At 40.2% G+C, this 288,358-nt stretch overlaps 2 protein-coding genes and 1 pseudogene across 3 annotated transcripts; 1 reads left to right on the top strand and 2 right to left on the bottom strand.

Annotated features, from left to right (window-relative positions):
• LOC118822553 overlaps nucleotides 1-3,868 on the bottom strand; it is a 16,007-nt pseudogene extending 12,139 nt beyond the window's left edge.
• A 3,449-nt stretch (nucleotides 3,869-7,317) lies between these two features.
• Nucleotides 7,318-43,305, bottom strand: si:dkey-65j6.2 (pleckstrin homology domain-containing family G member 4B). Its single transcript, XM_036592154.1, has 23 exons — nucleotides 43,171-43,305; nucleotides 31,685-31,882; nucleotides 27,055-28,390; nucleotides 26,128-26,298; nucleotides 24,614-24,734; nucleotides 23,569-23,662; nucleotides 23,177-23,263; nucleotides 22,921-23,034; nucleotides 21,996-22,094; nucleotides 21,711-21,862; nucleotides 20,936-21,074; nucleotides 19,845-19,961; nucleotides 19,537-19,728; nucleotides 18,439-19,415; nucleotides 16,714-16,963; nucleotides 16,250-16,333; nucleotides 14,892-15,116; nucleotides 14,205-14,375; nucleotides 13,163-13,340; nucleotides 12,503-12,619; nucleotides 11,097-11,351; nucleotides 10,198-10,388; nucleotides 7,318-7,879 (listed from the first exon to the last, which is right to left on the bottom strand). The coding sequence occupies exons 1-23, from the start codon at nucleotides 43,171-43,173 to the stop codon at nucleotides 7,856-7,858; spliced, it is 5,295 nt and encodes a 1,764-aa protein (XP_036448047.1). The 5' UTR covers nucleotides 43,174-43,305; the 3' UTR covers nucleotides 7,318-7,855.
• A 54,127-nt stretch (nucleotides 43,306-97,432) lies between these two features.
• On the top strand, nucleotides 97,433-279,212 carry dlgap4a (discs, large (Drosophila) homolog-associated protein 4a). Of its 2 annotated transcripts, XM_036590838.1 has the most exons (13): nucleotides 97,433-97,464; nucleotides 227,293-227,669; nucleotides 230,750-231,010; nucleotides 232,424-233,050; nucleotides 234,009-234,253; nucleotides 241,623-241,773; nucleotides 245,466-245,673; nucleotides 261,228-261,631; nucleotides 263,689-263,777; nucleotides 266,515-266,951; nucleotides 269,790-269,881; nucleotides 271,945-272,097; nucleotides 272,251-279,212. In XM_036590838.1, exons 2-13 carry the CDS (start codon nucleotides 227,361-227,363, stop codon nucleotides 272,476-272,478), a joined length of 3,204 nt encoding a protein of 1,067 aa, XP_036446731.1. In that variant the 5' UTR covers nucleotides 97,433-97,464; nucleotides 227,293-227,360; the 3' UTR covers nucleotides 272,479-279,212. The 2 variants fall into 2 exon arrangements, 1 of the variants encoding a protein (XP_036446731.1); XR_005008396.1 differs by lacking the exons at nucleotides 97,433-97,464; nucleotides 227,293-227,669; nucleotides 230,750-231,010; ... (7 more) ...; nucleotides 271,945-272,097; nucleotides 272,251-279,212 and adding an exon at nucleotides 251,894-252,152 and having other exon boundaries at nucleotides 261,228-261,379.
• The last annotated feature ends 9,146 nt before the right edge of the window (nucleotides 279,213-288,358 follow it).

Raw genomic sequence — 288,358 nt, 5'->3', positions numbered from 1 at the left:
GTAGCATATTGACTGTCATGACTGTGTCAAAATGAAGACAAAAGCTTTTGCCAGTTTTCATTTTATCACTAGCATATTCATTGTGGTTATCTCAGTGTAGCATATGAGTAATAAATGAGTTATAAAGAAGTTAAGAAAATGCCCAGATTTTAGAAAAAGTAATTTGCATGAAGGCACTGTGTTTGTGTGTGAATAGTAGGAGAAGTACAGCTAGAGTTTAAGGTGGACTGGTCTGCATAGCTTAACTCCCAGTCTGTAAACAAGTCCCACTCCATCCTTGTTCCCAAGGCCTTTGTAAGAGCAACAGCTCCAAAACATCACAGATCCTCCATTTTTTGCCAAAAAGCTCATCTGGCCATAAAGCCTGATCACAATCAAAGTTCCAGTAGCTTCTAGCAAACTCTAAGTCCTGACATTTGTGGTTGGATGAAAGAAAAATATATCTCATGGCATGCATTTGTAATAGTTTATTGGTATGAAGGTGGAGTCATATTTGCAGTTTTAGAAACCTGGTGACCCCAAAATGCTACCATCTCCTGCAAATCTCCAACTGTGAGTCTTGAAGATGTGTTTTGCTTCTCTAACCGTCCTCCTCACTGTGCAGGCAGATTCGTAACAGCTCTGGTTGTTTTAAACTTCTTAATTATTGCTGTAACAGTGGATGTGGGCATTTTCAGACATGTAGCTTATTGTTAATGAATATCAACACAGTCGATGAATGACTGAGGGAGTTTTGCTTCATATTTAAACAAAACTGAAACAGGAAGCCATGGATGACCTTTCATGGATGGCTTAGGAAAACTTTAAAAATCAAATATGAGTGGGAACATTTCTCAGTTATGTTCAGTTCATAGGAATTCCTAGCAGTACAAATAAGTGTGATGCATAAAAAATATCATAATAAGGGTGTTTGTATTTGTAAGCATTGACCTTTTATACTAATCTTTATAAAGAGTGCCAATAATTATGGCACTCACTGACTGACAAAACAAATCCTGACTACAATATTCTTAAATGCCCAGACTGCCTGAGCACTTACACTCTTTGAATTGTTAGAACATAATATGTTATTAGAGGTGAACCAAATATGATAAAACTAAATAATGTGAATTTTATCTACAATTATCCTGAAAGTCCTAAGCGGCTGAGCTGCTCTAGAGGAGGTTTGTGTCTGCGTATGCACTTTTAGGAATTTGGGAAAAAAGGAGAAATTTCCTTAAACAACTTTTGCAAAACCACTCCATATAAACATACCTGGCCAAAATTCCACGGCATCGATCCGATGTTGTTAGAACTCCCAAAAAAGATAATCCCATCTTGGGACAGTAAGTACTCCCTTCTCTCTTCCTTCTCCTCCATGTACACAGTGTCATCTGTTACAAAGAATCACGGAGCTCAAAAATATGGTACATTTTAGAGATACAAATTATTCTTATGACTATTATATATATATATATATATATATATATATAATATATATATATATGCATATACACTTGTTTGGGTGCAAAAGTTTGGGCACCCCGGTCACATCACATTTGGTTGATTTTGATGTGGAAATAAGTTAAGGCACCTCTACAGAGAACACACTTCTGCACATTTGAATGCACATTTTTAATTCTATTAGCTGCATTTAACATATTGGGAAAAAATAAAAATGTTTTCATGTTAAACTCAGCAAATGAATAGAAATTGTGCACTAAAATATTCAGAAAAATGCCATATTTAAGTTTAGTCCTTATATTCACTAAGAAAATCAAGAAAACATGTCACATGACCGGGACTGTTTGAACTGTATATCACAACAAGACATCATCGTTTCTCTGAAACATCATGTCTCTAATTTCTTTATATTTTACCTGGACACCAGGGGTTGAACAGCAGCACAAATTTACCCAAATCAGTCTTGTGATTCTGTGGAGAGAACATGTGCCTTTGAAACATGCAGTGCTCACACACTCATTCAGCAACACATCACATTTTACTATCATACTAAAGTTCAAACATGTTTTTATACAGATATATTTCAGATATCTTGACCGTACTGAGGATTCAGACAGGACTAGAGTGTATTTCCCATCACAGCATTGGGAGCTGGACAGATGGTCAATGAGACAGCTTTTCCACTCGGAGACACTGAGGCACTCCACCCAGAATCCTGCTTTTCTCCATTCAAATCCATGGAGACTTTGGTTCCAGATGACACACTGGGACGTGGTCCTTTAAAAACACACAGAATGAGCAAAGGATTTAGGAGTTATACAAGATAAAAACAATTAACATAATAAAGTAATAATGAACTCTTTAAAAAAGTAATGGAAATGAGTCATTTATAGTAGGTACTGAATAATATATAGTAGTTATTTAAGAAATTATAGTCATTTTGAATAATGTAGAACAGTTACTGAATAATTTAGAGTAGTTACAGAATAATTTATAATATATACAGAATAATTGACAGAGGATACTGAAAAATTGATAGTAGGTACTGAATAATTTATAGGAAGTACTGAATAATTCACAGTATTTACTGAATAGTTGACAGTAGCTACCCAATCATTTATAAACTCGAATGAATATATAATATATAACAGTATAATTTATAATATATACCAAATAGTTGATAGTGGGTACTGAAAAATGTATAGTAGTTCCTGAATAATTTATAGATGGTAGTAAATCATTTATACTAGCTAGTGAATAATTTATAGCAGTTACTAAATAATCCATAGCATTTCCTGAAAAATTGATAGTAAATACTGTATTTTTATAGCATTGTCTGCATAATTTATAGCAGTTACTAAAATTCATAGTAATTAATTCATAGTAATTACTGAATGATTCATAATAGTTACTGAATAATCATAATACTGAGCAACCCTTAAGGTTATGTGTTAACCCAAATGTTAACCCTGCTATAGAGCTAGGCTCAAAGTTAACTCACACAGTTATCATTATAGGCTATTACAGGCATCTGATATTACAGTGTTGCTGAATAACAGTGAAAACATGTCCTTTGGGTGTCAGACCTGTTTGAGCGGTCAGTTTGGCCTTGCTGAGTGTTTGTAGGAGGTTCCCTTCAAACTTGCAGCTCAGGGTCATCACGAAGGGCTGACCGCGCCTCACGATCAGACGATCCTCACGAAACACATCAGTGTGGTGATCTTCATTATTTCGCTCCCACTGGAGATCAACATCTAATACAGCTGGAAGGGAAGAAAAAGCTATGTAGTCACTTGGAACTTCATATGAAACCTTTAATATTAACACATTAAGAAATGCTAACAGAGCTATATGGTATAATACTATACCATATTATAACACTATATAATATTTTATTATACATATGATAGCATGGTATAATACTACTATAATACCATAGTAATACTAATACTATGTATCTCCATTATTATACTATATGCTGTAATAATGGAGCACAGTTAGCATAGATCTGATAAAATGTATACCCAAAAAGGAAAGTTAATATCCAGAATGAAGTTAAAAGTTCATACACAAAATGCCCAAAAAACAATAAAAACAGATAAATATAGTGCATGATTTTTTCGTTAAATAAATTCTTGTAGTTCCCAAAAGTACTTGAAATGTTGAATAAAAATCTAAAATACCTTTTAGTGTGTAGTTTATATCATTTAAATTAACACTGTATATGTTATTGTTGAATAAAAATAACAATATGTTATTATAACAACTGATTCTAAACAGATATGTTTACAAAGAATGCAACTAGCACAAAATGAATTTGCAAAAAAATGGCAGAGATTACCTCTTTCACCCATATTTGTGTGGCGGAAATGATACTGCTACACGTCCAGTCCGACTAACCAGAGAACATTCATAAATCTTCTTATCCTGCTCCTATATATACTAACATTAGCCACTGTTTGAGATCAAAATGACAAATTTCCTTTTAGTGGTGTTGCAACTCTTAGAGCTGTAAATGGGAACTCGTTTCACTTTCCATTGCACATGAATCCTTATTAAGCAATCGCTCAGCATATTGAGTCATGCAGATATCAGAGTCATTTAAAAAAAAATTTTTAATGTGGAATGAAACATCACAGTGGTGGTGATAGGAACCAGGGGTCACAATGTCTAGAATGCAGATATAGACATTTTATTTACAGTGCAAAATAACTTACATGTGTCTACTGAGGTATTTTTTATATCTGATGTTGATGTAAAATAGTGGCACATCTGAAAAAGTAATTTTTGGGGGAGATTATTTTGCCTTTAAACACCCTACATGTACCTCTCCACCAAGAATGAATTTTAAAATAATTTCAGGCCCAAACCTGAAATAAACAGTGTCTTGGCTTTCTGTGAGGGAGCTTTTAGAGGCATTAGACTATTCAGATCTTGGTTCTTATCACCACCAGTGAGAACAATTCTGACTTCAATATCACCCAAAGTAATTGCTATCTTAAACTTTCGAACTGGCTGTGCCATGTTTAGCAGCAACATCTGCGAGCAAATGCGAATAACTGGTGATTGGTCGTTCACATCACTGTGGAGGAATTTTGGCCCACTCAGCAAGAACTGCCCATGAGCTTCAGGTCAGACAATCTCCTTCAGGATTTTCTGGTAAAGAGCAGAATTTATGTTCCTGTCAATTACAGCAAGTCGCCCAGGTCCTACGCAGCAAACGCATCTGTACAGCATCACACTACCACCATCATGTTTTCCATGTCTTCCTAAAAGTCCTATTTTTGACTCATCAGTCCAAAGAACATTATTCCAAAATGCCTGGGGGGTCATTAAGGTTTTTGGCATTTTTTTGTCCAACGTGAGACGAGCCTCTGGGCCAGCAGGTTTACTAGGTTTTTGCCTAATGGCAGAATTATGAACACTGCCTTTGATTGAAGTGAGGCCTGCAGTTCTTTAGATGTTCGTCTGGGTTCTTCTATGACTTCCTGGATGAGGCAGTTATCAAGCCTGGGTGTGTCTAGTTTAGTAGATCCCAACAATCAATTAAATTTAGTTAATTGATTGACTGAGTAACTATGGGGGCAATTACTTTTTCACAAAGGGCTAGCTGTGAATGAAATGTATTTTTTTGTGTTTACTCAGGTTGTCTTTTATACTATATATTGTTTGAAGACACTGTTAAAAATGAAGTAATCTCAACTTAAGGTAACTGATTACATGGCTTTTTTTATGAACTTCATGAACTTGAGGGCACCAGAGCTCACCCAACTCTAACATCTTGGTTGAGTCATACATCCTCTTTAAGAATTTGTTCTGTTTAATTTCCTGACTAGCTGGAACTCTTTCCATTTTGCAAGCCTATCAGACGTTTTTCCTCTTTGGTGTTTACTTACGGATGGTTGTAGCATTTCTGGGGTTCACATAGTTCTTACAATCTCCTGTCGGGGTGGTGGCTTAGTGAACTGGACCACTTAGGAACACAACACCAAAATATATATATATATTTTATAAAGCAGCTTTATAACATTTAGTGAAACTGTCTAATTATTCATTCCAACATCAGGAGTTTTTGAGTTTGAAACCCTCCAAAGCCACAGCTGTCCATATCTGGAAGCCCAAGAGGAGAAAATGTCTGATGGGGCTATCTGAAAGAGCCCCAGCTTGTGGGGAGACTGAGTAGAAAACACAAGTTCTATTATGTTTACCTAACTAAGATGTAGAACAATAAAAAGAAAGTTGGGAGAACTTTTGATGCAGCTAAGAAGTTTGAGTTGGGTGGAATCTGAAAAAAAAGCTGCATTATCAGTGATAATTTTAAGTTGAGCTGACTTCTCTTTACAGTGAGGGAGTGAATACTTTTTCATGGCTCTGCCTCTGGGTCATAACAGCAAATAACTTAATTCCAGGTGGATAATGCAGGTAACACTGCACTGTTACAACAGGATCTTGTTGTAGTACAGTGTTATTTAACCAAGATAGCAAAGACTCAGTACGTTGGCATAATGTAAGCAAATCACATTGGGTCAATGCTGTTTTGGCCGGCAGGCCTACATTGGCCTGACATTGGTTGGCAACCAGTGTTAGACAGTGGGCTTACACTGGCCTGACATAGGCTGGAGAAAATCCCTCAGTGGGAGTAATACTGTAGCATTTACCACTATGAAAGAGGACATACAACTTACATACAAGTCGCTGTGCTTTGTCAAACGGCTGCAGTCGGCCTCAGCCACGCCATACAGAAAAAAGCAAGGCTTTAGGCAAACAGCTAGCTCTAGCATTAGCTCAGGTCTGCACTCTCTCGCTTTCGAGCTCCGACTGACAGTTTTTTCCTGTTGTACAGGCATAAAAAGAGAACAACTGCAGTAGAAAAAATAAGTAGAATAAACATGTAGAACATTTCTCGAACATGCTAGAATACTATTTATTCAAAGTGGGCAATATGGTAAAAATATATCGCAGTGCTTCAAGAAATTTTCACGATACATGATATTTATTTTGTCAGACATCTGATCAGTTGAAACAGGGAAAAAAGAACCTGTATTGCTAGATTTAAAAAAAATACAATCAAAACTGTGAACACGATTTTGTTTATTATTTTGCACACCAAATCCAGTTAAACAGGACTCATTTTGGTCTATCTATAATGAAATATGCAATTGGTCAGTGGTCTACAAGTACGATAACCAGATGACACAAATTTGTTTATCGTGACAAAATTTATCACAATAACTATGGATTGTCTTATTGCCCAGCCCTACGATTTATAGCAGCTTTACCTGCTTTTGAAAACCAGACAATGGGAAAAACGTAAAATCCATTACATACTTGAGTATATTTGACATTACAGCCTCAAACACAACATCATTTTACTATTATTGCCAAGGTTTTATCTGTTATGTTTGTATTTACTCTAAATTGTCATAAATTGAGCTACTTCCATGCTAACTGGACATGCATTATCCACCTGGAAGTATGGTCATCCTTTATGTTTACGAACACAATGATTTGATGTACATCACTGTTGTCGGAAGAAAACCACGTATCTCCAAAATGGTAACTTTACAGGAGAAGGAAAAAACTACTTGACTGAATGTAAGTCAAGGGAACCAGACTTTTCTCCAAGTCGTTTTGGGTCATTTCTTTTGGTCCATTCATCATGAAATTTACACACAATGTAAAGAGTAACAGGCGTTTTCAAATTATGTCAAAAACTGAAAAAAACTGACAAAAAAATGGAGATATAAGGTTTTCTTCCGACAACAGCCATATGAAGAAAGAAAACCCCTCAATTACACAATAGCCTTTTATTTTTTTAACATTACATTACACTTGGTTAAATAAATAAACAGCACAGTGACCAATTCAATTTCACACATGCATTAAAAAAGTGCTGAACAGGGTATAGAAATTATGATAGCTGTAGAAAAAACTGTACTACATTACGTGTTCAAGAAGTATAGATTAAAAAATATAAAACACTTGCATATACAGGCTGCCCTTTAGAAAATCAATACACAATAACAAAGCTTAAACATTTAAACAAGGCATGTGACACTGTCATCAGGTGACACGTCTTCATTTATTATTTAGAGACTCCAAAAAGATCTGAGACACTTTCACACTCCTGTTCTCACACAAAGTATAATGCTGTGTCAGCGCTGAGGTCCTCAGGGGCCACGCAGTTTTACTATAACTGCACTGGAACTATGATTCATTCAGGCTTTCGCTGTGTCAATGTGAGCTGTAGGTTCTCTGTTAATCAGTCTTATCTCTTCCCCCCATTTGAGTTTAGTTATTTCTCGTGTAGATGACGTCTATTACTCATTCCCTGGAAACGTCATGGTCATGAAATGGACGTTCTGTCACCGTTCACTTTCATGTTGGCTCACAAAGGTTCTTTGGGATCCGTCTACTGGGTGAGCTGTTTGTGGACCTGATAAAAACAAGAAGAAGATCATGTCACTTCTGCTGGCCATATTTCTGACACATGAAACACAATACAATATTAGAATAAATGCAAATAAACATAAATAAACTGTTGGCCATTAAAACTTCAACACCAAGAAAGATATCAAAGTGATATACACTGATCAGGCATAACATTATGACCACCTCCTTGTTTCTGTGCTCATTGTCCATTTTATCAGCTCCACTTACTAAATAGGTGCACTTTGTAGTTCTACAGTTACAGACTGTAGTCCATTGTTTCTCTGCATACTTGGTTAGCCCCCTTTTACCCTGTTCTTCAGTGGTCAGGACCCCCATGGACCCCCACAGAGCAGGTACTATTTGGGTGGTGGATCATTCTCAGTAACACTGATGTGGTGGTGGTGTGTTAGTGTGTGCTGTGCTGGTATGAGTGGATCAGGCACAGAAGTGCTGCTGGAGTTTTTAAACACTGTGTCCACTCACTGTCCACTCTATTAGACACTCCTACCTTGTTGGTCCACCTTGTAGATGTAAAGTCAGAGACGATAGCTCATCTGCTGCTGCACAGTTTGTGTTGGTCATCCTCTAGTCCTTCATCAGTGGTCACAGGACGCTGCCCACAGGACGCCGTTGGTTGGATATTTTTGGTTGGTGGACTATTCTCAGTCCAGCAGTGACACTGAGGTGTTTAAAAACACAGCACCGCTGTGTCTGATCCACTCAGACCAGCACAACACACACGAACACACCACCACCACATCAGTGTTACTGCAGTGCTGAGAATGATCCACCACCCAAATAGTACCTGCTCTGTGAGGGTCCATGGGGGTACTGACCACTGAAGAACAGGGTAAAAGGGGGCTAACAAAGTATGCAGAGCTTGGTGGTTTTCTAGGAACTGTAAGACGTTTCGTGCCACATGTGGTCAAGCATTGTCCTGCTGGAATATGGCACCAATGAACCTCTGTAGATAAGGAACCACCTCAGGCTCCAACACCATTGTGATGTATTGCTGGATGGTCAAGGTACCAGCAATATGATTGACAGATGCGATAGAGCTGCCTTATTAGCCTTTCACTGTGGTGTCTCTATACACAGATTTGTCCATCATGGTCCAGGAAACTGACGCTGGTCTGAAAATACAATACAATGCCAGCAATCCTTCCACTGGCAACATTCTTGGCACCACTGCTGTCGCAGATGCCTGCATTGGTCCAGCTAAAGGAGAACCCTACGCTGGACACTTGTGACATTTTAAACATCTGGTATTACATAAACTGTTTTGGCTGTATTGATCTAAAAAAACAATGATGTGGTGGGTCCACCAGCCCACTGAGGAACACACACATCAACACCACACAAGGGTTAAAGTATCGTCCACTGCACACTGATCTCTCTTTAAGCCTTTTAATGACCTTTAGACACCTCACCTCTCTTTCTCACACTTTATCATTCTTTTATTTCTTCTTTCTTTCATTACCACACCTCCATTATTCATCACTTTTATTTCATCACTTCTCTTTCTTCATCGCTTCTACTTTCCCACTCATGATCTTTATAATTAAAGCAGTTGACATCAACACTGTTTTGAACTTTAAGCTCTCTGAACTTCACTCTACAGATGCCTTCTTTTCCTGTAATTCCTTCCTCTCTTTGACTTCTTTCCTTCATATCTTTATTTTTTCTATAATTCCTTCCTTGCTTTTTTAATCTTTCCTCCATTTCTTTCTCATTCCTTAGAAATATTATTTTATGGTATCCTCATGTTACCCCCAAACCAATGAATGCTTACTGCACAGATAAAACACTTTACATTGTTTTCTTTACATTATTTCCATATAATTTTCTCAGATGCCTAAATATATCATTATAATCAAATAATTACTTTTGTTTATATAATTATATGCCTAAGAAATCAAACATGAGGGCCTTTTAACAACTATAGTATCACTTTTTATTCAACGTTTACATTTCCAACATTAAGCAGACGCTTTTATCTGGAGTGACTTTTAATTTAGTCATATTACAGACGCAGGTGAATGCAGTGTTAAGAGTCTTGACCAAGACTGTAGTGGGTATAGCGCAGTGTTCTTGCTCAGGGAAGGCAACCGAGACACCCCAGTGTTACCCACTACACTATACAAACCACATTAACAAAACTCACTTTAACAAATTTCACAACTTACTGGTGTAAAGTTTAAACAGTAACTAACTGTCCATGATTGATAAAACTATTACACTACATATCATTATTATACTACAAATTAGAGCATCAGATCAAACACCAGCATTATTATGCAGTGAATATGACTGTTTTCTGACCTGTCGGAAGCCGTGAGTAGGGGGCTGTGGGTTGGTCAGTACTGAGGGCTTTTTTCTGGACATTGTAGGCGATCTTTGCTTCAGGTGGCCCGCAGGTGGTGCCTCCTGGGTAACGGCAGTGTTTAAAGATGTGCAGTAAGGTTCTGAGCAGCTACTCACACACACACACTCTCCTGAAGATTCAGGACTGTCTGCAGAGAGAGAGAGAGAGAGAGAGAGAGAGAGAGAGAGAGAGAGAGAGAGAGAGAGAGATGCACATTAAAGGGGAATTCCACTCATTTTTAAAAAATCTGTATAATTCAGTGGTTGAGATGTAAACAAAGTCATTCAGAGTTGTTTGGTGTGAAATGGTTCTTTGTAGAGAAACGTAGTGACTGTGATTTCTTTACAGTAGTGGTGATAGGAACCAGGGGTCACCATGTCTACAACACAAACATAGGTATTTTGTTTACTATCCAAAATCACCAGTGAACCCACACATGTCCTCTGAGTTTTTATATGTAATGTTGATGATGGTAAAATAACAGTAAATCTAAAGTTTTCTTAGAGGACTTTTTTACTTACAACATTCCACCATGAATGGATTTCAAAAATACGTTTTAGGCCAAAACGTCTCAAAACTATCGTAAAACAATATCTCAGGCATCAGACAGTGCATTCATAACCATTTCATGTAATGTCTTTCTGTGAGGAGCTTTTAGAGTCATTAAACTCTTCAGACGTCTGGTTCCCATCATCACCACTGTGAACGATTCTGACTCAGTAAATTTCTCTAGAACAGAGCGTTTCACATCAAATCACACTGAATGAATTCATTTACATCTTAACCATTTTATTAAGTTCAGTGTTATCTTTGTGTATAAAGAAGTTAAATGTTTTAATGAAGACGTTAAACACACCGGTCAGATGGCACTGGCTCTGATGGTCATCTCCACTCAGGGTTTCAGAAGTTAAGTATAATCTGTGGTTGCTGCCATGAACCTGGTTTCCATGGAAACTGCTGGGTGACAAGGAGCCTCGTCCAGAAGAGGAAGACGACTGGCTGCCTGAGGTCGATGCATTGCTGCCAGAGCTGATGGATTCAGGCCTGGGCAGGGCCACGTCTTTTTGATGGCTGGATACCACATTCGGTGTGTTTAGCAATCCTTCGATTTCTGTAAAAGAGGCATTTAGTTAATAGTTGATGACCAGTCAGCATTTTTCATAACCCTTCGATTTCTGTGAGAATGTAAATTGCTTTTTTTTTATACATTCTTTTAAATATTCATAACATAATGTGGGTGTGGCTTAAAGGGGAATTCCATTTTGAAAAAATTGTACATAATTAAATGGTTAAGACATAAATAAATTCATTCAAAGTGGTTTGGTGTCAAATTCTCCATTCTAGAGAAACATACAGAGTCCGAGTTGCTCACAGTGGTGGTGATAGGTACCAGACGTCTCAAAAGTTTTGCGAACTGACTTGTTGCAATGGTGGCATCCTATTGCAGTACCACGTTCAAATTCAGTGAGCTCTTTAGAACAACCAGTTCTTTCACAAATGTTTGTAAAGGCAGACTGCATGGCTACGTGCTTTATTTTAATCACCTGTAGCAACTGGACTGAAAGGAACACCTGAATTCAAAGATTAAGAGGAATGTCCCAATACTTTTGTCCATATAGTGTAAGTAAACTCAGAAGACTTCACTGGTGGTTTTGGATAGTAAATGAAATGGTAATATTTGTGTTGTAGACATCATGACCCCTGGTTCCCAACACCACCACTGTAAAGAAATCTAAGTCAGTAAGTTTCTCAACAATTAACTATTTCACACCAAACCACTTGGAATGACTTTGTTACATTTCAACCATTGAATTATTTTGAAACATTCTGAAACATTTTGGGACATTTTGAAACATTGGTGGAATTCCCCTTTAAATGCTGGAAGTGAGTATATTCACTTACTGCAATGAACTGCAGACTAATCAGGAAGTGATGACATTCAGGAATATGCATATGAGAGGTACTTTAGACAGCCAATCAGCAGTCTAGTTTTTGGAGCAAGCATGCTTATTGGCTCATACACGCTGATAGAACTGACTACTTAGGCACTGAAAGCTGGTTTTGAAAAACAGGGAATTTTTGATACTTGGCATTACTGAAGTAATTCAGTCTGAATCACAAAAGTACTGAATTTAAAAAAAAACTGACCCGAGTTAAGGGAGCGGTCAGCTGACATGTATAGATGGATAAATAAGTACATTTTAAAGGCTTTATCTATGTTTAAAAGTCCTGTTAAAAATGTGGCATGTGGCTGATTGTTACCTCTTCCTGGCAAAAAACAGGTGACGGCTCTGTTGTGAATGGCTCCCTCGCTGGACTGGATGTCCACATAGGCTTTACTGCCCACTCCCATGAACACACGCTCCTGTCTCCGCAACTCTGTACAAAATCAAATGCCAGTCTTACAGACACTGAAACGGAAATTGACTTCCATCCTGTGATGTTTAAGGTAAGGTTTCAAAACCATCTACAGCAAAATTCAGCATTCGATCACAGACTATGACATTAGCAAGAGCACAAGCCCTGTGACGGGGATGTCATTGACTGGGGCGTTAACCCACCAACCAATCTTCATTCTGCTCTAAGGCCACTACTTTTTAAAACAAAAAAGTGAAACTAAACTCTGTGCAGGGTGCTACTGCTTGCTGCTGCACCTGATACTAAAGACTACATCAGTTTGGGTGGCATCACTTTGATCTGGCTGCAATTTAGGGATCTGCTGTATGCTGTGAGATATGAATCAGCAGACAGATCTTCTAAATAAGTAGAGCTTTGTTCATTTGCTGGAAATGTGGCTCTCCTGTTGATGTGTGGCTCCTCTAGGTAGATCTACAGCATCATTTATCACATCATTTTTTGCATTTATCTGCAACAAAAATCGATTTATGTTATTGAAATTTGGTTCCAGACTTTGGAACTCACCTCTGTTCTTCAGGGCTTGTTCCCACAGTATCTGCTCCAGGTCTGCAGTCCAGGCCTGTTTGATGTCCCGCCTCTCAGCCTGAAGGATGTAGGTGTCCTGTGCTCTCCTCCTTCTGAACCAAATCTCAAAGCACAGGCCACTGTCCCCACAGCTGTGGGTCAGGCCTATATCACATGTCTGTGTTTCAAATCAAACAAATGAGCAAACATCAGCAGGGAACCCATTAGGGCTTTTAATATATATATGTATATATATATATATATATATATATATATATATATAAAATCATAATAAATGTTGCATTTAAACTCTGGGTTGCAAACAAAAAGGGCTACATTGATGAAAGGGCCAATGGAAAATCAGGATTTTTTTCTGCTGTATCTAGTTAGATTGAGCCAAGGACTTCAGGAGCTGAACAGAAGGCCTTACTCATTAGATTAGCTACCAGCGTAACTAGGAAGTGTCAGTAAGTGAATATGACTGAACATAAGGTTTCAGTCAGTTGTTAGAAATGGAAAACAGTGGCAGCAGCTCTATGTCAGGAGTCTTTACTGAGACTGTAAAACTGTTACAAGGTAAAATATAGGTCTGTTTCAAGCTTTAAATGAAATCTATTAAATGTCTTTCAGATCTTTGTGTTTAATTCAAATGTCTGTGTTGAATCTAAAGCAGCCAAAAAAGGTTCATGTGCACTAGCAAGAGCATAGTGCTAACATACAACGAGAAATCCCATAGTGGTGCTAGCAGAAATTAGCCTTGTTGTAGTTTTGACTTTTCTGGCCAGAAGTAAAGGCCCAGCTCTAATAGCCATGCCAGATATGTGAGGGAATAAAATGAAGGAAAAATGGATGTGCACATGCGCCCAGAAGATTGTGAAACAAATGACTGCTAATCTGTGGTAGGCAGACATTCATAGGGGATTTATTAATAAAACTTCTCTAATTGTGATCTATTGTGTGTTTTATTATTATTGCACTTTATTTGTGTTTACTCAGTGTGTTTAAATCTAGCTCACAATGTTCAGAAGCTACAGAAACGCACCTTGAAAGACTGTTTGTAGACATATACGTCATCTCCACGGAGGGTTTTCTTCGCCTTGGTGAAGAGAATGAGGTCCTGAAACAGGAACACTCGACGCAAAGCTCTTTTCTTACGGAACATCACACAAAACCCGTCCTGCCGAATTAACTGGCCTTGCTCCTTTAAGTTCACCTGAACAGAGAAAGGAGGAGAATTAACTTATCAGAGTCGGCTCAACATAATACTGCTGACTACTTTGGCTTAAACGGTTGCATAGTGTTGTCTAAAACTGATACCATTGAGTATATGGATGTTACCAATAGAATGCTGAATTCTTTCTAAGCCATTCAATGATTAAACCCATGGGAAAATCTGATATATGGCAATATATACATTGATCAGGCATAACATTAAGACCACCTCCTTGTTTCTATGCTCACTGTCCATTTTATCAGCTCCACTTACTATATAGGTGCACTTTGTAGTTCTACAATTACAGACTGTAGTCCATCTGTTTCTCTGCATACTATGCACCCCCCATAGTTCATAAGGACCTTTTCTGGTTGAAAGGAGTATAGATGTATAGACCACACCCTCTCAGACTAAAACATTCAATCAAGTAGATTAGAAACTGGAATTTCTACTTCCAACTAAAAAACATGAGGAAACGACATGGAATTTCAGAGTATTTGAACGTATCAGACTCACATCACAGTCTCGGATGGCGTCCATGGTGAGCAGGTCGTTGCCATGGCGTAGCTGAAAGCGGATGACCTCTGCAGCGGCCTGTATCTCCTGGCGCTCTGAAACCTGCTGCGGTCCACACTCCCCCAGCATCTCCTGCAGCAGCAGGCTGTACTTACTGATCCTCTGCACAGGCTTCAGCAGATACGAGGACAAATCCATACTGTCCCTCAGCTCCAGCTGCTTACACTGCATGGAGAAGACCAGGAGGGGAGAAGAGCTACTTTATCTGGTCTTATTCTGTACATCTGTGGTCCTAGTGGGATGTTTTGGTCATTGCTTTAGGACAAATAGTGGGTTTTATTAATATTTGAATGAAAATAATAGAGCATGTTAGCATCGAGGAAACACCAAACCACAGAGTGAGTAATTATATACAGTGCATTTCCAACTGATTCACTTAAACTCTTCAATTCGCCTCTCATGAGCGTGTAAACCATGATTTTACTCCACTTCAGTCCGACTTACACACTATAATCATGTAACTGCTAGCGATTAGCGTTCTTATCAGCCAGTCATCACTGTTAAATTATATCTGCCTGATAAATGAATTCATGCCCAAGGGAGAAAGAGATAACAGATTAGTACAGACAGATTAGTACAGATTTCTATGTAGGGTTATTTTAGGTATGTGTGTACAGTCTTATGCAAAAGTTTAGGCACCCTTGGTGAAATGATATATCCTGTTGGTTTTCTAAGTGTAATTAAGTGAACACATCCTTTACAGAGAACACATTTCAGCACATTGTAATGCACTGTTACTGTCTGTTTGCTAAAATTAATGTAGTGGAAAAATAATAAAGCATAAAATGTGGCCTGTGCAAAAGTCACGGCACATTTTATATGTTATGCTGTATTTTTTTATCTGTTCAGCTCAGCAAATAAATAGAAATTGTGCAATAAATTTGCTGAAAAACGGCATTTCTACCTTTGTTCCACACACAAAACATAGGTAATTTGGCTTTTGCATGCAACTGTATGAGTGTGTGTGGGCAGCACGGTGGTGCAGTGGGTAGCTCTGTCGCCTCACAGCAAGAAGGTTCCTCCGGGTGCACCGGTTTTTTCCCACAGTCCAAAAACATGCAGTCAGGCCAACTGGACACTCTAAATTGCCCCTCGGTGTGAGTGTGTGTGCGTGAATGTATATGTCTGTGTGTCCGCTCTGCGATGGACTGGCAACCTGCCCAGGGTGTTTCCTGCCTTCCGCCCAATGACTGCTGGAATAGGCTCCAGCTTCCCCAGCCTCCCCACAAGGCTAAGCGGCTTAAAATAATGTGTATGACTCTGTGTAACGAAGCCATTTCTGGCCAATATGTCCCCACCTTGAAGAACTTGTGCTGCTGGATCAGAGCATCTGATTGGGGCTTGTTCTTGCTGTAAAGAGCATATAGTCCAAAACTCTCTCTCTGCATAGAAAAGAGTGAACCAAGAACAACATAACTTTAGTGTACAAGCATGTTAAAGGTCAAGTTCTCTTCAGCTCTCACTGTGCTTATCAAACCATTACATTAGATTGGTGCCAAATGGACAAAGTTTAAATAATGTATTGCTCTTGCCAAAAAACAGTTAATTACTGACTTTTATATGGATATGGCAAAAAAAAAGCCATAAAAACCTATCCACTTTCAAACGATTAAAATAATTCATTGTGATTAATTGCATTCTTTTGTGTAATCATAGAGGAGACGTGCTGCAATATCATGTTCAGCATTACTGCACAGAACATGCAGCAGGGCTGTAACAGAGATGCTTATTGGCGACGTGGAAGAGGCCGCGAATAACTCACATGTCTGAGGAAGCAGCGGCCCACCCTTAGCGGCTCTGTCCGGCACGCCTCCAGTTCCTGCAGAAAGTACTGGCGATGGAAGTCATACAGTTTCTCCAGGTTCCCAAAGATCCTTCCACGTTGGCCTCTCAGGTCTGGAGGAATGTCTGGCCTGGCCAGCAGGGGGACGTAATGAGTCAGGATGTAACCCAGAGAGCGCACGTAGTCCAGTTCCGTCAACAACAGCTCCTCCATGATACGCTGCAACTTTCTGCCAGAGAGAACCGGAGTTTAGCATGTACTGTTCCACACATACAGGAGAAAATGATTACAGATGGATGGTTATTGACCCCTTACTCAGTTATAAAGTTGTTATAAAGTTCTATAAATTATACAGTCATAACTATGAAGGTAATTTGTTATGCAAGAATTGAAATGTGGGGCCACATAACACTCTCTACTAACATTATAGTCTACAGCTATGTTCGGAATAGCTCCAGAGTTCCTCTTCTTCTTGCTTGTTAAGCTCGCCCAAAGTTTGTTTTTCTGTAGCAGTAGCAAGAGGAACTTTGGCATAGCGGGGCTAACAGTTGATCAGAGGAGACTGGATGCCACTCTTGGCCAGGTTCGATGAGCAATTCCACAAAAATATGCTAAGAAAAAGGTGTTTGTGTATTATCAATGTATAAAACATCAGTTATCAAGTACCGATGTTTTGTCGCTCAGCTGAAGCTATAAAAACAAAGCAAAGCTCTATAAAATCTCTGATGTGCGTGCATGTAAGCGGGTTTGGGTTTCAAATTTAGCAGTACCAACTGGGCTGGATTGGGTCTCAAAGTTTCATGTATGCATCGAGTTTGAGTTCTAACATAAGCAAGAAATCTAAAAAATGACAGGCCCATTAAATGCAAAGTAAATGTGATATGGTTCTACTTTATGTGAAGTCTGCAGTACCTGTTTGACATCAGTGTTAGCTTTTAAGCAGAAAGAAAGACAAAGAAGAAGTGATACAAATCAGCAGGACTAGTAATAAGCTTACATTTAATGCTTACATGCCTTCCTGTGCGGTCATTAAACTACTGAAATATAGCTACAGCAACATTTAGCATTATAAAATTACTACTGTAACACTGTTTTATTTCCAACTTTTATTTATTATTATCATCATTTTAACTATTATTTTCATAACTGTTTTATATGCATAATTTACTGAACCTAAAAAGGTAATTATCTAAACCATTACATCACCTCAAACATCTAGTGTAGAGACACTATATGTTCAAAAGTGTGCAGATGACCTTTCTAGTTTGTGGACTTTAAGTGGGGTGCTGCTTAAGAGCCAGACCTAAGAAGCCAGCGCTGGGACCTGACCTAGCTAAAGCTCTTGTGGCTGAATGCCATCAAATTCTTACAGCAATGTTCCAACATCTAGTCTAAAGCCCAGAAGAATAGAGGCTGGTAGTAAGGCAAATGGGGCCAAACTCCCTATTAGCCCCTTAACATTCCAGGTTTATTTCATACAAAGGCTTACTATTCAGTACCTACAGGGACTTCAATGCAGACTAATGAAACTATTCTTAGGTTATAGACGTGTGTAATAAAACTTTGGGCCAGCTGGCCTTTGAATTTGGAAGTATTGGACCAGCATGAGTCCGTATATTTCTGTACATATAGTGTATATTTGTCCTATCAACTCTATTTAATGTACATGAACTGATATAATTATGTTACAGTGTCATGTCTTACATAGTGTTGCTAGCAGTGCCAGCACCAGTCAAAGCTCCGTCACTGTCCCAGTTCACAGCCTCCTCTGAGTGGAAGATATGCCCATGGAGCCCTGCTTCAATGTACGATTTCTCTGGGTAGAAACTGTCAGGATGGGAGCGCTGATAATCCTGAGTAGCCTGTAGAGCTCTGCAAGAGGGCTGGATCTGGGGGCAGGTGGGCACTGTAGTCTGGGTTCCAGGCAAGGTAGGATCTGGCATCTGAGATTCAGAGGCATGTGCTGGGACCTGGGGTTCACCACCGGTTGATGATAGGGTTTGGGATTTGGGGGAGCTGGAGGCTGAAGCTAAGTCCTCACTAATGTACCTCCTTGAGTTGTGCTGCCAGGGGAACCACCGGCAACCAACTGTGCTTGAGCCTTCAATTGGTTTTTGCCTGCGATCATGGGAAGTGCTTCTGGGTGCGTTTTTGATGTAGTCGGTAGGATCCTGGTCTGCAGCCGGAGCCAGTCTGGACCCTTTGCGACCTTTCCGGGATTGCCTGAAATTGATATTGAAGCAGCTCACCGTGCCGTGGATGCTGTCTCGGTCTCGGCAGAGCTTGACCTCAGAGTGATCTAGTGGGTTCCTGCGCAACTCAACCTGTGGAAGAGGCACTGAAGTTTCGTCAAATGAAACTTCAGCATTGGTTGTTTCTATTCCATCACTATTCCAACCATGTGGTGCAGAGGGATGCTGGGCTTGCTCCAGATCCTGGAGGCACTGCTCCAGTTGCCGGCTGACTTCCTGACACTTTACCCAAGCCATGTTCCACACTTGTATTGCTCTGGAGATCTGCAGAGAGCAGGCCTGGGCTTTTGCTTCCTGAAAACATTCAGGGGAGAACTCACTCATTTTCTCATGGCATCTCTGAAGGATTGTCTGTTTTTCCTGCTGTGTCATGCACTGCAGTCGTTCCTGCTCCAGCTGTTGTGAGCATTCCTCTGCCACTTCAGTTGCCTGTGAATATAAAAATGAAATGTATCACACAAAAACTAACAAATATCAACATAAGGCACAAATGTAATTCCTTCAATTGATGAAAATCCAACAGAGCAAAAGGAAAGGAAGACCAGCTTACCCTCTCACAGAAGTGGCACAGATTTACCATGGCCTCTAGTTCATCACAACACTGTTCTGCTCGAGACAAGAAGTCCGACAAACTGGATTTGAAGGTGGATACCATAGTGTGGAACGCTTCCGTCTCAGGGTAGTTTGGTCCCTGGATGCTTTCTGCTTCAGTTACTAACATCATTGCCTGAAGCTTTTGTTCCTGCAATACAGTGAAACATGAATGCCTCAGGAATGAACCATTCTAGAGTTGTTCCATCTATAATCCAAATGTGCACATGTGCATCCTTCAATATAAAAATTTACATCAGTGCTTACATTAGCTTCAGAGAGGAATGTGGTAAAGCTTTGGAGAGTCTCTTGAAGTCTCCCGCTAGATTCCTCCACAGACTCCAGCAGTCGTCTTTCCCCCTCCATGTCAAACCGTTCCCTTATCTGGAGAGAGCAGATAAATGTTCTAAACCTAGGGTCCACAGTCCTGTTCCTGGAGAAGTAACTTCAGCTTGAGATGTTTTAGAGTTTAGATATGATCCTATCGAACACACTTGATCCAGAAACTCAAAGTCTTCAAAACTGGACAGATTTTTACTAAATGCTCTAAGCTAGGGGTGTTAAATGTACGTCCCGCAGGCCAGGACAACTGTCTCTAAGCCCTACTTTTTCCGACAAGTGAATGAAAAACTCTGGTAAAACTTTTCAGGAGAAACCCTGTGAGATTGCTGATGGTGGTAAGAGACATGAAAACGTGTAACTGCTAACACCCACTTTACCGGTCATCTTTTATTTTGGGGTGGCCAGTAGGCTAGTGGTGGGTGAGATGAGCCAACAACCAAAAGGTTGTCGGTTAATATCCCAAGACTGAGCGGGTATTCCTGATTGCAAGGCATTTAACAGGTAGCACCACCCTGCTGGTGACACTGTGGTGCTCCCAGAATCAGCATAGTTAAGAAGCAAAATGACAAATTTCCCTTGTAGCAATAATATTTCAAAAGCCTGCACTCACAGCTCAGAGTCAAAACTAGCAACAAGCAGCTCTAAGATTAGCCAGACTTCATCTAAGGTTATAGTTTCATATATTATGATAATGATGGTTAAGGGAAAATGACTCTAGTTCTATTGGTGCCTATCAATGTTTGGTGTTATTATTATGTCCAATATGGCAGACACACATTTAGTCTATTCTTATACTTCTAACAAAAGAAAAAACATTGTATATGTTGATACACTTGGCAAAAAGTGACTATATTGTCAATACAAAGAATCAATACTAAATCACTGTTCGTCAACTCAGTCACCAATTCCACTACTGTCTATGTTATATTCAGTATAACAGAATGTGTTGAATATGTTCAATAAAAAATGACAGAATATCTGTTTCAGTCTCCAGATCAGTGGCTCTCACTTTGTACCTTGTTAAACCTTGATTCCATCTCCCTGAGCTGCAGGAGAAAGTTAAGGTGTTGCAATGACATATTGGACCTCCTTGCCAGCACATGGACCTGTTCCTCTACTTGGTTATACAGGTCCTCCACGGTATCCATGACCACACTAGGAGAGAGTGTCACAGGCTTTCTGTTGAATATATTCAGTATCTTTAAAGCCATGTTAAAAAGTGACAGTTACTTATGGGGAATGTTCTGGAATGACCACAAACAGCACAGATGAAGATCACAATGGATGAGTGATTGTGGCTTTTGTTGGTGCATTCTGGACCAAAACAAAGTACAAATCTCAACACTTCAGCACTTTTTATGTTTGGACTATTTTCATTACTTCATAACAACAGCTTTAGATGTTCGTCATTAAAGCCTGATCTCACATTTTTTGTATTTAAATGCTTTTTATTGAGTGTTTTTTTTAAAACAAGAAAACTGCCTGTTTTATCTTTCATGGCCGTCTTTGTGGAGAGGTGTGAACTGTTCTCTCAGCAGGGGGTTGCCACCCTCCCCTTTCACCCCTCATTGTTAGCTATCAGCTCAACACAGATTCATCACATCTCACGCCCAGAGAGACAACAGTGTTCCAGTTAATCTGAGTTAATGATAGAAATAGAAATTATATATTTCGTTCATCTTCTAAGCTGCTTATCCTCTGGGTTGTGGGGGTTTCTGAAGCCTATCCCAGTGGTCATTGGGCAGAATGCTGGCATGTGTTTCATAAATTAACCTAGCATTGTAGCATTACCGGCTCTCCTCGCAGTACGCTGCCTTTACATCACTCTCCCATCTCAACCTGGCCAGCATGGCCCCGCCCTCCCTCTGTAAGGCAACCAAACGGGTGTCTTCCAGCACATCCTTCATCAGAGCTCTCTGATCGTTGATGCACTGCTGAACATCCTGAATGTCAAAAATAAATACACATGAGTTCTGGTCTGGGAGAAGCTTCCCTTTTGGACAAATTGATCTGTCAGTCAAAGTCGGAAAGCAAAACTGACTTCCTTGCCGACAGCGATGGATGTTTTGAACTGACCTGAACACTGTCTATTTTGTGGACCCCCTCCAGCTTCCTTATGGCTTCTAAAAGCAAGTTTGTTGCTTCTTTCAGGTCCAGCACGAATGGATGCAGTTCCTGTAAAATGACGATTAGTAATTAAAGGTTGCATGGCTTCATGATCGCAAATTCCATATTCCCTACTTCACATTCCCAGGAATCATTTCCATGATATGAATAAAATATATTACATCAACACAATTTTGTCTTCTGTCAGTAACAGCGTGGATTTAACCCCTTAAAATCCCAGGCTTATTATATACCAGGGCTCATTATTTAGTTACTACAGGGACTTCAGGGCGACTGGCTGAGCTATTCTTAGGTTATAGAAGAGCATGATAAAACTTTGGGCTGCCAGTGGGCTCTGGCTATTTAAGGAGTTAAATAAAGCTAATTCAGTTCATTACTTATTCACTGTTGAAATCCAATCCAAGCTGAAATCCAATATCAAGCAAGAATTCGAGAAAACAGTTCATGTTTGAAACGACAGGAATTGGTCTCCTCAGTTCCCAAACGCTTACAGAATGTTGTATAAAAAAGAGGTGATGCAATATAGTAGTAAACATGCCCCCGTCCCAACTTTTTGAAGCGTGTTGCTGGCATCAAATTCAAAGTAGGCATACATTTAAAAAAAAAAATTAAAACATTCAAACATTTGATATGTTGTATTTTTACTATTTTCAAATAAATAAAGGATTAATAGGGTTTAAATGATTTGAACATCATTGCATTCCGTTTTTCTTTACATTTTACACAGCGTCACAACTTTATTGGAAACAGGGTTGTGGTTGCAATAAATAAGATTAACACCAGCGCCCATAGAAACAGAAAGGCAGTTTGAAAGTCCATTAGAATTGGAATACGTCTGAGAAAAGAGTACAAGAACTTCCCTGAATGGACATACCTGATGAAGGTCCAACCAGTCTCCGTGACTGTAGGGAAAAGAGCCACCCAGGGCAGAGGTCAGCTGGCTGGATTCCACAAATTTATGAAGAGCTCTGAGAGACAGTACAAGCTCCTGCCAAGACAACAGCTGCATTTATGTGCATATACTTTAAAGCTGACAGCTATGTTAAGTATGCATTTGGTATACTGTATGTTGTTAAACCATCTGGACAACTAATAAAAATGTGACTTCTAGATGAAACAGAAACACAAACCATCCCTCCTGGGTATTTCTCCTGGCTGTGGCTTTTCTCCTTACTCATCAGCAGCAGCACAGAGCAGAGAGCTTGTGGATCCTGCTCCTGTGGTCAGCAAAAATAAGTCAAAACAACACCAGACAACCAGGCTGGGCCTAGTTTTTAATTACACAATCAATGGGGATTCTCCCCTGAATATAATGGAATGATGATTGTGTTGGGAGCTGGACTACAAAAAACAAAAAAAAGTAGATTAAATGAAAGTACTAGACGGGGAACCACTGGTCTAGATCAAGACTTCACCTTTGACTACAAAATTGGCCGCATGACTAACGACTAGTCAAAAAACTAGCTTAGGCCGACTACATGCTGAGGATTCCCTCTTCAGACTGGAACACATGAGCACTCACATGCACCAGACGCAGAGCTTCTGTGAATTTTGAGTGTGGTGGTGTCTTACGGGCATCATACACAACGGTCAGTCCAAGCTCTCGAACCTCCTTCCTGTGTGGAAAGGCATATTGCATTAATTTGTTTAAGACAGATAAGGACAGATAGATACATCAAGGGTACTGAAAGGGAGTTTGTTCACCCCTTTGTTGCAATTCCTCTGGAAAGAGGAAGCCTCAGAGCCTTCAAGGCCTTCAGAGACCACCTACTGATTTCTGAGAGCTAAAAATGCCTGTAATGGCTGTACTTTTTAGTTCATTTTATTCAGTGGAATCATGCTTATATTTAAACTTGACAATTCTCGTTTCCTCATCAAATTTTCATTGGAAACAAAAGGGGAACCGCGACTGGGAAATTGGCCAATCAGGAATCGTTTTTCTTGGTGCTATCTAGGCAGAGAAGGCCTAATGCAGTAGAAATGACAGTGAAATCAACCAATAGGTGGGACCAATTTTGTAAGAAAGAAACTGTAGGCTTTCTGGAAGTTCTAGATATGTCACTGACTGTGAATACAAGCAGCAGCCTAATCAATGTGAAATGCATTTTTGTTTGCCCTTCATACCTGTAAGGTTTCATCTTTGCACTAGCTGTTAGAACATTACTGTAAGGATTTGATTAAGTTCAACCACAACAGCATTAGTGAGTTTGCTAGTATAAGTATGCCAAGGATTGGTTAGGAGTTTGGTATTACTTTGAAGTAAGATTTTATTCAGTTACGGCTGCAATTCGACGGGTGAAAGCGGTAACTTTTGTTGCTCTTCCTCACTTAGGGTGCTGGAAATGACTTGAGTTAAATCGTAATTGCATTTCTTTGCAATTGTAAATATCCTTGCAAAAGCCTGTCTGAAGTGCTAGATGTCAGGAATGTTCTAATGCTTTTATATTTCTTTATGTCAAGCACTTTGAATTGCCGCTGTATATAAAAGGTGCTATACAAATAAACTTGCCTTGCCTTACTTTTGTAGTAAAACAAACACTAAAATGTTTGGCTTGCGCATTCCATACCTGGTGATGGTGTGGAAATAGAGGATCAGCTGAGCAAGCTCCAGGCTAGACGGAGAGAACTTCCAGTACTGATCATCCCCATAAACCTCTACAACTGCCCTGCCCAAACGATCTCTTCCACCTAAGGGGGAGAGCCGTGTCAGAAAGGGAGAATATGGACAGGGGACAGGGGCAATAGAGGAACTGCTTGGAGGGGTGTAGACGTTTTAGAGAGGTAAGGTGCATCAAATAGAAATCTGAACACTGTTAAATACAGTATTGGCATCTGCAAAAGAGAATTCAAGTACCATTAAACATGCATGCACACTACTGAGGGTGCGTTAAGACTTGGCAGGTTTGGTTCAATTAAAACGAACCCAGGTGTGAATGGTCTGTAAATGTGGTTTGTTAGAGTAAGTGAGAATGCTGCCATCCGAACACTGGGGCGTAAAGAATAAGTGGACTAAGACGCCCTAAGCAGAACTGTAGTCAGGTATAGTCAGAGTTCTTATCAAGCAGTTATCAGCAGCAAAGATTAGAGTGCCAGACAGTGCCACGGTCTCACGGCCTGGTGCTCCCATCGAGCAGAGAATCTGTAGCTCAACAGCTGGTACTGACAGTGTAATTAACTGTAATATTTATTAAAATGCAGCAGATTCTGACGCTCATTGATAACAAAAAAATGAAACAAATGACGAGAAATTTTGAGCAAACAACATTTAGTATCAAGCAACAAAAGCTACTGAGTTACCATTTCTATATATTGTTCAGATCTTTTTTCTATTTTTTACTATAGAAATTTACAATGTACTTTTTTTGTTAAATATACTTACATAGGGCTCTCTACAATAATATATTATACAATATATAGTATCAGTATCAGTACTCAGCATTGGCAGATACTTCAGGATCAGGTATTGGTTTCAGAAGCAAAAAAAAAAAAAAAACAATATTGGTGCATCCCTACTTTTAACATTTTATATGATTATCATTACACCTGCGTGAAAGTATACTCTTAAAAATAAACGGTTCAGAAAGGGTTCTTGAAGTGATGCTATAGAAGTACCACTTTTGGCTCCCTAAGGAGCTTTTCAGTAGAAATATCAAAACCATTCAACTGAAAGGTTCTTTGTGGGGCAAAAAAGTGGTTCTTCCATAGCAGTGCTCCAAGAACTTCTTATGTACTCTTTATTTTTAAGACAGATAGCATGAAATGTTTCTACACTGCAGCAAGATCAAACAAGGACTCTAATTCCTACTGTTATACGTCTCAGGATATAGTCATCCATGTTTGTTTGATGCACGTGTGTCAGGCTCCAGTCCTCGTGGGCCAAAACACTGCAGACTTCAGCACACTGCCTCACTAAACACACCTGTTTCAGCTCATCAGCTAATTAGCAAGGCCTTCGTGAACCGAATTCAGAGCGTTAGATGAGGGTAAATACTTACATCCACAGCACTTTGGCCCAGGAGGCCCCCGGTTTGACATGCTTGATCTACTGCAATGTGTAATGCACCTGGTTTGCCCTTCATACCTGTAAGGCAGGCGATTCCTGACTGCAGGAGAGAAGCCTCTGGTTTTGATTTAGATGGTAACGGTGCTTGTGTTCTAGGCTCTTCTACATCTGTCTGTGATGAAGATAAAGGCGTATTTGTCCGAGGCACATTAGCAAGAGGGGAGACTGTTTTAGGGTCCTGAGGGTCATCTTCAGAGAAGCAGTAAAAGGAACAAATATACACACATGCTCATGAACACCAAGAGATATTGAACTTGTATGATATATAGCTTTTTACAATATTATGTATAAAATGTAAGTAGCATTATTTCATACAGTGTATAAAAAATATAACGTGTAATTCCATGCAATATACTATATGCCTAAAAAGTATTTGACACTTTTAGGTATTATATTACTTTAAGACGGGTCAATTTCCCAGACAAGAGTTAAGTCTAGTATTGCACTACGCAACACTCTGGATGGAAATTCAACATTGAAAAGTAAATGTAGCTTAGCAACAGCAAAATCCCAGGCTACGTAACTGACCCACTACATTTAACAAAATCATATTTTTTTTAGACTAACACTTTTAGCACAACATCAAACTGACTCTTTTAGTGGAGAAAGCCTAGAGAATAATTCCAACCTGACTGCACTAAGGATACTGTAAAGCACAGAGATTAATATGTCAAAGTGTGGGACTATTTTTGATTCAAACATCCAGAAATCTGCAAAGAAACTGCTGAAACAACAATCTGAAATACACCATTCACCATTTGAAAGAGTATTTTGTCAAGAAGAAATATAAGTCTTAGAATCGTCTGTTTAAAATGTTCACCATTTTGTTTCTTAATACAATGAATGAATTTCATTACAATTTTAAGTATGGCACAAATGTCCAAATACTATCTGGGCCCACTGTACACAGAGAAAAGGCTGAAATGAACAATATGCTGTTCTCACCTTGCTTTGGTAATCTTCGTCTGTTTAATTTTGGAGAAACAAGTCCAAAAGTAGTGGTCTTTTTCCCATGAACTACATGTAGCCTTGGGATAATTTCTAATTGGCTGTCCCTGCATCCCTCACTGGGCTGTCCTTGGATGACAACATGGCATTTCTCTGATGTTCCCACCACGGTTGGTGTGAAACAGGTGATGGTTCCTCCACGTACGTCTGCTAAGTCCACCAAGATATCCTGAAAATTTTCAAGAACTGTTCTGTCATCTGCAGTAGTGTTGTCACTCACAGTTTGAGACTGAGGATACTGATTAGAATTTTTTTCCTTCTTGGGAAGAGTTTTAGACTCTATTCTTGCTCTTCTTTCAGAGAAGACTGGTTCCTGTAGTCTTTTCTCTATGCTCACAGGACTTTGCTGTGCCTCTTTATAAGACTCCCTGTATTGACACTCCTGGGCCTTGGCCCCCTGTCCGTGCTTCCTCCGCATGCAAGGTGTGCAAGGTTGCTCTGCGAACCTTACAGTGCGCCCACAGGTAGGACGTTCATGAGGTGTTGGGCGGTTGTGAGATGTAGGACAGTCCTGAGGTGTAGGACCAGATGGTGTGGGAGGTGTAACCCTTTTGGACCTTAACAGAGGAGTTCTAGGTTGATCCCAAGTCCTAGAGTAACCTGAGGATTCCTTTCTTTTGGGAACATCCACGGGGTCTACATGATCCCTCCCAAAAGAGTTTTTACTGCGACTGTCCCAAGTGTTGGGAGACACCCAGCCCACTGGCCTCATCTCTGGCCTGGCTTGATCCATTTCATTCTTTTTGGAGCTGTCGATTAAGCATAAGGACACTGCAATACCATCCTTAGCGGGACATATCCTGGTCTCAACTGAATAGGCAGATGGTGCAGGTGTACCCTGCCTGTGAGGCCTAATCATAGACTCCTGCTGATTCGAAGAACCAGAACAAGCCATGTGTTGTGGCTTATCTACAAACTCTGGGTTAGCCACCTGGTCCCAAGGCACTTTGACTATACCCTGCTCAGTGGCCAACAGGCAGCGGCAGAGAGGCTTGCCATGTCTGCCCGCGTTGAGCTCATTTAGCCAGTCCTGGGTAAAGATCGAGGGGTATGAGGTCTCTGGGATAGGGGTCTCCTGCAGTTCACGCCTTTCTTCCTCCAGTAGGCTCTGGGCCACGATGCGGGCTCCCTGTTCCCCAAGTGGTGCCACTTGCAAGTAGAAGTCCCCCGGGGAAAGCAACAAGGGGTTGATGGGAGCGAGATGGATTACAACCCGTTCTTGCAGGCACAAAGGCCAGCCCGCATAGCGGAAGACCACATCAGAGTATGGGGCCTAGACAGAAAAGAAGGTCAATACTCCTTATATAGTGCCAATTGTACCTTAATCCTTAAAAGTCCCAGTTATCGTCAGTAATTTTAGATTTGTAATTTTATGTAAATTTTAGATTGTTTCTCACTCATTGTTCTGAAAACATGTCAAGATATTCTGTTGAAATTGTGAAAACTTTCAGTTCATACCACATTCGTGTTTGTAAGTAGAAGGGAAGATATATTTATAACAATCCAAATTTGAAGCTAATGTTGCTCCCACAGTCCTGTTTGTTGGAAAGAAAAGGATACATCACATTTTTGCCATGTTTTTGTCCTTTTTTTTTCAAAACTTACAGACGAATGACAGAAGTGCAGGCCTGCCAAGACAGAGCTGAATATAAATGTCATTTATTACATAATAAGGTGTTATTAAATGATATAACTATGTAATTACATGTAATTAGTACCACAAACCACGGTAACAATAACTCTAGGTTTCTAAGCGTTAATGGCTACCGATATGGCTTGTACTGACCCCTGACCAACTGAAAAAAGTGGGCTAACTGGAGGTATGTTCCCAGCAAGCTGTCAGAACAGAATGCTTTTGTTTTCCTGCCATTTCTGTGCTCATGGAGGAAAATTTATGCAAAGCTTCAAGATACTGTAAATGTATGGTGTTCAGCTCCCTCTAGTGAACATCTACTGTCAGTACAGGTATAAATATGTAAGCAGGTAAGTAACCAAAGGTCTGCATAAGTTCTCTCTTTACTTTAAAGCAGATGTCTTGTTGAAAGAAACTAAGAAGGACAGAAATATTGTTAGCTGGAGCTATTGAATAGTCAGAGAGGTGCATTTTAGAGTAACTGGCAATCTAAGCTTCAGAAAGACAGCTCATGATGCTAATAGTGTGAAGGAATGCTCTTGATGTCAGACACATGCTTCTGTTCTTGGCTCCAGAAGTCTAGCATTACTCAAATAGCTGAGCAGATAAACATCATGAGGTTGAGTAATTGATCCAGGTGTAGTGACTGCTCTTCTTCTGCTGGGTTTAGGAGAGCATGCTTTAAAAGAAGGCCCTAAAGCTTACATGTATAAATTCATATAAGCTTGCAATATTACAGCAAAGGACATTATAAAGATATAGGATATACAGCAGGCTGACTATAACTTACTGTACAACTGTATTAAATATACTGTATAACAAAATGTAATTAAGATACTGAGTTTTCACAAAAAATGACACTCGTCAGAATTTTTAGAAGTACACTTTTATATTTTATATCATTTGGCAGTGCTACATTAGCAGTTAAAAATGCCCACTGTGTTCAGCAATGTGACATGGACATTTATCAGTCAGAGGCTAAGCCTGAAACACATTATTCAAGTAGACAGATAACCTGCTGGAACAGCTGTCAGCACTATTGAGGATGTAATCATTAGACTTGCCAAATGCCGAAGCAAACAACTTAAAAGTGCTTTCAGGATGGAAAAAAATACTTGAGTAATTGTGCCTCGTTACTACGCTTAAGTATAATTATGGATTATAAGCACTCTACTCAAGTATTATTGAAACTGAATACTTGTACTTTTACTTAATTACATTTCCAATAGAAGTAAACATACTTTTTAATTTTAAAATAGACCTTCAGAGTACTCAATACAAACCTCAAAAAACAGGGGAGTCATTTAAGTTCCAGCACATTTGAATTGTTTAGATTTAAAGTATGGACTATATTGAATGCATGGATATCCAAACTCATCATACTCAGTTATATTGTTTAAAACCTCTTGTATTTTTCGGATGTGAAGTACCTCATGGACTAGCTGAAGTGAAGGTTTAGGTCATGGAACTGACCACAGGGGAAAAAGAGTGACACTGTGTGCCATTGTTAATTTATACAATGGGAGAAAATGGAAATTAGATATTGTTAAAATGGGATAAAATATACTCTGGATGGCCATTAACATACATTGGGGGCTAAGTGTGGCCTATGTGAGGGAGACACTGTCTTAGACTGCCAATTGATTTTCAGTGTAAAGGCTTTATTTGTTCTTACTCATGTCTAGGCTAATCTGCATATGGTTCTAGGAAAGAAAAAACTTTAGGTCCCACTTTACATTGAGTGTCTCTAATAACTGTAGTAACATGTGAACAACATATGCAACAACAATGTAACTACTAATGATTTAGTCACTGTTACAGATGCATTACAGAAGTAAACCATATGTAATTACACAAGTGCATCTTAGTAGTGATAACAGCCCACTCTCTCTCATGTAATTAGACAAGTGTAATAACATAAATGTAATTACATTTGTAATCAGACTGGAACAGCTGTTTTTTCCAGAAGTTCCCAGCAGTAAAAGGAAGTATGTAATAACGTATATTGACATTACTTACACTGTATCTGCCATCTTTCCTAATACTTAGCTAGCATTTATGTTGCTAGTGTTGTGACATTGTAACCAGTTTAATCTTTAAACCACTCTGTAATGTGACAGTACAGCAGATGACCCCTTATCTTTAAATATAATTCTCATTAATAATTACAACACTAATTAAATTTGTTGCATTGCCCCAAAGCAACATCTGTATTACCACTCCATTATTACACAGTACCTACATAACAACTACACAGGAACTGTCCACTTACTTTAAAGTGTAACTTTAACACTGCACTACAGAAAGTTCCTGTGAAGAAGATCCACTTGTGTAATTAAATAAGGCAAAACTGAAGTTGATACACATGTGTAATTACATAGGCTGTCAGTCTGTAATCCATCTGTAACATTGACTAAATCATCAGTAGTTCAGTGTTGTTGCATATGTTATTAATGTGCAACTACACAGTTATTAGAAACACTTAATATAAAGTGGGACCAAACTTCAATTGGTATCGAACCTTTACATTATGTGGAGTGTCTAACACATTGTTATTCATCCTTGCAACTCTCATTTACAACAATCCTTCCACTTGAAAGGGAACCAAAGTGAGAGGTTAAGCGCAGTTTTATACTATATAGTGTTTTATGTTATATGTTTATGTTATACTACATTAAATTCTTATTTTATTTTTATTTTTATTTAAGTATAGTATCAATTTGGAGCCTACCTACCTTGTTCATTTGTTTTTTGTCCTTTTATCCCTAAGCCCACCACAATGCTTCCCCGCCCTCCCTACAAAAAGACTGCTGTCTTATGGCATCACTTTTTTGGCACTTTTATGTTTTAAAATGCTCTGAGCTGCTCCCTTTTCATGTTTACTTCTAAACAATGTATTTGCATGTTTTCTGTCTAATTTGTCTCCTCACTCACGCAAGCTGCTTGCTGCACGCTCTCCAGAAGATGCCTGGCTGGGATCAGAAAGTCTGTCAGGCACAGAAGGGGGTCTCCATGGTAAAGACCCTCGATGACCTGGAAGAGCTGGCTGAGGACAGTTGGTGCTGTGACCTCAAACGGAGGATAGAGAGCAGACAGACAACTCTGTATGGACGAGTCCAGGGAGTCTGGGTTCTATACATAGAAACAAAGTCATACCCAGCAATCAGTTACATTATCTGTGAAAAGTTTGGATCATCTTCTCTTCTTTGGAATTTTTCAGAGTAGGGTTTAATTTTGACTGTTATTTTTAAGTCAAGTTGCAAATCGCTGCTGTCAGAATAAAACCTCGTATCACCATTTTTCAGTTTTCAACATAATTTGAAAGTAACTGTTGCTCTTTACATTGATCTTTAAATTTCATGACGAATGGACCAAAAGAAACGGCCCAAAATGACTTGGAAAGAAGTCTGGTTCCATTGACTTTCATTAAAAGTAAAGTAGGTTTTTTTCTTCTCCTGAAAAGTTATCATTTTGGAGATATGAGGCTTTATACTGAATGTATAGAATGTATATATATTATATATATATATACATATATATATATATATATATATATATATATATATATATATATATATATATACAGGCCATTTGCTGGCTTATTACTTATAACTCAGAAATCAAAGTATGCATTTTAAGTATAATTAAATTTTTTACATTTTTAAACTTTGTTTTTCTGCCATGAATGTCATATGGAATTTTAGGTTTACAAGCAGCACTTAAAGTCACCTAAAACCCCAGACTGCATCTTTCTGATATTTTCCTTTGTACAAGGAAGTTGAGCTTTTCTGTTCATTTCTGGGACGTATTGTGAATTTTAACAAACACTCACAAGCACATCTGCCAAAAACTGAAAACAAATGAATAAAAGAATGCTGGAAAGCAAACTCGAATATGAACAGTTGAGACTCATTGTTGTGGGACAATTCAAGGATAATAATAATTCACAAGAGCACAATGGTTTTGGAGCGTGGAGAGAATCATCTTCTTTTCTTTAACAGATGGAAAGCAAACCACATCTGTAGATAAAGAGCTGATAAGAGGATAACTGCTGAGAGCTTTGAATAGTTGTTGAACATTCATTTTAATATCTTAATGCCTCTTGTCTGAAATTTAAAGAGGTATTCTGGCCTATCTGATTAGCTGTTTTTGCAGAGTTCTGTGGCAGCATTTTACACCTCAGCCTCGTCAGTTTAACAGAATTCATGATTTTATATCTATTTCACCCATAAATGGCCTCTCACTACACTCTTAAAAGTGATGGTTCTTCAAGGGTTCTTTAGTGAAGAAAATGCTTCTATACAGAATCTTGAACACTCAAAGAGCCCTTTGCATGATTAAAGGGTTCTTTACATTCTGAAAGAGTTCTTCAGATTGATGGAAAATGCTGTAGATGGTTCTATATAGAACCTTTTTAAAAGTAACAAAAAAACGTTCTTCTATTATTACGATGTCAAGCCTGTAACAATAGAATAACCATTTTCTTTACTAAAGAACCGTTGAAGAAGCATCATTTTTAAGTGTGTGCAATATCCAGTGCACACCACACAAATACTATAGAAGACCAATTAGCCTGACTGCATGTCTATGGACTGTGGGAGGAAACCCACGCAGACACACGAACAACATGCAAACTCCACACAGAAAGGACCCTGGTTGCCTGGACGGGGAATCGAATCCAGGCCCTTCTTTCTGCCCCTGTCAATATACAGGGTGTCCCACAAAAATTTCGTAGTCTAATAACGTCGAAGAATGGCGTTCGTGCATTTTGTGTGTTAGAATATGCTCGAACACAGTCAAACAAGAGTGTGCAGCGTGCATTTTTGAGAAAATTCAATAAAAATGCACCAACTGGAAAACAGATTTGGACATGGCACATGTCTGTGCAGGGCAAAGGGGTCTGGACGACCACCAGTATCGGAAGATATTACTTTTGTGAAGCTGTGAAATCGGTTGTAAAATCTACATCCGTCTGAATTTCTTGTTCGAATTTTGATAAATAAATCTTGTTTTGTTCAACATAAAGCCTATTTAATTTCATTTGCACAGGACATGTAGTTACTCAGATATTCACATCTCAAATTATACCAATTTTTTTGGGACACCCTGTACTATGAGGCATTATTTTTTACTCTTGAATCAAAAAAGAATCAATGCTGGGTTCTCCAAGACTGGCAGTGGTTTAGTGACACCAAAAACAGTGGCTTCACACCAAAACTGGACTATAAAAAGCTGACAGGTTACTGGTTGGATCTGGTGAGGAGTGTGTTGATGGCCTGCACTCTTAAAAACAAAGATTAATAAGGTAATTGACTTAACGTTGGAAATACGGTTCTAGGTAAAATATTACTTTAGTGAAAAAAAACTTTTTTTTTTCATTGAAAGGTTCAGAAACCTTTTTGGATTCCCTGCCTGTAGATGTTTTGTAGATGCTTACCTTCTGTAATTTGTATTTAAATAAATGTCTATTAAAATCACCATCATTTTTCACTAGACTTAACCCTACACTTAACCCAAAACTTAATCCTAATCCTAACTCTGGTGCTAATCTTAACCCTAATCCAAACAATACAATGCACCTGAAGGTTCTTTAAGGAATCTAAAGTGGTTCTTTTATAGCATCGATCCAAAGAATTCTTTTTGGTTTCATTTGGCACCTTGTGTCACTCTTCCATGAAGATCCCATCAAGAACCTCTCAATTAATGGTTCTTTTAGACAGCCATCTCTGTAAATGAGATGCATGAGTGTGAGGAACCTTTTGACAGTTTAATGAACCTCCATATAATCTAAAGGTTCTAGGAAGAACCCTTAAATTGGTGTATATCATGTCAAGTTCTTTAAACCTTTAAAAGGTTCTTCACACTCATAGTTCTCTTTTCAAAGATGGTTAGGGAACCAAAAGCTCCAAAGAGCCCTTTTTGGTTCCCTTTGGCACGTTTTGCATTAAAGAGTGTACCATCTTAAAAATAAAGGGTTCTTAATGTGATGCCACAGGAGAGCAATTTTTGGTTCCATGAAAAACCTTTCAATGGATGGTTATTTTGAGAACCATTTTTGTAATGAGATACGTGCAAGAACCTATGTGCAAGAACATTATTATGTAACTGTAAAGAACATTTATACAGTTACATAATAATGTGACAACATCACAACATCACTCATATCACCACACTATAGTGTAGTACTAGAAGGCTTTTTTGAGCAAGGTTATTATCCACAGAGAATTCCAGCAGGGTGGCATTTATGCTTTCCGACCCCGCGCCACCCCAAGTGGTCACCCAAGTCTTGTGACAGACCAACTAGTGTTCAGTGGCGCTACTTTGTGTTATAAAAAAGGCCTATCCATCATGGTTGTCCACACCTGGCTGCATCATACGCCTTATTAGGGAAGTGAGCTGTTCTTCAGGCATCTGTAGAACATGCCTGGTCTTCAGTTTCGCTTGTTCAGTCAAGTGGACCGCAAGAGATCTGTGAATCCAGATCAGGTTGAGGTCACAGGCCGAGACCTCAGTGAACTATCTATCAACACACTCACTCCTCTTAAATCAGCAATTCCTTTTGAAAGCAGTCTGGTTCTGTTTCAGTCCAGAGAAAATCAAACGCTTCTTAATGTACTTCTGGACATTCACCTTCACAGTGCACAGTGTGAAAAAGCCTCTGTTTATTATGAGACTAAAAGCTCTTGAAAATACAGTGTCTTAAATGGTTTCTGGTGGGACGTATGTGTTTTCAGAAAACTCTTCAAATGCAATAGAACTCTTACATTATGTGGAGGTTCATTATATTTTAAAGAGGTTTTGCATACATTTGTATGTCTCATTTACAAAAGGACTCTTTAAAGAGCCCACTATTAAAAAAGTTCTCCAGGAAACCAAAAGTGGAACCAGTGTTTATTTTGAAGTATGTACTATGGTCTAAAAGACTGACTCAGAACAACTAGCCCAGTCTGTAAGATTGATTTAGTACTGTGTGGTTTGAAAGAGGCCGCAAAGAGCAAGCGAGTATCCCGGAGGAGTCTGCAGTTTCACATTCCCACTGTTTCCTGACCTCATGGCCCACAAGTTCTTCTTTTAGTGTCAGCTGGATTTAGCTCAGCTGTCCTTTCACATCCACAAGAGACTTGGAGCTTTATGGACGCTCGTAGGATCATTCGTTTAATGCACACACTCTTGTCCGGTCATCCAAATACAGTAGCTTGGTGTATTACATTTTTAGTGGTTTACTCAACCGTTCTACATCTGGAATGGATGCTCAGTCTCAGTCTGTGCTTTTTAGGATCTTGTATGTTTTACATTTGTCCATCAAATAAACTTCACTTAGGCTTTTAAGCTGTCTTTTCCAGCGTTATTTCAAAATCAGAAACAATCAAAAAGTTTAGTTTGTTGACATGGTCACCAAGTTAGTGCACAGTTTTCAAGCCATCATTCAATAAATGTCAAAATATCTAACAAGGGCTAAGCATTAAACAGTGCTGCTAACTAGGAGAGAGCAGCCGGTTAGTATAAGCTTAGCTGGCATGATAGCACTGCTTACTACAGAACATGTTCACTTCTGGCTAACTAAAGCACTAGTTTAGATGGTACTGATTCAAATCTGAGGGACAGAAGTCGAGCAACTGAAGTCAAAGGCACAGAAAGACAAAATTAAATCTGTAGCCTCATCAGCTAGCTTAACATTAGCTTAGGAAACAGGCTACAAACCCAAACAGTGCCTCACAGCACAGTGCAGGTTTGAATCTGACTAACTGGTGCTCTGCTGAAACAAGTGTAGATGATAAAAAGTAATGTCTGAGAGAAAAAGTGGAGCGACTGATGACAGAAAGCTGAAACTGAATCTGTTCTGTGGTGTTTGGGACTGTAGCATTTTGGCTAAGCTATTGATAGCATAGTTAGCAGGTCAATGTGCCACACAGCACAGGTTCCAGCTAAGTGGTGCTAAAATGACACCCAATTAGAGGATATCTGAGAGGATCTGGTGTTGGATTGAAAGCTGAAACTGAATGTATTCTGCGGTGAATGTAGCTCTTAGCTGCTGCTGAGCTGCTATCATCAGTTTTTGCCATGCTATCATGCTTAGCTCTGATTTTCCCCCTCTTTCTGTTAGCGGCACTTATCTGTGAACTCCCACACCACCAGTCAGTGAGCTCTCTAAAATATAAATGGGTGAAAAGTGTTTATTTGCCTATTCAGACGTAAAATTTGACGCACCATAATTCTGAAATACCTCTTCATGTTTAATACTGCAGTATAACTTACATTGTACGGCACAATCCTAATGAAGAGCTTGCTGTTTGGGCCAAGTCTGGTTAGATCTCTGGGATATTAGTTGGAAACATGGCATCAACCTGAAATCTTTGCAGATTAGGTGATTTCAAACTGAGAACTGGTTGAACAACCAGGTATCCATCAACCAAATATGAAGCAATTATTTACACTGCTTTCAAACAATGATTATTGGGCCCAAAATGTACTAACAAAACATTAAGATGGTTGCAACTGTTGCATCTGAGTATCAGGATGCTGTACATTATGCAACTCAAGTGCAATTTTGTTTCATATAAGTTTCAAGCAACTGAAGTTGCATCAAAGTTTCGGCATGTAAAGCCAGCCATACTGTACATGTAGTGACTAATGGAGATTTAGTTCCATTGATAAAAACACAAATAGAGAATGAACCTCTTGAAGTGCACTAAGGTGTTGAATCAGTTGTCCTCATGTCCTGATTTAGGGCTAAATCCTTCCTGCAGCTGTCTCACCAACACAGTGTTTTCCTCTCACCCTCTGAAGGACGTGATGAAATGTTCACAGTTGTCTTCCAGCCACCTTTGACCCTCACACCCATTCATCAGCTCACATGACTAACCGGCACCTACTGGTCTTACTCCTGTGCGAGCGTGAATGTGTTTGGGGGCATGTCAGAAAGAGTCTGTGGCCAAGACAGAAACACTGGCAACATCACATGACAGTGAATTGTGGCTGACGTTTTGAATGGAATTGAAAAAGACAGTTGCCCTTTGAACAGTCCTGCATCCGGTGGTGCTTCATAACGACAAATCTTGAGTCTTATACGAGGCCCTTGTATTGATTTTACATTAAAATCGCAGACTATATGAGTTTCATATAATCATACATATTGGTTTTATAACTGATGCTTAACTTTCTTTAGTGTAGCTATAAAAAATGTCTACTTTAGCATGGAACTTGTTTGTAGCAATGTACACCAATCAGGCATAACATTAAGACCACCTCCTTGTTTCTACGCTCACTGTCCATTTTATCAGCTCCACTTACTATATAGGTGCACTTTGTAGTTCTACAATTACAGACTGTAGTCCATCTGTTTCTCTGCATACTTTCTTAGCCCCCTTTTACCCTGTTCTTCAGTGGTCAGGACCCCCATGGACCCTCACAGAGCAGGTGCTATTTGGGTGGTGGATCATTCTGAGCACTACATTAACACTGACGTGGTGGTGGTGTGTTAGTGTGTGTTGCGCTGGTACAATCAGACACAGCAGTGCTGCTGGAGTGTTTAAACACTGTGTCCACTCACTGTCCACTCTATTAGACACTCCTACCTTGATATTTGACTATCTGTAACAGTTCATGGATGGATATCTGGGTAAACATCGGGAAGGAAAAACAACAACAAAAACAAAAACTTTTGTCAAAAATAATGTAGGGCTTTTTGGAGGCCAGCGTTTGTATGGGATAAAGGACCTATGTAATTTCCCCAAATTGCCCCAAACAGCTCGAACTGAAACATCATCATGATGATTATCGTCATGATTATCTTCTGACTATTAAGGTAAATCTATATTAAGGCCGTTTTTGTTATTTTTTGACCAAAAAGAAGACTCTTTTTGTGGTGATGCTCTAGTGGTTTGTATGTAGTGTCTGCAGAGTAGTGTTCAGCAGCAACTCAGCTTCATGGGAAAGCAGAATTAGTGAGTGCTGATGATACAGTGTAGATTAAGAGCCCACAGTCTCCTCCGAGTTTTCCTTGTCTCTCTCCTATGCATGCACACGCTTCTAAAGAGCCCATATTTTACATTTCTTCAAATATTTTATTTCCTCTCTTAAAATTTGTGTTAGAATTAAACAGACTTTGTTACTGTGCCGTTAAGACTGATATATTTGAATGAGCTCTGTTCCAATTGGCTGCCCTGTATTACATCATATAATCTTAAATCAGACAGAGCTGAAACACTCCTTATTACTTTCGGTGTGAATGGGCGGGGCTAAACTGCTGTAGGCTGAAAAGAGGAATATATGTGAATGTTTTGCTTTTTGTGACATCACAAAAACACAAAATGACAGAACAGGCTGTTTTTGCATCTTAGTTTCATATTTGGACTGAGGAGTGAATGATACATATGTAGCCTATTATTGTGTGGTAACAATGCTTATATACCACATTCTACTCTTCTATTTAAATAAAAGAATATTTTTACTTGACAGTTTTCCATTTAATATGAGCCTTTAGAAGTTGCTTTGCGTGTAAAGACATTTTTGGAATTCCATTTCACTTGGTTACCAAAAGAGGAAATGATTCTGATTCCTGTGTTTATGTCACAGAAATATCTCCAGACCAGAGCACTGTCTGTCTGATAAACAGATGGACATGCTGTCTGTGGAACTATTACATCATCCATCACTGTCACCACTGACAAACCAGTAAGATCTCACTGGACAGACAGATATGCTGTATGCTGCATATCTAAGCATTGAAAAATGGGATTAAATTGATTCCAGTCTCTTGGCTTTGAAGGTGTACCTTAAAAACTGACTCACAAACAGCAGTAACTTCTGAAGCTGAGGCTGTTTCTATGATGGCGTTTTAGGGCCACTGTTAATAAAAATAAAAATAGTAGACTTCAAGAATAAAGTCGTAATATTTAGAGAAAAAAAGTTGTAATATTTCGAGAAAAAAGTAATACAGTATGATCTTTTGAGAATAAAGTCGTACAATTTCGAGAATAAAGTCGTAATATTTCGAGAAAAAATATTCTGTGTTAAAACGAGGGGCGTTGAGGAGCTGGTGGAGTTATACTTTCATATCGCTTTCACCCATAAAGAAATACTCAGTCTCCCTGTCTCTCCTGGTACATCAGCACCAGCCTATTATTAGTATAAGAAATATTATGACTTTATTTTTGAAATATTAGACATTTTTTCTCAAAACGTTACAACATTTTTTCTCAAAATATTACGACTTTTTTCTCGAAATATTATTATTAAATATTATTTTTTTCTTGAAATATTACACCACCATATAAACATATATGGTTATATGTTTATATGTTTCACCATATAAACAAGTGACTTGTGGAATGTGTTTGATTCTGACCACCAGAAACAGACGTTGAAAGCAAGGCCTCGATGATGCTTGTTTCTACATGCTACCAACAAATGCATGAACAGTGTATTAGAAAGTCCTAAATGATCAAAAATACTTATAATTTTATAAGGACTGAGACAGATGTGCACAATACTGGCATTTTGAGATACAAACAAACACACACACACACACACACACACACACACACACACATCATTATATCTTCTAAAGAACCCAGGACCCCTGTAATGGTTCAATGGTTCTTTATAGAACTCATTGTTTCAAAAATGTAGAAAAATCTAGAACCATATACTCATCAAACACATTCTCCATTAATCTGAAAAAAACATTTCACCATGCAAAGAACCATTTTACACACAAATTAGTGTATACAGACCTTATAGTTCTAAATAGAACCATTTCCTTTACTAAGAACCCTAAGAACCACATTTTTTAGTGTGTACTTCCACGGTGGACAGTTACAAGAATCAGTGGAATTCCCCTTTATTAATGAGGCTGATGCCAAAAATAAAAGAGGGAGCTGGAGAAAGAGAGAGAGAGAGAGAGAGAGAGAGAGAGACAGAGAGAGAGAGAGAGAGAGAGAGAGAGAGATGTACAATTAAAAAAAAAAAAGGCTGTCCAGCCCACGCAGACCAAACCACTAGGAATTTCCCCAAACGTCCCGATGGCCTGATCTTTGCTTGCAGAGGTACTATGTAATGACAGTATTCTGCCTCCATTGAGACAAGCTTATGTATCCATATTTTAACTATTTCTGTCATATTGCATTTCAGGTTTACCTGTGAGCACCAGACATAGTGTCGCTGATGCAACAACTATCTACATTTTTGTCGTTTTTATTTATTTATTTATTAATTTTACACAGTTTTACAAATTATGAGCTGGCCTTCACATGCCCTATAAAATTTCATGATGAGAGGACCAAATGGTTCAGAACTACTTGGAAAAAATTTTGTTCCATTAATTTCTATTAAAAGCTAAGAATATTTTCCCTTGTCCTATAAAGCTACCATTTTGAAAATAAAAGGCTTTTTATGACAGCGATGATATGTAGTGATTAATAAACAATGGACTGGAATTACCAATTAACCAAATTATCAAATTTCTCTCACCCTATCTGGCAATAATTGATCAATTAACAAGTCTTCATTAGATCAATCACAAAGCACTGTAGTAACATTGCACAGAGGGCTGGAACCTTGATTATTATTATTATTATTATTTTTGTTAATAGCCAATTTGTCTGTGTGTCAAGATGGATAGATGGACGCTGACTCATCTATGGAAAACCAATTTCACCTACAGGTACAAATAAAGACCTGAACTTGAACCTAAACTGAAGCAGTTCACTCTTTTATTCAGAATAGCTTGACCTGTAGTGGCCAGCTTCACCTGATGTTCTTCTCTTCTCCACATGCCATAAATGATCCTGTCCATTTCTTGCCTGAACATCACTATATATAATGTCATTTTATAGTCATGAAAAGTCCACACCAACACAGTCTCTCTGAAGTGACCAATATGAAACTGGACTTTTTCTGCTGCTCCAAGCAGCTCCCAGGTCCTCAGTAATACAGGCTAAGTTGAGTCTGTCTGACACTGAGTGTGTTTACATGCACTTAATAATTTGATCATTATCGGGTTTCTGCAGTTATCTCATTATTCAAGTCGTCGTGTAAATGCATACTCTGATATCTTAGATCAAATTAAGGCCTAGAAATCCAATAAAGAAATCTAATAGAGAGCTGACTTTCAGTGCATGTATGCCCTTACTCTAATTTCTTTTGGAATGACACTGAAACAACTACATGCTTGACAAACAGAAGAATTAAAATATTTTTCATCTTCGATGTTTGAAAAGCAAAGCCACAGCATGACTTTTGGCTGCTACATCGTGTCTTGTTGTGTGAGATTATTGGCTGGTTGCAAAGCAACTGCCTGACTCGTGTATCTGATTACCCTAATAAGTGCATGTAAGCGTTGGATGAATTACTTCTTCTGCAGTTATTAGATTATTAAGTGCATGTAAGCACACTCATTGATGAGATCAGGGACGTCATTATTGGGCAGTCTTCACTTTGGGCTTACATTATTATTTATCCAGTTTACTTTTGTGTAAAATATTTTCAGCACAACAATCTAGTTGTGCGTGGGCAATGTGGCAAAAATATAACATTAAAAATTCACTATAGTTGATGTTTTCACACGATTTCATGATACACAATACGTGTTATGATATTTCACTTTTTTAAGGTTCGCTAAGTTAGAACTGACATAATGCAACAGTAGAGCCATATTTAAAACTGCTACCAAAACATATGAGTACAAAGCTTTTTCCTCACTACATCTGAATAAAACCTGAACAATTACACTATTCCAGACGAAAGATGCAAACTCTCGACAACAGAGCGAAGCCTTAAACAGGTACGACACTCCAGAGCCTCTTTTAAACCTCTTCATCAAAAAAGTTTCTGGAAGAACTTTTAATATCAGTATGCTCAGAAAAGCTTATCGTGATCTAATTTATCCTGATCACAATAATATATTGTCATATCACCCATCTGAACATCCACTCATGACCTGCCTCACTTCAGACGAGGCACAAAACTGTGTGCTTTGGTAAAGACTACTGACCCACACTAGCAAGAGAACTACACGCTCATTTTGGGGTGACTACAGTACTGAGTCTGTTAGCTGCCTGAGCAAATAACTGCGCAGATTTAATATGAGGCAGTTACTACTTAAAAACTAAAGTAGCCAAATATGATGTAAAAGCTACCACAAAGTAAATGAAACAGACATAACAGGCAACGCAAAAACATTATGCTCTATACTAGCATGTGTTGGTTCTGATTTGAGGCAAATGATAGCAATGAAAAAATAATGCCTTGTTTACATCATTTCCACATATAATAAAAATATATTACAACTGTTGTCAGTTTACGTTAGAAAACTATGTTGTTGTATGTTTAACTAACGCACACATTTCAATCATGCCATGATTCAGTGCAGTACAATATGTAAGCCAGCTGGGCAGAATAAAATGTAGAAAGAACGTTACCATTTTGACCAGAGTGAATTTGCTGTCCAGTCAGTCATGTCTGTTCTGTCCTCAGCGGTCATAGAAAAGTCTGTCTGCCCATCAGTGAACTCTCCTACGTCTAATCTCTCTCATTCTGCTCACAACATGATCTCTCTCTCTCTCACTCTCTCTTGCTCTCTCTCTCTCTCTCTCTCTCTCTCGCTCTTGCTCTCTCTCTCTCGCTCTCTCCAACAGCTATGTTTGTCTTCCCTGACTTTGAGAGAGGCTAACATACACTGTCCAATGATGTGAGAGACAGAATGAGAGAGATTGGGGGAGGGTGGGGGGTGGGGGGGATCTCCCTTAAGAACGCACTCATCCATTATTTCCTTTGTGTCTCTTTAGCGCTAGAGATGAATCCCATGGTGTCACTGTTGGATACTTTTATATGTACCACTTAACTGATCGGAGGTCCAACAATTTCTTAGCTATTTTAAACGTGAACCATTGTGGCGTCTCAGAAAACTTTCTTGCAAACTGCATAAAACAGCCAAACTGTTTTAAACAATGCGTTCCAATGCTAATAAAGTGTGCTGGACACGACTGAGAGAGTATGGAAAAAGAGCCTGACTCTATTGAACTCCACTCAGTGTGAGTTTAAAGGGAAACTGTGGCCAAAATGAAAAATGGAACCATCATTACAGCTGTTGTAAACACCCTACAGTGGTGCCTCAGTAGTCTCTAGAGTGAGGTTTTCTAATTTAAAGACTGGGAAAACCCCCTTCAGATGATGTCTCTTGAAGGTGGGAGGAGCCTTTTTAAAAACTACAAGAGGATCTGAACTGTTTGTTTCTGTTAGGAGGCTGAATATCACATCTATATGTTTTAGCCTCAGTTGCTATGCTAACAGTTAGGAGGCTCGCTAAAGCAATAACAATAGCAACGATGATGAGTTGAGCATGTTCAGCGCACTCAAGTGTTCAAGTTTGAAGCAAAAACTTTTTAAGGCAAAGGAGTTTAAGGCAAAAGGCCTTATCTCAGTTTCAGTGGGTGGACAGCTGACGATGAGCAGAGGAAAATGGGTTTGTTCTGTTAACAAAGGAATAATCTTTGTCATACGGAGGAATACGTCATACGTGTCTGCATTTCACTGCTGACTAACGTTACACTCAATGCAGTTCGTGCTTTAAAGTTGCTGCTACAGCCGCTTTCAGATAAACAGTTCATTTTCTCCCTCAAATTCCCTATTAATCTCCCTGTTAGCGTCCGACAGAGCGAGTGCTCAGCAAGGAGTAGATGTTTGTTCTCTGGAGCCGGTGTTTGCGGAAAACGTCTACAGTGGCGTTACAGACCATGACGACCCGGCGCGACCCCAGTGTGCGTCTGTAGCTTTTTGCCAACAGTTTATTGTTAATGAGCTGTTTCAATATCTCCAGCTAACATGGCTTATCTAGTGTTTTGGTTACGGTTATTTTAACCTAACCATCGATTTATTGCTCTGAAGATGTTAGCTAGCTGACATTATTGACGTTATAGCTATGGTAGGGGTGATTCACAATGGTTATATGACATGTGCATAATGCATGCTTGGTGTTGTAGTTAAAAGAATACTGATGGACAAAAACACCAAAAGGGTGCTAAATCAAATAAACGCAATATAACAAAGAACATACTAAATGCTAGTTTTAGAAAACTGCACTTTACGCAATTTTCCCCTCATCCCAGATCAGCAGTCCATCAGCCAAGCCTACTTTTTTGTCAGCTTCTTTTGTTTTGCACTGGGGCAACAAGGCTAATGTAGCTAACAGGTAAAGGAAGCTACTAGGTTAGCATTGTGCAAATCACATGTTTTATCATCACACCTGCCTCAAACTATGCTAAACCGCTAAATAATCTTAGATAGTCTTGTGTATTTGGTTTCTGACACTATGCTTTACTGTTATCTATAAAAATGCAGAAAAATTCAGGTTTCAAGATGGTTGGTAGTGCCGTATTAGCCAGACGATATGCTTTTGTCCCTTTTTATTAATAATGGTAGTCATACAGAGTCAGAAACCACATAAGTCCATTAGACATTACTTTTGAACTCAATGTGCACAATGCTAGCCTTGTAGCTTCCACTACTTGTTAGCTACATTAGCTCCAGTGAAAAACTAAAGATGATAATTCTGGACAGTAAGCATGTCTTGGCTGGTCGACTACATTTGAGGTGAAGGGAAAATGGTGTAAATTTAAGTTTTTGCCACACTATCAGCTAAACTAGCAGCACACAAGTAGCACACAATAAGCCACTATGAGAATGAGAGAGAGAGACAGAGAGAGAGAGAGAAAGAGAGAGAGAGAGAGAGAGAAGGAGGCCCGCACTTAACCCGAGACGTCCCAAGTCTAATTCCTGAGTGTGCTGAGTGAGAAATTGCTCTCCCCTGTAGACTCATTAGAGCAACAGCAGTCAAAGATAGCAGTGATTAGACCCCTGTCCCGCCGTCCCAGTCTGAGGGGCTTTTTTACTCCTGATCTCAGACGCACAGGGGTGTGTATGAGCCCAGTAGCTTCAGTTTAGACTGTTGAGACCCTTTTCAAAGCCAACGGTCACAAAACCAGCAACTGGGAATAAATAAAGATCAGTGGCAGGAAACCAGCCTGGAGAATCTGAGCCCAGCGTGGTGACTCACTCAGACGGGACAGTGCTCCAGTTCCTGCTTCAGGCCAAGACAGGACACCAAAACAGCTGAGCTGTTTTATAACATGCTTCATAACAGAGCTTCATAGTTTTCAAAAATTGCTGGTGTTGGTTATGACTGTCATACCGTAATGTTTGCAACTACAATAAAGAATAAAGACCGTCTGCTATTCGGACAGATTTGCTGTGAATTTGAAGCAATCATACAGCGTTACTCGGTACCAAGAACATGAAGAATGGACTTGTGTGGTGTGAGAAATACCCGCTGGTATTTCAGGTGTCCTATGTTGGCTGGCTACTCCAGTGTTGGCCGGCTGCTAACTCGCTTGCCATAGCGGTGCTGATGCTAGATTCAATGGCAGCAAAATACTTGGTTTGTCAGTTCTTCTCCTGGTAATGCTCTTTTATAGTTTGGTCTTCACATTAATTGAGATCTCACACTTCTCCTCATTGGTCTTTGGGTGAGTTTCCATTTATGGAAACTAAGCTGCAAAAAACAGGCCATTTTGAAATCAGCCTTTTTGTGATGTCACAAAAACCAGCACACATGCAAATCTCCAACCAATTCAGCCTGCAGCGGTTTAGCCCCGCCCACTCAGGCTGAAGTTATAAAGAGTGTTTCAGCCTACCCTGCTCTTTGAAATGAGGCAGCCAATCAGAACAGAGCTCATATATCAGTCTTAAAGAGCCCATATCCTACATTTTTCTTGAATTTTATTGTTTCCCTATTGTTCACACTTTTAACATTTGTGTGTGTCATAATTCATTTTAACATGGCCATTTTTCAGCCTGGTCATTTTTATCTCTTAGAATTAAACAGGCTGTGTATATATATATGAAAATAAGCTCTGTTCTGATTGGCTGCCATGTTTTATGCCTAACTTAAAGTACTCAGAGCTGGAAAACCTCTGAAAAGCCTAGAACTTCAGCATGAATCAGTGGAGCTGAACTGCTGTAGGCTGAATAGGTGGATCTGTGTAAATGAGATGGACTCAAAAGTAAACAGTATGTTTGAATCTACTTCAAATCCCTTTATTTTAAAAAAGCAAGGGAAATTCAGTTTCCATGATTTGGGCCCTTTAAGGACACAGTAGAAATAACAGCCTGTTTATTTCTCAGGGATTAGAAAATGTTCACATAAAAATGAGCAAATGTTTTTTATGCATAAACTAACACAAATAACCTGAAGGGAAAAAACAACATACAAGAAAGTTGTAGGATTTGGGCCCTTTAGGGGAATAATACGCTGGTTTTGTCAGCAGTGTTATGTTCCTCTAAGCAACACTGACCTTAGCAGTTCAATGAAAGGGGAGGGGAGGGGGGTTCACGGTGACTGATTTTACCGCCCTGAAGCTCCGGCACACACAAATACACACTCACATAGATAAACACGCATAGCTTCAGCTCAAACAATCCCATCAGCCCCTGGGGGACACAGAGGATGGTGGGCTGTGTCTCAGTGACTAGACTAGACTCTGTGATTCACACCCAGAGGTGCTCCAGCTCATCTGTCACTCCATTCCTGCTCTGTCCTTCACCCTGAGAATCCACTGCGTTATATAAACTACAGCTGTGACTATTAGTTGAGTATCTACTGATTATTCTCAGGATTAACCAATTAATCATTCTCCACAAGACAAGAGTGATCAATGGAGTCAACTGGATGATAGACCACCATGCATAACCAAAGATTTCTGCATAATTCAACCAAAGCCAATATTGTAAATGTTGCCAAATGTTGTAAAATTGTGTTTTAATACTGATGGTGTGCAAATAAGTGTTTACCAGTGTTTTATATATATATATGTACACCAATCAGGCATAACATTAAGACCACCTCCATGTTTCTATGCTCATTGTCCATTTTATCAGCTCCACTTACTATATAGGTGCACTTTGTAGTTCTACAGTTACAGACTGTAGTCCATCTGTTTCTCCGCGTACTTTGTTAGCCCCCTTTTACCCTGTTCTTCAGTGGTCAGGACCCCCATGGACCCCCACAGAGCAGGTACTATTTGGGTGGTGGATCATTCTCAGCACTGCAGTAACACTGATGTGGTGGTGGTGTGTTAGTGTGTTGTGCTGGTACGAGTGGATCAGACACAGCAGTGCTGCTGGAGTTTTTAAACACTGTGTCCACTCACTGTCCACTCTATTAGACACTCCTACCTTGTCAGTCCACCTTGTAGATGTAAAGTCAGAGATGATAGCTCATCTGCTGCTGCACAGTTTGTGTTGGTCATCCTCTAGTCCTTCATCAGTGGTCACAGGACGCTGCCCACAGGACGCTGTTGGCTGTATATTATTGGTTGGTGGACTATTCTCAGTCCAGCAGTGACACTGAGGTGTTTGAAAACTCCAGCAGCACTGCTGTGTCTGATCCACTCGTACCAGCACAACACACACGAACACACCACCACCACGTCAGTGTTACTGCAGTGCTGAGAATGATCCACCACCCAAATAGTACCTGCTCTGTGAGGGTCCATAGGGGTCCTGACCACTGAAGAACAGGGTAAAAGGGGGCTAACAAAGTATGCAGAGAAACAGATGGACTACAGTCTGTAACTGTAGAACTACAAAGTGCACCTATATAGTAAGTGGAGCTGATAAAATGGACAATGAGCGTAGAAATTACGCATTATTAAATATTACATTATATTGAGAAATCTTCCTTTAAATTATGCATTATGATCATTCACACTGCCAACTAATCACTGATTCTCAGTGCAGTTTAATTGGATGTAAACATATCATGACTTACTGTGCACTTTGTAAGCCCTTAACATTCACTACCAAACCAGATTGAACATATAAACTCCACTGCATGAACAGACTCCTAATACTGAGCTGAATCTGCTGCCACACCCCAAACAACATTACCCTCTTTCTGTAATTTCAAAACCCCATCATTAACATAGTTCTCTGGGTGGAGGGATATTAATACTGCACACAGTAATGTAATCCAAGTGAGGAATGTGACTGTTATGCATCTGCATCATGCCATGGCTTTGCAATGCACTTGTTAAATATACTCCTCCTAGGCTATTTTGACCGAGGGTGGCCGCACTGTTGCCTGACCACATCGTCGTATGTCACTGCCCACTTGGGCTGTTTCTACTGCTGTGACTTCAAATCCGTCCTGGCAGCCAGACCTTTTTAAAACCTCCTCACCTGTCTGTCTGACTTGCTTTGGTTTGTTTTCATTCATGTTGTTTACAGGCTGCGTCTCTGGGGCTTGCGTGGAGGCTTTATGAGTTAATCTGGCAGCTCATTTTACAACGCAAAACCACAGAGTTGTTGATCTGTCGCCATCGTTTCAGCATTAAAAATCACCGGACTGGTCAATTTAACATTATCCCAATTCACAGTACATTAACAGACAACATTTAGGCTCTCAGCTGCTACAACTGTATTTACCTGTTAGCCACTGCTGTTTTTAGCTGCTACCACTGTATTTACCTGTTAGCTACTGCTGTTTTTAGCTGCCACAACTGTATTTACCTGTTAGCTACTGTTTTTAGCTGCCACAACTGTATTAACCTGTTAGCTACTGCTGTTTTTAGCTGCCACAACTGTATTTACCTGTTAGCCACTGCTGTTTTTAGCTGCTACCACTGTATTTACCTGTTAGCTACTGCTGTTTTTAGCTGCCACAACTGTATTTACCTGTTAGCTACTGCTTTTAGCTGCCACAACTGTATTTACCTGTTAGCTACTGCTGTTTTTAGCTGCCACAACTGTATTTACCTGTTAGCTACTGCTGTTTTTAGCTGCCACAACTGTATTTACCTGTTAGCTACTGTTTTTAGCTGCCACAACTGTATTTACCTGTTAGCTACTGCTGTTTTTAGCTGCCACAACTGTATTTACTTGTTAGCTACTGCTGTTTTTAGCTGCCACAACTGTATTTACCTGTTAGCTACTGCTGTTTTTAGCTGCTACAACTGTATTAACCTGTTAGCTACTGCTGTTTTTTTCCGTTCCACCTTAAATGGTGCAACAGTCACTTTCTGGTGCCTGAAGCTATACCATTTAAGGTGGAACGGGAAAGTTCGAACAAGAAGCTGACAAATAAGAAGCTGATTTCAGGTTCTTGTAAGAAGGTGCTACAATTAATCTATTATGAACATCTACACTGATTAAGGAATGTCATAACTTACCAACATAAACATAAACACATGAACATCACACAAACAATACGCATCACACAAACATGAGTGTGGATCGCTGCGTTTCCTCCGTTATATAATCCTATCCCGCTTTCAGTTTTCTAATATTCTTGAAACAGTGTAATTTTGGACAGCATCTTACACTGCCGCTCTGTAATGGTACTGAATGCAGTCCAGCAAAATGGCGGCGCTGTTGATGTGCCTGACTGGACCCAACACGGCATCTAGATATGCATATCTATGTTTTTAGCTGTTAGCAACTACCCATAAAACAAGAGGATAGCAGGCTTTTTGTTTAGCGATTCCCAGGAGGCAACTGGCATTATTGGGAGTGAGTATTAGACAAAATGCCATGTTTCATCACTTATTTTACACTCACGGTGCAATTTACTTATTTTTGCTAACTTTCTTTTTTCCGTTATCCTTTGTAAATTCGTTTGGTAAATAATTTTAAGAGCAGTATCATAAATTCAACAAAATCTTTTTATATCAATTGGTTGTAGTATTAATCTTAGTTTATTTTCCAAAATAAAAGTCTGAAAACCTTCAGCATCAGATACAACACAACAAACACAAAAGCCTCAATAACTCAATATATCACAATTTTGTTAGTATTTAATGTGTCCATGCTTTACCAAAGCTTCCATTCTTTTCAGGAGCCTTTCTTTCAGTTCATCTGCAGGGATGTTTTTCCACACCTCTAAAGTTCAGTCTTACAAGTTGGTTTAGCATTTTCTGCTTTTCACAATCCAAATAATCCCACATTCAGTGATGTTGAGGTCTGATCTCTGGGGGGGTCAGTTTTTTGTTCTTAAAGAGATGGTGGACATTTTTCTGGAAATGTTTTTCTTGTTTTTTTCCTCTTATTTTCATTTGACTTCCCCCTTCCATAAGTGAGTGGATTATCTTATAAGTAAGAGTTGACAATGATAGATTTAACAGATTTAATATTATACTTAGTGCTGGAGGCTTCTGTGTTTTTTTGTCAAATATATGCTTCCTGCATTTTTTCTGACAGTTTTTTTTATACTTAATTGTTGTTTTGACTGGAAATTAAATAAATGAAAGGGTGGTCTCTGACTTTTGTGCTGTACTCTAATCTACAGATCTGAGACTTGACAGGATAAGAAGTTGCTTGCAAGCTGGAATGGACGGCTATGCGCCTGGCAGATTTCAGTCTAAATTAATGATGTCTCAAAGCAAAACTGCAGTGATGTCTCATTCGGTATCCTTCATGTTTCACTGCATGTCTTTGCCCTACATTAAAAACACTTCTCTTTTCCTCAAGGTACGGAGAATGAGGAAGACAGTACGGCTGGGTATCATGTCATCCACTGTTTTCAACCTAAAACACAACAACTGGTGAACGGAACCAGACGCCTCTAAAAGCTCCCGCACAGAAAGTTATTACATGAAATGGTTATGAATACGCCCTGCTGAAAAAGGGCCATTAGAAACTATTAGGATTAAATGCCTGAGACATTGTTTTATGAGTTTAGAGATAAGAGTTTGGCCTAAAACATAATCATTAAATGTATTCATGGTGGAGAGATACATGCAGGGCGTTGTGGCAAAACAGTACTAACAGTACATATAAACACTCAGAGGACACGTGTAGGTTCCCTGGTGGTTTTGGACAGTAAGTATAATAGCTGTAAGTGTGCTGTAGACATAGTGGGCCCTGATTTCACCACCACTGTAAAGAAATCTGAGTCAGTAAGTTTCTATACGATGAACCATTTCACACCAAAACACTTTGAATGACTCTGAATCCCCTTTGAAGCCTTAATAACAACAGATTAAGATGTTTTGTGAATTGATTTAGACGCAGATTAACTTTCAAGAGAGAATTATGGTGCATTTAAGAATCGAGTATTTTTCCCACCCTGATGTCCACCCCCATGTCCTCCACCAGCCCTCCATCACGCTGAATCATCAGCCTCGTCTGTGTCTTCAGAACGCAGCCTAATGATGAGCACAGTTTGATGATACATCAGTCCTGTCTGTGACTGACCACTGAAGGGGTCAGTGAGCTGCAGCTGAACAAACAGCAACAAATGCACACCTCAAACAGCTGCTCCCTCACGGAGACTCAGAGCAGCTCAACAGGGGACGAACGAGTAATAACAGCTGAAAAGAGAGAGAGAGAGAGAGAGAGAGAGAGAGAAGGAAACAAAAAGAGAGCAGGAGCAAGATGAAGAAAGAGGTAGAGAGAGAGAGAGAGAGAGGCAGACAAAAGAGAGGGAAAAGAGAAAGAAAGAAAGGGAGGAAAAGGAGGAGAGATGGAAAATAGTAAAAGGAAGAAGGAAACAGAAGAGAGGGGCAGATAAACAGAGATCAAGAGAGAAAAAGAGAGCAAGATGACAAAAGAGTGACAGAAGAGAGAAAGAAGTAAGAGAAAGAGGATAAAAAGGAGGAGGGAGAGAGAGCATGATGGAGAGCCAAAAAGACGTAGAGATGGAAGAGAGGAAGAGGAAGAGAAAGAGTAAGAAAGACTGATAGAAGAGGGACAGAGAGAGAGAGTTGGAGAAAGAGCGTAAAAAGGAAGAGAGAGAGGAGAAAAAGCAAGAAAAAGAGAACGAGATTAGAAAGGAAGAGAAAAAGAGACAGAAAGAGAGAAAAAAGGAAAATAGAGGAGAGAGATAACAAGAGAGAGAGTGGAAAAAAGGGAGAGGGGGAGTGCGAGAATGATGGAAAGCCATAGAGTTAAAAAGAAGAGAGAGGAAGAGGAAGAAAGAGAAAGAGTGAGAGAAAAAGACGGAGATAGAGAGGAGAGGAGGACAGAGAAAGAGTAAGACGAAGAAAGAGAGATAGAAAGAGAGAAAAAGAAAGAGAAAAGGAGAGAGAGGAGAGAGTAAGACTGAGAAGAAAGGGAAAAGAGAGAAAAAGGAGGAGGAAAGAAAGAGAGGGAGGAAAAGAGAGGGAGATGAGAAAGAAAGAGAAAGAGAGACAGAGAGATGTGGATCTGAGTGATTTCAGATTTTGTTTCCACATTAATAAAATCTACTGCATCAGCACAGTCACTGTTAAAAGTAAATGAAGCGAAGGACAAGCATGTGAAATCTACACTGAAGGGACTGAAAGGGTTAAGAAACGAGGAGACGTCCCGTCTGTAACTGTTCATGAGGAGCTGGTCAGTCAGTTGATCAGTAGAAGATGAACTGGAGTCTGAGCTCCCTCTGTTGGTACTGATTATCATGATGATGAAGATGATGATGATGAAGTAAATGCACCACAAACACTTGTGTACCACACTGAGACACAGTGGGGAGAGCCTCTTTCACAAAAACTGCAACGTTAAATAGCTCAGATCAATCAGCTCAGTGATAACTTCACAATTTGGACAATAAACATCCTCAGGTCGTTATATGAAACATGAAAATTCTCATAGACACCATCACTGTACTGTCATCACTGTACTGAAGAGGGCTTCAGTACACATGTATCAGTATCTGTACAATAAGGAGTTTTACCCCGGTTTTTCCCCAGATTGTGATCCGTTGGTTGTCAACTATTTTCACATGTAAACAAATCTCACTAAAAAAACTGATCACAAAAAAACAAATATGATAGTTCTCCATAAGGGGGAGCTATTAGCACTCAAGTCGCTTTTGTGAGCGTCACTGAAAATGATCACAAAACATAACATTCCGCAAAATCCCTAAAGGAGTGCTGGCTCAAAAATGCTGTTCTACATGAATCACTGCAAGTTTCTGACTGTCTCAAAGTGGCATTAAAAGTTCCTCAAAAAACATTAGACTTTCATAGCATTCAGTCAAAATTGCTGATACTTGCAGATACAAAATACCAGATTAATCCTCAAAATAATCACTAGATAATTTGATTACTAATGTAACTGACAGTGACAGCCCTGATTGGGACTGGTCCTCCTCAGGCCTCAGGCCTACGACCGCAGCGTACCAGTATCTCATGGTACTGGACTCCCTCTCATGTATGACAGCCAGTCTGCAAAATACCCCCTGGCATTCGGGGGTCCCATGCGGTAGTTTTTTTAAAACTACTCCAGCGTTGGGTGATTGCTAAATCACTCATCATAGCAGCACTGGTGTTGGCTTTAATGGCAACAAAATGTTTGCAGCGCTGCACCTCTAGTTAATTAAGAATACCAGAAGCTCACTGCTTGAGGGTGAAGCAGCTAAACAATGACCTTTCTCTGAATTTGTAGTCAAATTGTTTTTTCTAATAGACAGCATGACCCAGGGGTTGGCAACATGCGGCTCTTTTACTGCCCTGTTTCGGCTCCGCGGCAGAATTAGACTTTCAGGTAAAAATAAAATAATCCTCCTTTTCAGTAAAATAAAGCTCTGCTGATTGTTCAACACTGTTTAAGCAATAAATGGTCTTACATGCTGGAGTTAATGTATACCTGCTAATTCAACCTTTAACCTTGAAGACTGGTGCATAGACTGCTGATCACCATAGCAACACAGACAACAGTCTCGCCTAGCTAGTAGCTAACAAAATGGCAAAGAGAAATATTTAATTTAGCCATTTTTAATAATTTCATGTTATTATATTCAATTATTTAAAATAATAATTATTTAATTATTATTTTAAAAAACAATAATAATATTTAATAATTTAGAGACAAACAGACTTATTTGCGTTTATAATCACTCCAGCTGGTTTCCTGATATGTTTAATCTGCAATGAGAAACTGTCAAACACTAAAAAGTCACGAGACTGAAGCTTCTCCTTCGCCAGTTTCCTGTTCGAATTGTCCCGTTCCACCTTTAGTGGTGCAGCAGTTACATTCTGGGGCCTCTGGCACCATTTAAGGTGGAACGGAAAAATTTGAACGTTACGAATTTTGATTTTGAGACATTCAGGGGGTCCTAGAGGTTAACTAGGGGGTCCTGGACCCTCCAGGATCCCCTCTATTTGGCAACATGATTACAGCTTAAGTATCTCATGTGTTTCTGCCTGTGTGCAAGACGCCAGACTGCGTTTAACATCAGTGCATCTCCAGCTCTCTGAGTCCAACGCACAACAACAAACTGTCGCTTTATCACTGAGAAAAGGCTACAGTGACATTCTTAACTTTGCATGTGGAATTAGTCTTTACAGAGTGTAGCAGTAAAGGGCAATTCCATCAATTTTTCAGAATTTCAGCATAATCAAAAGGCTGAGATGTAAACAAATGCATTCAGAGCAGTTTGACATGCTCAGCTCTAGAGAAACTGACTGAGTCAGAACTGTTTACAGTGGTGGTGATAGGAACCAGACGTCTAAAGATTTTAATGCCTCTAAAAGTTTCCTCAAGATATGACATGGAATGAATCCACTGATGTCTGAGACATTGTTTCCTGACAGTTTTGAGAAGAATTTGGCCTATTTTTTTTTTTCTTTTTATCTTAATGGTGAAGTACATGCAGGATGTAAAAATGGTCCTCACTATTTTACCCTTATCAGCATCACCCATTAAAAGTTTGAAGACAAGTGTAGGTCCACTGGTCATTTTAGATAACAAATAAAATGGTTAGATTTGTGTTGTAGGCATTGGTTCCTATCACTGCAACTGTAACCTGTAAATTTTGTTTATTTCTCAACTGAATTATGCCCAAATTTTGAAAAACCGGTGGGATTCCCCTTTGATCGTCTTGCGGCCCGTACTGAACATGAGCTAATTCTCTGCCGTGGTCCTCTGAGAGAAAGGCTGGGACTGCATGCGTTCAGAAATGAATAAAGGAATATCCTCCCCTCTTTATGATGATGTAAAAGAAGACAGAGGATTATGACTGATGTAAGAGATACAGCACACAGAGCCACTTCACCATAAAGGGAGAAATCACAGCCTCTACAGAGCGCTAATCAATCTCTGTTATTCCCCATGTCCCTCATACGAGCCCCGGTCAATCTCTGTTATACTCTCAGCATCGACTGGTGGTGTGAATGACTGGCTGTTATACACTAATGACTGAGCAGAGGCATAGAATGACACCCACACAGACTGCAGCCACACGTCCCTCTCAGCATTAGTGTATATCATTTAGCTGTAACTGACACAGTTTCAAAGTCTCAAAGTAGAATATACAGTGTGTAGCTTTAATCTGCAGCACGTTCACTGCGTAGCCTTTTTTCACAGTCGCCATAAAGTGCTCTTTCAGCATATTTTGGATGTTGAATTTAATTATCTTATATATATAATAATATATATAAAATCTATAATATATATAAAAATTTGAAAACATTTAATTTCAATGTTAATTATATTTTGAACAAAAATAAATGCGCTTTTTATATTAATAAAAATATGTGAAGAGTCGATTTCCATTCTGAACAGCTGCGTGCAGAGAGGGGTTAAAGGACAATTAAACTCCTTTTTTATTATTATTATTTCTACATAATTCAGTCGTTGAGATGCAAAGTGGTTCAGAGCGGTTTGACGTAAAATGCTCCATTTTAGAGAAATTCAGGTGTCTTTACTTCTTGGTGCTGATGGGAACCAGGGGTCGCAGTGTCTACAACACAAATGTAGTCATTTTATTTTTTACATGTTCATATATTATATGTACATATATAATAATATACATATATTATTATTAGTTATATGGTTTTTATATAAAGCATATAAAATAGTTTCTTTGGGTACTATTTTATCTCATAACTCCCTGCATGTACCTCTCCACCACGAACGAAACAATAATAAAACAATGTCTCAGGCCTTCAGAACTATTATTTTTAATATTAATCTGTAATGTAGCGTTTAGAGGCATTAAACTCTTCAGACGTCGGGTTCCTATCACCCCCACTGTGAACAGTTCTGTGTTTCTCTCGAACAGGTGTGTCAATCTGGGGACCTTCTGGGTCAAAGTGCTGTGAGGATTAACATTTAGCCTCATCTAACGCTCTGAATTCAGTTCATGAAGGCCTTGCTAATTAGCTGATGAGCTGAATCAGGTGTGTTTAATGGGGCTGTGTGCTGAAGTCTGCAGTGTTTTGGCTCGCAAGGACTGGAGCCTGACACATGACTCTGGTCTAGAATGGAGCATTTCCCACAAAACCACTCTGAAAGGCTTTGTTCACATCTTGATGATGTAATTATGCAGAAATAAGTTATGGTGTGGGATTGGAAGTGAATGTGGCTCCTGCTGTCATTGAATAAGGAATGACACAGAGGAACTTGTATTGATTATCATCATTAATAATCTTACAAAACAACAAGACTGGTTGGTCAGCTAGCTAATAGGCTAAAAGATAGCAAACACTAAACAACTCCATCGTTAATATCACAGGCTTGAGTTAAAGTACTTACAGTATGATTCACTGAAAAACGGCAAAATATAAGTCTAAATAATGTCACCTGAATGTCTCACACGCTTCAACTGTCCGTGTTTCAGTCAGAAGCAGCATCAAACCCAGGCTATTTAAATTCCTCCTGCACTATGTAGGGAGCAGGAAGCCGTTTGAGATTCAGCCCCAGCGTGAGAAAAGTGGCGTCGTCAGACTGGCAGAAGACTCGCGGTGGTAATTTGGTGACCAAAAAGTCCTTATAAACTGAAAGTATTTGCATTAAACAGTGCTGTGTTATCACATGTTCATTGTTCATTAAAAAAAGTTTTAAAAATCATGAAATGACCGCAGTTTACAGTGACTGGCGAATGTTCTCTTCATTCAGCGGTCAGTGATTGCTTAGCAACGATACCGCACTCTAAAGGAACTACATTTCTTGAGGGAATATTTGTTTATGTCGGTTATTGTTAATAATAACTTAAATAATTATCTAGAACATTGTGTATTTTAATATATTTTATGTTGGCCGCCTTTTTATAAAAGCAATAAGCCACTCGAGGCTGTGAGTTACTGCGATTTTGAGGTAATTCTGGTTTTGGTTTCTAACTCAGCTGCACTGTTTTTGAGATGGCTATTTTGCACACCCTGTTACTTTATGAGCTTTTGTTTGGAAATGATCTGTATTTTTTCTGAGTCAGTCCCATGACGCAGTATATAACTGGAGCTCTGGGTAATCAAGACAGTTTTAACACATTAAAGAGTGGAAAATCGTACCAAAGCTGAAATACTCAGTGCTCACTTATCCAGCAGCCTGTTTTCTGAATGGTCTGAGTTTGGCTGACGCCTCAGAGCCACCTGTGGCTCTCATGTTCAAGCACAGGCTATTTTTTACCACCATATCCCTCAGGTCACTTCTCTCTGAGGCCACTTTTTACAGCCCCCAGAGACCCTTATTGTCAATAGACCCTACTGTTTGTTTCCTCAGTGTAAAATATTCACGCAGTCAGTTTCCCGGCTGCCTTACATTGTTGAGCTGACTTCAACTCCAATAGCAGGACACATCAGCACAATCCCAGATAACGATACAGAGATGACCATCTTAAAAGCCAGGTGCCAGAACGTAACTTTAAGGTGGAAAGGGAAATTCGGAAAAATAAGTTGGCAAATAAGAAGCTTAAGCCTCGTGATCATGATGGTATCTGAACGACATTACAGCAATCTAATCACAAAAAAATGTCCGAGAAAAAAACACTATTTTTATGATTTCATGTCTATGGAGCCCCCAAGGTGACATTATTTTTTAATAAGGTATGGCCACAAATTAATATACAGAGGCCACAAAATAATTGGGGCCACAAGTTTCTGTATCAAGGTCCTGAATTACTATATTGAGACCACAATTTACTATATTGAGGCCACAAAGTACTACATTGGGTACACATATTACTATATTAAGACCACAATTTACTAGATTGAGGCCACAAATTACCATATGGAGGCCACGAGTTACTACATTGAGGCCATGAGCTATGAGAAATTTAACTTGTGGCCTCAATATATTAATTCAAGGTGTCTGTATGTATTAATTTGTGGCTTCATCTTATTAAAAAGGAATCACCATGTCACCTCTGAGGCTCCATAAACCTAAGACTGGTAAGGTTAATTTTTTCTAGCAGATGCAATAATAAGTTTCCAATATTTAGACTGAAAAAACACTGTAAAAATGTCTCCTTATGAAAATCAGTGGAAAGCAGAGCAGCATGATGTTTGGTGTACATGCTGCCTTTGACCAGTACTGACAAAACAACATGCTGAAGTCCTCCAAACTCCCAATTTCAGTATTATGTTTATGGCCAGCTGAGTTGTTTTTCTGAAGAAATTAGGTAAATGAGTTCAGAACACGTCACAAAACATTGCAGACACAGTTAACGGAGTGTAGAAATCCACTGCCTACCTTAACTGCTCACCCAGTGACCTGCTGACAGTAACCTCCACAGCCAGAGTGAGATCTGAGCGGTCTGTGCTGGAATCGTCGGTTACAGCCATTACTGCGCGATTATACGGGGCTTTACGGTACGAGGCTAAACTCTGATTCGCCGCTGACCGAGAAGTAAACGGGTCTTTCTAATAGCTTTTATCTTCACATTGTTCTCACGCTGGACTTCATTTCTCCACTCAGTGTACTTTGTGTAATTCTGTTAGACACATTAAAGTGAAAAGCCTCTCACTATTAACGCTGTAATTAAAAATGTATACTTACTTTTCTGGGATTAGTTGGGATCAGTGTTCAGAGTCATCAGGTTGAAAATTTTAATGCTCATTTTTACCTGACGTTACGGTACCTGATCAGTCAAATTCAGAAAGAGGCGTTTTTGACGGTTTTATATTTTCTTATGCACTTTTGCCGTAAAAATAGTGGTAATATATTAAACTTCTCAAGTGACGTTTCATATTTGATTCATATTCAGAATTACGTTTCATAATTTAAAATCAATGACAGCAACAGTTCACCCCACAGTTATATATTATATTTTATACCTGCTATTAATATCATATCTGTTCATTCGTCGAACGTGTGTGTTTCACTGGGATTTAGGTGGGAAAATCCTTAATGTTAAAGGCCGGAGCTGTTTATCCGTCTCTGTAACGTAACAAATAAACAATCATACTCAATTAAAATAAACAGATATGAACCTGAAACTGCTGGAATAATCATCTCTCTCTCTCTCTCTCTCTCTCTCTCTCTCTCTCTCTCTCTCTCTCTCTCTCTCTCTCTCTCTCTCTCCCCTTCCTCCCCTCTCTCTCCCACCTCTCTCTCTCTCTCCCTTCCTCCCCCTCTATCTCTCCTTCCTTCCCTTCCTCCCCATTCTCTTTCTCTCTCTCTCCCCTTTTCTCTCTCTCTCCCTTTCTCTCTCTGTATCTCTCCCCTCCTTCTCTCTCTGTGCTGTCTGTCTCTCTCCCTCCTTCCCTCTCTCTACCTCCCTCCTTCCTTCCCTTACTCAGCTCTCTCTCTCTCTCTGTTCTCTCTCTCTCTCTCTCTCTCTCTCTCTCTCTCTCTCCCCTTCCTCCCCTCTCTCTCCCACCTCTCTCTCTCTCTCCCTTCCTCCCCCTCTATCTCTCCTTCCTTCCCTTCCTCCCCATTCTCTATCTCTCTCTCTCCCCTTTTCTCTCTCTCTCCCTTTCTCTCTCTGTATCTCTCCCCTCCTTCTCTCTCTGTGCTGTCTGTCTCTCTCCCTCCTTCCCTCTCGCCTTCCCTCTCTCTACCTCCCTCCTTCCTTCCCTTACTCAGCTCTCTCTCTCTCTCTGTTCTCTCTCTCTCTCTCTCTCTCTCTCTCTCTCTCTCTCTCTCTCTCCTTCCTCCCCTCTCTCTCCCACCTCTCTCTCTCTCTCCCTTCCTCCCCCTCTATCTCTCCTTCCTTCCCTTCCTCCCCATTCTCTATCTCTCTCTCTCCCCTTTTCTCTCTCTCTCCCTTTCTCTCTCTGTATCTCTCCCCTCCTTCTCTCTCTGTGCTGTCTGTCTCTCTCCCTCCTTCCCTCTCTCCTTCCCTCTCTCTACCTCCCTCCTTCCTTCCCTTACTCAGCTCTCTCTCTCTCTCTGTTCTCTCTCTCTCTCTCTCTCTCTCTCTCTCTCTCTCTCTCTCTCTCTCTCTCTCAGTAGCCGTGTGTGGACTCCAGTGTGGGTATTCGAGGGTCAGCAGCAGTGAGTGACTGAATATCATATTTCCCCTCTGTTTGTGTTTAAAGTATTTACAGCTAACAGCCTCTTCCGTCCTCCTCAGTATCCCCCCGTCCCCTCGTCCAGCTCCAGACTTTCTCGTGGGAAGATGCCTATTGGAATATTTGGACTGCACAACACGTTTGCCTGTTGTTTATTGTCACATTGCATATCTATTTATTAGCCATTTACTGTAGACTATTTTTGGGATTCTTTCACCAACTTCCTACTCTGGTATTTAGACTGAACACATTTCGTCCACTCTTTAGCCTCCTTTAAGAGCAGAGTCCATTAGGAAAAAAGACTATTTGATAAGCCATCAGTTCTCTGATGTCTGTGTGTGAGAAAATGACATTTTTCCATGATTTGGAAAATCAAATGAATCTCCTTTGATTTCCTGTTGATGGTTAATGTTTATTTAAACATGTTTTCAGTTGATGTCTGATGTGTTAACAAACAGAATATATCAAGCCCAGATCTGCCGCTTCAGAAAACAGCCGAACAGTCGCCAGACCTCCAGAGATCAACAGACAAACAAACAAATAAATCATTTATTATTAGCATCAAGCCTCACCTCTCACTCGAAGCCTAGATAATCACACTGAACATCTTATTTTGGACATTATAATAATAGTCAGCTCATCTGAGAAGGCAGTTATGTTCAGTGGATGGATACAATCAGAGGAATCAGGAATGAGCCAATACATCAGAAGATTCAAACAGAAAAATCTGTATGGTCACCAGGGGTCTGAATCAACTTGACGGCACTAATAATAACAAGAAGAGCATTTATACTATATAAACAATCTTTCATCTTTGTCCAAAAAACAAACGAGTATCTGGCACTTTCCATGAGTAGAGTTCAGTTTAAGCAGTAAGTAAGTAAGTAAGTAAAGTTTATTTATATAGCACTTTTTACAACAGGTGTTGTCACAAAGCAGGTTTATAGAAAAAAAATTAGCATTACTGAAAGAAATCCGGGTCCAAACCCCCATGAGCGTCGCCAGTGGCGACAGTGGCAAGGAAAAACTCCCTAAGAGCAGGAGGGAGAAACCTTGAGAGGAACCAAGACTCAGAAGGGGAACCCATCCTCCTCTGTTCGACACCAGATAGCAAGCATTGTTAGTATAAGGTATTGTAGTACACAATGTGGAAAACAGGTGGAGCAATGGTTAAATTGATTAGCTTAGTTTATGCAGCAGCATCAGTACTATCTAGTCAAGTGATAGTATTGGGTGCTCACCACATAGTATCTGGTGCTCACTTGATAGTATTGGATGCTCACCTGATAGTATTGGGTGCTCATTTGATAGTATCGGGTACTCACCTGATAGACGCTATATTTTTGAAGGCTGAAAAACTCAACTACTTTGATCCATTAGTTCACAAGAGACTTTCATTCAGAACCAGTGACATAACTGGGGTCTTATGGGCCCCCCAATATGAACATTACTTTCGATGATTAAAAAAATTAAATGTAATTTGCTTGTTTACTCGCTATTGTTACAGCTCAGTGATGCTCTGAAGGCACAGAACTCCACCCACTCACCTCTAACGTTCACATAAATGTTTGTTAGCCCACCTGTTTAAGATTTAGGGCTGTAAGTAATGCAGTATGATGTGAAGCAGGTTTAAAGGATCTGTTTGAAAACGGCTGCCATGGATAAGCTGAATTATGAGTAAGAAGGAGATGAATAGAGGCCAGTTCTGTGTGTGTAGTGTTGATGGAAGCTAACTGGAGAGGTATGTTGTTCAGAGATTTGGATGTTTCCGTGAGTCGTGAGTGAACAGTTGCGTCAGTATCTATATGAGGGGCCCAGTAAAGATTTTAGGGGGCCCGATCATCACCATAAGCTCCAGTGTAATTTCCCCCCGACCCCATTTTTGCAGTACACTAGTCAAAATCACTGATAAAAAATATGAAGAATAGAGTGAAACATGTTGCAATTACATGACAGTTCCAGTAGATGGCGATGTGAGGTCAGTCTTGCTCTTCCTGTCTTGAAAGTGGAAGAGATCAGCAGCCGCCAGCCTAAGGTAGCCACAGGGTGTCTTCTATTCTGGCCCCAAACACGCCTGAGGTAGGTTCTCAAGAGCTGTAGGACACCTTAACTAAAGTGAGCTGAACAGGATTAAAATGTGGGCTGGCTTGGGGTCTCCAGTGGGGGACCACTGGGATTATTGGTTCTATTTCTAGTCTGTCACTATATGCATATTCAAAGGCTTCTTAACTTCTTCTCAGCACTGTAAACATGTGTTTAGAGCAGGAACTGCTAATGCCATAGTATACTCCTATCAACAGGATCATATACGGTTCCCAAAATGTTCTATAACAATATTGGAACACTTTCTGGTGCTAAATAGAGCCTGTTTTGTTTTCATCATGGAGAAGAACCACATCACTATGCAAGCAACTCTTTAAGTGTTCTGATTGTGCTTTAAGTTGTCGTAGTTTAATTCATTTTATCATGCAAAGAGTTCTTTGATAGTTCATGGTTCTATATAGGACCATTTTCTTTACTGAAGAACCCTTGAAGAACCATAATTTTTTAAGTGTGTATAGCCATTTCCTTTATTAAAGAACACTTAAACCTCCTTTATAAATGCATTATTTGGCAAAAAAAATCTAAATTTACACCATTTTCTACTTACCCCAGATGTGGTTGATCAGCCACGACATGCTTGGTTTCCAAATTTAGCTTTTTAAGTTTAACACTGAAGCTACGAGGCTAAGAAAGCACTAGAAGTCAATAGTCACCCAAATATTTTCTGTGAATATATTCCCAAAACATCACTCCACACGCTTAAACTACATCCGGCTCATCATTAAGGTCTTTCAGTCTTGTCCATGTTGTTTAGGACATAGTGTGACTTATCATGAAGTATAAAAATGAACAAAGTAGCAAAGTTTTGTGGATGTGTTTGTGGACAAGATTTGGGTGAGTATTGACTTTTCATTGTTTGTTAGCAACATTATCCTTGCACCACCAGCACTAAACTAAATGAGCTATATTTGGACACTAAGCATGTCTTGGTTGATGGACTGCACCTTCAGTAAGTAGAAGATTGTGCAAATTATATATTTTCAATTAAGTCATTCCTTTAAAGGGTGGTGTTGTGATTTTATTTTGTTATATTGCAATATATTAGGATTGCATTTCACTTTTGAATCAATATTGCAAAGGACAACATCAAGATAAAGCAATAAGCCACGAAATGCCGTGCATTACTGCGATTTTATCACGGGAAGGGTGTTCTTAGGCATGGCACGAAGAGTTGTCCCTGTGATAAAATCGCAGTAACGCAGGGCTTCAAGTGGCTTATAGCTTTTGCAAAATGACAGCCAACATAAAATATGATAAAATACACATTTTTTTGAAAATAATTTTAGTTATTATTAATAATAATTGACAAAAACAAGTATTCCACCAAAATATGTAGTTCCTTTAGAGTACGGTATTGTTACCAAGCAACCATGGACCACTGAGTGAAGAGAATGTTCAATCGCCCATCGCTGCATCTTGCGGTCATTTCATGATTTTTTCAACTTTTTGTCATATAACAATGAACATATGATAACGCAGCACTGTTTAATGCAAACACTTTCACTTTGTAAGTACTTTTTGGTCACCAAATTACCACAGAGTCTTACATAGCACCAATCCAGCGGCTCCCCTCTTCTCATGCTGGGGCTGAATCTCAAATGGCTCCCTGCTCCCTACATAGTGCACTGCAGCCCAATTGTGCAAAATATAGCTAAGAAAGAGTCATTTTACAGTTAATCATACTGTAAGTAATTTAATCCAAGCCTGTGATATTAATGTTGAAGTTGTTTAGCCTGTTAGCTAGCTGACCAGCCTAGTTCTAGTTGAGAACATAAGTCGCCAGCCCCTCAGTTTAAACAAAAAATGGGTTCTTACTTCATCAGTATACTGAGTGGTCCATGTGAGCAGCATGAGAGTCAAAGTTGTGTTGTCATTAAAAGCACAAGGGTTTTTTATCGTGCCGTGCCGCAGTGATAGACAATGCAGTGGTTGTGAGGTGGTCATAGGTGTGTATATGTAATGGATTTTACAATGGCTTTGAATATATAATGATTAACACACAGCATTCTGTGCAGCCCTAGTGTGCAGTTGCCTCACAATACTGACCGGGGATTAGTTTCCTTCAAAGCCCTCCTCATTACGGTTGGATCCGTCCAGATGGTCTGGATCAAGCGCACAGTTTGAAAACTCTGAGACTGATGAGCCAAAATCCATCCATTCAGGAAATTTATACTCTCAATTCTTTAGCGTAGCTAGCAGTTTCACTTCCAAGATGAAGAGACGCTCGCTTCCAGTTTCTAAAGTGGCTGGTGTGTCCACATCTTTTTTGCTGTGGTTGTCTCTTATCACTGAGAGGAGCTACTCAGTGTTCTGTGGTTTATGGGAAACCTCAGCCATTTATCCAGCCAAAGCTCGGTTCGGGGTGGCGAAGCGTTTTGAACAGCCATTAATTCTGCCCTCTAATGGCAGGGCGGCTCAGTTTCAGTGAATGGAAAGCTGAAATATGGAGCTTCTCGGCCAGGACCAGGGGGAAAAGCTCTCAAACATGTGGATCTCGGGATCAATTGTCCAATTTGTGAAAAACATTCTGTGCTAGCTAGGCTAGTCTTGCTAACAGCCATCCATAGTAGGCCAGTAACCACTTCTTCAATATAGACTACATCACTGCCTCAAGGAAATCAAATAACTGTAAGACTTTACAAAGTCAGGCCATCTTCTGTCACTTATGATCCACATAGATTCCTTCTATCTACTTCCATCTCCCCCGTCACACAAAATACATTCATCTGAAAAGAGGAGATGCTCTGCACCAGAGTTAGCTAATGAGCTAACTTCGCCATCTATGCTCCGCATACAACTCTGTTACTGCCCTTTAGTGGCTCCACAGCAGAATTAGATGTGTAGGTAAAATATAAAATAATCCTCCTTTGCAGTAAAATAAAGCTCTGCTGATCGTTTTAACAATAAATGGTTTTAAACACTGGATTTAATGTATATCTGCTAATTCAACCTTTAACCTTGAGGATTAGAGCAGAGACTGCTGGTCACCATAGCAACACAGACAGCAATCTCGCCTAGCTAGTCACTAAGGAAACGGCAAAGAGAAAGATTTAAGATGAACATGGATAATTTTGAGACAAATGGACTTATTTGCATTTATAATCCCTCCAGCTGGTTTCCTGATACGTTTAATCTGCAATGAGAAACTGTCAAACACTAAAAAGTTTAAAAGTTTCCTGTTCAAATTTTCTCGTTTCACCTTAAATGGCGCAGCAGTTACATTCTGGTGCCTCAGGCACCATTTAAGGTGGTGAATGAGAATGAGAATCTGACTACAGCCTGAGAGACATTTTACAAGAAACTAGTCCACTTTTTCAGGAAAAGTTTCTTGCTGGAGATGTGAGAAAAGCATTTATAGCTGATCTAAAGCTTAAAGCAGAGCAAACTGAGTCTGTGTTTAAGTTTATATTATATTTTTTAGCCTATACTCATACATCAGCACATACTGAGACATATTTACAGCCAAAATGTTAAAATTAACATAAAATGTTGTGGCTCCCAAGTTGGATTGATTTTTGTTAAAAGGACAAAATAGCTCTTTTTAACATTTGGGTTGCCGACCTCTGCTCTATACAGTATTCGCCATCCTAATAAAAAAATGAACAAATTCTGATTAAGTTAAAAAGTTTTAAGGTCCACACAAGTTTTCAAATCAGTAGGTGGTCACCAACCCTGCCGTCCTGCAGAGTTTGGTTCTGCCATGCTACTTAACTACTACAGATGTCCTTGATTGGCTGGATCAGATGTATTAGTGTTAGGTAATGAGGAAGCAGCATTTTTGATGCAGGTTGTAACTCTGTAAGAAAGCAGATCTCCAGGAGGAGGGTTGGTGACCACTGTCATATAGGAATACTACACTGCCCCCTGGAGGCAGACCTTGTAGCCATGCACTGATTCTCTGAGTGAAGCTAGACAACATTCTTCAAACTTGAGGGTGCAGTATTATGGATAATCTTAAGCACCAGACGGACATTCGAATACATAATTAGATGATCAAAATGTAAAATATTGTATTTAGAGAGGATTCGACAGTGGTGATACTGTTGTGATTTCCAGGCAAAAGTGTTGATGACTTGTTTATTAAATGATTCAAGTGGCTTCACAACCACCTTATTTGCTTGTGACCAGCAAGACATGAATAATAGAAATGAGAGAAAATCACTGTATTCAAAAATGTTCTAGATGCTTCCGTTGTGAGTGAGTTTCTAATTTATCTAAAATTGGCCATGGTGTATTTTATTGTGTAGTTCATATTTTTTATAATAGTAGGATCCAGAACAATACCAAAATATTTGAACTCCTCCACATTCTTATCTTTAAACTGTTCACCAAAATTTGAGGATAATTTCTCTCTTTTCATTCACTAGTAAAATACCTGATGACTCTTCTCTTCACATTCAGAGTTAAACTGGAATTACTGAGCCATGTTACAACTTTATCCTGTGATAATTTAGCAGCAACTTGCACTGCATCTATCCTATCTAAATCTCCAAACCAGTACATGACGGTAGGTCCTTTATCTATAAACTGAATAACAGGGGTCCCAGTATAGAACCCTGTGGGACTCCAACTCACAGGCTTTAGGTCAGAGGTTCTCAACCTTTTCCACCTCAAGGCCCACTTGTTTGTCTCTAGTAAGCGTGAAGGCCCACACGAAAGCAAAACACCTTTTTTAATGTAGGAACATCATTTTTGGGAATATTTTAGCATAATGTAGACACTCCTGCAATATTCAACATGCATCAGTGAACATAAATATCAGCAGCATGGTAGCAAATTAAGTGGAGTGTTCCTACAAAACTTTCTTTTTGTAGTGTTGCAGGTGGACAGCTGAAACATTGAGCTGAGAATATTTGTTTTTCAGAGTGAAGAGGCAAAAAATTGACAAATCTTTTGTGCTGTATTTTTGCAGGCCTTAATGTTGTTTACAGTTTTGAAAGATTTAATACTTCTTTTTTTATTGTTAAGTCAATTCTTTTTTATGTTTATGGCCAACTGCCAGCACAGGCCCAGTATGGACTACTCATTATTGACCTGAGGACCACCAGAGGGTGTTTCAAGGCTCACTTGTGGTTGAGAAACCCTGCTTTAGGTGATGATAAAGCAGAATTAATCTGCACACACTGATATTGACCAGATAAAAAAGATTTTATCCAGTGTTTTGCATCCATGGAAGGTTTATGTTGGGATAAGCAAGTGTTATCGTTTACTGTGTCAAAGGCCTTAAGCAGATGAAGAAAGACGACCTCAACCACCTTATCTTTGTCCAATTTAGCTTTAATAACAACATGGGATGCACTAGTCCTTCAAAATCAATAAAAAGACAGATATAGAGAAGTAACTGCACTGTTCTCTCATTGTGGAGAATTCCTTAAACCCCAAATTCTTCAAATCCCATCAAGGCTGACTGGAGAACCCAGCAATTTACGGAAATAATCATGTTAAATCATTTAAACTGGCCTAATTTAATTTACTCTTATATTTTGTACTTGCAAGTACAAGTTATACAACTAAATTAAGTTAATAGGGCATTCTTATCTGGGACAAAATATCATGCAAAAATCCTCCCATAAGCCTTTGCTAATCCAGGCAAATGCCTCAGCAGTGAAAGCCAGTGTGGCAAGCAGGCCTTTATTTACTAACCTTATTAAAGTTTCTGACCCACAAATCTCCCAGTCGCTTTCCAGAACAGAGCGAGTGCAGATGAAGTCGGCGGTAATTAACTGTTCGTTTGAAATGAGTCTGAAATCATTTCGCCGTGTTTATTTTTGCTCCTAAGTGTTCCGGCTGGATTTAGCACAATGCAGCGCGCCGGTGCCCAGATTTCTGAAGGCCATCTGCGGGAGAGCGAGTGGCAAGGCCAGATTACAGCACCGATGCTGTTGAGGAGACCACTGTCTGTCACAATTCATACACATTTGAGAGAACTCACACGCAGATGAAAGACAACCCGAGACCCCCGGGACCCTGCTCTAGTAACAGTGGAACAGCATGTGATGTACCTTTCATTGATTTCTCCGAATGTAGATTGAAAAACAGGCATAGACGAACATTCATTGAGTCATTTTCGTCAAATTACAGCACATGATCCAGTTCAGTCAGATAGGGGAGCAGTTAATGTGGCCTTTGTGCTCAGTGGATATCCAAAATGACCAGTGAACCTACACGTGTCCTCTGAGTTTTTATATGTAAATTGTAAAATAGTGGTGTTTTTTGAGGACTATTTTCCCTCATTACGCCCTGCAAGTGCCTAAAAAATAACGTTTTAGGCCAAAACCTGCCAGAAAACTACCATAAAACAGTGGCTCAGTCATCAGGCAGTGTATTCACAATGATTTCATTAATACCTTTCTGTGAGGGAGCTTTCAAAGGCATTAAACTCCTCAGGCTGGTCTGGTTCCCATCACTACCACTGCGAACAATTCAGACTCGGTTTTTCTAGAACAGAGCATCTTGTTTTTTTGGCATTTTATTGCTTTAAAAATTGCAGAAATTTTGAAAAATTGGTGGAATTTCCTTTCCAAAAAGCCCAGAATTATTTTTTAAGTAACTATTTTCAATTAAAATTTAATCCAGTAGTTTTATTGTCACCAGGAATATTATAATATATTTTGGTTGTTTTATATAAATATGCCTGTGTGAATGTGTGATATTACACATTTTGGAAATGACCTACATTTTTCCTTTTGTCCCCACTTCTTTCTTCTTCTAATTTATTATCTGGTGAGAACAACATGCTTTCTTGTGAGGACCAAAAAAAAGTCCCTACGTAACAAATGTTTCATGTTGTTATACAGTCATGAGGACTTGAGGTCCTCACAAAGACCTAAACACACACACACACACACACACACACACACACACACACAAAGAACAGCCATCAGCTTCTCCAAGAAGAACCCGTTCTTTACTGTGATGTAAGAGACTCTCTTGTGCTCTCTCTCTCTCTCTCTCTCTCTCTCTCTCTCTCTCTCTCTCTCTTTCTCTCTCTCTCTTCCTCTCTCTCTCTCTCACTTTCACTCTCATTCTCTCTCATTCTCTCCCCCTCACTCTCTCTCTCTCTCACTCTCTTGCTCTTTCTCTCCATCTCACTCTCTCTCTTGCTCTCCCTCTCTTGCTCTTATTTACTAAGTCTCTCGTCCTCCCTTCAGTCTCTTTGATTCTTTCTCTCCCCCTCTCTATTTCCCTTTCTCTCGCTTTCTTTCTCAGCTCTCTCTCTCTCCCTTTCTTGCCTTTTTCCTGCTCTATCTCTCTCTCATTCTCCCTCTTTTTTGCTGTCTTCGTCTCTCTCTCTCCTCTCTCTCTCTCTCTCTCTCTCTCTCTCTCTCTCTCTCTCTGTCTCTCTCGCTTCCTTCCCCTTCTGTCTCTCAGTCTGCCTGTCTCTTTGCCGCTCTGTCTCTCAATGTGTCCATCCACCTCTCCATCTTTCTCTCTCTCTCTCTCTCTCTCTCTCTCTCTCTCTCCTCCGCTTGCATAATCATCTGTTCACTTTAATTGCTCTCTTTCACTCTGTCTCTCGCTCATTCATCGTCTGTGGCTCAGGCTGAATATGCCGTTTCCCCCTCCGCCCCCTCTTCTCCCTCCATAGTCGTTTGCAGCTCTTCCTATTTTTTATCCTCCAGTGCCTCTGCTCTCTCTCTCTCTCTCTCTCTCTCTCTCTCTCTATCTGTGTCTCCCTATAGCTCTCGTCCCTTTCCTCCATATTTCATTACCCTCACGTTCTCCTATACCGCACAGCGCCAGTCTCGTTTTTTTCATTCCCTCTGTGGTGGAAAGAGATGTTCTGCATGAATATATGAGGATATAAAAGGATAGTTTGACCAAAAAAAAAAAACTTAATTTTTGCACAGCAGCTAAAAGGCTAATGTGGCTAAGAAGTGAAGGAAGCTGATACCTCATCAATTATCATCCTGCAAACTGCATAACTAAACTTCACCAAACTGTCACTCTGACATCGCCTGCTCTCACTGAACTGTGGGTCCATCAGCTTGGACACTAATAAGATGCTTCAGTTCATCTTCTTTAAGTGGAAGGTGATGATTAATACAGGAGGGCTCTGATTAGCTCACAGGGCTCCCAGCTCCAATTTCAGCTGAGAATAGCTGAAGTACTCTCAGGTATCTGCACTCTTACTGTTATGATAGGCTGGCATCATCATAACCTCAGGTTCTGGATACAGAGACACAATTCCAGCAACGTCTTTTCTCGTCTTGAGGAGACAATATTCTACTTTTCCTGCATTTCATTTCAACACTTACAGTGTTAACGTGCTTTTACATTTCACATTTTCCAAAAACTCTCATTCTTTGTCACAGCATTTCCACCCTCCTTTATACTTTAAATTATACTGGTTTTGTACATTGAGGCTGATATATGTAAAGGATCCTTGTTCTGATTGGCTGCCCTCTATTTTGCCTCATGCAAAAAGCAACATGAGCTAAAATGAGTTTACAGCTACTCAGCACTGTTTACTGCTACTGAGTGCTGATTGGTTGGCATTACTGATACTGAGTGCTGATTGGTTGGCATTTCTGATACTGAGTGCTGATTGGTTGGCATCCCTGCTACTGAGTTCTAATAGGTTGGCATTACTGATACTGAGTGCTGATTGGTTGGCATTACTGCTACTGAGTTCTGATTGGTTAGCATTACTGCTAATGAGCGCCGATTGGTTGGCATTACTGCTACCGAGTGCTGATTGATTGGCATTACTACTACTGAGTGCCGATTGTTTGGCATTACTTACTCAGTGTTGATTGGTTGGCATTACTGCTAATGAGTGCTGATTGGTTTGCATTACTGCTACTGAGTGCCAATTGTTTGGCATTACTTACTCAGTTTTGATTGGTTGGCATTACTGCTACCGAGTGCCGATTGGTTTGCATTACTGCTATTGAGCGCCGATTGGTTGGCGTTACTGCTGATGAGTGCCGATTGGTTGGCATTACTGCTACTGAGCACCGATTGGTTGGCATTACTGCTGATGACTGCCGATTGGTTGGCATTACTGCTAATGAGTGCTGATTGGTTGGCATTACTGCTAATGAGTGCTGATTGGTTTGCATTACTGCTACTATGACTGCCAATTGGTTGGCATTACTGCTAATGAGTGCTGATTGGTTGGCATTACTGCTAATGAGTGCTGATTGGTTTGCATTACTGCTACTATGACTGCCGATTGGTTGGCATTACTGCTAATGAGTGGTGATTGGTTAGCATTACTGCTACTGAGTGCTGATTGTTTCGCATTACTGCTACTGAGTGCTGATTGGTTGACATTACTACTACTGAGGGCAGATTGGTTGGCATCACTGCCACTGAGGGCCGATTGGTTAGCATTACTGCTACTTAGTATTGATTGGTTGACATTACTGATACTTCAAAATGTGGTATGGTATGGTATTTCCATAGACAGATATTATGGTCTGGGAGTAAGAGGCAGGCACTGAAACTTCAACGTTGTTTTCATAGTTCATCAAACCTTTTATTGAAAAAGTTGAATCTAGGCCCTTTAAAAAGACGCACTGAGACCATATGGCAAATTAGAGCTGTCTGTTATCCATATAAGATGAATCAGATGTGTCATTCTCTGGATGAAGCGTAATCATTGGAGCCACCCACAACCTGCTTGGCCCAGAAAAAGCAAAACCGTTTCCTGACCGCTTCTCCAGTCACCTAAAATAGACCTGCCGTAACACACCTTGGGATACCGGACTAAACACAGCTGCTTACAGACCACGTGACTGTGATGTCAGGACGCGGGCGAGGCCGTGATTGGCCGGGGCAGAGTGCCTCAGTGTGAGGTGAAGAGGTGCGATAGTGGACGCTGTAAGCACAGCCAGCGTCCCCTGCTTATGTAAAGCCAAAAGGCTTCTGCAAATAGGCTGCTCCCACAGAGAGAGTAATTGGCGTAGCAGCTCCGGGAGCGAGTGCGAGAAAATGTCTCTGCATTTTGCTGCCAGCACTCCGCAGGAAGGACCCACTTCCACGAGCCAGTGGGCCACAGCTTGAGCTTGCTGCGTGGGTCTACCGGCAATTTCCATCTCCACCACTCCTCCGAGATGGCTCAGAGTGATGGGGAGTCAAATGTAGTTTTATGCTGCGCATCAGTTGACTTGGCCTGGTATGTACAGTACTGTGTTAAAGTCAGAGACCACCCTTCAGGTATTTAATTTCAGGTCAAAACTGCCATTAAAGATGAGTTATTCATTCTTCAGAGTCTGGAAAAAAGCTAAAAATATTAGATGATTTATGATTTGTGATATATGACATCACAAAGCACGATTTCTGGCTTAGCCAGCTAATAAAGAGTTTTCTGTCTCACGACAGTGGATCACTTTTTACTGGGCTACATCACCATGGCAACTCATGCTACTTGCTTAGCCTGAGTGGGGGCAGGTTCAGTTCAGGATTTCAGACCAATCAGGGCAGAGTTCCTGACCAATCAGGGCAGAGTTCCTGACCAATCAGGGACTGACGAAGGAGGCCACTTTGTTCTTTATAATGTTTAATGTTAAACAGAGGAAGCAAGTTATACACACTTGAAAATGATGGTCCTTCAAGGGTTCCTTAGTAAAGAAAATGGTTTTATATAGAACCATGAACACTTAAAGAACCCTTTGCGTGATCAAAGCGTTCTTTGCATGATAAAAGCGTTCTTCAGAATGAAGGAGAGTGTGCTGTAGATGGCCTGTATAGAACCTTTATGAACAGGGTTCTATATAGCACCCAAAAGCGTTCTTCTATTGTTCTGAAATCAAGCCTGTAACAATTGAAAGAACGCTTTGGTGCTATATTGAACCCCTTTTCAAAAAGGTTCTGTATAGAACCACATAAAACACATTCTCCATCAATCTCCATCAAAAAGTATTTAATCTGTTAAACTTGAATTTAGTGGCCGTTTTGATCGGAAGTTAAATAAATGGCGGGTGGTCTGACTTTTATGCAGTACTGTGCACTCACCGGCCACTTTATTAGAAACCCCACTCTTGTAGCTCTCTTCATGATGAACCTTTAAGGTAGGTGTTTCTGATAAAATGGCCAAAGAGGGACCAAGGAATGGCCAAAGAAGCTGCTGGTGTTCTCAGAACAATGGACTGGCCACCCCCGAGTCCGGACCTCAACATCACTAGACTGTTTTTTGATGTGATTACCTGGTGAAGCGACAAAGTTGGAAAATGGTCATTTGGTCACTGGGCCACCTAAAAACAGCCTAATCTAATTTGTACATGGCCATTTTCCATCTTCACTTCCTTAGAATTTAAAAGGCTGATTTTGTTACTGTGCTTTTAAGACTAATATATGTAAATGAGCTCCCTTCTGATTGGCTGCTTTGTATTGTGCCTCATTTAAAAAGTAGTGCAGGCTGAACCACTCCTTATAACTTCAAAACAAGTGGGCGGGGCTAATCTTTATCCCTGTGAAATAGGTATTTTATTCATTCTCATACACACATTGAGCAGCGTTTATTTAAAACGAGTGTAAACTAATGAAATCATATTAAAATGTAATAATAAAATAAGGACCAGCCTCATCTTCACTTGATTCACTAAAGGTTTTATTAAACTTGATGACCAATTTGAGAATTGGAACCAAATAATTGACATAAAAACTCTGTTCATAAATTACTATTTCATTGTCACTTAAATATACTCGATACCCAATGTGGCACAAGAATTTTGCATATAGAGAAATAAATGCACCTATATTTTTCTTTCTTCTTTCCTTCTTACATATATCAAATATATTGGCAGGTACTTTGAACGTGAAAAAACATAGTAAACATAGTTTTCTACATTTAGCATTTTGGTGCTAAGGCATCTCATATATTGGTGTGTATTGCATATCTGAATGTGTGTAGTAGGACTACATCGTCACGAGAGGACTGGGTTATTAGCGTGGCGCTGTGACCCGAGCCACGCTGCCGTTTTAAACTCCTCCACAGCTCAGAGAGGCTCCTCTGATTCACGTTTAGAACAGAGCAGTTCAATCATTTATGGCTCTCAACCAAAAACGCTCTCAGTGTTGTTAGAGGGGACAGAGCCCCCGCCAGCAGAGCGCTTTCAACCTGAGTACACCGCACGTCAGGCCTCAAACACAGGACCACGCTGAATTTTTAATGGACGCCACGTTCCTGCGATTGTGGTGAACTCCTGTAACATACTGTGACCACAGAGACCAGACATGTTCCTCATGAATACCTGAACGACTGAACACCCTGGATTCTCCCACCCCTCTCTCTCTTTCTCTTCTATCTCTCTCTTTCTCTGTTTCTCTCTCTCTCTCTCTCTCTCTCTCGCCCTCTTTCTGTTTCTCTCCCTCTCAATTTCTGTTTATCTCCTCTCTCTCTGTGTTTCTCTCTCTCTCTCTTTCTCTCTCTCTCTGAAAACCACCAAATTTCTACCAAATTTTCTACCAAAATTTCTCAATAATTCAGTGGTTGAGATGTAAATAAAGTCATTCAGAGTGTTTGTTTTCAAGATTTATCACTATTTTACCATCTCCAGCATTAAATAAGTAAATAAAATGGCTATATTTGTGTTGTCACAAATATACAAGACATGATGACCCTTGGTTTCTATCACCACCGCTGTAAAGAAATCTGAGACACTTAGGCCCAGTACCATTTCACCCCTCACTCCTACCCCTCCTTACCCTCTGTTTGCGTGTTCACGTCTAGGGGTAGGGTGTCCCGATTTTTGTTGAGATAGAGGGGTGGGGTGAAGCATTAGAGCTACATGGCCCTTTAAACAGAGGTTTGTCAGGGTCACACTCCAAATGGAACGTTATGAGAAAAAAAGAAAAAACAGCAAGATGACAGCACAAACGACTAAAGAAACCCACAAATGTGAGTATTTTCTCTGAATTATGATAACCGTTATATTATCTTAATTTAATCTTATCTTAAATTAATGTTTAATTTTGTTTTAATGTATTATGGTCCATTTCTTCATAACAAGCATATCAGAACTGCTGCACCATTTAAGGTGGAACAGGAAAATTCGAACAAGAAGCTGGCGAATATCTGACTTCAGCTTCATGTCACTAAAAAATTAGGGGTGGGTGATAATCAATAATTGTCTTATACCCCTTCTCTGAAAGCATATGATGCCCTAAATGTAACTAAAGCCCAGCAGTGAGGTTGCTGAACTTTACCCTCCTCTGCTATCACTGCAGACTGGCAGGGTCGCCTATAGAGCAGCACTAGTAGCTGTTAATGAAGCAATGTTCTTTTTTATTTGAGGGTCCCATTTTATAGGGGAAGATTTCAACCACTACCCCTTGTAACTCAGTTCCAAAAGTTAAGGTGACACTTGAAACAAGGGGTAAGTGTAAAAATAAGAAATGGGATTGGGCCCAAGTTTCTTTATAATGAACCATTTCACATCAAACTACACCTCAGCAACAGAATTTTAGAGAAATTTGACAATTAGGTGGAGTTCCCCTTTAATTCACTCCCTAACACAGGTCATCACATATCTCATTTCAGATTGCTCTCTGGATGCTGTAATCATTTCGTTCTGTTCTGTTCTAACCTCCCGACTGACTCATCACCTCCTGTGCTGCGTCCTTGGCTGGAACACACCTGCACTGCACTGTGCACTTCGCTTTTCTCACAGGGAAGAAAAAAATCCATACAGCACTTTTTCTTATTCTTCTTTCTCATATTCTTCTTGATGTTCTTCTGCTTCTTTTTCTTCCTCTGTTTCTGGTTGTGTCAGAGGCAGCGGGTTCGACACAGCGCTGCTGCAGGTGAGACGTTGACGTTCTGCAGGAGCGCGTGAAATGACGCTTTCTGTAGAGACGTGAGTCGTCTCCTCTTTAGTGTCGTCTCTGACAGGAATCTTGTTAAAGTGGGACGGAGCTGAAGTTTAAAAGCTCTCAGACAGACCCTCACATCCCGAAACACATCCAACTGATCAAACACAGCACACTGCAGCACAGCCAGCCCGCAGACTAACACTCCACACCTCCACCCCGACTTAGACACCAGAGAGAGAGAGAGAGATAGAGACAGAGAGAGAGAAGATGAGAGAGAACAGAGAGAGAGAACAGAGAGAGAGAGAGAACAGAGAGAGAGAGGCAGAGAGAGAGAAAATGAGAGAGAACAGAGAGAGAGACAGAGAGAGAGAGAGAGAGAGAGAGAGAGAAAGAGAGAGAGAAAATGAGAGAGAACAGAGACAGAGGCAGAGAGAGAGAGAGAACAGAGAGAGAGAGAATACAAGAGAGAACAGAGAGGGAAAGAGAGAGAGAGAACAGAGCGGGAGAGAGAGAGAGAGAATTCAGATGTACTACTTAGTTTTTCATATTTACCCTCTTGTTTGTTTATTATTATTATTATTATTATTATTATTATATTATTATTATTATTATTATTATTATTGTCTATATTCATTTTATGTTTATAAATATTACCAAATTTATAATTCAAACTTTATAGTTTTGCTTTAATTATTTTTCCTTATCAGCTTATTTTATGCATATATATGTATATTAATGAACTCAATTTAACATGTATTTTATAGCTTTGGCAACACAGGTCTCATATCCTGACAGACCAGTAAAGCATATTTGATTTGATTTGATTTGACAGAGAGAGAGAGAGAGAGAGAGAGAGAGAGAGAGAGACAGAGAGAGTTAGAGCAAGAGAGAATGAGAAACAGAGTGAGAGAAAGTGAGAAGAAAAAAGTAAAGAGAGAGAGAGAGAGAGAGAAGAAAGCAAAAGGGGAGGTATGAGAGAAAGTGGGGGAGAAAGCAAAAGAGAGAATGAAATTTTCTTTTTTGGAATCTCAGAAAACCAAAGCCACAGTTCTGCTTCAGCTCTGTTTGCTTCCCGTGTGTTTCCGTTTTCCTCCTCTTGATGTGGTGCTGTTCTTCCTCTGTGCCCTCTGGCCCAGATTCCACTCTCATGAAAGTTTGATGTTTCACCCAGTCTGACAAGCAAGCAAGACCTTAAAACCCCAATCAGGAATTGCCAAAACAGAGTCACGGCAGGCCCAGGACCGCCATTCTGACAGCCTGACGACAGAGAGCGCAGTGACCAACAGGATAACCTCACCATCACAGCGTCAGCTCAGCTGGAAATCTTCAACTAATGGATGACACAAATTAGCTAGACCGATCTGAAGTTTAATAAAGTGCCAGCAGACGATTCTGTGCTTTTCACTCAAGTGCTGGATTCATTTTCCCTCACAGTACACGAGCTCTTCTCCTCACGGCACGATCTCCACTGGCCTAGACAGGTCTCCCCTGCTCCAACACCCCTGACTGACCTCAGGAGGGGCTTGACAGTTAGCTGATGTGTCTTTGTGATCAAGATTATATTGACAAGTAAGAATGTAGATCACAAGAACAACATTCACAAAGCCCAAGATTCTTCACAATAGTAATAACACCACATTGTATTATTGTGTTGCATTGTGTTGTATCATATAAAACTATGTTGTATTATATCGCATTGCGTTGTATAATATCTACTGCATAGTTTTATACTGAATTGACCGATCTCTAATCCCTCAATCACTGCTAAGCTGTTGGAAAGGACAGTTCCAAGGACAGTTTCCTTCAGAGTTGCAGTCCCACCTGGAAGCAAATAATTTAAACGAGTCTTTTCAATCCGGTTTTCGTCCCTTGCATAGTACAGAGACTGCACTTCTTAGGGTTACTAATGATCTCCAATGTGTAGCTGGTTCAGGAGCTCTCAGCATCCTGATACTCCTCAATCTTAGTTCCGCTTTTGATACCATATCTCATGATCTATTACTCAATTGTATGCGCAGCATTGGCATTACCAGATCCGCCCTTTCCTGGCTTTCCTCTTATGTTAGTGATAGACAGCAATATGCAGCTATTCAGAATAATAAATGGCGTCTGTTACTAAGGGTGTTCCACAGGGCTCGGTTTTAGGTCCACTGCTCTTTACCAATTACATGCTGCCACTTGGCCATTTTTATTGTTACGCAGACGGCACTCAGATCTATGCTAGCGTCATACTGCTCAGACTACACCACCACCTGCTTCATCTGATTGAATGCGTGACATAAAGTCAAGGATGAGTATGAACTTTATTTTATACTTTATTAATTGTTCAATGTGTTCATATTATTTGATTGTAAAGCATCGTTGAGCATAAGAAAGGTGCTATATAACTAGAAGTGATGATGATGATGATGATGATGATAATGCATCATCATATAGTATCAATATCATATTGTGCAGTATTATACTGTATCATATTATACAGTATTGTATCATATTGCAAGGAAACACTACACTGTGGTTCTTCTGGGCAATAGCTCCAAACTGGATGTTGAAATCTGCTAAAACACTTCTTGAATGGTAATTCAGTGGCTATTTTCCTCCTGATATATGAACCCTACCATGCGTGACGGATCTCCCAGCTCCTCCTGCTCGTATGCTGTCGGTTAATTGGCCATGATTTGCTGGGGCCGGATGTCCACTTCAGCTGGTGCACAGGTGAGGGAAGCCTGGACACAAATAGAAACTGCAAACACACAGCTTGTTTCAGCCATTTATCCTGCTGCCAAAGCAGTCTGATGTCGATTCGAGGACACTGCACATGGTTTGCCTGATGCCACTAGATTTCAGCGCCATGATATCAGTTGTTTGGTTCAGAATAGTTAATATAATATAAAGCAGCACAGATACCATATTTACTAGACACTTAACACATTTTGAACTTGAGTATTGCAGAACTAAGTCACATTTCATGCCTACACAGGTCATTTCACTGTCCTAATCATGCATTATGAGAAATCACTGGGGTCTGTGAGTAATGAGAGTGTGTGAAGGCTTGCTTTCTCCCACACACTGATGATGGAGACCCAGCTGGGCTAAATGTGGTGGCTGTGGGCCACAGTATAATGATATCTGCTGCATTTCTTGTTGATAGGATTAACACTTCGATTGCATGTGAGGTCATTTGATTCAGCTGAGTTATATTTTATTCGTAATGTACTTCCTCGGCAGATATTGTCCCAAAGCAGCTTTACGGGGGTGCAGCCCCCTAATTAGTGTACCCAATGGAGACAGTGACAGGAGAACGACTCTAACACTCAAAAAGATACACTTCCTAAAAACATAAGGAAGAACAACGGGCCTCATTCACCATCCACTTACGCAGTTTTGACGAAGATTCTGACATTCACCAATGAATTTAACTAAGTCTAAAATATTGGCCAAATTAGCGGAACCAAGACTCAAAATGAAAAACTCACTAAAAGCACGAAGAACCACTAAAAGGAAAAAGACTCAGAAGGAGAAACTCTATGTTCAGACTGTCAGCCCAAATCTGATTTTTGGCATATCCAGATTGTATCCAGATTGATTTTTGATAGTCTGAACAGCTGAAAACCACATGAAATCCACATTTGAAAGTGGTTTGGAATGCGATTCCAATCAGATTTTTACAGATGCATCTCTGTCTGGATGCTCTGGCCACCCAAATTGGATTTCAGTGACAATAACGATTTCAAATCCAGAGAGACGGAAGTGCTGGGAGTCAAGAAGAGTGCCAAAGATTCATGCTTATGCCAGAGAATTGTGAAGAGTTTGGAGGACAAGATGATGCACCTTCATCTCTCCTGCATCTGCGTTTGAAATCCACCCCACCAGCATAGCTATGTAGTTGCTGATGCCTACATCATTACCACAGTTACCCATGCAGACAGGCTGGTGATGCCCAGACACACAACTCTGATTTGATCACTTGCAAATAAAAGTACGGACAGTCAACTCAAAAGATCTGATTTGAGAAACAACTCCAATTTGCCTGCAGTCTGAACACAACCGAAGAGCATGAAGAAGAACCACTGAGAGGAACCAAGACTCAAAAGGAGAAACTCTCTAAGAACCTGAGGAAGAACCACTGAGAGGAACCAAAACTCAAAAGGAGAAACTCTCTAAGAACATGAGGAAGAACCACTGAGAGGAACCAAGACTCAAAAAGAGAAACTCTCTAAGAACATGAGGAAGAACCACTGAGAGGAACCAAGACTCAAAAGGAAAAACATTCTAAGAAAATGAGGAAGAACCACTGAGAGGAACCAAGACTCAAACGGAAAAACATTCTAAGAACATGAGGAAGAACCACTGAGAGTAACCAAGACTCAAAAGGAGAAACTCTCTAAGAACATGAGGAAGAACCACTGAGAGGAACCAAGACTCAAAGGAGAAACTCTCTAAGAACCTGAGGAAGAACCACTGAGAGGAACCAAAACTCAAAAGGAGAAACTCTCTAAGAACATGAGGAAGAACCACTGAGAGGAACCAAGACTCTAAAGGAGAAACTTTATAAGAACATGAGGAAGATCCACTGAGAGGAACCAAGACTCTAAAGGAGAAACTCCATAAGAACATGAGGAAGAATCACTGAGAGGAACCAAGACTCAAATGGAGAAACTCTCTAAGAACATGAGGAAGAACCACTGAGAGGAACCAAGACTCTAAAGGAGAAACTCTCTAAGAACCTGAGGAAGAACCACTAAGAGGAACCAAGACTCAAAAGGAGAAACTTTATAAGAACATGAGGAAGAACCACTGAGAGGAACCAAGACTCAAAAGGAGAAACTCTCTAAGAACATGAGGAAGAACCACTGAGAGGAACCAAGACTCAAAAGGAGAAACTCTTCCACAGGAAGTCAGTTATGTGTGCTAAATAATGATGTTAAGTTTTTACAGTGAACATTGCAGTTTTGTTTTAGTTTTTGTCATTTTCATTTTCCTCATAAATACGGAGTTTTCCACTGCAAATCATCAACAATAACAACCCCGGTGATGATATCGATGTAATATAACGGTTCTGTCTTCATCGGGCTGAAAGTGTTGTTCAGATAAAGCAGAAACTCCAGAGTGAGCAGATAAGAAGGAATGTTGTAGCCAACAAAGAGAGAAGTCTGTATTGTTGTTTTTTGGTACAGGACTCATGCAGTTCCCCCTTCAGGCTGACACTGCTGTTGTGGTGCCTCTGCCAGTGCTCTGCTGTAGTGTTGAACTGATCCAGGCTTTCAGCACCACGGCCAGCGGCCAGGATCAGTCTCCTCACACGCTGACCTCTCCAAATCCCCTCTGTGGGGCACAGCGAGTGCTCTCATTCTCTCTCTCTCTCTCTCTCTCTCTCTCTCTCTCTCTCTCTCTCTCTCTCTCTCCCTCTTTCTTTCTCTCTCACCTACACCAACACAGCAAGACTTTCCTGTCCAGTTGAGTGGACTGTCTGAGCTGGCCAAGCGTGAATGTGAATCCTCTAAGATGTCTTGCTATTTAGCATATAACATCTGCAGAGCATCCAAAGCTAGATCCTCAGACCCAAATTAACTCCCGACCTGACATCTGTATTCAGTTTGACTGCTAGAGGTAGGGCTTCAGTTCAGGCCATATATCGCTGTTGTCAGAACAAAACCTCAGATCTCCAAAATGAAAGCTTCACAGAAGAAGGAAAAAACATGCTTTACTTTTAATGTAAATCAATGGAACCAGATTTTTTTCCTGGTCATTTTGGGCCGTTTATTTTGGTCCATTCATCATGAAATTTACGCACAATGTAAAGAGTAACAGATACTTTCGAATCATGTCAAAACCGAAAAAACAACAAAAATGGAGATACGAGGTTTTGTTGAAACAGCAGCGATATTTAAAACTGGGTCAAAATTAAGAAGAACCCACCTCTGCCTTTATTTCTGCTAGCACCCTTATGAGATTTGTAACAGTATGTTAGCGCTAAGCTACTTGTTTTAAACACAGACATTTGAAGCTTATAAAATAAATTCTTTTTGCTATGCGATAAAAGACCGCGACCCAGAAGGATAAGCGGTTTAGATGATGTATGTATGTATGTATGTATGCGATAAAAGACTAGTATATACATTTGTATGCAAAGTTTGGGCGCCCCTGGTGAAATGACGTGTTGTTGATTTTGTAAGTGTAAATATTTTAACACATCCTCTACAGTGAGCACACCTGCACATTTAGTACACACTTATTGTTTTTTGGTGCTTTTAACACATTAAAAAAATTAAAATAAAATGTGCCCTGTGCAAAAGTTATAGCACCTTTCCTATTGATTTTACCCCCAGTATGTTAAACTCAGCAAATAAACAGAAACTGTGAAGATCAATGGCATATTTAAGTTTGTTCCCTATAGAGGTCCCACCCATTGTAAATCAAAAAATGATTGGTTGATTCCACCGTCACTTCCTAATTATGTTGTTAATCTAACGTGGAAAACTATTAGAGCTAAAAACCCACCTCACGATTATGCTAACTTTCTGCTAGCATCCCTATGAGATTCTAGAAGTTTGTTAGTGCCAAGCTGAGGGTGATTCACATGAATATATTTAGGCAGTTAAACACGAACATTTGAAGCTTCTAAATGACGTTCCATTTCTATTTGACTTCATTTGATGCTTGTGACAGACATATTACCAAACATTTGACCTTGTAGCAGTTTCACAGTGACTCTTTCAGTAGTGAGCTAATCCTTAAAAGCCCAAACTTATCACATGCTAAGGCTTATTATTCAGTAACTACAGGGACTTCAATGCAAACTGGCTGAGCTATTCTTAGGTTGTAGAAGACAACTTTGGGCCCACCAGCAGGCCCTGGCCTTTTAAGGGGCTAACAACTCACTGATCAGGCTGCCGCTCTTTCATTAAATTGATCCTACCCATTGTACATGATTGGTTGATTCCTCTGTCACTTCATAATTATTGATAGTTAATCAAAAGCATTAGGCCTTCTTTTCAGCTCCTGAAGACCTAACCGACAAGAGAGCTCACTTAGCTATATCTACATAAATACCACAAAGAAAGAATTCCTGAATGGCTAATTTGGCACTCAGTGTTTGAAGATTTTAACCATAGATGTACATACCTAGATGCCGCGTTGGGTCCAGCCAGGCATGTCAATGGGACCGCCATTTTGGGGCGGTCAACATCACTGCTGGACTGCGTTCAGTACCATTACAGAGCAGCAGTTTAAGAAGGATACTGTCCAAAATAACACTATTTCAAGAATATTGCACCAGAAAGCAGGATAGGATTATATAATAGAGGGAACGCAGCGCTTGTTTGATCCAAATTATAGTTTGTGACACAAGCTTTTTTGCACTGCCCTTAAAGGGTTAAGCTTTAGCCCAGACTAAAAATGCTTATTATTGGTCAAGCTGCATTGTTAATGCAGTTCAGTCTTAGACTTAGGCTTAATCCATGCTCAGAAAACCAGCTCTTGGGGCACAATGAATTGACTCTCTGAAAATGAATCCTGAAATGACATTTCAGTCAATGGTTATAAAGGCAATATGAAAAAGTAATAGCAGCCTCATGTTATATTAAACTAATGGATTATCTTCAAAGGAAGGAAATTGCACTGACGAATAGTGGACTGCTTTAAAGGGCCCATGTCATGGAAAACCGGACTTTCCTTGCAAATAAGACGGATATAGTATGTAAACATTATTGACCTTTTTCACTTTCCAGTCCATACAGTCCATATTTGGACAATAAGCTGCAAGAAGAGCCTGTTTTCAATTTTGTGATGGACATTTGCATATCTCTGCCTGTTTAGCTCCACCCAAGCGTTAAAGTCATATAAGGAGTGTTTCAGCCACAATACAGGACAGCCAGTCAGAACAGAGCTAATTTACATATATCAGTCTTAAAGGCACAGTAACAAAAACAGCCTATTTAACCCTTTAAACAGCCAGGGCGCACCGGCAGGCCCAAAGTTCTATTACACACTTCTATAACCTGAGAATAGCTCTGCCAGCACTGAAGTGCCTGTAGTTACTAAATAATACGACTTAGTATGTAATAAGCCTGGGATTTTAAAGGGGTTAAAGGTAAGGGATAGAGAGAGGTTGGAAAATGGTCATGTAGAAACTAATTATGACTGTTTTAAAACCTAAAACCACACAATGGTCTTAAGTGGTCCCTGGGAAAAAAATGAAACCCAAGAAAAATATATAATATGGCCCCTTAAATAATTCAGCTAAAGCTGCCTTGATGAGTTCGGTCTTGTCATTTACCATTTATATGTCAAAGATGGTGTGTCCCTCTCTCTCTCTCTCTCTCTCTCTCTCTCTCTCTCTCTCTCTCTCTCTCTCTGTCTCCCTCTTTCTCTCTGAGCTTCTGTTCAACAGTAATAAAGGCAAATATAAAAAAGTAAAATCAGTCTCATATTATATTAAACTAATGGATCATCTTCAAACAGGAGGGAAATTAAACTGACCACCGCTGACGTACTTTAAAGAACTCATATCATGGAATTCTATATTTTCTTTCTTTTTTTCCCTTTTTTTAATAACGTTTCAAAATGTACAGTTCACTACTCTGCAAAAAAACTGCAGAATTCACTGTTTTTGTGATGTAACAAAAACCAACACACTTACATATATTCGCCTATTCGCCTTCAGGCCAAAGAAAGTTTAGTCCTGCCCCCTAATGCTGAAGTTATTAGGAGTGTTTCAGCCACAACAGGGGGGCAGGGAATCAGAACAGAGGTCAGTCTTAAAGGTACAGTAACAAAATAGGCTGTTTAATTCTGAGGGATAAAGAGAGGTTGGAAAACTGTAATGTAAAAATGAATTATTTTTGGTACATAAATCAACACAAAGATCATACGTGCATTTCAGGGAAAACAAAATAAAAGGTAGGAAAAATGTAGGATATCGGCCCTTTAACTACTTTAACTAAAGTTACCTTATTGAGTTCTCTCTCTCTCTCTCTCTCTCTCTCTCTCTCTCTCTCTCTGTCTCTCTCAGTTTCTGTGCGTTTGCACCATTAATTGTAATAAAGGCAAATATGAAAAAGTAAAATCAGTCTCATATTATATTAAACTAATGGATCATCTTCAAACAGGAGGGAAGCTGAACTGACAAACACTGAAGCACTTCAAAGAGCTCATATCATGGAAAACTTTTTTTTAATAAAAGTTTGCTGTAGTATTTGAACAAGTTTTAAACTGTAATGCTCTCTTCTCAGTCCATACAGTCTATGTATGGAAGCTTGACTGCATTAACAGCCCATTTTGAATTCACAGTTTCTGAGATGTCACAAAAATGAACACACTGACATACATTCACCTTATCAGTCTAAATACGTTTAACCCATTCATTCTGAAGTTATAAAGAGTGTTTCAGCCACTATACAGGACAACCAATCAGAATGGAGTTCAGTCTTAAAGGTACAGAAACAAAAACAGCCTGTTTAATTCTAAGGGGTGAAGATGGCAATGTAAAAATTAATTAAGACTGTTATTGGTGTCAGAAACCATCACAAAAGACATGAGTGGATTTCAGGGAAAACAGTATAAAAGGCGAGAGAAATGTAGGATATAGATCCTTCTTTAAGTACTTTAACTGAAGCTGCCTTGTGATGAGCTCAGGCTTGTCGTTTATCATTCATATGTCAAAGCTGGTCCTCCATCAGTGTCTACGCATTTTCCTCTCGCTCTCCCTGCCTGTCTGAGGGTTTTATTCCAGGTTCTGTCTCTCCATGTCTTCGTCTGTCTCCGTGTCTCTGAGCCTCGTTCGCCTCGCTCTCTGAGACAGGCAGCTCTTTCAAATGCTAATGGCCTGTCCTCTGCATGTCTTCATCTCACTGTCTAACACAACCGCTCTGTCACCGGTGGGGCAGCAGCAGCAGCTTGTGAGTCTGAAAGATAGTGAGAGCGAGTGTGTTGCATGTTTGTGAGTATATATATATATATATATATATATGAGAGAGAGAGAGAGAGAGAGCAACAGTAACAATGAAAGAAACAGTGGCGGTGGGATGATTATGTCCAGTCAGCATAGGCCCAACCACTTTTGTCCAGAGGCAAACCCTCATGGTGATTCCAAACATTTTAATAGTGATGACAAACCTTTTGAATCACAGCTCAAAGTTTTGGAATCATGACTGTGCTTCCGAAACTTTAAGGTGTCATTCCCAAACTTTTGGCCTGTAATATCAAATTTTTTAATAGTGATTCAAAACTTTTGAACCATAGTTTCAAACTTTTGAGTGATGATTCCTTACTTTTAAATAATGATTCCAAACCTTTAACAGTGATTCCAAACTTTTAAGTGGTGATTCCAAATGTTTGACTTGTGATTCCAAACCTTTCGAATCAGAGCTCAAAGTTTGGAATCCCTGTGCAAAATTCTGACAGCCCAAATTCTGAAATTCCCAAACTTTTGACCCATGATATCAAACTTTTTAATAACTTTTGAGTGGTGCTTCTAAATGTTTGAACTGTGATTCCAAACCTTTGGCAATTCCAAACTTTTGGATAGCGATTCCGAACTTTTAAGCTGTGATTCCAAACTTTTGAGCTGTGAATTCAAACCTTTAGTGATTCCAAACTTTTGAGCAGTAGTGTGTGTTTGTGTGTTTGTGGCAAAAGCCTCCATCACCTTATCATATACATATTATCCTTCTCATGCCGTTTAGGCTGTAATCTGTCTCCCTATGACTCTTCCTCCTTCAAAAGCAGGTTTAATAGGCTATCCATGTGACAGATGAGCCTCTAAATGCCTCTCTCTCTCTCTCTCACTCTCTCTCTCTCTCTCTCTCATTCTCCACACTGCACAAAAGCCTCACCCCACTGACCTGGCAGCGTCCCCATCCCCTCTGGCTCTCTGCTGGCCCTCATCACCCACCGCTAATACCACCCCAACATCCGACTGACCTTTTCCTCTCTCGTGGCTAAAAGAAGCAGCCGAACCGTCGTTTATTTCTCTCTCCCTCCTTCCATTCCCGAGCATGCCTTATTTACGAGGCTGCGGGGCATTGGAGGGAGGGGCCGGTGGGGTTGTAATAGACTCAGAAACTGGAGCTGAGAGCAGTGCAGGTGTCTGTAAGGGTTTTCAATCAGAGCCTGGGCCTTGGCTTAGACCCTGACCAATGCGGTTTGTAGAATGTGAAATGAGGAGGGCAAATATGAGGGGGGAAACTGAATGTGCTCTCCAGCAGGTCATTACAGTGACAGATACAGCATTTATGTAATCTGCCTGCATACAGGCATACATATTAGAGCTGTCAAATGATTAAAATAATTAATCACCATTAACGACATTATTTTGTGTAGTTATTTGTGATTAATGGCATTTGTCTTCAATATGACCCTAAAGACGTTTTTCTATTTAAATGTTTTTCAATATTTCCATTGAGTCATTTCTATATAAGTGGAAAAAATAAGCTTCCTCAGAGTGTATTTATGATTTTCAGCACTTAAGTAACTAAAAAAAATTATTCAATATCATTGTGTTAATGCAGAGTGAACCTAAACATGGCATCCAGTGAAACCAAGTGGCTACATGTTCCAACCAATGAGAGTATATATATATATATATATATATATATATATATATATATATATATATATATATACACACATACATACACATATATATATACACAACATACTGTACTTTTTAAGTTAATGGAACCAGATTTTTTTTCCAAGTCATTTTGGGTCATTTCTTTTGGTCCATTCATCATGAAATGTACAAACAATGTAAAGAGTAACAGGTACTTTCATATTATGCTAAAAACTGCGATATACATATATATACATACACCGTTCAGGCATAACATTATGACCACCTCCTTGTTTCTATGCTCATTGTCCATTTTATCAGCTCCACTTACTATATAGGTGCACTTTGTAGTTCTACAGTTACAGACTGTAGTCCATCTGTTTCTCTGAATACTTTGTTAGCCCCCTTTTACCCTGTTCCTCAGTGGTCAGGACCCCATGGACCCTCACAGAGAAGGTACTATTTGGGTGGTGGATCATTCTCAGCACTGCAGTAACACTGATGTGGTGGTGGTGGTGTGTAAGTGTGTGTTGTGCTGGTCTGAGTGGATCAGACACAGCAGTGCTGCTGGAGTTCAGTAAGAGTTAGCATCAGTACCGATACTCTGAATCAGCCAATACTGAAGGATCAGGTATTAATATTGGTATCAGAAGGTAAAATATGGTATCGGTGCATTTCTATATAATTATTATAAGAAATCCCTTGTAGCTCCTCCTTTGCTGGTACACAGTTTGCCACTATCTCTTTATCAGGGCTCAGTTCCTTAATCGGCTACATATTTTTGGGAGGTGGTCCACTTTCAACCTAGCAGTGACACTGATGAGTGTAAAAATTCCAGCAACACTCATACCAGCTTCACCACACATTACCAATCAGTATTACTGCTATGCTGAGAATGATCCACCACCCAAATAATATCTGGACAGCAGCTTTCCTGTGGTCAGTAACTGACCAGTAATGAAAGGAGTGGAGAGCAGTTGTGCAGCAACAGATTCTATACAGTAATAATTACACATATTAATACAGTTACAACAATTATGTGTAATTATTATTGTAGCCCATCTGCTGTCACACAGTTCATTTGTCTTGCTATTCTTATAACTATACGTACTTGTATTAGTAACATTGCAGTATAGTACAGTATAGTAACTGTATACTTATATAATGAATCTGTGAGGTACATGGAGCTAAAAAAAAGTGGCATTCAATATAGACTGTACAACGCATAGCATATGTTGCTGGAGCAATACACCATATCCTTGAGTCTGGCTTCACTTGTGATTATAAGAACACGTGCACATGTTGCTGAGATTCTGGGGATGTGTTTGATGAGGGATTTTAGAGGTCAGAACACTTTAAAGCTGTGTATGCTAAGCAGACGTTTACCTAATCTCATGCAATGCTGCGTCTTATTGCCTTTGACCTGGAAAGCAATAAACCCAGAATGCACATCCTTCAAGGCCTTTCCATAAAGCTTCACTGGGGAGATTTTCATCTTTAATTTAGTTGATCAGATATGCAGGTGGTGGGTTAGGAGAGCTTTATTTTGTAATTTCAGACTTGGGAGCACATTTAGGTTTTGCTCCTTGGGGTAACCTTTTACATCCAATTTTACAAACCTTAATTCCAAAAGAATTGGAACAGTATATGAAAAGTAGAACAGAAAGCAGGTGTTTATACAATCAACTTTGACCTGTATTTAAACGAAAATGTTTTACCTTATTAACTTCATGTATTTTTGTAAGTACACCCTTATTCTGAAATTGACCTCCAAACTCATTCCAGAAAACCTGGACAGGGACAATTTCAGAGTATCAGTGATGTGAAATGTTCAAAAGACATATTAAACAGGTGATGCAATGATGCTTGGGTATGAAAGGAGCATCCAGGAGAGGCCTAGTCCTTTATGTGTCAGCAAATAATCCAACATCTTATGAACAACATTTGCCAATGAGAAATTCCATGGATTTCACCCTCTACTGTGCTTAATATCACCAAAGGATTCTCTCTGAGTTATCTCTGTGTGTAATGGACACGGCCAAAACCACATCTGTATGTCTATGACCTCAGACGCCACTGCATTAAAACTGGAATGTTTATGTGATGGATATCACCACATGGGCTCAGGAATGCTTGGACAAACTATAGTCACTAAACACTACATCCACAAAAGCAAGTTAAACTGTACTATGCACAGCGGACGTCAACAATGTTCAGAAACGCTGCCAACTTCTCAGGGCTCAAACTCATTTCAAATGGAGTGATGCACACTGAGAACAAGTTTTGTGGTCAGAGAGCCACTATGGAAATATCTGATGTTGGGTTTTTCAAACCACATAAGAGAAGGACCTTTCAGATTGTCAGCAGCATAAAGTTCAAAAGCCAGTGTCTGTCTGTCTCCATGTCTTGGGCACCTAGCACATCTGTGAAGGCACCATTAACACTAAAAATTATGCACATTTTGTAATAACCTATCACTTTTGTGCAAAGAAGAAAAATATGGTTGCACAGCTAAAGACTTATAACAGAAGAATGAAATAAAACTTTCAAAACAGGATCAATTAGTGTCTTCAGTTATCAAACAATAGTTGTTTTTAAAAGGAAAAGTGATGTAACACAGTAGTAAACATGCCCCGTCTGAATTTTTTTGGCATGTGTTGTTGGCATCAAATTCCAAATGGGCTTATATTTTTCAATAAACAACTAAATTTCAGTTTCAACATTTGTTGTCTTTCTACTATTTTCAATTAAATATAAGGTTTACATGATTTGTATATCATTGCATTTTGTTTTTATTTACCTTTTGCAGAGCGTCCCAACTTTTTTGGAAATGGGGTTGTACTTTCTCCTTTTCATTCATACATTCATTCAGTTATTCTACAGAAAAACAAAGGCATATCAGCTCATTTAGTGAATCACTTGGCTTGTCCTGATTTGTTCTGTAGAGCTGCTCTCTTCAGTCTGACTGTAATGAAAAGATGGTAAAGCACTGTTAAATATCACATCAGAGCTTTCAGTCTTCACACTGCAGCCGTGTTCAGTGCTCAGGCAGTGAGTAACCTCTCCTGCTATACATACACATCACCACAGTCTGTCACATACACACCTACTGACAACTGTTACTGGACCCCTGTTAGCACGCACAGCTAGTGGCTGCAGCCACAGCATGTGAGACTGGCTTAAAGGAACAGTGAGCATCAAGTGTACACTCACCACAAGAGTGGACAACTAGCCAAGACATGTTTGGTGCTGAAGTGTATTTTTTTAGTGTGGCACTAGAGCTTCAAGGCTAATGTAGCTAAGTAATGGACGTTTATGTAGTTAGCGCTGTGCTAACACCACCACACATTCAACTCAAACCGTGCTGACTTGTTAAGTAATCTCAAATAGATTTTAAAATAGACAGGTAGCTTAAGTAGCTTAGCAAAAAGCAAAAGTAGCTTAGCTAGTAGCAGCCTGACCGTTTTCATTTTCTGTCTTTACTTTTGTCCTTGCCCAGATAGCAAGCATATATCAGTCTGCTGGCTCGATAAGGTCAGTATGCTGCTGCCGACCACCCAAATTATTGTCCTGCGTACGATGTCCAACTAATTTTTAATCTCCTCAATTTTTTTGTGCTCATAGTCTTTCATTTTGGAACATAAAAAAATTGCGAGAGCAAAAGTTAATGACCAGGCCTGTTATAAAATCATTTAGTTGAAAATGTTGGTTATAGCAGCTTTACTGCAGTTGAAATTATTTATTAAAGTAATTTACAAAGTATAACGATAGAAAGAAATAAAGGAAAAATAAGTTAATTGGACTGTGAGTGGAAATTGAGCGCCGCAAAGTGGTATTTTGTCTGCTTAACCACTGGTGGGCTGCCAGGAAAACACTGAGCAGTGAGCCGGTTAGCCGCCAGTTTTGCCATCAGTGAGCCAACAGTGGTCCACTTTTCTCTTACTATCTAGGTGTTCATAGACCAAACAGTGTCAGAAACCACATAACAACTTCACAGCTCCACACCGTTTGAGGCCAGTATGTGATGATTTAGCGCAGGGCTAATTTGTGCCTTTAAACTTCCATTACTTGTTAGCTACATTAGCCTCGCTGCTTCAGCGCAAAACCAAAGAAGTAAACACGTCTTGGCTGATTGACTACATTTGAGGTAAGTGGGGGGGGCACCATATTTCATTAATCTGATAATCAGAAGAAAGCAGATCGCTTCATATTGTGGAGTCTGGAGCTGAGTGGGAGTGTATTTGGTTCATTTGCATGCCCAGAGGACTTTGTGTAGCCTTGTTATCCTGCTGAAAAAAACAGCACAGACCAGCATGCATTTCATACTGGTCTAAGCTGGTTTATGCTGGTCTGGCGCTGGTTTAACTGGTCACCCAGCATGGTCATTCATGGTAGGAGAGACATTTATTGTAAATAAGTTGTTGTTAGCCTAATGATGTGTACGTGTGTTGGGTTGAGCTTTAGTTTGTGTGCGTTTACTGTGTACCGTGAAGGAGTTGTATGGTTGGAAGTGACCTGCATTCGCCTTTAAAGCACAATGTTTCCTGTGTGTTCTTCTTTGCTGGTGCCACGATATGCTAGCTTGCAGGGATGGTCTAAAGCAGAGGTCGGCAACATGCAGCTCTTTTACATTGCTGTTGTGGCTCCACAGCAGAATTTGATTTTTAGGTAAAAATAAAATAATCCTCCTTTGCAGTAAAATAAAGCTCTGCTGATCGTTCAACACAGTTGTAGCAATAAATGGTCTTAAACACTGGAGTTAATGTAGCCTATATCTGCTAATTCACCAACATTTAACCCTGAAGATTGGTGCGCAGACTGCTGGTCACCATAGCAATGCACACAACAATCTCGCCTAGCTAGTCGCTAATGAAGAGGCAAAGAGAGAGATTTAAGACGAACATTGATAATTTGGAGACAAATAGACTTCATAATTACTCCAGCTGGTTTCCTGAGACATTTAATCTGCAGCGAGAAACTGTCAAACACTAAAGGCGCAAAGCTGACGTCAGCTTGTCATTCGTCAGCTTCTAGTTCCAATTTTCCTGTTCCTCCTTAAATGGTGCAGCAGTTACATTTTGGTGCCTCAGGCACATTTAAGGTGGAACAGGGATTGAAGCTGGCGAATGAGAAGCTGAATTCAGCCTCGTAAAAAGTCAAACGTTGAGAGACATTTTACAAGAAACTCGTCCACTTTTGAGGAAAAGTTTCCTGCTGGAGATGCAAGAAAAGCAGCTATTGCTGAGCTAAATCTTAGAGCAAAGTAAGTCTGCGTTTTCATTTGTATTACATTTTTTAGCCTGTACTAGTACATCAGCACATACTGAGACATATTTACAGCCAAGATGGTAAAATGGACATAAAATGTTGTGGCTCCTAAAGTGGTTTGATGTTTGTTGAAAGGACAAAATGGCTCTTCTTAACATTTGAGTTGGTGACCTCTGGTCTAAAGTTAGCCATCTTGCTGTGATTAGCAATTAGCATTGTGGTAATAACTGTGAGCCCTGCATTGATGTATGTGTGTCTCGCCAGCAAGTCTGGAAATGTTTAATTATCTCCAGTTCACATGTGGAGTAGCTGAAACTATCAACCCTTGAACTGTTCTACGAGTGGGTCAGCTGGTCAGCTAGCCACCAAGCACATTGCAGCATGAGAGACTAAGCTGCACGTTTTCCAAGATGCTTCTTGGTTCCACCTCTTCTTTGACAATGTTTCACTATATTAGAACCTGGGTTTTCAGCCCATTCCTCAAAAGCCAGCTAGGCCACATTTTATCTGGTTCCAACTCCTTAGGCCAGGCAGCTAAAAGCTAAGACACACAGGATCTGACTCATTGAGTGGACGGCACTAAACCTTGAGGTTCGGGTTTAGGAGCTCTACACTCTGAACAGTGTGGGTTCCTAAATGGTTTTTGGCTTGGATTTTACTAGAAAGGTTCCTAAAGCTTAAATTAGCATCAATGTTTTTCCATTGTCTGGCGGTTATTTAAACTCGAAAGGCCCTTCGCTCTCAAACATCTACAAAAGACATCCATTCAAAGGTTCTCTAAGGAACCGACAGTGGTCAATCGCACCAAAGAACTGTTTGGCACCAATATTTGTAAGCGGGCATTGTAATAAGATCAGAAACATTCACAGTGGCCGTGGCCGGCCTGGGGAGCCCGGGTGGCGTTAGAGGTCAGGTTAGTGCTGAATGAGACTGACCGAGTGAGGCATATGGAGAACCCGGCTGTTCAGCTTCCTCCCTGCTGGTTACAGCTCTGATCTGTGTCAGAGCCGCGATTGAGGCTTTTGATGTTGACCTAAATATACTGTAGAACTTCTCTCAAATCTAGACTAGCTGATCTACTTCCGAAGTTTGAGGACTGAAAGAGTGATTTATTCGAGGGACACTTTCTTTGTGCTGATTTGTAAAGCAATTAAATGTATTCATTACTATGCAAAAATTATAGACCACCCTTTATTTCTCAAAATTCACAGTCAGGGCAGCCATAAAGTAGAAGTTATTCATTTTTCAGGAGAGATTTCTGAGCAGATTACATATAAAATAATCCACTTGCATAAGGAAGGAGAAAGCCAAAGGAAAAAATGGGACTCCTAACAACCACCTGCAACACCTGATAGACACCAACACTGTCCCCATCAGATAAACAGCACTTAAAGCTCTCATCTTTGAGAGAGAGGAGAAAATCAAGCTGCTTCAGATCTGAAACAATTTGCCTGATGTGAATCAAACGCTGGAGTGAACTGAACATTTGAGACTATGTGAATGAGCGTGTGCGCATGCGTGACTATGCAGGCCTACTGATGCATGTGTGTGTGTGTGTGTGTGTGTGTGAGCAGGCTGTGACCTCAAACATAAAGCGCTGCTGTAACACACTTCAAACACAGCTGCTCAGACTGTGTGTGAGTGTGTGTGCTGTGTGTGTGTGTGTGTGCTGTGAGCGTGTGAGTGGACTCCTAACTAACCTGCTCCACTCCACTCAACCGTCTGAATGAAGCCAGCAACTTCTGATCAATAATTCATGCACTGCACACTGTCCCTTTGTCTTCATCTGCCTCACGAGCAGCCCAAGGTGATTCGTCCTGCACGTTTAATCAGATGGCAGTGACTGAGTGACCCGGCAGAGAAACGGAGACGCTTTCTACACTTCAGACTACAAACATGTTGAAGAGAATTGAGTAAATGACCGGCGGTCTGTGTTCACTGCGCTAAACAACAGCACTGATTTTTTAAGACTGCTGATAGACAAGAACTGAGTTTCTTCATTTAGAGGGAAACTTATCAAAGCATGATTTTTAGGAACCATAAATTCCTAGGAAAGTAAAGAAAGCATGATAAAGCAAAGATATATTTTTAAAATGTTTAATTTTTTCTGTTTTCCTCAAAAATGTATTTAATTATTTTAATTAAAAATTAAGAAACAAACACCCCCTGTGACCCTGGAGGATGGCAACAACACGTTCCAAAAAAGGTAAAGTTGTGTAATGCTAAAAAAACACCTGGTAGTTGATTGGCAACAGGTCAGTAACGTGATTGAGTATAAAAAGAGCATCTCAGAGAGGCTGAGTCTTTCAGAAGTAAAGATGAGGAGGGGTTCACCACTCTGTGAAAGACTGCACAAGCAAATAGTGCAACAATTCAGTAATAACATTTCTCAGAACTTTTGCTTTTCATCATCTACAGTACATAATAACATTAAAAGATTCAGAGAATCTGGAGAAATCTCTGTATACAAAGGACAAGGCCAAAAACCAGTATTTGCTGGCTGTGATCTTTGGGCCCTCAGGCAGCACTGCATTAAAAACAGTCATGATTCTGCAGTGGAAATCACTGCATGGGCTCAGGAACACTTCTGAAAAACACTGTCTGTGAAAACAGTTCATCGCTGCATCCACAAATACAAGTTAAAACTCTAAAACGCAAAGAAGAAACCATATATAAAGAGGATCCAGAAACGCTGCCACCTTCTCTGGGCCTGAGCTCATTTAAAATGAACTGAGGTGAAGTGGAAAAGCGTCCTGTGGTCTGACAGATCAACATTTGAAATTTTTTTGGAAGTCAGGGACACTGTGTCCTCCGAGCTAAAGAACACTCAGCTTGTTATCAGTGCACAGTTCAAAAGCCAGTATTCATGATGGTGTAGGGGGCATATGCTGCCAATCAGACAACGCCTTTTTCAGGAAAGGCCTTGATTATTTCAGCAAGACAATGACAAACCACATTCTGCACATATTACAACAACATGGCTCTGTATTAAAAGAGTCCGGGTGCTAAACTGACCTGCCTGCAGTCCTGACCTGTCAACACTGAAAACATTTGGAGGGTTATGAAATAAAAAATACAACATTCCACTTTAAAAACTACAGCGATTGGTTTCCTCAGTTTCCAAATACTTACAGAGTGTTGTTAAAAGAGGAGGTGATGCACCTCAGCGGTAAACAAGCCCCCATCACAACTTTTTTGGAACGTGTTGTTGAATGAATGAATAAAAAAATAAATACAATTTTCAGGTTTTATTTTGAAAAAGGATAAGAAATTAAAATGAACAGACTAAAAACTTGAATTAATAAATCACAAATTAATTATAATATAAATGTGTTTATTTTATAATTATAAAATAATTTATAATTATAAAAATGTAAATAAAAATAAATAACTATATGAAGTTTATTAATCAGGTCTTATTCTGAAGGGAGGACATACATCGTGTTTTGGCTCGTGCTGATTCCAGAAGGCCAGACACGGGCAGTGAGTGTGGAGGAGTGTGGTGGGCTGCTGTTGTCATTCTCTCCCCTGTGAGTGAGTGTCTCTCTCTCCCTCTCCTCTCTCTCTCTCTCACTCTCTCAGCTCTGTTCTCTTTGGTCACTCTGATCACGGAGCGCGCGCTGTGTGAGTGTGTACTGCAGCAGGATGTTGAAGAGGACGGCGGGCTCGAGCCCGGAGGAGATGTGAATTCATCAGTCGCGCGGCTTGCGGCTCGTTGTTGCCTGGAGGAGCGGCGGTCGGTCGGTCGGTGAAGCCGCGGCTGAGCGTTAGAGGAGGAGGAGGAGGAGGAGAGGAGGAGATGCGCGAGCTCTGCGGAGGAGCCGGTGAGTGCAGCGCTGTGTCTGAGGAGGCTGAACGCTGAGAGACGAACAGACGAGGCTGAAGTTCCTCTTATTCGGCAGCGTCTTGTTCGCGTTTTCAGTTCCACCTTAAACGCAGCAGCTCCTGCCTCAGGCGCCAGAATGGAGTTGCTGCAGCATTTAAGGTGGCACGGAAAATTCCACCTTAAGCGGCCACAGAGCAGTGTGTCGGTGTTTGTGTGGAGCTGTTTGTTCCTGCGTTTCTTACGCTGTTGCTGCTGTTTGAGCCTGAGGGAAGTTAGAGCAGCTCAGAGAGCGAAACCTGCTAGAGCTGAAGGAGACAGTCTATCTATGCTATCTATCTATCTATCTATCTATCTATCTGTCTTTCTGCCTGTCTGTCTGTCTGTCTGTCTATCTATCTATCTATCTATCTATCTATCTATATGTCTATCTGCCTGTCTGTCTGTCTATCTATCTATCTATCTGCCTATCCATCCATCCGCCCATCCATCCATTGATCTGTCTGTCTATGTCTTATTGTCTCTGTATGTATTTACTTATTTAGTTTATTTGTTTATTTACCTGTCCATTCGTTCTTTTGCTAGTTTGTTAGCTGTTTGTTTATTTGATTATCTATATATTTGTTTATTTTTTAATTTATGTGTTAATTGATTTAACCATTAATTGATGTATTTATTTTTTCTTTATTTATTGTCACATTTGTTTATTTGCCAATTTATTAATGTATTCATTTATTTTCCACTAATTTGACTCTCTATCTATCTATCTATCTATCTATCTATCTATCTATCTATCTATCTGTCTGTCTGTCTATCTATCTGTCCGTCTGTCTGTCCATCCGTCCATCCGTCCATCCATTTATCTATCTGTCTGTCTATGTCTTATTGTCTATCTATATATGTATTTACTTTATTTAGTTTATTTGTTTATTTACCTGTCCATTCATTCATTTGCTAGTTTGTTTGTTTATTTGATTATCTCTTGTTGTTTATTTTTTTATTTATTTATATATTTCTTTATTTATTCACTCATTTAGTTATTAGTCTATTTATTTATGATTTATTTAATTACCTATTTATTTCCTAATTCACTTTATCAATTTATTTTTTCATAGTGATTTGATTATTTATTTATTACCACATTTATTTATTCACTAATTTATTAATGTATTCATTCATTTTCCTCTCATTTGAGTCTATCTATCTATATCTCTATCTATCTATCTGTCAATGTCTATTTGTCATTTTATGTATGTATGTCCATCATTCATTAAGTTAGCTCTTTTTTTATCAGCTCGCCTATTCATTCACTCATTCATTCATTCATTCACTCATTCGTATGTCTGTCTGTCTGTCGGTGTGTTTATGTGTTTCTCATGCGCTGAGTGGAAGTTGCTGTGCTGCTGTTGTGGGGCAGAAGCCTGACTCATGCTGCTGTGCTGTATCCTCTGTGTTCTGTTCTGACTCTGAGAGGAATCAGGCGGGTTCAGCTGTGATCTTCAGGACAGGCCGAGCTGCTGTAGTCTTTCCTGAACTGTCAGGATCACTCCATCATTACCTCTTTACAGTGCTGCTGATCTCTGGATAGTTATCATGTGCATCAGTGATGCTGCTGTGTTGTCATGGTATCAACTAGAAGGTTGCATCCTCTGATAAGGGATAGCAGTCATTTAGTGACTGAGGACATTACTGATCTCTTTCTCCCTCTCTCTCTCTCTCTCTCTCTCTCTCTCTTTCTCCCTCCCTCTTACACATGCAACCCACAACCGCTCCTTCTCTGTCTGTACACCCCCTCAATCACTCTGCGAAACAGTAGAATATATTTATATATTTTTGTCTGACGCATTGTGTCCCATCCACACATCTACTTCCCTTTCAAATCTCTCAAACTTTCCTTGCTTGTCTGTTTAAAGGGTCCCTATCCTGCTTTTTCTTGCATATTACTGTATAGTTCCCACTGCGGCCCACTTAGAACGTTTGTGTGCTTTTATCTACCAAAAACAGTCGCAGTTCGTTTCTACATGACTGTTTTCCAGCCTCTGTTTTTCCCTTAGAATTAAACATGCTGCTTTGGTTGCTTTGCCTGCAAGACGAATGTTGATGAACTCTGCTCTGATTAGCCCTATATTGCACCTCATTCAAAAAGCTGAAACACTTCTTAGAACTTCATCTCGAATGGGCGGGGCTAAACTGCTGTAGGCCGTTTAAGGGGAAATATATAAATATGTTTCTTTTCGTGACCTCACAAAAAGAATGAACTCAAAATGGGCCGTTTTTGTAGCTCAGTTTCCAGATATGGACCGTACGGACTAGAGGAGTGAACACTTTGAACGCTAACAGTGTTTATATACCACATCAAACAGTTTTATTTAAAAGGGTTTTTCTATAGCATACAGTTAATTAGCCATCAAACAGAATAAAGATCCATTGGCTGAAGCATCTGCCCATTGACTTCCATTATAAGCCTGTTTGCTTAGTAAAAGAACAAGTTTTCTGTTCTTTTACTAAGCAAATCAAAACACTTAGAAATGACAGTCCTTGGTAATTAACCATATGGTAAAGCTGCAGCAGACAGAGATAAGATAGTAACCCATAGCAGTATCCCTTTAAGCCCATGGTCTGAACCTCAGGAGTCCATGAGCTGTAAGCAAAGCCCAGTCGATGGATTCGAGGCCCCAGGACTGCTGAGTTTAGCGGATACTTACAGGCCTTTTTCCTCGATTGGCCTGCGCTTGGCATGGGGCCAGCTGATCGCCACTGGTTCTCCCCGCAAGTATGCAGATGAGGACGAAACTCTGCAGGGTTTTTCGTATGAGGGACCTGAGCTGTTGTTGTTGCTGGACAGGACCTCCTGCAATTAAAAGCTCATTTTGGCAGTGGGGTAGTGATTGATTTCTGGGCAACGAACCTAGAGGCAGATCAGCGGGACGTGCTGGAGCAGCTTAACGACGGGCCTTATTTACAGCTGCTGATGTGTCAGAATGAGTCAGAATGTATATGTTACGCTCATATTTATGATGGCGATACCGCATTAAATGGATAGTTGGTGACAAATCAAATGTACGCAGTTTTCCCCCTTACAGCAAGTAGTCGGTACATTTTGGAGTTGACCCAGATGCAGATTCCAGCTGACGGGAATCAATAGAGTCAAAAAAACAAGAAATATAGAACGACATCTGGCTAATTATTTCACCAGAACAAGGAAATCTGGAGAGCTAATGCTATCTAAATGAACTTAGCTGACTAGCGGGGCAGGCTAAGTACCTGATTCTCCACTCTCAGCTCCTTCAGGTGATGCGGTTTGATTGTCATCCTTTTTTTGTTACAAATATTACATTTTACTTCGTTTTCCATACATACATACATATATCATCTAAACCGCTTATCCTTCTGGGTTGCGGTGGGGTGCTGGAGCCTATCCCAGCTGTCATTGGGCGGAAGGCAGGATACACTTCCACTTACGCTTCCACACTTACACTTTCCACTTTTTATAAAATAAAATACAGTTGGACTTATAGTAGAAATAGTGAAACAATGCACTTTTCAGACAGGCTTTCTAGACAGGGACAGCTGAATATCTACTAAGCAATGTAAACTGGTGTGGCCAAATTTGTCACTGTCTGAAATCGAGTCCAAAGCTTTTGATATGAATCTCAACTCCATAAGACCTGGAATTGAGGAATTAGTTCTTTTTAGGATTGACTTCCAGCTAATAGTCAATCAGTCAAGACATGTTTGCTTCTTTAGTTGTGTACTGGAGCTGTGAGGCTAATGTAGCTAACAAGTAATGGAAGCACATGTAGACAAATAAGCATTATGGAACTATCTAAATCATCCCATACTAGACTTAAATCATATCGAATTGTTAAGTAGTCTCAAATAGGCCTGCTTATGAGCGCTTAAAGTACAGACTTAAGACAGAATTCAGGATTCAAGACTCTTTTTAGCTATGCTAGGTTGCTTTTGTTGATTTTTGAAGGCTAGCCCTTGGTATAAGCTAAAAAAAGGTGTCACCATTGTTTCAGAGGGTGAAACAACCATCACCCCATCAGAGGTTCATAAGAAGCAGCTTTTTGGATTCAGATTAAGAGATAAAGTTCCAAAGAGTCTAGCTAGGTCAGCATAGCTTTGAAATGAATGGGTAACGGCTCATCACTGCTGCCTTGTGTCTACTTCACTTGTGCACCTTGCACTTGAGCGCTATGCCTGGCTAATAAGGAAAAAAGCTTGATATCTCAGTGGCCTGTTTGGACCTTTGTTTTGGTGTATAAGTCATTTGGTTATTTTTGCCATTTTGAGTTGTTTTTTGGCCTATGCAACAAAATTCAGACATCTTTAAAGAAAAAGTTGGTTCTTTAGTAAAGGGAATGGTTCTGTTTAGAACCATTAGTTCAATTTAGAACTATTTCATGCATAAATGATTCTTTGCATGGTGAAATGGTTCTTCAGATTGCTGAAGAACATGTTCTGTGTAGCACCTTTTTTAAAAAAGTTCTATATAGCACAAAAAGGGTTCTTCTATTGTTATGATGCCAAGCTTGTAACAATAGATGAGCACTTTTTGGTGCTATATAGAACCATATACACCACATTCTCCAGCAATCTGAAGAACCATTTCACCATGCAGAGAACTGGTGACTATAGTCTCTGTGTTGAAGGTGCAATTTGAAGATCCCAGTTTTTAGGTTTTAATGGCAAAAGTTCTCAGTGCTCTGCGGATGTGCTGTCATAGCATGCCTAGACTGAATAAACCCAACAGTCACCAGCTCCTGTGAAGTCTGGATCTGGTACAGTCTCACTGTGGCGTCGTGTGGAGCGAGACTGATTGGTTGTACGCATCATGCGTGAAGGAAGAAGGCAGTAAGTCTTGCCTCGCCACGTCTCTGCAGTTATTCGATTATCTAATGAAAAAAAAATCACTGACTTCATTTTGAAATGTGCTCTCCTTTCCCAAACGGAAGGGCCTGTAGGCTGATTTTTGGTGTGACAGCTTGTCTAGATGATCCTGTTACCTGCAATCAAGAATGATTAGCATCACAAACTGCAGGCTTGCTGTCGAGTTATTAATCGTATGAGATATTTTGTGTAATATGTGTAGTTAAAAACAAAGGTTCCTAAATGATTCTTGGTTTGGAGGTGGAGATCTAAGGAAAACCTTAAAGAGGTACTGTAGCCAAATTGTAAACATGCCTACGCTAACCCTACAGCAGTGCCACAGAGGCCCCAAGAGAAAGATTTTCTGGTTGAAAGATGAAGAAGAAAGCCAATAGCTAACATTACTACTAGGAAGCTGAATATCACGTCCATATTTATTGGCCTCTACATCAGTGGATTTCTTTGTTGCTGTGGGGGGATTACCAAGTGTTGTGTGACACATTTGCGAAAAGAATGCTGGGTATTGTAGTTAGAGAACACTGACTGGTGAAAAACTTAAAATGGATATTGTCACACATGCCTGTAGCTCCAGCTCACACATGAACTCCATGTCCCAGAATCCTGTGGGAGATCACGTGACTGTTGGACTTCCACAATCATCCAATCACAAAAATACTGATGAGTTGCACCTGATCTGTGTGTCATATGACCAGTCTTAGTTTAGTTTAAAGGCCCAGGCTTTAGACTAGATAAGTTGTGAGGTATTGCTTCTCCTAGTAGAGCTGCTGAGTGGTTCCTGTTTGTTGGTTTGCCTTCTTGTGTATCTGGATTTTCTGACTTTGCCTTTTTGGATCTGTTTGCTTTTGTTGTGTTTGTTCTTTGACCTACGCCTGTTCACCTACTACACTCACCTACTATATATCATCACTATAATGGATCCAGTTTGGCACCTTTATTTTTAAGAGTGTACAGATATTACCGTGTGCTTAGATGAGAGCTGGGGCTGTTGTGACAGTTTTAAGTCAATAGGGGGAAAAAAACATCAAAGATGTCTCTGATGTAGGCTGAAGTATCCACTATTGTCAAGGCCCTGGAAAATTGTCTCTGAGCTCATTTTCTTGTTGTTGTTGATGTTCTTCAGCTGGCTATGGCTAACAGGCCTCAGGCTCATGAGTATCTTTGAGATCCTGTTTATACTGGATGAATGGACCTTGTTGTGAACATCTTTAATGGCTGCGGAAGGAGCTGTAGCCTGGGTGACACTTTTCTAAATGCACCGCAGAATCCTCCTGCAAAGGAATGCTGCCCTGGGCTCGTCCACGGTGACTATAATTACACTAAATCTCTCACTGTGTGGTAAACTCGCATGTCCAGGGTGTAGACCACCGTTGCTTGGATATTAAGGCTAATATATCTCAGTTGTAAATGGACACCATACAATACAGCAGCGATAAGTCTCCCTTAGCAACTCTGCAGCGTCAGTGTTCTTTTTACAAGTGGTTGGGATGCAGTTCTTCCTTTGTTAGCCTAGTACGGCACTGTCTGTATGGTCATTTTCCCTCTAAACGTCATCGGATACTCTGAAATCTGAGGTCATTAAGGAGTCAAAATACTCCCTAACTGCTACATACAAAGTAACACTGCTGTGCATTGAATTGACGTCATAAGACTGGCAACTTCACCAAAGTACCCTATGCAAACCTGGAGGCTGTCAGATGTGGTAGTTTAGAGGCTTTGGCTGTTTTAGGCTGCTGTTTGAATAGCTGGTGTTGGTATGTAATAGCACTGAAGTTTAATAGTAGCATGAAAGTAAGTCTGGACTGCCTGAAAGGAGGCATGCAAGTAACTAGCCCTGGCTATCACCACACTATGGCATATTGGCTACTTTTAAACACTGAGATTATTTGATCGATTTTGTCCTACATTCATTCCAAAATACATATATTTTACATTGTGTGTATTGTGATGTTGGCAGCAAATGATGATTAGATGAAATTGAAATAAACCAAGGGGATTTATTTAGGATAAATGGCTGGGCGTGCAGTAAGCTGCCAAACTTTATGTTCAACTGAACTGGGGAAAACAGGCACCCCTGTTAAATCACGGCTATTAACTACTCAACCAATCACCAAACTCTCTGTGTTTTGATGGGAGCCAGTGACAGTTTAAATATCAAGTTGTATTTCATGTGAATGAATAAAATTATATAATTGCACATTTCCTGTCAGTTATAGTATTATTTCTTTATTAAGCCATATATTTAATTAACTATATTTATTTATTTCATTTTGTCTGAAAAAAGCCTCCATGTTAGTCTGCAATTCTGACTGTTTTCCGTTTGTTTTATCAAGAAATGAAAAAAATGTAAAGATGTCAAAAGCATAGCAAAAATTTAAAGGATGGTTTATTTTTTTTCTGCAAACCAAGACTGTACACACAAAAATAACTTTTCATCAGACTCAAATAATAAAAAAAAGCTCCCTGTAATGTGGTACATGCTGGAAATAAGGATGTCCTGATCCAATCCAGTATTTCAGGATCGGAGCTGATCCAGGTATATTTCAATAGATCAATTGTCAGCTATCCACATATCTGACCTATACTGTGTGATTGGACTTTATCGCCTGATACTCAGTATTAAAGTACTCGGATCAGCTCTATTGGCAAAAAACTGGATCTAGACACTCCTAATTGGAATTTTAAAAACCAGCAGAATCTCTCTGCTTTGTTTGAATGAGCTACAAGTGAGATACGAAGTTCTCTCCTTCTCCACTCCCAGCACTCTTAGCCTACAGCATCTGGCCAGGGGAGGTGGACCAGAACCTGAACCTAGGCTGCATTGTATTGTTGGAACGATTGTCATGCTTTCTCTGTGATTAACAGATGTAATAAATGCGGCAGGAACGGTGCAGACAGCCTCTGCAATTGATTATTTATGGCTGGGAAATGGCCCATGAAAGGGGGGTGTAAGCGATGAGGGTCTGCGCTGGCTGGCGCACCCTGGGGAAGGACACTGGAGATTACCAGTCTCCCGTGAAGGAGTGGAGTGGACTCTGGCAGCGCTGGTTGTGGCATATGTTCAGATGGATGATGTACAGAACAACACTCTGCTTTTTGGCAAAGCAACATCTCTATGTGCCGCTATGCTCCTCCTCCCGTCTCCCTTCTACAGCGATGGACATTTATAGAGACTTAACAGTTATCTGTATCTAATATAGCCTAAATATATCAAGTTTCCATATGTAATATTTGAAGGTTTACTACAAGCGACTATATTTTGCTGTTGACGTTTTGGTGTATTAAAATATAAATACTCTCCGGCCTACAGATTTGTTGAGATTTTTGAATATGGCCCTATCATATTCTGATTCTGATTCTGATTTAGTGGTTGAGTTTGACACCTTTGCAGTAGACAGAAAGTGCAGGTAGTACAATGCGCAGCTATAGCCCATAGCATGCATTGCATTGTGGTGATAAAGATCAAGTGCAAGCACATTTTACACTCTACACATATTGGTTTAATGAAATAAAACTAAATCATCACAATACTTGCTTCAGACCATGTCTAGTTGTTAATTAATCTCAAAAAGACTAGATCTAGTCTCAAATAAATGTGGTTTCTAGCACTGTTTGACATAGTTTTGTCCATTTTTATAGATAATAATATGTCAGTTGTGTCAGAAACCTCATAAGCAAATCTATTTGAGAATAATTAGTGGCTCCAAACAGTTTGAGACAAGTGTGACGGGTTAAGCATTTAGTTTACACAATGCTAATTGTGTTCACTTGAGCGAATTGTGCTAAATAAATTTTGGATAACCCTGCGCTCAATGAGAATTTATACTTCTACAAACATGTATGTTGAAGTATTTGCTAAGAATGGACATTTCAATCAAATTTGATACAGTGTGGCACTGTTTTGTTCTTTAGCATGCTTTAGCGTGCTTCCTCTCTCCTAGTTAGCAGCACTAGTTAACATTTATCACTGTTAGATGGATGGTGTGACATTTTAAATGAATGATGTGCACTGTGTTCACTTATTTGGTGACAGTGTAAGTTATGCCTTTTGATTGATTGAACTTTTTGACAGCACAAAAGGGACATAAATGCTTTTATGTAACTTACAAAGTGACAATACCGTATACCAGTGTGGTGTTTGCAGAAGGTCTGCAGGTGTGAAACAAATGGATACTGCCCAACCCTAATCCGATACTTTACTTTTCTGTTGATTCTCTCTCCATAACAGCGCATCAAGACTTTTCTGAAGGGTTGAAACCAGATTGCTGTGTCTAGGTTTCTTTCTCATTTTCTGTATGTTCTGGTTTGGTAAATGTGAAGCTGTCCCCCCCAGCAAACTCATTAACATTACATATACAAGTACGTAGGTTGACATCTATATTTCAGCCTTTGCGAGAGGTGAAGAAGCCGCTCACCGGAGCCTCCGGGGCTGCTCTGAATAGAATTCCTGCTGCTGGCACACCCTTTGACACTTCACAGTTAAGGTGGTGCGTCAGACTGGACTTACATTTGACTCCCTTCTGACCAGAAAGTGCTTTAGTGCTCTGAGGAAAATAGTAGGTGATCTTTATGCTCTGATAAAGAGGAGCAGAGAAAAAAATAGAGCACAAAGACGTGGTTCTTTTGTACAGGAGGCTGGTTCCAGACACAGAGTTGGCAACACCGATTGCCAACTTTGCAGAAAGCTCTTGTGGCTGAGTGATTTGAGGCGGGTGAGCTGGGAGTTGGTCTGGCAGCTTGTTGGTCTGACAATGACGGATCTAGCGTGGCTCCACTTGCATATGGATTTAAATGGATGTTTTTAAAACTTTTTTTTTAAACTTTTCATGTAGACTACCCATAAAAAGCCATTCATAATGGACTGAAAAGCAGCGCAGAACTTAGAGTGCAGGAGTTCACTGTGATTTCCATATTTCAAGTCTATCTAGAGCCCATAATTGTGAGACTGTCTTTAGAGGTGAGTTAACTATGATAGCTGCTGTAGGCCACTGACAGCTATCATAGGTGTTGGTCAATCTGATGGCTGTTAAAATAAAGAAGACTGGGGTCTACTCTTGACTGTACACCTTATTGGCCACTTTATTAGAAACCCCGGCCTGGTAGCTGCACTTTGCTTGTGTACAGTTAGAGACTGTAGCTGTGTCATGTTTGAATGGTCAGTTTCTGAGGTAGGTAGTATTGTGTGGTGGGCTCCTCTCAACCCAGCAGTGCTTAGAATGGAATTGCAATGGTTATGAAAAAATTTCTGCAAAATGAAATGGTTAAGATTCTGAAACTAAGTCATTCAGAGTGGTTTGGTGAGAAATGCTCCATTCTAGAGATTCTTATCTCAGTCAGAGTTGTTCACAGTGGTGGTGATAGGAACCAGACATCTGAAACACATAGACCCAGTCCTATTTCACCCCTCGCCCCTACCACTTAGCCCTTACCCCTCTGTTTTGCGTGTTCATGCCTAGGGGTAGGGTGTCCTGTTGAGATAGAGGTGTAGTGTGAAGTGTTAGGGCTACATGGCCCTCCAAACGGAGGTTTGTCAGAGTCACATTTCAAACGTAGTGTTATGAGAAAAAAAGAAAAACTGCCATGATTGCTGCACGAGTGACCAAAGAAACTCACAAATGTGAGAATTTTCTCAGCTAAAAAAGTACAATAACCTGTATTATCTCAGTTTAATGTCATTTCAGTGTATTATGGTCTTTTTCTTCATAACAAGCATGAAACTTTGCTGGTAGTATACTGATGTCTTGGTAGCTAGCTAGCTAAATTTCCCGTTCCACCTTAAATGGTGTAGCAGTTCCATTCTGGCCCCCTCAGGCATCAGAAGTGCTGCACCATTAAAAGTGGAACGGGAAAATTTGAACAAGAAGCTGTTGAATAGCTGAGTTCAGCTTCATATCACCGAAGAATTAGGGGTGGGTGATAATAAATAATTGTTGTATGCCCCTCTTTGAAGGCATTCCCTAAATTAAAGCCCAGCAGTGAGGTTTCTGAACTTTACCCTCCTCCGCTATCACTGCAGACTGGCAGGGTCACCTACAGAGCAGCGCTAGTAGCCTGTTAATTTTTGAGGGGTGTTCCATTCCATAGGGGAAGATTTTAACCACTATCCCTTGTAACTTAGTTCCAAGGGGCAAGGCTGATGACTGTGACATTGTTTACTATAGTTTAGAGATCCGTTTTTGGCCTATAATGCATTTTTAACATACACACAGGATATTTTAGGGCAAAATAGCCTCCAAATCTTATTTTTTCAAGTTTGCCACTATGTTACCATCATCAACATTATCTGAAACAGCAGCTCCTGAGTGCTTCCCATGAATATTTAATTTAAAGCTCCAGATATGGTAAAAAGATGTGATTGCAGAGACTGAAATACATAGTGGAGCATACTGTTTTCTACCCATTTCCAAAGCCAAAAACACATAAAAAGAATGTCAGCTTGGATTCAACTGTGAACCTCACAAACTGCTGAACACACAAATCTTAACCAAACAGGTTTCATTAATAGCTTCAGTCATTGATAGTTTCATTGAGGTTTGCATGAGATTAGTACAGGTTGCTGTGAGGTTATTATAGTTTTTGTTGCTTTTTATGCCAGTAGTTTACAGCCTACACTGGTGTCAGAGTTGTCCATGAAGACAACCAATTATGCATGTTGTTTATGTTTTCCACTATTATATGATAATGACTTACACTGTGCTTGGCTCTATGTTAATTTTACACTATTACGTCAGGTTTTTCCGGACTTGGTCTTGCAGTTGCTGGCTCAGATTAAGGTGGGTTGAAAAGATTTGCATACCAGCCCAAGAATAATTTGTTAATCTACTGCAAAAGAAGTTTTAAGTATGTTTAAAACAAGATTTATATGCTAGATTTTGCTGATTTTCAATTGTTATTATGCCATCAGTTCAATTTAGTTTTATTTAAATCTAGCCACAGTGCCTTAAACCAAAGAAATATTTACTGATTATTAGATAATGTACAGCACAAGGTCTGTTAAATTTTAAGTAATCCATACTGGCAGATAATTTTTCACCTCTTTTCTCAACTTAGCCTTTTTTTGTGACACTGATTTTTTTTATGCAGTGTACATAAAATCTCAGAGGACATATGTAGGTTCACTGGTCATTTTGGATAGCAAATAAAATGGCTATATTTTTAGACATTTTAGACATGATCTCTGGTTCCCATCACCACCACTGAGTAAGTGCATTTCTCTACACTGCGCCACTTCACATCAAACCACTCTGAATAACTTGGTTTACACATCAAGCAGTGAATTAAGCAGAAAGTTGGAAAAATGGGTAGAATTCCCCTTTAAAAGCCTGCTGGACCTGTGCTGAGAATGGTCCACTACACAAATAATAGCTTGGAAACAGAAGGTGGGTGTGTATACATAGCTAAGGGCTAACTTTATTCAGCAATGCTCTGGACTCAGATTCAATAGGCAAGTGGTTAATGTTGCTATTCCAGTAGTTTAATGATACATACAGTGCTTTTACAGAAACGGCTCAGCGAATCTTTGGCCTTGAGTCACTTGTACTTTCTCTGCGTAATGTAAAAAAGAGCACACAGCTTTAAAATAAACATCAGAAAAGAACAGTGGGATAAATTGAGATTCCTTTTGTCCTTCGCTGATGCTATTATTAAACATAACAAAAGAAACACGACTAAAAATATCCGCATGGGTCAATATAACGACGGGCTACTTGTACCTCGTCCCGAACTCAGTCGGCATAATAATAAACACAAAGGCATATGGTTTTCAAAGCACTTCTGTGCTTCAGTGTGTGTTTTTTGTCCTTAGGTAGGGAGGTATTTTTAAACGCTTTGACCCCAGGAGGGTTATTTCTGACTCTGCCTGTGGTTCTCTCCATCAAGGCGAAAATGCTTCTCCACGCACACAGACAGCGGCGATGATGGAAGATGCTGTAGGCGAGTGAAAGTGAACTCGTCTGCTTACATAAGTGTTTATTTACGCGCTGCCCTCTGTGTGGAAATTACTGTAATTTTGATGCATAAGTCATTGGAAATTGTGGTCTAGCGTTTGAGTCTTAATCACTGCAGGATATTTCAAATCGCAGGACTGCAAGTTCTCCGTCATACGCAGTGACTAAGTTTGAAAGACAGTAGTAAAGTTCATTCATGTTCACGCTTTCTTGCTTCTTTTAGAAGGACCTCAGCCTTTACGTCGTCCCGGCTGATCTCCGTTTGAAGGATTGCTGGGCCTTTTTAGTAACAGGCCTTTTTTTTTTCTTTAAATCACTCGCTTCCGTTTGCTGTCACATCTAATCTCTCTTCCCCTTTTGGCTTTTGAGCTGATGCTGATTGTCCTTTTTGTTCATTAAGTAAGTCGTCGCACTTTGGGGTGACTGGATAATGAGAACGCTTTGTACTGCATAGTAGCTCCAGCTGAGAAAGAGAGACAGAGCATGAGAGAGAGAGAGAGAGAGGGAGACGATTTTGTGTCATTTCCATATGACAGTCCCCCTGACGTTTCTCTAACCATCTCATAATAGTGCCTGAATCCAATCTGAAGCGCAATAAGCCCACTCACTTTCATTATTCCCTCTACTCAGCAAAACCACAGTAAAAGGATTAATGACCTTCTGATTTTAAATGTACTAGTGTGATTTTTTTTGTTTTTTTTTAGTTGTTTTTTATTTTGATGTTTGATTTGTTATTATACCCCATCCACTTTATTAGAAGCATCTACACTCTCAAAACTAAAGGATTATTTGGAGCTCTCCCATAGGAGAACAGATGTTTAAAAAACTCAGTTCTTTGTGGAGCCAAAAGAGTTTCTTCCCTGGCATTACTACAAAGAATCTATTTTCAAGAGAGCACCTTATACTTCCGCTAACTGGCCACATTAATGGAAACGCCTTGTTGGAATTCCAGCCCTTTTTCTCTGTTACAAGAAGATGCAGTCTCGTAAAACAATCCTTATTGCCCACCTACTGGCAAGCCTGGCACACCCTCACACAACACACCGCAACTACTGGAGGCCGGGAAGAGTTCGTTCAGTTTCACAGCCATGTCAAGAAGATGCTGACCAGACTTTCAGGGTCAGACTCTCAAACGGATTCAGTAGAACTGATGCCATAGCAAAAGTAGCCACAGTGGTTTACAGCTGCTCCGGAGAGAAGGGTCTGTCTGCAGACTGCAAGACAGGGGCGGAACGTGTAGTGGTGGAACTGCTCTGGTGCTTGACCAATCAGAACAGAGTGGGTGAGCTGACCAGTCAGAGCACACTGGGCTCATCGGGAGGCGGGGCTTAAAGACACAGGAGCTCTAAGAGAGCGTTTCAGACAGAGGGTGAATAGAGATGTACAGTACAAGAAAAATTATGTGTTTTTGGAACATTGAATCATGTAAATCTATTGTGGTAACCCCAAAAATAAAATTATGAACAGTGAAAATGAGCATAGATCACTTTTAAGGGAAGGCCAAACACACACAGCTGTAATACGGATTGTCCCAGGTGGAAGTGGATAATGGAAAGAGTTGACAGCTTAGTTTTCCTGGACTGGAACGCAGCCCATTGCTGATGGAGTGGATGGCAGAGATTTGTTGCTGGCTTCATTTACAGCATTGCTGCGCTGTATCGGCGGCGTCCTGTTGGCTGGATCACAGCACAGTCCTTGGGCAGCCAGTGCTCTCTGTCCTCATTCATTTACTTAAAGCTACAGTACAGCGGCGAGTTAAATGTGAACAGTGTTGCTACAAGGTTAATGTAGCCAACAAGTAATGGAAGGTTAGGGTCACCAGTTATCAAACTGCCCAAATCATCCCACAGTAGATTGTTAGGTAATCTCTCGCTTAGACATTGTAGTATGGGCAAGGTTCACACTTCAAGCTGGCTGCCAGGGTATGTGATGTATTTTTGACTGATTCTTTTATTGCCACATGAGGTGTTGATCGTAATTGCAATCGTTTTTTAGGTAACAGTGTGTCATACAGTGTCAGAAACCACATAAACAAGGCTGATTGAGATTATTCAGCTTGGCTGGATGCAGCTTGAGGCGAGTGATGATTTAGCCATGCAGTTTGAAAAATGCTAATTGGTGATGCATTAGCTGCTACTACTTGTTAGCTACATTAGCCTCATAGTTCCACTGCAAAACTGAAGAAGAAAACTTCAGACGCCAAATACCTTGAAGTGCTACATTTGTTCCTTTTATTTCTCTTAGCATTTCAGTGGAAAGATTTGGAGGAAATGAAAAGACATAGGAGGACAGGTGAAGCTTCAACTGACCTCTCTATAGGAAAGTAGTTTAGGACGTTTAGCATTGTTCCCCATTTACAGTACTCTGTAAATTCAGAGACCCCCCTTCATTTATTCAGTTTCCAATCAAAATAGCCAATAATAGAATATGAATTTTGCAGCATCAGGAAAAAAGCAGAAAACATATTTAACCAAAAATTACACAGAAGCCTCAACAACTAAATATATTTTTTTCAGTATTTGTTGTTTCCACTCTTTACTTTTATTACAGCTTCCATACTTTTCAGGAGACTCTCTTTCAGTTTCTCCAAGAAATCTGAAGGGACATAATTCCACACCTCCAAAGTTCAGTCTTGGAAGTTGGTTGCATTTTCTGCTTCTGATGATCTAAATAATCCCAAACACATGCAGTGATGTTGAGGGGTGGTCAGTCTGTTGTTCTGAGACCACCAGCAGCTTCTTTGTTTGATTTCATCTTTTGTGTCTATTTCCTTTTCTCAGTAATGTCTTCTTAACAGCTACACATCCTTTCAGACTCACAGCGCTGAGTTGTTCTTCTCTCAGTGGAAGGATGGACAGAAACACCTGTGGATGTTTTCAGATCTGAAGCAGCTTGATTTTCTCCTCTCTCTCAAAAAGATGAAAGCTTTAAGTGCTGTTTATCGGATGGGGACAGTTTTGGTGTCTACCAGGTCTTCCACAGTTGCTAGGAGTCCAGTTTTAGAAACTCATGTTCTTTGTCTTCTTCTTTATCCAAGTGGATTATTTTATATCTAATCTCCTCACTAATATCTCCTGGAAAATGAATTACTTGCATTAGATGGCCTTTCAATAAATGAAGCACGATCTCTGGCTTTTGCACTGTACTGTATGTCGCTTCTTGCTGTGTTTGGCAAGAGCTGATTTGTTCTGTTCCTTTGAAAATCCGTGAAGGAGACGGAGGGTGCTCTTCGATAACGTCCTGCAAAGTGACACTACGGCTGATACGACCCTATCAGGCGCAGACAGAATGCATCCGCTGACACACATCTGCCTCTAAAAGTCTTGCGAGGGGGATGTTTTGGCACCCCAAGGCAATTAATAACTCAGTTTTCCTGGCAAAATTAATTAGGTTCGCTCTATCAGAAGGGAGCACGAGCTCGGCGGCGGCAGATGTTTGCTGCGCTCGGCTACGCAGACTGGAAACCATGTGCGAAACCCATCACCGTCCGTGGTGGTATAGCTAATTGTGTAATTGTACCACACGCAGCTGGAATGATAGATATTTGCAAGGCTTGAGAGGAGACGGGCCAGTCCTGCGGTGCCTTATCACATTAGGAGAACACGCTTTGCAAGGTTTGAATTTTCTGATTTGATAAACATTGAGCTGAGCTTCAAACTACAGCTTGCAAATCGCAATTTTAGAATCAACTCCAATACGGCCTGAGTTTGTTTATTGTGAGAGCTGGGAATGTTCACAGTAAAGGGTTGCGTAGTCTTTTCTGATCTGATGTAACACACCTCTTAATTTTTTAGGAGTCTTTGCCCGCAGTTCTACAACAAAACAGACACAAACAATGATGAAACCAATACGTGCTGCCAAGTAAAAAAAAAGCAGAGCCAGTTGCATCTCAGATTTATTGAATATAAAAGAACAGGGGTAGGCCTTCTTTTCCTTTTTCTCTGGAATTGGGCCATCGTTGAGAAAAGATATCTTCTCTTGGAGGCTGTGCTCTGTCATCATTGATTTCTCTGCCTCACCAATCAGCACTGGCTGGAGGATGATGGTGCCAGCCCATCAGATGCATTATGTATTCAAATACGCCTTATATTTCAATGCTGCACATTTAAATGGGTGCAGTTTTATGTTGGAGATAGATATGCTCTAAAAAGCAGAACGGCATGCAAATGAGGCTTAAGCCCGTGTTCCTAGATTCGGTCAACTGGCCATGCTTCCACACCAAGAGTACGAACGAGAATAAGAAAAAAATATATAAGATTATAAGATTGTTATGCTGAAATTCAGGCCTAGCAAATTTCCAAAGCTGGTGTTAATTTCTTCCAGCCCCTAAAAAGAAACCTACAGTACTGTGCATAAATCAGAGACCAGTCATTTCCAGTAAAACTGGCCAGTAATTACGAGTTATTTATTTGTCATAGTCGGGAAAACAAGCAGAAAACATATGTTTTAAAGAAAATAACACAGAAGTCTTAACAACTAAATTTATTAATTTTTCCCATATGAACAGTGTCTGTTCTTTGCCTTCATTACACCTTTCACTCTTTTTGGGAGACTTGCTTTCAATTTTTCAAAGAAACCTTCAGGGATATTTTTCCACATTCCCAAAGTTCAGTCTAGGAGTGGTTGCACTTTCTGCTTCACAATAAAAAGTCTAGACACGTCTGTAAAACCTTGCTCTACATATTTTAAGTTCTCAATAGAGCTTGATTTTTTCCTGTCTCTCACTGTTTATCTGATGGTGACAGACTTGGTGGTCTTTGAAGTTTTGCTTGGTTGTTGGGAGTCTCTTTTTCTCTATATCTCCTAATAATCTCTAACCAAAGGTGCTCAGTTGGGTTGAGGTCAGGGGTCTATACAAGCCACTGGAGTTCCTCCGCACCAAACTCATCAAATCACTTCCTCAAACTGCTGCTGCAAAGTTGGAAGAATATAATTGTCTAAAATATCTTTGTGTGCTGTAGCATTAACATCACCCTTCACTGGAACTGAGGGGCCTAAACCATGAAAAACAGCCCCAGACCATTATCCCCCCTCCACCAAACTTTGCTGCTGGTACTATGCTTTCCAATAGGTGGCCTCCACCAAACCATAATTCATCCATCAGACTGACAGATGATGAAGTGTGATTCATCACTCCAGAGAACACATTTCCACTGGTTCAGAGTCCGGTGGCGGCGTGCTTTACACCACTCCAGACGACACTTGGCATTGCACATAGTGAACTTAGGCTTGTGTGTAGCTTCTGACGCACAGGTCTTTTGCTAATGTTGCTTTGGAGCTCTTTAGTGAGTGATACAACAGAAGACAGACGATGTTTACATGATTCAGCGCTTGGCAGCCCTGCTCTGTGAGTTTGTGTGGCCGACTGCTTCGTGGCTGAGCTGTTGTTGCTCTTATTTCACAATAATAGCACTTACAGTTGACTGGGGCAGATCTCTTCAGTACGACTCAATATTTGTCTGTGGAGATTTTATACACCTGCTAGCAGAAGGTATGGCAGAAACAATTAGGAGGCATGTCAGCTAAGATGTGTTTGGGTAGTTGTTTGTGTGAATGCTAGTGTCCGTGGGTCCAGCTCTTGTTGGGAGGATGGAGCTGTTACTGGTTGAGTTTAAGATTGTAAGAAAGTAAGAGTTAATGTGACAAAAGTAAATTGTGGACAAATTAAATATGAATAGATTTAATGTTATACTTAATGTTGGAGGCTTTTCTGGTTTCTGACTTTTGGCTCAGTATATTGTAGTATTCTTCCCTCTCTCTATCTTCGAGTGTCTCTCTCTCTGAAGCAGAGATGGCCTGGTTCTTCTATCGGCTGTGAACGTGTTTACTCAGATCCAGCTCTCCCTGCAGTGTGCGTTTTGATAGCGGCGACCAGAAAATAGCGAAATCTAATTTGTCTCACGGACATTCCGTCAGAGATGTTCTGTCATATTCAGGCTCGAAATGAAAAATAAGCTGATGGATATGGAAATAGAGGGATGTATGTTGATGTGGTAGCAGAGAGATGATTTATGCCCTGTTTGTATTAATATAGCTGAGAGAGTTTTATGAGTTGTACCCGTATGTTTCATCTGCTACTTTCATCCCTTTAGACACAGCGGCATGTGGCAATGTGCAGGCAAAGACTATCTGTGGGAATCAGGTTTGAATCCTAGCTGTGCTACATGCCCTCTAATGGAAGTGAGGGGACTCTCACTGTAGAGATATATAGGATGGATGTTTGGTGTTCTTTTTTCAAGCACCCTTAAAAGTACACCCTTGGTTCTTTAGTGAAGCCAATGTTGACAACTCAAGAACCGTCTGAATTCATATATGGTTCTTAGTATGGTTAAATGGTTCCATAATGGCAGGCCTGTTGTATGAGGTGGTGGATCATTCTCAGCACTGCAGTAACACTGACGTGGTGGTGGTGTGTTAGTGTGTGTTGCGCTGGTCTCAGTGGATCAGACACAGCAGTGCTGCTGGAGTTTTTAAGCACCTCAGTGTCGCTGCTGGACTGAGAATAGTCCACCAACCAAACATATACAGCCAACAGCATCCTGTGGGCAGCGTCCTGTGACCACTGATGAAGGACTAGAGGATGACCAACACAAACTGTGCAGCAACAGATGAGCTATCGTCTCTGACTTTACATCTACAAGGTGGACCAACAAGGTAGGAGTGTCTAATAGAGTGGACAGTGAGTGGACACAGTGTTTAAAAACTCCAGCAGCACTGCTGTGTCTGATCCACTCGCACCAAAGCGCAACACACACTAACACACCACCACCACATCAGTGTTACTGAGAATGATCCACCACCCAAATAGTACCTGCACTGTGAGGGTCCATGGCGGTCCTGACCACTGAAGAATGGGGTAAAAGGGGGCTAACAAAGTACGCAGAGAAACAGATGGACTACAGTCTGTAATTGTAGAACTACAAAGTGCACCTATATAGTAAGTGGAGCTGATAAAATGGACAATAAGGGTAGAAACAAGGAGGTGGTCATAATATTATGCCTGATCAGTGTATATGGTGCACCTATTAGATAGGTGGGGCTAGGGGTGGGTGATATGGCAAAAATATTATTCCACGATACACAACATGCAACATGATATTTCATTTTTCTGAGATTTAATAAAGAGGAACAGACAAAATAAAACCTGCAGTGACACAAAAATACTGTAGTAATGAATATAAACCTACAATTACAAATATTTTTATTCAATGTTTTACTAACTCACCTGCACTTAATCCAATTCTGCCTAATTATGTTCACTTTGTAATGAAACATGTAGTGAGTCAGTGTATCGTGATGGATTGACGTCATTTATCAAGACGTCAATAAAATATCATCATATTGCCCACCATTAAGTGGAGTGCATAACGTTGTAGGTGAGTGGAAGTACAAGGCAGGAGTTTCTAAGAAAGACGATGGTGGGCATATATAGTACTGCTACAGTACGTGATGATATAAAGCAATTGAACATAATACAACATTACATCTCATTTAAAATATCTATGTTTGAGTGAACACTGAGTTGTCCTGGTTTTGCCTGATGCATTAAGTCCATACAGGGTTCTTTATACTGAAATATGTATAGCAAATCCAAGACCACACATGAAAGCCCATCTCCATAGACCCTACTTACAGATCCCCTCACAAACTACCTCGTGATTGGACGCTCTGGTGGAGTGTTTCTGCTTCCATACAATTTTTAATGGAGCTGTTGAAAATTTAATTTGAATGCTCTTTATAGATTGCTGCTTTCCAGCATGCACACAGATGGAATTTCTAGTATGAAGGCATGCATGTGTGGAGAAATCTGTTGCTTGCAGCTTGAGTGCATTAAATAATCTATGATTTTGATTATTATTAATTGAACTGTAATAAATATACAAAGAGGGAAATGCTTAAATTACAAAGCGCCACTTTGTAGAAAACAGCATGGCGACTGTTATAAATAGCATATTTATCAGAATGCTACATGTCCGGGAGTATCCAGACAGCCCTTCTAATTAGTGCTGCTTTAGGGATACTAATTGACACATCTGTACATAGAAAATATGTAGAAGCATTGGTTTTCTAGAATGGGATGCTTTGCAGTAGCCACACGTTAGCCTAAGGTCATAATCACTAATGCCAATTGTTGCCAAAGGGGTATGAAGTCCCCAGTGCTGGGCTTTATAGCACTGGAACTGCATTCTCTGGAGCGATGGAGGCCCGTCCAGTACCTTTGTGATGAGTTGGAGTGGCATTTGTGATCCACGACTAATCATCCAGCACTGGCCATTTTATTAGAAACATCTACCCTGTACGTCCATTCATTGGCCACTTTATTGGAAACACCCCCTTGTACTTCCACTCACTGGCCACTTTATTAGAAACACCTCCCTTGTACTTCCACTTACTGTCCATGTTATTAGAAACACCTCCCTTGTTCGTCCACTCACTGGACACTATATTGGAAACATCTCCCTTGTACTTCCATTCACTGACCACTTTACTGGAAACACCTCTTCATACTTCCACTCACTGGTCACGTTATTAGAAACACCTCCCTTGTACTTCCACTCACCGGCCACTTTATTGGAAACACCTCCCTTGTACTTCCACTCACTGGACACTATATTGGAAACATCTCCTTTGTACTTCCACTCACTGGCCACTTTATTGGAAACACCTCCCTTGTATTTCCACTCACTGGCCACTTTATTCGCCACCCTTGTTTTTCGTCACTGGCTACTTTATTAGACATTATAGTTCTGTTATATAGGCGTACAGTTACAGACTGTAGCTCATCTGTTGTTCTCCAAAAATGATCAGTGCCCCTCTACCCTATTCACCACTGCTGCTGACCAGGTATTAGGGGTTTCTAATAAAGTGGCCAGTGACTATACATAGATAGTATCACGGTAACCCAGTATGTATTAGGCTAAAATATTCAAATAAACATTTGCCTGAATATGTAATGGAGAAACTGCAGAGGATGTTGAGTCTTATACTGTTATTATTATTAAATGCAATCAAGTTGATTCCGACTGCTGGCGACCATGCGGATGGATAGTGTTTCTTCAGAATGTCCTGTCTTCTCTTTGGGTCTTCAGGCTTCTGATTGGCTGGTTCATGATTCCTCTGATTGTCTCGATCCATCTTGTAGCTGGTCGTCCTTTTCATCTTTTACCTTCAAGTCTTCCAAGCATAATGGCCTTTTCCAATGAACTGGTTCTTCTGAGAATATATCCAAAATAAGAGCTGCAGTTTGGTTATCTGGGCTTGGAGTGAGAGGTGGGGCTTGATTTAGTCAAGGATCCATTCATTTGTTTTCTTTGCCACCCAAGTTTCTCTCAAAAGTCTTCACCAACACCAAAGTTCAGAGTCATCAATGTTTTTCCTGTCTAGCTTCTTTACTGTACAGCTTTCCCATCCAGAAAGAACCACAGATAAGACCAAAGCCTGGACAGTTCTGATCTTTCCTTGTAGAGACAAATGGTTGCATTTGAAGATCTTTTCAAAGTCCTTCATCCTTGTTCTGCTGAGCGCCAGCCTGTGTCGTATTTCTTTAGTGTTGGAAACTTTGTTGCTAATAATAGATCCAAGCAGGCAAAAGCTGTCCACCATTTCCACATCATCTCCAGCAGTGGTGAAGTTAGCAGTCTTTCCTGTCCTCAAAACCTTAGTCGTCTCCATATTGAATATCCTTATAAGGGCCTTCAGGTCTTCCAGATTTCCTAATATGAGTGTTGGCTCATCCGTCTATCATGGTTATTGATGTTTCTTCCTCCAATCCTGACTCCTCAATCATCCTCCAGTGCTGCATACAGGTTGAACATGTATGGAGATGGTGGGCAGCCATGTCTAACTGCTTTGCAAATGTGAAACCATATCAGCTGCACACAATAAACAAATGTTAAACCTTCATTTTTTAAATTTTTTCATTCATAGCAACAAAATGTATTTTCTCATTGTGATATTTAAATAGCTTTATGGTTAAAATACCCATTTTTAGAAAAATAAAGCCATGGGAGACACATTTTCGGGCACTTTTGTCTTACAGAGCATTAGCCAGGGAGCCTATAGAGCCTATAGCATTATAGCTTATAGCTTATAGCATCCACCCTTTGATTGTGGTGTCTGTGATCCTGGTGCAGAATGCCAGAGGGGGTTTGGACTCATTTCCTGCGTAATTAAAAAGCAGAAAGCTCATTTGCTTCACACACAGCTTTCTCACTTTGCTGGCCGGCGATGGCCGTGATTGCGGCCTGTGAACTGAGCAGGGATTTTCTGTCCCTGACCCGGCGATATAGATTAAGCGAATCTTCTCCAGCTTGGAGCTCACACCCGGGCTCCAAGCGTCACTGTGACTTAGATGAGCTTGAATTTTAATCAACCCCGAGCGATTTAAGGAAAACGCATTGCGCCAGTTAGAGAAACAGGCAGTAGGGATGTAATTGCTTCACTTGGTCATAATCAGAAAAACTCATACTCAATCGTAATAAATCGAGGCCGCTAAAATTGCCTTTTACTGCCAAAAGTAATGCAGCAGTCACAAATTCTCAAACGCCGGATAGCTCAGCTTTATAGCAAGAGAGAACATAATGGAGATGGAGTTAAAATGCCATAGGTTCAAGTACCCTAATGTGCAAGTGCCAGATGCCTTTTGAAAACGATTTGGGTTAAATGTATTCATTGTAATGTATGTACAGTATTGGAAAACCTATTCCTCATATTTCAATTTTTTACTACATTTTAAAGACATAAACTGCCTTTTACATTGTGTGAATGTTTTATAATAAACAAACCAGTAGGACTGGCTGTTTTTTAAGAATGAGAGAGATATGATAATATTTAGTTGCTGGCATAAGAAAACCCTTGTAATTCCATTTGAAAACACTGGCTGCCCTGTACAGTGTATGAACATCTCATGAGAAACAGTTTAAAATGACTTAGAATAGGGCTGTGCAACATGATAATGCATATCGTTATCATGATAAATTATGTCACAATACGATACAATATGCTTTTCTGAACATATTGTGTATATCAGTACTTGTAGCGCACTGACCAGCTGCATGTTTCGTTATAAAGAGGGCAAAATTGGTCCTGTTTAACTGGATTTAGCGCAACACAGAATGCACTAAATAAGTATGTTGAATAAAATTCATTGTATTCACAGTTATTGATAGTATTTTTTTAAATGTAGCACTACTTGCTCTTTTTTTGCTGATCAAATGTCTGAAACATATCGTGACATACTGTGTATTGTTAGAATTTCTTGAAGCATCAAATTATATTTTTGCCGTATTGCCCACCTCTAACCTCGAATGAAATGTTAGTACATTAACAACAGTAGAGACCCCCTCAGCGCAGTCTAGGCCTTCATACAGGTCTGTCAGTTTGAGTTAATTTAATATATCATTTTTGTTAAAAATCATTTAAACTCTGCACGGATTGTACTAATACTCTTACTTCATTATATTTTGGTTGAAATCAAAAGGGTTAAATTCCTGAAAAGACCAACAGAAAATTGTCCAATCAGGATTTTCTTCACTGTGGTATCTAGGTAGATACAGCCAACCGAGCTCTCCCATTGGTTCGGACTTCAGGAGCTGAACTGAAGGCCTTACACATTAGATTAACAACCAATGTAATCGAGAACTGAGAATGGAATGGATGGGACCAATTTTGCGAGAAAAACATCACTCAGACCTTCTGGAGGTTCTAGATACATCACTGACTGTGAATATGAACTGCAGACTAACCAGGTTTCAGTCAGTACGTTCACTGTAAAACTGATCAAGGTTAAATATATGTTAATATGTGTGTTACAGGCCTTTAATAAAACATCTTTGAATGTCATGAATGTCTTTTAGAAGCTTCATATATCAGTGTTTAATCTAGAATGGCCAAAGAATATTCATGTGCTTCGTTAGCGTAGTGCTAAGTAACTGTTCGAATCCCATAGGGGCGCTAGCATAATTTAGCATTCTAGTAAACTGATACAAGGTTAGATAAATGTTAATATGTGTGTTACAGGCCTTTAATAAAACATGGAATATCTCTCAGAAGCTTAATGTATCCATGTTCAATCTAGAATGGCCAAAGAATATTCATGTGATTTGTTAGCTTAGTGCTAACAAAGTACTAGCATCCCATGGGGCGCTAGCAGAATTTAGCATTCCAGTTGAGGTGTTTTTTCTTCGTTTTTGACAGGGTTTTGACACTTATGATGGAAAAACGAAGGCCTAGCTCTTGTAGTCAGAGTTCGCCAGTGTATAACAGTGTGATCTAACTGATCTACGAGTCTACAAATAATATTGACCGATATTGACGACCTGCAGTTTTATCAGTATGACACACCGATGTGTCATATTGGGAGCCCTATATGAGTCAACCCCTGTTTAACTACAGTCCTGTGCAAAGTTTAAGTGCTGTTTATCTGATGGGGACAGTTTTGGTGTCTACCAGGTCTTGCAGGTGGTTGTTAGGAATCCCATTTTCTCTGTATCTTTTAATCGTCATCTTTATCGTGTTAATCATGTTTTTTGGAGTATCTCCTTCCTTATGCAAGTGGATTATCTAATATCTAATCTCTTTAGAAATATCTTCTGAAAGATGTGTACATTATGGCCGTTTTGGCTGAAAATTTAAACCAATATCAGTTCTAGGAGTTTTAGTTCTTCTTATTGATCATTTGCTTCTGCTTAAATGTCAGATCTGTTGTCTTTGGATAGATGAGCGCCGATCCTGATGACCACTGCTATTAACCGAAGGATTGGCTGCTGGTCGAAGTCGATTAGCAGCTGCGTAAATCACATGCTATGATCCCAGTTTCCCCAACAGTGTCTGAGGGGTTTTAAAGCAGGCATGATCTATACAATTAAAATGTTCATAGGACTGTGCGTGTGCGCTTTTGTGGAGTATCGATCAGCGGTGACGCTGCCTCTCTCCTGCAGGAGGAGATTTGATGGCCACTGTATCGACTAGATGTCAAGTGCATCTCTTTCATCCGCGCTCAGGAGAGAACTGGCCCAGTTCAGACTGCTCAGCTCTCCAACAGATCTCTCAGAGGACATCGCACATGAGTCGCTTATAGGAAACCAGCCTTTCTCCAGCAGCATGTTGGAACAGTGACAGAGATTACAAAATTAATTAGTTTTTACAGTTGTTTTTTTTTATTATATGCTGTAAAAGATGGATTTTCGTAGTCAAAGTGCTGAAAGTCAAAGTGATTTTTTTCAGACAAAGCAATTACAGAAAGCAATTATTTAACTTGTATAACCAAGTATAATCATTGACTGTAAAACTTAAAAATATAAACTGTCCAAACAAATCCAATGGTTTGTTGGGCATTCCATCCCAAAACCATGGACATTAATAGGAAGTTGTACTCCCTTAGCCACTATAACAGCCTCCACTCCTCCAGGAATACTTACCACAAGATTTTGGAGTGTGTCTGTGGGAATGTGTGCCCATTCAGTCAGAAGACCATTTGTGAGGTCAGGCACTGATGTTGGACGAGTGGACCTGGCTCACAATTGATGTAGCAGTTCATCCCCAAGGTGTTCAGTGGGGTTGAGGCCATGTAACTGTGCAAGCCATTGGAGTTGCTCCACACCAAACTTGCCAAGCCATGTCTTTGTGGACCTTGTTTTGTGCACAGGGACTCAGTCACACTGGAACAGGAAAGGCTCTTCTCCAAACTGTGACCACAAGGTTGAAATTGTCTAAAATGTCTTTGTGTGCTGTAGCATTAACATTACCCTTCACTGGAACTGTAGGGCCCAAACCCTGAAAAACAGCCCCAGACCATTATCCCTCCTCCCCCAAACTTTACAGTTGGCACAGTGCGGTCAGCCAAGTAATGTTCTCCTGGCATTCGCCAAACCCAGACTCATCCATCAGACTTCCAGATAGACAGGCATGGTTCATCACTCTAGAGAATGCGTTTACTCTGCTTTAGTGTCCAGTGGAGGCGTGCTTTACACTACTCCAGTCGATGCTTGGGCTTGTGTGCAGCTGCTCAGCCATGAAAAACCATTTCATGAAGCTTCTGAACATGCACACACTGTAGCTCCTCTAGCAGCAGATTTAACCCCTTAAAATCCAGGCTTATTACATAGTAAGGCTTATTATTCAGTAATTACAGGGACTTCAATTCCAACTGGTTGAGCTATAGAAGTGTGTAATAAAACTTAAGCAGGCCCTGGCCATGTAAGAGATTCACTAAAGTTAAGATGTCATCACCAAATTAATGGAAAGGATTGCTAGCAGGACGCTCGGTTCCATAGGATTTACTGTATACAAGTTGAGATGTTGATAACTTTTTTGAAAACAAGACTTTTTCTTTTTACTCTGTGCATGTTCCTTTGCATTAACTCTGATGTTATGTAGTGTTTTAGTGGCAATAACACACTTTCACCCAAGATAAATTGTTTTAAGCAGGTTTCATGACCGCTTAAGATCACTGTCCATAATCACTGTAATTGTATTTACAAAAGTACATTATTATTTAACAGTGTTCCTTTGGGAACTTTGACAGACTGTCATATTTTAGTATAGCAGTAGCTATACTGCTTTTCTAACTGACCTTACAGCATGTTGTATCTTCGCAATGTAGTATTTTCCATATGCTTATCAAAATAATGCGGTTTCTGTGCAGAGAGCTCGCTCGAGAAGTCATTTTATCCAAAACTACTTTTTGTTCAGGGACGCTTTTTTGTTCAAAAGTGCTTTTTTTCCTGTCATGATGAAAAAAAATTACATTTGGGTTTTTTTAAAGCCCTTTGAAGCCAGTTAGGCTTTGAGCACAAAAGCCTCCATAGCCAGATCCAAAGTCAAACACCTGGAAGCACAAGTACAACAAGAGAAGCCTTATTCTCCATAAAACATCATTATAGACAGATATAATTACCCAGCATGCAAATGTGCAAATATAAAAAAGCCCGAACGTTTGTTTTTACGCGTACCCAATGGCGATTACCACGAGTGATCAATTGATTGTGCAATTTTGCACGACACTACCAGCACTCAAACCGTGATGAACAGCGGTTATTAAAGGGTGTGTGGCATGTTTTACATGGCAATAAAGGCAGATCAACACATAGAAATGGATTGTTGGCAGCATTTATACCACTCGTATGTAATCGTTGTGGAGCCGATCTACAATAACAATTAAAACATCATTAGAAACTAATCCAGCTGTTTTATTTGAGGACGAACTGTCACTTGTGGATTCAGGAAGTATGTTACATTTTTATATTATTATATGATATAATAATGAAACATTTTTATGTTTATATTATTTTCTTCTACTTCATAAAATCAACAGACAACGCTCAGTAATGACACACTGTTAACCCTGTCAGAATGCTAGAAAAAACAGCATAGACCAGCATGGATGATCACCAGCAAGACCAGCATATGTTGTGTTTTTAATGTTTACTTAAAATCGACCTAATATTAAGCTGTAGATTTTGACAAATGTCATATAAACAGCTACTTTTGTGAAACAAACATTATAGCTTGCTAACATTTAGCTAAGGTAATCCTATTAGTCTTACATCACAATCACAAAGATACAGTGTATAATCTAATAAAACACCTATATTTATTGTTTTTACTGAAGAGTAAGTAGTAAAAAATCTACAAAAGTGGGCCAAAATTCTAGTGTTTTTACTGATGATTTTGGGCTGAGTCCCGATTTAAACCCTATAGAGAATATTTGGTCTCACATTAAACACAAACTGCTTAAACCATCAATGCTGAGTGAAAAAGTACTGACTCCTCTTTCTGTAAAAGGCTGCAAGTTAAGCCACAAAGCTTTAAAAAAAAACATTTAAAGAAGTCAAAGGGAAAAGCTTTCCCATACTAAATTACTTTATCTATTTGTTTAATAATTTGCTGTTAAGACCATTAAAAGCGTGACGTTTTTGCCATTTTGATTGGGGATTGACCCCTTTTTTTGCATGGGAGTGTACATTTCTGTAGGTTTACTTACAAAATCCTGCTAGCTGTGATATGGCAAGGACCTTACAGTCAAAGGCAGAGTTTGCTTTTTTAGTATATGGATGCAAGTTACAGAAACTGGATAAAACCTAGTAACCAAACATGCAGAGTAATAGCTCAATAAAAATCTGAGCTGTCATGAAATAAGAATTCTTGCTGTGGAAAAACAATATATTCTTACTCAGTGTAATGCATGTCATTGCTCTCTGGAAAAAAAAAAAAACTTGTATCTCCAAAACTTTTGAAGAGATGGAAGGCATTTCTGCTGCTTCGTTCATCATGAAAGTTTAACACAATGTAAAGTGTAGCTGACATTTTCAAATTCTGTATATAAAAAACAACTAAAATGAAGACACAAGGGGTTACCTTGCCCTTGCTCCGAGCAAACCTGACTACTTGTCTGAGTTAAACGCAATAATTTATTAAATAAGGCTCATCATGGTCCTTGGTCATGATTTTAAGACACCCTCAGCGTCCTCTGGAGCTTTGCTATAACTTACTGTCCCAGAATTCACAGACCAGCTTTTCAACCTACGCTATCTTTTATAGCACATGTTTGTCATGTGCTGGATGCTGGAAAGTACTGCACTTTCAGATTTGAATGCAGCATCAGAACATCCTGCATAAAAGTAGATAAATATCATAAATATCAATATCAACACCACTGTATCGATACGCTTATCACCATTTTTTTCCATAATCTGTTGCAGTATCAGTATTTCGAACATTGACATTTTTTTTTATGTTTACAGGTGGACTACCTGTAAAAGGACTGCACCTAGCTTCCAAAACAGCTTTCACCCTTGACCAAATGTTCCGAACTCTCGGTGTAAACAGGCTTGGGTCCAGGAAAAACCTCAAGTGTGAAAACCTAATTAAAAACCATGGGCCAAACCAGTGTTGAATTAAATTCAGCTGTGTAGGAGGACGTTTAGCTGTGCAGGAGTTTCCTATGAAGCTATTCCCAACTACCCTCCATTCATTTCCACACCGTCTTGTTTGCCTTTGTGAAGCAGAGCCTTGTGAACTGTTATGTTATCAGTGCGGTCCACGGAGAGCAGCGTTTGACCCCAGCGAGTGTGCTTGTATCATGGTTATTTCATCAGTGAGTGACAACTGAAAGCTTTCTCTGTAGTCCCTGCAGAACCAGAGGCTCTAACTGACAGCCATTTCACTCAACTCCCCTGTCGTGACCTTCACATGAGGCGCAAAAGGTCTTACGAACAGCTTTTTGGACCTGAACCAAATCTGCCATGATGCTGGAAGGCCTACCCACAGACATGACCTTCCGCATGCTGCAGAGCTGAGTCTGATTTATGGTTCATTAACAGAAAGTTGGATGTCAGACTCAGGATCCAACAAAGTCCCAAAGCAAGTTTGATGTTGAAGGTTTTCTGTTAGATTAGCTACACTGTGATCAGGGTAGTAGGAGACGAAGTGTGACCACTTGGACTTGTCAGATCGAGGGATTAGACTGCAGTGGACGACGCTAACCTTTCGTTCTTCGTTCAGTAGAAGATTTGAGGTGATTTGTGTCAGTGTGAAAATGTGAAAATGCCATTCTCTTGCTAAGGAACTGAGTCTAGTGAAGATCAAGTGCAGACTGCCAAACTGCTCCATTTTTGGTTGCCTGCATGATGACCTTTGCATGGGTCATTCAGAGCTTTTATTTAGCATTGAGCACATGATACCAGTTAGTCCTGTAGGACTGAAAGATCGACATGCTTTAACCTAGAGAAGATGGGCTTTCAAAACCATTAGGGCTGTCACGCTATTACATATTACGATTACATCGCAGCTGCTTGTGCGCCGTCGCTTTGAGCGACTTTGGCTCTGTAGCCCTCTTATTCAACTACATCTTGTAAATGGTAAGACTCTCTTGACAGAAGCAACTACTGCTAAAAGCTCCAGCTACTGCCCTGCCGTGAATTTGTTAATCACTAAATTACATCGAGTCCTGTCATTTACAAGCAAAACATACTACTGATGCAACATTTTTAGTACTATCAGTAACATTAGCACTGGAGGACGACTTCAGCAGACAGGAAAACTGTGGATACAACGACAAGTCGCGAAATAACAGAAGCAACAGCAAAGTGTAAAACTCCAATTCCCCTCAAAACAAGACGAAAGGCTACAATCATGGAGGATTCAGAAAAGGCAGTACCAGTTGCTCCCACTGCACAGTGACATAAACTGGAAACTGTGGTCACCTTATTTTAATGCTCATCCAAAATTCACACAGTAAACAAGATGTAATTAAATGAAATGGTAAATAAATAAAGTAAATACATTAATTCTGATGAAGCTTATTTTGTCCACTCATACAGATATAACAAAATGCACTGCTTTTAAATGGAGAGAATCTTTCTATGAGTGTCCAGTTTGAGCAAATTAAGTGCGATCGAACTCACGAAATAAAAGATTAAATGTGCATGTGCAAAAGTTATAGCACATTTTATGTCATGTTTTATTTTTTTCTCATATGTTGTGGAAACTGTGCACTAAAATTTGCATTTATTTGCTCAAGAACAAACACTAATGTTAGAATAAATACAAATTTACATTATTTCAAAAAGTGGTGATTTTATGTATGTGAATAAGTTCACTTAACATTATTAAGGTATTGGGTCACTCAGCACCAAAGGATTTTAGTCTAAAGTAAAATGTGTTTTCAACTCTGATGCAAATAACTAGGGATGCATGATGATATCAGAATCATATCGGTATCAGCTTAAAATTATTACTGGCATTGGAGAGATGATTTCAGTGATATTTCAAATTGATATTTGATATGTTTATTGTACTCTAGACAGCAGAATGTTTTGACACTGGCTTAAAATATCTGCATTTTATTGTTTTTATTTTGTTTGTAACCCTCTATATATAATTATTACAATTCTCTATAATACTAATCCAGTTAGATATCATCTCTTTTTCTATGCTTCATAAGTGTTTATGAAGCTGTGCCAGCATCATAATTGGCACGGTTACCTCCTGTTACCTCCTATATCGATGCATTTCTAATATATGTATTAATTGGGGATGTATTGTATTGTATTGTACCACTGTATATATTAATTAGGCCTCTCTACAGATCTGATCGAATCATTGTTTCTTTCTTTTACATGCCAGTTTCTTCTCATGGTAACTGAAACATCTGTACCAGATCACAGGACACAGATCACCTGATGATATTACCAAGTTAAAGTCTAAAACAATATAAACAAAAAGCCCAGCCAGCCACTTTCAGGCCCAGCTCTTAAGGGTTAAAGTTCACTCGAGCATTTTTCACTCTGTTTCCGGCCGCAGAGGGATTTGAATAGAGAAGGCCGCTTATCCATTATGGACAGCACACACTCAGACACGGTCGTTTGTTTGTGTTTTAATGAGCCGTTCTTCATATCTAACTACCGAAAGCGTCTCCTGAGGGGCCTACCGAAACGTGTTTTACACCGCTGTGTTATTCTCCTCCATAGAGCTGTTTTTTTAATTTAATAGGCATTGAAAACACGGCATTAACCGAGCAGGAGAAACACAGAAACAAAAGAAACTCCAACAACAAAAGGCAGAATGAGATCCAGCCGTGGTCGTGCTAAAAGACGGCCGTGTTTTTTTTTTTTTTAAGGGGTTTTTGTCGTGCTGCAGGGCACTGTGAGTTTCCCTTCTTGCTGTATCTAACTAATCCCTGCGTTTAGAATCCACATCGGTTTAAGCCAACCCTCCTCAAGCCTGCTCGTAACTTCTCGTGGCTTCCTTTTATCATCGCAGAGTACGCCACGATATTTGCATGACAATGTATTCACTTCTTCACCCGGATAATGATAATGGTGTCATTAGTGTATAATAGGGCCCTTTAGTGTGTCCCTTTTTGAATGTAGATTATTCCCTTATATAACCCCATAACCATCCTTATAACTAAGTGGGTTGGAGGGCCGACCCTAACCGGAAGAGCTAATGTTGACTTGGGTTGGTGGCTTTGAACGTCCTTCATGTGACCGCTGCCTTGTTGTCCACTGAGCGAAATACGGATCTCATTTCTCCCTAGCAGTCCTGGAAATAAGCAACGACTACTAAGACACACAATTGTGTTTTGAGTTAGTGGAAGATCCTCTTACTTTTAGGAGTTACGATCGTAAGGCCGTTTCTTGTCATAGGAAATCAGTCGGCACCTACGTTGCCAGTGTTTAGTCTAGATACTGCAATTTACCCCCTTAAATGACCGGTGTCTGCCGGTGGGCCCAAAGTTTTATTACATACGTTTATAACCTAAGAATAGCTCAATCGTTTGCACTGAAGTCCTGTGGTTACTGAATAATAAACCATAGTATTTAATAAGTCTGGGATTTTAAGGGGTTAAGAGTGATTTGAAAGCTCCAGAAGCTTCTTTTCGAGACACTTCATGACGCCAGATTTCTTCACCAAAGTCTTAATACCACTTAACTCAGTTTTGTCCACCCTGATCTTTTTCGGTCATGCTAAATATTACTTTGACTCAAAGCAATACAAATGTGTGGTCGATCAGCAGGTCACTCCTCTTGAGTCGCACCACTGATCAATATGCCATGCAAAGAAAGCAACAGCTATCTCTACATAACGGGACCAGAACCCTAGTTTGTAAATGGTCAAGGTTGAGTGTTTCAAGGTCATCTGATCTCCAATTGGGTTGGACCACTGATCAGGACCTCGGCACAATGGTACTGATGTAGGGCCAGATATGTGACCACATGTCCAGATGATGCTGTTATTAAATAATGAGAGGTAAAAGCTGTTCCCAGATGAGTTCTCTGTTGTGGCCAGAGCACATCAACCCAGTTACCCAGAACCCTCCAGGACAGTGAGAATGGCAAAGAACACTACAACTGTTAGAATGGAGAGGAACATTCTAGGACAGTCTTAGGGGACAACATTCTAGAACAGGGTGAATGGGGGAACATTCGAGAACAAGATGAATAGGGAAAACATTGTAGAACAAGGTGAATGGGAGGACATTCTAGAATAGCTTGAATACGGAGAACATTCTAGAGTGGTGTGAAGAGGGAGAACATTTTAGAACAGTCTAAATGGAGAGAATATTCTAGAACAGTGTGAATGGGGAAAAATATTCTAGCATGATGTGAATTGAAGGGAAGACATACAACTGTGTGAATGGGAGGGAGAACGTTCTAGAACCATGTGAAATGGTGGGAGAACAGCTTAGAACAGTCTAAAAGGGAGAGAAAGGTGAAAGGGACAGAGAACAGCAGAAAACAGGGTGAATGGGGAAAACATTCTAGAATGTAGAGAACAATACAACAGTGTGAATGGAGGAGAAAAGTCTAGAACAGAGCAGATGGGGACAACAGAACAGAACAGTCTAGAACAGTCTGAATTCTAGAGAACCCATCACTCTAGTCACTCAGAGATGAGGGGCCCTGACTGAGCGTCTGGATTTGTTGGTGCTCTCTGGTCAGTGGTCAGTCCTCAGGCACTCCAGGTCACTCCGTATGACACACTGCTGTAGTGAAGAGCTGAGTGATGCTGTTGTTTGTGAAGTGTGAGGCAGTTCAGCACCGCAGAGAGCGACTCTTGTGTCAGAGCTAAAGAGACTCAGTCTCTCTTTAAGACATCAGGATGAGTGCAGATCTTCACCTGAGAGACTGGGTGGAGACAGGAAGACCACACACACACCCGCACACACACTGTCTCACATCGCTCTGAGCGCAGAAGTGGTTCTTTTACTGTAAACACAACACACGAGCCACGAGCCTCTGTACCGCATACAATCAGACGAGAGTGACAGAAGAGGCAGGTAGAGAGAAAATCAGAGAGAAAGAAAAGAGGGGAAGAGAAGGAGAGAGAACGAGAGAGATAGAAAGTGAGAGAGAAAGACAGAGAGAGGGATAAGAAAGATAGAAGGAGAAAGGGGAGTGAAAGACAGATAGGTGGAGAGAGCAGGTAAAGAGAAAGAAAGAGAGAGGGGGGTAGAGGAAGAGGGAGAAAGAGAGAGATGGATGGAGAGAGTGAGGGGAGGGAAAAGGGAAAGAAACTGAGAGAGGGAAAGAGAGGGGGGGAGGGAAAGACAGAAAGTCAGAGAAAGAGAGGGATGGAGAGAGACTGAGTGAGAAAGAAAGTGTGAGAGAGGGAGAAAAGAGGGAAGGAGAGACAGAAAGAGGGAAAATAGAGAAAGAGAGAGAAATAAAGAGGGAGAGAGTTGGGAGAAAGAGAGACAGTGGAAGAGAGTAGGAGGGAAAGAGATAGAAAGAGGGAGAGGCAAAGAGATAGTTGGGGAGAGAATCAGGGAATCAAAGAGAGAAAGAGAGAGAGAGGGAGAAAGAGTGAGGCGAGGGAGGAGGAAAAGAAACAGAGAGGGAAAGAGATAGTGGGGAGAGAGGGGGAGGGAAAAAGAAAGTGAGAGAAAGAGAGATGGATGGAGAGAGAGAAACTGAGTGAGAAAGAAAATGTGAGAGAGGGAGGGAAAAGGAAAGGAGAGACAGAAAATGAGAAAGAGAGAAAGGGGAAAATGGAGATAGAGAAGGAGAGGGATAAAGAGGGAGAGAGAGTCAGGGAAAAGAGAGACAGTGGAAGAGAGAAGGAGGGAAAGAGAAAGAAAGAGTGAGAGGGAAAGAGATAGCTGGAGGAGAGAGTCAGGGAGTCAAAGAGAGAAACTGAGAGAGAGAGAGGAAAAAGATGGTAGGTGAGAAATTGAGAGCGAGAGAAAAAGGATAGAAATGAGAAATGGAGAGAGAGAGAAAAAGAAACAGAGTGAGAATGACAGAGAGAGGGAGGGAGGAAGAGAGGGAAAAAGGGAGAGAGGAACAGGGAAAAGAGAGAAGCTGAAAGAATAACATATAAATGTTGTCGTTAGAAATAAATCTCACACTCTGCAGGTATTTTAACAGAAACTTCACTGTAATTTCTCTTTTGACTGAATGGAATTTTTAGCAACAGTTGCTATGAAAGGCATTTGTGGGTGGAGCTTGAACAGGTCAGTTTAGTCCTTTACCAGTAACAGAGGCCTCTTATTGGGAGAACCGTGTGGAGGATAATCGTATAGGTGTTAATAGGTGGTTCTCCTTTTGTTTTATGTTTTACAGCAACAACATTTTCATGCGGTAGTTTTGAGACGGTTCCTAAGACTTAGGGCTGAACGATTTCGGAAAGATGTCTAATTCCGATTTTTCAAATACTGTGATTGAAATTGTGGCTCTTCTCTACAAATTGAATTGAAATGATAATTATGGTCAAGGATCCAGTTGCACCAGCTGAACGTAAGTTCAATCGTAGCCTAGCTTGAACATAAACTGCCACTATGCTTAGTTTACAAGCTACTAGAATATAACCAGTTGCACCAGGTCACATAGTTTCAATGTAGCTGTAAGTTATAGCTTAATATTTATACATACCCTCTAGTAGGTGTAGGTTCTGCCGCTAAAACGGCTGGTCGATTTGAACGATGGGAAAACTTGCAAGAAAATGAAATATGTCTCGATTTGTTTCTGCGACCGGCTCTGCAGGATAGATCCACCCGCTTTCATCGACTGGGGATAGAAAAGATCACAGACCTCCTGGCCACAGATTTAACACAGACAGGAAAGAAGCCCTGAGTCCTACTTTGTGTTTGGCACCGAGATATAAAACCTGGTGGGCGACTCTGTTCACGTACACAAGTCAACTGTGTGCAGAGCAATAAGAGCAGCTCCATCAGCGCTCAGGTTGTGTGATGCTGACCTTATCATACAATACATATCAGATATTATTTTAAAAATATAACTAACATAGCTAACATTACCTTTCTGTCATTCAGCAGGTTCAAATAGCGATTACGTTAGCCGCAGCTTTGCCCACGTTATGGCCGTTCATTGATAAAGTGCCGTTAAAATATAGTGCATGCGAAACCCAGAACAGAATAAATACACATATAAGAGGCGGACGCTTTGAAAACACCACTGTATTGTAAGACACAGCGAGGCGCCTTAAGTGAAGTGAATGTAGCACTGCTAGTTAAGATATACCCTAAGTGTCTGTGGTGCAACTGAAATTCTATGTGTTGCTAGTTTTAAACTAACTACTCTCAATGCAAGGTTTAGGACGGAGTTTCCACCCCAACTTACAATCAACCTTAAGTTCAGTTGGTGGCTTGAATGCTGCTTTTCCCAACTTTTGCCGTCGACCGCAGGGGTGGAATTAAGCAGATGTTGATTTTTTCCAGAGCCATTGGACGCCTGTTAACACTTAAGCACATTTATACAGTATTCTAAAAATAGAACCTGATCGAAGGTTATCAATATTCTGATGGGAGGATCACAGACAGACGAGGGAAAAGAGCCCCGTGTGGAGGAGCGTTCTGATGCTGAGAGGGCTCCGTGGCCCTGACGCGCTGCGGGAGGACCCTGTAAGGCTGTGGTGAATGACAGGGCTGCTGGAGTCAGCTGGATCAGCCTGCCTGCATTCTGTACAGAGCATCTGTCTGCATACGGCAATCTCCATCTTTATTAGACCATCAGGGATCTAATGAATTCTTCAGAAAATTTCTCAAGGGCCTGCAAAGGTGCCTGCTTAAGTGATTGTTATTGGATATTTTGTACACACACACATACCTCTCTCTCTCTCTCTGTCTCTCTCTCTCTCAGTGCAAATGAGAGGTAAATGGCAGTGTTATTGAAATGCTCAGGTGAAATAGCTGCAGGTTAATTGCTTCTGAATGCTGAGAACAACAGGCTGGCTTTGCAGCAGGTGAATGAAACATCAGTTGCACTTCAGCACCTGGAACTGTCCAGTAGTGAACACACTACTCACAGCACATTTAAATGGGCTTGTTGACTGGCTGGTGTTTTCCTGTTAAGAGATTTATTCTATGAACATGCAGTATAGATCTTAAACGCCTTTACATTATAGTGTATTGTACAGCTACCTGACCTGAAACACTCCCCTTGTACTTCTGCTCACTGTCCACTTTATTACAAACACCCTTCCACACACTGTCCACTTATATTAGAAAGACCTCCTTGTACTTCCACCTACTGGCCACTTTATTGAAAACACCCCCATTGTACTTCCACTCACAGGCCACTTTATTGGAAACACCTCCATTGTACTTCCGCTCACTGTCCACTTTATTGGAAACACCCTTCTGCTCACTGGCCTTTTTATTGAAAACACCTCCTTGTGCTTCCGCTCACTGGCCTCTTAATTGGAAACACTACCCTTGTATTTTTAGTCACTGGCCACTTTATTGGAAACATCCCCCTGTGTATTTCCACTCACTGGTCACTTTAATGGAAACAGCCCCCTGTGTACTTCAACTCACTGTCCACTTTATTGGAAACACCCCCCTGTGTACTTCTAATCACTGGTCATTTTGTTGGAAACACCGCTGAGTACTTCCACTCACTGGCCACTTTCCACTTTATTAGAAACACCTCCTTTGTACAGCTATTAACTGGCCACTTTATTGGAAACATTACCCTTGTATTTTCAGTCACTGGCCACTTTATTATAAACACCCCTCTGTGTACTTCCACTCACTGGCCATTTTATTGGAAACACCTCCCCAGTACAGGTGTACAATTACAGGTTACTAGCCCATCTGTTGCTGCTCAGTGTATTAGCCCTCTTTTTCTCATTTAGCACTGGTCAGTTTCTAACCACAGGGCCAGATATTGTTGCCACTGCTTGGCTGAGAGTGGCCTGGGTCTCAAAAATATCCAACCAAGAGCATCTCTGTGGTCAGAAACTGACCATTAAAAAGGGGCTACAGGATGGATAACACAAACTGTACATCAGCGAGGGCAGAGCTGTGAGAGAGGAGTTTCTAATGAAGCGCCCAGTGCACTGAAAAAGTCAGATTACTTAATTCAAATGTGTTCTTAGAATACAACATACATATATCAACACAGCAGCTGCCAAAAGTAAATTAAATGAAATTCGTTATTGTGTTAAAGACACCTGAATGAAGTAAATTCAGTGCATGACTTTTTCAGATGGAGCTAACAGCCTGTCGTCCTCACTGTAAGTGCAGTATGTACGTGTGGCTGATGCTGTTGGTTCAGGATGGTCCATGATGTGCTCTGCTTCCTCAAACGTCACTCGATGAGCATTCCGGCCGTTTATCTGCACGCTTGTGAGGGATCAGTGATGTTGAAAATTTGCATTGACTGAAGTCTTGATGCTCAATTGTTCAGTTCATCCATCAGCAGTTCACACAGCAGTTGTTTTCTCCACACAAACTCCGTCTGGTTTAATTGTCCGTGACTGTCTCTGCTTACACCGTCTAAAAGTGCTCAAGAAAACTCTTTTGTTTGAAACTTGATCGCTGTCAGTAATTGTGCAGAAAACAGATTGCTGGACTGTTTCTGTTTTTATTGGATTTCTCAGACGCAGAATTAAAGAGTGGGGACAAAATACAATACTGAAACTGAGCTGTGGAATTTTACAGGGCCCGTATCCAACAGTTTTACTGGTTTCATTTTTTCCTGAGGTCCACTTAAGACGCTAGTGTCAGCCGTTCATTTCTACATGACCATTTTTCAGCATCTGTTTAGAATTAAACACTGTTTTTGTTGCTGTCCCTTTAAGACTGGTATATGTAAATGAGCTCTGTTCTGAAAAGCTGTCCTGTGTTGTGCTTCATTAAATCAGTCCAGGCTGAAACACTCCTTATAACTTCAGCATGAATGAGTGGAGCTTAAATGCTGTAGCTGAATTGGGTGATGCATCTAAATGTGTTTGTTTTTATGACATCACAAAAACAGTGAAAACTCAAAACAGGCTGTTTTCACAGCTTCCGTATGCGGTCTGTATGGACTCAGAGTGAACGTTATGTTTTGAAACTTTAACAGTGTTTATAAACTAAAACAAACCTTCAAAAAGTGAGAAAAATTCAGTTCTCCATAAAGTGGAAAAGGGCACTGTAAGATATGACTCGATATTCCTCCCTGCCTCTCCTTTTTCCTCTCTTTCCCCTCTATCTCTCTCGCTCTCCCTTTCCTCTCTCTCCTTTCCTTCTCGGCCCTCTCCACCATTTAGATGTAAAAACTCTTAGTTAGTTCATCTGTATAAATGTCTGAATCTCAGAGATCAAGGACGCCACATCATACAGCGTTCTTCAGTTCAACACAATAAAAATGCTAATCTCGCTAATAATGAATGAAAGTGAATGGCCAGCAATTAGCACTATGCAAATTGTATCATGCTAATTAGCAGCTGCTAGCTGTCATTCAGTGTTTCAGCGTTGTCAAGCATTTTTTGTTGTTGCAGTGTTTCTTAAAATACCCCATCAGCTCCACAGCTAATGTAGCATGTAAATTCATATCACATACTGCTGAACTGTCTGTGGCTTCTGCCATTAATCAAATCAGATCATTTCCACTAAACATAATTCAGAATCTGTTCAGGGTCAAATTCAGGTACACATTCAACGTTTTCATTTGACAACACTGATTATTTACCTCACTCGAGGCTGCGCTGTACTGTTGTGCTATTGTTTTACACCACAGTTTCATTCTTGACGTTTATTATTAGCTTTCGAGACATTAAAATTGATTAACAGTAAAGCAGAGATGGCATGATACCACTTTTTTCTGATACTGTTATAGACTGAAACTGATATCTTCTCCTTAGAAACTGCTGAGCTTCAAACTAAGGGAAGCACTTCACTTCAGATGGTCCTCTGAAAATAGGCTAACATGCTAAAGCTACTCAAATCACCCCACAGGAAAAAGTGCACAGCAACAACATGAGAGTGAGTGATGATTCTGTTACTGAAAAAGGACAGATTCATTCCTTTTTCCCCTCCGATAAGCCATCCAGCATGATATCAGCCTATACATGTTATTGCTTCAGGGCTGTTTATTTACAAAAAAAATAGTTTCAGTAAATTTGTACTTCTTTGTTCACTGTATGCAACTAAAATACAAGCCTGATTAGCTTTCTTGCTAGCAGCCTCTCAGGGTGTAGACATGATCTCTTAATGAGAAAATCTGAGGAGAACCAGGAGAAATTCTGGGCTAAATGAGGTTGATAACGTAGACTTTTTAGGTTGGGAACAAACTGTGAAATTTCTAAGCCAATCAAATGCAGTAAAAATAAACATTACTTCATGCTAGGAAAAACAGTTCCATTAGCTATAGCATTTCACTAGCTAGCTTGTTTGTGTTTTATCGATTGCACTCTGGACGTTAGAAGGGCACGGATTAGAGTGATTTGGGGGTGAGTTTGAGAGTGAGAGTGTCCTTGTTAGCAGTGAACTTTGCTACAATCCAGCACCGAATGTTTAAAGTTTAAAACTGCAAACACACTAGATATGAGCAGTTAGCGTCACCATGCTAAATGGCTGTTACTGAACCTAGCCTGGAAGATTGGTAAGGAAAACATCCTCCATGTTGGTGCAGTTAGGCTAACTTGCTAACCATAAACAGTAAAGACACAAAAGTAAAAAATAGTACATATTGAACAAATAAGTGTAGATGGTGGAGAGACTTGGCAGCTGCAGGTATCCAACAAGCTAACATTGCGGTTAGCTGGCTAGCTTTCCTACCTTAAACAGTAAAAACACAAAAATGAACATAATTATTATGGTTATTATAATTATTATACCGTAATTGGTGGGCTTGTCAGCAGTGGGGGGACATGTCTGCAGCTGTGGTTAAACATGGAGCTAACATCACAGTTAGCAAGCTGGCTAACTCGCCTCCTATAAACAGTAAAACCACTAATAGAACAGATAATAACAGATACTAATACAGTCTGTTTTTTTTTCGCAGTCAGTAACGTATCAAGAATTTCCAGAAGGCTTAGAGTGGAGTTTTTTTCACACAAAGTGAATCCCACCCATTGTACATCAACACAGAATTGGCTGATTCCATCGTCACTTCCTTATTATGTTGTTTCACCACAGAAACACTTTTCTGGAGCTGTGATTGGTCAGTAAAAACCAATTTGACTGGTTTTTGACTGGTTAGAAGGCTCAGTTCCATATTGCAGTCTTCTGCAATATTACTATTGCAAAGGCTCATCTTGATACTAATAAACAAACGATATATTGTGCTGCCCTCCTGTAGAGATAAACAACTCTGTCTTTGGGTCTTGACACACACAGGCCAAAATATCTCTGGCCCGCCTGCACACAAAAAAAGAGTTGATGGGCCAGAGAGATGAGGAGGCTATAGAGAGGTGGTGGGTCATCAGCTCTGAAATGGCAGCCAATTTAGATGTGTGCGGAAATGACCGAAATGGTATCCAATTTAGACTTGCACGGAAATGACTGAAATGCTAGTCAATTTAGCCACAGAAGGCAGAAAAGTCTTGGAGGTTATTCAGGACAAGCTCGCAACAAAGAAGACACACTGACAGCGACTGCCGAAGAAGCCGCGAGTGGAGATGACGGAATGAGTGGTTTTATAAGCTTATTTGATTTGATTGGTGGGGGAGCTTAAGGATTATCTGAAAATGGTCCTCCTGATCTTTCGTCTTAAAACCCCTCTGTCCATGTGATACACTGCCTCTCGGTCCCGACGACACAAAGGCAATAGTGATGAGTGGAAAGAACAGATGTGACTGCATTTCTCTGAGTGACAAACATGGTAAATCTTTAAATATGATGCTTAAAGAGAACATCATGAGTAACTTTTTGTAAGCTGTGTATAAAAGGACAAAGTGCTGTACTTGCTAACACAATTTGCGAACCCTGTATTTTCTACCCTGCTGAAAAAAACAGCACAGACCAGCATGCATTTCATGCTGGTGTAAACTGGACATTGCTGGTTAATGCTAGCCTGGTGATGGTTTAAGCTGGTTACACAGCATTGTCATGCTGGTTGACCAGAATACCAGGATCCAAAACACAACATATCGTTGCTGTCCAAAGAAAAACATGTACCTCCATTTTAGTTTTAACAGTATCATTTTACATTGTGTGAATATTTCATGAGGAATGGACCAATAGAAATGCTTCAATACTTTACTTGAAACAAAACCTCTTTATCTTACATGGAAAGTTAAAAATGCGATCAGCATAACAACTTCAATTGCTGCTGATCAGCATACCAGCAACCAGACAACAGCACAGGCTGGTTTTACTGGTGACTAGCCATGCAGTTCCAGCAGAGTCAGGCTGTGCTTTATTTCCCTGCTAGAAAAACCAGCATAGAACAGCACACTGGTCACCAGCAAAACCTGCATATGCCAGAATCGGCCCAGAACTGTCTGCTATCTGGGTTAGCACAAAGCTAACATTTACCCTGTGGGGTTTCTAATACTATGTTAATAGTAAGCTATATATATATATATATATATATATATATATATATATATATATATATATATAGCTTACTATTAACATAGTATTAGAATATATATATAATATATATATATATATATATATATATATATATATATATATATTGCCCTGTGATGGACCGGCGACCTGTCCAGGGTGTATCCTGCCTTCCGCCCAATGACAGCTGGGATAGGCTCCAGCACCACACCGCAACCCAGGAGGATGAGCGGTTTAGATGATGTGCGTGTATATATATATATATATATATATATATATATATATATATATATATATATATATATAGACCAGCATAAACCAGCACAGAAAAGCTGAGAATTCATTTGCTACATTTTTTTTAAACTGTTTTTTAACTCTGTGCTTTTTTTGCTAACACTGCAATGTACTGCACTGTATTTGATGCATGCTGTAACACTTTGCTGCTTTGGTTACTGTGTATGCTAACCTGTACTTGGTGCACTGTTTGCTAACTCTGCAGCTAACACTGCACTTTCCCTTGTAAATCCACACAAGATTTGCTAACTATAAGCTGTATTTTCTAACCCTGCACTGTAATTGTCTAACTTTACAGTCGCTAACCTGCATTTGCTAACTCTGCACTTTATGTACTAACACTGTTCTGTATTCTCTGCACCTGTACAGGATTTGGTATGCACTATATGTCTGCTATGCAATATGACTGTAGATGCAAACTCTATCATTATTTTTACTGAATTAGCTAACTCGTCAATGAATGCTAACACTGTACTGTATTTGCTAATAATGTATCGCTAACCCTCTACACTCTTAAAAAGGATGGTTCTTCAAAGATTCTTCAGTAGAGTGTTCTAAATAGAAAAGGTTATTTTCATCATGAAATGGTTCCTCAGATTGATGTAGAATGTGCTGTAACTTGACATCGTAACAATAGCAAATCCCTTTTGGGTGCTATATAGACCCCTTTTCTTTACTAAAGAACCCTTAAAGAACCATATTTGTAAAGAGTGTACTGTATGAAACCCTGTAGGTCACTGTATTTGCTAACACTGCAGTGTATATGCTGACCTGTACTCACTAACACTGTACTGCTGTATTTGATAACTCAATGAGTAATTTTATTTGCTAACACTTTTCAATGCTTTTGCTTCTAGGCTTCAATGACCGTCTCAAACGCCCTTCAGTTTATTAAGACATAACCAGCAAAGGGAGGCTTTGTCAAGAATGAGCACCGTCTACCTAGAAGGTCTATGGCTCTCAAAAGGGCAGAGTAGCACACACACAGGTACACACACGCAGACGGCATGATTAGAGAGAAGTGCAGCGAAGGGTGAGGGGGGTGTCAAATAAAATCTTTATGGGGTAAACGGACAGATGGCTTGACAGAGCCATGGGTGGTCAGGTCAGCAGCGTGCAAAGCTCCCCACTCCATGTGCTCAAGATGCCACTTCTGAAACCATCAGCAAACAGCTGCACTGCACACTGGCCTTATTAGGTGTCATAGAGAGAGTGTGTCCTCCACAAGGCCGGGTTCATCCAGGAGCTAATGGCTACTCCGGTCCAGTGATACAGCAAACACACACATTATGTTTGATATGTACGAATTAGGGATTTAACTGGGCCTGAAATTTTGGCTCAAATGCTAACGCAGGCCAAGAACGTTCCCTGCCTGAGCCAGCCAACAGCACCAAGTCCCAAGATTTAAATCTGAGCCCAACAGAATTGCTGTCCAAACGCCACTGTAACCAGACAGAATTCTGTCAGATTTAATCTGAACCTGAACTTAAAATGTGCAGTGTCATCATGCAAACTGCTTACTAGTCCTTGCCGATTTATCTAGAAGATAAATTCTAATCAGTGTACTTTTTTTTAGTAACCCATGATGATCCTAATATTAATGGAGCTGGAGTAAAACATGGCCGACTGAGAGTGAATCTTTTTCTCCGTGTGTTTTACACACACGCCGTGGGCTCTGGCACCTGCCTGGAAAACATGCCAAAGATTCACATCAGCCTGGATAAAGGACTCATACAAAAGATCATGTGCAGACAAGGACGCACTGAAAGACACTGAAAGACACTAAAAACACATTCTTCTCTTCACCACCTGCACTTATTGTTCCGTATACTTGGGATGGATGCGGTTAGTTGAATATACAAATATGTAAACTCTTTCATTTACTTAACAGGGTATTCCAATACAGCACTGTAAAAGTCTTCATTTGGATAATTTCCAGTTTAAATGGCCATTCAGTACATTTTTTCAGATGTTTCTGAGGAGATTAGATATAAGATAATACACTTGCATACAGAATAAAAAAGTCGAAAAGAAAATAGGTGATAAAAACAGGAGTTTACAAAAGTGAAGTTCATAACATTATTAATAGCTACAGAGAAAATGGAGCTCCTAACAACCACCTGGAAGACCTGGTAGACACCAACACTGCCCCCATCAGATAAACAGCACTTAAAGTTTTCATCTTCGAGAGAGAGGAGAAAATCAAGCTGCTTCAGATATGAAAACATCCACAGGTGTTTCTGTCCATCCTTCCACTGTGAGAAGACAACTCAGCGCTATGGGTCTGAAAGGATGTGTAGCTGTCAAGAAGCCTCACTAACAAAAGGAAACAGATAAAAAAGAAGAACATTTGCAGTTAAACACGAAAAACTGGATATCTAAGATTCAGAATAGGAATTTATGGACTTAACAGTGTAAATTTGTCATTGGGATATTATGATTATTTGGATCATGAGAAGCCGAAAATGCAACCAACTTCAAGACTCGCAGTCCAAGTAATCCAAACACATTCAGTGATGTTGAGGTCTGGACTCTGGGGTGGTCAGTTCATTGTTCTGAGAACACCAGCAGCTTCTTTGCTGATTTACAAAAATATTTTTCATTTTTTAAACCTTTTTTTCTAATTTGTTTTCTTGTGACTCTCCTCTTCCTTATGCAAGTGTATTATTTTATATCTAATCTCCTCAGAAATATCTCCAGAATGATTAATAAAGTGTACTTAATGACCATTCTGACTGTAAAGTCTCTGACTTTTAACAAGTACTGAATTTAATACGATGAACAAAAATAGCGTAAAAAAAATAAATCTTCCTAAATTGTTTTTGGCTTCAAAATATGGTTCTATGAAAAAGCTAATTGCCTTAGAACCAAGTATGTATAGGTTCTTTAAACTTTAAAAAGGTTCTTCATGCATCTCATTTACAAATTTTAAGGAACCAAAAAGTGGTTCTTCTATAGCATCACTACAAAACTGAACTGAAATTTCCCTTTTTGGCACGTTTTTTAAGACAGCGGTACAGAGTGATGACTTACTTCTAAAAAACAACTGTTCAACCTTCCATCTGCCGCGACAGTTTGTTGGGTTGCTACAAGCTACAGCGGAATCCTCTAGAATCCATAATGAACAGCGTGTTTTGGTTTCACATGCTATCTTGTGCTCTAACATCAAATGCGGAAAGCAGCACAGATCAGAAGAAAGGAGGAAGAGAGAGAACCGTACACTGAGTTGTTCCTCCTTTTCAGGATCAGATAGAGCAGATAGAGCACTGTACACCTACTGCAGCTCTTCACCTTTTCACATATGCAGCTGTGCCTGCTTTGCATAACAATCCTGCGCATACTTAATAGACCCGACTTCTCCGCTTCCACTTGAGAAAGTCTTCTACTTGAGAAATACTTAAAAAAAAACGTTATTGTGGTCAGTTATAGCACATTTAGTTCTGATTTCGCGGAGTGATTGGCTGAATTAGATGGAGTTTTCCCCCACGATATTGGCACTAGACCTAAAACTGGGGACACATCATGGGTCTTACGAAAACAATATAAATCCTTACTGGTGCTACAGCACCTTTAGAGGGCAGCAGTGAGCAATGTGGATAAATTTCACATGCAAAACTTTGTGTTGTGTTAACTTTGGTGGACTTGTACGTTCATGTACATTCGCATCTTCAAACAACAGCGCTGTTGCGTTGGCTGTGTCAACCTCTGGGCTCTTCATGTAACAGGACCAAACCAAACTGGAGGAAACGTAAATTTTATTAATATTTAAACCTTTTAGCATTTTTTCCCACTGGCTACAACTACACACATGAAAGACAGACTACATTATAGGGTTAGTGTTAGCTTAGTGCTAACATACTATTAGAAACCCTATAGGGTCAGTGTTAGCTTAGTGCTAACATACTATTAGAAACCCTATAGGGTCAGGGTTAGCTTAGTGCTAACATACTATTAGAAACCCTATAGGGTCAGTGTTAGCTCAGTATTAACATACTGTTAAAACCCCTCTGGGTCAGTGTTAGCTTAGTGCTAACATACTATTAGAAACCCTATAGGGTCAGTGTTAGCTCAGTACTAACATACTGTTAAAACGCCCTCTGGGTTAGTGTTAGCTTAGTGCTAACATCCTGTTAAAACCCCTCTGGGTTAGTGTTAGCTTAGTGCTAACATACTATTAGAAACCCTATAGGGTCAGGGTTAGCTTAGTGCTAACATACTGTTAAAACGCCTCTGGGTTAGTGTTAGCTTAGTGCTAACATACTGTTAGAAATCCCTTTGGGTTAGCATTAGGATAGTGCTAGCTTGCTATTAGAAACCAGACTCTTTTAGTGTTAGCTTAGTGCTAACCGGCTTTTAAAAGTACTATAAACTGTAACAGTCCCATATCCCATAGAAGAAGCATTACTTTTTTCAATACCTTGACTAAGTTTTTACAGATATGATTCAAACTGAAGACTCTAATAATCACATTTCACCACCAAATTATTTTTATTAGTATCAGTATCAGTAATATCAGTAACGCAGGCCTGTCTTTAACAATGTCGCATTACTATTTCATAACTGTTCTTGTAAAATATCATGAAGCATGTAGCAAACTCAATATAATAGCAACGCTAGTATTTTTTCCATATAATAAAGCCCTGCTCTACAGTAGGCATCACGGCGCATCGATACAAGTGACTGATATGAAAATGTCAACTCATGAAAGGTTCAGTTCTCTTCGAACTCCTCTCTGCGCTCTCTCTCTCTCTCCAAGCCTTTATCTCCTCCGTCTTTTGGCTCTCTTTTGTTACTGTGCGCTCTTTTCATCCCCCTCTTCTGACCTCAGTCTCCTCTGTCTCCCCCTTTCTTTCTTCTCTTTGTCACTGTGCTCCCTCTCTCTTTCACCCTCTCTCTCTCGCTCCGCTGCTTTGGGTTGTATCTGTCTCCTTTCATCATTTTCTAGGGAAAGGCAGGGTGTGCTCATGTGGCCTGACTCTCTTTTTTCAGTACTGTTGCTCTCTGTTGTTCTGATTCTGTTTCTTTCTGCCTTTGAGGCGGCACCAATACTGATATCCAGCGTCAGCATCAGGCTGATACCAGCAGAAAATGGATCTGATATCGGACAAAAAAAGAATGAATCTGATTTGATTCTGCAACAGATTTCACCTGGAATATTACATGATTGTTAGTGTTGTAACATTCACTGATCAGGCATAACATTATGACCACCTCCTCGTTTCTGTGCTCATTGTCCATTTTATCAGCTCCACTTACTATATAGGTGCACTTTGTAGTTCTACAGTTACAGACTGTAGTCCATCTGTTTCTCTGCATACTTTATTAGCCCCCCTTTACCCTGTTCTTCAATGGCCAGGACCCCCATGGACCCTCACAGAGCAGGTACTATTTGGGTGGTGGATCATTCTCAGCACTGCAGTGACACTGATGTGGTGGTGGTGTGTTAGTGTGTGTTGCGCTGGTCTGAGTGGATAAGACACAGCAGTGCTGCTGGAGTTTTTAAGCACCTCAGTGTCACTGCTGGACTGAGAATAGTCCACCAACCAAAAATATCCAACCAACGGCGTCCTGTGGGCAGCGTCCTGTGACCACTGATGAAGGACTGGAGGATGACCAACACAAACTGTGCAGCAGCAGATGAGCTATCGTCTCTGACTTTACATCTACAAGGTGGACCAACAAGGTAGGAGTGTCTAATAGAGTGGACAGTGAGTGGACACAGTGTTTAAAAACTCCAGCAGCACTGCTGTGTCTGATCCACTCAGACCAGCACAACACGCACTAACACACCACCATCACGTCAGCGTTACTGCAGTGCTGAGAATGATCCACCACCCAAATAGTACCTGCTCAGTGAGGGTCCATGGAGGTCCTGACCACTGAAAATGGGGTAAAAGGGGGCTAACAAAGTATTCAGAGAAACAGATGGACTACAGTCTGTAACTGTAGAACTACAAAGTGCACCTATATAGTAAGTGGAGCTGATAAAATGGACAATGAGCATAGAAACAAGGAGGTGGTCATAATGTTATGCCCGATTGCTGTAATGTATAGCGGACCAAGGTAAGGGTCACATGATAACAGTAGGAAATATGGGGCACAGTGATTGGTTGGTAGGCCTGCCTAGTCTAATCATGTACGTTGTGGCATCATAGACAACTCAACACACTTCCCTACTAGTCTGTGAAAAGGGTTGTGGGCTGCACAGCAGTCAAGGGCTCTTTAGTGACAAAAATGGTTCTATGTGGAACCATGAACACTCAAAGAACCCTTTGCATGATTAAAAGATTCTTTGCATCGCTAAATTGTTCTTCAAATTAATGGATAATGTCCTGTAGATGGTTCTATATAGAATCTTTTTAAAAATGGTTCTATATAGCACCAAAAAGGGTTTTACTATTGTTACAATGTCAAGCCTGTAACAATAGAAGAACCCTTTTTGGTGCCATATAGAACCTTTTCAAAAAGGTTCTGTATAGAACCACATGAAACACATTCTTCATCAATCTGAAGAACACTTTCACGATGCAAAGAGCCTTTTAATCATGTAAAAAGGGTTCTTTGAGTGTTCATGGTTCCATATAGAACCATTTTCTTCACTAAAGAACCTTGAAGAGCCATCTTCTTTAAGTGTGTTGTGCAAAACTATCTCCATAATTTCCCACAGGGCGGAGAACTGCTTCCAGTTTTGCATCCAAAATGGTCAGCAAGCATACAAAACAGTTCAACAGCACAAGGTCCTTGAATTATTGTGTGAATTATGAATGAGATAATCATATTCGCTCAAAATCGTCAGCATAAAATCATTATTAGCATTATGAGCTTGGTAGGTAGTCTGGCTGTGCTATCTGTATCCCTTCACCAGAGCAGTAAAATAGTCCCACAGCATATGTTTGGTTCTATATCAGGTCTTATCATAAAAATGGAAATAGTAGCACAACTTTTGATTAGTATTCTGCCACTGCATTAACCATATATTGACATTGCAGCATTTTCATGGTTGTTTTATGCCCCATTGAGGCCTACGGGAATTCTTTTCTGTGCTGTATCCTCTTATAGTGGCACATATTTCACAAAAAGCACCACGTTTTTAAAACTCTGAAAACTGGAGGAGAAATATGTATCTTAAGGAAAAGCTATTTCTTTAAACTGAGCTAAAGGAACATGGCTGTAATAAAATAGAGATATTGGTGGTAATACTTAGACATTAAGCATTAAACAGTGCAGATAGACATTAAACATTAAAGTGCAATAAACAGTTGTGCCAATGGCTCACTGAAATATGTGTGGAGCTAGTTTCTATCTGGTTTGGTGTCTCTTGTGAACAGAGTGAGTCCTACAGCCATTCACGTACTCAAAATACACGTGACGCCACACGTTTGCCGTCTAATCTGGGATCTAGCTGATCCAGCCAGGTGTGCTGGAAGAAAGTGAGCATGGGTTTCTTATCTGTTCATTTACAATAGGGCTGATCTCAGAGAAGGAGAACAGGAACAGCTGAAGTGAAAGTTCAATAAAGTAGTGGTGAATGATACATTGGTGGAAAATATAATTATTATTATTAGCATAGTGGATAACACATTTGCCCCACACATGTATCAGGTTTAGGCACTACTGTACCAGTAAGAGTCCCTGGGCAAGACTCCTAACTTTACGCTCCCCATCATTCTATTTATAAACCACTCTGTAAAAGAGAATCTGTAAAATCTGAAAATATTTACAGTAACAGTCCTGTCTGATCTAGCTCTGTAATGCATGTAAAATTAATCAGTGATTAATCTTTGAAGTTTTACACCATCTTAAGCCCTATTGGAGCTGGATTAGTTTTACCAGAGGAGGTCCAGTGATGTAATTTGTGTGTGATTTGACGGGCCGCGATAACGGATCTGTGTTAGTACCCCAAATTACCCTGGATTGAAGTAACATTGCGCATGTCTCCATTATCTGGCAGGTGCCACATTTCTGAACAATAACAACACATTCTGCGGATAACTGACATTTAGACTAGCATTAATCTAGTAAAGTGAGTTCATTAATGCTGCCCAACAAGAATTTTCCTTCTCCTTGTCGATCATCACCAAAAGCATTGTGGATTTCAATAGTCTTGTCATTAATTTGAGGATTAATGAATTGGGTCAGATGAAGCTGTGTTTTAGCTGTTAGCCTTGTCCTCAGGTTGCCAAGAAACCCAAAAAAATGGAGGGGCCATTTTCTATTACCCATTTTTGTTATTACATTACTGAGATGTTGATCTGAACATGACTACTGAAGGAGCTCCAAGGTCAGCGAATTATAGAAGGTAATTTACTCTAGAATATTACTTAGCAGAATAAAAACTACAGACATGGCAGATTCATACTGGATTACAACGATGGATCTCGTCAGTGATCACTCATATTACAGCACCTCCCCAGATAAAACTAATGCTGCTCCAACAGGGCTTTACAATACACTTCTGATATGGCTTAGTGTGAAAAAGGGTACCACAGTACTGAGAAGTACAGAAAAAATTCAATATTGTTGTAACGTTACACCAAGAGTCAGGCGCTTGTGGATAAAGTTAGGCAATGCTTTACTTTAAGAAGTGTGCTTCAAAATCCAAAAATGCAATGGTCAAAGCCAGAAAAACGCAATAACAAAACCGAACGGCATCCAGAGAATAGTGAAGACACAGGTACAGGGCAAAACCGGAAGGCGAAAACACAATAAAAACCAAACGACACAGCCAAAAACAGTCGAAAATACAAACAAAAGGGTCGAGATACACGGTAGGCAATCACAGAGAAGAGGCTCAGTAGCAATACTTCACATAGAGTGGTGTGAGCAAACAGTCTGGGGAATGAACAACAGGCAGGATAATCAATATTTACGTGAAGCTGATCTCAGAACCAGTTCATGGTTGGTGGACTGTGTCACATGACCTCCAGGTGGATTCTGGTAGTTGGAGTCCAGAGTCTCTTGTACTGCAGGGCTGGAGTGTGGTGTGACAATTATGACATTTTCCAATTATATTAGTGCTGCTGCTCTATGCTAAAATAATGTCCTTTGTGATTAGACTGATTCGTTATTTGATTGAACTTTATGCAGTACTGTAATTGTGAACCAGACTGAAAATACTTCTCCAGAAAGATTAAGATTAAATATCATTATTTATTTAGTTTTTTTTATGCATTTGTGTTTGTATTTTGAATTTTTGTGTGTGTGTTTTAATGTATTGTTCTTTCAAAACTATCTTCCATATTAGGGGCTCCCAAGTGGCACAGAGGTCTACATCAGGGGTCTTAAAGTCAAATTACCTGTTGGCCACTAGCCAGACAATGTTCTCCAAAAGGAGGGGGGGTTTGATAGAATTGGTGATTCTGCTGAATGCGAACAAAGTGTGAGATCAGTTACTCCTGCATTCTAGGTGGATTTATGTGATAATTCCATTTGTTTCCTAGTTTGCAGTTTAGACATGCTGTGTCTGCTGCTGTGTCATTAATGAACCCATGAAGGTAGATCTAACTATCAGTCTGAATTTGAATAATAGCTAAGTAAGTTATAGCTAAATTACAGCCATACCTGCTGAGTGTGCAGCGTTCATGTTGCTCACAGTTTTCTTACGAATGCAGGGCTCTATTTTGGCTATTAACATCGTAAGCATCAGTTGGTTTTATACAGCTAATTTTTAAGCATCTGGTTGGTGAAGCAAATCTACTTCAGTTGCAAATATTTAGCCACCGAAAAATGAAAAACAAATTGCACGACAGATTTAAAGATAAATTGTAAATATTTAACTGCTGAATGGGGTCTGTGGGCTGGTAGTTTAAGATGCCTGGTAGAAGTATTGGCCTTATTGTCAAGAGATTGCAAGTTTGATCCTTGGTGATGCCACAGCCATCCGTGTCTGGAAATTCAACTCCCCTCACTCTCTTTGGGTGGCTAGGATGGCCTTCCCTCTTGCCCCATCACTCAGCACAATGCTAGTCGATGCGAGTGTCTGTTAGCTGATGTAACAGTACTGGCAATTAATGTTCTCCTCCAAGTGTGTTGAGCTGTCCAGTGATGCTGGACACCACCACCACATCAGCGTCACTGCAGTGCTACTGAGAATGATCCACCACCCAAATAGTACCTGCTCTGTGAGGGTCCATGGGGTCCTGACCACTGAAGAAAAGATGCAGGGTAGTCATAGTTGTGGAAACACAGGCCGCCATTTTGTGTTTTTGTTTGCTTCTTATTGAAGGATCCATTTCACCCTTTTTCATCGTTATTACCTTAGCAGTGGATCAGGGTATTGTGTATGTGAGAGAGAGAGAGGTGAGCGGGGGACAGGATGTGTCAGAGTTGAGAAAAAAGGGGTCGTGTCAGTAATGATGTGGGTTTCACGCTTAGCTCGGAGCCAAAGGCCTGCAGGAAAGCTGCAATGAGTCATTTTTGCTAATTCATGCTCATTTCTACTTTATTTATTTTTATAAAGAGAGCCGTGCTGAAATTCATTACTTTAACTTTCAAACAAAGTATCTTCAGAGGAGCTTTATCAAGCCGAAATTATTCATTCGGGAGGGGAAAAAAAAAGTTTCTCTGAGAACTGACTGATAAGGCAAACTTTGAGGTGAAAATAAAACATGTCCCCTTCGCTTCGGTCTCCTCCAGATTTAATTACGGTGCAATCTAGAAACAGGAGATCAAGGTTTTTAAAGAATCTGAGTATTTCACACAATCAAAGCCGTCATGGCGTCAGAACTGCTGACAGCGGCGGCTTTGGAAGAGGGGCTGCGCTTCTACATCATTTATAGGATCCTGTTTCTGGTGGTTTTTGCTTTATTCTCTGAAGTTGAGAGAAAGTTACCTCAGAGACAGTTGGGACTTAAGGCTGTACAATGCCAAGGCGCTTTATTGAGTTTCAGTTTGGATTAACCAAATATACAGAACAAGCTGTGTTAACCCTTCAGGCTGAAGGCCTGCAATGGAAAAAAGCAATAAAAGCACATATTTGAAGGAGAAGTCCAACGATTTTTCAAAATGTTTGCATAATTCGATCATTGAGATGAACAGAGTCGTTCAGAGTGGTTTAGTGTAAATGCTCTGTTCTAGAGAAACTTACCGAGTCAGAGTTGTTCACAGTGGTTGAGAGAAGAACTGCACATCTGAAGAGTTTAATGCCTCTAAGCGCTCCATCACAGAAAGTTATTACATGAAATGGCTATAAAACACTGCCTGATGCCTGAGATATTGTTTACAGTAGTTTTGAGAAAAGACTTTCACTTATTTTTTTAAAATCCATTCATGGCAGAGGGGTACGCCGACTGTGTTTAAGGCAAAATAGTCCCCAAAGAAAGCTTTGTTTTTCCAGATTCACCACTGTTTCACAGTAAATAAAATAGTAAATAAAATGGCTATATTTGTGTTGTAGACTAGAGGACCCACGGGACCTGCCACAATATCTTGCAGCACGGGACTAATTTTCTGTGTTGTGCGTGGAAGCGGGTGGGAGCAGTTTATTTAATGCAGAAAAACATTTCCGATTTCCTGTGGGAGCGGGATCAAATCTTGCGGGAGCGGGACTGAAAAAAACAGTCTCACGCAAACCTCTATTGTAGACATCATGACCCCTGGTTCCTATCACCACCACTATAAAGAAAACAGAGTCTGTAAGTTTTTCTTCAATGAACCATTTCACACCAAACCACTCTGAATGACTTTAACATCTCGATTATTAAATTATGCGGAAATGTTGAAACAAAGGTGAAATTCCACTTTAATATCAGCTATGATTTGCATACAATCAGCTACTTATTCCAACTTTAGCTTATGTTCGCTGTATTTAGTAAGTAGGTGTCATATTAGCCTAAAATAAAAGCGGGTTAATAAGCAGAAACTTGAAGCTTGGAAGTGACATCAAGAGCAGAAGAACTCTTAAGTGCTGCTCACAAAAATCACGTTGAAGTTATCTTTATTGTACTGTTAGAATATAGTAGCTGTTGTTGATGTGGCTATTATATGAGTTTGTGTTATTCTAATGTATGTCAAAGTTAAATAGCCTTACATACAGTACAAGTAATTCAATTTTCAGGAGACGTTTCTGAGAAGATCAGATTTAAATAATCCACTTGAATAAGGATGGAGAAAGTCGAAATAAGATGACTGGAAAAACAGGAGTTTCCAAAACATGAAAGTTACAGAGAAAATTGGACTCCTAACAACCACCCACAAGACCTGGTAGACCACCAACACTGTCCCCATCGGATAAACAGCATTTATGTTTGTGAGAGAGGAGAAAATCAAGCTGCTACAGATCTGAAAACATCTACAGTTGTTTCTGTCCATCCTTCCATACTGTGAAAAGACGACTCAGCGCTAAGAGTCTAAAAGGAAGAAGACATTCCTGAGAAAAGGAATTAGACTCAAAAGAAGAACATTTGTGAATCAAACAAAGTGATGTTCTGGTGATGTTCTTAGAACAATAGACTGACCACTCCAGACTCCAAAACCCCTCATCATCATTGAACGTTTGAGATCACTTAAGAAGCAGAAAGTGCAACCAACTTCAAGACCGAACTTTGTGGACAAACATCCCTGCAGAAAGTCACCGGAAAAGAATGACCATTTTAGCTAGAAATGAAATAAACGAAGGGTGCTAGTGACTTGCTAACGGTATGTCAGAGGCCCCAAGAAAGAGCTGACTCGGGCCCCAGAGTGCCTCATACAGCCCTGTATACAGATACATTCTGATAATTAGATGTGGTCATGAGTTGTGAAGTCAGGCTTGCTGTAAGTTGTTGCTTTGAGAAAGAAAAGCTATAAATCTAACCCCCAAAGCTAGTGGATACACCCCATCTGAGACCATTCCCAAACCAATCAGTGTTTTGCTCTGGGAGTGATAAGCTGCGGATGCACTCTTTTAAAGTGTTTTGATCAAAAAGAACTCTATACGCCTTTGAAATAGGGAGTTTTGATGTTTTATTAGTTCTGTTGGTACTCAGAGTTTAAATATATTTAAACTATTCGACCTGCTTGTACGAATGTGGGCTTTATGTTAACTCTTCAAAGTCATATGCATCTTAAAATGCCTGCTAAGATTTCCTTTAATTATTTCTCACTCGGAGTTCATTGAAACAAGAGGAGAAATTCTGTTTAATGCACAGATTCTAAACTTTCAATCAACAACACATTTGTATTTCAGGAGAGATTTTATCACACTATCTGTCCAAATGTGTGTGGACACCTCCTCGTCCACAGTTGTACTTTGCTGCAGTAACAACCTCTACTCTGCTGGGAAGGCTAGAACACTAGATGATGGAACATTGTTGTAAGGATTTGATTGCATTCAGCCTCAAGAGAATTAGTGAGGTCATGTACTGATGTTGGAAACTAAACATATTGGATGGAGTTCCATCACTCCAAAGAACACCTTGGCACCCCTTGGCATTGGCCATGGTGACCAAAGGCTCATGCGCAGCTTCTCTAGAGGGTGCCCTTTAAGGAGATTATAGAAGCTGAATTCCCTCATCAGTAGGGGTGTCTGGATACTTTCGGACAGATTTTAACGATTTGAATATCTACATTTCTGCCATGTTTTTGTCACTGACATCGAAAGAAATGGAAAAACTCTGTTGAATGTGTACTAGCATTCAAAAGCTTGAAATCACATTAATAATTTCATTTTTTTTTAATACTAACTTCAGTGGTGCTGTCCCCTCGCAACAAGAAGAGTCTGGGTTCGATTCCCCAGCGCAGGGTTCTTTCTGTGTGGAGTTTGCATGTTCTCCCTGTGTCTGCATGGATTTCCTCCCACAGTCCAAAGACATGCAGCCAGGCAAATTGGAGATGCTAAATTGCCTCTAGGTGTGAGTGTGTGAGTGTATGAATGTATATGTCTGTCTGTCTGCCCTGCGATGGACTGGCGACCTGTCCAGGGTGTTTCCTGCTATCTGTGACCCAGGGGGATAAGTGGCTTAGATGATGAATGCTTGAATGAATGAATGAATGAATGAATATTATCTATCTACAGAAATTTCTGATATGTTGCATACATTCTGATACGTATTTCTGATTCATTCATTCTGGATCTTAAATTTATTATAACTTGATCCCCAATGTTTTACAGATTTCTCTGTCCTTTTAGAATAATTACATTTACGGTATTTGACAGGCGCTCTTATCCAGAGCGACTCACAGTTTGATCTTTTTACACAGGTAGGCGAAGGTAACGTTAGGATTTGGAGTTAGGAGTCTTTCCCAGGGACTCTTATTGGTATAGTGTAGAGTGCTTACCCAGATGGAGATTGAACCCCAGTCTACAGCGTAGCCAGCAGAAGTGTTACCCACTACACTATACCAAGCAAATGTGGATGAAATTTGTTGTGCAACTGTTTAATTATATCTCAAAGATCCTAAGTAGTAAACCAAAGTCAGACTTGAAAAAAAGCAATATTTCAAAAGGGGTGAAAAGCTTATTTTCCAGCTGGAGTCAGACTTCAAACTTTACAGTTTTCAGCTGGTTAGATGGTAACCACAGTGATAAGTGTTGGCTGACTAATGCAAGAAGGACTTTAGCCAGTCATCCAAACGTTCAAGTATGGGCTAAATTATAGTAGGTCAAAGGAAACGTCTGATATTGCTTTTTTTGGCATTCAACAGTATAGTCGTGCTGGAGCCTACAGCTAGAAGCATAAACAGATTAACAAAATAAGTCAACATCCAGCCTCTTTTAATGATATATATATAATTACAGTTATTGTAGTGAAATGTATGAAACCAGTAAGACTGTGACTTTGAATTCCCTCTTCTTTGCCCTCAGCTTGCTGATAAGCAGCAGGTTTATGGGGGTCCAGGTGGAAGCGGCTGGATGTATTGTGTTTGTCCTTTTCAGCGGTGCAGTAATAATTGATCATGGCTCGAGTTAAAGCCCCCGCATTCATAACAGCCTCTCCACTCGCACTGATTAGATTTATGAAGGCAGCTTATACTCAAAGCACTTTATTGAATCTGCTGCTGAATTCATTAGTTCATTCAGGCCTCGGACGATCCTCGGGCAGGAGCGGCCTGAATTATGAAATTATGTCTCTCGCAGAATAAAAGGGAACATTATGATGGTGCTTAATCATCACACATCCGAATGAAATATCAGTGACTCTCAAGGTTTGTGTGGTGATAAAGTAATTCAGAGCAAGAAGTAAAGCAGGATGTGCTGTGCACGCTTGAATGAGTGTTCAAGAGGTTGCTGCGGTAGAAGGCAATGTTGAGCTGTAAAAATCCCCAATACTCCCAGCGTATTGTGAATAATCGCCATCAATGACACAATGGCGTACAATTACATCAAGGCAAAACAAATGAGCTGCGTTTATGTGCTGGGACTGGGACTCCTAACAGTAAACTCTAAACTGCTCCTAAATTTGTTTTCTTAATGCGCTTGTCTGTTTCAATGAGGATAATTAGTTGGATTGGTCCCAGGCCATTTTGGATGAACCTGCACACACTGAAGAGTCTGTGCCGGGACGTCCTGTCCCCAAACGCCACTTGGCTCTGCTCCTCTCTGCTTTGCTATCGCTGTGTTCGTAATGCTCTCCTAATTATTATTCCCTGCCCTGAAAGGTGGGGAGCCCTATATAGAACACTACTACACTTTGCAACTAATCTGCTTTTCTGATCCACACAATGGCATAGAAAACAACTCTGCTTGCTCATGTTTGTCTGACACTCGTCTGTCCTTTGGTCCCTCAGCCTGATATCTCAAACCTTAACACAGCCTTATTAATCTCCAAAATAATCCCATAGTTCTGCACTAATCAAACCTAAACACAGGATTATTCATATCCGCAATAATCCCACAGATCTAAACTAATCAAACCTTAATACAGCCTTATTAATCCCCAAAATAATCTCGTAGTTCTGCACGAAACAAACCCTAACACAGCCTAATTAATCTCCAAAATAATCCCATAGTACTGCACTAACCCCACTTTAACACATCTTTAATAATCTCCAAAATAATCCCACAGTTCTGCACTAATCAAACCTTAATACAGCCTTATTAATCCCCAAAATAATCCCATAAATAGTGCACTAACCAAACCTTAACACAGCCTTATCAATCGCCATAATAATCCCATCAATTCTGCACTAACCAATCCTTAACACAGCTTTATTAATCTCCAAAATAATCCCATACTTTGTGCACTAATCAAACCTTAATACAGCCTTATTAATCCCCAAAATAATCCCGTTGTTCTGCACTAAACAAACCCTAACACAGCCTTATTAATCTCCATAATAATCACATAAATTCTGCACTAACCAAACCTAAATGTAGCCTTATTAATCTCCAAAATAATCCCATAGTTCTGCCCATGTCAGTACTTATTTTACATGCCCTCATCAACTTGGCTTTGCCATTTTCTCTCAGGGAATTACTGTGTTATCTTAAGTTAAGTTTAGAGGGACGAAGGATCAAGTGAACACGTGTTGACTTCAGCAGCAGAACTTGCACAGAAATAATTGCAATCTCTTGCAAAAAAGGGCAAACAAAGCTGGTATTATTATACATTATTCACAAAATTCATGTACATTATGGTCAAACATTTCTAAGAAACACGATTTGCATGGCTAGCTAATTAGCTCACTGAGGCTAACCTAGATTTCAGATCGAACAATCCATTCCTTACTGTCCTCTAATCCCCTTGTGCTGTGAGTGGTCATCTACTGAATCTACTGAAACAGGGCCTCGGTGTCCACTCACTGTGAGGTGAGGAGGCTGCCTCTATCATATGAGCTGGAGAGACAGAGAGAGAGAGAGAGAGAGAGAGAGAGAGAGAGGTTTAGTCAATTGTCCAATATGTTTCAGCAGGTTTCCATACTGAATTCTGTGGAATGTAATCATCAGATTGATGTCAGCATAGGAGAGAGAGAGAGAGAGAGAGAGAGAGAGAGAGAGCTGAGATGTTAGAGAGCCTGCATGGGTGTGTTCACATATGACTTGACTACATGCGATGCAGTGATCTGTCTGTAAATGTACTGCACTAATCGAATGTATAAATGTCAGCTGATAAGGAGGTCAATAATGGACAGAAAGCTTTGTCCAGTTTAAGACCATATAGTGCAGCCACCAGAATGTCATCAGTAGCTTTGCTTCAATGGTGAAAGTCACCATGTTGGTAAAGAGAACTGACAGACAACTAGAGAAGACTAATTTACTATATATGTAGCTTGCTGTAAAATGTTAAATAATAAAACCTGTAAAATTATAAAAATCTAATATTTCATGGTTTCCCAAAGGCATCTGAAGTTCCAGATGTCTCCCCTTTCCTGACAGAAAACACATTTTGTTTTTTTAATATATAAAGCATGTGGACATGGCCTTGGAATCCCCGTCTAGCAGTCTGGAGTTTCTCCAGTAGGGGTGCTATTAGCACACTAACCGCATGAACTCACACCAGCAGGAGCTCATGAACTTGCGCGTTTGCAGTAACAACTTTCAAAACCCGAGATGATAAAGTTTATTACCAAAAGATATTCAGTTACTCAGTATTGTTTATGTGGTTTCAAAGTAAGTTACGTCAGTTAATGTTAAAAAGAATGTATGTTAAAGTCAGTATAGAACGCAGCTGCAGTGGACTGTGTTTGAATTTCTCTGTTGCTCAGGCTGTTTAAACACATCTACACTGACCAGCGCAGGAGAGCAAAGGAAATGCTATTTTCTCTATTTTTACTTACAAACCAAAACACAGCCTTATTAATCTCCAAAATAATCCCATAAAAAAACTCCCATAGTTCTGCACTAAACAAACCTTAACACAGCCTTATTCATCTCCATAATAATCCCATAAATTCTGCACTGACCAAACCTTAACACAGCTTTATTAATCCCCAAAATATTGTTTGAATTTCTCTGTTGCTCAGGCTGTTTAAACATGTCTGCACTGACCAGTGCAGGAGAGCAAAGGAAACAGCATTTCATTCACTATTTCTCATTTTCATTTGTGTTAGATTTGGACACTTCATTGCAGACCTATTTAATATCTTGCTGTTTTGCTCTTTTTCTCTTTGTAAGAGTAAATTAAAATCCTGGTGATGCCACAACCAAAAAAGTTGACTGTCCGTGTGCATGTGCAGCATGACCTCGCCAGCTTCACCTCCTGACCCTGAAGTGCGTAACACCTGTTGTATACAAGTGACCACTTGCAGAAGGAGAGGACAGCAAGAAGCGCAGTTTTCAATAGTTATTTTATAGTCACAGAATATTATGGTTGTGCCCTCCAAGGGATCATGTAACATTCATTACTAATATAGTGATAGAACTGGAGCCCAAATTTAGCTTCTTTGGTTTAGAACTGGTGCGATGAGGCTAATGTTGCTGACAAACACAAGAACTCAATAGTCACCCAAATAGCCCAAATCATTTCTGTAAAAATACATCACCAAAACATCCAGGTCTTCTTTAAGGCTGTGCAGACTTGTAGATGTGGTCATGGTGTGACTTACTGTGAGCTATAAAAATGAATAAAACTGCAGGTAGACACTTTAGACAACAGGGTGTGTAACCAACCCTGGTTCTGTCTGAAATGGCTGCAGTAAGTCATGACAGTAAGGCACACTATGCTCTAAACTACGTTGGCAGGTCTGTGCAAACTTAATTAAGTGCTGGATGTGATTTCAGTGGGTTGAGAGAAGCTTTGGTGATGTATTTTTGCAGAAGCGATTTGGCCTGTTTGGGTGACTATTGAGTTCTAGTGTAAACGTAGCTCCAGTTCTAACTAAAGAGGCAAAATTTGAGATTTGGAAAATTGAGTAAATTGGATTTTTTCACCAAACTACTCCTTTAGTATGGTGTTACGGATTCCCCTGAGCAAAAGTGGCAAAGGCAAGTCATGAAGGGGCAAGTTACAACATTACAATATTGAAACAGGGGGTTTTGTAGATGATTATCACTGTTGTCAGAAGAAAACCTCATATCTCCAAAATGGTAATAGGAAAAAACCTACTTCACTTTTAATGGAAGTCAATGGAACCAGACTTTTTTCCAAGTCATTCTGGGTCATTTCTTTTAGTCCATTCATCATGAAATTTACACACAATGTAAAGGGTAACAGGTCTTTTCAAATTATGCCAAAAACTGAAAAACATCAAAAAATGGAGATACGGGGTTTTCTTCCGACAGCAGCGTTATATTTATATTTAGAACAGGAGAGCTTCAAGGTGTAATTTTGTAAATCTAACTTGTGAAAAATGCAGATATTTACGCAGATTAATGAGACGAGTCTTGATCATTCACAGGTTTATATCGTACATCGTATATTAATGCCATTTCTTTACTTTCTATGGCAAGTCGGCTAATCTGAGGCCTTTACTGCTTAGCGTAACGTATCTGGCGCCGTCTCTGGGGACAAGCTAGTCCTCTTGAGCTTCCCGAGCTAAGACTGGACCCAATGCCAGACTAAAATGAAGTCTGAAGCAAAATGCTCTACTCCAAGTCCGAGTGAATGTGGAGTCTGTGGCACATCAGCCTGCGCTAATGACTGGCACCCAGTCAGAGTAATTAGATACTAACCTTGGGCTGAGAGAGTGAATGACAAGAGAGAACGAGAGGAGAGGGCGAAACAGAGCTAGAGCAAAAGAGAGGAGAGGAGGAGGAAAGAGAGAGAGGGAGAGAGAGCAGAGGAAGGAGGAGGCCTGAGACTATAGCGGCTAATTATGATGAGTCATCCTTCACAATGCTGCCTCTTCTCCTCTGGGCTCTTGCGGAGGACGAGTGTCTGTCAGCTGCCTGACTCAAATATTTACCCTGCTGATGCAACTCTCTCCCACAGCCGCTTCCTCCCAGGCACCTTCCACACTCACATCCTCACGCATTAGCATTAGCGTTCCCCTGTATCTATTGTGTTAGCATCGATAGCTGCATTCAGATAGCAGCTTGTCTGTTGTCACTGCTCGGCAGATATTCTCAGGACAGCTGATATGAGAGAAAAGAACCGGCTCTGGTAGCACAGTGGGTGTTACGTTGGGTGCTGTTTCTTGTATTATGTTGATGTAAAATGGTTTCGGGGGGGGGAAGGCTAGCAATGTGCATTCTTTGTCCTGCACAGAATGCTAACTGTTGTAGCAGTGACAGCCTGAATTTTGATTAAATGGCAGTTCTATTTGTGTGCAAAGCGCATTTTCATTCAGCGCTGCTAACACCTGTAGCTTCGCAAAAACACAAAAGCAAGTGTGTGTCTTTTCAGCAGGCCTACGCTGCATTCAGATACGTGTCTGTTGTCATTGCTTAGGAGGTATTCTTGGCACAACTGAAATAAAAAAAAAAACAGGCTCTGGATGTTATTTTTTTTGTATTATTTTGTGTTTTAGCATTCAGGTTTCAGAAGAAGGTTCAACAATGGAGATTCTTTGCCCGATGCTAGTATTGGCTAAGCTAGCAAATAGAAAACTGCTGCAGAAAACGTAAATAGCTCCGTGGTTGTTATATTATGTGTTCTTGTATTATGTTGACTTCAAATAGTTTTGGGGGGAAAGGCCAGCAAAATTCATTCTTTGTTATGGGCAGAATGCTAACAGTTGCAGAAGTTACTGAATTTTGATTAAATGGCGGTTCTATTTGTGTGCAAATCACATTTTCATCAGCGCTGCTAACACCTGTAGCTTGTGAAAACACAAAAGCACTAGCAGGCCTATACAGCATTCAGATAAAGGTCTTTTAGATTTTCTTGGGACAACTAATATGAAATCACGCTCTGATAGTGCAGCTGGGTGGTGTAGAGTGAATTTTGATTAAGTAACAGTACAATTTATGTAGAAATCTCATTTTCACTCTGCACTGCTAACACCAGTCTCAGATAACAGACAGTTTAGGGCCAATTCTGGCTTTCCTATGTGAGTGTTGGTTGACTACTGGGTAAATGCTAGGCATGTGGGCCAGAATAGGGCCAGATCCCTCGTGTCTACATTCGTGGGGCAATTCTGGCATGAATGTTGTGAACCAACAATATAGTTGGGCCAGATTGGGGCCAGATTTGGGCCATATCCTTTAGTTCTACTCACTTTACAGTGTGTGGGCCAGATCTGGGCCAAGGACCCAGAGGTATATTCGGCCAGAACAAACCAAGGATGTGGCCCACCAGTGGGCCAGACAAATTTTGCTAACTGGTGTAGCACAAAAGCAAGTCTCTTTAGGATTGCACTGCAATCAGATGCAAGAGTGTTGTTGTTACTTTGGAGATATTCTTGGATCAAGTGTTGTGAAAGAAAACAGACTCTGATAGCACAGTTAGGTTTGGGAAGAAGACTTAGCGATATGGATTCTTTGCCGAATGCTAATAGTCATAGCATTGGCTAGGCTAGCAAGTAGAAAAGTGGTAGAGCAAGTTTTGATTAAGTGGCCGTTCTTTTTATGTGGAAATCACATTTTAACTCAGCACTGCTGACGCCTGTAGCTTCACAAAAACACAAATACTGCCTTCAAGTACCGGCATGTTGTCATTACTTGGGAATATTCTTGAGACGACTGATATGAAATAAAAGAAGGCTCTGTTAGCACAGTACATGTTCTATTAGATGTTATTTCAGGTATTATATTGATGTAAAATGGTTTTGGGGTGAAAGTTTAGCGTGTAAATGGACAGAATGCTAACAGTTGTAGCAGTGGTTGGTAGAAAACTTGTTTCCAGTGAAATCTGATTAAGTGGCCGCTCGATTTGTATGTGGAAATCGTACTTTCACTCTGCATTGCTAACACTTGTAGCATTGCAAAAACAGAGCTGCCTCTCTCTTGTAGGCCTTGACGTTGCGCAGTATTTCAGCATGCTACTTTAAAATGCTGTGGTTTTGCTGAATTAATTATTAAAGATGTTCTGGTTGATTTTTTGATGAGGTATTTTGATGTTGTTGTCAAGGAGATTTTTCAATTTAAGTGTTCGGTGCGCTTTGAAAGAATATGCACTTTGAAAAACTGGCAAGAGGACGCAACAAATTACACTTAATTCATGCTTTGTATGGCATTTTACTCTGTCATTTACTCCTCTGTGATGGTCGTTTTCTGCATGTTGATTTTGTATGTTGATGACTGCTGCTTTCATTGGCCATCTCAGTGGAGGGGGCGGAGTAAGGGGTGTGGAGATGGTGCCATAGTGAAAAGCTCAACAATGGCTGTTATTGAGTACAGTCCACACATTTTAAAGTTGTATTCACTGATACAATCAATAAATCGTGATCATACACCAGTCACGCATATCATTACACAGCAATGTTTAGTGTAGAAATCTTTGTAAGTAGCTTTAGTTGACTTCAAGATAATGCTAATTTCTGTTAGCTTCCTGTTAAGATATTATTTTAAATCAGATATCTACCTGAAACTCTGACATGTGAGGCTCGTAACAGACATTAAAGTAACATCATCAGATATTACACTTTGGATGTGTTGTATTTAAAGTCTCTGAATTTTATCGGAGCCTGTTAGCCTGTTAGCTTACTCAACTGAGGACAGAATATGGTCCAGTTGGCCCACAGAAAGACTACTAAAATTAATGAAAAAGAATCTGCTGAATGAGTACACGTACATAGAAATGTAATGTTTGTAAGCTGTGACATTATGTCACTGTTTTGACCAACATACCAGCACCCAAAACACAACATATGCTAGTTTTGCTGATGACCAGCATCCAAAACACTGGAGACCAGCAATGGTCTGTGCTGATTTTTTTCTAGCAGGGAGATACAATGATAAGTAACATTTATGTGAACTGGCAAGGAAAATGTTTTGTTTACTGTGTCTCCTTTAATACACACTGCACTAAGGTAGTAAACTGTCACTGGGGCAGTGCCTCTCTTGTCACTGGGGTGGGACCCTCAAGGGTACATCTCAGTACCTTTAGTCAGGGAACATAATTGTACCATAATCCATTGAAATGATATTTTCTAAGTTGTATTGACTCCACACGCCCCGTCTTGTCTCCAGGCTTTTCATTTTATTGTTCTGTTTTAAAACATTGCGTTATGAAAAAGTACATATGCATACTTTTCCACTGGGAAAAACTTATTTAAGATACACAATTGGACCTTAAAACCATTGTTGTACCTCTGAGTGAACATTTACATTGTATTTACCTTGATAAATGAAAAATGTACCTTCACAGAACCTAACAGTGTGTATATCACGTCTGTCTGATTAAGTCATATTACAAACTATAAATCCATATTTAGCTGTTTTTTTTCTGCCTGAAACCGAACGGATGATATTTTCTAAACAGCACTCATCAGTTAAAGAGAGCCACATGTTCATTAGCACCAAATGAATAGGCACCCAGGTATCCACACAGCAGGAGGTAAAAAGCAGAAACAGGGAGACTGAGCAGAGAGTCATTAAAGAAAGACAAAGCTGAGACAGGGACGCAGTTGCCAGCAGACATTACGGCAGCAGTATCTGACCGAAAGCTGGTGAGACTGGGGCATGGCCAGAACTTACAGAGTCATATCTGCTGCAGTTTTTTCCTCTGGTGGACAATAACTGGTTTCATTCACTCAGTTCAGTGTGCTTAATTTTGTGTTGTTCTGGGTGTTTTCAAATGCAAATACTTTTACTCAAGTATATTTAGAGGAATCTATTCTTTGGATAGCTCCTGAACTGCTTTACTCTTCTTCACATCTCTCATTTTGGACATTCTGCATTATATTTTAGACCAAAAAAGAAAAATCAAGCCTAAAAAATGTGACTTCCTCTGCTGATAGATGCTGGATGTGCATTTCTATTGGGAACTCAGTATTAGAGGAGTTTTTGGTCCTGATACTGTTTTTACTCGAGTTAAATTGGCAGCCAGTTTTGCTTTGAGTCATTATTTTATTGAGGTAACAAGACTTTTACAGGAGTGTTGTTTTTAGTTCATTATGTTCTCTCACTTATGGGGCGTTAGCTGAAGGCCAACTCCTTTCCTCACTACATTCAGAGACAATCGTTGTACATGCTTGCATGGTAGCATCAGTCATGTCAGAGTGTAGCTAGATTAGTCTCGTGGGTTCATAGGTGATCATGTAACAAGAACATCTGGGGAAATTTATGAGAAATTTGGGCAAAATGTGGGTGTGAACGAACACTTATTAGCACAGGAATAAACAAATAGTGTGCTCAGACTATGAGCCTGTCGTTGGCACATGGGCGGAACATAAGTTAGCATGATGGAAAAACTCTGAAGAAAACGAATTAAACATATAGATGTGTATTGAGTTACATGCAGTAAAAATAAACATTACATCTTTACAGGTGAAAATAGTAGTAGTCTATTAATAGTAGTCGCTAGCTTGTTTTTATGTTGTTATTGTAGGTTTTAGAGGGGACATATCCTTGTTAGCGCTGCAGTCTAGCACCAGACATTTGTGCCCAGATGTGTATTCTTGTTACAAGATCACATCTGGCCCCCGAAAACTACAGCTAAAAGAATGTGGACAGACTGGAACTGCAAATTAAAATGAATAAAAGAACATAAATTTGACAGTGTTGGAATTCATGCAATTTATTTTCTTACTTTAGACGTCAAAGTACGTGTCATTCAATAACAACTTTCAAAGACTAAGTAGTCAGTCTTAGCATCTGTGAGCCAATTAGCATGCTCGTTTCTAGATCTAGACTACTGATTGGCTGTCTAAATGACCTCCTTTAGTCTGTAATCCATTGTGTTTGGTAAACATTCCCACTTCCAGCACTTTTTTCACAGTTTTCTAGTTTAAGCCACGCCCACATTCCTATTGTAATTTTAAAGGAGGTGTTGAAAAAAGTATTGTTCAGGAATCATAATATCGGCTTTGGTGTGGATGAATGAACGATACCCTGTCTTAATTAGAGAACCTCTGTCCATGTCTTTATCTACAGAAGCTTCTTCTGTTGGGTAAAGTCTTCAAGGTTTCTTCGCGCCACTATAGCAAAATGTTTCTTGCCATTGTCGTCCTGGGCCGGCTCATTAGGGGTCAGGGCCTGGTCTCTATAAAGCTGCTTTGTGGCAGTGTCTATTGTGAAAAACACTTTACAAAAACTACAAAGGCTGAACCGCAGCAGTAATGGGCAATCATGCCATATGGGAGATTAATGATGTGAATGGAGAGATTTAATACATTTTGGAGGATTTCTTGCTATATTGTGAGACAGTGGTGGAGATGAGCTAAGCTCATCTAAATGGCTGGCACTGGAAGGCAAGCGTTCAGCTTTTGCAATGTTTTAGCTTAAAGGAAATGAGCAAGGCTGGGATGCTTTATTTGTCTGTTCAGGCAGTTTAGAAATGCCCCACTAGGGAAGGGAGAGAGAGAGAGAGAGAGAGAGAGAGATGCATGATAAGGCAGTGCAAAGGCATCTGCGTCCACATTTTCAGCATCATTGAGTCACGCTAACTTAGTTTTTTCATTTTTTATGGCTAGGATTACAGTATCCAAAGGTTTTGCTGCTTAATTTCTAGATATTTTGTTGGTTTATTGGTTTGTAATTGTTTTGCAGTGTTAAAGTGATAGATACATTTGCTTCTCTGCTTTTGCACTGGAGCTACAAGGCTAATGTAACAAGTAATGGAAGCTTATGTACACCAATTAGCATCAAACTAACTGCCTTAAACCACACTGAGTTGTTAAGCAATTGCAATTAGACTTGAGCGTGTGGTTTGTGACACTGTATGACGTCTATAAAAGTGGACAAAACCTTGAATTGTGTCCGTTTTTTTGTCCACATGAGTGGCGTGTGAAAAAAGGTGTTTTTAGATTTTTGAAAAATGTAAAACAAGTCAAAGTTATGACAAGTAAAATGAAGAAATATTCACAATTTCTAGATTACTATTCAAATTTAAGCAAATTTGTGTGGATGTTAAAGCCTTTTGTACAAAAAGTCCAGGCCAGCTTGAGCACACGCTGTCATTAAAGCAAGAGGGGGAAACTTATTATGAACAAATTCTGAAATTCATGCCAATATTGAAATTATTACGCTGATAATATAATTGCAGAATGACAAATTTTGTATTAAATTAGAAAAGAATGCAAAACAGAAGAATTTTCATCAGTGATCTCAGAAACTTTGACTTGTACTAAATACAAAATGTCAATCATATTTCTATAAGAAAACAATTGTGTTCAAAAATAGTGAAATCCTCCTCCGTGTTGGATGAGCGACTAAAGAAAAGGTATCCTCGATATTGATTGTTCACCTGTGGATGACCTATGGCGCTCTTTCGAAGGCGCACAGCTGAAAAATTGATGGTTTGCCAGTTGCAACACGCATTGCGCCAGCTAGAGGAGTGCTTTTCAGTCGCGATGCACACTTGAGAGAGCTTGAAATCACCCCATACTGCAGGAGTTGTTTTCAGAAGCTAGCATGAAAGTGCATGCTAAGTCATCTGGGCCCAGTTAGGTCTAGCTTTGCTCTAATTGCATGTGAAATCTTTCCCCTGTACCACTTTCATGCATGCTGTGGCCCTTAGACACTTCAAGCACATGGCTTAAGTTGAGTCTACAGGCTCTGCGCTTACTCAAGTATGCATAAGCACCAAAATCAAATATGCAGACATTTACATAGTAAATTAAGCAGGCATACTGAGGTTCAGTATGATCTGAGGTGAGAATGAACAGCAAAATACCTAGTCTCTATATTATTACTGCAATATGTCATCAGTAATTTAGTGCCTTTCTTCTGGAATCTGTTCTATATGATTATCTTGTACTTAGACATTCTAAGTAATTGGACTGTGCTGTGTGAATAATGTCTGAACAGAGATGTGCTTAATTTGAAAATTAGTTCTGGTTAATATTAAACAATATAGACTGCATTTTAGACCAGTTTTGTATCCATTGACCTTCCATACAGACACTCTTTGTAGGTACAGCAACTGACTGCGGCTCATCTGCACATATGCTCACATATTGATCACCCCCTGTACCACTATAGGACCAACACTGACCAGAGATTACACACTGCTAGGTTGAGAGTGGTCCACCACGTATAAACGTCCAGCTGAGAGCACCTCTGTGGTCAGAAACAGACTGGACAGAGTATGGCCAACACAATGCTTCAACAGATGGGCTACAGTCTCTAACTATACATCAGCATGGTGGAACTACAAGGTAGGAGTTTTTAATGAAAGGGCCAGTAAAAGCATTTTTCAACTGAACAAAGTAACAGAACCTTTGGCAATTAACTGGAACTGGGCTGTTTCCATTTCCCATTGGCCCAGTACCAAAGTTTTGGTTTAAGATTGGCACCTACAGGACTTAATGATCCCAATGAGCCTCAAAGAATGTTCTCATCTGTCTTTGGTAAGACTTGCAGATGAAGCCAACGACAGCTAACAACAGCTTAGCGACAGCTTAGTGACTTTATCTTGCCCTGGAAGAGTAAAGAATTTGCTAGCCTGCTAAGCTGGTGTGCTGGTCAACCAGCTCAGTTCTATGCTGGTCATTTCTGGTTTATGGTGGTGTAGTCTGGTCTGGTGCTGGTTTAGCTGGTTACCCAGCATGGGCATGCTGGTTGAACAGCATACCAGCATCCAAAACACAACATATGCTGGTTTTGCTGTTGACCAGCCATGCTGGTCTATGCTGGTTATTCTAGCAGGCACACAACCAATAAATGCACCAGAGTGTAAAACGGGGTGGTATGTTGATGAGTCGATCACTATTTTTAGAATTTTTTTGCTAAGCAACCTGTTAGGAAACTAAGAGTAACAATATTAGCATTTATGCTAACATCCAAAGAGTGTTTTTGTTCATATTTTCACTCTTGATAGAGGAAAATATGGTCACACTTTATTTGGATGGTCCCGTATAGATGCTCCACAGATACTTAAATCATTAACAAACCTTCTGGTGATGTTGAGTTGTTCATCAACAGCATTAGGGTTAGGGTTAGTGTTAGGGTTAGGACTAGATATTATTAAATATTCCCCAGCTTTTTGTTCGAATTTTCCCGTTCCACCTTAACTGGTGCAGAAGTTACATTCTGGCGCTTCAGGCGTCAGAACTGCTGGACTATTTAAGGTGGAACGGCAAAGTTACCGAGACATTAGCATGCTATTAGCGATTTTTTATGCTTGTTATGAAGAAAGCGGCCATAATACATTGAAACGACATTAAACTAAGATAATACAGTGGTTATCGTAATTTTTAACAGAGAAAATTCTCATATTTGTGAGTTTCTTTGGTCGCTTTGCGCAGCCATCTTGCTGGTTTTTCTTTTTTCTCATAACTCTCCGTTTGGAGTGTTACTCTGAAAAACCCCCATTTGGAGGGTCATGTAGCCCTAACACTAAACCGTACCCCTCTATCTCAACTGTTTGTGGGACATCCTACCCCTAGATATGAATAAAACAGAGGGGTAAGGGCTAAGTGGTAGGGGTGAGGGGTGAAATGGGATTGGGCCTAAATAAACTCTTTCACACTGAACTTGAAGTTCGGTTGCCTTTAATGGATATTTAGTTGACTGTTGCTTATAGACAGACTGAGCATTTGCAAAGCATCTGCAGTGGACCCTCCAAATAAAGTGTTAGTGAAAATATGAGCTTTGCTTGGTTCTACACATGATTCTGTGTAACAGGCATTTGTGTGAGAGTGAAAACGCGGTTACTTTGTTTCATATCCACCAGTAAGTTAAGCTAAGTATAGCAAGCAACAAATGAGACACTTTAGAACGGCATAAAATGACCACAAGGACAAAAGCTTTTTAATGACGGGTCCAGCTGTCCTTTACGGAGGTGAAAATGAACTACAGAACCGTAAGTTCCGCTGATTCCTGTTTGGGTCAGTCGGTTGGGCGAAGGAGACACACACACACACACTTTAGAGGGGGTGTATGTTTTCTTTGGCAGTAAGCGTGCCTCGTTCAGTTCACAATGCTATTATGTAATGGATAGCAAGGACGGCTCCTGCGAGTGGCTGTCCTCTATGAGCTGTCCTCAGGCTAAATGATTCAGCAGCTCCACACCAGCACCATAATGAGCACTGCTGCTGCTGCAGGACAACAAAACACTGCTCATACATACACGGCAAACAAGCCTGAGTGAGGGAGCGAGATAGGGAGAGAGTGACATAAGGAATTAGTGAGATAGAGCAGTGTGAGGGAGGGAGGGAGTGAGACAATGAGTGAGTGAGATAGTATGTGTGAGTGAGTGAGATAGGAAGGGAGGAAGTGAGATAGAGATCAAGAGTGACTCAAAGTGAGAAGGAGAGTGAGTGAGTGAAATAGGGTATGACTGAATGAGGAGGATGTGAGTTAGTCAGATAGTGAGATAATATGTGAGTGAGCCAGTGAGATAATGAGTTTCAGTGAATGAGCGAGTGAGATAGTGAGTATGAATGAGTGAGAGAGACAGTGAGTGAGATAATGAGTGAAAGACATGAAGAATGAGTGGAATAGTGAATGAGTGAATGAGAAAGTGAATGAGTGGAGTGAGGAGAGTGAGTAAATGATTGACAGTCAATAAATGAGAGTGAGATAGTAAATGAGTAAGTGAGATGTGCGATACAGTGAGTGAGTGAGAGTGAGACAATGAGTTAGCGAGGAGAGTCAGATAGTAAATGAGTGAGTGAGATGAGCGAGACAGTGAGTGAGAATAAGTGAGACGGATTGAATGAGATAATGAGTGAGCGTGAGTGAGACAATAAGTTGGTGAGAAGGAGAGTGAAATAGTAAATGAATGAGAGATGAGTTAGTGAGGAGAATGAGATAGTAAATGAGTGAGATGAGATAGTGAGGAGAGTGAGATAGTGAATGACTGAGTGAGATGAGATAGTGGTGAGAGTGAGATAGTAAATGAATGAGTGAGATGAGTTATGAGGAGAGTGAGATAGTAAATGAATGAGTGAGATGAGTGAGGAGAATGAGATAGTAAATGAATGAGTGAGATGTGGTAGTGAGGAGAGTGAGAGAGTAAATGAATGAGTGAGATGGGTTAGTAAAGAGAGTGAGAGTAAATGAATGAGTGAGATGAGTTAGTGAGGAGTGTGAGAGAGTAAATGAATGAGTGAGATAATGAGTTAGTAAGAAGGAGAGTGAGTGACACAGTGAGTGAGTCAGAGAAAGAGTTAGTGAGATAGAGAGTGAGTGAGGCAGTGATTGAGTGAGTGAGTGTAATAGTGAGATAATACGTTGGTGAGAAGGAGAATGAGTGAGAGTGAATAAGTGAGTAATTTGATAGGTGTGTGTGCTTTGGTCGAGTGTTTGATGAAGTTGATGTGTGACAGTGTGTGTGTGTGTGTGTGTGTGTGTGTATGTAATCTCACATTCAGTTAAATCCTTTGATGTGTGCAAACAGAGTGTAGAAGTGTCTGTGATGGTGTCAGTAGAGGATCAATCAGCCCTCAGCGCTGCAGCGCACGGCTGCGTTTTCCAGAAGCTTCTCTGCATAATGATGATGGTTCTACAGCAGAGAGAAATCAGTGTGAACACACACTTTCTGCTGGGCGACAGTGATTTTACAACTGCAGAGCAGTTCAGCATCAGCGTTCAGGATTTTTCTTGGCAACGTAGAATGAACTTGTACTCATGCGGCCCAACCACCGACATGCATAATACAATATTTAAAAGACACAAAAGGCGCTATCTGAGGTATTTTCATGGGAACCAAGTGGGTCAGCTCTATTTTAAGCATTTTACCATGCGCACGCTTAAGAGAAACTGTTTTGAACCTTTACATAATTAATTACATCATTTGTTATGTAATAAATTACTTTTACGTTCCATTTATATTCTGTAAAAGCAGATTCAAGTTTGCACTTAGATCTTTTCCATTTATTTCGATGTGATAAAATTACGAAAATATGGATAAACTGTGATGTGTTTATGTACCGCAAAAGCATCCGTTCAGGCCTGTCCATTCTTGCTACAATTAATTGCATTTTGCACATTTTCAGTATAATACTTATTAATATTCAGTACCATTTTTTTCAGTACAATATCAGAAGGGAGATCCAGTAGCAGCCAGTTTAAAGCCGAGTTGGGTTTTTGGCCTGTTAAGAGGAACTGATCGCACAAAAAAATAGCCAACAACGGTTCATGCCCAAGCACCAAGGCTGTAAATGTGACCAGATTAACTTGAGCACTTTAATGTTGTTTACAATAAGAGCCAAATGTGGTCATTAAAAAACATTCAATGTTATTCAGTGTTGTGTTAGAGCCAAGCCACTGGTGGAGCGCGTCGACATTTTATAGTTATAAACACAGACATTTGAAACTGTGAATTTGCGCTGTGTATACAATTTTACACTCTTTCAGTAAACAGATTTGAACTTATTACCTTGCTCTGGATGCACCACTGCATTCAGAACAGCATGAGGGTGAGTAAGAGGAGGCGGGAGAGCTGCTTGATGTGGGAACAGTGTGTGTACGGTAGTCTGTGAGAGCAAGCAAGAAGTCTGATGTGGATGGAATTGATACTGTACTGTACGGAATAAATATTGGGGTCATTTCAACATTCCAGAATCGTGATTACATGAGATAATGAGAGCATGAGATAATGAGCGAGTGAGTGAGTGAATGAGAATAAGTTAGTAAGATGGACAGAGTGAGTGAGATAATGAGTAAGACAGTCAGTTAGTGAGATGGTGACTGAGGTAATAAGATATTGAGATATTGAGTGAGACAATGAGTGAGATAATGAGTAAATGAAATAATGAGTTAGTGATATGCTGAGTTAGAGTGAGATAATGATAATGAGATAATGAGTTAATGAGTTGTAAAATAGTGAGATAATGAGTATAGTAATGAATTAGTGAGATGGTGAGTGAGATAATGAGTGAGTGAAATAATTAGTGTGATGGAGAGTGAGACAGTGAGTGAGATAATGGGTAAATGATATAATGAGTTAGTGGTATGGTGAGTTAGACTGAAATAGAAAATGATAATGATAATGAGTTAATGAGATAGAGATTATCACAGTGAAATACTGAGATAATGAGTATAGTAATGAGTTAGTGAGGTGGTGAGTGAGATATTAAAATTGAGCAAGATAGTGTGCTGGAGTGAGACAGTGAGTGAGATAATGAGTGAATGAGATAATGGGTTTGTGAGTTAATGAGTATAATAATGAGTTAGTGAGATGGAGATTGAGATAGTGAGCGAGTGAGTGAGTGAGTGAAAAGGTTGAGTGAGAAAAAGAGTTAATGTGAAGAAGACTGAGATAATGAGATAATGAGTGTGTGAATTAATGTGTGAGACCGAGATAGTGAAATAATAAGTGAGTGAGACAATGAGTGAGCACAATAATACGTTAGTAAGATGAAGAATGAGAGAGTTAGTGAAATAGAGAGTAAGCTAGTGAGCGAGATGATGAGTTAGTGAGTGAGATAGGGAGAGATAGAGTGGGTGAGTGAGTGAATAGGTGAGAGAATGAGTGAGATGATGCGTGAGTGAAATAGGAAGTGAATGAGTGAGATAATGAGTTAGTTAGATAGTAGATTTAGAAATGGATATTTTGCCAAAACTAGAAAAAATACACATTTATTGCATTTTGCAAGCTAACTGGTCATATCTTGTTATTTTCTGTACACAAAACAAGACTACATACAATAATAACTTCATCAAATTCAAATTATCATAACAAATCTCCTCTTCTACTTACAAACGTGGACTGAAAGTTTAGCATTTGCACATTCCAGGCTTTTTAATAAGGAATGAGCAAAAAATTATATCAAAATTACACCACATCTTTGTCATCGACTGAGGCCTGTAGAGGATAAAGCTGCTGGTCAGTGTTCGGATGCTGCCGTGTTTCTCCTGCCCAGGGCCGAGGGGCTACACAGGGGCCTCACAGGGCTGAGGAGTGTGTGAAAGTTGAAGATTCTTCTGCTGATGGAGTGTAAGGGCCTGTAGAGCGGTTTCATCAAATCTTTATGCTGTTTGCTGCTCAAGGCTGTAGACCTTGTTTTTTAAATCCAATGGTCAATATTTTTCAGGCACTGCTATTTTGCTGGACTGTAGTGAGGAGAGTATGTGGCCAGGTTAGCCGGGTCTCGGATTACTGCACAGGCTTTTATTGTGGTGATGGTCAAATGCTCAATGTTACGGTCTTTGCAATTCTCTGTATATGGCCTGGCTGACCAGAGAGGCTGATCTCAATGGCCTACCATTGCATTACCTCAGTTTATTGCTTGAACTACCATTATATGCACTTCTTGCTGACTGGTGTGTGTGTATATATATATATATATATATATATATATATATATATATATATATATAGCATGATGATATGTGTGAGTGCTATTTTTTAGCACCAGGTGTTTCCAGTTTCAGATTTCATAAAAAAATAAATACATTCATTGCTGGAGAAAGAAAACACCTGCTGTCAATACTTATATAAGGATTCTCTAATGGAATGACCAGCTCCCTGGATATCGATTGTTCTGTATTGATCTGTCCATACGTTATTGCAGCATATTACAAAATCCCCTGAAAACAGCACCTCAGGTATAGCCCTGTACTTACAAGCAGTGAACACATCTCATCATGTTCTACTGAAAGTAGTTTTGCTCTGACTGTAATGTTGTTTTTGTTCATAGGCTTCTCAGTGGCAGCAGTTTCTGGATTGGGCCTGTAAAAGATGCTGAGCGCTTAAGGCAAGAAACTGCTTAGCCGTAAAATCTGGTGTTTTTGTCGCAAAGAGAAAAGCTTAGCATGGAACAGGAGTGTATCAGTGTGTCCTGGGGTTCCTGAGCTAGCTTCCTCTTGTCTGTAAACAGAAGAGGGACACATGGTATCAGAAGAATAAGGACACTCCAACATTTAACTGATCTGACACCAGTGCTCTGTCAGAACTCCTATTGCGTGGTAGAAACGTACATAAAGACAAATATATAAAAGAGGTTGTGTGACTATTAATTAGTCAAAAAGTCATTCAAAAATTAGTTAACTAATCAACTAGTCGTCATTACTATATTTTTAAAAAGTGAGTGTTCTATTTTAAAAGTGCTATTCTGTTTTAAGAAGTTATTCCTGAATTTAGTTTGAAACCGTAGGTAGTAAGTTTGCAGTGCATTTGTCAGCTGCTTTTTCACTTTATATGGCAGATTGTTATGGGTATGTTGCACTAAATGATCTGTGATGGGTCGATTTGCGTGTCAGACCAGTGGCTCTTTCCTATCAGAGATGACAATTCTCAAAACATACCTGGTCTGGCTTATAAGCAGTATGCAAAACACCCCGTGATATTTGGGGGGTTGACTGGCTGCTAGCTTACTTAGGTCCAGTGGCAGCAAAATGTTTGGTTTAACAGTTCTTATGTAGATGCTCTGTTCTAGTTTGGTGCTCTTCCTCACTTTTTTTACACATCTCCTCTTTTGTCTTCAGTCTGAGAAGTGAATTCACTCTTTCCACCAATCTCTTACGGCAATACGGCACTATTGTATTACTGTAAGCTTTGTAAGCTTGTAAGGTTTTTCAGAGGTGCCCCAGGCATAGCTAGAGTTGCTAGGCTATGATGCATCAACTGAGTGAACCAGTTTGCTACAGCGCCACCTAGGGCGGGGCGATAAAACGATAATGATAATTATCACGATATAACTTTCCTCAGTCGAAATATAACTAACTGTACCTGTACTGTCCTAAAGTGAACTCACCTCTTTCCTAACATCCTAACCAGCTTTAGCAGCGTTAAATCACGTCTGCTCCTCACAACTGCAGCACGTTTACAGCACTCAAACAGTCATATTTTAGTATTAGTGACAAGCAACAAAAGTAAAAGAAAGAGCACTGATTTAAATGAAAGTAACTGAAATTGTGTGTGAGGCATTGGAGAGCGGGAGAGCGCTATCTTTCCAGGCTAGCTGTTTTTAGCAGCTGGCTAACTTGAAGCAGCGCTCCGTCACTCGCACAGCACGGCACATTGATGATACTGTAGATCAGACAAGACACAAAAGCACTGATTTCAGTTTAAGCGTAGCTAAAAGCAGGACTCTGTCGGGTGTGAGAGAATCACACTGCAGTTAATGCTTTTACACAGCGAGCATCAGATATATTGCAGTTCTTCCATCCCTCAAAACATTATGATAGAATAGAGAAATCCAGTCGTCTGCTAGCTGGTGTTTGAATACTGTGATGTGCTCTGATATGGAGGTGGTAGGACTGATGACAGTAAGGCGGTGGGATCCATCACTGACGAACCGAGCCAGCTAATGTTTGCTGTTCATACTAAGTTGATGTTGTTGAGAAACTGAACAGTTTAGCACTCGTCACCAGACAGCTAAACTAATCTGTTTTCTTTCTTAAATTATGAACATTACAAAATTTGCGTTTGAAACCAGCCAACCAGAAACCTTCTCCCACTCTCACATGACAGATTTGTGAAATGTTCCACTGTTTGTCAAGTTCTGATGATAAATGATGTTTAAAACAGCAACTGACCACTCAGGAGCAGAAATCAGCCTTCAAACGTAAAATAAATAATGATTTTACATTTATCACGATATGTATCGATATCAAATGACATGAATAATGTTATTGTGATAACATTTTTGCCCATATCGACCCCCCCCCCTCCAGCACCACCCTGAGGCAGAGCAGTCCAGCATCTTTATTTAGTTAAGAATACCAAAGACAGAAGCTCACTGATTGTGGGTGAAGCAGCTGAACAGTGAGCTTTCCCTGTATTTGTATTTGAGCGTCTATTTTCCTGAACGGGCAGCACAACGTCATAATAAGTTTATTTTCAAGGACTTTCCAGAATTTTGATTTCGGGACATTCAGGGGGGCCCTAGGAGTTAATTAAGGGGTCCCCGATCCCCTGTATTTCACACTTTGCTTTTGAGCCTGTATTTCAGTGCAGTTCTACGCAGCTTGCAGTGGAACTGGTTTCATCTCAAGAAGTAGTTCCACACTAACAAAGTAATTTGGGGCTTTGAACTGATTTCTCTCCTCCTGCCTGTTCATGGCAGTTTTTATCACCACTGTATTTCAGACACTGTCCTTGACTAGTCGCCTGTTGGCCTACTTTTATTATATATTGGAGGCTGATGTACCATAGAGATGTTCATACACCAATGTTATATGATTATGTTTTTGTTTTGCTCTGAACAATTTTATATGTCGAACATGAAGAAATATGACGGATACCAGGTCAGAATAAGGTTAGCATTGGTATTCCTACAAAAAGCTATGCGAAATAGTGTCCTGGGTTGACATTGCCTGAGCAGGATAGAGCAAAACATCGTGGCTGTTGCAGTATTTCGAGCTACAGTCCTCAGAGGCATCTTTAGGAATTAAACTGTGGACTTTTTAGGTTCTGACAGACCAGTTTGGGTCTTTCTTGCTCTGGTCATTTCCAGAGGGTGGAACTATTTCAAAGAAGCCAGATAGAAGAGGAAGAGGGGTGAAGTCATCCTGTATTGCCTGCACCAAAAGGAATTTGATTTAAAGCAGTGACTTCTGGCCAAGTGCAGTTGGTTCAGTTCAGAATGAAACAGCACAGTAGAAGGACTTGACTTGGCTAATATCTACAGCATTGGTGTAGGTGGTGGCCTGATAGCCATACAGAAGAGTGAAATCATCCTTTACGAATCATCCGTAGTTCCAGGCTGAAGCTCAGCTGCTCATGCACTTTGACATTGTGACTGTTCAAATACAGCCTTTAAATGGCAAATTGGAAAAAAAGATCATCAATTAATCATTATTAACTAGATAAAAATGTAATTGTGATTCATTTGAATCATTTGGCATCCGTGAGTTTGTTTACATGCACTTAATAATCCGATAACTGCAGAAAATTCAGATTTTGTCAGTAATCTGATCAGCACGTTTACATGCACTTGAGTAATCAGATAATGAAAAACTCTGGGTCTACATGAGTCAGACAGTAATCGGATTTCTGTTTTGCAACCAGCCAATAAACTCACAGAAGAAGATGTAAACATAACATAAACTCAAACTTTATGCCACGGCTTTTATTTCAAAACATCGACCCACTTTACCTGAAAATATGAACATACATCATCTAGAAGATGGAGAATATTTAAATCCTTCATTTCGTCAAGCATGTTTTTGGTTTCAGCGTCGCTCCAAAACTGTTTTGCTGTGTCTCGCAGCAACACTGCTCGTTTATTTGCGGTAGTGTCATCTGTTTTCACACATGCGCAGACTGAGAATCCGAAAGAAATCAGAGTAAGAGTTCACATGCACTGAGAAATCTGATTACTGAGCTAAAATCCAGCTCTCTTTTTTGGATTTCTTAATCAGATTTCTAGACCTTACTCTGATCTATCAGAGTATGGTGTTTACATGACCATTTGAATAATCAGATAACTGCAGAAATCAGACTAGGATCAGATTATTGAGTGCATGTAAACTTGCTCAGTGTTTGAAAACAGTGGCACTCAACCTAAATTGAATAGGTCACAAAATTGTGAGCCTCAAAATGTAGGCTAGCTATCATCATTGTTTAGCACTGCTAACATGGTCAGAATGATGGAAGTCATCATTCTTCTATGACTAATGATGAAAAAAAAATACTTGGTCGAAACTAAAATGTGAACACTGGACAGAAAGTGCAGTGCAGACAATGGAAACAGTTTACATAAAATAAACTTACTAAAATGAGCACAGTTTCTAGGCTACAGTATGTGTATGTATGTCAATTATTTATTGACAGTGTGTCAATAAATATCATTGTTTATTTTGTTTTCTGTGCACTTTGGGTCTCTTGGGTCTTTTGAGAATTTTTGGTCATTTCAAAAACTGTGGCTACAGATGGTTGCAAGCTCACTGTTTTATTGTACACCCTCAGAAATAAAGGTACTAAAATGTCACTGGGGCAGTCCCCCCTCCTGTCACAGGGGTGGAACCCTCAAGGGTACATCTCAGTACCTTTAGTCAGGGAACATAATTGTACCATAAACCATTGAAATGATATTTTCTAGGTTGTATTGACTCCACACGCCCCGTCTCGTCTCCAGGCTTTTTATTTTACTGTTCTGTTTTGACATAGTAAGTTATGAAAAGGTACAAATACATACTTTTCGTCTGTACAAACTTATTTAAGGTGCATTATTGGACCTTAAAACCACTGTTGTACCTTTGAGGTACATTTACATTGTTTGTACCTTTATAAACGAAAAATGTGCAAAGAACCTTTTATAACTAACAGTGTATTTTGCTTATCAGGGATGTCAAACATGTAGTGGAGAGGTTCTTGGGTGTTGTATCCCCTCTTAAACCTCAAGATGAACAGTGACGAAACATCAGCTGTCTAATGTTCCTCATAGTATTTATGAAGTAGTTCCACTCTTGATCCGCTACAGCTCTGTTCGCTTGTGTCTACACAAGAGAGTGAAGCTAAGCACTATTTAATCACTAATACTCATATTTATTGCAATTAAAATGCATTGTGAAGTCTTACCTATTGATGCTTCATTGAAGGCCGATAAGCTAAAAGCTAAAAAATTTGTTTTGTTTTGGGATTTTTGTGGCATTTTCCCAATTTTTTGTACATCTGTAATTATGACAAAACCTTATATCTCTGTAGAGGAGGCTTCACAGGGGAAGGAAATACATGTTACTGTATGTTAATTTAACGAAAGTTTATTCTATTTTTTGTATTGGTTGGTCCATTTGTTGGTCACAGAGCAGCTGTCACATTCAAAAGGAGTTACAAGATTTGTACATGATATGGACAGTTAGCATTTTTGAAATTAGCATTTTGGCTAAGTGTAGTGTAGTTATGTGATTAGCCTGCTTCAGCACCAGTGCAGTCACATCCCACACCAGCCTATTCTCTTCATGTAATATTGAGCCTCACTAGAGACCCCAGATTCATAATTCAGACTCCGAGTTTAAGATGTGTCTGCTATGAAATATGGAGGCCGTGTTGTGGTGGTGGGTTTTACCTGACTGAACTGCTAATGCAGACTGGGGTCTTATCCAGAGGCCCAGCCAAAGCATTTTCTGTTCAAATAAAAAATGCAGAAGAAAAGGAAAGGAAAGAAAAGAAAAGAGCTTAGCGGTGCCAGGAATTCAAGTGGGTCAGGACCAGATTAAATAAAAGAAGTAAAGAAGAGTGAAGAAACACAAGCAGTTTTAAGAAATACTAGCTAAGAGTTAGCATCATTGCTTACAGTTGTTTCAGAGTATTTTGTTGTGATATGATTATGAATCAACAAAACATCCATCCATCCATCCATCCATCCATCTATCCATCCATCCAAATGCACTGCTTTTAAATTGAAACAGTCTTTTTTTAGGGTCAAATTTGAGCAAGTAAGACAAAAGCAATTGATAGCATTTAATGACACAATATAATGTAATGAATCATGATTCATTATTTTAATTATGAAGACAAGAACAAAAGGGAAATGATCATGAGTAAAAATCTACTTTAACTTTAGCCATTTTACCATGTCAGTGGTACTTTCTGCTTCACCAATAACTGATGGTGATCCCTAATAGCTTTGTTTACATGACATCATACCAGTATGACTTTTTACACACATATAAAACAAATATCATTTGTTAGTTAATAACACAGTCTAACTGTAGGTGTTTTGACAAAAAAACTGAGTTCAGTTTCTCATTACAGCAACAGAGGAGCCTGGTTACTGCATCTGTCAGTTATACCTACTGGAATAGAATAGAATAGAATAGAATAGAATAGAATAGTACGGAGTAGAACATTTGGATACAGTAGAGTACAGCAGAACAGATTACAGTAGAGTACAATAGAATACAGTAGTATTGGGTACAGTAGAGTACAATAGAATACAGTAGTACTGACTACAGTAGTACTGAGTACAGTAGAGTACAATAGAATACAGTAGTACTGACTACAGTAGTACTGAGTACAGTAGAGTAGAATAGAATACAGTAGTATTGACTACAGTAGTATTGAGTACAGTAGAGTAGAATAGAATACAGTAGTATTGACTACAGTAGTATTTAGTAGAGTAGAGTAGAATAGAATACAGTAGTACTGACTACAGTAGTATTGAGTACAGTAGAGTAGAATAGAATACAGAAGTATTGACTACAGTAGTATTGAGTATAGTACAGTAGTATTGACTACAGTAGTATTGAGTACAGTAGAGTAGAATAGAATACAGTAGTATTGACTACAGTAGAGTACAATAGAATACAGTAGTAGTAGAATAGAATACAGTAGTATTGACTACAGTAGTATTTAGTAGAGTAGAGTAGAATAGAACACAGTACTACTACAGTAGTATTGAGTACAGTACACTAGAACAGAATACAGTAGTACTGAGTAGAGTAGAGTAGAATACAGTATTATTGAATTGAGTAGTATTGAGTACAGTACAGTAGTATTGACTACAGTAGTATTAAGTACGGTAGAGTACAAGACAATACATTAGTATTGACTACAGTAGAGTAGAATAGAATACAGAAGTATTGACTACAGTAGTATTGAGTACAGTAAAGTAAAATAGAATACAGTACTATTGACTACAGTAGAGTACATTAGAATACAGTAGTACAGAGTTGAAACTTTGGGTACAGTAGAGTACCACAGAACATATTACGGTAGTATTGACTACAGTAGAGTAGAACAGAATAGAATTTAGTCGTATATTCTAGAGTGAAATAGAATAGAATAGAATAGAATAGAATAGAATAGAATAGAATAGAATAGAATACAATAGAATAGAATAGAATGCAGTTAGGCCAGTCATAATTGTTACATCATCACGCACTTATTTGAGCGTTGATTGGAGAGGATTTTTACCAGTGTTCTCTAATCAACCTGGAAGCAGTACTTTAGAACACAGAGCGGATCATTTATCTGCATTTTTCACAAAGAACACACATGTATTGCATTTTGCTATAGCTAGTCACATCCTGGAGCACAGCAACATCTGACAGCTGTAGCGGGGGTTCATGAGCTGTTAATTACTGCTGAGCAACTTTGCACATCAAACTCAGCTGTCCCTCACACACAACACAGTAAACGCGTGGATGGCGGAAAAGCTGGCGCACTGCCCGGCCTAATGAATAATTCACTACATGCTAAAGAGCGCTTTTAATCCCGATATTCAGCGCTGCTCTTCTCACTGCGTCACTCACTGCGTGATCAGCACATTTTGCTCAATATGCTGCTTGAGTCCTGTGGGGTGTGTGTATGCATGTGTGTGTGTGTGTGTGTGTGTGTGTGTGTGTGTGTGTGTGTATTATGTTTGCGATCCCCTGTGATTACATTCACAGAACATCATTGTCAACCTTCTCGCATTCCTGCCCACAATTACCGCCCTTGTGTCTGTGTGTGTGTGTGTGTGTGTGTGTGTGTGTGTGTGTGTGTCTTGATTCTCTGGCAGAATTCCAAATGAGGGGTTCGCTGACAGTGTCTCCGCCACCACAAACGTCGCGCTAAGTCTACCTATGCTTTCCATCCACTTCAGCGTGCCTTGTTTCTCAGCTTTTTTCTTTGTATGGCATTGATGTCTGGGGCAGATTAATACCTTGCCTAATTAACCTGCTGTTACATTGTAATTGTCTCTTAATAACTGATCATTATGGTGTTTTGTTAAGTCAGTGCTAACCAGGACATAGAAAACGTGGCATCAGAACTAGTGGTGGAAGGTGGCCGGGTCCCCCCCAGAAAAAGCACTCCAATGGCCAAAAAAAACAGGCATGAGAATCCAGGCCATAAATGTTAAAACGTGGTTAAAACACCCACCTCTGCCACAATAATCATGTATGCTACAAGTTCCTGTTTTACTTAAAGCTCGCTCGTGACAGACATTTGAGCATATATTTTATCTTGTAGCAGTTTCACAGTGACTCTTTCAATAGAGAGCTCTGGAATAGAGCTGCTGCTGCTGCTGTTTCCCATTTATAACAGCCCACTGATTGAGCTGCTGCTTGTATTCACAGTCAGTGACGTATCTAGAACTTCCAGAAGGCCTAGAATTATGTTTTTGCTCATTAAATCGGTCCTATATATCTATTGAATAAAAATGAACTAAGACCCCAGAAATCATTAGGCCTTCTCTGAAGGCCGAGAAGGCCCTGAGGTTCACCTCTGGCATTAACTTGCTCTACTGTTTATTCTGAAGGTAAGAACTGTGTGAATAGCAGTTGAATGTTCAACACTTGAATGCATGAACATCGCAGTCTTCAACCATTTGCTCTAAACATCTAGTCTGAGTGCTGTAAAAGGTAGAACTGTGGTTAATTAGCCTTCACCTGCCGTGATACCTTAAATGGTGCAACACATTAAATGCTATACCATTTAAGGTGGAATGGAAAATTCTGATGATAAGCCAACTTCAGCCTCATCCGTGGTGTGCATTTATTTGTTAAAGTTGCTAATGTTAGCCAGTTAAATGCGAAGTAAGAAACCATGTGCTGTGTTTGAAATTCAGTGCTTTCCTCTGATTATGGCAATTGGGTGGTAATGATTTGGCTATAATGCAGGAAGGTAGTCAGTGATTGTCATCCTTACTATAGTGATGCCTCTGGGAAATAATGCTTGCTAGCTGGTCCCCTCAACCCTTAACTAACCCCTCCAATATGACATTTTTGGCTGTGGCCAAAAAAGTATGAGAAATATCATTAGAGATGGTAATTATTAGTGAAGAGATTCTGTTATCATACAAAATGTCTGGTACAGATAGATCTGTCTTGAGCAGCTGACTGTCCTGTGTAATTAACCTGCAGTTACATTGTAATCATTGCTTATTAACTGATAATTACAGTGTCTTGTTAAGTCATCGCTTGAAAACATGGTTGCAGAACTGATAGTAGTCATAAACTGTAGTGATTAGCATAAGTGATGCTACCTGCTAGCTTTCTGAAAAGGGACAGGATTCTTTTGTTCTATAAAACGTCTGTCACACCTCTGAATTGAGGCTTATGTAAGTCAGTATTGATTTGAGCTGTGAAATGTCTGAGAATGACACTGTCCTCGGTTTGCCAACGCTGACTGGGATTTTGCTGCTGCTCCCCTGTGTCCTCTAAACGGTTAATAGCTTTGCTCGTGTCGTAGCTGGCTGTGCGGAGTCGTTGCTGTGTGTGCGGTGACTCATACAGCAGTGCACTCACGGCTCGCTTTCACTTTCCTCCTGTGATCACGGGCTCCGCTTTCTGTCGAATTCTGTTTTACACCAAGCTGCAGGAGCAGAGCTACCACACATCAACAACAGAGGAGCCTGGTTACTATTTCAGTCAGAAGAAGTGGAATAGATTAGAATAGAACAGGGTAGAATCCTGTAGAATGGAATATAATAGAATAGAATAGAATAGAATAGAATAGAATAGAATAGAGTCTTGTATTATGGAATATAATAGAACACAGTAGTATTGACTACAATACAATATGTGATGCTGGTTTGCTGGTCAACCAGCATACCAGCTAAACCAACACCAATACTAGAATCCTGTATTATTGAATATAATAGAATACAGAAGTATTGACTAGAATAGAATAGAATAGAATTCTGTAGTATGGAATATAATAGAATACAGAAATATTGACTAGAATAGAATAGAATAGAATAGAATAGAATAGAATCCTGTAGTATGGAATATAATAGAATACAGAAATATTGACTAGATTAGAATAGAATAGAATAGAGTAGAACTTAAAAGGATAATGTATGGTAATATAGACTATTGTTTAATAGAACATACTAAAACCAGTAAAATAGAATAGAATAGAATCCTGTAGTGTGGAATATAATAGAATACAGAAATATTGACCAGACTAGACTAGAATAGACTAGAATAGAATAGAATAGAATAGAATCCTGTAGTATGGAATATAACAGAATACAGAAGTATTAGAACAGTGTATAGTAATGTAAACGTGTATAATAGAACATCATAAAACCAGTGAAACAGAATAGAATACAGTAGTATAGACTATAGTAGAATAGAATAGAGTTTAACACAGTGTGATTGACTACAGTAGAGTGTAATAGAATAGTATACAGTCATATCCACCTAATTGCTCCCACAGCCACTGTGTTTCGAGATTAGGGCTGAAATACCCAGTTAGGGAACAAAAGTGTCATTCGTTACTGTTTTAGTGAAGTCAGAGAAACTGTGCTTACTTTTTAAGCTCTTGTTTTGTCTAATTAAGTGTCTCTGAGGTGTCTCTGGGACAGTGTGCCATTTCCAGCTGTCAGTACAGCTGAGTGAAGATGAAATTATGGCAGAGAACAGCAATGCTACGAGCATAAAAACCTCTTCAGCAGACACGTGAATGTGGCTTTTAATGATTCCTTGAAAAAGCCCAGTTGTTAGAGGTGAAATCTGAGCCCATAAAATCAAAGCAGTTGATGAACTGCCAGTTAAACATCAAAGTTCACTCCTAACAGACTCGCTTTACCTGGTTTAGGCTTTAGATTTTCTTTAGAAGTGAATTCTGCCCTCACTAGCCTGTGTTTCCCTGCTAGAAAGACCAGCATTGACCAGAAATGCTGGGTACTGGTATGCTGGTCAGCAGCAATGGAAGTTGATAGGCTGACCGCCGCCAAAATGACCATGACCATGACCATGCTGGTGTGACCAGCTAAACCAGCACAAGGTCAACATAAACCAGCTTAAACCAGCATCTTAACCTTTTAATTATGTAGAAAGTTTGAAAAATCAGTGGAATTCCCTTTTTAAGACATCGCTAGGGAGTCCTCCGAGGGGAAATGTTGAGGCCAAGGGGACAAAGGCTTGTTAAAATCGTCACTGAAACAAATGAACAGTGTCTACCTTTGTGCTTTGCTGGTTAATTACCCAGAATTCAGTCACTAGAGAGACTGAACAGCTGTATCGTGTTACGCCTTTTAAAATCTCTGCTGTGTAAATGCTGGAAAAAAAAACAAAATTTGATTTGTGCTCAGATTGCGATCCAGTGAATATCCGGTGCTGCTTTGTAATTCCGATGCTTTGAAAAGCTCACAGAAGGGCCTTTGGAATACTGATGCACTTTTGTGTGACACTGAATATTAATCTTGCAATGTTTGCATTATTAATGGTACTTAATCCTTCCCTGATCACTTACAGAGCAACTTTGCTCATTATTGTAATTAAAATGACATTTTAATCTTTCAGAGTTTTTTTTTGCTGTCGTGTGAAACATTAGGGGGAAAATTGCTCTTTCATTCCTGAATGATTTTATCATTTACAATGAGTGCAAATGCCACATTTTCTACTTCTCTCTCTGGGAGACTGGATGGGTATGAGGATGAGTAAGTAGGCCAGCTTATGCTCCTCAGAAAAAAATGGTCACTTTTTAATACATCATCTTTGCGGATACACGTCAGAGAATATTGATAATAGAATGTAAGAAAGCTGAAGCCAAGCCAAATTTGTACCAGATGTCATAAAAATTCAGAAATTAGACGGAATGATGTGGATTTCATTGTATTTGTTTCATTTGATTGGCTTAATTGAATAGAGGATAGATTAATAACTAAATTAGCCACTTAACCCATCATAAGCCTCCTAAACTTAGCCACTGAGTGCCTTTATACAGAATTTGTGTGAGCTTCAGATTGTGAAAAATTATGGCCAGACAGCCAGTTTAAGTACTTTGTGTGTGGTAGATTTGCTAGATCTGCCCTAGACAACTGTAAGTGCTGTTGTGAAATGGAAGCATCAAGGAACAGCAACAGTTCAGCTATGAAGTGATAGACCAAGCAAACTCACAGACTAATTATATATGAGTTGACTTCCATTCTGCCAGCAGAATGTCCGCTAGGGGGCCTCCAAAAGTGGCTACTGATGCTCTCTAAATTTGGGCCTTTGACAAAGACTGAATTATAAGCTATAGTTTCTCATTAGTTTCAGTGAGAACAGTAACTATGAAAGAGCAAATTTGTGAGCGGAGCATGGGTAAGTCAGTTTAACACTTAAGTGACCTATAAGGTAGGTGGACCTCATAAAGTGGCCAGTCAGTGAAAGTACAGTGCTGTGACAAAGTAGTTGCCCAGTTAGCTACTAAATCAACTAGTTAATCAAATTCAATTGACTATTGGGTTCAATTTCACCAGACACACCCAGCCATGATTATTGCCAGACCTGTTTAATCTAAACATCACTTAAATAGAACCTCTCTGGCGGTGTGAAGCAGGCTGGAAGGTCTCAAAAAAGCAGCACATGATGCCACGTTTTAAAGAGATTCAAATACAGTTGCGAAACAAAATCATTGAAAATCTACCAGTCTGGAAAGGGTTACAGAATGGTTACAAAGCCATTGCTGAGGTTCTGGGACTCCAGCAAACCATAGTGAGAGCCATTATCCACAAGTGGGGAAAATCTGTAACAGTAGTGAACTTTACCAGGAGTGGCCGGCCTACCAAAATTTCACCAAGAACGCATCAGCGACTCATCCAGGAGGTCGCAAAACAACCCAGACAAACATCTAAAGAACTGCAGGCCTCACTTGCCTCAGTTAAGGTCAATGTACACGATTCCACAATAGGAATAACACTGGGCAGAAACGGCATCCACATCTGAGTTGCAAGGCGCAAACCAAAAAGAACACAAAGGCTCATCTTACGTTTGCCAAAAACATCTAGATGACTCTCAAGACTTTTAGGATAATATTCTATGGACTGATGAGTCAAAGGTGGAACTTTTTGGAAGACATGGGTCCCATTACATTTGACGTAAAGCTAACACCATAAGACATCCTACCAACAGTGAAACATGGTGGTGGTAGTGTGATGGTCTGGGGTTGCTTTGCTTCTGCAGGACCTGGACGACTTGTTATATCTGATGGAACCTTGAGTTCTGCTCTCTATCCGAAAATCCTGAAGAAGAATGTCCGCCTGTCAGTTTGTGACCTAAAGCTCAAGCGCAGTTGGGTAATGCAGCAGGACAATGATCTGAAGCACATAGGTCCACCTCTGTATGGCTAAAAAGAAACAAAATTAAGGTTTTGCAGTGGCCGACTCAAAGTCCTGACTTGAATTCCATCTGAAGACCTTAAACGGTCAGTTCATGCTCGAAAACCCTCCAATGTAGCCAAATTAAATCAATTCTGCAAAGAAGAGTGAGTCAAAATTCCTCCACAGTGACGTAAAAACTCATCGTAAGTTATCGCAATCGTTTGATTGCGGTTGCTACAGCCAAGGGTGGCACAACTAGTTATTAGATTTAGGGGCAATTACTTTTTCACACGGGTGATATAGGTTTTGAATACATCTTTATCTCTAATAAATGGAATGATTATTTAAAAGCTTATGTTGTTTTCATCTTATATTAAAATTAGCTGGATAATCTGAAACATTTAAATGTGACAAATTAGTAAAAATAGAAGAAATCAAGTGAGGAGCAAATACTTTTTCATAGCACTGTACAAGATTTGGGATTCTTATAAAATGGATGTTGAGAGTAAGTGCAGCTTGCACCTACTCATAATCATATTCATTAGCATGAAAACATGATTTGAGAGCAGAAGTGTACAGCCCGGATACTGTCATGTCTGATCCGAGGCCTGTTTGATACTCAGCTCAGCTAGTTCTCAGTGTACTGGTGTCTCATGCAGTCTAATCTGAGCCCTGGCTGATAGACGGCTTGGCTTTTGCCGCGCTGACGTCTGCTCTCAGGGCTGTCTTCATGTTAGCGTTAGCTTCATGACGGGTTCATTCTGCCATTCCCAGAACCACTGAAACTAGAAGCTAGATGAATTTTAAAAAGAGTGTTTTTCTATTGATCAGATTGTAAACTTTTAATTGAAAATGACTTCTTAAGTTGTGAAGTGCACAAGTGTGCATTTTAGCGCATTGCATTTTAGCCTGTGTACGGCTGCAGTACGAATCCTACTCAGCATTCATTCCTCTTTGTCTTTCATATATTATCCCTCTGATATTTCCTCGGCTCTCTCCCTCGGCCTCCGTTGACTCTTCTTCTCTCTTTATTTATCTTTCCGGGAGAGAGGAGCAAGTGTGGAAATGGATCGGCCGCAAGCTGAGATCCGTTCAGTCAGCCAGAGGGACAGGCAATTACTGCCGCTCTGCCTGGCAATGAGAGCGCTGAGCTCCTGTTAGCTCCTCCGCTAAGGTTAACAAGATCCACTGTCCCCCGGAAGCTGAGTGACGGGTGGCTTGATTGGTTTCGGAGTTTCGCTGAACACCTGAGCGAGATCGCCTTTTGGGGTTCAACTTTCTCGCCAATGCAGAGGGACGACATGCCGCAATTGAGTTGCACGATAGTCAAACGGCTACGCCGCTGTTGCAGATGTCTAATCTGAGAAATGTAGCAAAGGGCTGGAAAACAGAACTTGATTTTACATTTATTTGTACAAGGTTTGCATCTATAGGGTAACTAGCGCTAGCAAAGTGCTAACAGGTGGCACTAGATTCATGTGGTTAGCAAAGTGGTTAACCATTGTGATGGTTAACACTTTTTCATAGTAACCATAAAAAACCACTTCTGCCTGTTTTAGAGGTGCCTCCATTTTTGCACTATGCATGTTCTTCTTTAATAACATTAATGGAATATATCGCTGTTGCCAGAACAAAACCTTGTATCTTCACTTTTGTTGTTTTTCAGTTTTTGGCATAATTTGAAAATGCCTGTTGCTCTTTATATTGTATGTAAATTTAATGATGAATGCACCAAAAGAAACGACCCAAAATGACTTGGAAAAAAGTCTGGTTCCATTGACTTACATTAAAAGTAGAGTAGGTTTTTTCCTTCTCCTGTAAAGTTACCATTTTGGAGATACGAGGTTTGCTTCCGACAACAGTGATATATTTGATGGAAATGCCAAAGTTTTAAAACATCAGAATTGAAGTGAATCTTCATCAGTAAGTGAGCAATCAAGTCATCATTTATGAAAGCGTTATTATTGTGTTTAAATTTTTTTGTATTGTGGCAGTTTTAATCAGTTTCTCACCCCCACTGCTCGCTAGCAGCTCAACATGGGGCAACATTTCTCAGACAGACAGCCAAACGTGTTCTAGTAAATCTGATTACAGAGTTACAAGAAAAAAATATTTTATTTAATTATATTAATTACAATTATTTAAGTTTCATCCACTAGAGGGCGAACAGCAAGACATTAATTGAAATGTTACTTATAAAAATGTCAGCCACTGTTTGTCATTTTTTGTTTGAACAACCTTTTCAAGAGAAACAAAGAGGTTTTTGCGGCTTTTGTTTGAATGATGTTGTTAGCAATGCTATGCTAACTACCTTTGTCCCTTATTCTAATCATAACTCATTGTAGCTTTTTAATATGAGGGTAGTTTGGGTAAATGTGTCATTAGCAATCATGAGATTTTGTTGTTGTGAACGCTGCTGTTGTATTTTACTCTAAATATCCCTTCCTGGGATTAAACCTGGTGTTAAATCCACACAAAATGATGGTACTTTTTGATGGAATACCAGTATTTGAATGATGACCCATCTTTACACACCCCCTTCCCACCGTGTCCTGCTGGAAGACGTCCACTGCCACTATTTCAGAACATACTCATACGAATTAGCATAATTCTATATGTATATTAGCAATGTAGATTAGCCACACATAATGAATGAGATAAGGGCGCGTGCCTCGGAGGCACTGAAGGAGTCAGTGTTAGTCAAGGCTCAGGAACTCATGAAGCTTGGGCATAAATATAGATATAAGAAAAGCTTAATAAAAGCACAAAGAGATTGAGATAATGGGGAGGTCGGCTAAGAGTTAGCATGATACAAAAGCAGCTCAAGTGTAATCCAAGCTTAATAGCATGAGGCCTGCTGACTGGCAGGGACCTTTGCAAGTATTTATGGCATAGCTGCTCTGGAGATGAGCGGCCGTTTGTGAAGAGCCATATTCCACCCCTGACCTCGTCGGTGATCCGTCATTAATGAATCCTGGTGCGCTGAGAATTGGCTAATCAACACAACCACTGTTTCGACGCTGTTCTTCCTATCAGAGAATTAGCATGCTTTAAATAAGGTTAAATGTGGTCAGCCAGTGGGGGCTAATATGTAGATGTGGTACAGCATTTATTTGCAAATGCTAAAAGTATGCTGGAGTATTTAGTGCAGGGGTTCTAAATCCCAGTCCCAGGACCTCACTGGGCTACATGATTTAGCGTTGTTTCCTCTGGCTGCCCTGATTCAACTCTTCAGCTGATTACCAAAGTCCAAAAGTGGAGTCAGGTGTGATAAAGAAGGGAAAGAAACACTAAAAGGTGCAGTACAGGTCCACAAGAGGTCATAATGGGAACCACTGATTTGCTAATTTACAGCAAGGGGCTGTTATGGTCTCTGTCTTACAGTCTCTGTCTGATAACCTTTCATAGCTGTTATTTGCAGTTGTGGCGATTCAGTGCAGTGGTGATTTCAATGCAGCCCCTCCCTCTGGTCATGGTTATATAATATATGGACTATTCCATGTTGTAAAAAATCAAAGTAAAAAATGTCCAGAAATAAGTTAAATAATCTTTTAATGTTGTTACAACAATCTCAAATTGAGAAATACTAGACACATCAACTAAATTTAAGATGATTTCACTTGACAAGATGTGTGCAGTGTAGATGGATGCGCCACTTGGGAGCCCAGAGCCTTTACTAATTTAATAATGTGCATCCAGGGGGCGTCATTCCAGTCTTTTGCCTAGAGCTGTAGAATCACTAAATCCACCCCTGAGTTTATCTGACAGATCTCTCCTCTGTCTGATTTGACTGCCTCTGTTTGACCATTTAATTGCATGAAACATATTTAACCCGCCTATACGTCCGAGTCCATGGTCCTAGCCCGGAAAGGATGGCATACCCCTCCAGGTAAGGAGAAAGGACAGGTGGCAGCAGTAATGCGGTCACTGTACCAGACTGTAGTGGTGAAGAGGGAGCTGAGCCATAAGGCAATAAGCCGGTCCATGTACAAAATGTTCTTTTGTGCAATTACATGTTTAAACCAGAGAGGTCTCCAAAATCTAACTCAGTGTAGCTTTAAGGGACCTAACGCACCAGACTCTGTGTCAGTAGGAAGAAGCCAATGTCTGTGACCGCCATACAAACCTCATGCAGTGTTCAAATGACTGGCATTCGTCTGTCAATCTCTTCATCTATATTCCCCTCTGCTTTCTTTGTGTCTGCGGCTCCCTCTCTCGCTCTCCATATGCTGGAAAAGGAATCGATCCCAGCATTGAGTGGGAGAGGAGGTCTCACAGCAAAGGTGAATCGATTGGCGGAGCTATTAATGACACGAGACGGCAGCCTGACAAATTGCCTCTTTGTCTTTGGTTAATGTCTTCTGGCTAAAACACTTCAACTCCGAACAGTGGAGAAATCAATAGACCCAGAAATTCAACACGATCCGCATGTGTCGAGTACACGCAGGGAAGGCTTCGCAGGCCTCTGAGGATCCACTATGGGCAGCGAGCAAGAAATTTCACACAAAGAACATGTGAAAGCACGTGTGTGCACCTAAACAGTGTCACTCCCTTCCCCCATCCTTTCCAGCTTTCTTTTCTCCCTCTTCGTTTCTCACCCTCCAGCCCCCAGCCTGCCTCATTCATCGTTCCGGCACACGGCTTTGGCATAATGTGTTCATGTAGCTGGAAATGGCGCTTGTTTCTTGCCGTGATTAGATTTGCAGAGGAAGAAAAGGAAGCGGAGTATTATGGCACGAGGGCGAGGCCGTGCCTTCCTCCGTTAATCTAAAACCCATTTGCAATGTTGCATTAAATCCTCGCTGTCTGAAGGCCCGTAAATGATGATTAGCAGAAGGAAACCATTATTATACCATTATGAATGATTCCCGGCCTGTTAGAGGCTGTCTACTCGTGGGACGAGTTCAAGCAAAGACCTGCTGGCGTCACATCTGTGAACTTCTAAGATTTTGGATTTATTTCAATCCGTTTAATTGGGGGTTAAAGGGATGCCTGTAAGCAACTGCCCATTGGCTTCTGTTTTAAGTGTATTTTGAATCAGTGGGTTGTAATTCCACTTATTTTTCCAAATGTCGACATAATTCATCGTAAACAAAGTCATTCAGAGTTGTTTGATGGGAAATGGTTCATTGCTGAAAAACTTGTGGCTTCTATTTCTTTACAGTGGTGCTGATAGGAACCAGGACTCGTGATGTATAGAACACAAATATGGCAAATATTTTATTCACTATCCAGAACCTCCAGTGAAGCTACATGAGTTCTTATATGTAATGTTGATAGTAAAATATTGTTAAATCTGAACACGTAGGTTTTATTTGGGGACCTTTTAGCCTTATAACACCCTGCATATACCTCTTAATGACAGTAACCTGCATTAATGTCTTTTAAAAATAGCCAAAATCTGATCTTAAAACTATCAGAAAACAGTGTTCCAGGCATCAGGCACTGTATTCATAACCATTGTATGTAGTATCTTTCTGTGAGAGGCAGTAAACTCTTCAGATGTCTTTACACATGAAACCACTCTGAAATCAGTGGAATTTAAAGTGTTAAGAATTGACACTTAAGAACTAATAAAAGTGTAATGATAAGTAAGGCTAAACTAAATAGTAAATGATTAGGTAGTAAACATGCAACCAAGCATTACCAAACGACCATAAAAACAACCACCAGCGATGTCAGACAGGCCTGAAATGTGCTCAACACATGCAAAACAGTAATAAATATGCACAATGATATTGTAAAAGCTCTGTTTTCAGTTACCTAGAGTGGCATTTTGATTTGGACGGGAAACCAGGGTACAGAATACTGTATTAATGTGGCTGGGGCCACTGAAAAGAGAGGCGTCTCAGACACAGACAAAGCAGAGTCACTAAAAATGGAATTCACTGGAGAATTTTAGTCTAGAACGACCATTTAACCTGTATCTGAAATACCCGACCCTATTGTTCTTAAACTGCTCTGTATTGTAGAGTACACTGAGCTATTGTTCTATTCTTTGCACCACGACACACCTTCCTGAATTCCACTCACTGAGGCTTGAACACACTTATAAGGGCCTTCGTCAGCTGTCAGCAATATATTGTAGCGTTGGCATTGAAGGAGTGGAACACACCGCACATATAAGCAAACGCTCTTTTATTTGAACAGACACTTCAAGTAGCAAGAAATGCCCAGCCCAGCGCTCCCCAACATTCAAGGAGGGTAGACACATTGTAGCCCACCCTCCTTGGTTACTATTACTGTAATTAACTACAAACTAATCCTCCCAGCAACAACAACAGCAGTCACAACAACTGACCCTTTTAACCAGGAGTGTGGCACTCTCTGAGAGCCACTTTGTATGATGACACCCCCTAAGATCCCCACAGCCGTGTGGAGTCCATGGAGGACGCCACAGGATAATACCAAATTCAGTGCCATCCCAAACGGACCCCATCAAGACCGAGTCATGTCATTAAGTTTTAATGCCACTGTTTTCCTGAAAACTGAAACCTGCTTAGACTACGGCTTCACAGTCAGTAATGTATCTTGAACTTCCAGGAGGCCTAAAGTGCCTTTTTGTCTCACAAAATTGGTTCTGCTCATTGTAAGTCAAACCATGATTGATTACACTGTCGTTTCCTAATTATATTAGTGGTTAATCTAATGTGTAAAGCCTTCAGCGCAGCTCCTGAAGTCCTAACCAATGGCGAAGCCCACTTGGCTGTATCTGCTTAGATTTTTATTTTTTTTTGTCAAAACTTTACAATGAAATAAATGTGTTTACTACAGTACTTGTAGAGTTTAATTGCAACAAACAAACACATTTTATTAAATGAACTACAAATTACAGAAGGTTCCCCACTGCTTATATTACTGTTCATGCATTTTCCTAATCAAAATGGTAGTTTTGGTAAAATTTTTTGTCCTTTTTCTCTTTGAGCCAAAAACTAAAAGTGTGATATTTTGCAGTTTTCGAATTTTCAAACTCATAATAAAATATCTCCTCTTCTTCTTACAAACACGGCTGTAGTATGTATTCATAGTTTAGAATATGCATGGTCAGCGGGGCTTCTCTGCTTGTTTCAGTGAGCTACAAGTTAGAAATAAATCACATCAAATTGCAGCTGTGACTTCTAGTAATGCTCATACCGAGTCATTCAAGCCGTTCCAGCAAAATGAATCAAAAGATCTGGGCCCAGTTTCCCAAAAGCATATTCGTATTGTGATCATCTTAACGGGAAGACAGTTTCAGTGTGAGGCTTGCTTAACTCTTGAAGAATCATCTTTGTGCTAAGATGCTTTTGGGAAACCCAGCTCTGATTTGAAGTTTTGAAACCTGAGTTTCGCGTGTAACCTGACATCATATAGACGAAACTTATCAGGAATGTTTGCATATTTTGCGCCATCTGACTACTACTAGAATACATCACTCTTGGACTGGGGCAAGCGGACCCTATAAAACTCTAAACCTCTGCTTCAAACACAGTAGTTCCCGAAAAACTGAGATCTATGAAACGATCTTGCTCGTTTCTACCATCACTAACGCCTTCTAAGAGTTAACTGTCCTTACACTCTTCTTACTTTGTTAGGTTGTATGAATCCCTAAGAGTGTTAGGAGATGCTAGATGCTAATGAGTTGTGTACAGTGCCAGAGCAAATGAAAGCGCCGCTAAGGCCGTGTGAGCTGCTCCACTGGCTAATCTTAGCCTTCACCCTGGAGCTCTTGCTCCAGACACACTCAGATGTGTATGTGTGGTCTCTTCTCTAGTGTTCTTGCCCAGGAGGAAAAAGGCTTCTGTCACTGAAAATCCATGTACGCTGACCGCCTGCCGGCAGCCTAGTGTGAATCAGTTAGCGTGCTAGTGTGCGTCCTGCATTTTTCCATGTACATTGTTGCTATTTTAACAAAAGCTCAAATCTCTAAAATGAAATCTTTACAGGAGAAGGACAAACATTAACCCTGTGAAACTGAAATGTGTTTGTCCCCTTTAACTCATTAATACGTGTCACCAGAATGCCCCGTGTAGAATCCGTGTGCTATCTTGTTTTCTATCTCTGCACAAAAGGAGCTCCATTCTGCCTTAATTGCTGGATGCACTTGTTTTTCACCAAGCGAGTGTGCAGTCTCAGTCTGGCATTTTGAAATGGAGTGAAAAACAGAAATAGCATAATGAGGTTTTGATATGACAGCGACAGAAACCAGTCCCCCAGTAGCGGGGTCTGGCAGCATGGTTCCTAGGAAATTTTTGTGATTTTAACATGAAAGGCTGGTGCGTTCTGAGACTAAAATACAGGGGTAATTTCAGTAGAATTATTAGTTCATTTGGTTGAACATCTACTCAAATACGAGTCATGTCTAAAGATTCTTCGTATATTATTCTATTCATCTTTTCTAAGCATTTTGATTTATTTGCTTAAAATCTGCACAAAATCTCATTTTGAGACCCCACAACTATTACAAATCATGGCCATTCTAAAACCCATCATTTGTTGTCCACTGGTTCCATAGTGCTCGGACCCCAATGATTGCCACTTGTGATGCAAACAGTTGTTTAGCCCTCATTGTGGTTACAGTCCACAGAAATAAATGTGTCAATTTCAGACACAACCTAAAGCTGAAGCTGATTGTTTTGGTCGCTTACAATGACAGTTTACACAAGTTAACATTTTTTGCCCACCGTTCAAAAGCTATTCGAAAGCTAATCCAAATATGCGAAAATGAAACTGTACTGCTCATATAACACAGCTCTCTTTTTACATTTTGGTATTAATATCTTAATTCTGACTGGCCAATAAAAATTAAATACTTTATCTGTGGGTTGGCTGAATAATGATCTTGTTCTGCTCACAGTAGACCACCAAAATAAAAAATATCTGAATGGCATATTCAGCATTCAAAACAGCAGACTTTACCGAAAGGCGAGCATGTGTGATATTTGTGATTTGGAACTGTTACACTATGGCAGACATGATGACCGTCTACATGATATTTTGCCCTGACCATAGACGTTCAAACTCAAAATTTGTCCTGCAACTTCAAAGGTAAACCGCATAAATATTCATTATTATTGTAGGACCAAAACAGTGACCTCTGTCATCAAGCAGTGAACTCATCTGCATAAAAGAACGTTGTGTAGCGAGACACTTATTCCTTGACGCTTGCGGGACAGATGGTGGGAGTTTGTTCTGACCCTCGCACTTTCACGCTGTGCATGTTGAATACTTTATCGACCTCCAAACGAAGGGATGAGACGAGGCTTTTGAAAACTTTCTTGCTGAAACACTGAACAAAAGTGCACGGATGAAAGGTTAGCTAGCTTGCTAGCTGCCTTGTGTTCTCTCTCCCTCTAGCTTGTTCTCTGCGTGACGAGTAGCATCAACCCTGAGAATGAATACTGATGGTTCAACATCATCTCCGCAATTCAGCAGCAAAGAGGAGCGGTCAGCCAGCAATTTTCTACAAAAAAGCATCCATCCTTGAACGTCTGCTCACCTGACAGATTGATTGAACCCTTTATTGCTTTCTATCCCGCTGCACGTGAGTCACTGCTCAGATTACCTTGTGCAGAGGCAGCCCTGCTTTGTTAAGCCTAGCTGTCGTTTCCTCGTTCACGAGCCTTCAGTCTTCACTCACTCTGTTAACTGTGTTTCCAGAGACAGTAAGATGCTGTGACAGAAATCTGGTCTCAGTGCTGAGAGTGTAAACGTGACTATGATGGTTCTTGATACATAAAAGCGGAAGCAGTGGTTTGGCTGGATATCAACTGAGACACGTCTGGTGTTTGAAGCTTCAGTAGTTTTTGACAAAAGTACGTTGAACAGCTAAAAATAGTTGGAGAAGCTATTTTGAAGTCTGAATTTTGTCTTTATTTTTGTTGTAAGAGATCTTTTTTGGGTGTCAGAAGCAAAAGCAAGTATGCTTGAGATTATTTGAAAGGGCGTTTGAGGCCTAAGACTTTATGTGTCATGTTATGTAATATACTCTAATGCAGCATTGCATCCCTCAGCCTCATTAGTTTGTCAGAATTCATGAATATATATAATTTTCTTTTTTTTCTCATTAATGTTCTCTCACTCCTAGGCGTGGGGTGATATCGTAAAAATATTATATCATAATACTTCAAGACATTTTCACAATACATAATATGCATCATGATATTTCGTTTTTCTGAAATGTAATAAGTGGGAATAGACAAAATAGAACTTAGTGCCACATGTGAAAATTACTATAATAATAATAACAATAATAATAAACTACAACTACAATGATTCTTATTCACTGCACTAAATCCACTTAAACTAACCTAATTATGTTCACTTTGCAATGAAAGGTGTAGTTAGTCAGTGTTCTTTAAGGATAGACAATATGCTCAGAAAAGCGTATTGTGATATAGTTTATCACAATAACAATAAAATATTGTCATATTACCCACCCCTACTCACTACCAGTACCCAGCATGTATTACACGAATGCATCATACAACGAAGAGATAATCCATGTGATGTCAACCAATCATGACTGCTAGCCACTGAGCTATAGGCTAATAAAAACAATCAAACTAGAAGTAGCATTCACTCGTACTTCAGTCGACAAACCAAAACAAAAGAAAACAGCCTAAGAGATGGAGACAAACTAAGGGGGGGTAGATCGCCAGCAGCCTTGCTAACTTTAGCTTTTAGCTTGTTGTCCTCTTCATCTGACAAGTCATTTCTTTCATTTGAATAATCAGTTCTCTCTGTTGTACTGATGATTTGAGAGCGGTTACTACAGCTATATGACTGCAGTGAAATACTCAGCTTCCAGTTGCTTAGCTCACGTTACTACAAAAAAAAAAATCAAAACAGCCTCAAATTCACCCCAAAGCAGTTGTAGTTTTTCAAAAGTTCAGATGGATGTCTTTGCCTTTAAGCTGGAAAATCTCACTAAAATACTATGATGGCACTGTCAAATGCGAGTAAGCATGTTTACCATCATGTAACAACGGTTATTTTGAAGGCTTATTATTCAATGTGGCCAAAGTGTCCCTTTAACAGTTCGACACAGTTTTACAGTGTGTGATGTTTTACTAAATCGTGGCCACATATTAGAATCTTGTTCCCACGCCTTACTAAGTCGTATATAATTATCTCATTCCTATGCCTTACTAAGCTATGGCCATGCATTAGGATCTCGTTCCCACACCTTCCTAAGTCGTGGCCACGACTTAATTATCTCATTCCCACGCCTTACTAAGTCTTGGCCATGACTTAATTATCTCGTTCCCGGGTCATTCTACAGAAATGTCCACTTTTCTATCTCTCCCTAGGAGTCACTGGTGTTACTAATCCTCATTGGTGTGACACATAAGAAAGGTAACACCAGAGACAGTAACGCCAGTGACATTTATAATGAAGAATGCATTTTACAAAATGGCTGCTACAGAACATCAAACCACGTCATGGAATGCATGGAATATCCACTAAAATATGTAATTTAATCCATTTGTATTCTATTTTTTACAATTACCTAAGAATAAAGTAGGTCACACCAGTGACTTCAGCTAAAAGCTTCATATGAAATCATGAGCTAAATGAGAAAATATCTGATAACCGAAAGACACAGTGGACTAAGTAAAAGGAAGTCAAGTGATGTCATCAGTGTGATTTTTATTTCAAAATAAGAATTTTTTTGTTACATGGTAACACCAGTGATACGACTCCTGGGGACAACAACTTTCATTGTATATTTTATAATATTTATTCGCCATTTGCTTTCTTTATGTCATTTAATTGATATATTTCATAGTCATGTATAGATTTTTGTAGTTAAAATTGCAGAAAAACTTGTTTTTTCTTCAAAATATGGCACTCAGCCTTTACACATGACTGAGGACGAGCACTTCTGTGGTGCTTGGAATTCTAGATGATTGATTTTAAAAAACAATATTGCTAAGTTGATGCTCAGGAAGGTGTAATTGTTAAAATAACTTATTGTTTCATTTTAAAATACAAATAAATTGTAACCCTAACATGTTTTTTTTTTGTTTTTTACATGTAATATATCTGTCAATGCTAGGGACACAAAAATGGACGTTTCTGTAGAATGACCCTCGCACGCCTTCCTAAGTTGTGGCCATGCATTATTTATATTTAAATTGGGTTGTCATAGGCTGTAGCTTACATTTGCATGTTAGCTACATTAGTCTTATAGCTGCAAAACTAATGAAGCAAACTTCAGAACCAAACAAGTCTTGCCTGGACATTTTCTTCAAGATTCAGTATGTAGACTACAGTTAATGCAGCTGTTCATAATTAAACTGTACATTTTTAGTTTAAGTTGTTGTTGTTTAGCGTGTTTCTGTATTTTTCTATTATATTCACGTTGCTCACTCAAGAGGGCATCATGAAATATTTACTGGTCATGATAATATATTGTGTGACAAGCCACTCATAACATGTTGCCTTCCATATGCAGGCTGCTGTCACATTCTAGACCTTGCCAGTGTTGAAGTGTTTCCCCATGTGTGAGTATGAAGGCGACTAGTTTTCAGTGTTACTATAAATGTTAAATGGTTGCTGCAAAACCTTCTTACAGGGAAGAAGGAACATCCACTGTGCATACAAACTGCACATACTGGTTGAAATTAAACTGATGGACCATGCAGAACGGTCCACTGCGTTTGTTAATTAGCATATTACACCACATACAGTACTGAGCAAAAGTCAGAGACCACACTTGATTTAAATTGGCCATTAAGTACAGGTTCTTTATTTTTCAGCATCAGGAAACATATATTTCAGTGAAAATTACACAGAGGCATCAACAACTAATTACAGTATCAAATTTTTCAGTATTTAGTGTGTCTACTCTCTACTTTTATTACGGTTCTTTTCAGGAGACTTTTATATGTTTTTCTGAGAAATCTGGAGGGATAACCAAAGTTCAGTGATAGAAGTTGGTTGCATTTTCAGCTGCTCACAATCTGATTAATCGTAAACACATTCAGTGATGTTGAGGTCTGGACTCTGGGGTGGTCAGTCCATTGTTTTGAGTTTTATTCTTTTTAATTTGTTTCCTTTTTCTCAGTGAGGCTTCTTGACAGCTACACATCCTTTCAGACACATCCTTCTCTCAGTGGAAGGATGGACAGAAACACCTGTGGATGTTTTCAGATCTGAAGCAGCTTGATTTTCTCCTCTCTCTCAAAGATGAAAGCTTTAAGTGCTGTTTATCTGATGGGGACAGTGTTGGTGTCTACCAGATGTTGCAGGTGGTTGTTAGGAGTCACAGTTTCTCTGTAGCTTTTGATCTAACTCCAGTTTTGAAAAGTCTTTTTTCACTTATTTTCCTTTGACTGCCCCCTTCCTTATGCAAGTGGATTATCTTATGTTTATCCTCTTCACATATATCCCCTGAAAAATGAATAACTTGCACTTAATGGCCGTTTTGACTGGATATTTTATAAAAGACTTTCCAAAAAACGTTTTGTTAACATGTAAAGCTAATTGCAGTAACATATTGGATGTAGAGAGCATATGTTCATATATGTGTGTGTGTGTGTGTATGTATATATATATATACATGCTGAACTTTCACTATCGCTGTGTAGCCAGCACTGTCTGATTCCCCTGTGCAGGCAGCAGGCCATGCCATACTACCACCCATTTAGCCGCAAGCTCTTGATGCGTGGACGCTTTGGGAGTTTGTGTTTTACAGTTTTACTGCAGCTGGAAGAAGCTGTGTGTCAGTCTGGATATGGTCTGTCAGGGCAAGTGAATAGTTCGGCAGACAGATGTATATTGAGGGTGATCCTTGCTCCCTTTGGGACGTGCAGCAGTCTGGCCATGCTAACAGAGCTGAGGGGGCTCTCTGAGGCAAAGTGTACAGTACAGTACAGTACGTGCTAACCACATCAAATTCAAAACAAATCAAGATATTTAAGGACAAATAGCTGTTACAGCTAGCACTGACTTATAGTTATCCAGCTGTAATAAAGTCTGGTACACTACCAAGAAAGGATCGCTAATACAGATTTAGAATGTATCTATATATGTCAAACATAATAATACATACAAAGAGAAAACAAATTAGGTACTAGGTTTCTGGTAACAGAGCTAGCTGTAGTACATTTACATACATTTTTGCTAGCATACCAGCAAAAATGCATTGGCAATGTAGATTTACAGTATGATAATGCTATGTAAAAACTGTACCTGACATCTGCTACTACAGTTAGCACTGACTTGTAATTTACCCTAAACGCTTTCTTGCTAGCATACAAGCAAATATATATTGTTGATATAGATTTAGAATATTGTTATCCAGCAAAATAAACACAAAAAGAAAACCTGATTTCTGCCACCACAACTAGAACTGACTTGCAATTTCTTGCTAGCGTACTAGAACATAACAGCACTACAAATCTATAATATGGTTAGCTGATGCTAATGCCAATGAAAATAAGGTCAAAAAGAACAAAACTGAACAAATTACAAAACATTACAAATTGCAATTGCTTACTTTCATGATGCTTCCCTTTCTTTGTTCCTTCTTACTTTCATTGACAAATAAATTCATATATTCATTTGTTTTTACAGTGGCAAAAAAAGTAGTTTTATGGCTAACACAACAAGGAGATTGATGGCATGTTTGACCTAATTCAGTGGACCTCTGGCCATATGGTGTGTGTATGATGCCTCTGCTTTGTGTAAAGCCTCTCAAAAGCTGTGCTGAAATCCCGAAATCGTCTTTATGCAATCATACAATATGTTGCTCATACATGCTAATCATATTAATGTTGTTAATCGCGTCCAGGCTCCTGCTGTTGGCTGGAAAGCACCAGTGGTGGGTGTGTTGACCCGCTGGAAAGGTCGAGTATCAGCAGTGACTGAAAGTGCAGGTAGAGAAGGATGTTTATGTGATTGAGGGCGCACACACTGACAAACAACAAAAGCTGTTTATAGGATTACAGGAGCTGTTTGGCAGTTAGTGAATATCTGATTATATCTGTGTTTTTGTTGGCTGTGGATCTTCCTGCTGTTGTGAAACTGAATCAGTGTAGCTTGTCTTCTCTGACTGCTGTGTTGTGTATGAAGTATTGTATTCCGACTCGGTGACGTAGCGGAATCTTCGCTAAAGCGCTTACAGGCCGCTGCTTCACGGTCAGGTAAGTGTAGCATAATGAACTGTAAGGAAGGCCCAGGGCTTGCTCTTGACTGCCATGTTTTGGTTTGAGGTATGACTGTGGATCTACATAGCCTCATGCTAAAGGGCCCACCATAGTAGGCTACCGCTCACTGTTAAGACAGCGTGATGCAATGAACTGTTGTGAAATGTGAGTTGGCCTAGGGCTTTCTCCTGGTTTCGTCTGAGAACGAGCGTGGAGCTGTGGGCTGGTATGAGGAGAAAACTGTCAAAAAGTGACACGTTAAGCTTATCTAAATGTTTAAGTGTATATTAGGGCTTCACAATTAGTAGTATTTTAGCACTATTGGAACATTTTCTGTGATAAACGCATCCCAAAGGGCTCTGATAACAGAATGGACCAAATTATTTTACGCATGCATTTTGCAGTCCAGTCAGAGAAACAATAAAGTTGTATAATTTAATCAGAATTTAGCTGCTGTGATAGTACAGTGATAGTGGAGTGATACACCCAGAAAGATCTTATTTATCTCCAGGGATGGGAACTTTTTCCAACTGTCAGTCTTAATGTATCAAATGTTGTAAATCTTCTTCTGTGCCAAGGAGAGAGCCAGGAGACTGAGATGCAGTGATGATGTCACTATTCGAGAGCACACTGTCCATCAGTCTGCAGTAGCCCAGTCTAACAGTCCAAGCATACAGGCTTTTATACTGTGTATTTCCCCTGCAGCTATTAGTACATCTGATAAGAATTATGTCAGGACAGTAAACATTCTGTTGTAAACACATATAAGTAGCTGTTTGTTAAGTCACTAAGGCAGTGAGATGGACTAAACCCCAGTCTACTTTATGTACAGCGAGTGACTTCACCACTCTGCTATATAGCCAAGTACAAAGCACACACACATGCACTTGTCAAAAACTACCTTATCCTAACTCTATCCTAACTAACTGTAGAACTGCATCAGTTCAATTGTGATGGTATCTCTCACGTCCAGTGTTGTGTTTAAAATAATGGCCACTACAACAAACTTGCATCACCATAAGGAATGTTTAAGGTATTACATACAGTATTTTATTGTTTTTGTAGGCCTGTCGTAGAAAAAGCTGCTCAGGGAATTCTAGCTGTTTTTCTAACATCCCTACAGTGCATTAAAATGTGCGTACAATTGCTATTAATATTTTGTTATTTTTTATTCTGCACTTATGAATAATGAATGAGGCTTTTCAGTCAGAGACACATTATTTGAATTATAATTATCCGTTTCTCATATCGCCATCACAATATCCAACAACTTTATCGCACATCACATTTTACGTCTATATCATGCAGCCCTAATACAACGTAAATGTAAGCAAATTCAAAGAAGTATAAACAGATGAGCATTGCATATCGCTGCTGTCGGAACAAAACCTTGTATCTCCATTTTTGTCATTTTTCAGGTTTTTGACATAATTTGAAAATGGCTGTTGCTCTTTACATTGTATGTTAATTTCATAATGAATGGACCAAAACAAATGGAACAGACTTGACTTACGTTAAAAGTAAAATAGGTTTTTCTTTCTCCTGTAAAGTTACCATTTTGGAGATTCAAGGTTTTGTTCTGACAGCAGCGGTATGCTTTTTATACCGAAGCTGCCTAAATGGTTCTAGACTTGGAAAGACATTTCATTGGTGTAGAACCTTTATATTTTGTGGAACTTTAAAAACACACATCTCTGCTTCTTCTGTGGCATCTCTATAGAACAGTGAGGATATTCTGAAAATGTGATTCAGTTGAACGTGTCAATTGGCTTGAATGATGTATCGTAGTGAACCGATTCTGAGGAACAAATCGTTCAGTCAGTCATCACTGTGATGAAGGTTGTGCCTTGTGGCTCAAAGTGATGTCAGTACCGAATCATGAATCTGAAATGTGCCAGTCAGGCAGCAGTGTTGAACCCTGGTAGAAAATGGCAACTTATCTTTTTTTGTTCAATTATACTGAAATGATGTGGCTCATGAATGAGAAGATGCAGGGGAAAAACAGGAGATGAGAGAAAAAGAAAATGAGGATAAATGAGCACTGAGGTTGAACTGCTGGAGCTGCGTGTTGAGGAAGGGAGGTAATGTAGAGGATGTTAATGAGAAAAGCTCTGCTGTAACACAGAGACCGGGTCCATTCCCCTTAACATTTTAGCAGACAGGAAAAAAAAACTGCCAGAGCAGTGCAGGCCATTACACACAGCCAGATTCAACAAGGCCAGCGAGCATGAACGTTATTTTTCCCGGAAAAAACAGCCTCATTAAAGCGTTTAGACTGTTTAAAGCCTGCCAGTGCTTTCTTGTTAGTGGTCCTTTGGGATTTAATTGGAAATCATAATAAAGTACGACAGCAAGGCTTAAATCCATTGGAGTAAATGGATTAAATAGCGCATAATGCAGTAAAAATACAAGCAAAGTATAACCTGAAAACATCAAAATACATCAAAACCTTTTTTTCTTTTTTAATTTCATTTGACACCATCTGCTCTTTCTATTGTGTAAACATTTCCTGAAAAAAATGAGTTATACTATTTATATATGACAATGGCGATTCATGCAATACTGTGCAAAAGTCAGAGATGACTTTTCATTTATTTCATTTACAATCAAAATGGCAATTAAGTATACATTATTTATTTTTTAAGGAGATATTTCAGAGAAGATTAGATATAAGATAATCCACTTGCTTAACGAAAAGGAAAGTCAAGGGAAAAAAACTGAAAAAAAAAAGAAAAGTTTCCTTTAACATCTAGTAGACCACCAAAACTGTCCCCATCAGATAAACAGCACTTAAAGCTCTCATCTTTGAGAGAGAGGAGAAAATCAAGCTGCTTCAGATCTGAAAACATCCACAGGTGTTTCTGTCCATCCTTCCACTGTGAGACGACAACTCAGCGCTATGAGTCTGAAAGGATGTGTAGCTGTTGAAGGACAGAAGAGGAAATAGAAATGAAGAATAACATTTGCAGATTAAGCACAGAAGCTACACTGGATATATCGCTGTTGCCAGAACAAAACCTCGTATCTCCAAAATGATAACTTTACAGGAGAAGGAAAAAACATTCTTCACTTTTAATGTAAGTCAGTGGAACCAGAATCTTTTCCAAGTCATTTTGGGCTGTTTCTTTTGGTGCATTCATCATGAAATTTACACGCAATGTAAAGGGCAACAGGCATTTTCAAATTATGTCAAAAACTGAAAAACAACAAAAATGGAGATGCAAGGTTTTCTTCCAGCAGCGATATATAGCTGCCAAGTACTAGCCTGGGCACTTCAGCAAGTGTAACATGTGACCTCAGATATGACAGTGCTGTATTGCCCATCTGGACGTGCGATAATGGTCATGTGTCATGCTATGTGTGGATTATCATTTGAAACAGTCAGAAACTGAGGGGAGGTGGGTTATTTGGGTGATTCTGAAGAAGATTCACTGCCATTGTTCTCCACAGAACAGATGGAGCTTTGATTTGAAGTGGGGGCTAAGTCTTCTACTCATGCTGCTCTCAGCTCGTCTATTTGTTTATTTGTTTGCCTTGGATTGGATCACTTTCAAACAACAGGCGAAGCAGACATGGCAATGTACCATTGTGTGCAAAAGTCTGAACACCCCTGGTGAAATGACGTTTTGTGTGTTTTCTAAGCAAAAATAAGTGAACACATCCTCTGTGGGCAACAGACATTTATATGACATTTTTCTGCAAATTTTAAGTGCACAATTTCTATTTGTTTGCTGTTTAACAGACTGGAATGGAATGGACTTTTGCACAGGCCTCTTTTTTTTTAATATGTTCAGTTCAGCAAATGAACATTAATTATGCATTAAAATGTGCAGAAGTGTGTTCACTGTAGAGGATGTGTTCACTTATTGACACTTAGAAAATCAACAAAACATAGTTTGACCAGGGGTGCCAAAACTTTTGCATAAGACTAAAATGTCACTGTCATAAGAATTTTTTTTGCCTCAGAAATGGCAACTCTGCGGAGATAATGAAAGACATTCTTAACTTACCATCTGTCGACATACGTTTAAATAAAGAAACTTTTAGTTTTCAACATTTCTTTTGGTCGGTTCATCATGAAGCGTTCCCACAATGCAACGGACAGCTGACATTTTCACATAGTGTAGATAATAAAAGGCTGAAAATACATCATTACAAAGTTACTCACTTCTGATTTATTCTACATTATGAAGCTACATGCCATATTAGATGAGCTGAAGTAGTAGCGGCCTGTGGAGAGATAAACTGTAGAACTGTATTACTTTCAGGTTTCACTTCTGTGGTCATTAGTTCTGTCACACTTCTGCCCACTAATATTCAGTTTCAGCCAGGGGTGGATTCAGTGATTTTGAGGCTCTAGGCAAAAGGCAGGAATGAGGCCCTTTGGATGCATATTTTTAAACTAATTGGGACTCTGAGCTCCTGAATGGTGTAACCATGTACACAGTTTCAAATTGTTGTAAGAATATTCTAAGATTATTTGGCTCATTCTCCATTTGGAGTGCGGATTCAGGTGGATACATTTTTAAATCTATTTCTTTCATCAACTAAACAATGTCCAGTAACATCTTCTGTTATCGTATATGCATGAAGGAGAGCTTAATTCCAAACGTATTTTAATTTATTCTATTGTAAAATGCAACGCTTTAGTTCATTTGTCACTGGTGTTCCTCTTAATGAGGCATTCTTTTGTCACAAATTTATCTTCATTTACATTTAATGTGACTGTATTTACTGAAGCAATTTAATTTGAAAAAACATATTACCAAAGCTTTTTTATACACATGCACTAAAGAAAATACAAAAATACAGATTTTTAAATATATTATAGCAAACCTCCATATATTATTTTGTAAAAAAAATATTAAATTGTTGTATGATAAATATTATTCTAACATTTCAGGTAAGACACTCTTAATACAGTCAGTATTTCATCAAAAATGAAATATTGAAAAAATGAAAGAACACCTTATCATAACAAATCTGTAACACCAGTGACAATGAATATGGTGTAACACCAGTGACTGTGGCACCAGTGACAATCTGGTTAAAATTGACTCATTGGCGGTCTGGTGACCCTGTGCGACTATTTAAAATCAGTAATAAAGATGATATATGGCATTACTTTGACAAAATTTAATTATTATTTGAATTGTTATTTGATTTTCCCTCTCAAGATCCATATATCGTACGAATCACATGACATGTAATCCATTAACCATCTGCAATTGCAAAAAATTGCTATTTTTAAATGTATATATATTTTGCAATAAGCCATTAAACACCAACATGTACAGTATATCTGGTTAATATTTTAATGGGGCCCTTGGCTCATGGGGGCCCTAGTGCAAAGAGCGCCCCTGGTTTCAGCTCATACTGTCCAACCAGGCAAGAACACCAAGAATGTCTCAAATTCCTATTTAATAGCATATAGTTTTAGAGATATCGTTTTTTGGTACAGACGAGTGCTGTTAGAGTAAAAAGTGAGAAAAGTCCAGTACTTATTCGGTTTGTTTTCTCCAACCCAGATCTGGAGGGGTTATTTCTACAGAAGACATCGTTTTGACACACTCAGGCTGTTATATAACTTAACATTACTTTAGTTTAGCATCATCACCTCACCAAAAATATTAAAATAGTCTAATTAAGTAAGCTATTTCACTTTAACAAGCTTATATGACCTGCAAAAGGCTTGCAAGAGGGGTGTTTGTTTGAAGTCAGCTGTGATTTACCTCAGGGCTGTTTTGTTAGCACGATGCTAATGTTTTCTCCTCTGACGGTTCGCGGTCGTCCATGACCTTAACCGAGTGTTGACTGCACCCCGGAGCCATCCGTCTGCCTCTGATAAAAGACGCCAGTTATGACGCCACATTTGCGAAGGAACTTGGGACCGGCGGCTGTTAGCTGAAGAAAAGGGCTAAACTGTGCGCTTGCCTTCATGTACAATGTCTGTCCTGCTAGTCAGGGCTAAGCTGTGTTTCAAAAGTGAGTAAGATGCTCTGAGGCGCCTTCTGATCTTGACTCGAACTAAATAAATGTAAACATGCAACGTGTTTTTTTTTTTTACAGATAGCACTTTAAGCCTTGCAGGCCGCCATACACACCGCACGGGACATGAGAGGCAGAAGCTAACATGCTATTAATGTGCTTCGGTACATTCTGGTTGCAGGGAATGTTCACTTGCTAATGGGAGCAGAATATATTTTCGTCCAGGCTTGCTAATAGAGCAGTCGAGAGACAAAACTGTTTGTGTGTGAGTGAGTGACTGTGTCAGTGAGAGAAAGAACGAGAGTGAAAGAAAGAGAGGGAATAAATTTGCTTCACTTGTAGCAGCTTGTCTTTACCAGTTAGCAGATTCTGCCAGGCTGCTTGCACAGCCTACAAGTCCCCCTATGAAGGAAAAAAAAAAATCCCCCTTTTCACCATTAGATCAAAAGTCTCATCAAAGAAGAGGTGACTAAATTACACATCTACCTCAAATAACTTCATCACCTTGCATCTCCCTTTTGTGCTGAAGGCGGTAGATCGCTCACTAATGCTAATAACGGCCATGGAGATTGACGGACAGCGCAAGGCCAAGGTTTCGTAATGAGCAGCTTTAGGTTCATGAATTTTTCACCGGCATGGGTAACGGAAATGAGAGGCTCAGTAAATGACATTGTTAGCAATAAGGGTGGGAGTTGAGCTAGCAAACGGTGCAATGATGCTAATGGGAAAGAATACTGGGAGGGAAATAGTATTGAAAATGAAGGGTGATGTTTAGCATAGTCTGGTTTTATAATGTCACTGAATAAATGAGGCTTTGCTGTCTTGAAATCGGTGGCTCAACACCCTTTTAATATGAGAACTATGAAATTTAACAATTTTCTTTCCTGCTGAATAAACAGCGCAGGCCAACATGCATTCCCTGCAGGGCTAAGCTGGTTTAGGCCGGTCTGGTGCTGGTTTAGCTGGTCAACCAGCATGGTCGTACTGGTTTGGCCACAAATATGCATGTTTTTCATCTTATCAAGGTCTTAACAAGTCGTGTACTATGTGCGATGATTTAAGAATGCAGTTAGCATGATGCTAATTGGTACCTATAGACCTCCATTCCATACCCCTGCTAAAAAAGACCAGCAAAGAAGCCTTCCATGCTGGCCAAATCTGTCTGTGCTGGTTTATGCTGGTCTAGTGTTGGCCTGGTGCTGGTTTAGCCCGTCACCCAACATGGTCATGCTGGTTGACCAGTATACCAGCATCCAAAACAAAGCAAATGCTGGATTTGCTGGTGACCAACAAAGTGGGTCTCTGACAACCAGTTTGAGATCCACTGAGCTACATTGGCCTCATAGCTGTAGTGCAAATATGTCAAACCACTCTCTTGCCTGACTGACTACATTTGGGCTAATGAGAAAATTGTGTAAATTTGATCCGTTTGACCAAGCGCACATGTGAAGCACAGGAGCGGCAGCGAATTACTGTCTTTTGATTAGTGCATTAAAGCTGGTGACACAGTATGCATTAAAGCAAGCAAGCTACAGGGAAAAGGATTAAAGAGAGTCACTTGCCCAACATGGAATTGTCAACGTACCTTTATTTAAAGAGAGCTGATAAAAAGTCCACTGACCAATGATGTTCACATCACGTCTGCCTGAACACTACAGACCAGGAGAATCATCAAAGGGTTCACTCTGCTTAAATTAGCATTTTTCAACCCTCAGTGTTGTAATTATTAGCCAGGAAGATGTTGCATTCATCAGCGTGTCACTTCAAAGAGCTGCATTTCCATGACAAATCTCGGCCTTGTGCTCTGTGGCAGGTTGAGTGAGCTATTGTAGGCACGTGATGGAGCTGAGGGAACTACACAGTGTACTACAATACTGGCTGTATTGAGTCAGATGAATGACTTTTTATTCACCGCATATTACGCTTATAGGTAGCCGCTTTATGCAGGCCCTCTAGTCTAGTCTATAGGCTACCTATAAACACGATAAACATAAACAGTAAGTGAATAAAAGTCATTTATAGGTAGCCTCTTTCTGCAGGCAGCCCAGCGTCCGGCGGAATGGAATTTGACCCTGATATTTTCATTAATATAATTAAAAGATCTTTCCTGTAACTCTGCTATCAGATTAACTAGCACACTGAGTACATTTACATGCACTTAATAATCTGATAACTGCAGAAAATCAGATTTTGTCAATAACCTGATTTACATCCACTTGGGTAATCAGAAATTGATTGATTGAAATTGAACTATTAATCGGATTTCTGCTTTGCAACCAGCCAATAAACTCACAGAGGAAGATGCAACGTAAACGTAACACAAAACTCAAACTTTATGCCACGGCTTTTTTTTTTTAAAGATCGCACCAATTTACCTGAAAATATGAACATACATCATCTAAAAGACGCACGGCAACACTGGTTGCTTATTTCCAGTACCGCCATCTGTTTTTGCACATGTGCAGTCCGAGTAAGAGTATACATGCACTGAGAAATCTGATTATTGAGCTAAAATCCAGCTCTCTTGATCGGATTTCTTAGTAAGATTTGTAGGCCTTACTCCGATCTAAGACAACAGAGTTGCTTGCTGTTTACATGACCATTTGAATAATCAGATAACTGCAGAAATCCGATTATGAACGGATTATTAAGTGCATGTAAACACACTCGCTGTTCTCTTTGTGTGTGAAATGTTAAGCTGCTAGCGATCAATGAGGGTGAGAGGGGTGAGAACCTCCTGCTGTGAAAACGTTCATACCTCTCCACAAGAAATGTGTTCTTTCAGTGTTACTGAAGAAAAAAAGTCAAAGTTTAACCGAGGGACATCCAAACAGATGAAAATGGCATTTTATGGCTACTGATAAACGTGAAAGTAAAAGCTTCACCAAACATGCTAAGGAGGTTTACAGTGACTAAAATCTAATAGCTACTAATGAGCTGTTAGTAAATGTAAAGATGACCCTGGAATGTCTGGAATATAGTTTTATAATCGAACCTCTGTCTGTTGTATCAGTAACATGCAGTTGATTTATACAGATGATGGTTTCCCTGCTCTTAGAAAAGTATAGAAAATGTCCTGGTCTAAATCACAAGCACCTGCCCATTGGCCGTTTATCTTACTGTGCCTTTAAGATTGGTATATGTAAATGAGTTCTGTTTTAGTTGGCTCACCTCATTCAAAAAAGCACTCTGAGCTGAAACACTCCTTATAACTTCAATGTGAATGGGTGGGGCTAAACTGCTGTAGGCTGAATATGTGGATATATGTAACTGCATTGGTTATTTGTGACATCACAGGAGGAGTAAATTCAAAACGGGCTTAGTTTCTGTCTATGGACTGGGTATGTTTTGAAACTCTAACAATACTTACATATTAACTCCTTTATTTTTGATAAAAGAGAGGGAAATTCCTTGATAGGGGCCCTTCAAGATACAATTCTGCTCATGTTGTGATGATCCAGAGACCAGGATGTTCTCATCAGTCGTTTTGTTGAGGTAAAAGCTGCTAAACTAGCAGCCCAAAAGCTCGTCGGTCATGCCTCATGCACAAAGCTTCAGTATTTCCCTCTCGTTGCAACACTTTCTTACCATAAACAACCATTTCTCGCACTTTAACACGTCCTTTGCAAAACCACACACAACACAACACCTCGAGTCATCGCTCCGCAGGGACGTGTGACATAACTATTTCTCACACACTCTGACGTCTCCCTCCTCGCCTCCCTGCTGCGAACAGGCATGAGAGTGTGTGCGAGCGAGGGTGAACGAGCGGCCGGGCAGGCAGCCTTCTGAACACACAGCCTCTACAGCTCCATAATCACCTCTGAGCCCGCCGGCTAGGATTGAGCTGCACAATCAGTGGAGTCCTGCCACCTCCAGTCTGCACCCCCCTAGAGCCCCCCTCTATTCCAGAACCGGCCTGCTGTCGACAGAGCCGCTGTGGCACCACATCCCTGCATTATCCCTGTGGATTTCATGCCACTGTTTGTGTTCCAGCAAAAAAAAAAACTGGAAAAATAAGGGGAAAACACATTTAAAGGGCCCGTATGCTACATTTCGTCTTGTATTTCATTTTGCCCCTGAAGACCACTTATAACGTTTGTGTGGTTTTATGTACCAAAAGCAGTCATAATTCCTTTTTAACATGACCTTTATCCAACCTCTCTTTACCCCTTAGAACAGGGGTGTCAAACTCAACCAGTAAAAGAACCATATTATAAAATATCATCAAATTTGTGAGCCAGAAAAAAAAGTTTTTATTTCATTTTTAGTTCATGTTGAGCTATAAAAAAATGGCCATTGTTTATTCAAAATATGCAAAACATCAATAGTAAAATATAGACACTGGTAGTAGATCTTGAAATATTACATGGACACTTGAAATATTGAAGGCTCAGTCTTTTGTCTTTTTTTGCTGCAAGTTCATTAAGACTTGGGCTAAATTTCTGAGCTGTTCAGCTGATGTTAAGTGTTTATATTGGTTGAACTGCAGCTGGAATGCATTTGGTGATATGACTGGTGTGGAATTGTGTAGAATTTGGTGATATGACTGGTGTGGAATTGTGTAGAATTGAAGTGTAATCGCTTTTAGACTGTTGAGAGAGTTGAAGCGCACATTACATGATTATATGGTTAAGGGTCATTTGTAGTGGTTTGATTTTAAATGCGCTACTCTGGAGAAACCTGCTGAGTGTTATGATTGTTTTAATAGTGCCAAAAATAAGATTTTCAATCATGTATTTTAATAAAATAAACATAACTAAAGTGCAGGGTGACTCAAAGAAAAAGGGTTTTAGTCTAAAATTACAAGTCAGTCAAACGTCTGAAATGTGTTTCCAACTCTGACTTTGAACCAGTTCAGTAGAACGATATCAATGCACAGACCTGTTTGTCTATTTAAAGGGAAATTCCACAAATTTTTAAAAAAATTCTGTATGATTAAATTGTTTAAAAAATCACAAAAAGAGATGTAAACAAAGTCATTCAGGTGATTTGAGGTGACATGCTATGTTTTAGAGAAACTGAGTCAGAATTGCTCACAGTGGTGGTGATAGGAACCAGACGTTCCCCTCAAGGCTCCCTCACATAAAGTTATTACATGATGCCTGAAACATTGTTTTCTGATCATTTTGAGAAGCTTTTAGCCAAAAACATTTTTTTTGTCATTTATTTATGGCAGAGAGACACATGCAGATTGTTCGAAGAAGAAATTTATCACTATTTTATCATCATCAACATTACATATAAAAATTCAGAAGACATATATAGGTTCACTGGTGGTTTTGGGTAGTAAATAGAATGGCTATATTTGTGACATCATGATCCCTGGTTCCTATCAATAAATAAATCTGAGTTAATAAGTTTCTCTTCAACGAACCATTTCATATCTAACCACTCTGAATGGCTTTGTTTACATCTCAATCACCAAATTATGAAAAATTTTGAAAAATGGTGGAGTTCCCCTTTATAAGAGCATCACTACAATACTTGCAGAGTGTAAATACAAGCATTCAACATCTTTTTCATAATTCATCATCAAGAGTGTGATGCATAATCATTCACAAGCATAAAGAGAGGAGCTGATGCTGATAGTTGTGTGCAAAAGTTCGGCCGCCCGTGGTCAGATGATGCTTTGTTGATTTTCTAAGTGAAAACAAGTGAACGTGTCCTCTACAGAGAACATCTGCACAGTTTTAATGCACAATTACTGTTTATTTGCTGACTTTTACATTGAAAAAAATAAGAAACAAATAATAATAATAATAATAATAATAATTAAATGTGTTCTCTGTAGATGATGTGTTAACTTACTTTCACCAGTTTGACCAGTGGCGCCCAAACATTCACTGTTGTTCCAACACTGAAAATTGAAAGAAAACACTTCTACAAGTAGATTGACTGTAGTATAGTACTGTATTAAGGCTCATCATAACATTTGGTCTACCTTGTGAAACAGACCAGGCCTCAAGAAAACCAGACACTCTTTTTTCTCTGGAGCTGTTTGTTTGGTATCCAGTGATTTATACAGCATTTTATTAAAACATGGCTCAATTGAATCTTCGTGATATGATGCGTCACACAGAGCATCACAATAAACCGCTTTGTCTTCATTGACAAAACAGAAGCCTCCATAAACGTATTTCTGGCTGAGACGGCGAGGCATTATTACCGCTCTGATAAATGAGCGCTTCTCCTGCTCCTGCCATGCTGACCCTGGGCCTGCGCCTGCGAGGCCACCCACAGTTCATGACACTCATAACTCCGGTTAAGTGGCTCAAAGTGGGTCATGGTCGGCGCTGGAAGCTTTGAGGCGCACTCTAGCATGCAGCGCGCAGCAGAGGGAGCGCAGGAAAGAGGACAGCTGGCACTGAGTCTGCTCCAGACTGTGCAGAACTGGTGCAGCTGAACGATAGCCTAATCCTGGAAGCAGCAGGTATTTGATTGCCCACTTTTAGAGGCAGCAGGTATTCATAACAAACCTGCACAGCAGCTTCTTCTCACTAACCAAGTTACCTTCTATGGAGAGAATTCAGTGTAGGATGAGTTGGTCCAGTCAAAATGGGAAAAATACCTGTGAACACGTGAAGGGTTCGACCAATATGAGCATTTTGTGATTGATATCTTTAAGTGGCTGAAAAAATTGGAGAACTGGTGATGTCGGCCAGTTTAGTTTTAGGGTTATAGATAGTTTTCATTAAGTGGTGCTTAAACTCAAACAGCAGAAACATCAGTGAAACGTCAGAAACATCAGTGTTTACTAGTATAAATACTGTAACACTGGGAGTGAAGCTCCCTAGAATTCTGTTCAGTTCTGCGTTCTGCTAATTTTCTCTTATGTTGATGATTTTTCATCCGTTTTCTTCAGTTGTGTTAAAATATTTTATGCTCATGCTAAAAGATTAAGTTTAAGGCTGTCAAATTCTTGTGTTAATAACCCATTAATAATGCATTAATGTGATTAAAATGCTGTTAACCAGAGATTAGGACTCAAGTCAGCAAAACTCAAGACTCAGACTCGCACCTCAGAGACTCGAGACTCGGACTCGCACCTCAAAGACTCGAGACTTGGACTCACACCTCAGATACTTAAGACTCAAACTCGCACCTCAGAGACTTAAGACTCAGACTCGCACCTCAGAGACTCGAGACACAGACTCACACCCCAAAGACTCGAGACTCAGACTCACACCTCAGAGACTTAAGACTCGGACTCGCACCACAGAGACTTAAGACTCAACTCAGACTCTCACCTCAGACACGCAAGACTTGGACTCACACCTTGGAAACTCGAGACTCAAACTCGCACCTCAGAAACTCGAGACTCTGACTCGCACCTCAGAAACTCAGACTCGCACCTCAGAAACTCAAAATTCAGACTTGCGCCTCAGAAACTCGAGACTCTAACTCGCATCTCAGAAACTCGAGACTCTAACTCACACCTCAGAAACTCAAAACTCAGACTCGCACCTCAGAAACTCGAGACTCAGACTCGCAACTCAAAGACTCAAGAATCAGACTCACACCCCAGAGACTCAAGACTCTGACTTGTGCCACAGAAACTTGAGACTTGAACTCACACCTCAGGAACTCGTGACTCAGACTCGCATCTCACAAACTTGAGACTCAGACCCGCACCTAAGAAACTTGAGACTCGGACTTGCACCTCAAAAACTCGAGACATCGCAGAGTCTTGAGACTCAGACTCACACCTCAGAGATTGATTCAGACTCGCACCTCAAAAACTCAAGACATCTCAGAGTCTCGAGACTCAGACTCGGACCTCAGAGACTTGAGATTCAGACTCACACCACAGAAATTCGAGACTCGGACTCGCACCTCAGGGACTCGCACCTCAGAGACTCGAGACTTGGACTCGCACCTTAGAATCTCAAGACTCAGATTCGCGCCACAGAAACTCAAGACTTGGACTCGCACATCAGAAAATCAAGACTCGGACTCACACCTCAGAGATCTGAGACTTGAACTCACACCTCAGGAACTTGAGACTCAGGCTCACACCTAAGAAACTCGAACCTCAGACCCACACCTCAGAAAGTCAAGACTCAGACTCGCACCTCAAAGACTCAAGACTCAGACTTGTGCCACAAAAACTCGAGACTCAAACTCACACCTCAGAAACTTGGTTCTGACTTGCACCACAGAGACTCAAATCTGACTCACATTGAGAGGCTCAAGTCTGACTCAAATCTCAAAGACTCTGACTCACATCTCAGACTCAGCTGTGACTCATATCTCAGACACTTTTCTCTGACTCGCATCTCAGAGACTCAACTCTGTCTCAGACTTACACAAACAGTGTTAAATAATAGAAATATTGTAGCCTAATAGAAATACTGTATGCCAAAAGATTACATTTAAGGCTGTCAAAGTTAACATGTTAATTACACGTTAATAATGCATTAATGTGATAAAAATGCTGTTAACCAGAGATGGAACTCGAGTCACACACACCTCAGAGACTCAGACTCACATAAAATGACTTATGAAACATCTCTACTGTTAACATTTTTGTAGTTTGACCTTCAAACCATTAATACTTCCACCCTGAAGCCCACCTGCTTGTGTGCTGTATGCTGCTGTGACAGACTCGCGACTGTAGCTGCCTCTTTCAGAAACAGCCTATAACTTAAGGTGATGAGTTTTACTCTCTGGACGTCTTTGCCAGAGGCTTCGCTGCAGGACAGCCACGGTGCTCTGATGCCCAGAAGTCTGTTGGCTGGCGGCTGTTGTTTTGTGAAGGGCTGTTTTATAGAGATCAATGTCTTGCTGGAAGGTCACTGCTCTCCCTAGACTGCGCGTCTCGCTTCTGGTGAAGGATGATGTATAGCAGTGAGGCGGCCAAAAGGGAGCAGGGCTTCCTGTAAACTGTCTCAAGTCTGATGGTAGAGGACAGATAGGGAGAAGGACAGGACCGGACAGACAGGAAAACTGCTTTGGGGACTAATTTGCATGTACATCTCAGCCATAAAGAGCCAAAACTATATCTTAAATACTATCATAAAACAATGTTTCGGGCATCAGGCAGCATATTAACGACCATTTCATGTAATAACTCTGTGAAGGAGCTTTTAGAGGAAGATGTCTGGTTCTTATCACCACCACTGTGAACTTGGTGAGTTTCTCTAGAACAGAGCATTTCACATCAGACGTTTCTTTACATCCTCACGACTTAATCATGCAGAAATGCTGAAAAAATCAATAGAATTCCCTTTTAATGCTTCTAAAAGCTGCTTCATAGAAAGTTATTACACAAAATAGCAACAAATATGTCACGTAATGCCTGAGACATCATGTCACGTCAGTTTTTAGATAAGCGTTTGCCCTAAATTATATATATTTTTAAGGTTATTTGTGGTGGACTGGTACATGCAAGGTGTTTCCACTATTTTACCATCATCATCATTCCCTTTAAAAACTCACATGTAGGTTCACTGGTGGTTTTGGATGGTAAATAAAATGGCTATATTTGTGTTTTAGATCATCACCCCTGGTTCCTATCAGCACCACTGTAAAGAAATCAGAGTCTGTAAGTCTCTCTACAATGAACCATTTCACATCAAACCACTCTGAATGGCTTTGTTTACAAATGAAAGACTGTGTCGCACAGAAATTTGGAAAAATTGGTGGAATTTCCCTTTTCACTATATGGTTGATAGTAAGTGTTAATTTCAGTGAACAGGATGCTGTTTGAGGCTTTTAACGACAGATGCAGCTTTGTAGTGTCCCGATCTGAAAAGCTGTCTTTTCAACTGCTCTGCGATGAGGCCTTTTTATTGTATTATGCATGACTCAGATACACAAGAGTTGCATTTCTGACGAATATAAAAGCATCATTGGATTAGAGTGTTTTATTTAAATGGAACAAGTATATTCTGGAAGCACCATCAACAATGCTATTGCTCTGCAGGACAAAAGTGCATCTTTAATGTTAGAAAAAAGGAGTTTTTTTTTTTTGCTGTCCTCTCGCTGAGCTTCGGGGATTAAAGTCTAGGTTTTAACTTCGGGGCTGGTTGCGAGGGGCATATTTTTGCCGAATCAGAGCGGGTAGGATATTCTCTGTGAGAATGGGTTATGAATCAGGCGGCTCCCACTGCAGAGAGGATTATAAGTCGCTGCAGGAGTGCAGAAAAGAGCAAAAGTTTAACGTTTAATGTGACTACGAGGAGCCTAATCAGGGCTGTGAGCATTAGCGCTGAGCGAGCGCGGCAGCGTGGATCATCTCCTACAGGAGACTGAATTGGCCATGAGCCCTTTATTTATTTATTTAGATTATTTATTTATGGACTTACTGACGATGCGTATTATCATTCATCATCCTCTTATAATAATTGCTACTGATCTTGAATCAGCCCTTCGTGCCCCAGCTGCTAATCCTTATTATAATAAGCTAAAGATCCCAACCTATCCAGGATCAGCTTATTGGAGCAAAGTGCTAATCAGGATCTGTTTGAATAGCTGCCCCAGTTTTTGGAATATAATGTCATCATAGCTTTGAAGCTATATATTTAAAAAAGTTAAGGTACGCCAGCATCTCATAGTTACATTAATAGCAAAGTGTTCAGATCATGCATTTCAGCTCGAAAGATGTTCTAGCATCTAATAGTTACATAATGTCAAAGTTATTGTATCATACTGATAGCAAATTTGCCATTTAAATCTATAGCTATGCTAGCATCCAGTAGTTACATAATAACAAAATTATCAGAATATGCTAATTGCAATTATGCACTTTGATTCTATGATATGCTAACGTAATAATTACATAGTGGCAAAATTATCAGATCATGCTAAAAGCAAATTTCTATCACACATTTTAGTAGCTTTGTAACAATAACGCAGAAAGAAGTAAATTCTAGCATCTACTAGTAAATCCACAGGTACTCAATTACTCAGTTAAACATTCAGAGTGCTGGTAAAATGTGACAGTCTTGCTTTTATTTGCTTGTAAGTATGTATAATATATGATACTTTGCTACCACAAAAAACAGAAGTGCCTTAATAATGTGCGTATGGCAGTATTGTGACTGAGAAGGCTGAGATAACCTGTTCTCACGCTGCTTTTTCGTTAACTAGGTCAGATACTCTTGCTAACATTAGTGAGGTCCAGACACAATTCCTCTGACAAACTAGCGTCCACTGAGGAGAAAACACCTCATGTAGAAGACAGCGAGTCCTCAGCAGCACCCAGCATTGCACTGGTTAGCTCTGTTAGCTCATTAGCTCATCTGAAGAGGCAGCCTCTGTTACTCTCCAGTTATACAATGTCTTTACATTTATTCCTCTACATGCTGCTAAATTTTTGTGCTTCTGATTTTATATAATTTTTTTCTCTCCATGCTATTCATCATAATAGCTTGATGCTATTATTTATGCTTCAAAGATTTAATACAAATAAATGCTAAGGTGTGCTAGCATCTACTTACATAATAGCAATATTATAAGGTGGTGCTAATAGCAAATTTGGACTTTTATGTGACGACAGCTGTGCTAAAATGCAAAACCCTGCTAAAGTGTGTTAGCATCCAGTGGTTGGTCAATGCTAGTATAGTTTCTGTTTTTAACTGAGGTTATTAAGCTGGGAGGTGATCTTATCTATCGTTTTGTAACTGCAGTAGGTGCATTTTTAGTGCAATTTACAACAAAACCAAGCACAATTTTTCACTGCTCATCCAGAATTTTGCTAATACAGAGTGCTCTTTCACTCTTTAGTGTACAGCGAACAACGCAGCCGTTCAAATTTGCTTTGTTAAACGCGGCCCTCAGGCGCATCTCGGGGCCCGTAATGACTTCTTAAGTCAGTCGCATGCGTACGGAGCTTTAGGCATCTCCAGGGAGGGATAAGCTCTATATAAAGCCCCACCGCAGATGGTGCGCTTCAGTTCCTCCCTTCATTTGCAGAGCGCCACTGTCATCGGCACAACGTTTTAATGAGCTCCAGTACAGTTAAGACCCCCTTCCACCATGCTGTGGACTTTGAGGCAACTCTCTAGCCCCCCTTAGCGGTCACCTTGGCAACTGCAGGGTACATGTCAGCAGGAGGGATTTCATTGGCTGCAGGCGAAGTGTAGGACCTCCCACACTTGAACGCTTGACAGGCAGATGGCCCAGCCTGTTCGGCCTGGAGGAGCCGGGGGACTCGAACTGGGCGCCAGTTGTGGCACGCCAAAGGCTAAAATACGGAGATCTGGCAACCCATTTCTTGAAGTTGTTTACTTCAGCTGTTTGCTTGTGCATTGCACGTGATATGCAGCTTTACTAGGGATAAGTATGGCAAAGTTTTCTCCCTGAAGACTGAATTTCACTCAGAGTTTGTAATGCATTTTTCTAACGATGTTTTTACAGGGCGTAATCCCCTTACAAAATCATTTGCATGATTGCAAGTCATTACACGCAAGCTGCTTGCAAGTGTCACCAAGGTTAATTTGTGCTCATTATAAACAAAGGTTAAATATATGGATTCGCAGCTCATCAAACCGTTTTTCTGGATTGGCCAGAGCTTTTTAGGAAGTTGATTGAGGATCAGTAAGTTTAAAATCAAAGTAACTCTGCCCGTCTTTCTGCGAGTCTTCTAAAAAATAGAAAATTGGGCAGTAATAAGTAAGATGAGGCTCTTAAAGCAGTAGTTTCTAAAATAGTTGAATAGAGCAGTTGCTAAAAACTCAAAGAGATAAGAATGGAGACACTCTTAAAGAGACACTCCGGCCAAGATGAAAACTGTAACCATTACTATGTCTGTTGTAAACATGCCTCCTTTTCTCCACAGCAGGGCCAGAGTAGCTTCCAGAGCTAGATTTTCCAGATTAAAGACTACAAAACCCCCTTCTGATGATGTATCTTGTAGGTGGAAGGAACACTTTCGAAAACTACCAGCACTTTGGGGTGGATACTTGAGGACAGGCTGTGTGAAATTATTCATTTATTTATTTTAGCTGGCTAAGGCCCAGGGAAGCTAGCCAGAAGCTAACATTACTGCTACTTGCTACTAGCTGAATGTCATGTCTGTATTTATCAGCCTCTACACCAGTGGCTATGCTAGCATTTCTGTTTTGCACTGAGGGTGTTCTTCAGATAATGGGGAAACTCCAGGTCTACATGAATCAGGCAGTAATCGGATTTCTGCTTTGTCACCAGCCAATAAACTCACAGAAGAAGACATAAACGTAAACTTCATGCCGCAGCTTTTTTTTAAAAAAACATTGAGTCACTTTACCTGAAAATATGGACATATATCATCTAGAAGATGAAGAATGTTTAATTCCTTAATTTCGTCAAGCATGTATTTAGTTTCATTGTCGCTCCAAAACTGTTTTGCTGCGTCTCGCAGCAGCGCTGCTCGCTTATTTCCGGTACCACCATCTATTTTCGCACATGTGCAGACTGAGAAATCAGAAAGAAATCAGAGTAAGAGTTCACATGGACTGAAAAATCTGATTACTGAGCTAAAATCCAGCTCTGTTTATCGGATATCTAGACCTTACCTCCGATCTAAGAAATCAGAGTATGCTGTTTACGTTTACATGCTGTTTACATCATTTGAATAATCAGATAACTGCAGAAATCCGATTATGATCAGATTATTAAGTGCATGTAAATGCGCTCATTCATTCAAAACACAAAAAGGATACGAAAGTGTGAATTCTGTCAAACCGATGAGGCTGAGAGATGCAATGATGCCCTATAGCTCTTTTCTAATTGGCTGCCCCTTATTTTGCCTCATTCAAAAAGCAGTGCGTACTGAAACACTCTTTATAACTTCAGTGTAAGTGGTGTAGATACCTGCTGTAGATTTTTTTGCAGCTTAGTTTTTATGTGTAGACTGTATGGAGTCGGGGGTTGAATGGAAAAGGGCTACAAGGCTAATGTAGCTAACAAGTGTGTAGCCTACAATATAGCACTGAGCAGACTTGGCTAAATCATCACATATTTGCCTCAAACTATCAACTTCATCTGACAAATAGACTTGATGTATGTGCGCATGTGAATACTAGTAATGTATAAAATTGGACAAAAGAATGCTACGTGGCTAAAAACATTAGCCATCTTGATGTTTATCTGTACTTTCGCGCATTTTTAGAGATAATATTATATCATAAATTGTCAGAAACAAGATAAACAAGTCTGTTTGACATAACTTAGTAACTTGACATGACTAAAAGCAAATATGTGATGATTTAGCACTGTGCTAATTAGTTAGCTTAACTTCTATTACTTGTTAGCTACATTAGCTTCAGCAAAAAGCTAAAGAAGTAAACTTCAGACGCCAAAGATGTCCTGACTGACTGACTACACATGGGGTGGACTTTTCACCAAACGCTTCATTCAAGTGTTTAAGTTATGTTGAAGTTTCCGTTCATTTCAATGAGACTGAAAATCGCTGCTCTCCCATCTGCGGTATTTTCCTGAGGGGAAGTTGTTGGTGGCTTTAGTGAAGGGCTTGTGTGTGGATGGTAATGATGGGGCTGTGCTGGTGCCGGAGCCAGCAGTGGAAGCCGGGACTCCCTGCCGACTGATCCTGGACCCATTGCTGATGAGTCCTTCATCTAAAATGCATCTTTTGGGGTTCAGAAGTGGCTTATGCAAGTAGAATCTGAAGAGGCAGAAGGACAGAGATATAGAACTGCTAAATGCCCTGCTGAAAAAGGACCATTAGAAACCATTCGGGTTAAATCCCAATGGGAATTGGCCAAATGGTATCCAATAAAAAAACACTAGTTTCCTGTAGAACATCTTTAGATTCCATTAGGAAACATCAGATGCCTTCATGATCAGCCATTAGTCACCTTTTATGCCATTAGGATCCTTTACACTGTGATATCAACCCATTAAACAAGCCAAAACACATTACAAAACCATCAGGAACCAACAGAACAAGATGTATATCCCTTAGAATTAAACAGGCTGTTTTTGTGTTATTGTGCCTTTAAGACTGATATATGTATGAGCTTTGTTCTGATTGGCTGCCCTGTATTGTGACACAATCAAAAAGAGGACTGAAACACTGTTTACAGCATGAGTGGGCGGAGCTAAACCGCTGTAGGCAGACATATGTAAATTTGAAGGTTTTTATGACATTGCAAAAACGGTAAATTCACAGCAGACTGAGGAGTGAATTGTACATGTTGAAACTCTAACAACATCTACATATTACTTAAAATTATTTGATTTAAAAATAAATAATACAAGGAAAATTTGTGTTTCCATGATTTGGCCCCTTTAAGACTTTTTTCCGCGTGTTTCTGTGTCATTCTCAGATGATGAGTCCTAAATGCCAAAGCTTTCATTCATTTGGGTGAAACTGAACATTCAGTTCTGCTCCAGCAGCTCTGTTTATCTGTGACATCTTCATATCTGCAGTGTTTTCTTGCAGGAGAAAGTGTCCAGCGATCGCTTGCATAAAACGTCCTGAGTGGGTTTTGGCCTTTAGCTTAAGCTTAAATGTTTCGCTTTTTAATCTTAAGTGAAAAAAAATCAAAATTGAAATGTAAATTTTTTAGGTTAAAGTTACTTAAAGGGGAATTCCACCAATTTTTCGAAAATATCTACAAAATTAGTTTATTGAGGTGTGAGCAAAGTCATTCAGAGTGTTTTGAAGCGAAATGCTTCGTTCTAGAGAAACTTACCAACTGAGAACTGTTCACAGTGGTGGTGGTAGGAACCAGACGTCTGAAGAGTTTAATTCCTCTTAAAGCTCCTTCACAGAAAGACATTAGAGGAAATGGTAACAGACATGTTGTCTGGTGTCAAATCAGAGGCATTGTTTTTTTAAGGTAAACACTTAAAATGCTAAGGGTCTAGAGCAGGGATTGGCATGTGTTGCGGAGCCACATGCGGGACTTTTACTGCCCTTTTGCAGCTCCACAGCAGAGTTAGATTTTTAGAAAAATTCAAATAATCTTCCTTTTAAGTAGAAATAATGCTCTGCAGTGAAATAAATCTTTGCTGAGTGATCCAACACACAGTTCTAACACAGGTTTAACAGTAAATGGTCTTAAATGCTGGAATTAATGTAGAACTGCTGATTCACCAACCTTTAACGCTGAAGATCGGCTCACCTGGCTAGTTCCTAATGAAAGACAAAGAAGAGAAAGATTTAAGACAAACATCAAGAATTTAGAGACGAATGGACAGACTCAGTTGCATTTTTATGCACTCCAGCTGTTTTTTTGCGGGTTCAATCTGCAACGAGAAACTGTCAAACACCAAAAAGTCGAAGTATCTGCCAGAGATGTGAGAAAATAGCTGAGCTAAAGCTTAAAGCAGAGCAAAGTCTGCGTTTATATTCTATTATATTATATTATATTTTTTAGCCTGTCCTAGGACATTAGCACATACTTGGCCAAGACGATAAAACATTACACCAATAAAATGGACATAAAATGTTGTGGCTCCCAAGTTGGTTTGACTTTTGTTGAAATAGGACAAAATGGCTCTTCTTTACATTTGGGTTGCCCCAAAAAGACACCTGATCTAGAGCCGTTTTGGGGTACAATGTGCGCCTGTTGATACAGAAAGCAGCAAACCCGTTCCCTATTTTCCCCAGTACCCAGTTCCAAGGTGCTGTGGTGGATAAGCTCATCTCCAAATGAGGTCCATCAAGGTCACGGTGACATGGCATCTATCTGGCGGTGTTCCTCCGGCACCCTCAGGCCGGGGGGCTCTGACATGCTGTGAATGGAGCAGCAGCGGCGAGCAGCCGGCGAGCGGGCGGAGCGGTTGATGTCAGCCGCTGAGCGCAGCGTTGGGGGGGGATTGATCTGGAGGTTAGGCAGCTGCTAGCTGAATGTTAACAAGGCTCTCAGCCCTCTCCGACGGTCCTGTGAGTCATCCGGATTGTGGAGCCGTGGCGCTCCAGCCCCATTGAGGCGGCGCGGCTGCAGCCGGGGCGGAGGGGCGGAGAGGTGGGGGTCTAGCTGCCTTTAGCATGCTGATAGAGGCGCTTTGTGAGTGGAGCGGAGGAGCGGAGGGGGCTGAGGGAGAGAATACCGCTGATTTTTGTGAATGGGGCCGCGATCGCAGCTGCGGACGGCTTCAGATGACTCCGTCAGCGTCACGGGCAATTCAGGCTTGGAGATAAATGTCCCTCGCCCATTCAGGGGGAGGTTAATGAATTACGGCTAGCTCAATGGGTAGCAGGAGACGGAGGAATGGAGGCTGTGAAACCTCGCTGGTGCAAGCTGTGAATGACATTCAGAAAGACTGTAGGCTGTGATGCTGCGCGGAGGTTAAAGGCTCTTTGGGGAGGATGTGATGTAAGTAGAAAAAAAGTGTGATGTATAAAAATAAAGGGTGAAACGTCTCTGTCAGTCAAGAGCCTTTGTGTATCTTCAGTGCACTACACCCCTAAAAAAAGGTTCTTCAAGGGTTCCTTAGTGAAAGCAATGGTTTCATTTACAACCATGAGTTCTAGCCCATATAGAACCATTTGCATACTTAAACGGGTCTTCAGACTGATGGAGAACGGGTTGTGTTTGGTTCTATATAGCATTCCGCTATTGTTATAAGCTTTACATCAGAACAATAGAACCATATACATTGCATTCTCCATCAGTCGGAGGAGCCATTTCACCATGCAAAGAAGCGTGGAACGGTTCTACTCATGGTTGTAATAAAACAATTCCCTTTACTCAAGAACCCTTGAAGAACCATCTTTAAGTTACACTCTTAGCAAAAAGGGTTCTGTATAGTACTGAAAAGGGGTTCTTTGACTCGTAACAATAGTTGAAGCTTTTTTTGGTGCTTTGTAGAAACATTTTTAAAAGGGTTCTTTAAAGAACCCTACACAACTGGGCTTTTTTTATCATTGAGAAGAACCATTTGACCGTGCAAAGGCTCACTCAGTGCTCATGGTTTTATATAGAACCATTGTCTTTACTAAAGAACCCTAGGAGAACCATTTTTTAGGAATGTACTGTGCATAGCTACCCTTACACTGAATTTAAGGAAAAATCAAGTCACCAATTGAGGGTTCAGGAATTTTACAGGAATGAGTTGGCAACCCTAGACATTCATGCCATCCAACAAAATTCATAATTTTTGCTTAAAACAGCGCAGGCCCGTCAGCAAGGTTTTAACACATTGAGTGCGTTTACAGGATATTTCTGAGGAGATTAGATTTAAGATAATCCACCTGCATAAGGAAGGAGAAGGTCAAAGAGTGGAGTTCAAAAAAGATACAGACAAAATATGACTCTACCCCAGAGTCCAGACCTCAACATCACTGAATGCCTTTGGCGAGTGAGAAGCAGAGATGTAACCAACTTCTAAGACTGAACTTCGGAGGTGTGGAAACATATCGCTGCAGAAACTGAAAGCAAGTCTCCTGAAAAAAAATGGAAGCTGTGATAAAAAGTTAATATATTTATTTGTTGAGGCTTCTGTTAAACATGTTTTCTGCTTTTTTCTGATACTGAAAAATGACAAACGTAACATAATACCTACTTTAGCCCAGCACTGTATATATCAACAATCTCAATGTGGTACTTTGTCAATATAGCTCAGCCCTACGCCTTTACCACGTGTGTATCTTTTTTAACATATACTGTTCTGTGTCTCTCCACTAGGGGGCGTCCTCCAGGGATGTAGTCTGACTTGAACCAGCATGTTCTAGAGGGGTCCCTCCACAGCAGCAATGAAAAGCCTCGGGGCCAACCGAAGCCTCCATTTGTCCGACTCCTGCGGGCCCACGGCGGGTCCCCAGGAGCCAATTTGTCCCTTGACCCCAGACCCCCATGCCACGTACCTGCTCAGCCCCACCATCAACCATTATGGCACCCTGGACCCCCATATGCACCACTTCACCCCAACCAGCCCCGTTCCGGTCAGCCCTATGGCTCTGCAGCCAGACTGTCTGGTGCCGCTGAACAACCAGCTGACCACAAGCAGCACCTTCCCTCGCTTCCAGTTCCCCACCCAGGCCGAGCAGAGCGAGTATGCACAGGTAGGGATCTCGTAGTTGTTTAAAAATGTATGATTGCTAGCATGAGGTACAGGAATAGTCAAAAAATGTAATTATACAATTCTCTTCTTACCAAACACTCAGAAAAAAATGTATGAAAGTGTCACTGGGGCAGTTCCCCTCTTTCACTGGGGTGGTACATCTCAGTACCTTTAGTCAGGGAACATAATTGTACCGTAATCCATTGAAATTATATGTTCTAAGCTGTATTGACTCCACACCCCGTCTCGTCTCCAGGCTTTTTATTTTATTGTTCTGTTTTAAAACATTAGGTACAAATATGTACTTTTCACCTGGGAAAAACAGATTTAAGGACCTTAAAACCATTGTTTTAAAATGCATCTTTGAGGGTACATTTAAATTGTTTGTACCTTGATGAACAAAAGATGTACCTGTACAGAACCTTTATTTCTAACAGTGTATACTGATATACTGATGCTAATAAGCTCATATTATGTTAGCTACATTAGCCTCGTAGCTCCAGTGCAAAACTAAAGAAGCAAACTTCAGATACCAACTTCAGATTCATGTCTTTGTTGATAGACTACATTTGAGGTAGAAGGTGAAATTAGATTTTTCACCCAATTAATGCTTCAAAAAACATTTTAAAGAGGAATTCCATTGATTTCTCAAACCTTCTGTCATTGAGATGTAAACAAAGCCATTCAGAGTGGTTTGGTGTGGAATGGTTCATTGTAGAGAGACTTACAGACTCAGACTTCTTTACAGTGGTGGTGGAACCAGGAGTCACAGTGTCTACAACACAAATACAGCCATTTTATTTACTATACAAGACCACAACCTACTTGTGTCTTCTGTGTTTTTATATGTAATGTTAATGATGGTAAAATAGTGATAAATCTGAAATAAGTTTTCTATGAGGACTATTTTGCCTTACAACACACTGCATGTGCAACTGCATGCAAAACTTTGAACACAGTGTAAATATGTTAGCGCATCTTCTACAGAGAGCACACTTACATATGGCATTTTTCTATGTGTTTCTACTATTTACTTTAACATACTGAAAAAAAAACACAAAATGTGCCATAACTTTAGCACAGGCCACATTTTATGTCTTATTTTGCTCCCATTATGTTAAATTCAGCAAATACACAGTAATTGTGCCTTAAAATGTGCAGAAGTGTGTTCTCTGTAGAGGATGTGTTCACTTTTTTCACTTTAACAAAACGTGTCATTTGACCAGCAGTGTCCAAACTTTTGCACACAATTGTATTTCACACCCAATGAGAGTATTTTTGAAAATACTTTTGAAAAAAAATTTGGTTTAGGCTAAATCCTTATAGCAGAACTATCGTAAAGCAATGTCTCAGGCTTCATTCAGCGCATTCATAACCATGGCATGTAATAACTTTCTGTGAGGAGCTTTTAGAGGCATTAAACTCAGAAGTCTGGTTCCCATCACCACCACTGTGAACTATTTCTCTAGAACAGAGCATTTCACATCAAACCACTCTGAATGAGTCTGTTTACATCTTTTTATTGATTTCTTTTTTATATAATCATGCAGAATTCCTTATTAAATAGGCAAAAATGTCTGTGTATATAACTATGGATTGTTCACCCAAAAAAAAAAAAAAACACATTTGGGACTTTTAAATGACTTAAACTTTAGACGAAAATCCTTTTTGCTTTGAGTGACTCTATACCTTAATAATGTTTTGAGTGACTTTATATCTTAATTATGTTGATTTTATTTAAATAAATGCTTAAACAGGGCAGCTTGGTGGCGCTGGGTTCAACTCCCCGGCCGGGCAACCAGGATCCTTACTGTGTGGAGTTTGCATGTTGTTCCCTTGTCTGAGTGGGTGTCCTCTGGGTGCTCTGGTTTCTTCCCACAGTCTAAAAACGTGCAGTCAGGCTAACTGGACACTCTAGGTGTGAGAGTGTGTGTGTTTGTGTGATTGTGTATGTGATGGACTGGCGACCTGTCCAGGGTGTTTCCTGCCCTCCGCCCAGTGACCACTGGGATAGACTCCAGCAGACCCGCAGCCCAGAAGGATATGCGGCTTAGATTGTGTGTGTGTAAATGATTGAACATTCCATTTTGTCACTACTGAAACTTTACCAAATGTTTCAGTAGAAGCATACATCATTTAAACCGCTTATCCTTCTGGGTCGCGGTGGGGTGCTGGAGCCTATCCCAGCTGTCATTAGGCGGAAGGCAGGACACACCCTGGACAGGTCGCCAGTCCATCGCAGGGCAGAGAAACAGACATATACATTCACACCTAGGGGCAATTTAGCACATCCAATTGGCCTGACTGCATGTCTTTGGACTGTGGGAGGAAACCGGAGAACCCGGAGGAAACCCACGCAGACACGGGGAGAACAGGCAAACTCCACGCAGAGAATCGAACGCAGGCCCTTCTTGCTGTGAGGCGACAGCGCTACCCACTGAGCCACCGTACCGCCTCAGTAGAAACAACTGTAGCTTATTTTAAGCAGAACTCAAAAATGCTAGTCAGTACATCACTAACAAAACAGCCACACATAAAATCATTATATGGGATCTAACTGCTCACCATGTGTTCATGAGGGACAGGAATACAGTCTCACTTCCTGCTCTAAAATGCAGGGGCGTGGCTAAATAAGGCTCCACCTATGGCCTAAAACTCTTTGTGTTTCGGTAGTGACATGAAAACGGATGTAAAAGGATTATTTTTACAAGTTGGAAGTTAAGGTTAAGTTTTCGGCAAATAAGTTCTGATTATAAACTGGTAAACCAGTCAGCAGTGCTGCGAGACTGCATCTTTATTTTGCTCTCTGTTTGTCAACACAGTGCTAGTCTCCTGAACTTTAAATACAGCAGTAGTTCCTGACCCAATCCTATGGGACCCCACATGTTGTATTCTTTTGCTTCTATCAGTGCACCTGTCCAGGTAATCTGCACTTCATTACCTGGCTCAGGTGGAGCTGGAGCTGGAACAGAATAAAACTGTGAACAGCCTTGTCCCCAAGGACTTGGTCAAGGTTTTCTGAAACAGAGAGTAATGCTGAATACAGCGAGTTTGAATTTGGGCTCATTGCTGTGGTTCCAGCAACAGGGCTGCGTGGCTCAGACGGGCAGTCGAGCGGGCACTCTCACCACCTCCATGTCTATGGGAATGGGCCTTGGCCTGGGCCTCGCAGCGCCCCCTATGATCAGCAGCGGCACGGCAACCATCTCCTCGGCGGCAGCGGCCAAGATGAACCGCCTCCCGGCCAGCCTGCTAGACCAACTGGAGCGGCACCTGCCCCTGCAGCGAGACGGCTTCAGCACGCTGCAGTTCCACCGGCGCAGTCGTGGCACCAAGCACGCTGTAAGAAAACATTACAGAAACATACGGAAAATGTTTGGATTAATATTTTCTCATTTCTCAGTTTAAAAAATGCCCATGGCTAACTATCCACTGTTAGCTAACATTAGCTAGCTAGCTGGCTATAATGTATATTGCATGTAAAGGTTTGGTCACCTCTGGCCTATTGTGTTGATATTTGAAGTGAAAAGAAGTAAACACAACAAGTATTTAAAAAAAAACCTTTTCTGTAAATATTAACACGCAGCAACTTTATATTTGATTAAAAAAAATAATATTTATGGCTTGTGCAGAGGTTTGGACACTCTTCTATGTTAGTATTTAGTAACATCCCATTTGGCAGATATCACAGCTTGTTTATAGCCAGCTAGTGGTGTTTTTTCCATGTTTTAGCAAAGCTCACCCACTCTTCCTTCCAGAACTATTCTAGTTCTATGATATTCTCGGGCCGTCTTGCAAGCACTTCGTGTTAAACATCTACCCACAGATTTTCAGTGATGTCAGGGGACTGTGAGGGCCATTCTTGAAGTAGTTCATGGTGGATTTTGAGGTATGTTTTGAATCATTGTCCTGTTGTAGAATCCAGCCTCTTTTCAGCTTTCGTGGAATCTACTCTCCTATCTACAGTATTTCCTGTGCCACTGGCTGCCACACAACCCCAAAGCATAATAGATCTACCCCCATGCTTAACACTAGGCAAGGTGTTCTTTTCATCAAATGCTGCTTTTTTCTGCCAAATACACTTTTAGTGACAACACAATTTTTACTTCTTTGGTCTACAGCACGTTTCCAGAATACCTCTGGCTTATCTAGAAGGTGTTTTGCATAATTCATATGTTGACTTTTGTGATGAGGTCGCAGGTAAGGTTTCTTCCATGCAGATCATGTTTGTGCAAGCAACGCTGCACAGTAGAACAGTGCACCACCACTCCTGTGTCAGCTAAACCTTCCTGCAGGTTCTTTGCTGTCATATAGGGGTTTTGCTTTGCCTTTCAGGCCAGCATATGAGCAATTATGCTGACCAAAAAATCAGAGTTTTCTTGGTCTTCCAGGTCTTACTTTGACTTCCACAGTGGAAGTGGACAGTGGAAATTGTGAGCTAGAAGTGCTTTGATATTTTTTACTTCTTTTCACTTCAAAAAACAAAAAAGAAAATGTGTAATTTGGCCAGGAATGTCAAAACTTTTGCAACAATGTATGTTTATCTGCAAAAACATTAACATTTTATGAAACGAGTATCACATGCTGACATAGATCATAGACATAGAAGTTAGTTACCATTAAATTAACAGCAAGCTATAAGTGCTAAAAAAAACAGAAAGACAGAAAAAGAATCTTAAAATGTTAAGGCATGTTAATGAAACATGAACAACATATAATAACCACATAAAAAGACTTATATTTTTTATTGTGCAGCGCAGCGAGAGCCCCGGCCGCATCCGCAACCTGGTGCACTCTGTGCAGAAGCTGTTCGCCAAATCCCAGTCCTTGGAGGGGTCGGCCGCCAAGGGCAGTGGCAGTCAGGGTGCAGACGGCACCAAGACAACCCGTCGCAGCAAAAGCAAAGACCGCGCCAAGACGGAGGGAACCAAGCGGCGACCGCGGCCCAACCTCTCAGGCTTCTGGAGCTCAGACGACGCACTGGAGGATGAACCGACGAGCCCGCCAGCGTCCGGTCCGGTGGCCGTGGCCTACCGCAACCCCCTAAGCATGATGACACTGGGCCGGGCCATATCCGACAGCCAGGCACCCCCCAGGCACCACACGCTACAGGGCTACAACACAATTGCCACCCACTCGCTCAAGTCCTCCAAGAGCAGCGGGGATCTGAAGCCCCAGGCTGCCGTCACACTGTCGGTTGGGGCAGTGGTGCCCCCTGCTGCCGGCCAGCCAGCAGACACTGGCCTGGTCAAGAGAGGCTCATGGTCCACACTAACACTCAGCCAGGCTAGACAGGTGTTGCAGAAGGGTACGGCCACCGTGAACCGTACGCTGCTCAAGTCCAAGTCCTACCACCAGGAGCTGACCTCCAACTTTCTACAGGTAACATCTTGTTTATTTATGTGTGTGTGTATTTATATATAAATTTTATTTTAAACACTGTGTCCACTCACTGTCCACTCTGTCAGACAATCCTACTTTGTCAGTCCACCTTGTAGATGTAAAGTCAGAGACAATAGCTCATCTGCTGCTGCACATTTTGTGTTGGTCATCCTCTAGTCCTTCATCAGTGGTCACAGGACGCTGCCCACAGGACACTGTTGGCTGGATATTTTTGGTTGGTGGACTATTCTCAGTCCAGCAGTGACACTGAGGTGTTTAAAAACTCCAGCAGCACTGATGTGTCTGATCCACTCATATCAGCACAACACACACTAACACACCACCACCACGTCAGTGTTACTGCAGTGCTGAGAATGATCCACCACCCAAATAGTACCTGCTCTATGAGGGTCCATGGGGGTCCTGACCACTGAAGAACAGAGTAAAAGGGGGCTAACAAAGTATGCAGAGAAACAGATGGACTACAGTCTGTAACTGTAGAACTACAACGTGCACCTATATAGTAAGTGGAGCTGATAAAATGGACAATGAGCGTAGAAACAAGGAGTTGGTCATAATGTTATGCCTGACCGGTGTATATAACTATTGTGTTGTTAATGGCAGTTAGTAAAACACCCCTGAATTTGAGGGTTAAAACTGTGTGAGGATTTTAAGCCAAATGGGTTTAGAGGGGAGTAATTTTGAAGCTGTGCTGTTTGAATCCAGCATTGGAAAATCGCCTCATATAGTTCCTTCATACCTCTTATAGTTACTTCATACAGAGTTAAATGTTTACCCGCAGAGTTAAACTACATTCAGATGCACTGAAGTCTGTAGGAATTAGTTTAAAATGGCTTATTTTACGGTGAAGCCATAGAGAGCGGTGCAGTGCAGTAAGGAGGAACATTCTGAATGTTCCAGATGTGCAGCGTGTGAGCGGATGCTGGTGTTTTCGCAGGTGCCTCTGGGAGACTGGAGCGGGACGATGGGTCGCGGGGGCGCCGGAGGGCCAGGGGAGATCCCGTGTAGAAGGATGCGCAGCGGGAGCTACGTTAAAGCCATGGGGGACATGGAGGACAGCGAGGAATCGGACAGCCCTCCCTCCCCCAAACCCTCTCCCAAAACAGCTGCCCGTCGCCAAAGCTACCTGAAGGCCACTCAGCAGTCCCTCAGCGAACAGCAACCACCCCCACCACCACGCAAGTGAGTGACACTGCTGTTTCATACGCACACACTGGGCTACACAATTCAGGGTCTGTTAATCGTTATGGTGATATTAGAGTCTTTAAACAACAACAGAGGCAGAGACAGCAGCAGATGACACCACTGTTCTTTCAGTGAGGTCAACTTCAGTCAGTTTTTCTGGTGATATTCATCGGTTTGCACCAGAGACAGCAGTAGTGATAAGCAGTCACAGTAATTCAACTTTGAAATCTCCATGACTCCAAAGACAGTCACTCTGTATTTACACTGGTCCAGCGCAGTGATGGACGTAAATGCCCCCCCCCTTAGTTGGCTGCTTAAGGGAAATCCAATTCAAATGAAGTCTTGCTAAGTCAATATTTATATAATTGATGCTTTGGTTATTTTTAATCATCAAAAACTCAATGTAGTGCACATGATACAGCTAAAACATTGATTAGGTTCCTGTTGGACAGATTTGGATTTGAGGAGCAGCTGCTGATTTTCACTTGCAGTCATTTATCTCTGTGAATTAACATCCTACTCGGATTCTGAATTTTGGAGGTGGAAATAATTGTTGTTTAATATTTGGGTTTTTCATCGCTGTGTGTCCATGTTGCATGGAAGTGTTTGATGAGTGGTAGTGTTGTAGTACCTGAGTCTGGTCTTGAGAGTGTGAATTAACCCCTTAAATGGCCAGGACCCACCAGCAGGCCCAAAGTTTTATTACACACTTATAGAACCTAAGGATAGCTCAGCCAGTTTGCATTGAAGTCCATGAGTTACTGAATAATGAGCCTTAGTGTGTAATAAGCCCAAGATTTTAAGGCGTTCATGGCCTCAGTCTCGGCTCGGTCTCGACATCATTTGGAGGCAGATTTGTCTGAGTTTCTCGATAAGGTGGACTAGCAGTTGTTCTCGAGACCAGCCGAGTGTGATGCCTCAATGTGAGGTAACTAGAAACTTTCCTTTTATTATTATTATGTAATAATCAACAAAACCTTCAGACAGAATAAAACTGTCCTTTCTCTACGTGTTTAAATAAAATTTGTTCACTGCCAATTAAGGATGTAATTGATCGCCTCCATGTTTTCATTTTATAACATAAATGTGGAAAAATGTAGTTTGGTTTGTATTTAGTTTAGGTAGCGATTCTGAATAAGTTTTAGAGAAGAAAGGATAGAGAAGAATCTCACCATCATTTACTTGCAAAAGTTACAATGCAAAGTTGAACTTATATTAATAAATGATACGTTATATTATATTATATAATGTATAATGCATTGTACACAATGTACAATGAACTACAAATTAATTTCCACTTTTTTCTTTCTTTTTAAAAAAAATCTTAACCTGGTCTTTGCTCTGTCCCAACACTCCGAATCATTGAGCTGAAGACACTAATCCTGCAGACACCACTTTAGACCACATCAAATTGGCCAGATTCTTCTGCATAAAGTTCAGTTGAGCTCGACTTTTTTGATGCACTGCATCCTCCAAATTCGGTGCGCCAGTCAAATCATGGTACGCGCAATGAACACAACACTTCCCATAGAAAATGAATAGTAGCCATTGGGATGTGCTGCTGCCCCAGGCCACGTAAACACAGCGTTAGAGTTTCCAGGACTTCAGCATCTGTGCAGAAGTATTTGCAATTACCATAGCCACCCCATACTACTATCAGTGCTCAAACTCCCTGTTAGCTTTACAGTGCTGATATCACAGGAGACACATGCTAATGAGCCCTTTAACCAGTCACAGTGTTTTATATTCATGCGCTGTGAGCTTTCTGACCACAGTTCCAGGCGAGTGTTTCTGTGGGTTGAAGCAAGATATTCATGTAATCCAATCCACTAAAGTTATTATTTTGGTCTGAATAATGGAGGCCAATCTTTGACCATGTCACATTATTGATTCACCAGTGTGGGTTTAATGTATTACTAGGCATATCATAATGCCAGATTGTGGGAAAAAACTCGCAACAACAGTATTTTTTCCACATTTGTACAGGAACTACATATGGGGGCAAAAGGCTGATAAAAGAAAAAGTTCCACTATGTTATTAAATATGTCTGCAAGTGCTGTTTCCTGGAGCTGCATTTGCTCCGAGATTATTTATGAGCACTGCCTCTGCATCTGTTTGGTGCGCTCTGCTGAGTTTCAGTTTGTTAAAAAGTCTGTGAGGTTGACGCTTAATTAGCTGAATAAAATCAGGGAAAAGCAGAAGCACAGCGTTCTTTCTAATACACTAAAAAGCCCTTTATATGATGAAATTACATTATAACCTGTGACTCACCAAGCATTTGGCTAAGACATGCTGTTATTTTAACACTGAAAACAAGCTGTTAGCTGCTAGTTAGACTTACTGCATGCCAACTCTTGGAGCTGCAGTGTTGGCAAGTGCCTCATGGGACCAGCAGAGGGCACCAGCTGGGCATTATGAATATCTTTCCCCTTGGCATGGCTGTGTTTCTTTGAGAATGTCAGGGCAAAACACCAGAAACCTCCACGATTTTTGGCATCTCACTTTAGAATGTAAGTTCTTATAGCTTCTGAGTCACTGACTTGAGTAATTGTTCAAGGGCTGCAATTGAATAAGCTGATAAACAAACCCTTTCTGGGTGCAGGACAGTGGGGTCCTCCAGGACCAGGGGTGGGAACCTGTGGGGTAGTCATTTTGGTTTTGTATTAGGCCTTGAGTTGACCCTTTAAATGGCCAGGCCCCCCGAAGGCCCAAAGGTTTATCACACACTTCTGTATAGAGTAGCTCAGCCAGTTTGCATTGAAGTCCCTGTAGTTGCCAAATAATAAGCCTTAGTATTTTACAAGACTGGGATTTTAAGGGTTAAAGGTTTCATGTAATTTATCCCTTTTTAGTAAACCTGTTAAACCAGCCAGCAGCAGCGAAGAATGATAGTCGATGAGTCTCATATGTTAACAAGTGAAGCATTTCCTTGTTACTTTGTGTCAATAATATTATGAACGTCTACCACACAAGCAACCATGCTCGACTGGAAAAAACGGGCGAAATATGACTGAAGCGAATAAAGCAGCGTGAAGAGACGAGAGCAGAACAATGAGACCAAGCCAAATTGGCGTGAATGGGAATTTATGCAGGAAAGCAGCATATAATAGTACACAGTAAACAAGCCCCTGGTGAAAGGCAGATCAGAAACAGTGAGGTCCACTTGAACCTCTGAAAGCCTGTTTTTCTACTATGTCAGTAACATCAGCTTGACATAGTTTTTACAACGCTTTGTTGAGTTAATTTTACGGTTTTATATTGTTTTGAATCTGAATTGTATGTTCACTTCATGACAACACTATTCTTTCATGTCCGGGGCGTAACTGGAAGGTTTAGAATGGGGTGGCCAGGTGAGATCAGAGATTTTAGTGGGGTGACTGACTGCTAAGGGAAAAAAATAATAAAATAATGTTACTGTATTAAAATGACATGAATTGTTGTTTTTTTCTCTGTACATAACTGAATCTGTCCATCATTTCCATATAAATAATATATTACATCAATACAACTACAGAAAAAAAAACTGTGTTGGTGTAACATATTGCTGTTGTTGGAAAAAAACCTCATATCTCCAGAACGATGACTTTATAGGAGAAGGAAAAAACCTACTTTATTTTTAATGTAAGTCAATGGAACCAGACTTTTTTCCAAGTCATTTTGGGTCATTTCTTTTGCTCCATTCATCTTGAAATTTACACACAATGTAAAGGACAACAGGCGTTTTCAAAGTATGTCAAAAACTGAAAAACGTCAAAAATGGAGATACGAGGTTTTCTTCTGACAAAAACGATATTTTAGTCATTAATAAGGAAATGAATTGTTTGAATCCAGTAAATTAAATGCATCACTTGTTAACTTTAAGAAAAACATTTTAAATAGACAGACCATGTAAGTTTAGGTGGCACTCACTACAGGTTATACGTGAGTCTAATGATTAGAAGACTAGCCAGACCGCAATGTATAAGATAACCTACGACACGTGCTTGTATTCAACTGTAAAAAGTAAATAGTCAGCATGATAAACGATTATAGTGGACTAATTTTAGTAGTTAACGTATCTTACAGTGGAATAGTATGTAGTAATGTGGCTCACAGAGCAGCATTGCTGATGGGACCCAGTTCACATTAATTCACCTGATCATTACTGAGCAAATTATCTTATTACAGCAAGATACGATAACTATTATATGCAGCGTCATCAGACTCCATAACTGATTTGTAACAACCCTGATGGCAGATTTTCACCTCAAACCATAACTGATGTTTAATTAGTTGGTCAGAATGGTGGCCATACTTCATTCCAGAGTGGCACTGGCCACCCATTGGCTATGCCTCTGTTCATGTTCATGTAATTTTTAAGTTATTTACTAAGCAAATATAAAAAATGATTGACACTCAATGGTAGACTTGTTACTTTTTTTTGGTTTCCATGGCTGCAGTGTCAGTGCAGATTTATTTCTGGTTGCCTTCTCAGAAAACATTTCAGGTGATGAGCTTGCCATTCCATTTCAGTACCAAGCTGACAATCTTAAGGGTAAAACAATCTCAGAGTCCTCAACTTGCACGGTAATAAAAGAGGTTTATTTCACTTCATATCAGCAACTACACCAGACTTTAAAGAAAGATGTTACTTTTATGGCCAATTCCAAAGCACAGTACCAGCATAAATCTCTGCAAGTACAGTTCTCCGTGTTCTTCTATAACGTTCCACCTCCCCCTCTATCAATGCCGGCAGACACCACGCCTGCCCGTTTATGCGGGAGCACTTTGGGGTGGTTTGGGCGCCTCTGCAGAATGCCTGCTCCATGCAGCACCTGGGAAGGTCAGTGCCACCCAACCCTGCCCGTCAGACCACCTCTCGTCCACCTGAGCCACAGCAGCCTTCCTGACTCCACCTAACCACCAACCGCTCACCGAGTCCATGGCTCCGTCCTGATTCTCCACAATGCTTATCCGCTTCCTCACCTAACTCCCTCTTTTCTTCAGTGACTCTAAATGGAATGGAACAGGAGAAAATGTGACTAACCCTAGCATGGTATGGTCAGCGCTTAAAGTTGGCTAAAATGTAAAGTATTCATTGAAAAATCCGGTTTGCACAATTTTTCTCCCAATCCTGAATGTTCACCTCAATGTTCACGCTTTTTAGCTAACATGTAGTAACCCCCGGAACTGATAATTCCTACTTGGAAAGTCGGGAAGCTGTCTTCGGCTCCGAGTTAGACATCATATCAATACGGCTGATCACACCATCTACAGTAATAAAGTACCACTTCTCTACTTTTAAATCAGATTTTGGTATTATTTGCTATAGAACGATCAGCATACAGACACGGTAGCTGGATAAATCTATAATTTTCACACATGAAGTTCAGTTCTGAGAAGGTAAATAGATCATGAACGTTAAAGTTCACTCATTTTACTAACGGCTAGCTTTCTGCTAACAATGCTAGCGTTTGTGGTTGTGTAAATTTCTTTGCCGTGTTGTAGCTCAGATGCAGAGAGGTTGAACATGATGTAATTCTGAGCTCCAACTTCCCATGTAATTCCCTGCTAAGTTAAGCGAAGCATTAGCAATGTGCAAACTGCACACTTAAATCATCAGATACTTGACAGAGTATAAAACATTGTTGTGTATGAAAATTAGAAAAAAGTACAGAAAAAATTTAAGCCTTACGATGGTTGCTGCTGCTGCTACTGTCGTTATAGCTTCACAACATATTTTTGTCCATTTTTGTAGATAACGGTATGTCAGACTGTGTCAGCCCAGAGGAAAGAAATATCCTGAATGAGATCTCCTCTTAATCTCATGTACGTCTCCTAAACATGGTTAAGTCCTGCATGAAATCAGAGCGAGATGTAAGCCATTTTCTCCTGTTTCTGAAACGTGGCTCCTGAGAAATAACCCTCCGATTTTCTCACTCCGATCAAAATCTTGTCAAACATGTGGATTTTCTCTTTAGTGTCTCACTCGTCTCACCCCAGTTTAGCTGAATAATAGTTCCATAAGAATAGTTTAAGATCTCATTGTTTTCTTATACATCACAGAACTCTTTCAGCCGTCTATCAGTGCAGAAGGAGAACTCACGCTTTTCTCATTCATCACCAGAACGTCTTACAATCAAATGCTCATGTTAATCTCCTCTTTTCTCCTAAGGGGGGTTTAGGAGAAAGAATTCAAAAATCCTTCATTAATGCAATATTGAGATCTGCTTTATTCCTTTGAGACAATCTCACGAAAGAAAACGGAAACAGTTCACATTGAAACGAAGCAGTTCACATCAAACCACTCTGAATGACATTGTTTACATCTCAACCATTTAATTATGTGGAACTTTTGAAAAACTTTGTGGAGTTCCCCTTTAACTCATCTCGTCTAACCATTACACCCATACGCTCCATGAAGTGAAGTGACGTATTTCCCGAAGCCTTCTTAAACCCTCTCAGACCCAGACAGATCCTGGTCCACTAACCTCCTCACTTCCCCACTGAAACACAGTTATTAACCACATTAACCATTAACAGGGCAGAGGAAACCAGGAGTGATGAGAGTGAACTAAACAGATTTTCATGGTTAGCTCCTCTGTGCTGTGGCTTCTTACCTCTCGCTTCTCACACATGCATGAATGTAAAGGCAAAAAAGCCAAATTTATACAGTTTTTATATTTTTACCCAAATATAGTCATCAGCCAAGACATGTTGCGTGTCCAGAGATTTACTTCTGTAGTTTTGCACAAGGCTAATGTAGCTAAGTCATGGAAGTTTTTAGCCTTCAGGCTTCAGGATGGACAAATTCACAATGGCTTATTACTGTTTTTAGCAAATCAAGATACATTTGTGAATCACATCAGTCTATTTCAGATTACAGAGTTTGAGGCAAGTGATTATTTAGCCATGCAGTTTGTACAATGCTAACCGTTACAAGCTTCTGTTATTTGTTAGCTGCATTAGCCTCGTAGCTCCAGTGCAAAGCAAACTTCAGACACCAAACATTTTCTTGGCTGATTAACTTGGGTTAAATGGAAAATGTGTAAATTTGATCTTTTCTCTAAACTATTCCATTAAGACTCAATCAGGAATTGCTGTCTCTGTCATGATCTGATAGATTTGATTCTGGCCTTCAAACATCAACGTTACAGTTTATTCCACACTCAGTGAACATAGATCTTGATCTAGGGCAGGTATGACCCTTTTGGCAATTCCTGATTTAGGCTTTAGGCTTTAATAAATTCAGTTAAATAATCTGATTCATAGTTGTTCTTGCTAAGCCATGAGAATATCTCTAATATCGCTTCAGGAGCGACCAGAGCTGAACTTCTCGTCCAAGAGTGATCAAAACCTTTTCTCCACTCTTTGCTTGCCTCCCAGCTGCTTGCCGTCTCTGCGGGAGTTCTCGACCAACCGCAGCCTGGACAACCTGGACTGTCTGGTGGGTCAGAGTGACATCCAGCACTGGGGGCCGGAAGGCAGGCTAGCTCATGGCTGCTCCACCCTGGGCCGAAGCTCCGGCATCAGCCAGGTTAGCTTTCTTTCTTTCTCACTCTCTCTTTCTCCCCCTATTCACCCACTATTGGTCTTAGCTTTTGTCTCATGCAGCCTTGTTCACCTTCCAGTCTCTCAAAATTGGTTGAAATGCTCCAGCGAAAATGAATTTATAGGAAAATATGTAAAATCTGCATAGAATAAAGCAATAATTTGGCTACACATTTCCCGAATTACCCAAAATGTAGTCAATCAGCAGAGACTTGTTTGGTGTCAGAAGTTTGCTGCAGCAGTTTTGCCCTGGAGCTACGAGGCTAATGTGGCTAGCAGTTGATGGAATGCTTATGCTGCATTCAATCAAAGCTTGTAACTGAGAATTTCCAATGAGATCCCTGTTCAGAAAATCAGGAAGGTATCCTGAACTTGGAGTTCCACATGACACGTCATATCAACATGATCTGACTTAAATCTCCACTTTTAAATGAGATCCCTTTTGAAAAAATAGCACAGACCAGAATGAAGTCCATGCTGGTCTAATCTGGTCTAATGGTAATTTAACTTGTCTGTCTGCTGGTTAATGCTGGTCTGGTGCTGGTTTAGCTAGTTACCCCAGTATGTTCATGCTGGTTGACCAGTATGTACACATCCAAAACACAACTGTTGGATCAAAACCTCTCCAAAATAGGAACTTTACAGGAGAAAGAAAAAACCTACTTTACTTTTAATGTCAGTCAATGTAACCAGACATTCTTCCACATGATTTAGTCCATTCATCATGAAATTTACACACAATGTAAACAACAACAGGCAGTTACAAATTTTTTCAAAAACTGAAAAATGCCGGACGCAGCGTTACACCTCACCAACTTCATGCAAACAACATTAGGTGGAATCATCATGCACTTTACTAAACTACATCAAATTGTTTTTTTCTCCTGTTTTGAGAACATGGTCAAAACTCTGGCTTCAAGATGTCTGCTACTACTGTGTTAGCTATGAGACATTAGCCTTGTAGTTTCAGTGCAAAACTAAAGGAGGAAACTTCAGACACCAAACTTGTTTTTGTCTGATACATATATATGACATATAGACTCTCCGCTGCACTATTCATTTAACTGAAGGTTACGGTTACATTTAAATGTAAATTGCAACTGAAAATAGACCAAAACCCATCCCTGCCACCCTCCACATCCTTTGCAATCAGTTTGATGACATCATGGCTTCTGGGTTCTTCACAAAAAAGAGCTTAATAAATTATAGCTTGTAAAATTTGATTAGAGAGCCTCTGAAATGTCTCTGGGGTATTTCTGCGTTTATGCGGCCACAAGGACAGCGTGTTCTGGATTAAGCTCGCTGAGGCGTGTGCATATATGTAAGACGTCCTTAAGCTTGAGGAGAACGAAGAGGAGATGGAGTGTTATTCTGTTGGAGATTTTGGGGCACAGAAGTCGCTCTAATCCCCTGATTCTCCCTCTACTAGTGAGCTCATCTTCAGCCTTTCGGAAGTACAGAACATCCTGCGCAGAAAAAAAACACTTAAACGTGATGAGGAAATTTACACTTGTGGCTGCATTCCGAGGATTCAGTTTGAAGGTTTCTTAAGGAGCGAAGAAGCCAGCAGGGATTACTTTTTTGGTATTTAATTCCATGTGAACGAAAATGAAGAATGGTTTATTTTTTACTGTACTTTTGTTTTTCCTCAGTCCTGGTTTAGACTACGTCATTTTTAAAAAAATGTAAATTTTAACCCCATTTTTCGGTTTCTTTATTTGTTATTGTACTGGGCTTTTTTCACTTATGCTGGTCTGGACTACTTCATTTTTCCATTGTACTGTTATTTTTCCCACTTATGCTGGTCTGGACTACATTTTTTCCATTGTACTGTTATTTTTCCCACTTATGCTGGTCTGGACTACTTAATTTTTTCCATTGTACTGTTATTTTTTCCCACTTATGCTGGTCTGGACTACTTCATTTTTCCATTGTACTGTTATTTTTCCCACTTATGCTGGTCTGGACTACTTCATTTTTCCATTGTACTGTTATTTTTTCCCACTTATGCTGGTCTGGACTACTTAATTTTTCCATCGTCCTGTTATTTTTCCCACTTATGCTGGTCTGGACTACTTCACTTTTCATTTTACTTTTTTTTCCCAGTCCTTGTTGGGTGATGTGTTTTTACAATAACTCAGCAAGACAATAACGGAAACGGTGGATCCTTTAACGTCCAAAAACTCAGCCTTTTTCATGATTTTCTGACCTGCCTTGAGCTTTTTTGTCAGAGTGTTGAATTTCGTGAATCTGTTTCTCTCAGTGGTTTTTGGTCGACAGTAACCTTCTGTTTGTTCCCATGTTTACCTTTAATTATCAGGCCCATCCTTTACACACACAGTGAAACAACAGCGCTGCCCCCGTTCTATCGCAGTGTCGTGGGAACTGCTGCCTGCTGGTTGGACAAACAGACGTTTCTCACTCTTCCCACATCAAAAAGCCTGCTGTAGTCGTCCTCCCTGCAGACTCTCGGGCTGTTTGAACAGTTGGATTGCCTTTTTTCTGCAGGTAGAGTCAGGAGGAGGTGAATGTATCCTAAGTTCAGTTAGCATGGTGAAGGGCAGAGATTAGATTTAGCTTTCATCTTCGCCTAATCAGACTTCTGGGTTTAAAGCTACTGTTGGCACATGATGTTGTGAGGAAACGGCTGTATCGCTAAAGGAACGTGGTCAGAATCAGAGCTATAAAGTATTGAGACTTCAAGAAGATCCCGTTTTATTGGATACATAAAAGAGAGACATACAATTTACCTGTGCGCTTGTGCTTAGTGTATATGTTGTATATACATATGTATATGTATATATTGTTATTGTGATATCGCAAAAGGACATGCAAATTCCCACAATTCTAGAAGCATAAATTATTTTATCCAGAAGCAACGAAGGTCAGTCTTTATACGTGTCACATCAAGGATTCACTGGCATCTTTTTATTGGAAATTTTATTGGAATGATATGTAGCATTATAATCACAATAGAGAATTTCATCTATATGGCGAAGCCCTAATGTGTGTCTAAACAAAGGTGGGTGTGAATCTTTCTCACTTTGGATCTGAATTTTTGGACTTTCTTTTGGACCACTGAACTGAGGAATCAGCCATTGTGACCTTGTTATATCCCATCAAGGAGTATGAAACATCAGCTCTGATAAACAAATGCTTTCTTAAGTCGTGTGGATGGGTTAACGGTTCCTAAAGCGGGACACTGGAGATGCACAGGCACAAATCAATGTGTCAATCACTCAATTCGGTTTAATTCAGTTTTGTTTACATAAAGAGTTTCACGGAAGACATTGTCCGAAAGCAGCTTTCCAGAAATCCAGGCCCCTAATGAGCATCGCCAAGGGCAGCAGTGTCAGGAAAAACTCCAGAACCACTGAGAGGAACCAAGACTCAACTTCTCTTTCTTCTCTAGATAGAACCCTTTCTGAAACTAGGAAAACTTGAAAATTTTGTTTCATGACATTTTGTTTCCTCAGATAGATAGATAGATAGATAGATAGAAAGATAGATAGATCACTCAATTCTTAACTCATCCAGCCCCCCCACATCCACACTGCCATGCCCCACCCACCTCTGCAGCACCACTGTAGGCTGCCCCCGTACGGGGCGCCTCTCCGTGCCGTTGGCCGCCGCCCTCAGCCCAGGATGGGCCGTCTTAACCTGCGCGTCTCCTTCCAGGTGGAGCAGGGCTACATAAGCACGACGGCGTATGGTCAACTGGACTCACAGGCCGTGGAGGCTCTGGACCTGCCCACGCCCACCTGCTTCCGCTCACGCAGCCACAGCTACCTGCGGGCCATTCAGGCCGGCTGCTCGCAGGACGATGACACTGCCTCCCTGACCTCAGACGAGCCACCGACGCCACCTGCGACAACCAACACGAACAGTGAGTAACTCCTTCACTTACCATCCACTTCCGCTCACTGTCCACTGTATTAGGTTCACCAACGTCATAAGACAGTATGTTATTTTCCTGATGGGCTCAATCTTGTTCTCGACTGGTAGACAAAGGACCTGTTATGCTTAATTCATATTGTCTAGGCTAAAACTAATCTATTTATTTTATCTAACACTCTTTAAAAGTTTGTAGTAGCCTTTTTCTAGCATTAGCTATATGAAAGCTTTAGACTGCATACATACGACATTTTGGTATCCATGGAAAATAATCACTGATACATGTTGCTGGTTTGTTGTAGGAGGGTTTTGGACAGAGGTTGACCTTTTTTTCATCACGTGACAAACAGAACATCAGCTGGACTAAATAGTGTCCACACCACCTTGTATAGGCTGACGCATGGTTATGTCAGAATAAGTTCTGTCAAGAGCTAAACTTTTTAAAAATGGACCCCAATTATGAGTCTGTTGTCCTTCAATGCACTGAAATCAATGGCTGGAGGTGCATTTTTACATTCTTATTTAAAAATCTTAACTGAATCATTAATTTTCTGATCTAATAATTTCTACCAGATCCCACTGGCGCCATGAGCGTATCATGTACCTGTGGACCACTGTTATAGGCCCAGTACATGTATATATACATATAGTCCACCAAAAATATCAAAAACTGTTAGAACATGGGTGCACAAGCTTTTTATCTTGGGGGCCAAATGTTAGTGCTATGTTTGCGGTGGGCCGGGGGTCAAAACACCAAAAATACACAAATGAAGAAGGCAGGTAGGTTTTAACTTTATTCTACATTTTGTTAAAAAATGCTACAAAAATACAGATTTAAAAGGAAAATAAGAATGTAATAAGTTGTTGTATAAATATATGTTTGCTCTGTCATCGGGTGAACATCAAATGTCCTGACAGGCCACCTCTGGCCCGTGTGATAGAAAGCAGCCCTGAGTTAGAAGATGGCTAGTTTCAGCCTCCGCCCCCAGGCGTCCATGGCCCCTCTGATATTTGTTGTACACTAAGCTGGCCACAGTTATCAGAACTTTGTCATTTACACCCTGTTTGGCTATGATACAAATGGGACACACTTTTGCACGCCGTTATTCACTCTGTGCTCTGTGACAATAGCGAGTCTTTTGGAGCAAGATATGGTCACTCACAGCATCACATCTTCAAATTTTATTCGCGTTTTCTATGAAGCATTAGTAGAAAGTAACTGAGATATTTTCCAGTGTTTTTCCTGACAAATACCACTTTGTTTCATTCGGGTCTGTTTTTGTCGCCTCGTTTTTAAGAATCACCCGCCCCTACGATGGTCTACATTGAACAATGAAACCTACCAGATTCTCAGACATCAGTCCAATAGTCAAAAGTCTGGCTTGTGAGGTTTGCTAACCCAAATTTTGCATCAACAGCTGGTGTACAGTCTCTACAACACCAGCAAGAAAGAGCTACAAAGTAGAGGTTTCTAATAAAGTGGCCAGTGACTGTTATTATACATTATATGGTAAAAAAGGTAGTTGTATGCTGCATAGATAACATTATACATTGAATATGAGTCTAATTTGACTTCAACACTTCAAGCGCTGAAAGAACAGATTTAGCACCGAGCATAAATTCAGCACTACAAGACTTCATTTCATTGTACACAGATACTGTGTAGAGACGCCTGTTGCTAAGCAGATGAAAATGGGCCTATTTTTAATGGCCATGAACACAAGCTAATTCCTGCTGTGTGCTGTCACATGCTTGCTTGAAGAGAATTTAAATAAACAATACAGGCTGCTATAATCCTGTTACATAACAATTGATCATTAACCTCATTAGATGATTAACGCAAATATTTTTACACAATAAGAGGCTGTAACTGCAGATAGAGGTGAGAACAGCCTTTGCTAAGAGACACTGCTATGACAAAATCCTCTGTAGCACATCTGAGTTGGCCTGCTGTGATGCTAACTTGCTACATAGTCTTTTCATTTAACATTTTGAATAACTGGCATTAATAATTGAACATATTAAAAGTGCTATCAGTGCCTTCTTTACTGTTGGTAGTTATCTTGTTACACTCTTAGTAGTTTATCATTAAGCCATTTATGCTAGTCTTACCTTTGTACATTGACCATCCTACTGTTTTATGACCTAAACTACCTCATGACTGCGTATTCAAAAACAAGAACTGACCCAAGTGACAACCAAGGGAACTTACAGTTCTAGTACTAGTTCATTGTCCAGCTGTATTGGAGATGTGTGGAACTGTCTTTTTGACCATTTGATGCCATTTTGAAGCATTCGGTTTGGCTAATTAGCTACCTTGCTTGCTAGTCAGCATAACTTGGGTGAGCTGAAATAATATAGATGCACTTTTCTGCTCTTATACTCACACAAATGTCTACAGTTGCACAGAATCATGCGTAGGATCAAGCAAAGTTGTTGAGTGAAAGTCTGAGCGAAAGCTTACCGTTAGCTTCCTAACTAGCAAACTCTAATAATAATTCTAAGTAATGATTCTACAAATAGGAATCGACACATAAACATACTGTTCGAGTTTACATTCTGTTGCGTTTTTTGGGTTGTGTAATAGTCCTTGGTAACTTTATCTTGACCTGGAGAGGTAAGAATTAGCTGTTGTTGTTGTTGTTGTTGTTGTTAGCTTCAGCTGCAAGTGTTACCAAGTGTTACCTCAAGTACCTTTAGGTCCTGTTGATACCAATATTGAGCAAATACAGGAAAACATAAAACTGGAAGCTTCAGTACTGAATCGATGGCCAGGTTGCCCTGTTGAGGCTCCACAGCAGAATTAAATAAGGGTAAAAATAAAATAATCCTCCTTTGCAGTTAAATAAAGCTCTGCTTATCTTTCTAACGCAGATTTAACAATAAATGGTTTAAACGCTGGAGTTAATATAGCCAAAATCTGCTAATTCACCAACCTCTAAACCCTGAAGGTTGGCGTGCAGACTGCTCGTCAGCATAGCAATGCAGACAATAATCTCGCCTAGCTAGTAACCAACGAAACGGCAAAGTTTGGAGACGAACTGACTTTTTTTACATTTTAATTTTTTTACGATTTACATTTATAATCACTCCATCTGGTTTCCTTATACGTTTAACCTGCAAGAAGAAACTGTCAAACACTAAAAAAGTCACGTAGCTGAAATCAGCTTCTCATTCGCCAGCTTCTTGTTCGAATTCTCCCGCTCCACCTTAAAGGTGCCGCAGTCACATTCTGGCGCCTCAGGCAGAATTTAAGGTGGAATGGTAAAATTCGAACAAGAAGCTAGTGAATGAGAAGCTGATTTCAGCCTCGTAAAAATCTAATGCCGAGAGACATTTTACAAGAAACTATTCTACTTTTGAGGAAAAGTTTCCTGCTGGAGATGCGAGAAAAGCAGCTATGTCTGAGCTAAAGCTTAAAGCAGAGTGAAGTAAGTCTGCATTATCGTTTATATTAGACTTTTAGCCTGTACTAGTACATTAGTACATACTGAGACATATTTACAGCCAAGATGGTAAAATGGACGTAAAATGTTGTGGCTCCCAAGGTGGTTTGATTTTTGTTGAAAGGACAAAATGGCTCTTCTTAACGTTTGGGTTGTCAACCACTGCGTTAGGCCTACGAGGTAGCTCAGTGCCCTTCCCACTCAGTGTAGTATCTTACTGCTGCATGTTACTTTACTTTGCTAATGTTACTACAGAACACGAGTGCCACAGATACGACTAAGTCTGAAGTAACTTAGTGCGGCTAGGCCAACCACAACAGCTGAACTTAGAGAAGACTTCTCTGTTCTCAGTGTTACCTCGATAAGCCAATGTTTACACATCATTCGCTGAGTAGAAAATTATTTACCTCATGTAAAAGACGACGACAACTCTCATCTAACGTTAAACTGTTACCATTAGCTCATGTACTGATTTAACCCACAGTGCTAAAAGACCTGAAGTCAGCTTGCTAAATTCTTTCCATAGGATAACATCTTCCAGCCTATGCACAGTATGTTCAGCCGTACTGCTACACAGGCAAGGGTCATCTTTTATGTAAGTTTAGTCGTGCGTTATCAGTTTCACTCTCTAATCAGCGGATCTGTCCTCACTGGAAAAACCTGTATGCGAGCCTGTTTGGATGTGCATATTAAAGCCATGCTGTTAGCCTCGCTTTTGCTCTCACCAGCGGTTCTGCGCTAGCAGGCCAAGGTACAGATGAGCCTGAAATAACAAGACAGCTGCAGTCGTCTGAAATTCCACATTTTTGACCATCTCTAATGTCTTCTGTCAACTCTCTCCTGGTCAGTGTCTTTCTCTGTCTCGTCCACTTACAGAATACACTCACACAGATACTGACCTACATTCATGTGGACAGTGACGAGCTGAGATGGGACTCTCTTGGAGCTTAAAGGCTAATGTTCTCAAACCAGGCCAAAAGAGCTCCTGGTCTCGGGCTCTCTCGGTCTCTCTCTCTCTCTCTCTCTCTCTCTCTCTCTCAATATCTCTCTCTCTCTCTCTCTCTCACTTGCTCCCTTTCTTTCTCTAACACTTGCCAAAGCTTCAAGCTAGCAGCAAAGTCAGACCTCATCATAGCTGGGTTTAAGGAGAATTAAATAACATCAGGCAGGCAAGTTCACTCTGCTGCTTTTCCACCAGCCGAAGGAGCTCCAAGGTTACAGTGGGCAGTGTAGTTTACTTCAGTATTTGTTGTCTTTATGTTAGGATAACTGAACTATTTACTCCCTTTGCCTTTACAAGTTTTAAGTAATATTTAAAGGCTAAGCCCAGATTCCAACATTTTTGCATAATTCAGTGGTTGAGATGTCAACAGAGTCATGCAGAGTGGATTGTGAAATGGTTTATTGTAGAGAAACTCACAGACTCAGATTTCTTTACAGTGGTGCTGATAGGAACCAGAGGTCACCATGTCTACAACACAAATATAGACATTTTATTTACTATATTAAACCACTAGTGAGCCTACATGTGTCTTCTGAGTATTTATATATAATGTTGATGTTGGTAAAATAGTGGCAAATCTGAAATAAATAGTTTTTCTTTGGGAACGATTTTGCTATAGAACACCATTCATTAAAATAAATTGAAAAAAATACGTTTTAGACCAAACTTTTATCACAAAACTACCATAAAACAGGGTCTCAGATAGATCTGAAAGATTAACCGATTTTACATTAAAATCGCAATTTCGAAAGAGTGCAGTTTTCGCAAGAGCTGCAATTTTTTCATATATAATAGATTATCAACATAGTGGTTTCAAATGGAAAATACAACTAATAACACAAAGCTTGTGAACTGCCTGTAAATGAGCTGGACCAATCAGAAGCAGCAAAACACCCATGTTTTGTATATGTGATGTCACAACTAACTGGTAGTCTGACACACTCTGCGTTCGAGCTTCATTCCAGAAAAACAGATATTCTTTATATTGCAATTCTTCCGAGCAATATTGCGATTTAAATGCAGTAATTTTCTATAAATTAATTTCCAGGCCTGTTTTTTTGGCCAAGAAGAGCTTCTTGGCCAAAAAAACAGGCCTGGAAATTAATTTATAGAAAATTACTGCATTTAAATCGCAATATTGGTCGGAAGAATTGCAATAAAATATTTCACCCAAATCATTCAGCCCTAGTATCAGACATCAGGCAGTGTATTCATAACGTTATCATGTCATAACTTTCTGTGAGGAGCTTTTAGAGGCGTTGAACTCTTTAGACGTCTGGTTCCTATCACCACCACTGTGAACAATTCAGACTCGGTAAGTTTCTCAAGAACGGAGCATTTCGCATCAAACCACTCTGAATGGCTTTGTTTACATCTTAAACAAAAACATTTAATTATGCAGAAATTTTGAAAAATCGGTAGAGTTCCCCTGTACGTTTTTGGCAGCACCACCTGTATTCCAAAAAGCCCCGCCTTCGCGCGCTAGTATTGGCCAGTAGTCCATAACACACAAGCTTTCCACCAATAAGCGGGATTTTAGTAGCCAATCGGAGCGCAGGAGGGCGGGACGTGTCGGAATACAGGCGGAGAACACAAGCCTTAACGCGGGAAAAAACGCCCTCTTGCACTAACTGACGCAATTGACGAAGGATGCAGTATTAGCCAATCGTAGCGCGGCAGTCTATACGCGCCAGCCAGTCATAGTGCAGGGGGCGGGACTTGTAGGGATACGGGTGGGAAAAAAACTAATCGCAAAGCTAACGTTCGTGTCCGTGTCTGGTGAGTGTGTGTGCGCTGAAGCGGATTATGGGATCCTTTTCTCCTAGCGACGTGGAGCAGCGCTGAATGGTGGATACAGCAGCAGCGGGTTTGGGGCCAAATCGGCAGGAATAAAACGGGAATAAAATAATAAGAGGCGAATATATTAGTGTTTTTACAACACGATGGGAGGAGAAACTCGATGGACACCGATCATCATCTTCATCTCAGACAGCGCTAACTGAGAAGAGGAGTCGGTTGATGGTAAATCTGATCTAAAAGTCTTTGCCGTTGTGTGTCGGAGGGAGGGAGAGAGAGAGAGAGCGGGGAGGGAAGACAGCAATAGGACAGAAAAGATGGGTGTAATATCTGGAGAGAGGCGATGCTGCATGTGGCTTCACTCAACGTGGCAGACAGACGGTGTTTTCTGTGTGTTCCGCTAACAAGTTAGCCTAGCTGCCTCGATAACCTCCCAGCCCAGCCGCACTTTGGTGGCTTTTCCTGCTGTAACAGACACCAAACCAGGAGATTAGCTGATTAGTCGGATCAGGTGTCTTTGAGCGCCGAGGAAACCCCCCTAATGGTGCTCCACACGTTTGTGTGGACGAGGCTGAAGTTGGGTTCTTTTTTCCGTTCCACCTTAAATGGCGCGGCAGCTGCGTTGTCGCGACTCCGGCGCCTGAGTGTAACGGACGCACCGTTTAAGGTGGACCCGCTTGAGTTTCGCCTGGTTACCCGTTGTTAGCTGCGGTGCTAACGTGCTAACCACCACAGTTTACCAGTTCGGCCCAGTGTTACTCAGCCCTGCCCCCGTGCTGCCTCTGAACAGCACATTTTTAATGTGTTCCTGCTCAAACTGTACCGTTTAACCTAAACACTGAGCCGACAAGTTACATGTTAACTGAGCGGTTAGCTAACGTCACCAACCGCTCATCCGTTTAGCTTAGCTAGCTCAGCTAACGTTAGCAGCAGCACCTTCTCTCCTCCTGTCAACGCTGCTTATCAAATATGTAGGTTTTACTTGTGAAAAGGTAAAAAGGTGGATTGTGTAACTGCAAGGTTTTCTTGTAAAACCGAGTCACTACTTATTTATTCCTGACAGCAAGTAAAGTAACTGTTAGCTAGTCTGAGGCGCCGCGTCCAGAAAGTGAACTCAGCTGAAGTTCATCACACAATATGAACTTAGCTTCGAGGTGTAAGACAGGCTGAACGTTAGTTGTTTGTGTTTTAGGCTTGGTGTGGAAAGTCAGCACGTTATTATAGTTCTTAACAGTCCACCTGACTAGAAACATGTATTTAGTTATAAATTAACCAGCTCGCTATTTCCTTCAGCAACGGCAGGCTGTGATAACCGTCGTTAAAGGGGAATTCCACCGACTTTTCAACGTTTCTCTATAATTCAGTCATTGTGGTTTGATGTGAAGTGGTTTGTGGTAGAGAAACTTACTGAGCCAGATTTCTTTACAATGGTGGTGGAACCAGGGGTGACAATGTGTACAACACAAATATAGACGTTATATTTACTGTACAAACCACCAGTGAACCTACACGAGTGTTTATATGTAATTTTGATGGTAAAACAGTGGAAAATATGTTTTCTTTGGGGACTGTTTTGCCACACAAGCCCTGCATATACCTCTCCACCATGAATGGATTCAAATAAATGAATAACCATTTCATATATTAACTCTGGGAAGGAGCTTTTAGAGGCAGTGGTGCTGATAGGAACCAGGAGGTTGCAATGTCCACAACACAAATATAGCCATTTTATTTACTGTCCAAAACCACCATGTACATGTAATGATTTCATTAAATAACACTCTCTGAGGTGGCTTTTACAGGCTGACCTCAGGTTCCTGTCGCCACCACAAAGCATTTCCTTATCAAACCTGAATGACCTTGCTCACATCTCAACGATGCATTTAAGCGGAAATATTAAGAGTAGCAGAGTTGATTGGGGGGATCTAGTAAAATGTAAACCTAAAGCAAGATGAACGATGATACATGAGAAGCTGAATGACGTGGCTGCAGCCACAGACTCGCCATCCTCAGTCAAGCTTAAATGGCAATGCAGTGATCTACTCTAGGTCTGTAATGAGAAGTGGATGGAAACTAGTCACATTTGCTCAGTTCCATGTACTTAAGTACACTTTCTGTGTGCTTTTACTTTTCAGAGTGTTTTCAGATTCTAATCCTTTATTCAGGTGGGTTATTTTTGAGTTCTACATTTTCTTTTTGGAGGTTATATTTCATTTTGTAAGGACGGTTCAGCTCCTGGACTGCTTGTGGTCTGTCACACCTGTCGATTTGGAGCTTTAGTCTTTTATTTTATACCAAAAAGTTCCTTAAAAAAGAGAGAAATGGCACGTAGGAAACTGTAGTTGCTGTGCTGAGGGATGCTGAACGTACTGAGAAGTTTCACTGCAGTGCTACAGAAGCTCAGTGCCGGTACTTTTTTACTCAAGTAGTGTTTTGTAGCTACTTGAGTTGTGATTTAGTTTGAAATAACAGGACTTATTTGATGGATTTAGGCTTGGTCTGTACGCCGTCTGTATATTATTCAGATTTATGAAAATCAAGGTTCTGTGTCCTGTTTCTTTTTAGCGATGTGTCGTTTATTTCAGAAAATCTGCCGATAAGTTATCAGTTTTTGCACAAACGGCTCCAGTAGAGTACTCATGTTCATCTCTGTGGTATTTATTATTAGTCTGTGATGAAAATCTGTAGAGATTATTTTACATGTGGTAGATTGGGAGTCCTGATTGTAAACATCTGGCACACTAATTTGACAGATTTTCAGTCAATTTTGGAAATGTGTCTGACTGAAGATTACACGTCTGGGTGAGATGAGAGGATTGTGCTCTGTGCTCGTCTTGCCCCACTTCCATCAGTCCTCATCTCAGCGGCTGTCAGCAGTAAAGACGTCCCCCCCAGGACGTGATCTCTGGGACTTCCCAAATGTGAAGTGTGGATAAACAGGCTGTCGTCCTTGAGCGCCCTGTCAGTAGAGCTGTGAAAAAAAAAAAAATATGATGGTGGTTCTTATTGCCAGATGTTATCGATACACGTGATAGAAGAATTGAGGTTTTTTATTAAACGTCCAGCCACTCTAAACACATTTCTCTGGGTTAAGTCTGTCACTACCCAGCTGCTTCATATCTCCTCAAGAGGGCGCTAATCAAATTGCAACAAGGCCTAAGTGGAAAAAAGTTGGCTAACTTCTGGTGAAAGAAGTAAACTTGTATAAAAGTTGGCAGAATGTGAGGAAAAGCAAGTTACAGAGACGCCGGCATCTTTCACGTTGAAAGTTTGGGCCCAGTTCTGTTTTACAGCTCTGATGGGACGAACAAAACTTGACAAAGTTTACACGACACACAATGAATGCACGTATCAGCTTGGGCCGATCCTGATCTCTGATATGTACCCAACCACCATTACTGATGCAAAAACATTCATAAAAAGACATAGAAATGGAATAAATAGACCATGTATTTCTGTGTATAAATGCATTAAAATGAATAAAATGGACGTAGCCTAGTGGTAGGAAGGGTGAACCAGCAACGGGAAGGTCACGTGATTGAATCCCAGGACTGACTCTATATCTGGTTGTGCCCTTGGCCAAGGCACCTGACCCCCTGTTGCTCTGCTGGCAATGCTGTGCTGCCCCCAGACTAGGCATGGTTAGGCAGAAAAATGGCAAATTTCCATTGTAGGCGCATTAGCGGTGGGCAATATGGCGATATTTATCGTTATTACGATAAATTATATCACGTTACGTCTCAGTATGCTTTTCTGAGCATATCATGGATATCGCCAGTACCTAAAGAACACTCAACAGAGCATAATTAGCCGTGTTCAGCACTTAGTGCAGTGTGTTAAACATTTAATAAAAATTATTGTATTCGTATTTTTTGATAGTATTTCTTTAAAGATGTTGAGCTCGTGGTTCTTGCCTGTTCCAACTTCTCAAACTTGAGAAAAATGAAATATCATGATAAATATGTTTTGCCAAAACGTTTTGAAGAGCTGACAAGTTAAGGCAAAGTCAGACTGCGCAAGCAGAACTGAAGGGTCATTTTAATGAATTGAGCAGTTATTTAACATTGAATAGGAGGACAAGCAGTTATTAAAAAAAACAAAAGGGGGGAAAAAATGGTTGTTTTTGGTTTGACAGCGCGACTCCTCTGGTGGTTGTTAACAAGCTTTTCTTATGAATCATTGGTCATTTGAAAATGTTCTAGAAATACAAACAGAGCCTTTTTCTCTGCGTGCTGTAATCCGTCAAGCACGTTGTTAAACCAGAGTGCCTCCTAAGCTGGGCTGCTACAAACGATTGCTGATTGCTGTAATCGTTTAATCTTTCCAGTATTGGCCAGTTATTAGACTAATTGGCCCGTCTTTCTCATTGTCAGCACCACAGTCATTCAAAATAAGCAGTGTCGCCCCCTACGCTTCCTGTAGAGTATTGCTGTCTGTCAGAATGAATGCATTTGTCATATGAGCATTGTAGTTCATTATAGAGCAGGAGTGGCAAACTCCAGTCCCGGAGGGCAAGAGTCCTGCTCAGTTTGGTCGTTGTCCTACTCAAACACGCAGGTTTCAACTCGGCAGCTGATTGCCAAGTTTAGTGGGTGTGTTAAGAGCAGAAAAATCACCAAACTCTGCTGGACACTGGACCACCAGGACCACATTTCCCCACCTCTGTCATGGATCCAAGGCTGTTCAGTGGAACAGGATTGTCACCTGCTAGGAAAGATGAATCCTCTGCGAATACAAAAAGGATCAGTCGCACTTGTGCAGGAGACCTTAATGTCCAGGTGCTCATGAAGGTTGTACTCAGTTATTCATAGGCAGTAAATTGTGAACTATTCTGTTCATGCGGTGTGTCCAACATCACATTTACCCACTGCACAAGCCATGTGCTCAAACGTAGTCGTGTGAGCTGCGACGCAGGTTAAGTTTTAGTGTTAAAGGTAGTTGTAGTCCATCAGGTAACAAGGGCCTAGTAATGTACAACATGCCCAAGAGTTCAGGCTTTAATTTCGTTTCTAAAGCCAGCAATGATTTAAGATTTTACCTGTTCACTGCTGAAAAAAGTAAGTCCTCCTAAATGCCTCTCTGGATTTGGAAACCTTTGCCAGCTTTAGTCTATATACACTATTAAAATACAAATTCATACGAATTTATACAAATTAAAATTGCATATTAAATAATGGTGAGTGTTACTTTTTATGTAAAACTATTTCCCTGACGCTACTTGAGTACCTTAGTTGTTATTTGAGTGCTACAGTAGTTTTTTTTAGTGCTAAGGAAACATTCTGCATTTGCAGCTTCTATAGTACCAGAGCTACAGGCTCAACAACTGTATATACAGCCCTGAAAGCACTTTCGCTTTTAATAAACAAGGCATTGATTTATTTTTAGTGATTGACGTCACCGTCAACTACAACCCCATGTCCAAAAAAGTTGGGACGCTGTGCAAAATGTAAATTAAAAACAAAATACATTTATGCATTTATCATTTAAACCCTATATTTAATTGAAAATATTACAAAGACAACAAATCAGATGTTGAAACTAAAATTTTATTGTTTTATGAAAAATATTTGCCCATTTTAAATGTAAGCTTCTCAAGGAAACAGTGGTGTGATCCACAGCGCTGGTTTATTTTGGTGCTGTTGAGCGCGGTATTACACTCCAGAGAGATTCCTTTTTCCCCTCAGTGACGTCGCTGTCCTCTCCCTAACTCCACTCTCCTTGGCAGGTCCTGAACTGACCGCGATCTGCGCCGTATCCCTGCTGGACACGGCCGTTTTGGCATGCGGCCTTCTGGGCTCAGCGAGTCACACTAATGCTTGTAATCTGGCGCTGAATCCACCCCTCCCAAGGAGTAACCGCACGTTTTTTTTTTCTTTTCTTTTTTTTTCTCACTGCTGTGGTCCGTCTTGCTGTCTTTCTCCTGTAAGGTTCAGCCCGTCATCACAGCAGGAGTCTCAAGAAACTGTAATTTCTGAAGAAGATATTGCAGTTTTTTCCTTTTGAATACGAACGCAGCCATAGACTTTGTAGTTCTTCTGCTGTATACATGGACTAATGTTCTAAAACATTGAAGTTAATGTTGAAATGCTCTGAGCTCGGTCTGATTTCTTTAGGGAAGCCACGTTTAATTACCACCGAGCCGCCCCGAGACTTGGTGCCGGAGCAAACGAGTTTTTAATTAAAGCCTTTGAATTCCCAGAGACATGAAAGTGGAGGGAATGTGACTTTGAATATGAATTTGTCGTTCATTAAGTTGTCCATTCGGGCCGTGCGAGGCTTTATCGCACGACTGTTTCCTTTTCGACTAAGGAAATCTCAGCCTAACCTGGCCTGCTTGTTTAGTGTTCTGCCAAATATTTTCTCTTACATTAAAAAAGAAAGAAAGACTTTATTAATCTGAAAGGACATTACGGAGATGTAGCCATGTACAATAAATGTGCTTATGAATGCAAAATATATCAGGGTGTTTTTAAAAGTGCAAATTAATATTACAGTCAGACGTGTATCGACTTTTCCAAATGTGATGGGCAATTATGAATGTTATTCATATTTACGCCCTTGTGAAATCATTCATGCTGCATCTTGTCTCTTCTGAAAGGGCCTGTAGGACTCTTCTGTGGCTGCCATCGGCCAGTTAGAATTCAGCAGGTATTTAGCGTTTGCCAAATGTTATGTATCTTAAATATTGTGTCTATAAATGGACCCTTAAGCAGTTCTTTGTAATTTTAGAAGAATTAGCCTTTGGTGGACTCAGTTCTAATAGTGATGCACAATGATATCAGAATCGTATCAGTAGCAGCAGATATTTAAAATCAAATTATCGGCATCGGACTGATCTACACGTTACACCTGCAGGAGCTATTATGACGTCCCATTCTAAATCCATAGGCATTAATATGGTTTTGGTCCCCCCTTTGCAGCTATAACACTCATCCGGGAAGCTTTCTACAAGATTTTGGAAGTGTTTCTGTGGGAATTTTTGGGCATGATGTGACATTCCAGACAGATATGTTTGTTTTTTAGCCTGTTGTCGTGTTTGTAATGTTGGTTTATGACCACATTTTGTTGACTGTCTGATGCTTTTTCTACCAGCTACTTAACTGTAGTGTAGTACAGTGTAGTGGTTTACTCTCTAAACTGATGTCTCGTTTTTTGTGGACCACCAGTGTAAAGTAAGTCTTTTTAAGTGTCGTAATTACACTTTGACAGCGCTGCTGTTCTCGTGCTGTAGCTGCTCTTTACTTTCAGTTTTGAATGCTACGTTTGTGCTAACACTGTTTTGGAACCACAAGGCGTTACATGATAGTTTTGTTTACAAGAGGTCGCAAGTGAAAAATGCGGCGGTAATGTGTTCTGTACATATTTTTGGGAGCGTTACTCGCTGTAAAAAGCAGAAGTAGACTTTAGCGTAATAGCTGCTAGCTTGGTTTTTACATGCCAGGGTTCAGACAGCCTGTATTTAGCTCAAACATGGCGGACAGAATGTTTTCACATTCCAGTGCAAATGAACATCACATTTGGATCTGTGTTAAAGTCTGAAACTGCGCCTCACTGCCACAGGCTCTGGATGATGCCCATTTACATCACCTCTACAGCAGTAGCACAAACAAAGAACCTAAAATTTGGGTCTAGATCAGGGTTAACATGGCCGATATCTGATCTATTAAAATATGCCTAGGTCAACTTTGGGATTTGATCAGTGGCATCACCTTGTCACTGTCGCACCTGGTGTGGAACTTCCCAGATCTTGTTGCTGTTTTGCTTGTTTTTGTTAAATAGCTCATTTTTATTTAATTAGCCGTTCTCTTCACATTAGAGATCTTATATTATTAAATAATTGTACAGTCAACAGCTGTATACAGCCGAATTATATAACAGTTGGGCCCTAATGGGGACAGACAAACAGAAAAATTGTTGACCATTGTGTTGAGGTGTAGGCAAGGCCTCCAGTGCTAATTGACACATACCTTGCATTAGAAGTCTTGTGTTGAATTAAAGGCACCGTCTCTCTACAGCTGGACAATCTTTGTGTTCCTTGAACTGCAGCGTAGGCAGCTATTAGATCGGCTCGCCGGGCTGTTTTATCATAGCTGCATTAGTTACGTTTGTGACCTATTTTGATTGTCTTGCTGTGTTGACAGAAGCTTCGTGTCAAGTGGATTTGTCAAGAACAAACTACAAATCCCACTTGCGGGGCTAATAATCCATTCAAAACCATTATGAGCGGTCTTGGTGCACCGAGGGGAGCGTTCTGCAGATTTCTTAACTGTGTTTTGTGCTGCACTTATTCACTTTCCCATGACGTTCCTCTATGCCAGGCATGCGAGTTATTCAGAGCTCGGAGCGAGTTTAAATGCTTGCTTTTGTTCCCGCATTGGCGTCGGTCCCAGAGCTCGGCCTGCTGTGTCTGTTGTGCAGTGTGTGCGAGAGACAGCGTTTCTCACACTGATGGGGTCACGCCGGAGTCTGGAAGTGTCTGTTCATGAGCTCATTATGATGTACTGCTGAACTGAATGGTGCAGCAGCAGAGCAGATCTCTCTATTGGGTTTTAAAGGAAGAGCCTCACCAATGCTAACGTGGCTAACTGGGAATGGGGGCCAGTAGCTGCCAGTTAGCAAGATGTCAGCATAGTGTATAGATGTCAGCAGTGCAAGTTCACTAAACTATTCTATTCAAACGGCACAGAAGACATAATGATGTTATACTAGTTATATTATATGCTGTATTTCTACACTCAATGTCCATTTTATCAGGTCCACTTACCATATAGGAGCACCTTGTAGTTCTACAATTATAGAATTACATGTAGTGCTGAGAATTATCCACCACCCAAATAGTACCTGCTCTGTGGTGGTCCTGACCATTTGAAGAACAGGGTAAAAGGGGGCTAACAAAGTGTGCAGAGAAACAGATGGACTACAGTCTGTAACTGTAGCACTACAAAGTGCACCTATATAGTAAGTGGAGCTGATAAAATGGACATTAAGTGTAGAGACAAGGAGGTGGTTCAATGTTACGGCTGATCTGTGTGTGTATAGATATTCCAAAATCCCTTTAAGTCCTGTAAAATTTCCATGACTTACACCTGTCGATACAGAATGTTAATCATTTGCAAATATAATTCATTACATACTGTAAATTGTTTTGCAAAATAACAAGAAGCTCCTAACCTTCGACTGGTCCAGACAGTGACTAGTCTGTTTATCTGGATAGCGGTTTTAGCCCTTGTTGTATTATGAGCACAAACAAGTCAGTTCTGGTTCTCACACTTTGTTTCTTTATTCCCCTCTGTTCTCTAGACTTTAAGAAGACTCCGCCCCCGGTTCCTCCACGCTCCGCCTCCAAGCCCCTCATAGCGGTGACGGTTCAGAGCAGCACTGAGTCCGCTCAGGACACGTACCTAGACAGCCAGGACCAGCGCAGCGAGGCCAACAGCCAATCAGGACGCAGCAACTCCTCTGACAGCGTCACCAGCTCCAGGACGGGGAGTCTGGCCAAGGGTGCTAAACGGCCGCCACTGCTGCCCCAGGCTCCGGTTCCGGCCCCCCGGGAGCCTCCCGTGCCCCTGCCCAGTGCAAGGGTCAGCAGCCCCCCTCCTCTGACCCCACTGCCTGTCCCAGAGGCCAAAACTGTAAGCATCACTCTCACACCAGACGAGCCCCAAGCTCTGCCCAAGAGGAAACTCTCCTCCATCGGCATCCAGGTGTGTGCGTGTTATGATGTGTATCTAACACCGTGCAGTCATAGATAGTTGGAATAATGGAGATGTGCTGAAATAATCCTGAATAATCTTATTAATATTCATTAATAATGATTAATCACATTTATCTTACTTGCACAATTTGATCCTTTAATAAAGATTACCATGCAAAAAGCATTTATTATAACTGTGAGCAGACAAAATTAGTTTCACTGCATATGAAATTAAGATGAATGCAGTGTGCGTATATATACACACCCAGTCAGTGGACCCAACTCCTTGTAGCCCCTCTCTCTCTCAGGTTGCTATGTTACATTTTGTTTCGAGGGTAACTGGAGTTTTACGCTTCGCTATCGCTGTTGTTTGTTTGCTGCTCGCTGCTTAGCAACGTTAGCTGACTAAACTATTCTGTTGAACCAGGACAGACGGCAGTTAGCCTGCTAATGTTACACATGCTGTATCAGAGCAACGGTGGCTGCATGTTCCACCCAATGAGTACGTCTAAGACCGTCCACTGCAGGCTACTGAAGACGGCCTCCTGTGCTAACGTTACCGATATTACTGATAACTCTGCATTAGTCATGTGTTTTGCCTGTACATTACACTTCGGTGATAAACAAACTCACAGCATTGCAGTTAGAAATAACTTTGCCATTTAAAGCTGTGGAAGGAGCTTCAAATCATGTAGTCACTACAGTCACGTAGTCATAGCAACAGCAAGCAGCTGGGCTTCAGGGTGGAACTGTGAATGGTTTGAAGGGTAAAAAAAGAAAAATAGAAAATTGGTTTTAACAGCGTTTAAAAGGATTTGTTCATTTTGATGCCACGAGTTGCAACTGTTAAGCCAAATCTGTTATACATACAGATATGTGTGTGTGTGTGTGTGTGTGTGTGTGTGTGTGTGTGTGTGTGTATTTTTTACATGTATTATTCAGATTTATTCTCTGGTAATTTGTTTTATTTATTATTAATTTAAAATTGTTTTTGTTATTAACTTGAAATCACAATTTACCTTGTTTATTTATTATTTATTTTATTTTTTTATGTCCATGCTTGCATTCAGCATGATTCCTCATATATAAGAATCATTTAAAAGGCAGCATTATTATTTCCTGTTATTCTTAACTAAAGGTTAGTGACCTTTCCCTGAGTTTAAGACGTCTTCTGAGTTTTGAGAACATCGCTGTGCACCAGCATGTGGGGGGAAAAAAAGAGTATTAATAATATTCAATGCTTCTAATACACGTACAGCTTCACTCAGATATGAGTCACTGTGCAGAAGAAAAATGCATGGCTTCTCGTTTACTTTGACTTGCAACAAATTGACATCTCACATCTGCATTATGGGTATTTTAGGCTTTTGGAGTTGTAAAATCAAATCTGCACACTGGTTTGATACTAATTGGGCCGAAACAGTCGTATAGAGTCGTTGTGCAGGTTCTCTCCTGACAGCAGTGGCGTGCTGGGTTCTGTATTAAAGCCTGTGAGCTGCCTATAATGAGCTCATACGGTACACAGTCTCAGTCATTAGGTTGGTGCAGGATGGGCTGACAGTGTGCATGTCGTTCTCCAGGGAGGAGACGGTGCATACTTAAAAAGGATGAAGTGTCAGCAAAGTTTTTTGTTTTTGTCACTAGTTTATTAACCCTCTTAGCATCAGATTTGGGAATCTGGCACTTTATATTGACACTCAGGCTGTTTCAGACACTGCTGAAAGTCATGAATCAGGTGTAGGAGTAGCATTTTTCAGCCTCGTCTCTGTCTGCTGCATCTGTAACTTGCAGTCGATTACCACAAATGGATCATTTAAAACAGGAAAGAGCTGAAAACCTGACTCAGAGCACACTTATAGAAGTCAATGAGCAGGTGATTCAGCTTCTGCCCACTGGCTTCTAAGATTCAAATCATCAGGTTTTCTATTCTTTTACTAAGTACAGAGAAACACGTCTGGTCTCCTGAATGCTACAGATACGGCTGAAACGTGGTAGACTACCCCTTTAAACTACAGATTGGTCTAATTATTGTTGACTAATTTCCATTTGCTGGCTGTTCTGTGTCAGGTGGACTGTGTGCAGCCGGTGCTGAGAGAGGAGCAGACCCCCACCACCAGGTTCCAGTCCATAGGCGTGCAGGTGGAGGACGGCAGGCCGTGAGTTCAGTCTTTAACCCCTTTTCCTTTTTGTCATTTAGGCTGACACGCTCATCCCAAGCGATTTGCATAAGCCTACTACAGGGACAGTCCCCCTGGGGCAAATTGGGCTTAAGTGCCTCCCTCCAGGGCTCAACAGCAGCAGCCGTCAGCCGGAAGAAACCCATGATGGCTTGATTCAAAGCCAAGTTCTCCCTCACTGAGTTACCGTTACCCCTCACTCTGTCCTGCTAATGCTCCTTGAAACCTGTTGCTGCTCTGAGCTTTGCTTAGAGATCCCTGCTCAGGGTTTCCACATCAGGTCTTTTGTGTTCTCTTTTACCAAAATGGTCGGTCATACAGAGATCCTAAGAATTGAGAGCTGAGCAGGAATATAAATATGACCGGCAGCATTTCAAGGTTCTCCCAGTTGACATGTTCATTATGTTCTCTTTAAAGAAACACTGCAGCATTTTTCAACCAAATCCTGTTTTATTTTGCTCTGAAAAAGAGCAGCCCTTTGACTCTGGAGATGCATGCCATAGAAACCATTGGTCAGGGTCAGATGTAACACAGTAGCTTCTTTTAGAAGCGTGTTTTGAGTTTCTGTCACAGTTGACTGTACTGCACAGAAGCTTTACAAGCTTTTGCAACATCAACACTTCACGTTACAGTCCTATAAAGCTGTTGCGCAGGTGGAGGAGCTGAGCTTTCTGGTATGCTTTGTGTGTTGGACTTCAAACTGCAGAGCCAGTACACAGTATTTTGTATTGCCTGCCCATTAAACTATGGCAGATACTGACTGGCAATCAGTGGCCATTTTTCCACATATTTTATTCATTGAATGTCTGTGTTCAATAACTGGCGTATCTGTAAAGTTGGGTTTGTGTTGAATTAGAGGTCACAGATTACTTGATGGTATAATATCACCACGTTATATGTACAAACGTATGTCTAGGGCTGTCACATATACTCAGTTAAAAACCATTTAGTTGCTAAAAAATGAATTGATCACAACAAACCTTTTCAAAAAATCGGGTTAGTGGTTAGTTTGCTGTTTTAATGCTAAGCGGGGTATCTACAGGCCATAAGAGTCATGCTTGGCAAATTTCTCCATGAGGGGGAGCTGTTACAACTCAAGTGAGCTTGACTGAAAAAGAGGAAACCCACACCAGCAGGACCTCACTAATGCACGTATGCTTGTAGTTATAAATGTCATGCATATGAGGTGAAATGAAATGGCTGCTCCAACAATATTCACTTAAGATTTCTGGAGGGATTCACTGTAAAACTGCAACATGCAAAGTAAAGAATATCACAGCTGAATGTCTTATATAAGCTTCAAATGTCTGCGTTAAAGTAAAGCAAGCCGAGAGAGCATTAAATGTATTAAAAGTAGTAAGCGGGACGTGAACACCTCTGTTACTTATTGTTCACTTAAGCTGTTTTTATTATATTTAAAAAAATAAATAAACCGGCCGTTTACTTAAGCAATCGTTAAAATAATTGCTAGATTACTCTGTTACACATGTATCTGACAGCGATGGCATTGCCATTGCCCAGGAAGCCATAGACTTAGGTAGTAAAAGGCTTAAACAGCAAATGTACTCTAATGGCTGCCTTTTTATTTGTTTATTTAAGGGTTTTATTTATTTGAGTCCTGTGGTTAAAATGATTCCGAATGAAAAAATGTTGGAACAGTCATTTCTGCTTGCCTTGTTGCTCTGGAGCCTGCCAGATACCTTCTTACCAATATGGCATGTGCAAACATATTTATCATGCACAGCATGCTGGGATAAACAGCAGCTATATCCAAAGCCTGCTCTGTGCCGAATGCACACTGTAATGGTGCGACGATGAGGAGATAATCAAATTCTGTGGGTCACATCATGCACTCCCCTGTTCTCCATATTTGCATCTCTCTCACTGTCTCTCTGTCTCTGATTTGCATGTGTCCTCCTGACACCTTTTCTATCCTCTTCCTCTTTCACTTCCTCTCAGATAGCTTTGTACTTCTGCTGGATGTGTCTGGGTCACTGCTCTTACGTCTCTCTGCTTATCTTTTCTCTCTGTGTCAGCGAGGCTTGATGGCTATCAGGTTCATTATGTACCTCTTTGAACTGCCTGATTGGTGAAGCTGATTTGAATAAAACGATCCAGACTGTTTGAATCTGTCCTCATAAGGCCCAAATAGAGTATAATGAAGGATTTGCCCAGTTCCAGTTACAAAATGCCCCACGCATCATTATATATGACATAGGGATGAACAGTTGTGCATTAAGATGATAAATTTATACAGTTTTAATTCAGTAGTTATTTATGACTGTGACTAATACTGGGACCTAAAAATTAAAATGACTAAGGCTTTAGGGTTTTTGTTTTTTGGATATACAAACAAAGATGCCTGTTTAAAACCTGATGGGTTTAATAGAATTTAGTGGGGGTTTTTTTTGAATATTTTCTAACTGAAATTACCGAATTTTCATTATTGCGATCAAGATTTGAAGATAAATCTGTAAATTATTTTGTACATTTTTTTTTTTAGTGTATATATCGGTCATTATTATTATTATTATCGTCATATATCTTGATATCCAATATCCAACAGCCGTACAGAACATCTAATGTTATGTCCGTGTTTAGTTGGGCAAACTGCAGGACAGACAAAATTCAGGGTTCAAGGCTTCTACTGTTTTCAAACATGCCGTTCACAAACTGTGAATAGTTAAGACCCCCTGTTTGGTTTGTGTGTCCGCAGGCTCAGCCGCTTCAGCAGCATGGCTTCCAGACAGGAGACCGACGCAGAGTCTCAGGACCAGTCGGATGGTAAACAGAACAGCTCCGTCTGCTGCACCACTCAAACGCCAGATTCGCTGGAGAGCGGCGCCGGCGACCGGACACAGAAACCCCTGAAAGCCAGCGCCATCCGCTCCGGCTCGGGGTCCATCCCGGAGAGTTTGGACCCAGCGCTGGACCCGTCCTCCCTGCCCCCTCCTGACCCGTCTCTGCAGAACAGCAGCAGCGCAGGGGCGAGCGGCAGCGTGAACGGAGCCGCAGAGCAGCCCGGGGCAGCGGCGGCGTGCCTCAGAGACGGCCACTGGTTCCTCAAACTTCTGCAAGCGGAAACGGGCCGCATGGACGCCTGGTGCCAGCAGATGGAGCAGGAGAGCAAAGAGAAGCAGCTCTCAGAAGAAGGTGAGCTGAGTTTCCAGCAAATTTATTTTTGCAAGAGATGAAATGAAACTACAGCAGAAAAAATGCGCCTTTTGCTTTCCATCGAATTGACTTGTAGCAAGAAAAACATGGTGATGTCACTTCCTGAAGCATTTCTTCTTGCAGAACTTTTTAGCTTTACTGAATAAAAACGTTTGAGTTTCTACCAAGAATTTCAAGGATATTAAATTCTGTAAATGTTTACTTTGGTTTGGCTTTCCTGAAAGTGGGGCAGTGTTGACCAGTATTGAGGCTTGTGTTTTATTTCTTAGGTCATAGGGTCTTTCCCTGCCAACTAACCCAGGGCCTGTCCAGTAAATCATGCATTTCTGTGGAATAAATTCGAGCAAAATCTTCAAAAAAAATTTCACAGCTGTGCTCCAATTAGATGGTTTTCTAAAATGTTTCTAAATTGCATTTATGTTTAACTGCTTACAGAATGACGTAACTGAGCTACATATTACCTGTATATAAATGTAACACTAAGAAACGTATTCACTTTGTACATTTATTTAGCTCTGATTGTGCAGTATTTCATCTTTTGACATGGAATATTTTGGTCAGTTCTCAATTATTTTTGCAAAATTTAGGTATACAATACAGGCTCCCCTGTATTGTGCTTAGTTCAAAAAAGCAGTCCTGGCTAAAACACTCCTTATAACTCCTTATAATGGTAGGAACTACACTGCTGTAGACTGGATAGGTGGATATATGTAGATATGTTGGGGGTTTTTTGTGACATCACAAAAACATTGAATTCAAAGCTGTTTTTGCTGCTTAGTTTCTGTATATGGACTGGGGAGTGAATGGTCCATTTTAAAACTTTAACCTCAAACCTTAACTGATTTTTATATGAAAAGGGCTTTTTAAACTCTTGGGATTTTGTTAGCACAGTCACTGAGCTGATCAACACAAGGCCCTTCTCCATTACTGCTGCATTTGGTCTAGTAAACTGTGCACATCGTGATGGGTTTCAGCAGAACACCATGGATTACATCCTCGATGCAGATTACTGGTTGAATGGGGATATTTTGTTACTTAGCCAAAGACTGGCTAAGACTGGGTTTGCTTAATCTATGTTGAGAAAACCAGCCCTGAGATGCCTTACAGACACTTGGAAAACATTTTTCTAATTTAAAACGAGATGGATCCCCGTTTTGGACTGAATTAGTACATTCATGGCAGCTCTCCACTGAAAAAATCCCGCACAGAGACTCGTTCTAGTCTGTGTCCAGAACAGCGGCCCTTAACGGTAATTGATAGCTTCGGTGCCAACAGCTTAATTAAGCTCCCTAAAACCCAGCGCAGCCGTAGCCGAACGTCAGCTCAGTTCCTTATTTCCTCTGAACTCCCATCTCTCCGGAACCTTTCTGCCATAAAATATACCCCTTACCTTTCAGCGGAGACTGCTGCGGCCGGTTGGGGACAGAGGTTTAATCACTGTAGGTGCTATTTACAGGGCTGTATGAAAAGCCCTGAATAACAGATGAGATCTGACTCTAATGATCAGACTTATTACATAGCTTTAATTAGACATGACTCTCTGTAGGCTGCTATTTTTGGCCTCTACTGGCCTTTGATTAAAACCCGTCAAGCTCTGGACTGGGACATGGAAAAAATCTCATAAAACGCTATTTATACAGCGCTCAGTGAGGTGGGCTGGAGTTGAGGTCTCCATTACAGTGAGTTATAGTTATAATAACTGATTTAAAAGAAATCTAAAAATATTAGTCTAAGACTAGGGGGCCATATTCTACATTTTCCTTGTTTTATTTTTTTCACTGAGGTTCACTTAACGTTTATGTGCTTTTCTTGTGTCAAAATCAGCCATAACTCATTTTTACATGACCATTTTTTCAACCTCTGTTTAGCCCAATTAAACAGGCGGTTTTTGTTACTGTGCCTGTAGTTCACACACATCTTAAAGGGGAATTCAGCCAATTTCTGTATAATTAAACAGGATGGAAACAGTCGTTCGGCGTGGTTTGACGTGAAGTGCTCTTTACTAGAGAAACTAGAGAGAGTCAGAAGTGTTCACAGTGATGGGAACCAGACGTCTGAAGAGTTTAATGCCTCTAAAACCTCCTGCACAGAAAGTTATCACATGAAATAGTCATGAATACTCAGCCTGATGTCTGAGACGTTGTTTTCCGATAGTTTTGAGAAGGTTTTGTCCTAAAACTTTCTTTTTCAGTACATTCATGGTGGAGGGGAACGTGCAGGACAGCAAAATAGTCCCAAAAGGAACTTTTTTTATAGCTGTTTTATCATCAGTATTACATATAAAATCCCATAAGATTCACTGTTCTCTGGTTCAGGGTTTGTATAATAAATCAATGGCTATATTTGGGTTGTTGCCGTTCTGACCCCTGGTTCCTATCAGCACCACTGAACAACTATTTCACATCAAAACACTCTGAATGACTAACAGTTGAGTTATGCATAAAGTCCTTGTTAAAGATATGTGTCCTTTATTTATTAATGTATTCATTTGGTCTTACAGGCACAGGAACAAGTATAACTGCCCTGTACTGTTTGTCCTTCTCCTTCTCACTTCATCATAAATGGGCAGCTAAACTGCTGTAGGCTGAGTGATATGTAAATGGTTGTAATAGCTCAACCAAATTGTGTAAACACTATATTTTACAGTGTTTACAAAGTGCATGAAAATGTTAGAACAGTACAGGCCCTTTAATGTAGGCTTGAGAAAGCAGACCAGGGTGGTGGCAGCAGGTTTGCAGTGCAGCAGCGTCTCTGCCATAAAAGGGTAACGTTTCAGCTTAAGAGTCTCTCACTGTGTGCATGTGTCTGTGTTTGTAGTCCTGGGGAAGATCCGCAGTGCAGTGGGCAGCGCTCAGCTCCTCATGTCTCAGAAATTCCAGCAGTTCAGAGGCCTGTGTGAGCAGAACCTGGTGAGTTAGAGTTTCCCTTTCAAAGAGTCCCTTTAAAGGAAGGGCTCTATATTCTAATGCTGCTAGTGAATGGAGGCTCGTAGGGATGAGTTCAAACTTTACAAGTATCTGAAAAGTCATTGAAGTTTTAAACACTGAATAGTAAGTTAGACCTTTTGATATGCAAGTTAGCTTGTCTCTAGTGTTACACATTGTCATGTTGAAGAACCCAGAGATGTCGGAACTTTATACTCCACCTGAGGGCAGTGTAGAGCCAGCGTCTTACGTTTTGGTCAGAGTTTCCACTCGTAGATTTAATGGAGTAAAATAAGTTACATATCACTGCTGTCGGAACAAAACCATGTCTCCATTTTTCAGCTTTTGACAACATTTGAAAATGCCTGTCGCCCTTTATATTGTGTGTGAATTTCATGATGAATGGACTAAACGAAACGGCCCAAAATGGCTTGGAAGAAAGTCTGGTTCCATTGACTTACACTAAAAGTAAAGTGGGTTTTTTCCTTCTGTAAAGTTACCATTTTGGAGATGCGAGGTTTTGTTCTGAAACAGCGATATATACAGTAAGTTACACTGTGACCAGACTAATATCATTAGCCAAGGTGAAAACAGACAGTTAGCATCTGTCTGTTTATTGGCTGCCCTTTTCATTGTACATTTCAAGCCACATCACCTTCTGTTATGTATCGCAGCAGTAGTGAGATGCTGAGCGGCAGGTGGCGTCTGGTAGAGCTGGTAGTCTTATGCTTTTTTCAAATATGCAAATTAGAATATCACATGTCCATGACTAAAATGCCCATTCCTAGAAGCTGGTAGTGACCGGTCAGCATTGTTATTTTCATAATGTTAATTAGTGGCTGTTTGCTTTCATTCATTATTGGCAACATTGGCATTTAATGAACCACCCATCCCGCATAAAGCCACGGACTCTCTTCTATATGGTCTATTTCATTCAGCTCTTGCTCGTTTAACCCCTTAAGGCTGCTGAAGTGGCTATTTATGCCATTTTAACCATTCTTTTCCATTAATAATGTGATTTCTGTTGCGTTTGTTTGATGTGTGAAGAACATGATCGAACAAAGCTGAAAATTCTGAGTTTTTTTTAATCGCGTTTGTGTCACAAACTACCATTTTAAACAAGAAAACACAGGAATAGGAATAGAAGTGGGTTCATGTGGCTGAGTTACATTCAGTGTGTTTGGTCTCCGTTTTCTTTTAGACATTCTCTGATCTTCATTAAACAAACATGCATGACTCCATATGGCTGTGTCTTCTTTTATAAAACACCTGCCTGATTTTCACAGCGAAGGAAAGCGATAATAACACAATAATACATAGTTTTTATCTAATATTTGTAGAATTGTGTTCACACAGTACGTTTCTCTATTCTTTACCTAATCTTGTGGTCTCAGTGTGTAATACACGTATGGCTGCTCAAAGGCCTGATGGTTTTGGGGTTTAAATGATCACATTCCCACAAAAGCAAACCATAAAGTCAAGAGGCTTAAGCGCAGAGAGCCGTATGTGAGTATATATGGAGCTTCATGAATGCTGGTGTGGTGCTCATGTTTGAGCTGTGTCGGAGCGCCCTCCAGTGGTTCATGCATGCAGCTGAAATGAACTGTACAGGCTGAAATGCTCTAACAGTGACAGAAAGGTAGTGAGTTGAATCTGCAGCATCTCTGTTGCCTTGACAGTTCTTCTCTGACTGGTTGATTAGCTTCATTAATAGTGTATTGGAAGTTTCTGCTTCATACTTTTGCTACATTTGTTGAAAATGCGGCTTTTCAAAGTAAAATCCCTGTGAGGTTATAGATTGAGTGCTATTCAGATATGATCATGATGTTATGATTGAATTTGACAAAACTAATGCAGTTTAAAAAATTTATGGATGCTCTTAGTTTTCTCATTTTGTCATCAAATATCAGCTAAAAACTTAGAAATACTTGTTTGTCCTATAGCTGGTCTAAGTGTCTAAAGCTTGAAGGCTCTAATGACATCTTTACACTGTGTCTCTAATATGTTCCTGTTTAAATTGAGTCTGTTTTGGTGCTGCTCTGAAACAGGATGTGAATGCTCAGCCGCGCCCCACAGCTCAGGACCTGGCTGGATTCTGGGACCTGCTGCAGCTCTCCATAGAGGACATCAGCATGAAGTTCGACGAGCTCCACCTGCTCAAGTCCAACGACTGGAAACTGCCCGAGAGCAGCACCAAAAAGGTACCGCTGAAACTTTTTAGCTTGGCTGTGATTGAACTCAGCTGGGCCTGGCTAAAGCCAGGTTAGTCCATTGACGTGACCGTTTGCTTAAATTAGTGTCCGAACTATGATTGTAAAGAGCAGTCCTTCACTTTTGGCGCCTGTCGTCCACAGGAGGAAAAGAAGCAGCCGACGGCAACAACGCCGAAGAAAGTGCTGAAGCCCAAACCGGCCGCAGCGAAGGAGAAGAGCAGCGGAGAGTCGGCCGCGGACAAGCAGCGCCAGGAGGCCAGGAAGCGGCTGATGGCCGCCAAGCGCGCAGTGTCCGAGCGGCAGAACTCCGCCACGGAGAGCGCCGACAGCATCGAAATCTACGTCCCTGAGGCCCAGACGCGGCTCTGAGACACACACACCCCTACGTCTGCCTCTGAGTGAAGGAACACAGGCCCACATGGACACGCTGCGACACCCATGTGGCGCCTCCTAGAGGCAGAAAGAAGGAGGTGTTTAAACAGAAAGGAGCACAGCAAAAAATAATTTAGAAAAGGAAGAAAAAGCAGACTGTGACAGAAGCCACAGAAGAACCTCCATGCGACGTTTGTTACTGTCTTTGTTCTTGTTATACTAAGTATTATTATAACAAGCTGTAATTATCTCATGGAATATATCGAAACTTTTTTCTTTTGTCTGTAAATTGTGTTAATATCTCGGACGGGGAGGCGACACATCCCTCGTTGCGTGTGTAAGCGTGTATGAGTGTGTGCATTTTAAAGAATCCGAAACCCTTTAGTCACTCCATGCAATTCAAGCCAGCCCCATCAGCTACACTCGTTTTGAATCGGCCACAGAAGCACGCACTCAGGATTCTGCACGTGTGCACTTGTCATTCTTTCATCGACGCAGTCTTCCTCTTCTTTCCCTATTATTATTATTATTATTATTATTATTAGTATTAGTATTAGTATTAGTATTATTATTATTATTTCCTTTGTCAGCCAGTCAGACCTTTTGGGAGTGTGCTTTAGGGCCAGGCATACAACTCAAAGTTGCATTTCAATGAAACGTAGGAATACCTGAATGTTTTTGAAGGATATTTTCATTGTTTCCTCAGTTTGAGGCTTTAGAGCTCTGTAGATTAGCGATACAGAAACGGTACGTCAGATACTTGAAAACTCCTCTAGGACAGGACTATTACAGTACACAGCAGTGGCTTTCACTCCTGGAAAACTTAAGTTCTCAGTCAAGCTCTTATGCTGCGTTTACATGTTGGGGTCGTTCCATTCCTCGCTGCTTTATGCGACCGACAGCAATGCCATGGTTACCGAGGCATCGGTGAGAATGAATTATTATGAGAGGAGAGCTTCAGTGTCGGTTCTTTATTTATGCTCTTTGCTCTTTAAAGGGCCCATATCCTACATTTCTGACTTTATTTTTCCCTCAATTTCCACTTATGACATTTGTGTGGTTTTATGTAGCAAAACCAGTCATTTTTTTATAACTGACCATTTTTCAGCCTCTTAGAACAGTCAATTCTTTTATAACTGACTAATTTAGAATTAAACAGGCTGTTTTTGTTACTGTATCTTTAAAACTGATATGCAAATTGTTGCTTTTTTCCGCCTTTCTTTGGGCCAAAAACCAGAAGTGCCACTTCAGACAGATGTTTTTGGTGGCATGAAATTTCAGTGCATCCCTGAATGAAAATGTGTTGGTTTTCTTGACATCCCAAAAACAGTAGGTTCAAAACAGGCTCTTTTTTTGTCTTAGTTTTCATATATGGACTGTATGGATTAGAGAGGGACCAGTAACAGTAGTGAAACTCTTACATTCTTCGTCGGACTCTTATTTCAAAAAATTGAGGGGAATATTCAGTTTTCTATGATATGGGCTCTTTAAATTTTTTAGCATACAGTACTGGATGCATCTAGGCTACAACGATCCAACTATTCAAAAAAAAGAAAAAAACAAATCAGCACCAGGTGCGGTCGAACGCAAAAGTTGGGAAAACTGACCTTTTGAGGAAATATTCCGATGACTGCTGCCGATGGAGTTTTTCCGCTGCTGCTCCACCCAAAATAACGAAATATCCGGTTCACCGTTGACCGCTTACCGTCATTGTAAACGCAGCATTAGTTTCTCATGAGAGAAAGTAAAGGCTCATACGTCATTCCTGTTTTATGTATTTATTTTTTTTATGCCATGTTTATTTGTACGCAAGTGATTTGAGTGCTTTGTGCACTTAGAACAGTGGGAGATTCTGTGTTTCAGCTGTGAAACATTAGATTTCATGCACTTCGCTCCATTAATGAGTTGCTCAGCCTTGTTATGCACATATACATGTACAAACATGAAGTCTTTAATTTGACTATCCATTTTTTATGACCGGTAAAACAAAGCAGTGATAATCTATGAAAAACAATCGCTCGGATCAACCATTTCTTTACCTTTTTGTAGTTGTAGTTTTTAACGTTTATGTACTTAGTTGACTTTCTGTCTGTTGTCATCCCATGATTTCATGTGTATTTTGTCGCGCTGATTCTCTGCTCTTGTGCTTCATGAATGTAGGTGTGCGAAACTGTTCTTGCCAGTTGAATTGCATGGGCAGTTTTGGCTGAGCTGGATCAGCTGGGTCCCCACAATGCTGAAACATTCCTACATACAGCGGCCCTTCGAGGTCATCCCAGATTTTCTCATTTTTATATTGGATATTAAAAAAGAACACTTACTTTACCTGATATCCTGTGATTGTGGATTGAAGACAAGCCACTCGTTCTAACACGTTACATTATTTTAGTAGCTTAAGTGAAGTTAATGTTGACTTCAGAAGCAGAACATGTCCAGAAACCATTGAGATCAGACCCCAGTCCCTCCCGAAATTGGTGGACAAATCTGTTTATAAGCCATAGCTATAAACTACTTTAAATTTCATCATATTTCAGAACCAAGGCATTCGATTTGCTGTCTTCATAATGGGAATTAGGTAGCTACTGCATGTTATCCATGACTGCTGATACAATTTCATTACTCCGCTAGCTTGCCGTTTAGCAAGCTAAAGACTACCCAGCTCGCAGAAACAAAACAAAGGCAACACACAACGGTTCAAAAACAAATTTTACAGCCAGGCGAAGCAGGTATTCACGTTTGCATGGCTAGCTTTAAACTACGCTGACGATAACCTAGCTGAGGGCACATGCATTCCAGCTGAATAATCCGCTCCTCGCTGACCCCTCCTCCACTTGTCCTGTGAGTGGCCACTTGTGTAATGTAGTTGTGACACACTTCCAAGTGGTGAGTGGAAGTTTGTGAGGGCGTGTTTAAAAAAAAAAGCAGAGGCCTCTGTTTTGTTCGGTAGCGTAACGCTTGCTGTTGGTCAGTCTTTTACACCAGATGTCTTCACTGTGAGTTCGTTATGGTGGTCCATGAGTTAAGTTATTACTGAATGTCATTTCAAAAGCAACAAGAGGCAAACAGGGGTGCACAGTACATCAGCAGCTGATATGTGGTTCACAAATTAATAAGAAAACGTAATTATTATTGGTGTATCGAACTTGCATCCCATCATTTGGCACCATTTTTGCTCACATCTACACTGATGCAGTCACTGCACTTCGTAAATGAGTAATAGGGATGTTTTAAAATGTTAAAAAGCAAAGTTGTCGGGTATCCATAGCAGCCACACCAAGATTATCACTTCATTTTTTTTCTAAATTTCTGCAAATTTCAATGGTTGAGGTGTAAACAGGTTATTCAGGCAGTTTTGATGTGAAATGGTTTATTTGGGTGCTGTTTTGCTGTACAACACCCTGCATGTACTGATCCTCCATGATGTAAAAAACACATTTTAGCCCAAAAGTTTACATAAAACCTATCATAGAACAATATCTCAAATCAGGCAACACCATTTTATGTAATAACTTTGTGAGGAGCTTTTAGGCTCATTAAACTCTTAAGACGTCTGGTTCCCATCAGCACCACTGTGAACAATTCTGACTCTGTACTTTTCTCTATAACAGAGCGTTTCACACAAAATCAGCCTGAATGACTTTGTTCACATCTTGATCATTCAGTTATTCAATTTTGGAAAAATTTAACACTGTTGGCCCTGAAATTCCATGTCAATGTGGGGGAATTCTTAGTGACCTGCTGAAAAAACACTGCTATTCAATACTGATATCTTGACTTCAGTACTGAACACTGACCGATTCTTTTTCAAAAGTGGGTGTGGCTTAAACCAGAAATGAGGTGCTGGATGTGAGTGTATACAGAAGCACTGATGTTAATAGCAGTTATACGGCTTGAACTTCAGCCAGCCAGTCAGCAGTCTAGATTTTGAAATGTATGTTTATTGGCTCATTGATGCTGATAAGACAGTCTGACTGCTTAGATGTTGAAATTTGGTATCAAATGACATGGGATTTTATTGGGAACTTACAAAAACTGAATTTTGCCCGTATCGGTAAAATTCAAGATGCAAATTTATATATATTATATATGTTAGGACCATTAGAGACTTAGAAAACAGCAGTCAAAGTCCCACCTTTTACAAAGACATCTTCATACTCACACTCATCTTCATACTTCATACATGTCCACTCCTGCCAGAGCTCCTCTAGAACACTTCATAAGGTAGAGGTAGAGCTGGACTGAGAAGAAGACGAGAATGTTTTAATAGGAATGTCGCCGATTTTCAGCTCATTTTGAAAAAGTAGATGCCCAGAAAAGACTAATTTTAGTGATCTTAACAACAAATCCTTACAAAAAATGTAAAGTAATTTTGTAATGATTTAAATGTGAAGTAATTTTCCGTTTGTACTTTAAATTGAAGTTTTGTGTGTAAATTTGCAGACAGCCTTTTACAGAAAGAGCAGTATGGTTCCACTCAGCATTGATGGCTTCAAACAGCTGAAAAACACTGCCGAGCTAGTTTTTGTTTAACGTGAGACCAAATATTCTCCATAGCGTTTAGATCTGGACTCTGACCAACCAAAACCAGCAGTAAAAATCATCAGTGTTTTGGGCTTTGCCCATTTATTTTGCATGGGAATGTATATATAAAAAAAATACTGATAATAAACAAATTTCCTCATGAGTAGGTTATGGGGAAGTCAGGGAAGCCGAAGGTCCACAAGTTGCAACATACATGAAGTTAAAAAATGGAAACATCAAATACAATTTTTTCTCTATTGATCAACCAAAAGTTATCCAATGACGTTTTTTTTCTGCAGGAAATGATCTCGTTACTTAAAGGATTTAATTGCTTGATAAAAACAAGCTGCTGGGCAGCAAAAAAAAAATGAATTTTTAAAATATTCTTTCATTTTGTCGCTTGCAGTTTGCACAGAATGTGGAAACACAGCTAATGAGTTTGCTCCATCTGGCAAAAACCTCTGCAGGAGGAACCAAATGGTCATAAAAATGGACAGTAAACATGATTTAAACTTGAATTATTTAGCAAGACCAACCGTAGAGGAGCCTTGGGAGATTTCATACGGCTTCAGTGGCAAATCCATATAAATAATGTGGAGTCTTCTGTTTGTTCAGCATTACATCACCTGATATTTTGGTTGAAATGTCCATCAAGATCACTGCTAGTTTAGGGCCGCCATGTCTACAATTGAAATTCATTGAAACATTGCCTTTGGTTACGCCTTCTTCATCGAGTCTAGCCAGAGTTTTCTGTAAAATTAGTGTAGTTTGAGTCCATTAAATCAAAAAATTGGGCCTCGTTCACCAGCTGAACACCAAATTCCTACACAATTATCACAAAGACTCACCACTGTTTTCTTATTTGGGATTTGTTTCTTAGGTAAGAATAGAATCTACTGAAGAGCACAAAGCTGCGAACAGTTCTGCGGTTTAAGAACACGTCATGAATCTGATGCAGACTTTTTCTTACATTTCTCAAGAACACATTTAAGTAAAAACTTAGGAAGATACTGGTGAATGAGACCCATTGTTAGGCCTTCCAGTCGTCAGGTGGTCATCAGCAACTGGGAACTTGATCACATGAATAATTTGTGGCTTGCAGAATCATTAAATTGGTATATTGTTTGCTAGCTTGGTTTACTGGATGTATTGGCATGTGCATGCATCACAACTCATAAACTGGAGGAACTTGTGAGAGTTTGCCGCTCTTATTTACAACATTGTCAGCTGTTTAAGTACAATTTTCTTGTAAAATTAGAAATTAAGGACCATCCAAGTGCGCCATTAATCAGAACTCTGGTGCTGTAAGAACAAGACCACCAAACAAGATGGCGGACTGCTTGAGAAGCAGTTTTTAAAGCAGGAAAAAGACTTTTACCTGACTAGCTATGCATTGTTTCTGGCTGTTTCTCTCGCCTGAAGATGAGAAACTGGTAGAATTCAGCATTGTTTGAAACATGTTTGAAATGGTAGTCTATGATTAAAATGGCCTTCAGACCCATATTGGGGCCTCCTACTTGCAACAATGTAAAGATCCATGACCCCCCCCAATCCTTAGAAGTCTGGAGTTACTATTGTTTTGCTATATGTTTGGTTTAAGTTGCATAATTATTCAAATGTACTTCTTTTGTTTCAATGTGAAAAATGACAGTTTGCAAAAAGGTAAAGAACAACCGGAACTTTGTCAAATTTGAATTGTAAAATATCTCCGACACAGTGGAACTGATTATAAACATTTAAAATCTGCACTTTCAGCAGAATTCCTGCACTTTTTCACTGAGCTGTGAGTTATTGCCGGCGATAACTGCGACATCTAAAGGCTAAAACACCTAATTCATCGTCTAGAAAGAGTAATTAGATTCTTAGTTAACGTTACTATCGTACAGGCCAGTGAAAGAAAGTGATGGAGGGCATGTCCATCATTCAGTCACTGAGTTTCACTGTGCTGTGACATAGTTACAAGTGAACTAGCTAGCAAACTTCATCACATGTGGCTCATATTGGAGACAATATGAGCGGCACCCACATTTCAGATTTATCCTACAGTTCTTTTCTCCCCTTTTTGTACTGTAGAGTGAAATAAGCATTAGCTGTAAGGTGTGGTCACTTTACGGATGTGTATAGTTCTGTTGGATTGTAATACGCTGCCCACAGAAAGGACGTGTTTCACTGTCCAGAGAAATATTAAACTTTTTGTTTTTTACGTACAATCTTTTTGTCATCGTCATTCTGACATGTTTTTACTCTTTTGGGTTGTGTGAAGTCATTAACTTCCTTCATTTGCATGAAAGCATTGCTTGATAACAATGCAACACCAATTCATTTCAACATGGAAGACCACATAATGAAGCTGGGCAACTACAAAACACGAGGATTGGGTGAATTTCAGTCAGTTTCGTTCTCGTGTGCTGCAGAAAACCTCCGCTTGGAGCACTTTTGTGAGTATTAAAATTGATGTACCCTCTCAGTTTAACTGGTGGTGATACCAGCCAGCTATCTTACGTTAGCCACCCAGAGTGTGGTGTGATTATCAGCTAATAGGGTGATTTGGTTAGCTAAAACGTGGCAGCCATCTTGAAGCCTGACTTTTATCCACTTTTGTCCATGTTTGGAGAAAAGAGTGTCATAAAGTGTCAGAAAATACATAAGCAAGTCTGTTACAGAGTAAGTACTGCAGTTAGCATGATGCTAATTTGTGTGGTATAAGCCTCCTTTGCTTGTTAGCTACATTAGCCTTGTAGCTCCGGTGCAAAACTAAAGAAACTCAAGTTTGGACACCAAACATGTCTCGACAGGTCGGCTACACTGGAACCTTATTCAGTTTTCAGGTTGAAAGCTTGGACATTACGTTGCCCACTATCAATGTTTATTTTTTGTAGCCTATTTAGTTCTTGCAACATCATTAAGTTGATATAATCAGACTGAAATATAACAGGATTTACTGAGATTTCACCAGTCTCACTCTCATCTCACCAACTTCTACAGGTTTTGCACTGATTGGTTTACAACAAATGTCTGGACTAATCACTGGCCATATTAACAGCTACACTGTTAATGATCCAGCATGTACAGTTCTAGGATGGAACCTTTATATTGTGTGAAGGTTCTATAAACTTCTCCACACTTGCACATTGCATTTACAAGTACAATTCTTTATAGAACCATCCACTGAAAGGATGGAACAAAAATTAGTTCTTCTATAGCTTCACTCCTGAGAACCCTTTTCGGTACCCTTATTTTAAGAGTGTACTGTACTCACTGCCTTGTGCTTAATTCAGTTTTTTTTTTAGCTTGGTCTCTCCAACATGGTCACCGACTTTTACTTCATGTTTTTCTTAATTTATCAGCCTCATGTGATCTTAACAGGGTTTAGATTAGGAACTTTGTTCCACCACTGTCCATTTTGGGCTGGACTGCAGCACAGTTTGGAGAGTTCCCTGCTCAATGGCACTTGCTAAACCTGGTAACTGACTTCTGAGCTGAATTAGGGCTGTTTGAGAACCAAACTGTGCAGGTATCCCCACCCCGGTTCCCCACCCCGATCTATCACATTTTAACAGAGTTTTGAAAACGGTCACAAAAGTCAGCCATTAATCCACGCAAGACATTTCATATCTGCTTCATAGTCACCATCTGAAACCTGGAATTTGAGGAATTGAACCCCAGTGATAAGGAACAAAGCAGGCAGTCGGGGTGTCAGTCTCAAGTACTATTCAGACGGGATTCATTTTGCATGGGGAGGTGGGGCAATGCAATTTTACCACAGGACATCTGCAATGTTTATAACCAATTTGCATGGTCTTGGTATAAATTACAGAGATAGGAGTGGCTACTCAATTTATGTAAGACTGTCAAGCCAAAAAAGGGGTAGAAACCATGTCAAAGCAGTTGATTTAGCTGTTATTTTGTTTCCCCGAAGCGTCTACTTAGCTGTCTTAGGTGAATGGCATTAGCTTGAGAATTTACAGTCGACCTTTTTGTCTGTTATTTTACATGTTCAGAGTCATACACTTGACTCAAGTGACATGAGGCAGGACAATACATATCAGCAAAAAGGATAGAAGCAAATGCTTCCTTGAATGTCATTCATTTTTAAGAAATATCTTTTTCCACAGGATGGAATAGCATTCTTACTGCCATGTCAAAACATCTGTAACAATGTCAGTAAAATTCACTGACATTGTGAATTTGGATGGGACTAAAGTCACTGAGAACCACAGAAAAAAATGAGATTACCCTACCTCCTCAGTAAAGGTAATCCCGTCTGGATAGTTCTTACATCAGGTGTGTTCAGCCTGGTCCTGGAGAACCGATGTCTGGCTGGGTTTGGTGATTTCCCTCTTCTGTTGATTGGCTGGTTTAATGGGGGCAAGAATACACTGTTATTTGCTTCTACCATCTTTTTAAATGTGAAGCACCTCATTGACTTGGCCTGTAAATCACTCACTCACTCACATTAAGCAGGCTGAAGATTCTCCACAAGGGGGCAGTCAAATAGTTTTCGATGCTTCATAAGAGCTGCGCTTCACATCAATGAAAACTGTCCTTGTTTTAATGTGTGTAACTATATTGTTAGGGATTCTTGTCTTGTCACCAAAGCTGTACCAACTTCAGTTACTCCCATTTATCACAGCAAACATGCTTATAGTAACACTGTGGAATCTACGTCAAAATCATGTTAGCATTCATGATCCTGTATCCTTTTCGTTTGTCTTTCTCAGAAACTGGATATGCATGTTTGTGTGCGTGGCATTTAATCATTCTTGACTCTTCTTTTCTTGGCCTGTCTGACATGATGTTCTATATTTTTTACCAAACTTTAGCACAACATTTGAGAACCTTGCATGGTATAGCAATATCTCTAAAACTCTTTCAGTACCTTTGTTCCCTTGGATTATACCTTCGGTCTCGACCTTTTTTTGCGATGGAGCGTCCACCATCAGCTCACCAAAAGTTAATAGGGCTACAGCTTGCATTGACTCAATGATGGAGGAAATGACTCCGAGGCTTTTCAGCACATGTTTGGAGCTGCTTTTTTATAGCTGTTCTAGAGGAACATTCGGACGCTGTCCGCTCCCTCGAACAACAACTGGACACAAGGCAATGACGAACCCTTTGCCTCATGTAACTCATCGACGAAGGTTTCTTTGGACACTGACTCTTTCCAAGCTAGGCTAGTGGGAGTCAGGTTGAAACTTTTGGGACTTTTGGAACTTTAGTTACCTTGGCGATTTTATGGACGGTCCACTGTCTTCCCAACTCCGGACACATATTCATGAAGTCTGCTTTAAGTGTGTCAGAACTCCAGAAATCCAGCAAAATTCCCAGAATACTCCAGCATTTTTCAACTAATTGCTGGATCTGTACACACAGTTGATTACCATGGATGGACATTTCAGTGTGTTTCCCAGGAAAGAACTGAAATCCCATTAACTCAAAGCACAATTATAGTAGAAGCAAATGACCCTCCTGTGAAGAGATGGGTTTAGGGGTGGGTGATATGGCAAAAATATAACATCGCAATATTTTTTCACAATATTCAACATGATATTTTGTTAAGGTTTGATAAATTGGAGCAGAGAGTTATGAATCAGTAGTGCCACATTTAACAAAATGCCATCAAAAACTGCGAACACAGTTATTTTTACTTAGCATTTCCCCCACCACACCTCAATAAATCCAGTTAAACAGGACCAGTTATTAGTGCTGGCCCAAACAGCAGTTTATAGGCTTCAAATACTCATTGGTATTCACAAAATCACCCTTATAAACAATAATATTTACCTTTCATAATTAACCATAATTTAAAGTTTTTGCAGTTCAAAATATGTCCAGAAGGTGGCAACAGCTAAAGAAAACCTGGCATGAATTTATGTTGTATTCAACCAAACCTGCAGTAATTTATTTATTTCATTTTCCATATCGCTGCTGTCAGAATAAAACCTCGTATTTTTTCGTTTTTCAGTTTTTGACGTAATTTGAAAATTCCTGTTCTCCTTCATACTGAGCATAAATTTCATGATGAATGGACCAAAAGAAACGGCCTAAAATTACTTGGAAAAAAGTCTGGTTCTATTGACATACATTAAAAGTAAAGTAGATTTTTTCCTTCTCCTGTAAAGTTATCGTTTTGGAGAGGTTTTCTTCTGACAGCAGTGATATATTAACAATAACTGTTCTTTCTAAAGGCCTGTGCAGATGAAACATGCTGTAGTTTAGGCTCAGATTTTTGTGGCTTTGACGTTTCCGAATGCTAATAATTGATCCGAAATTGATAATTGAATTGATAATTGAATACCAACATAACAAACGAATACCCAAGTATTCTAAATATTTAGGCCGGCCTTATTAGTTCTGCTCTCTTTATAATGAGACATATAGTTGTTCAGGTGTTCGTATTAACGATATCCCTAGTATCGTCACTGTTGCAGAAGATCCGTTTTTTTATATAATTTGTAAACTCATTGTGTATCATGTCAAAATTTCATGAGGAACCAACAGAAATGGGCCAAAATTGTATGGAAAAATATCTTGTTCCATTAACTTCCATTACAAATTAAAAACGTTTTTTCCAAATTTCCAATTTTAGAGTTAAAAAGTTTTGTTCCTGACATTGTGTAATGTAATGTGATGTAATTTATCACAGTAACGATAAATATTGTCATATTGCCCACCCCTAGGTGGCACTAGTTTTCTAGAGGGAAGAATTTATGTTAATCCATTACCAGTGTAGTGATGTGGGCGGAGTTTGTGTTGGTCCAGTGTTCAGTAGTGTTCAACAGTAGCAGCTGCCCACTGACTTCTATTAAGCGACTTTGAGTCAGTGGGTTTTCTGTTCTTTTCTAAGCAAAGGGAGACGCATTGAAATGATTGTCTTTGGTGAGTGACAGTAGAGTACAGATGAAGCTGACAGGGATTGAGTTGAAAAATGCTGGAGAAGTCCTTTTAACCCCACAGTGTCAAATTAATCCACACAGTGCCCAGCTGGACTTCAACACTGGAGACTGTGCTGAGATTTAAAGGGCCAGTTCATTGTTTTCCTTCACTACCACACCCATTTCAGCTCATAAAGGCCTTGACGCTAAGCTGATATGGTGAATCGGGTGTGTGTTAAAGTGGGGAAACAAACACTAAACGGCTGCAAGAACACTGATCTCAGATTTGTTTTGCTTTGTAGCACAGATTGAATGCATAGAGGCGTCTGATCCCAGATCAGCTTTCTTGCTGTAGATTTAGAACTGCTCTCATTTACCCTGTTTTACTGGAGAAAGGGCAGACTTCTTCTTCTCGATGGTTCATATTTTACAGATACATTTTAAAGAAATGAGGATTAGATAATAAAATATAATGTGTAGACTGTAGGGATGTCGTGGGAAGTATTTCTTTTACAACAACAATGAGAAAATAATAAAGTTTTATTTAAAAAGCAGTGATGTGGGTTTATCACGTTAAGTTTGCTAAGTTTATTAAAGAGCCCATTTCAACTAAAACTACATTTTCCTCACTTCTTGGAAATAAAATTGTTACAATTTTATAACATATCATTAATTCCCTCATCCATACAATCTATGTATGGAAACTGAGCTGCAAAAACAACTGTTTGCGAACTGTTTGTGATGTCACTCCTTTCATTTACATAAATCTGCCTGTTCAGACTACAGCAGTTTAGCCCCGCCCATTCATACTGATGTTATAAGGAGTGTTGCAGTTATAACAAGGTGCAATATTGGTCAGCCAATCAGAACAAAGGCAATTTACTTATCACTGTTGTCGGAAGAAAACTTCTTATCTCCAAAATGGTAACTTTACAGGAGAAGGAAAAAACATTCTTTACTTTTAATGTAAGTCAATGGAACCAAACTTCCATTCATCATGAAATCTACAGACAATATAAAGGGCACCAGGCATTTTCAAATTATGCCAAAAACTGAAAAATGACAAAAATGGATACACAAGGGTTTGTTCCGACAGCAGCGATATATCAGTCTTAAAGGCGCAGTAACAACAAACAGGCTAGTTAGTTAAAATGGACTAAGAGAGGTTGGAAAAATGAATGATGGCTGTTTTGGGTACATAAAACCTCCCAGACACTGTAAATGGACCTCAGGGGTAGAAAATAAAATGCAAGACAAAATATAGGATATTGGCCCTTTAATGTCCAGAACACCTCTAGTAGAGACAAGAAATCGTTATAAACAGGTAATATATCAATACTAATCCTAATTACTTGAAATATGTGATACAACATTGAATTACCTTTAAAATACATTTTACTATCTATTTTATAGTATTTCTATCTACACTACATGTTATTATTAAGTATAATGCCAATGATTAGTAAGACAAGTGGTTTTTTGAATGCTAGTACATTGAAGCAGTTGCTGCACTGTTGGCATGAGTTAACGTCTCAGATATTCACCATATTGACTCACTGTTTCCAAAACAGGGCGTTTCTCTGGGCTACAGGAAGCATTTATTGCTTATCAAGGTCCACATCATGGCTTTGTTTGCTTTCGCCGTCTTGGCATGGCATTGAATCTTGGCCCTGAGATTCTGTTCAACAAGACTTCTCTGTGTTGACCTAGTGGTGAGAGGTTTCTATCCAAATGTATTTTTGGTGATGTCTAGTTCCAAAAGGACATACAGAAGAGACAGCAGAATGATTAAAGCAAGCTCGTACACGCAGAACAACTGGAAGAATGTTTTATTTTAGATAAGGCCCATAAACCTTTGGTCATTTATGCAGGGAAAATAATACCAGGCTAAATTTGGAACAAGTGCTTTGGGGACTTCTGAAATGTACAAAGCACAGCCAGCACAGCCAGACTGCCTCCCTCAAATAGCATTAGCATTCTCAGGGCTTAGGGCTGAACCTGCTAAGATACGCCAAATTTGCCATCTTAGGTGAAAATCAATAACCTAACCTGGGATTGAGCAGCATATTAGCTCATAATCCAATTATTCATTCTCATTCGTGTTAAACTGGCATTAAAAAGAATCATTCAGTGTTTTTTAGCCTAATCTTTATCGGCTGCATTTGTTGTACCATCAGTTACCACAGACAAAAGAAGTGATAACACATCAACTCAAAACTTACTTATAATAGAAGCATTTGACAATAAATATTACATATACACTATACGGCTAAAAGTATGTGGACACCTGACTATCACACTTTCATGAGGTTGTTGGACATCCCATTCAAAAGCCATGGGCATTAACCCCTTAAATGGCCCATCAGCAGGCCCAAAGTTTTATTGCATACTTCTATAACCTAAGAATAGCTCAGCCAGTTTGGATTAAAGTCTGTGTAATTACTGAATAGTAAGCCTTACTGTATAAGAAGCCTGGGATTGTTAATATGGAGTTGGATTCCCCTTTGAAGCTTTAACAGCCTTCTGGGGAAGGAACAGAACAACTCTTCTGGGGAGGCTTTCCACAAGATTTTGGAGTGTGTCCGAGGAAATTTGTGCCTATTAAGTTAAAATAGCATTTGTGAGGTCAGGCACTGATGTTGGACGAGAAGGCCTGGTTCACAATTGACATTTCAATTCATCCCAGTGGGGTTGAGGCCAGGGCTCTGTGCAGGCCACTGGCATTCCTCCACACCAAACTCATCAAAACCATGTCTGTATGGAGCTCACTTTGTGCACAGGGGCACAGTCATGCTGGAACAGGAAATGGCCTTCCTCAAACTGTTGACGTACAATTGGAGGAATATAATTGTCTAAAATGTCATTGTATGCTGTAGCATTAGCATTACCCTTCACTGGAACTAAGGAGCCCAAACCCTGAAAAACAGCCCAAGATCATTATCCCTCCTCCACCAAACTTGACTGTTGGCAACATGCATTCTGATAGGTAGAATTCTCCTGGCAACCACCAAACCATGATTCATCCATCAGACAACCAGATAGTGAAGTCCAGTGCTGGCACGCTTTACACCACTCCAGCCAACACTTGGCATTTCATGAATCTCCCAACACACAGATGTTGTGCTGATGTTGCTTCTAGAGGCAGTTTAGGTCTCTGTAGTTAGCGAAGCAACAGAGTGCAGGTGATTTTTATGCGCTATGCACTTCAGCACTAGGCGACCCCCTTCTGTAAGTTTGCATGGTCTACCCGGTTGAGCAGAAATTTCATGAAGTGACTTGTGACAAAGGTGGCATCATTTAGTTAAAGTCACTGAGCTCTTCAGTACGACCCATTCTATTGCTAGTGTGTGTCTAAGTAGATATTCACCTGTGGCTGAAACATTTGAACGCAATAATTAGGAGTGTCCACATACTTTTGGCCATGTAGTGTTTTTTTCGAACACTGAAACAACAGCATATAAAAGTAGTTCCTGTTACATTTGGGTTCACTAAGGTTTTTCTGTTACCGCTACGACATGAATCACCACATAGCTGGTCTCTGAAACAGTGAATAGATTCTATAGCTTCATTTACAAAGATTTGACTGAAGAATTCATTGAAATGTTTTATAAAACTGTGTTTTGGGGAAAAAAAAAAGCTTTTACTGCCCATTAGATTCTAGTTTAGTGTCTCTCAAGTCTATACCTTTTCTGTTCTTTTCCGAGGACCATTAAACAGCATTTTTTGTCCATGCTAATCAGCAGTATGCTACAGACGCAGCAGGCAGAGATTAGGATGAAAAACACACTGAAGTATTCCTTTAACTGTTGTCCAGACATTGATTAAGCCAAACCTCTCCTGGTGTAAAATTCCTGCAAATATCTCACATTGTTGTTTGTCAGGTTTGGACCTGTTTAGTGGACGTCCCTGGCCACAGTACAAAGAGAAACACTTTACAGACAAATCACTGTAACTTTGGCCGGAAAAACAGAGACAGGCCACGAGTACAGATTCAAATGTTGCTCATGGGGTGTAAAACTCTACAGAAGGTACATGAAAAGGTTTTTCACATGCAGATTTCTTTGCAATGTCTCTATAAAGAGGTTGAAAGTGATATTAAAGGCTTTTTTGACTGACCCAATGTGGAACGAACAGAACTTGCCACTGTAACATGTCTTATTTGGCTAATTAGCTACCTTGCTTACTGGTTAGCTTAGCTTAAAAACTACTGACATAAATAGGACAAAACAGCGCACAAGTGTCTACAATTACACAGAATTAAGTGTAGAACCAAGCAAAACTCATATTTTTGTATGGGGGAATGAAAATATCACCAAAACACTTGTTCTGTGGAGGCTAGCATAAATGCTAATAACCATAGCTTCAGCTTCCTACCTAGCTTACTTCACTTTAGCGAACTTTTACAAAGGTACAATTCTAAAAACAGCAACCAACACATCAACAAACCATCCTGGCTCACGTTCTTGTACTACTGGTCATTT

This window comes from Colossoma macropomum, unplaced genomic scaffold (genome assembly GCF_904425465.1).
Source record: "Colossoma macropomum unplaced genomic scaffold, Colossoma_macropomum, whole genome shotgun sequence".
Lineage (NCBI taxonomy): Eukaryota > Metazoa > Chordata > Actinopteri > Characiformes > Serrasalmidae > Colossoma > Colossoma macropomum.
The sequence above is the reverse complement of the archived record's forward strand: the minus strand, read 5'-3'. Positions and strand labels throughout refer to the sequence as shown.

Coding starts and splice junctions, on each gene's coding strand:
- dlgap4a (XM_036590838.1), top strand. CDS start 227,361: ATGAAAAGCCTCGGGGCCAACCGAAGCCTCCATTTGTCCGACTCCTGC. Junction 231,011..232,423: donor GTCGTGGCACCAAGCACGCT/GTAAGAAAACAT, acceptor TTTATTGTGCAG/CGCAGCGAGAGCCCCGGCCG. Junction 261,632..263,688: donor TCTCCTCCATCGGCATCCAG/GTGTGTGCGTGT, acceptor GTTCTGTGTCAG/GTGGACTGTGTGCAGCCGGT.
- si:dkey-65j6.2 (XM_036592154.1), bottom strand. Junction 21,863..21,995: donor ACAAAATAGACAGTGTTCAG/GTCAGTTCAAAA, acceptor TTTGACATTCAG/GATGTTCAGCAGTGCATCAA. Junction 19,962..20,935: donor TGGAATCAAGGTTTAACAAG/GTACAAAGTGAG, acceptor TGCTCTCTCCAG/ATAAGGGAACGGTTTGACAT.